The 286,365-nt window shown below is 43.0% G+C and overlaps 1 protein-coding gene, 1 long non-coding RNA gene, 1 other non-coding gene and 2 pseudogenes across 9 annotated transcripts; 2 read left to right on the top strand and 3 right to left on the bottom strand.

Moving 5' to 3' along the window:
* Nucleotides 1-13,534: 13,534 nt before the first annotated feature.
* Nucleotides 13,535-13,641, bottom strand: LOC144292025 (U6 spliceosomal RNA). The gene has a single exon (XR_013359562.1). It is a non-coding gene; the product is annotated as a U6 spliceosomal RNA (small nuclear RNA).
* A 97,269-nt stretch (nucleotides 13,642-110,910) lies between these two features.
* Nucleotides 110,911-117,228, top strand: LOC144291470 (glyceraldehyde-3-phosphate dehydrogenase pseudogene; annotated as a pseudogene).
* A 34,546-nt stretch (nucleotides 117,229-151,774) lies between these two features.
* LOC144291361 (small ubiquitin-related modifier 2 pseudogene) lies at nucleotides 151,775-152,245 on the bottom strand (annotated as a pseudogene).
* Nucleotides 152,246-159,811: 7,566 nt separating this feature from the next.
* Nucleotides 159,812-251,960, bottom strand: LOC144291469 (uncharacterized). Of its 3 annotated transcripts, none has more exons than XR_013358732.1 (4): nucleotides 251,812-251,960; nucleotides 249,259-250,887; nucleotides 246,303-246,570; nucleotides 159,812-159,867 (listed from the first exon to the last, which is right to left on the bottom strand). It is a non-coding gene; the product is annotated as an uncharacterized LOC144291469 (long non-coding RNA). The 3 variants fall into 3 exon arrangements; XR_013358731.1 differs by lacking the exon at nucleotides 159,812-159,867 and adding an exon at nucleotides 243,798-245,386 and having other exon boundaries at nucleotides 251,812-251,959; XR_013358733.1 differs by lacking the exon at nucleotides 159,812-159,867 and adding an exon at nucleotides 245,419-245,702.
* A 376-nt stretch (nucleotides 251,961-252,336) lies between these two features.
* NOCT (nocturnin) lies at nucleotides 252,337-282,734 on the top strand. 5 transcript variants are annotated; one of them, XM_077861016.1, is made up of 4 exons: nucleotides 258,215-258,309; nucleotides 259,832-260,000; nucleotides 278,751-279,020; nucleotides 280,765-282,734. In XM_077861016.1, the coding sequence occupies exons 3-4, from the start codon at nucleotides 278,759-278,761 to the stop codon at nucleotides 281,598-281,600; spliced, it is 1,098 nt and encodes a 365-aa protein (XP_077717142.1). In that variant the 5' UTR covers nucleotides 258,215-258,309; nucleotides 259,832-260,000; nucleotides 278,751-278,758; the 3' UTR covers nucleotides 281,601-282,734. The 5 variants fall into 5 exon arrangements, with proteins under 5 accessions (XP_077717140.1, XP_077717142.1, XP_077717138.1 ...); XM_077861013.1 differs by lacking the exons at nucleotides 258,215-258,309; nucleotides 259,832-260,000 and adding exons at nucleotides 264,250-264,407; nucleotides 275,519-275,556; XM_077861014.1 differs by lacking the exons at nucleotides 258,215-258,309; nucleotides 259,832-260,000 and adding an exon at nucleotides 252,337-252,514.
* The last annotated feature ends 3,631 nt before the right edge of the window (nucleotides 282,735-286,365 follow it).

Below are 286,365 nucleotides of genomic sequence, written 5' to 3'. Positions count from 1 at the left end.
AGAAAACAAAGTGAAAGATAATGGATGCTCTACTCATAAAAAAAGGAAAGAGAAATGGCAAATTTTAAGTTATTTAAAATAACTTTTTTCTCTAAAAAAAAGAATTTTTAGAATTCTCTAAAAAAAAAAATTGTCACTAAATTTCTCTCCCACTCATACAGTAGAAATAATCTTTTCAACTAGCACTAACTCCATGACAATTTCTCCACAGCAGCACCACTGACATTTTAAGCTGGATAATTATTTGTTGTGGGCACCGCTGGATGCTTAGCAGCATCCCTGGGCTCTACCTACTACATGCCAGTAACATGACTCCCTCCAGGTTGTGACAATCAAAAATGTCTCCAGACATTACCAAATGTCCCTTGGGAACCAAATTGCCCCAGGTTGAGAACTGCTGTTGTAAGGCCTAATTCCTATATGTAAAACATCGTGAAACCCAGCCCCGGTTGGGGAAATAAAAGTTAAAGCACAAATCATCTTTTCTGGATGTTTCGCTATAACCGTAAAATAAAACATCCATAAACATTTTTCCCAAAAACTTTCCCAAGAGTTTTGATTTCTTATCACAAGTGTTAATTACACTCTTATTTAAATCTTCAGTTGATATGGGGGGGGTGAGTGTTTGGGGAGGAAGGTAAATTTCTAAGCTGAACCTGCATTTCTTTAGTTGCCAAGAAAGTTGAGGAATTACGATTTCACTATATAAAAGTTAAAAATATTGCAGGTTCAGAAAAAAATTAACCCAAATAAAATAGGCAAAAATTCAAAACCTATAACAAAGATTAATGTTCAACACATAGTCTCTAAAAAATGAAACCGATTCTCTAAAAAATGAAAGCCACTGAACTAGCAACTGATAAGTAGCCAAAAGAGACATACAAATAATTTACAAAACAGAACACTCAACAAGCAAATAATGAGCACTAGAAAACTGTAAGCATCACTAGAAATCAAGGAAAACTAAATTAAAGACAATTTTTGCCTTTAAAATTAATATCTTTTTAACTAAAATTATTCCACACTGGTAAGGGGGAGATGAAAAAGACACACACAGTGACGGAAGAACTTCTAAAACTAATTTGGCAAAATTTATAATAGGCTTTAAAAACATTCGCTTTGCATAATCTAGCCTAAGGAATTAATCCTAATTACTGGAAAAGCTCAAAGATACTCATTACAGCATTATGTAAGATAATGAAAAATAGAATATCACAATGCCCAACGAGTCAGTATATTACACAGGTTCTTTGTGACAATTAAATGGGGTATTATGAAGCCATTTAAAAGCTGCCCTAGAAATAACAGGTAAAAAATCATACTAAAAGTATCATTACTATATATATATAGTAGGCACTAGATGGATACCTATGGGTAGCTGGAATACAAGCAAAACTTTTCACTTTTTCTATTTTCTATTTCTAAATTTTTTGTAATGAGCATGTATAACTTTTACAATGGAAACAGTAAACTCCATAAAAAGTTATTAATTCTTCTAAAAGTGCAGCTCAATATAGTTTAGGCCTTAAAAGAAACTGGCTTTTCTCCATGTTTTCTTCAGATTGGGCTATTTTGAAAACATTCTCATCATATAAAAGTTGATTGAAGCCAATGAAACCTAATCTGCTCAAATTTCAGGGTTATCAACTTCAGCCACGTAAATAACCAGGAGAAGATAGATTCTGGAATGCTCTTAAAGAAGCCTTAAGACATGACTTTTCTCCCTTCTCTCATCCCATTTCTTCACTGAATACATCAAACAGCTTCGTATCTACACACCAATAGAAAATCCCAAACAGAGAAAAATAACATCAAGTCAACTCTGATTCATGGAGAGGAATTTAAAAATAAATAAATACGTTGGCAAATTGAATTTAAATTTTTAAAAATATTAAAAATCAATCAATAAATCATGAACCCTCAGTGTTTCCCCTTCATTATTGAATCCTGATCAATAATATTAATTACAGCTCTGTTCCTCTTATCGTATTACATTCATGAGCCATAAGAAAAAACAAAGACATGAAAAGATCTCAGTTTTAGGAAATAATATGATTAGGAAGTAGAAAAAAGATGAATGAATGGATAGATACATAACTATTTATCTCCTAACAATGCAAGTCAGAAATTTGTAGAATTTAGGAATTAGAAGGTACTTAAATACAACTATCCCCACCTCCTCATTTTGTCTGTGCTTTTGTGTCAAAATGGAGAAGAACGATGTAAGCGATCATTGTAGACAGACTTCAGAGCAGGCCACAATGGTGGCAAGAGCCTTAGAAAAGCAGTCTTGGATTAAATTATTAAATTAAATTAAGCAATTAAAATGGTAGCGTAGTACCTTTAGCCATCAAGAGCAGGATTCTTCTCTACATCCCTGACAGATGGTCACCCAGATGAGGTTGGAATCCTTTAAGAATTATATCACTGATGCCTTCCTCCCCACAGCCACTCCTAGGTCGTGTGAATTTTAATTTGAGAAGGTCTCTTGCATCCATTCCACCTTTCCTATTCTCATCAATCTAGATGGAAATAGGGAGGAAAGAATGGCATTAATCCAGGCAGAGAATGAGGATCTGAGCTGAGATGGTGACAAATGAGAATAGGATGCAGGACAGGGTAGAGATGAGACGTCCGTTAAAGGAAGATAAACAAAGGTATTGATGACTGAGTGGATATAAAGGTGATGTCCATGTCTTCTGAACCAAAAAAAATGGGACACGTGGACTGACGATCATGAGGGTACTTTTGGGTTCAATGGGGCAGATTATTTGCTCTCAGGACTAATACAGAAAATCCATACAGACACTTTTTTTTTTTAAGTGAGCATGGCTGAGAGTTATAGAATAGGAGTCAGGATGAAAGAGTATGGAGAGCCAGCAACAGGTAAAGAAAGAAGGCCTCTGTGTGCTCTAAGTACTAGCTTATTTTCTGTTTCTATTCAAGCATGTTCTCTTCTGCTGGAAAATGCTTTGTTAAACTGATCTGAGGTCGTTTCCATCCTCATGAGAAATCTGATGCAGTATTTCATCCTAAACATTATAAAGCTTGGCATTAAAAGCTTCCCAAAGTCTATTTTCCCCTGGAGTCAGGTACCGTTTGTCATTTGCTCACACATTCCTTCTGGCAGACTGCTTTACGATGATTCCCATGGGCAGCTATGGGGCTGGAGAGCATCCTTCACACATGACTTCCCTCCGAGTCCAGAGGCCGATGGACACAAGTAGAAAACTAACTCACCCCGTTATTGATGGCATCTAACAGTTAGGGCACACATGGGTTGTCTTCTTTTTATACTGTTCACCTGGGTTTACAATGCACCACAGAAAAACAAAACTTGAAACCTGAGAATAAGTTCTATATTAAACTACTCATCCTATGAATCCAATATTGTTCTTTTTGGGTGCTTGCCCAAGCCTATCTGTCCCAAAGAGACAGGGAATAGTAAGTATACTCTCAAGGTGAAGACAAAGGATTGTTAAATAAAAGGGGGGAGGGATATGAGCAGTATTTTAACCATAGATATGGTGACCACATTTCTTGAAACAAAAAGTATGATTTATAACCCCCCAAAATTTTTATATTTAATACAATGGAGAACAAGAGAAAAGTATTTTTGAAATTAACACTGAAAAACCGACATCATAGCTATATAGTCAGATGGAGAACAGACTTTCTTTTTTAATGAAAAGATTTTTTAAATCCTGAATTATTAAATTTAGAAAGAAGAGGTGAGGATCAGAATATACATTTATCTTACTAATGTTTTTTTTATTATTATTTATTCATGAGAGACACAGAGAGAGAGAGGCAGAGACACAGGCAGAGGGAGAAGCAGGCTCCAATGTAGGGACCCCGACGTGGGACTCAATCCTGGGACTCCAGGATCACACCCTGGGCTGAAGGCAGCGCTAAATCACTGAGCCACCTGGGCTGCCCTATCTTACTAATTATATTGGCACACCAGTGTCTGGTTTTGTAAACATGGTTCAAAGTCTAGAAGAAAAATTTTTGATCCATAACAGCTTTCTTTTTTTCTTTTTTTTTTTTTTTTTTTAGAGAGGGAGAGAGAGGGGGTCAGGGAAGGGCAGAGGGGGAGAGAGGATCTTAGGACTCCATGCCCAGTGTGTAGCCTGATGGGGGGGATGATCTCACAACCCTGAGATCATGACCTAAGCCAAAATCAAGAGTCGAACACTTTGCTGACTGAGCCACCCAGATGCCCCCATAACACAGCTTTCTAATACTCTTTTGACCTACAGCCTAAAATGAGTATTAAACACAGACCCTGTTGGGAGTTGTGGCAAGTGTACAGAGTGTAAATTTTTCTTACCTTGTGATAGGAAGGAGTATGGGTAGATGAGTGTAGAGCCCCTATGAACAAAGCACCCTAAAATAGCAGTTTGATAATCCATGATAATTGGTGGTAGTCTGTTGTACCCTCAGAATGCATGCCTAAAAGCCATTACACTTGATGGGGGGTAGTGGCGACACAAGAAACAAAGCTCTAAACAAGGCTTTTCAGAAGCTGTCTCTGTGACTATGAGGTGAGTTTTCTGGTGTCTGTTAATGTTATTGATTAAACCACAACACTTTTATATACCCAGAATGTAGTTTAAGTTTAGTATTTTTCTTTTAAATAAAGATTTTCTGTACCTTTCAGCCCCCCCCCCCCCCCGTTCCCCATTTATAGTGGAAATTTTTCTCTGCTCAAAGAGCAATCATAAGGTAGAAAAGGCTTCCCCACCGCTGGGCACCAAAGAAGGGGATTCCTGAGCCACTAGACAGGCCTTGGGGTAGTTAAAACCATGCCTATATGGCCTCTAACTTGTGTCTCTCTCCATATGGCAGTGACAGGTTTCCCCTATCAACCCTCACAGACCCAACCCACTCTGGAACCCCACGTTCAGTGTTCGGGTACCAGTTCGGGTTCAGTGTTGCATACCACACACAATAATCCTATTATTTCAGGGAGATGAAAAGAAACTGCCCCTTGGAGGAGTGAAGGGGTAGAGAACAGGTGTCAGACCTAAAGTAACTCATTTCTACGGAGGGTCTTGTACTTCCCCTGAATACCAAACAGATTCTGCAAAACTCCAGAAGAAAACCGGGCATATTCTAAAGGTGTCAAAATGCTAGGAAAGATCTAAGGGAAGAGGCAAGTGTCACTCAGTAGTACCACAGCCATCAGGGCTGTGTCTGCACACAGGTAAATTTATGTTTTCTTTGTTGAGATCAAACAAAACTCATATGGAAAGGTTGCCCCATGACTTAGGCCTATCACAAACATAGGGACACCTGGATGGCTCAGGTCGCGATCTCAGGGTCGTGACTGTGAGCCCCTTGTGGGGCTCCATGCTCAGTAGTGAGTCTACTTCTCTCCCTCTCTCTCTCTCTCTTTCCCTGCCCCTCTCCCTCTAAAATAAAAAAAAAAAAATCTTTAAAAATAAATACATAATAAATCATGACAAACATAAATATCAATAGGTTTAACTGTTCTGAAGGACTATTTGTTTATTTATTTTTCTGAAGGACAATTTAGCAAAACTTTTCAAAAGCTTTTAGATGTGTATGTACTCTAGGACTCAGCAATTTCCCATCTAGAACTTTATCCTGAAAATGTATGTGTATGTATATGTATATATATGTAAAACCATATATATGTATATATGGATTTATGCAAAGATCTAACCATAAAGGATATTTAACCTATATTTGTTTACAGTAGGAGAAAACTGGAAGGGGCATCTGGGTAGCTCAGTTGGTTAAGCGTCTGCCTTCCACTCAGGTCATGATCAAAGGGTACTGGGATGGAGCCCCACATCAGACTCCCTGCTCAGCAGGAAGTCTGCTTCTCCCTCTGCACCTCTCCCTTCTCATGCCCTCTCTCTCTCTCTCAAATAAATAACTAAAAATCTTAAAAAAAAAACTGAAAAAAAAACTGGAATCAATTATCTAGCTAGCATTAGGAGATTGAATAAACTCTAATATATTGGCATGAAACGCTATACACTGTTTAAAAGTAGTGTTATGGAATATGGAAGGATATTTAGTAACATGATACATTAACAGGGAAAAAAGATTATAAAACAATATGAACCATATGATTCTATTAGGGAAAGCCACCATAAAAAATATAAGTAAACAAAAGTAAGAGAATCAAAAGCTTCACCAACGTGTTTATATTTTGGGGTGGCTTCTGAAGTCTATACAACGAATATGGACTATTTAAAATAAAAAGTGAAAGTTGTTTAACTACGACTTCTAGATCTCAAACAAATATCCCCCAATATTAATTATTAGCACAGCTACTGGGAAAGAAGAAAGAAGGGAGGAGAAAACTAACTTGAGTTGTTTTTGCTTATTCAAGTTCATTGAAATGTAGGGTCAACCCAACTTGAATCGCGTAGATATCAAATATAATTAGAATGTATATCTTCTACTGAAAAAGCAGGAGGAAAATGCCTTGCTTTTTCTCTCAATCCTTTATCATTAAAACCCTATGATTAAGATTACTTCTTCTATTTACTGAACCTGGTGAATGCTAAAGTTTTTTTTTGTTTTTTTTTTTTGTTGTTTTTTTTTTTTTGAGGTGAAGGTGTTAATTTGCATTACCTCTGATTACTCATTCAAAAGAACGAGCCGGGTTGCATCTGCTATATATTATGCAGTGAGCTGTTGATTATCTGCGGAGACAAGGACAGTACAAATAATAAAAATCCACAGAGAATACCCAAACTTCATTTTAGCCAGAAGTGTCAACAGTTTGCCAGAGTTGTTAGCAAGGAACAAAGCTGATTTGAGTTTTATCTCCCAACTCCCTTCCATATGCTTGAGGATTATGCTAATAAGAAGTGAAATGACCAGCAGCAGAGGCAGCCCTGAGTAATTCCTAGTCAGGAGAATTGGTTTCTGATTAATCAAGATCTGGCTGACTCGGAGCACGGACATGCAACTGTCTCCTGATAAGGATCCTAAATATTCCTTAAGTGTTCAACACCTAAAAAATTCCATTTACTTGACAACATGTTTACCGGAGTTTATTTTACTTACAAAATCCCATCCATGTACTATCCCATTTCGGCCCTACGTGAACCCTAGGTGCACAGAATAAACAATGAACTCATCTCTCTTTGTCATCCAGTCCTATGAAACTATCAAATTAAAATTTCTAAATATGTGTTTTTGTAGTAATTACAATTCCATTTACCGGATCAATCTATTTAGGCAATATGCAATTAACATAAAATTCAATAGCCTAAAATTACTAGCTTTCTAAAGCTTGGAAGGAAAATGTGTCCTTCTGTGACCTTCCGTTAGTCAGTATAATCCACAGAAATTCTACACTCCTGCATATTTACACACACACATAAACCCTAGCAATGTCCACGATTTGATTTAACAGATGCCTCTGACACTCCATATGTCCACATATCTCATTTGAAATTTGAAATTAAGAAACTTAAGACAGGCCTTCTCAGACCTTGGGAGAAATATCATTTCTCTAAAACTGCTTTTCGTTGAGAGACGATCATAAATTGACTGACAGGGATGTTGACTGCATTAACTTTTTAAGATTCTTTCAAGCCTCTGTCTTTTGTGAAATAACTATAAATTCAGATTGGTGGTTCATATGGCTTTCTTCCCCCACAACAAATACGAGTAAGATAAATTGAACTAAAACTCTTTTATGCTTTATTGAATAACAGCCAGTAATAAGACAGGCTCAGGAAGCAGATTCTAATATCAGATGCATGGCATAGCTTTAAATATCTCCTATTGCACTGGATAGCAGGTTAAAATCTGTCCCCTTCATAGGAGATTCAAATTGCTTCTTCTAGACTTTTCAATAAGAACTTTTTGGTCTTTCCTTTTGCAAGTGATAAGATTTTCTTCACCTAGTTCATACATAATTCGTGTCCCTCTCCTGGGAAAAAGTTCCATTGTCACCACCACCTAAGAAAATACGAGGCATTCTAAGGAGAAACTGATTTATGATTTACTGATTCTTTAACAAATCATACTCTTTTTATTATGAATGCTGTGAGTCATTGTCTCCAAGTTGAAAGACAAACCCGAACAATCATCCTCAGTGATCCCTACTTAAGTTCAAGAAGCTTCCTGGCTTCATGAAAAGTAATATAAAAATTAATTTGTATTAACATAAAATTTCAGAAAAAGACCACCAACTTACATCTTTCCTGGCCCATATATTTGCCTCCTGACTCAGGCTTTCTTTAAATAATTGGGCTCTCCCACTGGAGTCTGGAGGTCTAGTGGCTTTCTTCTGTATATGCGACTATTTCAAATCAAGCTTCACAGTCACTATCTCACTGTCTCCTACATGAGACACAGGAAGGAGATCTAACACATTAGAACACTGCACAGTGATTTCTAACACCCATTTCCTGATTTGTGGGTAATTTTTCCCCCCAAAGTTGATTAAATGCTTTAAAAAGACAAATGTTTATTTTCTACCTAAAAACAATCCAATCAAATTTACTGCAGTATTTCCACATCCTATAAAATTCAGCCTCAACATCTATTGATCTTTCTGGACCTCAAAATGTCCTGGGTAGTTTCTAAAACCAAAAAGTTGAAGAAGTAGGATTGAAAAAAAAGAAAATAGCATCCACTTAAATATGAACGGCCACATCTAGATCACATATTCATCAGGCATTCAATAATTGCTTACTTTTAGCAAAACAAACTCGAGTGGCAATGATAGGGAAAATTATGCCTTCCATGATAAAAATATGATGCCATTGTATGATGCAAATTTTTCCAGATTTGGCAACACTCTTTTTTTTTTTAACACTTTCCTTACTCTTTTCCCTCATTTCGACTCGTTGGCAATGGTCCTGAACACTGAAAGCTTGAACTCCAAAGGAAACATGTTTACTTAGCCCAGAATCAACCTGATGGTCAGGCCAAGGCTGATTCTCACACACGATGATGACGGAGTCTCCAAGTTCCTGCCTCCCTCCTGTACCTTGTAAAATTCACTTGGTGGACAACGGACAGCTATGTTATTCCCCTAGCGCAACCAGGATTTGAAAAGCCCTTTCACTGAGAGCACTGAAAATGCTATTTAATAATAAAAAGGAGTTTAATAATAAAAGGAAATAATAATAAAGTTTAATAATAAAAAGGAAATAAGTGGAAAATATGGTAGTTGTGGGTCTCATACTGACTTTTATAAAGAAGTTGGAAATTGTCCTTTTAAAATATAAATGAATCAAATGTGTTTTGCATTTTTTTTAAAAAAAAAGCTCTTTATACAACTAAATGTTACCTTAGGTTAAATGTCTACTGCTTCTTTAGCTATTAGGTGAAGCCAAACTCATTTATGCCTTATACACTAATTTTAAACCAATGTATTAAATAAAGTAGGTTCTATATCTCTGTTAATTTTAAAAAGTCAAAAAAAAATGTCTAGAGTAAAGAGGAGATAGGTCAGATTCCCTTGAGGAATATTCTCTTTAAAAGGCTCTGTTAGAAAGAAAAAAACAAAACAAAACAAAATGTTGGGGAATTGAGCAATGGTCTCCTGATGTCATTAATTGTGTTGGCTGTTTGAAAAATGTACACTTAATGGAGTCTGGGTTTTGTTTAATAGCAATACTTAGGGGCCTGAGATATCTAAATATCAACTTTTTTTTCTTTGCTTTACATGCAAGCCTACACTGAAAACACTCTAATTAGGAATTTATCTTGCTCCAAGGGGCACCTGGGTCCTCAGTCCATTAAGCACCTGCTTTTGGCTCAGGTCATGATCCCGGGGTCCTGAGCCCCAGTGGCGACCCGGGGAGATGGAGCCCCAGTGGCGACCTTGGGCGTTCCACCCTGTCCTCCTGGAGCACCTTTGCATGTTCTAAGAGAAATTCCATGCAGCAGGGGACCCATTTATTTGTCTCCCCCACCTCCCCACTGTGTAGGAGCAATGCCAGGACAGGCTTTAGCCTTGTTTATCTTGATTCCCACATCGCCCACCCAGGGTCTCAACTCTGCTCTCTCTTCAATCTCAGGAGGTAGGCCAGCAAGTCCTGGATGCTGCATGGTAGTAGCTACTTCTCATGCCATCGAGACAGAGAGGTCTGGCCTGATTTCTTTCCAGGCAAAGTTCTCATCTGTACATTCCTCATCCCAAGCAAGGAGGGTCCAATCTCAGGCCTCCATGTCATCAAATATCCCAAGGCTCCTCTTATACCTGAAATGGAGCCTGCAGGAGAAGGAGGTGTGCGGTGGCCAGGGGAGAAGGAGAAAGCAGACACTTAGGAAGTTTCCAAAATAAATCCACTTTTCCTGCCTCTGCCTCCTTTCCCTGCTCTGTGCATTTCCCTCTCTTTCAGAAGCACTGACACCTCCTAGCCATCTAATCAAGACAAATCTTTTATGCGGTAATTAAAATACAGCTCATCTTCAAGGAGAACAGAAAAACAAAGGCTAGAACAATTAGCTGACTGCGCCAAACAGCACGGTGCGCCCCCTCCCGCCCCCACCTGCTCCTCTCCCTCCTTCCTCCAACTGCTTGCTTTTAAGTATTTTCACAGGAAGGAAAACTTCATTTTGCTGAAAGGTAAGAAACGGAACAGACACTTAGACTAGGAAATAGTTTAATTGAATTTCATATGAAAAATGCTTAGGACTGTTTAAGACAAACGTCAGGTTCCCTGCTCGACTGGAATCACATTAGGCAAAAAAAGGGAGTCAGGGACACTTGCTAATCTGTTTGGGGGTTTTTTGGGGGGGTTTTTGTTTTGTTTTTTATTTTTTTTTTTGTTTTTTTGTTTGTTTGTTTGTTTGTTTGTTTGCTAATCTGTTATGGTCAGGTTAGAACAGAATATTGCATTAGCATGCAAAAGGACACAGGCCAGCAATACAGGCGGAGACGAGCCCTCCCAGAATAAAGACTGTAGAGGGAAGAGGTAAATGGTACTAGTAACCACTCCGAAGGTGGAAAATGAACTTGCACCTCGTCGGGCTGTGTGGGCCTTGATTACATTAGCGCTGCTTGTGATATTATGCAGTATATTCATTTTTATTGTATTAGTTTTTGAATAGTCTGTAAAAAGGCCAGTGTTTTATTTGGCTCCCTGAGCCACCTGTCTTTTCTACAACTTCCCCTACCAGCATGTTCAAGCATTAGCATTCAGGTTTTCTAAAATCTTTTAACCATTGATGGCTGCCAGCAGTCAAATTAAATTCAAAGGGTTTAGTATAGCTCCAGGTTTTAGCTATATAATTTACTAAGAATGCCCAAAGCACTTGCAATCTAATTTGCAGTTCAGCAATGAATACCATTTCCTAACGAAATCTACCTGAAATTTCCTTTTGAGGCTCTGGAAAAAATACGCTGGTGACACCTGTGTGTCTTCCTTCTGGCGCTGACTCAAAAACACAAAACAAAACAAAACAAAACAAAACCTGCCAAGAGAACGCTATACCTTGTGCAAGGGAGCATAGGAGAAGGAATCACAGGAATGGATTTGTTTTTACTGCCAGGTTATCTGAACCAATACAGCCACTCTACATTTCTTTTTTAAATTTAGACTTTTTTTTTTTTTCAGTGTCTTCCAAATCCACTAATGTGCCATATCCATGAGAGCTTCACCAGCATGGACTTTACCCAAATCTTGGCTCTCTGACAGATGATTGATAGACAGACAGATAGATGATAGGTATCGATACAGAAAAACCCAGACTTCATCATTTCATAACTGGCCGGTCTGTCTTCCACGGCAGTCCAGAGTGTCGATTCCGAATCCTAGTGCTAATTTCATTTCTGTCACTTACTCCGGAAGCACCACTGTCTCCATGTCACCCTTACGGAAGGGAAATAAAGTAGAAAGTTACTGTCACAGTGTACAGTTAATCATACACTATCGTTTTTGTCTTATAAAAAGATAGCTCTCCCTTACCTTCTCGAGATTAAGGCATGAGGAATCCTTGAAAGGTGTTTTGGGAATCTTCTGTGAAAGCTGAAAATATGTTACTTACTTTTATTTTTAACTTTAATCTCTCCCCCTCTATTCATATAGAGGAATTCCGATTCCTAGTGTCAAAGCAATAATGACAAAGCAGGGGATCCCTGGGTGGCTCAGTGGTTTAGCGCCTGCCTTTGGGCCAGGGCCTGATCCTGGAGACCCGGGATCGAGTCCCGTGTCGGGCTCCCTGCATGGAGCCTGCTTCTCCCTCTGCCTGTGTCTCTGCCTCTCTCTCTCTGTCTACCATGAATATATAAATTTAAAAATCTTTAAAAAATGATAATAATAACAAAGCAGCTAAGAGAAATTGCAGCTAACAATTGCTAGGTGAAATCTAAATTCTTACAAGCATTCCCTATCACAGAGATAATCACAGAGATAATACTCACCAATGACGGAGACTATAGAAATAAAATCACCAGGCTGAGTTAATTTAGTTAACAAATGGCATAATTTGGAAGCCTGTTAGAAAAGCCAGAGGTGCCAGCTCTACCCACAACAGCGTTAATCACTCGCCATCCAGCCAATTTAAGGTAACCAGAGATCAGACCATTAAGGTATAAATTGGAAAAAGCCAAGTTCATAATGCCTCCAATGATCTACATCTGGTTGTCGATCTCTCATTTTCCACTTGATAGGCCTCTTTATACCGTATAAGAAGTTCTTGAGTTTATAAATTTTGAAAATACTAGTGGAGAAGCATATTTAATGTTTTTAAGGCCTACCAGAATATCAGCCATTGAAAGGGAACAGAGGCATCCCAAAACAAAAGGAGCAGAAGCTAAGGCCATAGGAGCAGGAGCGCCTGCCCCCAGGTCACACCTCCCATTGCTAACCCCTCTCCCCCACGCACGACTCCGCAGGATGCCTCAGGTATCCAAAAGCGTGGCAGACTGTGCAACAAAAGAGAATGCCACAATATTTTGATTTTTCATTTCCATCACCATGGAATGAAAACCATAATCTATTGAGTAAAAATGAAAGTGAACCTGCTTTTCAAGCATCCCCTTGCTCCTCAGTCCTAACCGAATGGCTCTCCACACACTTCAGCTAACAACAAGAACCCGTATTTGTTTGTAGAGCACCAGACAGAAAATTAATGTAGTCAGCTGTTCACTTTCCAATTAATTTAGTGAAGCGGCAACTAAATAATCCAATTCCATCAAGTCTGAACATAAAAATATCAGCTGCATAGCACTTGGCAACAGGAGAAGGAAGAGAAGTCACTAGCATTTTTAAATGCCCTCTACATCGGGCACTTCGCTAGGCCCTTGCACGGATCTTTTATATTTTCATCCTCATAGGAGCACAGGAAAGGAAGGAATGATTATCCCCATTTTACATAAACTCTCCTTAAGTGCAAAATTTAAATGACGTCCCCAAGACCACGGAACGAGTGTGTGGTATCGCTGGGACGAGACCCGAGGTCTCTTGGACTCCTTGAGTTAAAATGGAAATAAGGAAATGATAAAAAATCATGACACCTTATGTATGATTATTCACTACGTGAGTCTCTGGACTTAATTTTAATAATTCTGTTTTTTTTTTTTAATATGGAACGCTTCACGAATTTGTGTGTCATCCTTGCACAGGGGCCGTGCTAATCTTCTCTGTATCATTCCAATTTTAGTATATGTGCTGCCGAAGCGAGCACAATTCTGTTTTTTTTTTTTTTTTTTTTTTTTTTAATTCTGTTTATTTTTAAGTGTTACATTTGCTTTGCCTCTACCTTATTCTTGGGGATAGTCATTTACTTCTTAAGAAACAAGAAGTTCATCTGTACCCATTCCTTTCTCCTCCTTCATCTGCACCCTTTCCTTCCTTCACTGGCTCGTTTAGATCTCCCAGAGATCCAGGCAAGTCAAGATCCCCATATGACTTGATGGGAATTAATGAATTGTGTTTAATGAAAAATTAATTCTGAATACAGATTGTTACACTTTATGGATACTTCTCATGTGCGTTTGTGATTAGAATAACTTTACAGAGGATTAAGGCCCAATAAAACCCCACAAGATGTACAGTGAATGTGTCAGACATCTAAAAATTCTTGAGAAAGCAATTATACTGAGTGCTGTCTAATAATAAATCCAAATGGACAGCTCTGGTACGAACCGCGTATCCTAACAACACTACCCCCACCTGACTCTGCATTGCAATCTTTGCTAGACTCTCTGCAAAAGAACAGATGTTCTGCTTTGGGTTGAGAAATCAACAGTTACCATTCATATGTTCCAAAAATTCAAGGGCCTAGTGCTGCTGTTTTAAGGATGCTAATTAATTCTAGCCCTTATGCTCCAATATTCTTGCAGTTTCAATCAACCGCATTCTCATAGGACTTTGGTCCCAGCGTCTCCTTTGAAAGCCTGTGGGGAAAAGCAACTAGGAAGTGTACACTCCACGGACCTGGGGGGAAAGAAAAGGATTCATCTGATATGCTCTGATTTCGTCTGTTTCTCATAATGTTCTCATTGCCTTCCTCTCTGTGTATTGATTTGAACAGGTAGGCCCAGCCCAGACGACAAATTTAATTGAAATCAAACCTGGAGATGCCTTTGGTCATACTTTTTTTTTTTTTTTTTTCCCATTTATTCGCCACTGAAACACAGGAACACAGACTAATTTTGGAAGCTGCATAGAAAGAGCTATTTACTGAATCTGCTTCTGGGTTTGTTTATGTCTTTGTTTTTATGTCTGGTGTTGACTGTGCATAACATCCAGCTAGGAGCGGGGTAAAAATGCAGGTTCCTGGGCTTCACAGCATACAGATTGGTAGATCTGTGAAAGTACTGGGGTATCTGCAACCTTTACCTAAAAGCCCTACTCTGAAGCAGATGATCTGGGGGACCTCGGGAAGTGCTGTGTTCATCCACATGCACGCCTGGACGTGGGTGTTAACAATCCCTGCGACCTTGGCCCCAGATGAGAGAGGCTCCAGTGAAAACAGTGCCACGAAGCAAGTCTGGCATTAAGATCCCACTCCACTTACTTTAACAGATCCTGTTCTGCTCCTGGCCCCACAGACATCCTTCACGCCAGAGTTTTCCATAGCGTCCTATGGTTTGAATCACCTAGGGTATGACAATCCCTGGAACCTCAGACAGAGTCCAGTGATTTGTTTTTTTTAACAAGCATGCCAGGCAAATGTTACGTACCCTAAAGTTCGCTGCATAACACCAAGGCAAGTATGCCCAGGGAAGGAGCATCAGCTGAGGAGTCAGCCAGATGTGGGTTAGAACCCCAGATATTTTACTTATTACTGCCTGACTTGGGTACGTTCCTTAATCTTGACTTAATTTCGGTGAGCTTTGGGTCCCTCCCTGTAAATTTGGGACAGCTCCAAATTGTCGTGAGAATGTATGTCAAAATGCAGAGCACAGAGTACAAATCTGAAGACAGAAAGAGCAAGGGTTTTCACATTTGTGTGTTGCCCACTCATCTGAGGAACAGGGCCTGCCATCCTTTCCAACAATTATTCGCATGAGCTGATATACAAGATTCTTTTGTTGTTTTGCTCAAGGAGGGCAAGGAATTATTTTTTGTTTTAGGAGAGTCTGGGAGGGAGAAATGAAGAACACAGGGAAGGTAATAAGGGACCTATTCCCGCCCTGCCACTTGGCTTCATATGGTTCCTCAAGTCAGAGAGGACAAGGTCTGAAGGAGCTGTGTTCTTTTTCTTAAAGATTTTATGTATTTATTCATGAAAGACACAAAGAGAGAGAGGCAGAGACATGGGCAGAGGGAGACGCAGGCTCCATGCAGGGAGCCCGATGTGGGACTCGATCCCGGGTCTCCAGGATCAGGCCCTGGTCTGAAGGCAGATGCTCAACCACTGAGCCACCCGGGCTGCCCCTGAAGTAACTGTTTTCTAAAGCGACTTTTGTGACTGTATACCCAAGTTGTGATGTTTTAGGGCCCAAGTGAGGCAAAGAAATGGAAGAGAGCCAGTCTCCATTTCGGCGGAGAATCCCCTGACACTCAGAAGCCTAAAGATGGGCATGAGTAGAACCAAAAGGCAGCACTTAGCACCAGTATCAGTGGCCTCACAGCTGCCACCATGACCAAACAGACATCTGAGATGCAGAGGCCCCCCTCCGATGGCTCTGAGGGCTGGGAGCCAGGGGGTCGCCGCAGAAAGCAAGCAGAACAGTCCATAATGCTGCTTAATTTCTAAAGCTGAGAATTCAGTTGTCAGGTACATGCCCAGCTTCACCTGCGGCCCCACACACGCCTGGAGAGGTCTTAAAAAAAGAAAAAAAAAAAAGAGGATAAAAAAATGCCTATTATTGGTCCCAAGGGGGACCAGCTCAGCAAGAGCAGAGAGAAGTTAATGAGTTTTTTTTTTTCTTTGCCAGAACTAAATGTCCAAATAAAAGCTCCAATGGCGTTAAGGATCATTTCTACATGGGCTTCGTTGTCAGTGACCTCAAACAAATTATTTTACCCTATATATGATACAGTCTCCTCATCTGTGAATTAGCCTACCTGAGAGATGCTCCAGGCTTAACATCTGAGGGTAAAAATAGCTCAGGATGATACCTAGAAAGCATACAAAAGAGTCAAAAATTAAGGGTTTGGTCTATAGCTGATGGTCAAGGGGTGGTGGAAAGGGAGGTGGGCGGGGGGTGGGGGTGACTGGGTGACAGGCACTGAGAGAGGCACTTGATGGGATGAGCACTGGGTGTTATACTATATGTTGGCAAATTGAACTCCAATTAAAAATAAATAAATAAAATAAATAAATAAATAAATAAATAAATAAATAAATAAATGCTTTTAAATTAAAAAAAGTAAATCTCTCACCATCATAAAAAAAAATAGCATTGCTGTCTGTGAATTAGATTGTATTCAGAGGGGTGGTAGGAAGAACACAGAAACTGGGGGTTTGCTCTGCCAATAGCAAGCTGAGCAACCTTAAGCAGGTCCTTTGCTCTCTGTGAGCCTCACTTTCCTCCTCTGTAAAGGGAAGGGGTCTATTTTGTCCGTCACGTTCAAGGTAGATGTCAGGTCTTGAGAAAGGCAACTAAAAATACGATCTCTTTGTGATGCCAAGGGAGTTTCATCACCCCACACTTACAAGAACCCAAATGTTGACTGAGATCTTCTGTAAGCAAAAAGAAACACTGAAAAGCCTTGTCAGGCATTCTGTAGTCGGTTGGTAATGCAGATTGGAATGTGTCTATCTTGAGCAGACCCAGATGTTTATGCCATTTGGATGTGTGTTAAAATGTTAATGCTTCACTTAATGAGATGCATCCAGGCCCCTTTCTGGCAGTAGAGCCACAGTAAAGGGGGGTGGGGGGAGAACGGGACAGTGTAGCCTCACAGGGACAATGGCACCCTGCAGTCACCAGTTTATTGATGACACTGGTCATTAGCGTTCAGTCCTCTGTGTTAATTCATTAGGTCATCAACAAATATTTACTGTGTACCTTTCCTAAGCTAGGCACTGTGCGAAGATGTGGGGAACGCAGAGTGTGGTACCCTGGCCTTCCCCCAACGTGAAGTCTCGTTTGAAGAGACAGGTATCCAAGCAATTATAAAAACAAGGCTGAAATAATTAAATAAATAAATAAATAAATAAATAAATAAATAAATAAATAAATAAAAACAAGGCTGTTTCTGACAAGCGTCACGTGATTCTAGGCAATAAGTACCATTTATCCAGAGCATTCTAAATTTATCCAATTTTTTTTTCAGCTGAATGAGGCATCAACTGTTGATGGAGTGCCCCAAGGTCTTTGCAGTGAACCTGGAATTTGGGCCTTTGAGGCAGATGGAATGGAGGCAGGTAAAGAGAGGAAGGACCCAGAGGAAGCTGACTTTAGGAAGGGAAATTAGCATAAACAGTGACACTGAGCCGGGAAATCCCAAAGCCACCAGAACAAAGCAGGTGAAACCCGACAGTGTTGCTCAATGCGGGAACCACCTCCAGGTCCCCACTCACTATTTCTGTGCCTCACAAAGAGGATCCCATCCAACTGATTATTATAAACAGCTCCCTGACACCAAGTGCTTGTTTCTTTAACCAGAATTAATCATTTCATTAACTTAAGTGGTTAGTTGCCAGACTACAGTCCAGAGATCTGTAGATCCAATCTTTCCAGTAACACCAGGCAAAAAAACAAACACCTCACTCTTGCTCACATCCAGTAAGAAGAGAACAGTGTGCGGCCCCACTGCGCTCTTAGTGTTAGGTGGACCTTTGGCCTTTAGCCAACCTGATAGCCATCAGGGCAGGAGCAAGAAAGGGGCCAAAAGGCCAAACCAAGGGGCTTCCCACTGGAAAACAGATTGACCTCTCTGGATGGAGCAGTATGTCATGGCTCTGCTGAGCATGGAAGAGATGCTGCTAACCATTGGCCATTGGTGATACCCTATCCCTACTGTGAACGTTCCTTGCAAACTACAAAGACCTTTAAAATGACATCAGCAGCCGCTGGGGCTGGAAATAAACTCAGGATTAATACCAGCCAGAAATGTAAACATTAGGATAAGCAAATATGTTCCCCCAAAGAGATAGCCTTCAGACCATACATCTAGCCATACCCTCCCTCACAACTGAGTTGAATTCATCTTATTTAATAAGTGCGAGCCTAAAACAATCCTCATTATTTTATATATTTTTCTGTAGTTGGAGTGCTTTAAATCATACAAAGCTTTTTACAAACAAATTACCTTCTTTGCCAAGTTTCTATTTCAATGACCTTCCATAACACGGCAGGTCTATTATTTTAAAGTTTGGTGTTTTTCCTTCACCTTACACATTCCACCCTTTGACAAGTTTCTCTCAATTGGCAGTTTCTATTTATATTTCAACATATTAGTATAACAAATTTAAATAAAATCCTCCACTTGTATCATTAATTAGCATTTGGCAATGGGCCTGATTATATGCCCTTGGCAGCAAAATGATTTAAGTATCTAAAAGGTTATTTTTATCATTTATTAAGAATGCCTGTTAGCAAACTATTCCCGCCAACTTCTCAACGAGGATTCTGCAGATTCCAGTGCAGCTCTTGACATACCTCTCCAGGTTCTGCTGAGTAACTGACAGTCGGTGTGGTCAGTTTTTCTAACAAATGAGGAAAGCCTGTCTGAATAAAAGGAAGTTTAAGTGATAATAATAATAATAATAATAATAATAATAATAATAATTTAAGTTTAAATGATTTAAGATAATTTTGCTAATCTCTGCTGGAATTTGAGGAAACAAAATTTTCCCCTCATCTTTGACAGTTTAGCAAAATATGAACTGGGCTTTATTTAACCAGCAGAAGTCCTAATCTGTACTCTTCCAACTAAGAAGCTGAATATATCTCTTCAAACACCCTGACTGAATATGAACTGCACGAAGCCTGGAAAATTTTTGCTTTATAGCTATGAACTCTCATTCCTAGGTCTCCGGCTTACTGGGTATTTCCAGAAACTAGCCCAGAGCCTGGAATATGAGTGCTCAGTAAATATCTATTACGTAGGGGTGCCTGGGTGGCTCAATCAGTTGAGCAACCAACTCTTGATTTCAGCTCAGGTCATGATCTTGGGACTCGAGCCCCGCATCCAGCTCCTCAGTCAGTGGGGAGTCTGCTTGAGATTCTTCTGTCTCCTTCTCCCTCTCCCCGTCTCCCTGCTCACACGCTCTCTCTAAATAAATAAATAAAATATTTTTTAATTTTTATTTTTTTTTTGTAAATTTATTTTTTTTGGTGTTTAATTTGCCAACATATAGAATAACACCCAGTGCTCATCCCATCAAGTGCCCCCCTCAGTGCCTGTCACCCAGTCACCCCCACCCCTTACCCACCTCCCCTTCCACCACCCCTAGTTCATTTCCCAGAGTTAGGAGTCTCTCATGTTCTGTCTCCCTTTCTGATATTTCCCACTCATTTTTTCTCCTTTCCCCTTTATTCCCTGCCACTATTTTTTATAGTCCCCAAATGAATGAGACCATATAATGTTTGTCCTTCTCCGATCGACTTATTTCACTCAGTAATAAAATCTTTTTTAAAAAATCTGTTATGTAATAAAGGGAAGAATATCAATTGCCTGTATGCCTCTAAAGAGAGAGAGTGACTTAAAAATTATGTGAGTTGGGGGCACCTGGGTGGTTCAGTCAGTTGAGCATCTGACTTTTGATTTCGGCTCAGCTCATGATCTTGGGTTGTGAGATGGAGTCCCTTGTTGGGCTCCATGCTGAGTATGGAACCTACTTGGGGTTCTCTCTCTCCATTCCTCTCCCTCTGCCCCACCCCACCCTCTCTCTCTCACTCTAAAAAAAATTAAATAAATAAGTAAAAAATGAGGCCAATTGCCATATGTTTTGTATTTGTTTGTGATTCTATTTAAATATGAGATACAACAGTAAGACCTGAACAGTATGGAGGAAAAATTTTTGGAGCAAGCAATGTAGTAAACCTTGGAAAATCAGCCATGGTGATAGCATATTTTCAAGATCTTCCAAAAATTAATATACATACTGTATAAAATGAATAAAAATATCTATTTGCTGTGGCCCTTCCAGGCACAGTGTTTTGTGGTTTTCTGACTTATCAGGAGAATTAGAAACAATGTTCCATGAAGACAATGCTTTGGTGACTAGAAGAAAGACCTGAGTGTTGCAAATAGGGAATTTCATCTACTGGAGACTCTCCTGGGCTTTGGGCTTATAAATATGGATTTATTGAGCAAAGAGATTTAAGACAGGAAGACTTCCTTCAGGGAACTTACAATCTGGTGGCTTTCAATAAGAGTCTTAGGAGGAAGAAAAGAAAAATAGGGACATGGAGAGAAAATCTGTGTTTCAAGAAAACCTTCAAGAAAGAAAGAGAAACTAGAAACATCCAAGAAATGCCAGAGGGGAAACTATGTAATAGAATCCATTTAACACCTGGAAGAGCCTGAAACTCCAGGAAAGAAAAAAAAAAATGTAATCCACCTCCACTTTCAGTCGTAAGTACACTGTCATTCAATTTTAGCAAAATGAAAAAAAAAATCCAAATATGGAAGGAAATGAAAATAGGCCTATGCCATATTGTGAATAAAATATTCATCAGTCAAACAAAAATTCATGATCAGAAGCTGGCTACTTTTCAAATATAGTTCAACAGTGAATGAGGTGAATTTTAGATTATGTGTGTGGAAGAGGCTTCAAATGATTCCCTCAATATCAACACTAGGTTTTGTAAACACAGACAAGACATTCTGCAGGCATATTGGGACCCCTCCATCTTGGGCAATGCCCACCTCATTAGTCACAGAGTCTCAGTTTTCTTACGTTTCTTTAGTGCTACTGAACAGTAAATGGTTGAAGAAAGGTAAAACCATCAGACTAATGGATGACGTGGGCAAGCCCTCCCTGTGAAAAAAGAGGAAAAGATGGAGAAAAGTCTTTATTCTACGTGCCAGATGCTGTATTAAGTATCTTATATGCGTTAGCTCTTTTAATCCTTACAACAACCCTGAAAATTAGTATTAATGGGAATATTATTTCTATTTTTGGAGATAAAAGACTTAAGAACCACAGGGATTTACAGTGCTCACAATGCTAGCCATTAGTGGAAATAAGATATGAACACAAGTCATTTGGGTTAAAAATATGGCTTCACCCAACTAGCCACGCGGCACCCTTAAAAGGGAAAAGTTCAATAAAACCACCACATGTACTCATTCTGAACTACAAATATGCCTTCAGTCTTGTATCCCCTTCGTTATGCCTGAGTGAGTGCTACCAGTGGCTACCACTCGGTTGCAACTATAACATGTGCTCTAGAAGTGATATTCATACATCCGCATCACGCCCTTTGGGGACACTTTTTAGGTAGCTCTCGTGTGAAGCAAATATTGTATTTGTCTTGTGGTATCAGTCACCTCCACCACCACCAATGCCACCACCAGTTGTATCTTACTATTCTCTACAGCCCCTAACACAGTGCCTTGCAAATAATTGGTAGTAGATGGTTGATGATTTGAACCAAAATATAGTAAAGATATTGTCCTGAATTATAGGATAAGGCAGCAGGGTCCGCATCATCTTTGATTCAAATAATTATTGAGCACCAGCTGAGTGCCAGATGACAGTCATATTTCCTACATTCATGGCATTTAGTTTTTCTACAACATCTTTTAAATAGTAAATGGGACCCCATCATTTATATTATCATTATGGTCCTCTATATCTGGAGACACAGTGGCATTTGATATTTTTAACTTTTGCCATTTAGAGCTACAGGTCAGTACTATGGATGAGTCCAGGAAGTATTTTCCATGTGACATCCCCCCACACACACATTGGGAAGGTAGAAATGTAGACATTTTAACCTAGAATCTTTTCAATTATGAAAATCCAATTCTTGAGTTACATGGGGGCATTGCAGGTTTAGAGGAAAGTGGGAAATCTGAAACCATATCAAGATGCTTTGTGATTTACCCCCTACCATGCTCAGATTTCCTCCCCACCTCCTGTGGGAATTCTGAGAACCCCAGTCCCTGCGTAATTCAATCCGCTGGTTTTCCATCCTTCTCCCTTCTTTCCCATGTGGCCACTGCAATGTGGCCATTCTGGTTGTTAAAATCTACACATCCTTGGGGACGTAATTAAGGAGGCATGAGATGCTTTCATCACAGGGAAGTTCATCTGTTGCAGCTCTACTGCTGTTCATGCAGGTTAACTACTTGGTAGTCCTTTCATGTCCCAGAGTCAATCTGTGTTTAAAGGATGGAGGTGAGTGGGCAGGACAGGGCAGTTTATCTTCACTGCCTTCTCATTTATGATTGCATTGCTCTCTCACATAGCACTACCTCAGCTGATCAAAATCAGGGACCACATATCATCAGAGTCATTGGGATGAAAGGCAAAATACATTCTTTGTTCAATCTACATAAGAGTATTTAAAATAATCATGGCAATAAATCTGATAGAAATACGCGAACATAGAAATGGCTTATTCCAGAGCAGGAATGACTGTCTTCTTTTTCTGCTAGCTTCCCACAGCAGTCACAGACATCTTTGCAATATATGAATATTCTCAATTATCAGATCAGTCTGTAAAATTGTGTCAGTTCACACACTCTGCCTGCAGCCAACACATCTGTGCTTGATTTCAAGCAGGGAATGGCCAGTTTTCAGCAGGAGAAGTTCAGCTCCATTCTACTTCCTGACATAAGGCCATAACCCTTTGAAAGTCTTCGGCATGGAGATGTTATACTAAAATAGCGTTCATCCAAATTGTGCATTCTCTCTGTCCTTCCCAAAATTCAACACAATCGGAATTTATTAGGTGCCTATCATGTTCCTATAGGGTCAAAGTGAGAAGCTGGCAAAATGAAAACAAAGGAGGCAGAGCTGGGTAAGGCCTCGGGGAGCTGGACTAGAAAAGATGCAACCCTGAAAGAAATCCTAAAGATTTCTCAAAATACCAGAAACCAAACCCCTGAAATCAAACGAGAACAAAATAATGAAAGCAGAAATTTTTCCATCCCTTGAAAAGACATGAAAAGTCAATCAACATAAATGTGACAGCCCAGGACCCTTAACACAGAAAACCTGAAGCAAAAATCTGTGCCAGGAAGACAGATGGAATTCATCAGTCCTTTCAGTTTCCTGAAATACACAGAGCTCTGCAAACTACCCCTCTGAACTATGAGAGGAAAATCATTTAGCACAGTCATTAAATGCAAGAGCCATAACGTGTCTAACAACCACGTAGAGGTGACATAATTCTACTGAAAAATACCCAGGACATCTCAAACTTTGCTGGCACACTGAACAACAACAAAACACTGGACAGGGTTTCCACACAATGCTGAAAAGCTGCCTGTTTCACCCAAAGCTACCATGAAAACACCATCAGCCCCAACTTAGCACCATCTGATAAGCACGTGATCGGAAGTGACTTAGTGGAGAATGGTAATCCATGTGCCAAGAAAATAGACACAGGTCTCATTAAACGGTGGAGGTGGTGGGGGTACTGGGGGCAGAGGGGGAGATTTGGGTGGCTTCTCCATTTTGAGACCCAGATATGGCTTTTCTAGGGGTCTCCACATAGAGCATTTTTGCTGCAATAAAACATTGTCTCTGAACAAGCCATCCCAGCACACAGCAGCAGGAACTGACAAAGCCTGGAGTCCAGTGGAGGCCACCTCCTCACACTGTTATATTATCTGTGACCAGTGGCCAGTGTTGCTATGACAACTTTTCAAAGTAGCCTTATCGAGGACCAAAAAAAAAAAAAAAAAAAAACCCAAAACACACACACAAAAAACCAAACCTCCAAGTACAGATTATGCCTACTGGACATGAAAGAGCTGGTCAGTTCAGTGAAGGGTAAATGGTCAGGACAGCTCTTAAGCAATATTTAGAAGCCCTCCACCCCTCAATTTTAAAAAAAATTGTCCGATATCTTCACCTATAGTGTCATGAAAATATATAGAAGTTTCTTTGTAAACTTTAATACAATAATTACAGAGGACCCCACAAGGTTGCCCTTTCTGGTTCCTAGGACCGAAATGCCATTCTCTCTGTCCCAGTACAAGCATCTCACATTGCAGGAGATTTTTATAGCCCACTTAATATTCAAGCCCCATGAGGGGGGACCTTTGATGCACAGAACCAAGTGGAAAGGGGAGATGAGAAAGTCCCCTTCTCACAGTGACTCCACGGTCAAGGGCAGGCGACCAAAATAAGATAGATAATAAAGGACTTTGCTTCCTTTTCCAATTCTACCAAGAAAAAAATTACTTCCCTCAGTAATTATTTATTTTCCTGTTTGCACACGTGGTTCTCATGATAATTGCTAACTTTGTGAAATGTTAGAACACTGACACTTATGTAAAGCAAAGTGCCTTTTGACATTTATGAAGTGCTGATTCTCTATAAATATAGAAAAGTGGTAATCATCACAAGAACTACTCAATGGAATAGATCAATAGCGAAGACAAATACTCTTCTTTCATTGAAATTCAGAAGGCAAAAAATAGGCCATTTTTCATCTCTTGGATAAACTAGCGCATTCTGTGACTTGCCAAATAAGATTGAAGATCAGAGCTATGACACGGACACAGGGAAACTTTAGGAAGAAAAGAATCATAGGTCAACTTGGTCTATTTCCTCTCTTCGTATAGATCTATACATAGATATATGTGTGCAAACACCTCTGGAGACAGATAGTGGTGGCTATACTGTCATTCACCTTATGAGCTCTTATTAAAAAAAAAAAAAACACTGATTGTGGGCAGCTTGTAACACAACATAAGCAACGATATCTATCACAAAATTGCTGGAAAAGCAGATAAGCTTCGAAGAGTGATTTGGGGCATATTAAGTGTGAATTGTGCTTTCATTTTCCGGTGACATTTCTTTTTCCTCACAACCATAGAATAGTGCCGGGGAAGGCACAGTGTTCATTGACACCTCTGTGCAGAGCACACGTAGTCCAAGTCAGAAGCTACTCAAAGGACTGAAAGGGCGCATTTACGTTTATTGGCCAGTTCAAGTCTCATTAGGCTAGCCCACAGTTTGAGTGGAGTCCAAATATCTATGAACCAGAAAGCAAGCACCAGCCAGCAGAGGCCATGCCCATCTCGTGAACTCACCCCGAATGCTGAGCTCGTTTTAGCATCTGATACATCTAGTGTGGCTCTCCAACACCTCCTTACACCACCTTTCATCATATTTTAATACTTCAAAGGATCAGGGATCTGATTGCTATCCATAAGGTTTCAATCCCACATGGGCGTTATAGGCCTCTGAAAATATGCCAAGAACCATCATTCATTTATTGAACAAATGGAGCACCTACCCTGCTGGTGTCTATCAGAGTGTGTGGCATCATTGTCAAAAGTGTAGACTCTGGACCTGGGCTGTCAGATTCAAATCTTGGCTCTGCCATTTGCTTGTTAGGGTGGCCTTAGACAAGTTAACACTTGACCGATCCGTGCCTCAATCTCCTCAACTGTAAAATGAGGATAATAGAAATGCCTACTTCCTACGAATTCTGTGAAGATAAAGGAGTCAATACATGTGAGGCATCTTGACAGTGCCTCGTATACACTGGTATCAGCTCTCTCGTCTTACCAAACAGATGCTGAAGTCCAGGCATATGGCGAATTAGGAGCTCCTGGTTTCATGTTCCTTATGTGGTCTGGTCTGTATGATTTACTTCTCAACACCAAAGAAATAAACCAAGTAGGGCATTCTTCTATTTTTTTTTTCTACTTCGCCTAAGGTATCCAACTAAGTGTTTAATAAACTGTTAATTCTCTCAGTCTTCCCAAAGCTATTTACCATAACTAATCTCGTAGTCCATTAGGACAAACTGAAAAAAATAATAATAATAATTTGCTTCAACTTCAAAAAGGCAATACTCTAACCTTTCAATTTATTATGATTATTGTTATTTGACATTTCTTGATCATTTACTCTATGCAAGGCATTATGGAAGCACTTTCTAAATCTTAAACTTCTCTTAATTCTGACAATCCCATGAGGTAGGTGTGAGTTGCCCCAGTTTATAGGTGGGGAAAGTAAAGTTGATAAGGACCATGTGCCTCACCTAAACCCACACATGTAATAGAGTAACACTAGCTATCATAACAAACAAGCCCCCAAGTCCCAGTGGCTCACCAAAGTACAGCACTGTTGCTCATGTTGCTCATGCTGCCAGATGCAGCAGTGGCAGTAGAGGTGTACCTACTGCCACTCCCGGATAAGTGGGAGCTGCCACAAAGTCAACTTCAGAAAGACCCAGGCAACTTCTATCCCTTCAGTTCTCTTCCCGCCCATCCCCTCACCTTGGCGCTCCCCCTTCCCACCCCCTCGCCATCTGCATTCAGCTGGCTGAAGGGGAAAGGGAGTGGGGATCACACATGGAAAGTGCATACCTGGCGCATGCCTGCAAGTGGGAAGCCCTGCTCCTGCAGCTCACATGCTAGCAGTCAGAAGTCAGTCACATGGCCACAGCCAAACAGGGAAGGCTTAGAAACGTGGCCAACCTGTGTGCTTGTACTCACACTGCCAGGTCCGGAGCCAGACCCACGGGGCTTCAGAGCCCATACTCTTTGCCTCCTACAATAGTCATATCTGCATCACCTTTCAGATTTCCCTGCCTCGCTCTGCCAGCCAACTCACTTTTCAACAGACTGTAAGGCTAAGTCACTCAATCTAAACTTATACTTGTAAAAAAAATAAGTTTTTAAAAAGTTTTATATATATCTAGTTGTGTATAGCTATTTACCTGACATGGTTTATTTAATCTCATCAAGAAAACAGTGGAGGGGCGCCGGGGTGGCTCAGTCGGCCAAATGGCCAACTCTTGGTTTTAGCTCAGGTCGTGATCTCAAGGTCAGGAGATGGAGCACCCCACACCCCTGCTGCTCTCTTTCCCTCTCTAAATGAATAAATAAAACCTTAAAAAAAAAAAAAAAAGAAAACAGTGAAGAACACTCTATGACTTCTATTTACATATCTTAATCTCTCACCAGTCTTTCCAGAAACAAGGACCATTTCTGACTAAAACGGTACAACTTCCACAGGGATTCCAAATTGTTGCCATCTCTTCAAAGTCCATGTCAAAATATTACTAGTAATTGTTAGTAAATTTAAACTTAGTAAATTTACTAAATTTAAATTTGTGACATATGAGATTCCCATTACGTGTAGGATGTCTGTTTAGTCATACTCACACCCATGTCATTGGATTGCTGTTTTTTAAATAAGGAAATAAAAAGACACATTGATGACCCACCTTATCAATAAGTAATAAACATTATGAGAGGACTTTAAGAACGATCTGAAGTCTGTTATGTTGATGCTACACTCAAAAAAAATTGAAAAAAACTGATGACAAACAGCAAAGATCATTATAGTCAATGCAAAGCTACACAATAATAAAACATTAGGGAAAGCTTCAGCATGTACAAAATAGCACCATAAAAGTCTTACAAACAGCCCATACATCATGTAAGAGCCTTGAATCTGATTGGTTAATTCTTCTATGTGAGCAGCACACTATTGAAAATCAATTCAAGAAACTTATCAATTCCTAAAAATAGAAGCTATTCCAATGTTCAACTATTGGAAAACTTCTATTAGCATCATTATTTCCATTCACCAAATACTTTCAGCTTTCTACCTTCCTAATGAAGGGTAGGAGTCATTTCTATATCATCCTTGAAGTTGGGCATGACTGTATGAGTTGCTTTAGTTTATGGAATGTGAGTAGAAATGACAATCATCATGTCCAGGCAAGAGATTGGAGAATGAGTACCTGATGTTGCTACAACCCCATTTTCCTGCTTTGGTGGAAATGGCCATAAATTCTGTGGTTTCTTCAATCAAAAGGTGGGCTCTTCCCTTCCTTTTGATGCTGAACTGGCTCTATGACTTCCTTTGACCAACAGAACGTGGTGAAAGTGACGATGTCACAAGGACGATGTCCTCAAAAAGCCTTAAACCTTTGCCTCTCATTCTTGCTTGGAACAATGCTGCCATGTATACAAGCCCAGGCTAGAATCCTTGAAGATTCAAATCTGGGCGGTTAAAGAGATCAGCCATCCCAGCTGCACCAGCAGTATCAGTGGACCCCACACGTGTGATTGAGGCCACCCGGCAGCAGCCAGTCCCCAGCCAACCACTAACTCACCAACTAACTGCAGCTGCATAAGTGATCCCAAGAAAGAAAAGCAGAACTGCCCAGCTAAGCCCAACCCAAGGCACAAAATAGTGAGCAAACACATACTTGTTTTAAGCCACTGTGTTTCAGAGTTGTTATGTAGCAACACGTAAACCAAGGCACCACCATGGTCAACTGGAGAAGCAGATACTGAGCTTCCTTCAGCCTGGATCTCTGGGTGAGGAGGACAGAGCAGAGGCCCTTAAAATGTGTAATAGGAGTAAGAGAAAAGACTGTCATTGAAGCCACTGTAATTTTGAAGTTGTCCTTTCCCATAGCATAACCTATCCTCAGAAATCAGTGGAACCTATCCTCAGAAATCAGTATCAACAAGTGAAATTCTGCTCTGCCAGAAAACTGAAATGTGAGGTCAGGGAGTGGACAGAGAGGAGACCATTATCAGAAGCTCCACGGATGACAATCTCTATCCATGATGACACAATATTTAGTGAAATAGCCACCCGTGAAAATTCAGAAGCAACAATGTGCCAGATGAATATGTAGCTTAAGGAAGAATGACGAGGACGAGGAACAAAGTCCCCCAGGGCCCACCCGGTGGGCACTTAGCACGAACAAGAGAGAGACCTCCCCTTTTTAGGACACTAAACTGTTGGTAGTTGATTGTTATTGAGCATGTCCTGACCAATACAACCTATGAGCCATTCTTAACTCTAAAGTCATGTCTGTCTGCACTGAAAGAGGAAAGACACCAAGTCATTGCTTTACTTTGACCTATAGAGAAATGTTCACCAACAAAGTGAACAAGAGCAATAATGAACTGGGACATACAGCATTTGGCTCTGGAAAGCCATGAATAGGAAATAGCAGCCAAACCTTCAAAACAACCTGACTTTCTTGACTTAAAGCATCTGGTAGCCTCAGAAATACAGGGCTGCAAATAAAGAGAAGCCCAGATATTGGGATTTTTCTTCCCTTTTTAATATTCTTATGCCCTGACTATGGAAAGTTCTTTGTCATAAGCAACAGCAATGGAGAAAACACAACTTAAAAAAAAAAAAAAAAAAGGAATTCTGTCTTTTTTTTTTTTTTAATTTTTTATTTATTTATGATAGTCACAGAGAGAGAGAGAGAGAGGCAGAGACGCAGGCAGAGGGAGAAGCAGGCTCCATGCACCGGGAGCCCGACGTGGGATTCGATCCCGGGTCTCCAGGATCGCGCCCTGGGCCAAAGGCAGGCGCCAAACCACTGCGCCACCCAGGGATCCCGAATTCTGTCTTTTTATCAACATTTAAGACATTTACAGTTAGGGTGTTATGTAGAATGGAACTCAAAAGAGATGGCTTTGTTGTTGTTTTTTTTTTTTTTATTTGAATTTAGACGTAGTTTAGAGAAATGTGATTTTTTTTTTTTTTGTAAGACTATAGGACATAGAGGAGCAGGTAAAAATTTACAGTGATTCTTAGACCTACCCCAGATTTCCTGTGATATTTTTATAGACCTGACCTCCACTCAACCTTTTCTCCTTCTGGAACTGCAACCACCATACTTGAAGTGTGCAAAAGAGGACTTAGATATCAGCAGGTACTCCAGGTGGGGGAGTGAGATTTAAGTGCAATTGATATCAGGCATCAGATAAATCTCAACCAAGGGAATGAGTCTGTCCCTTCTCAAGCAGCAGGCTCAAACATGCCCAGATCTGGGATTGATAGATGTGTGCCGCTGTTTCATATACACCAAGGTGACCCCATTCACTCAGCCTGCCATAGCAATGATTCTTGAATAAATGTCCCCAACTGAGAAAGAAGTGCAAAAAGTGAATCTAACAAGCCAGACTCATCATGAGAATCAACATCCCTGAGCTCCAATGACTGAACCAAGCCAGGCCAACCGCAGGGAGCCCAGGACTTCATCAGTTCCACTTCATGAAGCAACAAATAGGAGTCCCCTCCCTCTCAAAAGCCCTGCTGATTCTCGGGGAAATGGGCATCCCAATATTAATACCAGCTGGGTATTAAAGAAAGAAAATATTAAAGAAAGAAAATATCAGTTATCCAAGAAGACTACCAGGACTGGCTACCAGTAGGGAAAGGGCCCTGGATAAAGCAAATAAACCCAAGGAAGGAAAAATTAATACTTCAGAAGAAGTAAGAACACAATGAGTCATGCTAAACTATTTGACCGCTTAATTGGGAAAGAGTTGAATGCAAGCTTAATGAAATTTGAGAAGTGACGTATTTATGATTCAAAGGCATGTTTTTTTCCCCCAACAAAATGGCACCAGCGCAGAAAACATTCCCATGTAATGAGGATTAGAAAATATCTATTTTTTTAAATAGCATTTGCTGCAGGCTGAATCACTCTTCTCTCGTTAATAACACGGGTAGTTGAGAGATATGGGGCTTATTGATGCTGTATGGTTAGCAACTTGTGAGGTGTCTGATTCTGGTATTTATGTAGCCTTTAGAGATTTAATGCTTTAATAATTTTTTGGCACTTTGATTCTCTCCATATGTGAATTTAAATATAAATACACAGCCCAATCCCTGGCACCATCTTCATGTTCAAGAATATGGTAATAGCGGGCAAAGTGAAAAAAAAAGGAATTCCCCACCATTATTCCTATGGAAAGACTAAGGCTTGCTGTCAAAAGGCCCTTGAAACCCATAATAAAGGGATAAGTTTCCTTGAACAGATTTTTGTTTGTTTTTGTGTTTTCACGGATTATTTTTCCTTCCAACTTTATGGAGATATAATGGACATATAATATTGTGTCAGTTTAAGATATAGAACATAGTGACTTGATGTATGTATATGTTAAAAAAGGATCACCCCAACAGGGTTAATTAACACATCTATCACCTCAAAACAGATTTTAACCATGTTTACCCACACACAAAGAACTTTTTTAAAAATTTTTTTTATTGGAGTTCAATTTGCCAACATATAGCATAACACCCAGGCTCATCCCATCAAGTGCCCCCCTCAGTGCCCGCCACCCAGTCACCCCCATTCCCCATCCACCTCCCCTTCCACCATCCCTTGTTCGTTTCTGAGTTAGGAGTCTCTCATGTTTTGTCTCCCTTTTTGATATTTCCCACTCATTTTTTCTCCTTTCCCCTTTATTCCCTTTCACTATTTTTTATATTCCCCAAATGAATGAGACCATATAAAGTTCACACACAAAGAACTTGATGAAAATCAGTCAAAACCATTTCAAGTATCAGACCAAATAATGTGATGATCTTTTAATTTGTTAGTTTGGTATTATCTAGGCACTGATCGTGTGAATGATAAAATACCAAAGGGATTTTTTTCCTGCCTCAAATTTGGGCTCTGTGCTCTTCACATCTTGGTTGACACCAATTTCAACAATTTCAACCCAGGGTCCATCATGTTATCACTGACTAAAGAACAAACCCTACTATCAAAACCAATCTCTGCAGCCTCATGTCCCACATGTACTCTTACAGACCCCTCCTCATTCACCTGTGATCCTACCTCACTAGACCGTCACCTGATGCTTCCCAAACATGCCAGACTCTTTCACACCTCTCCTTGCTGCTTCTCATACCTTTAGTTCTCTTCCCACTCATCAATGTAGTGAAATTCTAATCCAGCCCAGTACCAGTAACTCAACACAATTTCCTTTAATGACATCTGGCAAAATGAACAGCACTCTCCTCTCCTTAAAGATGCTGTTCCTACAGCTACTCTAGCAACTACTCTAAAACAATATGCTCCTTAAAGACAGATCATTCTTTAGCCATCATCATATCCTGATCATCTGAGAGAGTACTGTATTAGTTACCTATTGCTTCAAAAAAAATTATCCCAAAACTTAATGACTAACTTAAAGAATCATTCATTATTCCAGTTTCTGTAAGTCACAAATTGGGCGTGGCTTAGCTGAATCTTTTAGCTCTGGATCTCTCATAGGCTAGTGTCAAGGTGCTGGCAGGGGCCATAGTCTCGTTTGAGGGCCAACTGGGAGTGGACTTGCTTTCCAAGCTCACTCCACTGGTTGTTGGCAAGATTCAGTTCCACGTCAGCTGTTGACTGAAGGCCTTTGCCACCAAGGCCTCTCCATAGGGCAGCCCAGTTTCATCAGAGCCAAGAAATGAGAAGGGGAAAGAATTCCAGCAAAAGATGGAGGGCTAGCAAGACAGAGGTTAAAGGCTTTTGTCATGGTTGGAACATCCCAACACTTGTGCCATATTCTGTTTGTTAGAAGTGAGTCACCAGGTCCGGCCCACACTCAAGGGGAGGGTGTTACACAAGGGCATGAATACAACAGTTGAGATCATTGAAACCTTGTCAGAAGCTACCTCTCATAAGTGTGTTACACCAGTAAGCGTTCAACAAAGCTTTATTTACAAAAGTAGAAAAGAAATGAATGCTTTCTTCAAATATCTTTACTTTTATGATCAATTCCATGAACTTTAAGTTTATATAATAATAAAAATTATGAAAAGTCCATGTTTGGAAACACATTGTCAAAATAAGTGTTCGCTTGCAAATAGTTGATTTTGAAGAAAAAAAATGTCTTGCCCATTCTAACAAAATCACCTCAACCATAAAATTTGGATCAAAGCTTGATAGATCTTCATGGTTATGACTTGCTTTCTGGAGGTTTAGAAGAAGAAAACAATATAGATAGCTAAATAGGAAAGATACTAAAAACGTAGAGAAATATCAACAGCTGGTTAATTTAGATGAAGGATATAAGGCTGTTCATTGCTTAATTCTTTTCAACTTCTCTGTAGGCTTTTGACATTTTTCCAAATAAAAAGCTAAGGGAGGATTTTAAAGAACTGCTTCACGGAGCTCCCTCATTAGCCAGCAGTAGCATCTCAAAGGTCATTGAATGAGAAATTTTCATAAGGAATACAAGCTATTGTAACTAACAAACCCAACAACTCCGCGGCCTCAAGTGATTAAAGTATCTTTCTCAGTGTAGGGTAGCTCTCCTCAGTGACTCTGATCCACACAGTATGACACTGCATCTCTAACAAATTTCAGAAAGATAAAGTATGTGAGTGATTATAAAGACATTTTGATGAGTAGAACTGAAAATGGTACCCATCACTTCCCCCTCAGAGCCCATGGATCAGAAACCATTGAAATGGACCCAATTCAACTGTAATATAAGCAAGGCTGGACAATGTGGTCTTCTCTGTGCCCAGGGAAAGGAAGTAGGCAAGTGAACACCTAGCTAATCTCTGACAGAAGAATGCAATCACTCCAGTTGCTGCCTTTGTAGATAAAGAATGAAACCTTCCTGGGACACCCGGGTGGCTCAGTGGTTGAGCGTCTGCCTTTGGCTCAGGTTGTGATCCTAGGGTCTGAGATCGAGTCCCACATCGGGCTCCCTTCTCCCTTTGCCTGCGTATATCTCTGCCTCTCTCTCTCTCTCTCTCTCTCTCTGTATATGTCTCTCATGAATTAAAAAATCTCAAAAAAAAAAAATGAAGAAGAATGAAACCTTCTTTAAATCAAGTTTACACTACAAGTTCCTGATAGGAACTAAAATACAGGTATACTCTCTCTCAGGTCAGCAGTGTGACAATGACTTCCCAGCCCTAGTTTCCTTAATAATCAAACTCATAGGGGATCCCTGGGTGGCTCAGTGGTTTAGCACCTGCCTTTGGCCCAGGGCGTGATCCTGGAGTCCTGAGATCAAGTCCCACATCGGGCTCCCTGCATGGAGCCTGCTTCTCCCTCTGCCTGTGTCTCTGCCTCTCTCTCTTTGTCTCTCATGAATAAATAAATAAAATCTTTTGAAAAATAAAATAATCAAGCTTGTAGCTTGAATTAAGTTGTGTCATGTTCTCACAGTGCTGCATTCATCTAGTTACAATTAGGCTTAAACAGCTTCAGTGTCTTTAGTCAGGTATGTTGCCATTTTAGGGGGTTGAAGTCAGTCCAATGCAAATTTCTTCATTCAGGCCAGATGAAGCAGAGTTCCCTTAAGAGCCTAGCTTTGAAGCAAATCTTTTTTGCTTATATTGGCTAAAAATATTTAGCAAAGCCAAAATAGAACTCCATCTCTATTTATGAGAAAAGTGGCCACTATTTGCATTCTGAGTCCAAAATTTCTCTTATTTATACCAGAGGCTCCAGAAGACCAGGGAGAGGGGGTGGGGGTGGGGGGCATATGGAAGGCAGTCAGTAGAAGAATAATGAGACGACCCACCCAAATTTATACTGATCTGTTAGCTGATGGGTTGTCATTTCAGTCCAGATGCTTTTTTTGCTTTAGAGGAGGGGTGGAGATAGAGAGAGAATCTTAAACAGGATCCACACCCAGCCTGGAGCCCAATACAGGGCTCAACCTCACGACCTCAAGATCATGACCTGAGCGGGAATCAAAAATCAGAAACTCGACCGACTTAGCCACTCAAGTGCTCCTGAGTCCAGATGCTTTTAAGAGATTCAAAAAATTTAGAATTCTCATGTAAATGCTTGGGGAAAAAAAGTGTGAAAATATTATGTCTTTTTTATATGCTTGCAATAGAAATAGTTAATGCAAAAAAAAAAAGTGTGTGTGTGTGTGTGATGTGTCCAATAGGAGAAACCCCGTCTGCTAATATTGAACAAATTGATATAAAGAAAGAAGAGCTTATAGATAACCACTCCACCTTATGGATGGTCTGCATTAGCCTTGCAAGGAAAAGGGAATCATGCCTCTGCGTCATGAATAATGTATGCAGCATATTGAGCAATGCAATTTCTCTTTAACTGTTAGCATCTCTTTCACCAATAGAAATATCACAGACAACAAAACTCGTAGAAAAAGCGATCAGACTTGTGGTTACAGCTGTGGACAGTGGAGGAAAGGGGAAATTGGAGGAAGGTGGACAGAAGGTACAAACTTCCAGTTAGAAGATAAATAAGTGCCAGGGATGCAGGGAACAACATGATGACTAGAGCTAACGCTGCTGTAGGATATATAAGAGAATTGTTAAGAGAGTACATCCTGTGAGTTTTCAACCCAAGGAGAAAATTTTTTTTCTTTTATCCTTTTTCCTTTATTTTTTTATCATATCTATATGAGAAGATTGACGTTCACTGAAACCATGTGGCTACTCACTCCACTGTCCATGTAAATCAAACCATTATATTCTACATCTTAAACCTATATGTGATATATGTCAATGATTTCTCCATAAAACTGGAAAAAAAGAGAAATATCAGAGATAAAACTCCAGGACTTGGTAAGCACATAATTTGTTATATGTGGAGGAATTTGAATTCCCAAGGAATATCATGCAAGTATTAACTACGCTTGTACTAGGGATGCCTGGGTGGCTTAGCGGTTAGGGCAGCCAACTCTTGGTTTCAGCTCAAGTCAGGATCTCAGGGTCATGAGATCGAGCCCCGCCTCGGGTTCCATGCTCAGCACACAGTCTCCTTGAGGATTCTCTCCCTCCTTCTCCTTTTGCCCCTCCCCACTCTCTAAAATAAACAAATATATCTTTTAAAAAAGAAAGAAAGAAGAAAGAAAGAAGAAAGAAAGAAAGAAAGAAAGAAAGAAAGAAAGAAAGAAAGCAAGCAAGCTGTGCCAAGATGGAAGAATTTAGCAGGAGGACAACCATAATGCCTGCAGCTATGTTACATCAGAGCATGAATTCCTCATGACCATCTTGGTGTAACTGGTCAAACACCAAAAGGTCTTTAATGATACAAAGACAATAATTTCTTCCATATTTTTCTGTGGAAAGCATGAACTGAGACTGTTGGTATAATTCAGTAATCCTTTAATTTGCTAGAAGAACAAAAAAATACATCTTTCGATTCTAATCAGACTAGAAGTATACTCCTCCTATTTATTTGCAGTTGTACAGAAAAGAAGGTACTTAATTAAACATACCTGACTCTGCAACATTAAAACCAGGGTTACTTGTACCCACCAAAGATACAGCCAGAAATTGTAGGGAAGTTTCCATGCCCTTAATAGTTAGTTCTCCCACGCTTCTGAAAAGTTATACTCCATCCTTATGTTTTCCAAATTCCATTTATTTAGAGTAGAGCTTTGTGAATCCATTAATCTCCTGAAATTGCATAATTTTTATATGAGTTTGTGACATTTTCCTGGAGAGAGTGTCTAGGGCTCTCATCGGATTCCCAAAAGGAACTCTAAGCACACTAAAACTAAGTCACTGGACACTTCTTTGGTTAATAAGCTCTTCAAATGCAAATTACCCTTGGAAGTAAGTGATGCCTTTTGCACAAACAGTTCCCAAAGGCTGGTCAGCATTTGGCATATGCATGCAGAAATGTTTACCAGTCTCAAGCCTCCCTCCTAGGTCTATTTCTGATGACTCCAGGTTGGGTGAATAAGGCACTCAGGTTTCATAGACCTATATGCCAGCAGATGCTACGTGATGCTCACTCTATAGTCTCTTTTCAGAAAATTGGCTAACCAGACATCCTGCTCACGGCTTAATTTTTCAGGTTTCTCACCAGCAAACTGCAAAGAGAAGTTGTGCCAAAGCACTGGGCTTTTCCTATAGTTCGCCCAGAACATTTCATACTGAATGAACAAATTAAAGAGAAAACATAGGGTTTTGTCAAGTTCCTCCGTGTGAAATTTGATATTTGACAATGAATGTGCTTTAAGAAAAAAAAAATTTCCAGATCATGTTAAACAACCGTGGTCTCTTCATGTAGGTTGTGCAGTTGGCAATTTTACATGTAAACTGATAACATGAAAATGAATGTTATGATATTATTGAATTCCATCTACTAAAAATAGATTCCATTTAAAAAATACATGTTGGGGCGCCTGGGTGGCTCAGTCACTTAAGCACCCGACTCTTGGTTTTGGTTCAGGTCATGGTCTCAGGGCCACAAGATCCCCTTGTGAGGTCATCAGGCTCTGAGCTCAGCAGGGAATCTTCTGGAGATTGTCTCTTCCTTTCCATCTACCTCTACCCCTCGCCCTGTTGTGCACTCTTTCTCTCTAAAATAAATAAATAAATAAATCATGAAAATATACATACCTAAGTCAGCATGAAGTTGCTAAACTCTCTTGTATTAAGCTGAAGAAATACCTTTTATTATAGGATTATATATATCATAATTTAAAGGTATTAGTCTCTATTTTATGAAATTATTGTGCATAGAAACTACGTAGAAAAGATGGAAATAACAAACTTTCTTATTTTCCCTGCTTCATAAAATTCAAAAGCCTAGCATTGAATTATGCCATGTGAATATATTTATCGACTTGATCTTCTGAGGACTCAGAGGGCAGAGTGCTCTAGGAAAGAAAGGAGTAAGCAAGGGGAGAAAAGATACACCAAAGGAGGGATGTTTTGAAAGTCAGAACCCTGAGGGAGGGTTGGCATAGGTGTGGCACTCTGGGGGCGTTTGGGGAAGTCAAGGGCAGTGTGAATGATCTGTGGATCCGGCAATCCCGAGTGCCCAAAGGGAAGGTGAAAATCCCCCAAGACAAATTCTCTTTTGTCATGTCATCAATGATGTGCCCTGGCCGTCAGGGTGTATTTGTGGTAACCACTGCCTCACAAAGCTAAAAACCAGTGCCTTCGTTGCAAAGACATCTCGAAGGTGTTATATTTTATAGAAGTCTAAACGTTGTATTCAGAAAAGACCATTTGATCTGTTTATAAAGACGTCTACACATTTTTTTAAATTTTACTTTTGTAGCTCCATCGCTCTGGGGATATTTTAATATCTATAGAGAAACAGAGATGTTGCTTAAGTACAGTCAAATCTAATAGAAACCAAAGAGCTCACCTGCACAGTTTACTTGGGCCCAGAGACATGGCCATGTTGCATGGAAAGTCCTCGTAGTCCTCATACCATCCCTGCCATTCTGAAGATTGTCTCAACCATTGCTTCACTCCTTCAGCAAATAGTTATTTAGAATGAGTTGGATCTTTCCATACCATACAACTCAACTGACTCGTTGACCAGCTAAACAAGGGTATTGGATGTTTAAATACCAAAGGCCACATTTATATTAAGAGGAAAATATGTTTTTACATTTCCAAACAGCCTGGCAGAGGCCTGGATTTGGGGTGGTTGTGGGGGGTTTTGTTTTGTTTTGTTTTGTTTTTTAAAAATTGTGATCATCAGGGCAGCCCCGGTGGCGCAGCGGTTTGGCGCCGCCTGCAGCCTGGGGTGTGATCCTGGAGACCCGAGATCCCTGCATGGAGCCTGCTTCTCCCTCTGTCTGTGTCTCTGCCTCTCTCTCTCTGTGTGTCTATGAATAAATAAATAAAATTAAAAAAAAAAAAAGAATTGTGATCATCAGTCTGGGAAGTGACCGGTCACCTAGTTGCCCGCTATTGAAATCTCTCTGGGACACCCATTGCCTATGGTTTACAACAAAGAAAGGCTCATTCTGCCACTATATAAAAGGATCTTCTAATAAAAAAAGCATCTTACCTGTTCTCAAAGGAATATTGGAACAATGAATTAGATAATACTCTCAAAAAGTACATTTAAACAGTGCTGTAGAAATAGAAGGTGCTAGCCTATTGTCACTTTTTTATAGGCAATGTTCCTTGTTTGTCTTGGAAAAGCTACCTTTTCATCAGAAAAAGTCAAAAAGCAAATATACTTAAAATGGCCATTTTATGGACTCAAAAATATTATTTGGGGCTAGATGGACATTTCCCTTCTCCCTTCTTGCCCTCCAATTCCAAGCAACCCTGTGGGACCAGAGATCTCTGTAGTCAAGATTCGGAGAAGAATTGATAGGCAATGGCAATAGGTAAGCAGAAAACAGCCAAGAACAAAACTACAGAAACTTATCAGCAGAGGACACGGTTGATGGTATGTAATTCAAACTCGTGCTACCCTAGGGAGAGACTCAAACTCAGAAAAGTCAAAGCAACATTGTGACCATTTCCCAGCTGGTTGGGAACAGAGTGGTGGTAGATCTCCACACATCATCAAAGGGCCAGAAGGTGAAAAGGCAGTCTCCTGCCTGTTCCAGCATTACCGTGGTCCCAGAGCCTGACTCAGGTTCAAGTTCACGAAGAGGGCACCCAAGCCCTGGTTTTCTACCATATGGGGGCTAGGAGTTAGGAGGGATCGTCAAGTGCGGTGACCTGGGCTCCCTCCTAAGCCCACCCTACTCTCTCTAGCCGGGTAACCTTAGGCAAACTCTCTCTCCAAGCTTAATTTCCCTCAGCTGTAAAAGTGGATATCATCAGTACATACTCACCATAGGGTTGTGGAGAGGATTAAATGAGACTACATAGACAGTGTTTAGCACAGCGTCTAATGATAATTGTTGCTTTTAATGTCTCTAGATAGCAAAATTAAATGAGGATTAAATGAGAAAATGCATGTAAAGTGCTCAGCAGGGTGCCTGACACCATAATAAGTGCTCAACAAATACTGGGAGGTATTATTACTGCATACTCCCACACAAGCGTTCATTTTACAAGTGTTCCTTGAGCCCCTCCGAAGTGCCAGGAACATTGCTATGTCCTGGGGATTGCACTCCTCGAGCTCAACTTGCTTACAGTCAAATGGAAGAGGAAGACATGTGTTCAGTAAATGCTCTGCACCAGGGGTGGGCGAACTAAGCCCACCGGCCAAATCCATGCCTGTTTGCCGCATGGTCCATGAGCTGGGAACAACTTTCACATTTATAAGTGTTTGGAGAAAAAAAAATCAAAGAAAAATATTTCATAATATATGATGAATATATGAAGTCCAAATTTCAATGTCCATAATCAAATTTTATAGGAGCACAGCCACACTCATTCATTTAGATATTGTCTATGACGACTTATACCCTGTAACAGCCAAGTTGAATAGTTGCAACAGAGACCATATGGCTGGCAAAACCTAAAATATTCCCTATTTGGCTCTATACAGAAAAACTTGCCAACTCCTGCCCTATAACCTGGTGAATAATACAACATACATGTACACTGAACGGTGCTATAGAAGCGTGTGGCACGGGATGGGGGCCCCTCACTCTGGGAATTTGTGGAAGCTTCACCAAGGAGCTAAGTCTTTAAAAAAATGACTATAGAACCTCCAGGTGAAAAAGGGGACCCACATGTATAAAGCTCAAAATCATGGCCAGCAAGGAAAGTTCTAGGAAAATAGTGAGACACGAGATGCTTCTTTAAGCCAATCCTGACCTCACTGTCCTAGCAACATCCACAAATGCCATCACTGTATGTTCCTAGGCAGGAACACACTAGATTTTCAGCTGTCTAGTAATCTCCGGAACACTGTCCTAGATGCCAGAATAATTCTCTCCTCTCAGAAACATCACACAGAGCTTTTGATCCCTCCCCCAGAGGATTTCAACATTCTGATGGAAATGAGATTTAATGGCCTCATTAAGAACATGCTCCTTCCTTGTGTCCATGTCTGGTCTCATTAGCATATGTCACAGGACTACTCTGGAACTGTGAGTGGCTCTTACAGCAGATGTGAAAACCACACTTGGCTGTGAAGTTTTAAACTGAGATGTGCTCCATGGAGAAAAAGGAGGAAAAAAAAGAAAATACACAGAGAAGGGCAGGACTTCGCAGGTGGCACCAAACTAATAGCCAGTCACATGGGAAGAGCAGGCAAGAGGATGTGAAGGCCTCTGATTCTGGGGCCAGAAAATGAGCAGCACTGACAACCAGAGACATTCCCGACACTTGAGAACGTGGAGAAACGATGGCAGATGGGTGAGTGACTTCAGTCACCGAGGGCTGTGACGTGGCACTGGCTTCACTCAGTGAAGTCATTCGAAGGCTCTGCCCTTGTCCACTCAGAGGCTGCCAGACGCTTGAAGTCACATAACAGAAACTAAGAAAGATCAAACTCCAAATGGGAAATGCATACGAAGGACAAAATGAAAAACAAAAACAACCAATAAACAAAAAGCCCAAGTATCAGGTTCCCTTGTCCTCTCTGACTTGGAAGTGTCGGTTCATGGGTGGTTGACAGCCCAGAGTAGCGCCATTCCCCAGTCCTTCCCACTCCCAGACAATGCACATGAGCCCCCCATCTCCAGCTCTTCCAGGCACCCCCCAGGGCAGCCGTAAGCGTTATCCCATTCTTGCACCCATCTCACAGCATGTTGACTGAGCGCCTCTGTGGGGCGAGCACACGAGTGCTGGTGATCTAGTTCTTATTTCTATAGGAAATAAGGCAGGAGCCATCCCTGCTTGCATGGGGCCTTCTGCAGAGCAGGGACGATAGAAGTGATGGTCAAGGAACTGAATGTTCTAGAATGAGACCATTAAAAGACCTTCTAGAGCGAAGCTGGGGAGTGGTTTACGGTGAGGCAAGAAGAAAGAGGGAGGATAGACAACTCTCCTCTGTGGACAGTCCCCCAAGGATGGGTAAGTAGCATGATCGGTGTCCATCATTGGGAGAGTCAATTAAACAAATCTGGCCTTGGTTTATAGGCACAAGGGCAGGGGGGCTACGTCAAGGAGACAAGTCCAAGTCACATGCAACCACAGTACTCAAGCATCTCCACCTGCTCCTGACTTGCCCCCTTCAAGTCAGGCTCTCGTCTCACAGGTGCTTTCACAGGTGTCTCCATGGTTCCCTGCAAATAGACTTCCGTGGGCGTCCCTACCGGGTCAGCAGAGATGCCCAGGCGCATTTGCGCACCAGCAGGGACCACTGCTTGTGCTCCTTCCCAGGAAGCTACAGAGGAAATACATTGAAAACCGGTCTGTCCGGCCCCTGGTTCATTAGCTATTGTTGGACATGTCTACACCACGCATGTACAAACCAGTATCCCAGCCACGGGCATACCAATATCACTTACTGAGTGACCCTGGATGCAGAGAAATTGTGCAGCATGGATTCCTGGGATGAAGATCGAATCTGCACTGCGTATTTATTCCCCTAAACAATATTCCCATGTAAATCAAGCTCTAGCATTTTGTAGAAATGCTTTCAGCTACAAAACCCCTCACTGTTACGTTCTTCACCCACAAACTGTGTATTTTCTTAAATACAGAGACAAAAGGGGAATCCCTGGGTGGCTCAGCGGTTAAGCGCCTGCCTCTGGCCCAGGGCGTTGATCCTGGAGACCGGGATCGAGTCCCACGTCGGGCTCCCTGAATGGAGCCTGCTTCTCCCTCTGCCTCTCTCTATCTCTCATGAATAAATAAATAAAATCTTTAAAAAAAATACAGAGACAAAGCACAACATTCAACTAAACAGGGGAATGTTCTTAATGCAACAAGCATTCTCTACGCTGCCAAACTCCAATGAAGTCAGGGAGGAAATATGCTTCCTTTAACCTCAAGGGAAAGAATGGGCATGAGTTTGAGAAAAACTGAGGGACCCACTTATACCCTCTCTCACAATAGCAATCGAATAAACTACGGACTCTGTAAAGAATGACTACCTATAAATCTCTTCCCACCGAAATGAGTAATATTGTTATTTTAGTATTTATATGTAGGCCCAAAGCAGACACAGCCTTATACAATAAATAAGATTGTGCCGAACAAACAGTAAGGCCCCTGCCCTAAGGATCTTTACAATCAAACGTATAAATAAAACAAGAAGGAAAGCTGCAGAAGCTGGAAATGGGAATGGAAGGTGGAATGCTTCAGTCAGTTTGTGAGCTGCCTCTGGTTTCGAGAATGTTATAGAAAGAAGAACAAGTAAAAAAAGAGAAAGGAGACAGTGACCAGTTGGAAAGTGAAGCGCTGTCTCTCTCCCCCTGGGCTCCATCCCTTGGGCTGTTGTCCAACAGAAACTCCTTCTTGAGGAGACCCAGAGCAAAGAGACTGGAGCAAAGGAGGTGTGCCTCAGGTGGGGGTTGAAGGCATGGTCTCAGAGATAAGACTGGGTGGCAATCCTGGCTCTCGAAGGGGGTGCAATTTGGATCAAGGTCCTTAATCACCTCCATAAGCCTCAGTTTCCTTATCTGTTCAATAGGGTAGCAATAGTATAGTTTAGTACTTAGATTCATAGGGGTTCAGGAAGATTAAGTGAAATAATAAAGTGCAGTACCCAACATACAAAAAAAACTCTAACTAAATTTTATCTATGTGATTTTTTTTTTTTACATAGATCCATTTGTCTTCATCTTGAAGGAAAAAGAATGTGGTTGAATGGTGTGGTAACAGGAGTACCGGCTGGCATCTCAAAGGCCTCGGTTTGGGTGTCAGGACTAGGCAAGTCATCTACCCACCCTAGAGCCAATTTCCTGTAGAAGACTAAAATGTTGGACTAAACTATCCTAAAGCTCCCTCATAGCCCTAAAATAATTCCGTAACTCTGAGATTAAAACCAGTAAGTTCCTATATCACATTTCTTGCCAAAATGCCAGGCACCATATGGGCTCTCTTGCTCTCTCTAATCTGGATGCAGTGTTGCCGCAAATTAGATCATGTCTCCTAAGACATAACTGATGAATTTAGACTAGAGTGTGGGTGTTTGTCCTGTTTCTCTGACAAGAACTACATGGGGTCAACCCCTTTCTTCTTATACTTCAACATCAGTCACAGGAAGACCAGGCTCTCTTTGTTCTGAAAGCCAACTCACTTTGGTGCTGCTCCAGGGAAGAGGTGGCAACCATTATCTTCCTCCTCTGGGGAAAAAAAAAAAATACCCCACGGCCCGGAATTATGAAAATACATCCAGTGTACTTTGTGCCATTTTCCCAAATTTGATACCTCTGACATACAAAATACAATGCTTACTCTGAACACCAAAATGAGGTTGGAACTGCATGAGTAATTACAGTAAAAGGAATCACGGAAACGTATCTTTTCCAGGAAAATATCTAACGACAGGTGCTTTCTGAAGCTGGGGGTCGTGCTTCTGAGTGGCATACATGCAATTTCAGGATATCTCTTCACTCGTATTTCTCATAACCATCAACGCAATACTCTGGCTCTTTTTGATAAGAGTTAGATATCGTTTCATTTCCTTACTGTTTCACAAGCATTTCGAAATCCCGTAACACAAGGTGATATGAAACGGATGTGTGAGATTTATCTAAAATCCAATTGTGTTTAGCAATAATGCTGGTTATAGAAATCCCCCTTGTATAAGATCCTATGTGATATATTTATATAGCAATATACGGTTGCCCCAATCCATGATGTGAGTGATTACCTAAGCTGGGGGCATGAATGTTGCCCTCCTCTCCCTTTCCTCTGGCTACTCGAGTCCCTTTTGAACAAGGCTCATTTCTATGTAATTCACATCCCTTTGTTGAATGTGCTGCTTCTCTCACATATAAATTAAATTAAATTCCCTAACAGCTAAAGACAGTACACAAACCAAGAGAAAACCAGCTCTGCGTGTCTCCACTGCGCTTGTAATAATAAATGTTGATTTTTGTTCAGTTTCAGTTACTGAAGAGCAGTTCCAATTTTTGAGAAAATAAAAAAATAGTCCTATTGTACCGTATTGGCTCATAGTGACAAGCTAATCGGACAGTAGGATTTTAAGTAAAATAAAATGGGTGTAAGTCAGAAGATCTGGGTTTTCATCCCAGCCCCACCACCTATTATGTGTGTCGGAGGCCCCGTTGGCTCATCGGTAAAATGAGAAATGGGATGCTCCCCTCATAGGACCATTATGAGGATTAAATAAAGTAATTTAGATCAATGAGAGAACACTATGCAAATATTAGCTGTGATTCTATAATTTAATCAATGCCACCTCAAATCCTTTGTGGATAGAAGTGGAATGATTAAACGGAGATGATAGGTGGAAAGATAGATGGGAAGATAGATAGATAGAGACCAAACTTAATAATAATTCCCAATACATGTATGATATTTTATCACCACAAACTCAACTTTAAAACTCCTGGAGTCTCTGCATACAGCTGTGCAATGTGTGGCCTGTCCCAGGGCACCCTTCTGGCTGAGGGGATCCAGCCCACACTTGGCTCACAAGGGACGCATCCTGGCACAGGACTGCGTTTCCCTGGAGGTATAGACGCTTTTTTCTAATTTTCACAAAACTCTCCTATGGACCAGCAGTGAACCTGACCAGAATTATTGTACGAAATCCTCAGACAATTCTGAGAGATGGTATTGCAGCACTCTTACAAATTAGAAAACTGAGACTCAAAGAACTGAAATGAACTGCCCAATGGCCCAAAGGACTGAAGCAAAAATCAAGGTCTTCCCATCCCTTAGCCAGTGCGATGTCTAGCACACAGTGGAAACCTAAGAGCAAAGGCAGGCCGACGTAAGTGAGGAGTGGATGGATGGAAAGCTGGACAAGACATGACAAAGATTCAGTCGCAGACGTTAACACTCCCTGCTCATGTCCATCAACAGATCCTTAATCCACAAATAGAGAGAAATCATGTCAAGAAACCTAACACAACACAACACAAATCTAAAAGAGACAGACAACAACCTCCACCCCGTACAAAACAGTAATACGGTTCTATCCAGCAAAATGCTTGTAATACAATTAAAGGAAAATGTTCATAAGGATCATGATGGAAATACAATACGATGTGTTTTCTAATTTGGGGCTATAAACTGATGGGAGATTGAGATCAACGCTCCCAGGTTGGGGTGGGATGGGGCCTCAGACCTGGTGGGATCAGAGTTTGGGTGGGTGACCTCAAGGTATGTGCTTTAGAACCCTTTGTAGCAAAGCTGTCGGGGGATACTTGCTGACACGGGTGACCAAGGGTTGGGCAAGCAGCTACACCTTCTGCATCCTGCAGGCGAAGAAGAGCAGAAAAGACCCAAGGGATGCACAGAACAGATAAAAGTTGCACAGAGCAAATCAAAGCCTGTAAACTGGAGAAGAGGATATCAAGGAGCCATGGATGGCGGCAAGTGATCAAGGATCCAGGAGGGATGAGAACAAGGAATGGCATGGGAGGAAGAGGGAAGTCTGAATAAGCGACAAAAAAAAAAAAAAAAAAAAAAAAGGGTGAGCCCTCGAACTAGCTTCATTTCAATGACCAAAGTCAGAGGGGACAAAGGACCTAGGCCCTGGAGCCCTGGAAAGCCAAAGAGTGAATAAATAAAATATTGATATGGCTCAATCTTCAGGCTGATGCCAATGAAAGAGTCCCACCGTCTTGGGGGGATGGGGTCTTCCAAAGCTAAGGTGAATGGACTTGGGAAGTAGAAAAGTTACAGGAACATAATAAACACAAGGGAAAATCTAGCACACAGCAGAGTAGCATTCGTTCACTCATCTATTCATTCAACAAAGTTCACCGAGTGCCCGTTAGTAACACGCAGTAATAGTAGTAAGAGCAGCAGCTACCACATAGCACTTCTCCCGGGCCGCACGTTGTTCCAGGGACTTTTAAATATGTACCCCTTGCTCCTTGATGAGGTAGGTACTCTGATTATCATAAAGAAGGACACTGAGGCACAGAAGGGCTCAACAGTCTGCCTGAGGTCCCTTGGCTAGTGAGTGGTGTGAGCAGGATTGAAAGCCGGGCTCTCTGGATCCGGAGCTCACGCCTGCATCCGCAGCCAGATAACCTGCTATGTCCTGGGGCGCCGCCTGCTTTCCCAGCTGAAGCAAGACCTGCCTCCTGCCATTAAAGGAATTGATGGTCCAGCAGAAGTTCCAAAAGAGCAGTAAACAGGAATATGGAGGAGAAGGTCCTATGTGAGGCTTCAGTCAATCACAGTTCTTCCCAGGTAGGCCCAGATGGTCTTGCCCTCAACTGGGTCACCAACTGGAGAGCTGGCCGACGGTGGGAGCCCAACAGCAGTATCCAGCAGAGGGAGGAGAGAAAATCAGACCTCCCACATGCTCCCCTACCCTCCTCACAACAGATTGGAATTATGCACATGTAGTTGGAGCACTTAGCAGGTATCTGGAACTTATCTCTGGTTTCCCTGAAATCCTTTATCGAAAACGGAAGTCTAGGACACCCTACGGGTTGCCACTACAGGACTCTAAGGCCCTGCCAGGACACTGTTGACGTTTCATTTAAGATGATCTCTGCGAAAGTTAAATGGCCTTTGGGAAGCAACTCTGCATTAGTGTCCAGGTTAAAAAGTGCTTATGAGCTGAACACACTGTAGAAGAGGGACACGTGCACATTCCCGAAAATGTGCAGGAAACGCAGAGGCACCCGAGCTTCCTTGCTTCAGAACCCGCATGGCTGTCTCACTGCCAGGCTCTGTGCCCTCTGGCTTCGGCTCCTTCAGAGGACCTGAGAAGAAGTAGCTCTTCACCCTGCGTGTGTGTGTGTGTGTGTGTGCACGTGTGCGTGAGGCCCACCAACGTCATCAAGGACTGTTCCCTGCAGTTCTTAAGTTCTCTTTAAATAAATGAACTATTGGGGCACCCAGGTGGCTCAATGGTTGAGGGTCTGCCTTTGGCCCAGGGCGTGACCCCGGGGTCCTGGGATCAAGTCCCACATTGGGCTCCCTGCATGAGCCTGCTTCTCCCTCTACCTGTGTCTTTCATGATTAAATAAATAAAAATTTTAAAAAATATAAATAAATAAATAAATAAATAAATAAATAAATAAACTATTCCAGTTATTTACTGCTCCCTAATAAAGCACCCTAAAGGGATGCCTGGGTGGCTCAGCGGTTGAGCGTCTGCCTTTGGCCCAAGGCATAATCCTGAAGTCCTGGGATCGAGTCCCGCATCGGGTCCCTGTGTGGAGCCTGCTTCTCCCTCTGCCTGTGTCTCTGCCTCTCTCTCTCTCAGTGTTTCTCATGAATAAATAAAATCTTTAAAAAAAAAAAAAAGCACCCTACAACTCAGAGGTGTAAAGCAACAAAACAAATCCTCCTTTTGCCCCTAAATCTACAATGGGGGCAGAGCTCATCAAGGGACCCTAACTGGGTTCTTTACTCCACCCGTGCGCTCTCCAGAGGGACACCTCAAGGTGGCCTGACTTTCTCTGGGTCAGCTCAAGGCTGCCAAGGCCTGTGTCCCAAGAAAGGGAGCCAGGAAAAGGCTGTATTGTCTTTCATGGCCTCACCCCAGAAGTTGTGCAGCCTTACGTCTACTATATCCTGTTTTGGGTTTGTTGGGGTTTTTTTTTTCCAAAAGAGTTTCTTTTTTTTTTTTAATTTTTTATTTAAATTCAATTTGCTAACATATAGTGTAACACCCAGTGCTCATCCCATCAAGTGCCCTCCTAGTGCCTGTGGCCCAGTCACCCCAGTGCCCCGCAATCCTCCCTTCTGCAACCCTTCACCTGCCATATCCTGTTGATCAAGGTGGTTGGGGGGGGGAGGGGACGGGGAGATAGACTCCGCCTCTTGTAGGGAAAGTGATGGAAAAGATGGTACCTGTGATTTTTGCTGCAGTCTACCGTCCGAACCCACGGGAAGAATTTGTTTCAGATCCTATACCAGGGATTAATGTGATGCTACCCAAGAAAATGTTGGCTGAGCTTATGAAGCTGTGGATCTTGTTTCTCTTTTATCCATTGGCTTCCAGAAAACTCAGAGACAAATATGTTGCCTTCCTGTAGCCAGGCCCCTTGGCAAACTTCATACATAATAACTTCCCTTGTCTTCATTTTTACTTTCCTACCATTATTTTCCTTTGGCTCCAATTTTCCTCACTTTTAAAGCACCCTGTTGTCGTGTGCGTATTTTGCTAGGCTGCCTTAAACAGAGTGAGATATGAATTTTAAAATATTCTAAGAAACCAGAGAATCTATGCAATAGGAAATAAATCTAGTTAAAAAAAAAAAAGATACCAAAAGAGTATAAACCTCACTAGTAAACAAAGAAGTGCACATTAAAACAAGGCACTTAAAATTTAGTGTGGATCTGAGGCTCAGTGCACAGTCTCTCACTAATGTTATGAATTATTAAATTGATTTTCTTTCCTGTAGTTAGGGGTTAGGGTATCAATAGTGCTATCTGGACCTGGGAGAAATGTGAGCTGGGACAACTGTTTTCACAAAATAATTTGGTGATATTTAGTAAATGCTGTAAACATTGAAAAAGAGCTTTTCTCTAAGAATAAAGAAATAATCCAAGTTCTGGGAAATGTGTGTTACACAAAAGGACAAATGCATTTCCTGTGTGCATTAAGGCATCATCTCGGCTTTCTTTTTTTTTTTTTTTTTTTTACTGTGGTAAAGTACACATACACAAGACTCACCGTTTTAGCCATTTGTAAGTGTACACATCAGTAGCATCGAGTACATTCACATCGTTAGGCAATCACTCCGTCTCCAAGACTTTTTCATCATTCTCAACATTAACTCTGTACCCATTAAACAGTAACTCCCCACTATCTTCTCCCCCCAGCCCCCGGTAACAACCATTCTACCTTCCGTCTCTATAAATTCGGCTATTCTAGGTACTTCATGTAAGTGGAATTGCACAATGTGTGTCCTTTTGTGTCTGGTTTGCTGCACTTAGCACAATGTTTCAAGGTTCATCCGCATGGGAGCATGCATCAGAGCTTCATTCCCTTTTAATGCTGAGTAATAATCCATGATATGTAGAGACCACATTTCATTCACCCATTTGTTCATTGATGGGAATGTTGGTTGTTTCCACCCTTTAACTATTGTGACTAATACTACTCTTGTTAGAGATGGAATTGGCTTTGACTTATTTTATATCAACGAAAAATTAGAAGTAATCATCATGTACAACAAATAAGGGAATTGCTAACTAAATCATGGTACATATTCTTGATATCCATCTCCTTTTAAAATGAGGACTCTGGAGACCTCGCAGGCTGCTTCCAGCCTGCCCTCCTGGGCCCCTGGTTCTCCACACCCCATACCTGCCTCCATCACAGAACCTGTCCTGCCATGTAATAGCTCCGTTGAGTGTTTCCCCTACTAGGTCCCTGTCAGGACAGAGATTTTCTCTTCCATCTCTGGTCTCGGTTCCTCAATAGCTGGCACAAAATACAAGCTTGAGTAGTGTTGATTAGACAAAAGATAAATTAGCTAGAAATGGGAGGTCAGAAATCACCTCACAGTAAATATGATTCAGACGCTTACCAGCTGATTGTGAAAGCCTTCCCAAGGACATGAACCTAGACCCTAATTTGGGGAATACAAAATGAAAATCTTAGAAATGATAGGAAAATCTTATGAGTGTGAATATACCTAACATTTGAAGCCACTGAGGTGGATTGTTTTGTTTTAGGATTTAATATACAGAGAAAGAGTGAGATTCTTGAAAGACCCGGAGTCTTTTAGGAGAGCCAGGCGACTCTTTCCCACACAGAAGCATTCGCATCTACACATTACCCTTTCCTGTCTATTCCAATGAACGTGCACACAAATATACACACCTATATTCTAAGATAATAAATGTGTCCAATATTCTATAATGCCAGAGCTAGTAGAGATTTAATAGCCATAACATATCTAACCCACTCTTAAGTCTTAAGGAAACAAATTGACTTTTAGTAGCATATATCAGTAAATCCCAAGTTTTATTCAATCCAGATCCTCCATTTTTTCATTTAATAGCACATCCTCTTGACAACTGAATCAGACCTTTATTTAATGTCACTTCCTCCAAGAAGGCTTCCCTGATCCACCCCTCCCCTGAGCACACCCATCATTCTCCTTCCATGGAGACTCTTCCTGTCATTGATTATCACTTGAGTTGCCATATGTTTAATCTTTCTTTTGTTTATGTCTTCCCCTCATTTTAAAAGGTATACGGCAAAAGTTTTTATTTATTTTGTATTTTGTATTATTTTATTATAAGGTGCTTAGCGCATCATCTAGAATACAATAGCAACTCAATAAAAAATTTTTAAATGACTATATATAAAGTTAAATTTAAAAATCAGGAACTAAATTATATACACAACATACACACTCCACACCCACACACAATTATGTGTAAATACACCAATAGTTAACCGTAACATCACAATTGTAACATGGGTGGGATGCAACTGGTCTCTTCTGTATTCTAATGCTCTAGTGTAGTTACATTACTTTTATTGGTGGGCTATGTACCTGGGTGGGTATTGCCAGAGTGGGCAGTTTGCTACCAAGAATTCTCATGTTAGGGCTTCAGTAAATGCACAGTGCTCTAGCATCTTCTTTTTCAACTTGGTAAGCTCAAATAGTTGATTTTTTTTCTCAACCTGAGATATCATTCCTCTATGGAACTCACATTAACTTTGCCTACAAAAGACTAACATATAAACCCAAAATGCAAATTATGTCTTTAAGAAATTTACTGCTAGGGGCACCTTATTGTATCCCATCGATTTAGTGATTACGGAATCAGATCAATAGTATTTGCTTTTAAGATTCTGATGTTTAATATGATTGATTATTCTTTACGGGGTCAGGCTGTTCCTGTCCACAGGCAGAGGAAGCCTGGTGGCCAAGTGATCCCCTCCTAGGAAGAGCTGGGATGTATGGCAAATGTGGCTCTGTGACTTTACAAACTTCTATTACTGACCATCTGCTTCCTTTTCTGATTGACATGTTTTTTTCTTATGACATATTAATACTACAGAACCCATAATAGTTTTTTGACATGCTAATATAGCCAGTTTTATTGTACTTTCTGCTTCTGGATCTGAGCAATATTTATATTTAAGTCATGTTTTACATATATCTAATGTCATTATTATGGGCATAGGATCAGTAGGTTGAGTGGCTGCCTTCAGCTCAGGTCATGATCCCAGGGTCCTAGAACCGGCCGCTGCATCCTCTGCAACGGGCTCCCTTCTCAGCAAGGAACCTGCTTCTCCCTCTCCCTCTGCCACTCTCCCTGCTTGTGCTCTCTCTCTCTCTGTTAAATAAACAAATAAAATCATTTTTTAATGTCACTATTATGTTTTGATTTGATTTTAATAATTCCCAGAGACTGAGAAGCACCTTCTTTTCACTGTTGCCTACATTAGATTCATTAAAAAACCATTTCTAAAGTGAGAAAGATAAATAATCCACTTTATGAGAAGTTCCTTTTTTTATTTTTGTTTTATTATTTATTTATGATAGGCACACAGTGAGAGAGAGAGGCAGAGACACAGGCAGAGGGAGAAGCAGGTTCCATGCACCGGGAGCCCGACGTGGGATTCGATCCTGGGTCTCCAGGATCGCGCCCTGGGCCAAAGGCAGGCGCCAAACCACTGCGCCACCCAGGGATCCCAGAAGTTCCTTTTTATATCATGTTTTTAAAATCTAAATGCTTCACAGACCAGGTGTCCATCAAATGATGAATAAAGAGGTGGCATATATACATATATATATATATATATATATATATATATACACACACACACGTATATACATATATACATATATACAATAGAATATTACTCAGCCATAAAAAAAGAATGAAATCTTGTTATTTGCAACAATGTGGATGGAACTGGAGAATATTATGCTAAGCAAAATCAGTTAGTCAAAGGAAGACAAATACCATATGATTTCACTCGTATGTGGATTTTAAGAAACAAAACAAATCAGCAAAGGGGAAAAAAGAGAGAAGAGAGAAAGGAAGAAATCAAGAAACAGACCCCTAACTACAGAGAACTGATGGTTACTGGGGGAGAAATAGGTGATGGGGATTCAGGAGTGCATTTGTGATGAGCATCGGGTGGTATGGAAGTGCTGAATCACTGTATTGTACACCTGAAGCTAATATTACACTGTATGTTGACTACTTGGAATTAAAATAAAAACTTTTAAAAATACATATCAATGCTTCAGAATTTATAGCAGAGTCCCAGCTTGAATCGAGTGTGTCCTCCCGGATTTAGTACAAATGGACATTGCAAAATCTAGTGGAACAGGCTTACCAGGGATCTAGTTTAGTGATGATCCATGCCCTTCCCAGGGAAGAACTCATCCTAAGGATTCAGGCAACAGTCTTGGCTGGGAAGGGAGGCGTGAACGGGAGCATAGCACGTGACTGTCACTCAGACTTTCCTCCAGCCCACACTCATGGCAGGTTGCACCCATAGGAACCAAAATACTTCTTTCTCTGAAGCTTCCGTGTGGCCTTCAGACTGTGAAATATCAGCAACATTGGTGCTAACGGTGGCCAGGTGATGACAGCAGCAGCTTTGCGCACATTGTCACCACAGATGGTGACAGCTTCGAAGCCCTACACATCAAGGGCATAGAGGTCAGTGCCCTCCCTGCCAGGCACTGAGTCATGGTAACATTGGCAGCTGTGGGGCTTAAGGTGGGCACTGGGGACATAACTGAGTGTGGCATCTGCAGTAACTGGATTCGTCATTACAGCAAGCCAGGAGAGGAGATGTTTTTGAAGTTTACACGACAGACATTTCTTAGAGACCTTTAGATTAGTTCACCAAATGTGAGAGAGCTGAACTTTCTGCAGACCAAGTGAGAACAGATAGGCAGAAATACTGCCTTGTGACTGTCTTGGAGCCTCCTTTCCCAAGGTAGATGTAGCCTGGGAAATTTGGATAACACACCTAAAAGTTCCATCTCAGCTGCATAGAATCATTTCATTTACAGAAAATGACTCAATCTCAGATGACAGGAGACCAAGTAATCACTGTTATTCTTCTTAAAATCAAGTTACATCTTCCTTTTAAAATGTTTGTTTTGAAATTTGGGGGAAAATATTTTAAAAATGCAGAGTACAAATGACATAAACACCCTCCCTGCCACTCAAAATGAACATAAATATATTTTTAAGATTTTACTTATTTATTCACGAGAGACGCAGAGAGAGAGGCAGAGACACAGGCAGAGGGAGAAGCAGGCTCCATGCAGGGAGCCCGACATGGGACCCGATCCCAGGACCCAGGATCACAACCCGAGCCGAAGGCAGATGCTCAACCACTGAACCATCCAGGTGTCCCTCAAAATGAACGTTAATATTTTGTCATGAGTGCTCTCAAACTCTATCTTTTAAGAAAAAGCATCACCATCAAGGATACTGTCCCCTACATTCTTGTCCCCTGACTTTCCCAACCTTCACTCTCCATCCCAACAGGAAGTAATGGATGCAATTCTTAAATAACACATGATTTATGGATACATAAATACAGAGCAAAAGTATTAAGACAATGAACAGATACATACCAAGGTAAAATTTTAAAATAAGGGGTGGGAACAGAACGCTTTACTCTTCCTATAAATACTATCAAGAACCTGATTCTTTTTTAATTGAAGGAAAGTCGAATGCTTTATAGAAAAGTATTGCACAGCTATAATCTCACTCCTCCTTTTCAATTGAGTGTGAGAACATGATAGAAGGAAGTTGGGAGCTGGGAACCAGAGATAAAATAGTTTCTTCCTTCGGCAATTCTTCCTTTTCAGAACCTGAAAGAGGAGGAGACTAGGAGAAACCTGCAGTTGATCTCGGAGCAGTGAATAGCTGGAGGCACCATGACACCAGCCAAGCCTAAAGGATAAAGCAAATCCCTGGGCATGGCTTTTGATTCCAAGCCAAGCAATTCAAAGTAAGCTACAAAAAGCATTCTAATCAAGGCCGACATATGTTTGATTACCATAAACAGGTATATCAGTAAAGTTAGTTAAAAAGCTACCCAGTTTTTCCATAATCTTTCCACAGTCTTTATTTGCTTTAAGAGTGAGTATAAAGCTTCAGTTAAGCACAATAGTCATTAAAAGTATTTAATAAGGTTTTCAACTGAAGAGCAAAAATAATGTACAAATTGCGGATTATATATCAGGGGTCAGATTTCTAATTAAACAAGAGATTAAACCTTTTATCTCTGCTCCTTCCTAAAACCCAACCAATATTAATACTAAAGGAATAAAAATCTATTAACTCTCACGTTTCCAGTGCATAGGTAAGGGTTTGGCAACTGACCCTAGATTGGGGAGAGACAGTGCAAATCTCCCAGAGAGCAAACCACAGAAAACAAGAGGGCAGACAAGAGCAGGAGAGAAGTAGCAACAAGGCTCTGAGAGCTAGAAAGGAGGTGGTCTTGTGGTAATTGAGTTAGTCTAAGAGAGAGGGCTGGAAAGTACTGTAGTGGAGAATATGGGAAGAAGACAAGAAGTAAAATATCAGAAAGCGTGACAGAACTTGGAAGACTCCTAACTCTGGGAAACGAACTAGGGGCGGTGGAAGGGGAGGTGGGCGGGGGTGGGGGTGACTGGGTGGCGGGCACTGAGGGGGGCACTTGACGGGGTGAGCTCTGGGTGTTATTCTGTTCGTTGGCAAATTGAACACCAATAAAAAATAAATTTATTATTAAAAAAAAGAAGAAGACAAGAAGTATTACCTCTTCACACCATAGGATTCCAGAAAGGCTCAAGGTCTGGAAGTGCTGGGAGACAAGGCTGACTGATAAATCACACCCCCAATTTTTCTCAATTGAGTAGAAAATCAGTTAAAACCTAAATGCAGGGTGCCTGGGGGGCTCAGCGGTTGAGCATCTGCCTTCGGGGTCCTGGGATCGAGTCCCACATCGGGGTCCCTGCAGGGAGCCTGCTTCTCCCTCTACCTGTGTCTCTGACTCTCTCCCTCTGTCTCTCTTGAATAAATAAATAAAATCTTTTAAAAAAAATAAAAAATAAAATAAAATAAAAAACCTAGATGCAGAAGCCAGACAATAGAAGACCAAAATATCACCTTTAAAGGGAAATCCTGGATTAGATCCTGGACCAGAAAGATCTGTGGAAAAGCTGATGAAATTCAAATAAGATCTGTGGATTGGTGTATTGTATCGTGTTGTGAATCTCCTGTCTTTGTACTGTGGTTAGCAGGCCAGTAATAACATCAGGGGAAGCTGGACAAAGGGTATATGGAAACTCTCTACTATTTTGGCAACCTGCCCGTAAGTCGAAAGTCATTTCAAAATTTAAATGTTTTTTAAATGTCTCCTTTATTACTAATAAAGCTCTTATTAGAAAATACAGGTTATTCTGCCTAAATTAGATGAATGTGCCAAATCCATTCCTGAATCAGATCTGCCCAATCACAATCACAGGCAAAGATGGGCCAATGCCACAGAATCAACCAGTAGGCCCTACGCTAACCTGCGGCTGAAAGCTGACAAGGAAGCACACTCTCTATTGACAACCAAACCTTAAACTTAAGATTTTAGGATTCCCCCAAAAGAAAGGAGAGAAGAAAAGACTTAGCCATGTTTGCCTGCCTCTCCCATGCTCCACAGGTAAGTCACCCTTGCTGCCTGGGGAGAGGCAAAAGAGGAAGAAAAAAGAACCCAGGAGGATTATTCTAAGGCACAATCCCAGACTTTGGGGTCTCCAGACCCCTTCACACTATTAAAAACTATCAACGACCTAGAAGAACTTTTGTTCATGTTGGTTTTACATGTATAGATATAGATACAGAGATATTTACCAGAAAGGGGGTACTTTTTAGTGTTTAGTTATTAATTTATTTAAATAATATTAGTCAATCTGGCACATATTAACACAAATAACATATTTTATGAAGGATGATTATATATCCCCCCCCCAAAAAAAAGGACAGTGAGAAGAGTGGCTTTCTTGCACATTTTTACAAATCTCTGTGATGTCTGGGCTTAACAGAAGATAGCTAGATTCTCTTATCTGCTGCTGTATTCAATCTGTTGTGATATCACACATCATGTTGCCTCTGGAAAATTTTTCTGTATGCTCATAGAAGAATCTGAAAGAAAAGAGCAAAAGATATCTTAGTATTATTATAAAAATTCTTTTGACCTTTCAGACCCCTAGACCATACTCTGAGAACCACCATTTTAATAAATGCTCCTCTACATGCAGTAATGGCAAAGGAAAAGTTCCCCCAAAGGAGACAGTGAAGACCTGTGAAGGCTGGAGGAAGGGGGAGTCTGAACCAGAGCAGCATTGGTTGCAAGTCTGCCTATGAAGCAGTTGAGTCCTCACTCCTAGGTGCCCTCGCTTAGCCGGCAAAATCAGGTGACTCTTTTATGCTGGCAATTTACTGAGAGGCAAAGCCCAGACAAGCCGCAGACTCAGAGTGCCAGCCAGAGCTGAGAAACACCCTACGAAACCAAGAAAACTGGGTGAAGTCACGCATGAGGTGCACTGAGATCCCAATTGCCTTGGACCCATTTGGCTTTTAAAATCCTGGCAGCGTAGTTTGTTATCCATCCCCCAACACACACATCCAAAGCAGGAGATTGGGTAATTTTTCTCTGAGGAAATCGAACAACCCCCAAAAAAAGACCTATAAATACTGAAAGTTGGGATATCCATCAATGAAACAACACCAACCAATTACCCTAAATTAAAGCCCACGTTTTGACAAGGCCTGCCTCTGCACACTGTTCCAATCAGCTTTTGATGCATCACTCTTTAGTGGTAATAGACAGTCCAGGACTACTAAGCCAAACATTTTCAGCAAGCATCCAATGGGAAATAAAACATACACCAAATGATAAAGGTAGAATTAAAGTGCAAAAAATTTTCAAAAAAAGAAAGAAAGAAACCTTCATCAGGGACGCCGGGGTGGCTCAGCGGTTGAGCTTCTGGCTTCGGCCCAGGGCATGATCCTAGAGACCCGGGATCAAGTCCCACGTCGGGCTCCCAGCATGGAGCCTGCTTCTCCCTCTACCTGTGTCTCTGCCTCTTTCTCTGTGTCTCTCATGAATGGATGAATAAAATCTTTTAAAAAAGGAAAAAAAAAGAAACCTTCATCAAATAACAAAGTACTTCTTGAAAATTAAAAATATCAAAGCAGAAATTTAAATATCAATAAATTTAAATAAATTTATTTCAATAAATCAACTGGAAGATCAGTTGCAGAAATCCTTCAAGAAGTAGATCAAAGAAAAATTGATAGAAAATAGAAAAATAATACTAAGAAAACCAGAGAATCAATATGAGTTAAACACGTCACAAATTTGATCCCCAAAAAAGTTAACTGAGAAAATCATCAAATAAATAAAAATAAAAACTTCACCGAATTAAAGAGCTCGAGTTCCTAAAAGGAAAGAGCCGGTCATATACTCAGGAAAAAGTCTGCCTCTGAAGCAGTTAAATCCGTATTCCTCAGTCCCCTCTGTTAGCTGGTACAATCAGGTGACTACCTCTTTCTATGCTGGCAATTTACTGAGAACAGAAGCCCAGACAAGCTCCAGAATGAAGTTTGGAATATGAAGAAGAAAAACACGCACACACCGAGATATGAAGCTCCAGAATGCAAAGAATAAGGAGAAAAGTCTAAAAGCCATACAAACACAAGAACAAGGAACACAAGGAACAAGGACCATGGAGATTCAGAATGGTTTTGGCTGAAAATAATAACTCGGAAAACTGCATGATAATGATCATGGGGCAACCCCTTCAAAATTCTGAAAAATAATATCAACCTAGAATTCTAAACCTTCATTCAGAGATGAGGATAAAGACATGTTCACAAATGCAAAGGCTGAAAAAGATAACTTCCCAGACAACCTTTTTCAAGATGCTACTAGAGAATGCAATGTAGGGCACCCAGGTGGCTCAATTGGTTAAGTGTCTGCCTTTGGCTCAGGTCAAGATCTCGGGGTCCTGGGATCCAGCCCCACATCAGGCTCCCTGCTCAGCAAGGAGTCTGCTTCTTCCTCTTCTTCTGCCCCTCTCCTCCCCCTGCTTGATCTCTCTCTTTCTCTCTCTAATATATAAATAAAATCTTGTTTAAAAAAAGAAAGGAAGGAAGGAAAGAAAAGAAAATGTAATCCACCAGAAGGAATTAGTCAACCAATGAGAAAAAAACATGGAATCCAGGATAAAAGATGTGGTAGCCATTCTTCATGATCATGGTATCTCCCCTGCCAGGTAAGTATTGGTAGCCATTCTTCAAAGTGGACCCAAATGAGCCCCTCGTCCTGGGATTCACACTCTTGTACAGTTCCCTCCCCTGTTGGACAAGGATTGGTCTGTGTGACCCACAGAAAATGGCAGAAGTAACAATCTGTCACGCCTGAGATTAGGTTATAAGGGACAGTGAGATTTCCATCTTGGTTGCTCCCTTGCACTCTTTGTCGAGTCACTCACTTTAGGGGAAGCCAACTGCCATGAGATGAGCAGCCCATAAAGAGGTCCATTTGGTGAGCAATTGGATCTTCCTGCCAACAGCCACAAGACTATATTTACAAGCAGATTATCCCACCCCAGTCAAGCTTGAGATTATCCCACCCCAGCTCAAGACTCTTGAGAAACCCTGAACCACAGCCATCCAGCTAAGTTTTTTCTGGATTCTTGACCCACAGAAACTGTGAGAGAATGAATGCTGCTTGTTTGAAGCTGCTAAATTTGGGGGTGATTTGTTACAAAGCAATAAACAACTAATATATCAGAATCCAACCCAGGGGAGAAGTGAAAGAAATTCCCAAGATAAGAAAGCCCCAGGGCAACAGCCCTGAAGCAATCTTAGTATCCAGTCCACATTCAAGCAGGAAGCCAGAGGGCTCTAAAGAAGGATGTCTCCCCCTCTAAAATAAATAAATAAATAAATAAATAAATAAATAAATAAATAAATAAATCAGAACTGATGAAATTGTCTTATGTAGCTTTTTTGATAGAGAGACGTGTATTGATTTGCTTCAGTGTGAATATACATTTATTTACACTCACAAACACTTTAGTTTTCAGACTGGAAGTGTTAACAGGTACAAAAAAAAACTGAGCAGAAGAAAAATTGGAATAATTATTAACTCTAGGGGGAAAAAAGATTGATAAAGAAAGGAAATGTAACTAAAGTACTTATGGATCTCAGCTGTGAACAATATTTATAAAGTCATAATAATGTGGACACTCAACACTGATTTACACCAAAATTATAATAATCCCACGGAGGGTACAAAGAAACGAAAGTGTGCGTAGTGCGTAGCGTGGAGTGGGTGGTGGCAGGGTGTGCCATTTAAGAAAGCTGAAACCTAGCTTCTATAGGAGGAAGTCAATAGATGATGCGTAAAACTTTAAAGATAAAAAAATTGCAATGTAAGTATGTTATGGAGAAATTCAAAGGTTAATAGAATACCAAGATAAGAGCTAAAAGAATTAGAAGCAGTTGACTCTGGGAAGCAGAAATTAAGGTTGAGGGGAATGGGGCCACAGAGCACTCTGACACTCTGAGCCTTATCATTCTTTGTCTTAAATATAAACAAAACACTTTGAATAAAATACAATTTTAACTTAGTAGTATTTACCTACCAAAGGAAAAAAATTGTAATAGTAATGAATAAATCACAAAATAGAAAATTTCACTGGGTGTTATGCTATATGTTGGCTAATTGAACTTCAATTAAAAAAATTAAAAATAAAAAAAATAAAAATTAAAGGGGATCCCTGGGTGGTGCAGTGGTTTAGCGCCTGCCTTTGGCTCAGGGCGTGATCCTGGAGTCCCGGGATGGAGTCCCACATCGGGCTCCAGGCATGGAGCCTGCTTCTCCCTCTGCCTGTGTCTCTGCCTCTCTCTTTCTCTCTGTGTGACTATCATAAATAAATAAATAAATAAATAAATAAATAAATAAATAAATAAATAAATAAATCATTATTAAAAAAATAAAAATTAAAAACTCCAATAAAAAATAAAAATTAATTAATTAATCAATAAAAATTAATTGAACTCCAAAAAAATAAATTTAAATTTAAAAAAAGGAAGAAAATCTCCTTACCTATTTGTCAGTAGCCACCGGAAGATACCAAAAAGAGATCATAATCCAAATGTGCGTTCCTCTGGGAGGCAGGACTGGGAATGGTGTGCCAACATTTATTACTGCATTACAAACTACCCCAAAACTTAGTAGTTTAAAATAAAAAGAATCGGGACCCGAAACAGAAATAATGCAAGGCCTGGTAGGAAAGGCTTGTCGCTGCTCCCCCAGAGGCAGCTGAGCTAGCTCAGCTGGGGGACCAGTGACCCTCATCCCAGACTGGTGCCACCGCCACACAGCCTCTGAGTGCCAGCTCTTACATTCTGACCCCTTGTGCTCGGCCCTAGGCCCACACTGAATTCCTAATGTGACTTCATTCATTCGTGCTGTTCTGCAAACTTGCCGTCAGCCTGTAGGAGTGAGAGAGAAAATCCCCCTACCCTGGGGTAGCCCTTAGCGTTCAGGTTCCCTTGTTGAGCCAAGCAGAGATGGGCAATTTATACTCTTCGGAATGAGACTGTAAATGAAGTGGCCTTTTTACTTATATTTGTCCTGCATGTGTTCAAAGAAAAAGAACTGTGGCCAGTCCTGGCCTCTTACTTCATCACCACGAGGCCCAAGTCACATGCTTGAACAACAAGATGGGTGACAGGGAAGCTGTCGGTCATACAGAGTCCTGCCAGGAGACAAGCAAGGAAAGAATGAAGAAATAAATGCCATCCCCAGACCTCTGAAACTGTCCCAAGCCTGAAGCTTGACTCCTTTGTGTCTGAAGTCAAGTGACTGACTCTGGTTGGGTGACTTTGAAGGTTGGACACAGGTGACATTTTTAAAGGTTGCATCTGAGAACACGTCATGGCCTTGACACTGGGTTGTGAAGAGGAAAACAATACAGCCCCACGTGTGATAGGTCTTTCTTTTTGAGGGAAGAGCCTATCTTAAAGCAATTTTACTTCATGCCAGTTTTGGTGATTTTGAAAACTGGTTTCTTTTTTTTTTTTTCTTTTTGCCTTGCCTTTTGCTTTTGTCTGAAATTCTACTATAGTAATAATATAAAATGAAAACTGGGCTGGAGCTCCTCTAGTCCCTGGGTGATCCATGATCAACAATTATAACCGGGAAGTAATACAGCAAGGCTACTAGTAATCAACAGGTAATAAAAAGACCTTAGCTTCTTATTCACACAAGCCTTTTTTCTAGACTTACTCTCATTCTCTCTCTTGAAGATGTTTACATATAATGAAATGACCAAAATTTTTAAAAAGCTGAAAAAATTTTATTTAAGCCTCCTCTTCAGTTCATCTTCCTTTATTCAAGTCTTATAAGTTGTCTACTTTTTCTTTTGTTTATGTATTTCAAAGTTCAAAGGAAATTGCTAAGCTGAAATTTACAGACATACGAGAGGATGCACAGTATTACCTCAATTCATCAAGAGTCACCATTCAATTAGAGAAGACTGAAAGAAGTCTCCAGCAAGAAACCAGTACACTTTGCACATCCAGAGTTCTGCATCACTTGACTAATCGGAAAATATTTATTGGGGAAGTATCTTTCAGGTACTCTTCTAGGCTCTGGAGGACGTAGCAATGTTCTGGATGTCTACTGCTTCAAAATGAGATATCTCAAAATATAGTGGCTTAAAAAAATAGCAATCATTTTATTATTAAACCACATAGATATGGAGGTTGACTAGGGTAACCTAGGCAGTTGTCCCTTGGGGTTTCTGATAGTTTCAATCATATGGTGACTGGGGCATAGAGTCATCATCACAAAGTCTTCCTCAATGACATGGCTGGCCATTAATGCTGGACCGCAGCTGGGAGTGTCACTCTCTCAGTTAAATATAGGTTATTCTTGTAGTCTGGGTTTTCTCACAGCAGGGCAGCAAGGTTCCAAGACTGAGGATCCCAAGGGACAGGGAGGAAATCACATTGTCTTTTACGAGTTAGCCTTGGAAATCACATAGCATCACTTCTGCCAATAGTCACAGGCCTGCCAAGATTCAAGAAGAAGAAGAAGAAGCATAGACCCACACATCTCTCAATGGAGGAGTGTCAATGTCACATTCTAAGAAGAGCTCTTGCAGATTCATATATGCCATGAAAAGTAAGCAAAAATATAAAGTCTCTGTCCTTGAGCCTACATTTAGGGATAAAGGAAGCCCGTCAATAAACAAATCAAGAGGTAAATGCAGGAAATATCAGGTGAAAATAATTCCTTTTTTTATATAAGGTGAAAATAATTCTATGAAGAAGAAGAAGGGAAAGGAAAGGATATTGAGAGTATTATTTATTTTATAAAAGGCAGTCACAAAAGTCTTCTCTCATAAGAAGCCATTTGTGCAGAGATTCTGGGGCAAATGGGCCATGCAGATAGTGGGGCAAGCGTGTTCCAGGTGGAAGAAAGAGCAAGGACAAAGATCACAAAGGGAGAGGGGGCTTCAAGTGGTCAGGGAACAACCAGGAAACCAGTGTGGTCAGAACAGTAGCAAGAACTCCAGGAGAGGGCAAAGGGGTTGCTGGAGACCAAATCCACAAAGTCTTAGGCCACAGTGAGGACCATGGTGCTTGCTCTGAGTGAAATGGAAAGCCATGGAGAGTGTTTAGCAGGCAAACGACAAAACTGACTTGCATTTCATAGGAAAACTCTGGATACTGAGCGGAAAGTAAAAGAGCAGCCTGACCAGGGGTAGGAAAAAGGAGACCAGTTCAGAGACTTGGAATCACCCAAGTGTGAAACGATGGTTCCTTGAACAAAGTATTTGCAGTGGACATGGTGCGAAGTGGTCAGGTTTTGATGCCAAAAATGTTAAACTCCATTATTTTTTTGCATTCAGGTAATAAGCTATTTTTATTTTATTTATTTATTTTTTTACTTTTTTTTTAAAGACTTTATTTATTTATTCATGATAGACACAGAGAGAGAGGCAGAGACCCAGGCAGAGGGAGAAGCAGGCTTCATGCAGGGAACCTGACGTGGGACTCAATCCTGGGTCTCCAGGGTCATGCCCTGGGCTGAAGGCGGCGCTAAACCGCTGAGCCACCCGGGCTGCCCAATAAGCCATTTTTAATTTATTTATAGCCATTATTTATTTTTTGTTTACTGATCTAAATATTAAAACCCGGGCTTAAATAATAAAAGTTGATAGATAAAAATGCATCAGTTATCATCGGGCTGCACGTCACAAGCAAATTTCCTTTGGCATTATGGATTATCTCAAACACTTTGGAAAACTTTCCCTTCTACAACTTTAATATACACCCCTCCTTTGACATCTTCTCGTCCCTGTGTTCAAAGTGAAATGCAAGGTTAAGGTAATCATCATTAAGGCCAAAAGCCAATTGAAGAAAAAGTGTTTCAGGGGTTCCACATGACCCAGGTAATTACTTCAAATTTCCACTTCCCTTTACATATGCAGATAACAGTAGCAGCTGGGGTAAAATTCATGGGTAAGAAATATGCACCCCTGTGGGGTAAATGGCTTTTTGTAGGACAAGAGAGTAAATCTCTCTCGGGGGTACTAGGTGCCCTAAAGGGGGCCACTCCCTCCCACACATCAGATCACTTTATTCCCAGGGAGTTTGCAGGTCATGCCGGCTCATTGACCACACAGTCAGGATGGCTCGGCAGCCCTTAATCGATTACAGGTTATTTCCTTATAATGTTTGCTAAATGGTGGTGCATCTAATCATTTTTATCACGTAGGGAAATTTCATGAGATCTCCCCGGCCCAGCCAAATCCCAAAACAGGATTCCCCGTTTATTCCCTACTGCCGTAACTAAAAGTTAGTTGAACCAATTAAAGAGTACATAATAAGCCAATTAGTTGTTCCTCACTTTTCTTAATGAGTGTATAATGTGTGCCTACTCAAATTACAGCTCATTTGATAAGATTCTCTGCTACGCTGCTACTACTACAATTTGGCATTATTTCATTTCTTTTAGTATCCACGGCATCAATCCAGTAGCTGAGATTCTCCTTTGAGATTCCATAGGAATTGAGCTTGTTGTTTTTTTGTTTTGTTTTGTTTTTACAAGACAATCATTCACCCTTCAAATCCAGCATCCTGACCAGCAATCCTAGTTGTTGCAACATTGGCCCCTCAGCAAAACTAAGCTGAAGCCAAACCACGTTCAGAAGACAAGACACTTTCCTGGGGAATCAGCCGACCCTTCAGATATAAGGTAATGTTACTTCCAAACTTACACTAGTAACTTGCTGCCACCAGAGGTTAATCATTATGTTCTGTTAGGCTTTCTTTGCCACAATTCATCCACCAAGATCAAGCACGCACGACCTATCCAAGGCCAAGATCCTATCCATAGATTATGAGGAAAGAGAAACTCTCAGATTGTTGTAAAGCAGCCAGCTCTAGTATCCAAAGAGAAAACAACAAGCTTTGGGGGGGGGGGGGGGGGGAGAAAAGAAAAAAAGAAAGAAAATTTTGTAACTTTGTCAACATTTATTTTCACCAAACAACTCATTAAATCACTATAAAAGTCAACGCATATGGTTGGATATGACAGTTTAAATTCCAGAAAGAGTTATAAGTCAAGTTAAACTCATAATACATAATGTAGCCTGGGTGTCTCATCCATGAATTATAACATTTTTATTACATCCCAACTGCAAATTATCAACTTGTTCCCTGTCCTGCCAATTTCTTGATTAAATGAGGGACTGTTGGGCATTATGAAAATATATTATAGTAAAGGATGACTCTATCATTTGTCTCGGTTATTTCAATATCTTTATTTAAAGCTTTATCACTAGAACAGCTGGCCCAAACTGAATTGTTGACTTAGCAAAGTGATAGCAGGGACAAAATAGAAAAAAAAAAAAATTTTTTTGGCCTAAAAGGCCCATGTTCCATAGTCATTATCTTGCTGTGTCTCCTCATATCTTTCTCTAATATTTGTGTGCCTTTGATACTTTGGTGTCCATTTTGATCATTTTAGTTCCTTCTCTTCAAAGTTATTCTTGCTTTACAGGCCTCATTCCCATGGGCCCAGCTGAAGGGTATTTTATTCTGTGTCTTACACTGATAATGGGGCAATAACTTGTACCCATCAAGTTTCCCCATAAAATGGTTTAATGTCTTGAAGCAGTGCCAGTATGTCAGCTGAGGGAGTGAATCAAGTAGATATCATTTCACGTATATCAGAGACCTACACTGCATTAAGTTCTTGTAAGGAACTTGCTCAAAAATTACTCTCTTTTAGAAATTTAGATTCTATTCTTTTTAGAAGTTTAGATTCTAAAACTAAAGGACACAAATATCTCAAAATACAAATAAGTACCCATATATTGATCTTTTCATAATTTTCCTCTTATTTGTGTTTGTTTTGATCAAAGTGGTTCATCCACTTTTTTCTAGTTGCAAAGAAATGCATATCAGCCTAGAAGTTTTGAAAATCAAACGTCCTAAAAAAAAAAAAAAAAAGAAGAATCACCCACAGTCCCAAAATCCAAAGAATGGAGTAGTAACATTTTACAGTTTTCACAATTCATTCTGTTTTATGTTCTCCATTCATAGTAAGAGAGGAAAAAATTAATGCATTTCCTTGAGAACTTTCCTCAAGGAAAAAGCCTTCTTTGTTTAGGAGCACCTAGTGGACAGGTTTGATGATAAACTTAAGTCAACAGCTGCAAGCATACAGGCTTGGCTTGAATCTTCTAAGACAAGACAAAAGAAAATCTAAATGTTTTCTCCCAGAAATGGACAGGAATCATAATCTAGGAAGAAAGAGAAAAATTAAAGAAGAAAGGGGTGTCCCTGGCATGGTAGAAGAAATGACCAGTAATTTTTAAGGCAGATCTATCTGAAGGATAGAACAGAGGAATGTCTAATATGCTTTTAATACTAGCAATGAACTCAGACCCTCTGACCCTCTAGTTCAGCTACTCTCATCCCCAAAATTTTCAGTAAATTCTGCAACACACAGTATCTTAAGTTGGTGGGACTCTGGGGAGAAAACACATTGTATAAGAGCACTATGCAGCAGGATAACATTGTGCAGGGGGAAAAAGAACAGCATCCAAGAGGGCAAAATGCAGACGGGAAATCAAATAGGGAATCAAAGTAGGAACTCACAGCCAGAAGCAATTACAAAAAAATGTCACTTCCCTAAAATCCCAGAGATAATGGAAGAAACATTGAGTTTCCCACTGGGATGGGGACATAAGCCAAATTTTATTTAAATATCAAAACAGATGACTCCCAGCAAGCTGGAAGCTTTAGACCCAGTATGTGGGTTACATTTTTAAGAAAATACTGGAAACTTTAGATAATGATGGTGATGCTTACATACTTAAAGGTGGATGTGATGGAGGAGACTATGGGAGTAATCAAAAAAAAAAAAAAACTACTCAGTCAGTCAAGTAGCCAAATAAAATTCCAATATTTGCCAAGCACTTCCAGAAACAATTTGCTCAGGTAGGTAGAACACAATCCTGATTGCATCCAGGTTTCAGATCTGTCCCATTAATAGCTTCTAAATCTACTCCCCCTATCTACAGCTAACTCTTTAGAGATTCTTTGGCATTGGTTACATGGTAATGAAGGGGGAATACAGAAGGAAGTAGAGAATGGGGTTGACCAAGTAAATCCATTTGCATTATAACCTTGCGCTGTGCCCTAAATCACAGGCAAAAGGGACTACAGGGATATAACCTTCAATTCACAAAGAAACCATATAGGTGGTACCAACTACAGTCCAGTGATCAGGTAAGGGTAAGTCATTAAAGAGGGGAGATAGTGAAGAAAGAGAAAGAAAGAAAGAAAGAAAGAAAGAAAGAAAGAAAGAAAGAAAGAAAGAAAGAAGAAAGAGAGAGAGAGAGAGAGAGGGAGGGAGGGAGGGAGGGAAGGAAGGAAGGAAGGAAGGAAGGAAGGAAGGAAGGAAGGAAGGAAGGAAGGAAGAAAGAAAGAAAGAGGGAGGGAGGGAGAGAGGGAGGGAGGGAGGAAAGAGAAGAGAAAGAAAGAAGAAGAGAAGAGAAGAGAAGAGAAGAGAAGAGAAGAGAAGAGAAGAGAAGAGAAGAGAGAGAAGAGAAGAGAAAGAAGAGAAGAGAAGAGAAGAGAAGAGAAGAGAAGAGAAGAGAAGAGAAGAGAGAGAAGAAAGAAGAGAAGAGAAGAGAAGAGAAGAGAAGAGAAGAGAAGAGAAGAGAAGATGAGAAAGGGAGATGCCTAGGTGGCTCAGTGGTTGGGCATCTGCCTTTGGCTCAGGGCATGATCCTGGAGTTCTGGGATCTAGTCCCACATTGGGCTTCCTGTGGGGAACCTGCCTCTTCCTCTCCCTCTGCCTGTGTCTCTGCCTTCTCTCTTGTGTCTCTCATGAATAAATAAATAAAATCTTTAAAAATAAAAAAAGAAAGAAAGGGAAGGGGAAGGGGGGGAGTGGAAGGACAGGAAAGGGAAGGAAAAAGAAACAGAGATGAGGGAAGTTCATTCCAGACTACACAAGGGTTTGTTAGGACATGGGAGATGGGAGAGGGAAGAGAATATCCCAATCAAGCAGAAAGTCTAAGCTCAGGTTAGAAACCCAAAATAGGATCAAATAATGAAGGCTAAAAAGAAGACGGAGTCTCAGTTTATTAGGAAATGGAGAGTCCGTGTAGATTCTTGATCAAGGACTGCCATGACAAAAGTGGCACATTAGAAAAATCAATTGAATCTAGTGAGAGGGATAAAATATAGTATGGAGAACACCTGAGAAGGAATCCGAGTTCAACGTGATGAGAGATGTGACTTAAATGGGCTCCGCAGTGCTATCTTCATGGAGACACCGGCTACATTGAACAGGAACCTAAGAGCAATCACACAAAGAAACAAGAATCGAAGTGCCTATTTCTATTTGTCTAATGGATTAATAAGAAAGAATAAGTAGGACAAGAGGGAGATGCTAAGGAGTCACGTGGAATAAAGAGATTAAGTAGGAAAACAAGAAAACCCAGAATATTTGTCTCCTAGTACTACTGTCACAAGTTGTCACAAATTTAGCGGCTCGAGTAACACAAACGTGTTACCTCCTATAAGTCCACAGGTAGTGTCCTCTGTTTACACTCATTGACTAGAACGTTGTCATGTGGTTCCACTTAGCTGGGAGATGGAGGAATGTGGATCTGAGATGGGCCAGCAGTCAGCAGGGTCCGTTACATCCATAAAACGATTTTTTTTAGTGGAATCAGAAAGTTTTCAAATACAGACTCACCGTTGCTTCACAGTTAAGCACCAAGGATGAAAAACAGAAGGGAGAGGAAGGAGAGATGCAGGTAGAGAAACATCGCTTCACAGAGTAATTTCAAATATCAAATAATTTTGATATTTGATGGCATTTATGGGACATCAGAAACTATTTCCTAGTGATTTGGGAGGATGTCTTTCCCTGGAGATATTTAAGGATTTTCAATTACAATCAAGTGGACAGAAATGTTTTATGATTTCTCTCCTCTTAGAAAGCAAGGAAATGGACAACATAGTCCCTGGAGTTGCCACATAATCCCAACCTGTGCTTCTGGAATGTTAGGTCCCTGTCTTCTCAGCACTGTTTAGGGAAATGTTCCTGGCAATAATCCAGAAGCTTTCAAGTGCAGGGATAAGGTCAGGAGAAAACAAATGCCAGATATTTCAAAAGTAAAGATATCAAAATATTTCTGGGGATACATAAAGGATGTGAATGGCTTGATTATAATGTCATTTTTTTGTTGTTTGAAAGATAATTTTAAGAGTCATGTCACCTATAATGAGCCAAATTCCATATGTGAGCTTCCTCCATATCTTCAAACATGTAAATCCAATGAAAGTAAAAAAATGACTCACAAAATCTTTCAAGAATCTAGTCACTTAGGAGAGGATATTCTCATCACAAATATTCAAGGAGGACTATCCAACTGAAAGAGAGAACACATACCTGTGTGTGTGTGTGTGTGTGTGTGTGTGCAGGAGACAGAGGTGGAGAGAGGACTGGGAGGGGCAGCAGTAAAAAGAAATAGAAATGTTTTTTATTAATAAAACTCTGAAAACACTGCCTTCCACCTGTGCGGAAATTACTGAGAGCGTCGCTACTTTGCTGATGCAGCAAGATATTTGGTTCGCAAATCTCCTGACTACACAAGAACGCATCGTCAAGTTATTTAACGTGCTAAGAGCTTCAAAAAACAGAAGTCCTTGGCAGCGTCTTTGCTATGGAGGCATATTTCTGGGTTGTGGGCTCCCCTTCACTGCTCTTGCTACAGCTCTTCTCCCTCCTCTCTGCTCTGGCAGTCTTCCTCTTCCCACCCTTTGCTCCCAGTCCCATTTTACCCAACTCTTTTTGTCCAAGAAGAACCTGCATTACAGCCCTACAATCTCATGTGTCCCTGTGCAGACTGAATATATTCATTGGTTCCCTGCAATGATCCTCTTGTCTAGGCTCGTATAATTTATGAAAAGAAAGTTTGTGAAAGTTTAAATGGGGTCTGCACCATATTCGGTTTAATTCAATGCCTTTTGATCGAGGGCCACCCAGAATTGTGCTTTGCAGTGTGTGGAATATAAAAGGAATACATAGCCCCGTCCTTTCTGTCAAGGAGTTTGCAATATTCCTGGGAATAGACTTTGGATGCTGAAGTAATTACAGGATACAAGACAGTATAGAGCAACACAATTAAATTATGTAACAAAGACCAAAAATATAAGGTGCAGACGACATTAGGTCTGGTCAGCGCCGGCAGGATGGAGCTCCAGGGAATAGCGTAGAGAAGAGATGGAACTTGAGTTTGTCCTTGAGGGATGTATGGATTCGGCTGAGTGCAACTTGAAAGGAGAAAGGCACTTGAAATAGTGGGAAAAGAGGGAGGAAAATTGCAGAGCGGAAACGGTGGGCATGATGTGTCAGAGGGAATGTGAAAAGCTGGCTTCACCAGAAAGAAGGGGAAGGGAGGTCTCAGAGCTGTGTTAGAAAAAGCTGGATGAAAAGAATATAAAAAACTATGGAAAATCTTGAAGGGCACAGAAATGAATTTGAACTTGAGACATGCTCTTAATCTCTCTCCCTCCATTCCTTGATGCTGGTTCTTTCATAGCCAGCAGAGAACTCACGCATTGGCAGCCAGCACGACATGGTGAGAATATGGGCCCTAGAGAAAGAAAGTGCTGACCCTGAGTCACATATGACCTTAGCAAAGTCATTTAACTGCTCGGGCTTCAGTTTCCACTACTGTGAAAATGGGCAAATCAATGCCAGTAAGTTAAGGTTGCCTTAAAAAACAGAGATAATGTGCATATTGCACCTTGTGGGTGTAAGTAGACGGACTCTTTTATGAGTTTCATTCATTCTGTATCTGTTGCATGTCTACTCTATCCAACACTCTGTTCAGCACTAGGAAAACAAAACCAAAAATACACAGTGTTGCTTCTCAAGACATGAACACATACAGTTTAAAACAATGGAGAAAGCAGCAGCTTGGAGTTGAAAGCCATTACCACCATTTACTGGGCGTATGAATTTGGGGAAACTATTAAATCAGTCTGAACCTTGGTTTCATCATTTGTACAATTGGTCTAACAGTATCTACCATATAGGCTAACTTGGGAATTAAATACAAATATGTAAAGAAAGTGATATAGTACCTGATGATTGGCAACACTCAACAAATAATATTTATATTACAGTAGAAAGGCAGGCATAAAAAAATAAACTTTAAAACAAGAAGTAAATGACTGGAAGAGAGTTGGAGAAGTTTTCACAGATGACAAAATCCCTGCACTGAGACTTAAATAGTGAATAGGATTTGCTGAGGGCGTGCGTATTGGGGAAACATTCCTGAAAGAGGAAACAGCACAGGATAAAGCTTAGAAACATTAAAGGACTAGTATCTTCTAGGGTAGGCAGGTAATTCAGTGTTGCTAAATCATAAAAAGCTCCAGGAAGAGGGTCCAGGAAGTGAGAATGGCCAGAAAGACAGGGGCCAGAAAAGCCTGGAATGCACTGGAAGGGGTTTAGAGCCCATACAATAAGCAGTGGGCAGTCCTTGTTTAGTATTAAGAGGTAAAGTGACACGACCAGCTCTCTATACTGGAAAATTCTCTGCAGTACGGAGGAGAGGGGCAGGAAGAGCAGTAAGAGAGCTATCGAAAAGATCTAGATGGGACAGGAGATGAAGAAGAGGTGATGATTATTGGAGGCATTCAGGAGTTGGTTCCAACAAACTTAGTTTTGACTGGATTTTAGAGGAGGGTAAAGATGGGGAAAGGATCTAGGATGCTTCTCTCCTTGCTGGAAGATTTCTTGAGAATAAGAATGCAGATGGGAAGCAGGTTTGGAGTCAGGATGAGACATCCTGTCTGGGTCGTGAATTTGAGGTGCCTGTGGAATATCCAAGGAGAGGCGTGGACATGTTGTCCTGCAGTGGAAAATGAAGAACTGAGATGGCTGCTGATACGAACCTGGAGGTTGTTGACACGTATGGGTGAAGGTCAGCCTTGAAAATAGACTTGCCCAGAGAAGAGGCAGTTCTCAAGTCAGGCCATTCCCGCCTACTCTCAATCATTGAGCTGCTCAAGCAGACTCAAATCCTTGAGGGCGGAAAGATAAACCTCTGCATGAGAGTATGCTGCAGTATACCCAAGGTCAAAGAAATCCATTTTCTGGCGTACCTTTTCTCTACGTAGTCGAAGTTTCATTTGTCGGGAAGGAATGAGAGGGAGCACACGGAGAACAGTTCTTGGATGTTGAGGGACTACATACAGAATGACAATTATAAACAACACTGTCTCTAGAAAAGCACTTCATTTACAAAGCAGATTTGACAGCTCAAGTTGCTTTTTGGCGGAGCAACCCTGCCTTGCCCCTGTGCGACCTGGTGAGCTTCGATTACAGCTTTGATGCTAGCTCTACCACGGAGACCCCCTAAAAGGGGAGTGATAAATGAGGTCCTGTCAGGCTTCATTCCCCGGGTGGCCTTGAATCTCTGCCATTATCTGTTACCTTGCCAGTACTGACAGTGATGAACACAAGGCAGGCAGCTAACGACACCCCGATTCATTACCCAAAAAGAAGGGAGAGCAGAAATAAAGGGAAGGTGACTGCCATGTCGAAGCTTCACTCACATCAGTGCCATTTTCCTCCTACAGGTCTGAATGGTGAAGAAATGATGGAGCCCATTTGTCTCAGACAAGGGCTCTAATGATACTTAGAACAGAACAAGTCACAGCAAAGCTTGCCGAGGAAACTACACCGGCCTCTTCACGGTCAAGTTCTCCACAAGCCTTACAAACATAAGAAAAACATTTATAGGGTCTGGTTTCTTTTTAGCCCGCTCTCACTCTAGAAAAACATTTTTTAAAAAATCAAAGACGCATAAAAACATCCGTCTACACTGCTTGCCCATGCTAAATTGTTATTCATTCCAAGAGAGTACACAGTTTCTCTCTGAAAGATTATATTAAGCCTATGACTCTTCAGGAGCAAACATTTTAGGCAGGCCCAGCCATTGCTTCCCATAATAGACATTTATCGTTCAAGTCGTATCTGGTTCCGCTCTAAGCAATATTTCATCAAGATTTTTGTTTCAACTGGTTTTTTCCTGACCTCATAGGAAATGAAGGCTTTTACTTCATTGGCTTCTTTTTCTTCTCAATGGGGCTTCCTGTGCTACCTGAAGACATTGTGCATGTTCAAAAGAAATACATCTTGAATCTAATTCCCACAAAAGACAAGATTTTCCATCTTAATCCGAACTATCTTAATCCAGGATGTTAATCAGAGCATGGTTCTGTGAGACACTAAGAGGAAGGAAATTTCAAAAAAGAGGATAAGTAGTTCCACGGTCAAACAGATTTGAAAAACCCTGGGTTTATACCTTCCTTCAGATTTCTTTCCTACAGGACTTTTTCATGGTCCTTAATATGCCAATGGACATTTTGATTCCCCTAAAACAAATATAATATGTAGTATTTTTCAATGGGTTTTCTCCCCAGAGTTTTTTTTTTTTTCAGAATATTTTTATAAGATATATATCTAGGCCACACTTCGGAAGCTATTGGTCTAGCCTTGCCCACAAGCCCTATCTTCTCACTCATTTATCCCATCAACGAAACCAAATGATTTTGATTCAAGCTATGTTCTCAATATTTGGCAAAATGAGGTAGCCTGAGGCTGGAATACATGCTAAAGAAGATGTGGCTTCTGACCCTAAAGAATGAATACATCCTAGCCTTTATTTGGCCCCCATGTATTCTGCACTTTATCCTTATTTTTCCCCGTCTAAAAGAAAGAAGCATCAGTTAAAGAAGATGCTGAAGCAGAGAGAGAAGCAATAATCTTAAATTTGGGACAAAGGCAGTGGGGATGATTAATACATGGATTTTATCCTTGCTCTTCACTAAAGATCAAATTCTCTTTCTAAAAAAGTAGCATAAGACATTACCATTTCTTTTGGAGAGCATTCCAATTTTTTTTTTATGTTAGTATGAATGAAAGTGGTCAGAGCTTCAGAATACCTAAAAACTACAGCTCAAGTTAAAAAACAAAAAGTGATGAATCCAATAGGAAGCACAAAAGGGTATCTCACCTTAATATTATCAGACGTCTTATGTGTTTCTTGTTAAGCATCATATGCTGCTTCTTTAGATAAGACATATACACATTTCTCATGTTGGTTATTTGGTTTCCTCTAATAAAGTAAGCTACTAGTTATGTTCAAAATAGCTGAGGAAATCTGAAACCTGGGCTTTGGCACAAACAAAATTTAAAAAAGAGATATGAACTAGCCAGCTTTATTTATGAGCGTTTGCTAATTAAGCTATGGATCAAAGACAAAAATAAAAGACTAGAATTTTCATTATCCAAAGAATCTTAAACTAGTATCAAAACAGTGTGTAAGTGGCAAGCTTGTAATGACTAGAAATGGACTGCAAAGCCTCTGTGATCTTTTTCATCTTAAAAAGCAATCAGGATTCTGGTGGGGAGAACCGATCATCCAAGAACTAAAGTAATATCTGGAAGAGATGAAACCATCATTATAAATTAGAAGCAGCCCATCATTCATTTTTCTGCTATCTTCTCTTCAGGAGAAAGTAGACTCTCTGAAAAAGCTTACAGCCTTCTTTCTTTCTTCATGTGCTCCAGGAATTCAAAAGCCAATTATGATCTTTCCTAAATAATGGACAAATAAAGACATCTACATTTTTTTCCCCTTGTTCCCAGTGGCAGATTATTTGGATCCAGACCTCACAGAGTTTACCAGTGATAGGATGGATATAATTCTGTGGGTTTTGAACACAATGAGGTTTCTCTTTCCACCACATCCATGCAAAATTCTTTCTTTCCAATTTCCTACAACCGTGTGCCTTCTACTTTTCCTGCAGAGCCATTTATTTCTGCCTGACCAACCTGAGCTGTTCCGTTGCCTTGCTACCCACTCGGTGACAAATATACTCCCTCATTTCTAAGTTTTCTGAGAGCTGGAGGATTGATGGGCATGAAGGAAGAGCTGGGATCACCAATGCAAGGAAGGAATTCATCTTATTAGCTTCTGATTTGAGTTAATCACCAGGGAGATAATATTTTAAGCTGCAAAAGACTTCTTGGAAGTTTCCAGAATTTCTCCAGAGACACAGATCAATAGACCAGAATAATCAAGAAAAGAGAGCAAGTTTGCCAAATGCCACTCACTTGGTAGGGTGTTTTAGTTGAGTAAGCAAAAGACTTTTAATGGAATTATTCCAACCCAGTAGAAAGAAGGAGCAAACCAGCCCCCCAGGGAAGTGCCTCCAAACCAAAGCTAAAGATAAAAGAAAGGGTGACACTTTAATTCCAATCTCTAACCCTCAGCACAGGGATAGAGATGGCACTTCTTTGTTATGTTGCTCAATTGATAAATAGCTTTTCCATCACTCTGAGCAATCAATGCCCTGTCCACTCAAAATAATGCATGATAACATGAGGGTCCAGGGCCCCATAATTTTGCAGAAGACTCCTCTCTCCTCTTTTAGCTAGAATAACTGAAAATGAAGTCTGCTTGATTGCTCTGAGGGCTCCTTCTTTGATGTTTAAATATCAGCCCCCAGAGCCCAAACTAAACTCTCATCAGCAAAGCAGAAACTATCAGTCCTGTTACCCTGAACCAGGCATGAAAATTCAAATCTTTTAAAGCAAAGCCTAAATTTTAAAAACAGAGAAGAAATCACACCTGGTAAGGTACAAATAACCAGTAAACCTCTTGCTCCCAAAAACATTTCAGAAACTTTCGTCCTCAACTTGATATGCTCTTCTCGTTTTCTCATCCTCTACCCCACCCCCCTCTGCTCAATCTCTTTCTTTCCTTTTCATTCCTCTCAATCTCCCTCCAGGTACCTTTCTTCTCTGCTTATGGCAGCCACTTAAGCATCCATGGGTGCTCAAACTTGGCTTACCTGGCAGGGGGGCATGGAGGCTGCCCAGGAGAAAGGAGACACTAAGAAAATATAAAAATCTGAGCAGGAACAAAGCATTTCTTTAACTTGAAGTCAAAGGTATTTTCCTTAGCCCATGCTGCATGTGCTGTATTGTTAAGTTCTATCAAAGGGGTTCATATCTTAGGAATCACGGGAAAGTTTCAAACATGACTGATGGCTGGTCAAAAGAACATCCACAGCGCGATAAGCTGCAGAGAGGGAATGTGCTGAGCCGGTTAAGGATTGCCTGGCTGTGCCTTTCAAATTCCTTTCATCACAATCGGTGACTGTAAGCACTGCAGGGTAAGAACAAGCCAGGACTTTGTGGAATATTCTTAACCGCTGATATGTAATCCATACAGCCAGTAGTAGCGGCCCGAGGATAAAAGATTTAAAGAAATGGAGACACAAGGACTGATTTTTTTTTTGAAAGGCAACTTGGAAGGGGAAAAAAAAGAGTGAGAACAGTAAGATTTATGTTAACCCATTGGGAGTGCTCTGGAAATCTCTTTGATGAAAGATTGAGATTGCTTTGAAGCAGACTTTATTGAAGCAAAAAGTAAGTGTGGTGCCCAGGGACTCGGGTTGACTGGGTCACTTGCAGTCTTCCTGACTTTGAGTTTCCTTTTTCTTGCAAATTCTGCATGCTACCAAACTCCTAAATGCTGCTCTACAAAAATACTCTCCTTCTGAAGAGGAGGCTTTTATTGAGCCTTAGTAATTAGTAGAAAATTGACTGGGTGGCAGGGCAGCGGGGGACGGGGGGGCGGGACATAAGGTTAAAAAACAAGAATCCAGAAAAGAGAATACACACGCGTGGACAAATACATCTCAGTATAACATATAAAAGGCTACTACATAGTCTTAACCATTATGCATGACTTTTCTGACTAGGAGTTCAGATTTCAAATACAACACTCCAGGAGAGTTGTGAACAACTCATGGGGGAAGTATCATAGAGAAGCAAAATGGTTAACAGTTTCCACAGCTGGGGGAACAGTGGCTGGGCCACTTTGACTTCAGGAGCTGGAAGTCAAGATGCTCTTGGCTAGAAAGGAGACACCAACAAATAGAGTTTTGAACCATCAAAGAATTTGCACGGAACCAGGAATACAAAAGCTTCCCTTAAACAAGTGGGACTGCCAGTTTAGGGATCATGGAAGAAATCCTTAGCAGAAAAAGATTTTTTTAAAAAATCAAGGAGGAAAAAATAAAATAAAATAAAAAAATAAAATAATTAAATAAATAAATAATCAAGGAGGAAAAGAGACAAGTACTAATGAGTGAAATAATGATGAGAAAAGGACACAATGCTGATGATCAGGAAAAACTGAAAACATTGGACTGTCCTTTCTAGCACAAGCCATTGGCTGTGGCTGTGCTCAGGGTGTTATTATAATCATTTTATGCTTGTCAGCTGTGACCATAGAGTAAGGAGAGCGATTTTTTTTTAAGAAACAAACTACAGCTTATCCATTCAAATGGTGTTGATTTTTTTAGAGATCAATACTGGCATTAGATTGTAAAGTCCCTGATATCAGCAAACTATTGTCCATGTGACTAATGTTTTGCATCTGAAGACAGTTTCCAAAGGGAAGTCCCAGAAATGGTTTGAGCAATCACACAACAGTGTTCTTAATACCACTGGAGTCAGTGTTTAACCTTCCCAGAAAACTCTTTGGAAGAACAATACTAATCTGGCAATACAGGTTGTTCAAGAACAGTAGTACAGAAATCAGGCATTGGTCACAAAATGAAGTGATAGGATTATTGCAGCAAGGGGGGATTGATCCTCCTCTGTAGCCTTTTTGACAGATACTAAGAAATAAAGCAATCTGGTTACACTGATAAATGAAGAAACCACTCTAGAAAATATGAAAGCAAGAGCAGCGGAGACTCTACCTATTAGGTCATCATAGCTCCAGAAACAAAATGAAATCATTAGGCTGCCATTTGCCCTGATAAAGAAATGCAAACACAGCATATTCTCAGATGTTTAGCGTGCTGATATGTTCTACCGAGAGTCACAAACCCAACACTAATGGCCAAGGTGATTCCTAGGGAAATCAATAATACCACTACCTGGCAAAGGTTCAAACCCACTGCCTCCTCTTAGATTTTCCATGAGAGAGCAAGAACACTTTAAGACACAAAAACTTCAATATCTTAAATGAGTATTTATCTAGAAGCAGCTCATTCTTTATAGAAGGAACCGATCAAGGGTCATAACAGTAAATGGATATATCTCCTCCATAGGAGAAGACCGAGCAGCACCATCCCACCGAGCCTCAGAGAGTGTCAAAACAACAAATGCTGTGTTGCTTTGTAACATCTGGGCCAGTTTCCTATGTTTTATTACACTGCCCACCATTGTTGGAGTTCCTCTGGGGTGGTCAACACCAACGCCTTATAATTATGGCATTCTTATTTGGCTTATGCAAAAATAAACAGTGAACACATAAACTTTGGGAAAGGTTTTTTCTACTGTTTCTAGCCTCTATAAAATCAATTAGTTACCTGAAGCTTTTTCCCAAACATTAGAGAGAGCTGACTCAGCTTCAATTGTTGAATTCTGATACTCAGAGGAAACCCAAAATTCAATACAACAGGTCAACATATGCGCAGATGTGATGAGCTCCAATGTGGCATCACTTCTAAGGCTCCAAGAGATGAGCAGGGCCCAAGCAGGGGAAGTTCTTGAGGCCACTGCAGGGATCATAGTCAGAAAATTATCACAGCTGATTTCAGACTTGGGGATAAGTCCCAGGAAAGCACTAAAAAACCAGTATGAGGAAGAAATGGTTTCTTTATCATGACTGGCCAATCTCTCTGATAAGCCAAGTTGATGTTTTCTGTTCAGCCTAAATTGATGTGTTAATGGAGAAAGAATAGAACGAAATGACATTTGTTGAACCTTTATCATGTCCCAAAGACTTTATATCACAACAACCAGCGTGAGAAGAATCATCACCTCCACTTGTGCAGATGAATCAGTTGAAGACTCTGAAGTGATGTGATTTATCCACCATCACAGAGCTTGCAAATGGCAGATGCAAGATTCAAACCTCTGGTCTCTGTGGTGTATCTAAAGCTGGGTACTTCTCACATCCCTAAACCGAGCTCAAGTGAAGGCTCACAAGGTGTCTTACAGTTGTTTCTGTTTTCAGGCAAGTACTAGGAAGATCCGACTTTAGAAGAGAGAAATGAATTAGGATAAAAACTCTGTTTTAAAAATAATTTGTCTTTCAGTTTCTTTAATAAGGGGCTCACCTGGAGCATCTTAATAAATAGGAAGGATTCGTTCTCTTGCATGAAGTAGGTGTATTTGTAGAAGCACGGGGTCTTTTTTTTCTGTCGAATCACAAATCCCCTTCCTCATCTAGCTCCTCACCCTGCCCCCCCACCAACACTGCTACCAACGACTCCCAGCTAGGCCTCAGGGGAGCCACAGCAAGGGGCATTTAACAGGTGAAAACAACTGAGGAGCCTGAACTTGGTCATGAGATGACAGGGTGTAACCCCTCCACTCTGAGCTCCCCTCTGCACTGGTGTTCTGATTCACTTGGCCCAGCCTCCTACTAGAAAGCTGTATGGCATCCATTTTTCAGTGTCAGGCACTCATTAAATAAAACATAAACACTATACTCCACGGGGTCCCAAACAAAACCATAATTCAAACAGCACTTAAAGGCCCTTGGTCACCATTCTGTTACTCCCATCTCCAACCCGGTTCAGAAGCCTCATAACTTGTCCTCTCCACAAGTGACTTGGCTACAAAGCAAGTTGTTTAGAGTATCAGATAACAACCTCCCTTGAAAGAAACTAGTGAGACATTTTAGAAAACAGGGTCTGTAGCAAATGTGGTCACAGGAATCACACAGCAATCTCTCAGGACTCGTTTCCTTCAGTATCACCCTAATGATGCTGCTCCCAGTCTAAACGATGGAGAACAGTGCTCCAACACCCCCTAAGGGCTGTGACGCCCCAGTATTTTCTCTGCATCTGATGTGCAGGGAAAACTGAACGGATGACAGTGCCAAAGGACTTTCTCCTGGTTAATAGAGAGAATTTGAGATCACCTGGAGAGTCTTATTGCAAAGACTCTTTGGGCAATAATGAGACTTGCGAGATTGATCTGCCTTCAGGCAAGGCCTCTCCTAAACTACCCCAGATGAGACTCTAGCCTATTTTAAAGACCTCCTTAGAAAGGAGAATCTTAACTCTTCCCTCCTATGCAGGAATAGGGAGAGAAATCGAAAGGCAACTTATTTACATCTCAAATCAGCATATATTGGAGTCAACATGATTGGCCAAACAAAACTGAACTCCATGACATCAGGTAAGTCGTTCTTAGATCGTTTGTAATGAAAGTACATTCCTATCACCAACTGATAGGATCTGAAAGAAGAAAATGCAACCGAATCATTTCCTTGATCAAAATTCTTCTATGACTCTCCATAATCCAAGGAATCTCATGAAAGGAGACTAAAGAGAGAATCCCTCTTCTCACGTGCCGTGCATGCTCTCTTAAGGCCTTGCACTTAGTGTTCCAGACAGCCTATGGCTCATGCCCTCACTTCCTTTAAGTCTATCTGCAAATGTCACTTTCTCACTTAGACTTTCCATCACTATCCTATTTAAAATTGTAATTGCCCAAAACACACACACACACACACACACACACACACACACTGAACTTTCACACCTTTCTCTATAGACCTTATCACCATCAAACATACTCCATAACTTATCTTTTTTTATTGTCTATCTTCCCCTATCAGAGTAAAAACTCCATGAGGGAAAATATTTTGGTCCACTTTGCTCACTGTTTTATATTAGTTATTAAAACAGAGCCTAGTACATCTAGTACTCATTATGTGATTGGTAAGAGAATTCAATGAACATATAGCTTCCTGCAAGACTTAGAGTCTTGTATAAGCTTCCGGATCATTACCTTTTTCAAACAGGACATGGACTAATGAATATGCAATAGCTGTTTCTAGTTAGGATCTTACTTCTAATTCTCTTTAAGAGTCTGGAACAGCGGGTTTCAGCTGTGAGCACCAGAGCCTTGGCATTCCTCAGCAATGTTTCTTCCCCTCGGCCCTCAACCCCTGTCTCAGAGCCTTGAGAGGGAAGATCGAAAAGCAGGGCTTCTGGCTTCCCTACCCCTAACCTCAACCAAGACAGTTCTTCTATTACCTGTCTTATACACTAAGATTTTCTGTCAGATGTAGTGGGAAGGAGACTGTCCCATTGCTAAAAACATAGAAAAACTGTAGCCTGGACCATGAGACAGAAAAGCATGAAAGAACACTGGATGGAGTGTCATAGAAACACAAACGTAATTCATTCAACGAATATTTATAGAGCATCCATTGCGTCCCCAGGTTTGTGCTGGACACTGGGAATACACAGACAAGCAGGACATAGTCAAACTCACATTTAACCAAGTTCACACAACAAAACATAATAATACCCTTGGAAATTTTGGAAAAATCAAAGAAGAATTGCAGAAAGATGTTAGGCAATGTAACCTCTTTAGAACTCAGTTTCCCCAACTGTAAAAAGCGGGGAGGATTGAAAATTAGCTGATATGGACTATCCTTCCCAAGTATAAAAAAATGTATGGATCCAAGTTTTCGTACCTGCCCTATAACCAGAAAACAGCAATCATTAGCTTCAAGCAATATTGCTGAATATGGAACATTTTGGCCAATTCATTTGATCATTAATAATTTATCTGGCACAGCATGATGATCAGTGAGTCCCAAGGAGTCTTTTAAATTAATTGATTTTCTTCCATGTATGAGAGACTTTTATTGCATTACCCAACTTCAATTTCAACAATTGCACTGTACTATGCTAAATGCCACATATGAAGTAACCTTAAGACAAGCTATGGAATCACAAACGTCATTGTTCACCATTAGCATCAAGTTTGTCTTTACATTTGAGACATTCTCCCACATTTAACATATTGAGCAAGGAAGCAGAGCTCTCTAAATCTGTTAAATTTGGAACGAAGAAAAATTTCAAGACATTTTCCTCCTCCCTGCCTTCAAATCATAACTAACATATCAGCCAGGAATTTGTTCACTGTCATCAACTACCAAAAACTGTCAAAAGTTACCAGGTTAGCATGACGATAATGAGTGGGACTCTGTATTAATGCACTTGGAGAATGTCTATGTTGAGCTTTTGAGGTATATAAATCCCATTACACTTATGGTGCCCATGAACGTGGTCACTACCCAGAGGATCAAAGAAAAAGACTTAGCATTGAAGGAATCAAGTCAATGGCAATATTTCTAAACACAAATTTTGGGGTATCTTTAATCTTAAGAAGGAAGGAAAAGATATGAAAGGAGATATTCTTAAATTATGAAGTGTTCATTGGATTTACTTCACAGTTCTGACACTGACTGGCTGTCATAACTTGTCCTCTCCACAAGTGACTTGGCTACACAGCAAGTTGTAGCCACTGTACAGACAAGACTTGGGTGTTTTGACACTGTTTCTTCATTTATCAAATGAGGATATCAATACCTATCAGAATGGAGACAATCCAAATGTTTATCAACAGATGAATGGATTTTAAAAATGTGGTATATCCATAAAGTGGAATAATATCCAGCATTAGTAAAAAATAAAATACTAATACATGCTACAATATGGATGAACCTTGAAAACTAAATGAAAGAAGCCAGTCATAAAAGATGACATATTAAATGGTTCCATTTGTATGAAATGTCAAAAAAAAAAAAAAGCGGATGTATAGCAGCAGAAAGTAGACTAATGGTTGTCTGGGGCTGGAGGTGGAAGGATGGTGAAATGACTGCAAAGGGGTATGGAGATTCTTAGAGGGGTGATGAAAACATTCTAAAATTGATTGTGGTGACAATTCCATACTCCATGAATGTACTAAAAACCACTTAACTGAATACTTTGTATAGGTGAATCGTATGGTATTTGAAGTATATTCCAATAAAGTTGTGATTAAAAAGTAATACCTTTCAGGTTTATTGTGAGGATTAAACAATATAAGAAAGATGAAAGATCTTCATTAATTATGAACATCCAAAATAAGATTAGCCATACAGTTATGTTTAAATTTTCCTTGAAAAAGATGCTTTCAATGCCACCTTCCAGTGATATCTTCAAGCCTAAAACTATCAAAGTAGCCACAATCCACCACATGCTCTTAACATCAGAGTGTCTACCCAGTATGGAGGCTGGCCCCATGATCCAGTGGTGTGGCAGGAGGAGTCTGTCCGTCTCACTAAGATGCCATGTTCCATCTCCATCGCTGAAAACTTGGGCATCTGTCACTTTAGACTTCGTCAAACTTCTAATTGTCTCATTACTTGATATCTTGCTCTGAACAAACGCCAATAGAGCAGACAAGGATCAAGGTGCTGGAAGGTGTTTGGATATAGAAAATCTACTGTAAAAAGAGCTGGTGCCAGGTGTACATAAAGCAGGAAAGCTGGAGAGAAATTTCTCTCATGTGATAGAACCATGTTGATTCCAATTCTGAAACCATTTCTCCTTGCAGTTGGAGGACATATTGGTGAACACAGCTTTCTCTTGTTTCATTTAACAACTGCTGTTAAAATTTTAGTGACAGAATGAGAAAGCCATTTAATGGAGATTGCCAAATGTCTGATGAGATGATGGTGGAAACCAAAGGAGGGGAATCCAACTGCTAAATATAATAAACTCAGGCAGAAAATCATTGATGAAAAAAGAAAATGGCACCTTTCTTTTTTCAAATGGGGTACGCAGATTAGATATTTTCTGTGAATCCCTGTTAAGTCCATTGTCTAGTTATTGACTAACTGAGGTTCAGTCCTATATTGATTTCACATCTGATCAAGCTAATACCCAGAATCACTGCAAACTCATTGCCACTAAAGGGGAAAAAAATGAACATGTGCTTCTAAAATTTAAGAAAATAAGTAAAAACCATAAAAGGAAACATCAATCCGGCTACCTGAAAATCTTAAACTACTTTTAAACAAAAGTCACCTAAACAAAAATCAAAGACAAAAACCAGATTGTGAATGATATTTAAGACAAATATGAAAGACAAAATGGTTGTATCCAGAAAATAAGAAGAACTTCTACAAATTGATAAGAAAAAGACAATCTAGTAGGAAAATAAACAAAGATATAAATAGGCAATTTATTGAGAAGGAAATACAACTGGACAAGAAACATAATGACAGTAGGTTCCCTTGCACTATTAACCAGGGAAATGCATGTCAAATCACTGATGACATTTTGCACCAATCAGTCAGAAAGAAGTGTTTAACATTTGAAAATTCCAAGCATTGGCGAGGTTTTAGAGAGAGAGGTTAACATTTGAAAATTCCAAGCATTGGCGAGGTTTTAGAGAGAGAGGGAGCCATTTGCCAGCGTTGGCTGTGTAAATTAGAACATTCATTTTGTACCACCTGTCAAAACACGTCCACACCCATGGCCCAGCTTTTATACTTCTAGATATCACTTTTTAAATAAATAAAAAAATTTTAAACCACTCTGAGCATACGCAAAGATGTTCATTGCAATAGATACCATGGAACTGTTGAACAAAATGTATATTCAAGAGGTGAAACATATGTAGTGGATAAAATGAATGAACTAAAGAATGAGCGTGTGCGTATATACGCACATAGCCATAGGTTGTTTTCTTTACAAGTAATTTGCATTAAAATATGTAAGATACAATGTAAATATGGTTTTATGTGGCAAGACAACACCGTACATTTCATAGAAATACATATATATGTACGATAGTACAAAAAACAATTGTCCGGAAGAATATAAACCAAATTCATGATTATGAATACCATAAAAAGGCAGCACTAACAAAAAGGGTGTGCCACTCATAAAAGAGAGGGCAAAATTTAGATGATAATTGACAAGAACTTCAGCTCTATCTGAAATTTTTTAATAAAAAACACATAAGGTAAATACAGTCATATGCTCCTTGTATATTTTTTAAAGTACATGCTTTAAAAAAAAGCCTGAAAAGAAGTCTATCAAAATGTTCAAGTGGCTTTCTTGATGATAGAGATGATAGATTATAGATAGATAGATAGATGATAGATAGATAGATACTGATATTTTCACATATATGGGGAAGAGTGAGGGTGGGTGTGCGTATGTATGCATAGATGTGTTTTCCAAATTCCTCAAATTAAAAAAAAAAAAAAGGAAAATGTGACTACTATAGTTTGCTTTTCAGTCGTATGGAATGACAAGCCCAACTGTAAGAGTGGCCTGGATTTCAGTGTGGTAAAAGCACTTATATATTACATCGGAGGGATAACCCACTAACCAATCCACTATTATCCAATATATTAAACATTAGATTAAAATCTTCATTTAGTTTAAGCTTTCACCTTGGAAATCAAAGAGAAGACCTTTGAAGAATGAGCAGGACAAGTAGATTTTTGTGATTAAATATTACTACATAATTTGTCTTAAACGCTTTTCCTTTTTAAAATGTCAACATAATTATATGTTAAATATTACCTTAATAAGCCCTAGAAATTCAAATTTTAATTATAGAAACGTAGGAAACATGAGCTTCTAGCCTCACATCATTTAACTCTGCCCCCATGGAGTTTGCAGGTTACACTAGAATCCTTCATTACCTGGTTACACACTAGTGGACAATATGACATTTTGCTTGGGAATGATATAGGATAATATGATGGAAAATAACTGCACTTTTTCTATTGTGCTTCTCCTGTAAGGCTATAAATAAGTTGAATTGTGCTCCCTTGATTTATGTTTATGACTATTATTATGATGATTTATTTTGGGTTGAGTGCTGACAGTGTGCTGAGTGCTATACCAGACTCATAAGAAGAAATGGTTATGCCCCAGAGGCTTACATACCAAGACAAACAATTCAGCCATAAAATACACCAGCAAAGAGATGCTTAATCTCAGCAGTACAATGCTTCTTGGAGTTTATATGTAGGTGGAGAAAATTTCCTCCACCGGGAGGAAGAAGGTTAATGCTCTTTGAAAGACTTTGAGGACCAGTTTTCGATAGAGATTTCATACAGGGGTAAAGAAACATCAAAGTTCATGCTCTTAGACATGGTACAAAGCATGGTTGATTGAGGGTTCCCCAGCAAACAGTTTCAGCTTTTGAGTTACGTATTGTGGACGGAGATTGCCCTTCAAGGGCTTCAGTCTAATAGGCACACTCAACTATCTGATTCCAGGTAGAGTCAATGTGCTACTTTGATATTACAACCACCTTAAATCTGTTGTGGAATAATATGTGTTATGGACATCTAACTAGATCAGTGTTTCAAAATGTATAATTTAAAGAACACCAGATTTGGAGGTTGTTTTTAGGTGTGACAAAGTGAAAAAAAAATCTGTGGACAAATAAACTTGAGAAATTCTGGATTGAACAAAGTGACACAAGTATCTCTATCTCAAGAAGACTCAGAGTCATCAATCAGGCCATGAAAATTGTGAATCTCTGAGTTTGAATGCAAAATGATTTTTGGTAGAGCACTTCACAGGACCAGGATCCTGGGAAATACACACTGGGAAATGTCAAGGTTGGCAGAAGACAGACCAAAGAATAAATTAAACTTCCAATTTGTTTTAACCATGATGCTCATTGGCATCTTTTGCTTTCTGATTTGAGGGTTCAAAGGACATAGTGCACGCTGTGCCTCTTTCAGCAAGGCTGAGCAAGGCACAGTTCTCCCGACCATGATCCAAGCATGGATAGTAGATGGGGCATAATAAATGAGTCTACACTTTTGTGGTAGACAGCCTCCAAGATGGTGCTCAGTGATCCATGCCTCCCTGCATTCTTGCCCTTAGGTAGTCTCCTTTCACAAAGAATAGGGATGACTTTTGGAATATTGTGGAAATAATAGGATAGGATATTGTGAAAATAGTAGAGTGTGACCTCCACGGTTAGGTTGTAAAAAATATCCTAGCTTCTACCTTGCAGTTTTGTTTTTTTAAAAGATTTTATTTATTTATCCTTGAGAGACACAGAGAGAGGGGCAGAGACAGGCAGAGGGAGAGGCAGGCTCCCTGCAGAGAGCACAATACAGGATTCAGTCCCAGGACCCTGGGATCATGCCCTGAGCCAAAGGCAGATGCTCAACCGCTGAGAGCCACACAGGTGCCCCTACCTTGCTATTTTGGATCACTTGCTATGGGGAAGTTAGCTCCCATATTGTGAGAACTTTTAGCAGTCCTATGAAGAAGCCTATGTGGCAAAGAACAGAGGCCTACCTACAGCCATCTCAGGGAGTCATCTTGGAAGCACCAAGTCAACCTTTCAGGTAAGTGCAATCTCAGCCAACATCTTGACTACAGCCTCATGACAGACCCTGCACCAGCTAACCTGATCCCAAATTCCTGATAAACAAAAACCATGTGAGATAATAAATGTTTGTTGTTTTAAGCCACCTCAGTTTGGGGCTGGTTTGTTACACAGCAATAGACAACTAACACAACAGATTTTTCAAGTTTTCAAGTATCCTGTTGTTTATCCATATGTCCTAATTTGAGGATTCAAAACATTTGATCGCAGGAAGAAATGCTTGCCTTCTTCATAGGGTGAGAGTCACTGAATCTCTATCAGTACCAGCACCAAAAGAGCACTCCAATAAAAATCTGTGTGGCACCCTTTGAGAATATATTACTACCACCCACTTCACTGAAAACTTCTATTTCCTAGATGGGGCAGGCCAACTTCATAATAGACTGATAAAATCTCAGAAATAATGAGATTTTTTCCCTTTTGGAAAATAGGCCCACTGATCAGGCTACTGAGAGTCAGAAAGTAGCCTCTGTTCTCAGTTGACACTGATACTGCCTAAACTCCACTATGAGGTAAAGCTCCACTATAAGGTAAAACAGAAGGTTCAATCTCTTATCCTAACCGAGCTCAGGTGTAGAGACGAATCCAGCTCTCTTTATGTGTAACATTAGAAAGAGGGAACTAAATGGTGTCCAAGGATGAGGCAAAGATTGGAAATAAGAGACACAATACAAAAGGCCTAAAGAAAGTTGTGCAAGATGGTAAGAGAGTTGAAACTGAGATAAGGACAGAGCGAGTGCGTCTAGAGGAACATGTCCTAGTAGCACTGATGTGCTTCTACAGGAGCCCTGTAGAAAGGAGCTGTGGAAAAATGCTAAGCAACTTGGGAAAGATAGTGACCCAACCTAGACGTATGAAAAGTTCCCAGATGATACGGGAGAAGCAGACTGACCTGGAAGGAGTAAACACGTGGTTAGGCAAGGTTCACAAAGCAACAAAGGAGTAGCGTGCACAAAAGAGGCTCTGAGCTGTGTGACAGGGGGCACATGAGTGGGAAATCAAGGATTATGAGAGAGTCCTATCTGAGCTATGACCTTAGGGTCATACCCAAAAATGAGAGGGGGAAGAAAGGAGGAGAGGGAAGGGAGGAAGAGAAGGAGGGAGAGAGAGCCAGAGAAGTAGGTGGACTTCTTTGCTCACAGTAGCCACTGTTCTCCTTAAGGAAGTTTGGGAAACACTTGCCAGCCATCTAGCTGAGTATGGATTTCTGGGTAAGGAGGTAAATCATAGGAAAATAACCCAGGGCCATCTGGACCACAGATGCCTGTGACTCAAGAGTGTAGGGTACTTGAGTGTCTATCAGTCTCTTTTTAAAAGAATGGTAAACTTTTAAGGAATTCTGCACAAATAAGCTGGAATTATTTTCACCCATTGCACCAAGTCCAGAAATAGTCCATGACCAATGATCCATTACAACTGCCGGTAGAAATAAATTTACTTGAAACTTTGCAACAGGCTCAATACACAATCTTGCCCATGGAAACGCACGTAGCGGTAATCAGTATTCCTCTCTGGCCCCAGACCTGGTGGATAATTACAATTAAGCTTCAATGGATTAGCTGCCAGCGGGACAGTAGATAGTGAGTGGTATTTTACATCTCTACTTTTTCAGCAAATCTGGGCATGTGGGTTTATTTCCTTCTCCATAGAAAACAAAAAAGTTATTTCCAATTAATTCAGGAGGCCATCAAAATTACTGAAAATGGTACTGTTCCCCATGGTAGGATGAATGAGGTACAGAACGACTCTCCTCATTGTGTTAGAAATGCAAGGGTCGCTCGTATTACTTACAAAGCCCCTAGTTTACATTTTCCAATTAGGAGATAATCAGTGTGCCATTATGAGTAAAAATTGTTGGAATGACCTTTTGGCTGTATATTTTAACCAGCAAATCTTTGGGGAGGGTTTGATTGAAAGCATGACAGGAGAACAAGGCAAGTTATACTGATGATAAATAAGAACAATTATCACACTTATTATCTGATAAATAATTTATTGTGATTTCCCATTAATCCATCTCCTGGATAAAAATACACCCCAAAGACTGACTTCTTCAGCTTTTCCCACATCATGTCAGAAATTCTTGTCTGAAAAGCACAAAGGAAGCATTTACCTGGAATATAAAGAGCTGTCACTGCATACTTGATCATTTTAATCAGAGCAGATAAATTATGCCCCTTATATAATGGTAAATCAGTACTTCGCTCTCAGTTTAAAAAGAAACAAAGCAAAACGAAACCTGCGAGAGGCCATTTTGAGAAGCCATAACCCAACAAGGAGCCATGATCACATGGCACAAATCTTCATCATTATTTTCTTCTTATATCTTGTCTCCCATTCTTATCAAAAAGACCTCAGCCTACGCACTCTCAGTCAACACCTACAGCAATATTCTTAATTGCAGAATGTATATATTATTATAAAAGAATAATTAAATTCTCTACAACTCTCCATAAATCCAATTGGTAAGGATTGGTTGAGTCTATAAAAATGATTCTAAATGTTGGACATTAGGGATAAATGTTGCTTCTTCTACTGTACTCTACTTGATAATTCCAACAGTATTATTGTTGGTCCTGGTGCCAGATAAGGAAGATAGAGCTTTTGTACATACAGATCACATTTCTCCAGTGACTTCATCTACTTAAGATTTTTTTTTGGGGGGGGGGGAATATTAATCCTATTTTTCCCCTCATTTCCTCAAATCTGACCCCATTTGTGTCTCTTATTCAAAAATGAAGTCTTAATTCTGCTTCTTCTCTTTTTTGGTAGGTTGTTCCTTTTCAAAATGGATTTTTTTTAAAAGCAAATTAAGCATAATACGCTCCAGTTCCATCCACGTTGAAGCAAATGGTGGGTAATGGCTGAGGAATATTCCATTGTATACATAAACCACGTCTTCTTTATCCATTCATCTTTCGATGGACACCAAGGCTCCTTCCACAGTTTGGCTATTGTGGACATTGCTGCTATAACATTATATGTTCTCATTCATTTGGGGAATATAAATAATAGTGAAAGGGAATATAAGGGAAGGGAGAAGAAATGTGTGGGAAATATCAGAAAGGGAGACAGAACATAAAGACTCCTAACTCTGGGAAACGAACTAGGGGTGGTGGAAGGGGAGGAGGGCAGGGGGTGGAAGTGAATGGGTGACGGGCACTGAGGGGGGCACTTGACGGGATGAGCACTGGGTGTTATTCTGTATGTTGGTAAATTGAATACCAATAAAAAATAAATTTATTTAAAAAATAATAAAAAAATAAAATAGACAAAGAAAAAAATAATAAAATAAAAGCAAATTAAGTCAATTTCTTACTATTTACCTCTGATGTTAAACATAGACCCTCTATTAGGATTTTTTTTCCCACACTTTTATCTCTTGACATTTTTGGTCACCACTTTACTATTATTCACCCAGTCATCCTACCTATAAGCTTGGACTCATTCCAAAGGATTCCAGGAACATTTTTAAGTCAACAGAACATTGATATTGGGCAGAAATCCATGTATCATTATCAGAAATTACAAACTGGCATTATCTAATCCAGTCTTCCCAACCACAGAACTGAGTTATGGACCTAAAGCCAAAGGGTACTTTTCTCTGCCTTCAGGTATCTGAAAGAAATTAAAATATTTTTTAAAGTCGGTTGAGAATCTGATTATATAAACATTCAAGCAATTTGGCATCCTCAGAGTTAGGAAATACTTCCCCATAGTTGCCCAAATTCCTCCATCTGCAATAGAAACCCATTTTAAATTTGATTTGGGGACTGGGGGACTTATTGAACTCCTTTATTTCACAGATGAGGGAAGAGTGGGAGAGTAGACACCACAGTGCCTTATTGTCAGTGCGTCCTTAGCAATGGCTGAATGCGGGAGGTGGAATCTTTGATAGTCATTCCTACCCAGTCAGAGAGCTTTCTATCTACCATTATGAGATGAGCCAGGATGAACTTCATGAACCCCAACAAGAGCAGCCCTGAAAGACCCAGACCCACGTGCTTTACAGAGCAAAGCAATGGAATGGAGAATTATGGTATACTTCATGGCATTCTACAAATAATGGGTAAATTTTAGATTATACTCAATTTAAGGACTAAGACACTTTTCTTAATTTCTAATGTATCATACACAAGTCACAAAACCTCCCTCCACGTAGAATCATAGAAACTGTGTAAAGAAGGCTAGAAAAAAACAGAAAGAAAAATGCATGCAGCTTTCCCTTGCCTGACATGAGAAATAGATTTCACTAATGCAAATCAGGACAACTGAAGGTCTCATGATAATGCAGAATTCGGTATTTTAAAGCCACATCATGAGAATTCATGAAAGGAAAGAATTTTTTTCCCTCTCCTATTTCTTTAGCGAATGTGTATGTGCAAATGCGTGTGTGTGTGTGTGCGTGTCTCAGATGACACAAGTACTGATAAAAAAATAAATGGCACAACAGAAAGACTACTCTACTCTCCTCTAACAAAATGAATATGACCTTCTCATAGGTGTGTTACTTTTTATTTTTTTTTAATTTTTTTTTTGTTCTTTTTTGTGTTTTTTTGTGTGGGTTTTTTTTGTTGTTGTTTGTGTGTGTGTGTGTTCCTCTTTTTAAAAGACAACTCACTTTGAAAGCTGGTAACCCAACTCTCCCCAACTGGAAACTCTCTGGAAAATTAGGTAGATGGTACTTGATTTACCAAAGGCTAACAGAATGCTTATGGGCAGATCCTTCTGTTTTAACCAATTCCAGAAATGGCCCTTCTGTGACGATGCTTGTGTTAGAACATTCCAGCACTCCCTACCACGCAGAACAAAGCTCACATTTCACACAATTCCAGATATCCTCGGGCCTCCCAAGTTACCACCTGTGGGTTTGGATCTAAGCAAACAGAAACCTAAAAGAGGAGAAAAATCATCAGGAAATCTTGTAGGTGCTGATCCACAAATACTGGGAGCCAAGGGAAATAACCAGGAAGTGATGCTGCCAGAAAGGGAATTATGATCTGGTTGGCCTTGGGGAACCTGTTGGAATAAATCAAATGACTGAAATGTCAATACTGAGGCATGCAATCTGTGAAGAGAGGACAAAGAGGTGGGGCAGGGAAGGCTTACGCTATAGATCACAAAGGGTTGGACCCACAATGAAATACAGATGGATGATAAAGGAAGTAGCAATGCTGAAGCTTTATGAGTTAAGGTAAAAGAAATATATGAAATAAAGGGGAATTAGCAGTGGGGGTCCCCTGTGCACTACTAAATCAGGATGCGCTCACTGATAAATTACCATAGAGGGGCTCAAACAGATACCCACATCCCCCTAAGCAAATAAAACGTAGCCTGCGGTATAAATCTTAGGCTCTCCCTGCTGCTACCCAGTACGATGTCCCAGTGTGCTTCCCCTCCTTCTCCTCTTCCTCCTTTGACTCCCAAACAAGTGTGAGCTCTGAGATCTCAGTTCAACTTCTCACCTTTGGATTAATGACGACATTCCTGGTTTCAGTGCTGCAAGTCCCTTGGGCAGATGTTGACCACTCCAGGGTGGGAAGGCGTGGTATAAGTAAGGCCAACATAAGTAAAATGCTAAATGACAAGATCACAAAACTCTACTACTCTAGATTTCAATTACGGAGACATTTCTTAAGGGATCATAAAAAGAGCAAAACGCGGGTCATCTGGGAATTTTTAGAGTTGTGTTGCTATTAGTTGCTTGTTTCATAAAGTGGAAAGGGCAGCTAGAGGTGAGGCAATTTGGGCCTGCTCACCACAACTAAGGAAGAAACAATCAGGACTCTCGGGGTGAAGGGCACTTGGGAGCATGACCTGATTCCATTTGCTATGCTGAGAGGAGCCCTATTTGGGCAACTTCTCACAGATACACAAAATTGGAAGAAGGTGAAGCCGTAAGAGAGAATGCTGCCCTGAAAGTTAAAACTCACAAGGGAAAAATCTGTGAAGCAAAATTACACTGTGAAATGTCATTCTCTAAAGGGCTTAAACAAGAAGTGTGATAAATGTTATTACTCTGCAGCGCCATAAGGGTGTCGAGGACGCAGTCACCGCTCTGATTTTGCCCAACAAGTGCAAGAAGGCAGTTAGGGGAAAACAGCCCCTGTCTCAAAGTGCTTTCAGCCTAAAGGCTGCAGGGAGAGAGGCACGATGGGAAAACCACTAATACAACCATTAAGCTCATAAATAACTTCGGATCATCACTATCTGGTTTCCCTCTTGGGTTTAAAGGCACCATGGGGTCAGGGTAAGCAAAGAATGAATAAAGTGAAAGGTCAGAAAGGTCCAGAGAAAATCCACTCAAGAACCAAAAGAAAACCAGCCTAAACCAATCTTTAAGACCGATTTTCTTAAAGATCTCAGCAAAACAGTTTCGAGAAACCCCCTAATGTCACTTCGAAATCAGGCAAGTGTGTCTAAGACCGGAGAACAGCTGCACTGCTAATCTGGGATGCAGATAAAGAGTATCTAAACAGTTAGAAATTAACACCCACGGGGATGGTGCTCAGATATGTGATCGCAGAAACTTTACAAAATGTGAGTGTGCGTGTGTTCATATCGATATGTGTGTGTGTGCGCGTGTGGACGTATCACGTCATGTCATCATGGACTCTAGCAACAGTGCAAAAGAGACAGACTTTTATGAACTAAAGTGTTATTTGAAGTATTTTTTTTTTGTCACCCTTCGCAGAGGGTGGACATTAAGGCTATGTTACCCGAGTTGTAATCAAGCCTTCCCAGGCTACAGCCCCTGTAATGTGGTTTCCCAAGAAGGGTCCATAAATTAAGAGGAGGATCTGAAGGCGCCATGAAAGAGAAGGGCAGAAAGGGTCAAGAATCAAAGAAGGAGTTTGTTCCCCCAAATTCTCCTTAGACGCTCAAACAACTGGCCCTGAACGAGGAGTGCTCCTTCCCAGTGCACAAGGCTATCTCTGAGCTCATCAGTGAATCAAAGCCACCAGCAAAAGCAAGACAGGAGACTCTGAGCTCAGCTTTAGGCTTCCCCCGTAGGGAGGCCCAAAGTGTCCCTCACAAACCTGCACAGACTGATGGGGAAAGGTACCAGCGACGTACTAATTTTTTTTTTTTTTTACAAAGAAAGTTATAGAAAAACATGGGTAATATGATCCCATTTTTGTTAAAATATATACACGTGGGACGCCTGGGTGGCTCAGTGGTTGAGCGTCTGCCTTCGGCTCAGGGTGTGATCCTGGGGTCCTGGAATCGAGTCCCGCGTTGGGCTCCCCGCATAGGGCCTACTTTTCTCTCTGCCTGTGTCTCTACCTCTCTCTCTGTGTCTCTCATGAATAAATAAATAAAATCTAAACACACACACACACACACACACACACACTTGTACCTGTAAGTATTTCATGAGCCTAGAAAAAGACCTAAAGCAATACGCAACAATCTTTAATGGTGTTTACTGTTGAGTAAGGCCAGAGGGAGGGCTCTTATTTCGACTTGATCCATTTTTTGCAATGTTTCCATTTTTATAGTAATCAGGTCTTATTTTTATAATTAAAAAAAAAAAAAAAAACTCTGATTTTCCCTGAATTCAACCTTGAGGCTTCCTAGCTGCCTTCCATGACTGCTTGTTAATATAAAGTAACACTTGTCTATTCAACTTCCCCGAACTCTCTTAAGGTTGAGAGTTTACCTTCCCCGTGAAAGACAAACAAATGAAGCTGCTGCTCCAAGTGAAGGAGACGAGACACAGGACAACCATGCACAGTGCGTGCGCACCTGGTCTGGATCTGGACCAAAGGAGCTTATTTTTGTTGCCTTGCCATGTAAATTGACAAAGTTTGAATGAAGTCCGCAGACTTAGTAGAACTGTCAGTCTAATTTCTTAATTTTGATGACTGTACTCTCTAGGCATATAAGAAAATATCCTCACTGAAATAGAAGCAGAAAGAGGCATCTATCTTGTCTTCTGCTTCCGCTTAAGTAGGTCAGAAAAAAAGCATAGATAGGGATACACACACAAAGAGAAAGAAAGAGAAAGCAAATGTGGCAAAATGTTAGTTAGCATTTGGGCAATCTGGGTAGAATTTATACATGAATCCTGTGTACTATTCTTGTAACTTTTCTTAAAATCTTAAATTCTTTCAAAATAAGGTCTAAAAAAAAAAAAAGAAAAAAACAGAAGAAAGAGAGGGAGGGGAGGAGAAAGGAAGAAACTTGTTCTAGTCTTTGCTTACAAAGGGTGCTCTGCTCCTCTCTGTTCTGTGTAGTTGGTTTTATTCATTTACATAGTCTGATCTGACCAGCTGATTTCCTTCAGAGGAGAGGTGAGTTTTCACAAATATTTGAGATGAATTTAGCTCGTAAACACCTCGACATATTTCATAAGCAAATATTGATGGCAAGTGTGAGCAACCCGTTTACTAATAGGTCAGAAAAACGTGAGAAATTTGGACAAAGTCAGAATAAGTCAGTGGCAGGATCGGAAATAGAAACCAAGTTTCCTAGCAGCTCACTCCGTATGATTTTTTAAGCAGGAATTTTGTGATGCAGCAGCTATTCTATGGTGGAAAATTGCCCCTGGGAAGCTACAAGAGTTCATCAAAGGCAGAGGGTCAGAGTCCTCTGTCTGCTACGGTGAGACGCTGGTCATATTGCTATGCACCCCATAAATCACAAATAATAATATCCCGAGGCATTCTCCTCTGTATTAAAAGATAAGAACTCTGTTTTTGTTTCCAGAACCATTGCTCTCTTTCCCTGCTTCACATGGCTCATGTAATTCAGAAGATAGACTTCATTCAAAGAATGAAAAATAGGGGAGTCTGACTCCTGGTGCCTCTCTCCATCAATCCAGCAGGCCGCAGCGTGTTATCTGCCTTGTAAGTAGCCCGGCTCCCTCTAACAAGATGAATTTTGTTTCTAAAACAGGTTTGCACTTAGGGGTTCACCCCCCGGCAGCGTTAGCACCACTTGGAAAAGGATGCGCTGCTCTGGGAAGCCCAGATGTGGCCCTTGTCGAGCGCACATGGGCCTCCTCCTTGGAAGGAACGAGATCCACAGGCCTGGCCAACAGCAAGCCCTCGCAACGCGCGATCAGGAGACGTTCTCAGTGAGTCTGGCACAGACAGAGAGGCAGGCAGGTCTCCAAAGTCAGCCACCAACTAGGAATGGACCCAGAGGCTTCCTGCAGGCCGCCCTGGCATGGACCGAAGCCTCCCCACTCGCAGTGTGGCCCACACCTGCAGCCTCAGCACCACCACCCTCCTTTTTGTTAGAGACGCAGAAGTCCAGGCCCCTTCGTGGACACGTCAAATCAGGATCTGCATTCGAGCAAGATCTCTGGGAGACTCTGCAGCACGTTGGAGTGGGAAACATGGGGCGGAATAAATGGGGCAATGGAGAGCTCGAGCTGGGGAGGAGCACAAGGAAAACTCTGCATGCACGCGGGCGTGCGCACACACACACACACCGCTGGGAGGCAGAGAGGACCACGGAAGACCCCTGTTCCAGTCTGAACTAGCCCCACTCTGGCATCCTATACCCTGCCACCTCATCCCACCATCCCACCTGCATTCTCTCTCCCTCCCCTGAGTCATGGGTCGATGACCCACGTTCATCCAAAGGGAGGGGCGGATGCTCTGCAGCCTCATGGACTGTCACCTTAGACGGTCGTGTGGCCTACATCTTTCATTCTCCTGATGCAGATGAATCCTATTGAGTGATCTGCATGTGTTGAACATGGTGTTGATCTGCATGTGATCCTTTTAATGTGCTATTGATACAGTTTGCTAGTATTCTGGTGAGAATTTTTGCATCTCTACTCATCAGGGATATTGGCCTGCTGTTTTCTTTTCTTATGGTCTGACTGTACTATTTTTATTCTTTTTTAAGATTGTATTCATTTGTTCATGAGAGACATAGAGAGAGAGAGAGGCAGACCCACAGGCAGAGGGAGAAGCAGGCTCCACGCAGGGAGCCCCATGCGGGACTCGATCCCAGGACCCCGGAGTCACGACCTGGGCTGAAGGCAGACACCCAACCGCTGAGCCACCCAAGGATCCCTGACCGCACTATTGTTAATTGCCTGGGAGACTAAAGGAAATAATTTCTGTTTATTGAGTGCTGACTACGCAACGGGCCATGTCTCAGGTACTGTACAAATATAACTTCATTTAATGCTTATGACAGTCCTTATATACAGTCCTGCTTATACAGTAACACGTCAGGACCTCTCTTACGTGAATTTAAAACCTGAGGCTTTGCCCAAGATCACGCAACAAGAAAATGTCTGAGCTGGGCTCTTACTCTAGATTTGAAGGTCCTTGTTCTTTCTCTTCTACCACAACTACATGGTAACTAAGATTTTTAGACTTCTTATTTCTTAAAGGACAAAAAGACAATTCTGTAGGACTCCACTTCCACAGGAAAGTAGATTCCCTTCGGGGCAGCATATCAAGTTGCGGGCAGGCCAGAAATTGTTCATGAGCTCTTCTGGGAGATGGGAAGGAAACTTATGAAATGTGATGGAACCATTGTCTGACCGCCTTCCACGGGCTTCTAGGGGGTCATCCAGGATAAATACATCCCAGGCCATGCATTTCTCTTAAAGCATTGGCTTGAATGGTAACATGGAGAGCAACTCACTTCCCTAAGAACCTACCCCATTCTGTTCAAACATTTCATCCTCCAGTGGAGCCAAAATAAACTCCAGTGCTTCTTTGGCAACCACACAAAATAATCCCAAACTCTTCTCTCCAGCAGCCTTTAAGGAACTGAAGACAACAAACGATACACACAAAAGTAGAGCTTCTCCCTTGCCATTAAATAGGCTTCTTAGTCTTTGATCTCTTCCTTATAGAACATGATTTTCCATCTCTCTCCCATCCGATTCCAGCCCCAGGCACACAGCAACCTACCCATGCCCCCCTTTACAGGGAGCACCCATTACCTGTCTCACGATTATGGCCACAGCGTGGCCGAGGCAGAGTCATTTCCTCCCTACCTAGAGTTGCCCACCCCCCGCCCCCTGATTTTTACCCTAGCCCTTCACACACAGGCTGCTCTGAAATGTAATTCATCTACCGAAGGGCAAAGCCGCTGATAACTACACAAATGCATTAACTCTCTGAAGTGTTTCACCAACCCACTCACCCACCTGCCTCCGAAGTGGCAATGTGATCCATCAAGTCAGTCTCCTGTTCCACAGCCCACACAGTACAGGGAAAAAAATTAATGACACTGACTGTTCTCGCTAGAGAAGCAACTCAACTAGACAGCAGCCTTCACAACAGAAAAGGAACACTTCACTTTTACTCATCCTGTAAGAAAGAAAAAGAATACGTTATAAATACATATAAAATGTGGAGGTTTTCACTTCCTGTACACACATGAAGTAACAAGCTATTTGTCCAAAACGAGAGCAGGGCGCAAGCTCTACCGGCCTAGTGGAGAACCAGGATTCCCGTTTTCACTCTGTGCTCAAGCATCTCACAGACACCAAAGGCAGTGAAGTCAGAAGAATTTGATTTAGAGTCCCACCTCGGCCTCTGCGGTTTGCAGATGGGACTTCCAGACCAACTCCATGTGGATGGATGCATTACAAGGACAGGAGAGGCCCCCCCCATGCCATCCATCACGGGCTCCCAGCAGCTCCACTTCATTTCCTGCCCACCAGACCCAGAGAGTAAAGGCGAGCTGCATTTCTCTTCCTCTCTCTCTCTCTCTCTCTCCGTTTCTTCCTGCCCCTCATTCTTTTTTCTAGACAAGCTCAGGGGTCAGCCTCCCCATTACAAAACCCACATCCATCCCTTGCTCCGAAGAACTGTGAGGCGTTGAGACCTACTCTGCTCAGCTTTACGCACAGTCGCCAGACCTCTCCTCTTTCCCTCACCACCCCTGGAGGCAAACAGCCTCTCTGTGCCCCCTCTCTTCTCTTTCCCAAGGCTTACGCATCCTTAAATATTTGTTTGCTCAATTAGGTTTCCCGGCACCCACATTATTTACACAGAAACAGTACAGGACGATTTGGAACTTAGGCTGTGGAGAGCGGAGTCGAGGGCAATAGTTTTCCAAGAGACTGCCGCAGAGGCCTAGGGTATCAGGAGGCTTCAGACCCCCTCACATTTCTTGCTTTTACATTTAGGAATTCTCTGTAGGATTTTTCTGTAATAGGAAAACTCTCTCACTCAAAAGAAGGAAGAAAGAAAAAGCAACACTACCACAGGGAAATGTTCCTCTCCTCACACATCGCCCTATGACCACAAAACACATGCACAGAAAGGCGCGTGCCTTCTCTACACTGTCATGAAAGGAAAAGAGCTAAGAAAAGCCTTTGTGTTGGACAGTGAAAAGCCACAAACAGACAGGATGTTTACTGCTTTGACTTCCCCAGTGCTGAGGATGACACAATCCTGGAAAACTTGGGATCATCTGTCCAGCCCTTCATTATCCAGATTTGCAAAAGAAAACTCACCGAGGTTAACGATTTGCCTTACTAACTTAGAAGCCAAGTCAATACCATGACTTGTTTATACATAGTAGAGACTCTGTGTTGAAAGAAGAACTGCTAACATAATTAATTTGTTAATATATACCCAAATCACTCGAGAAAAGACTTCAGGTGATTTTTCTAAGAGACACAAACACAAAAGGAAAAAAAAAAAAACAAGAATGGGATTTAACAGGAGTGAAAAAAGAATGAGGGCATAAGACTACAGTTTTACTTATCTTGAACTCGACTCCAAAAATGTGTTCTTCGCTGCCCAAAGTACTCGAGACTCTGAAAATTTACATTCATTGCACTTTCCTCGGCTGTTCTAAATTTTGAGTGATGAACAATTTTCTACTTAGAACTTTAAATTGCTAGTGAGAAGCCAGCGAGGACTTGCAGTGAGATTTCTTGTGGGTAATATATTTAGGTGGATGCCGCCTTAATTTCATGAAAATTTGTCTGCTCTTCTCGGAAGACCAGAGCCTTTCTACTCGTGCTTGCTGTAAGCAAAGGGCATCTGCCCAAAGGGCAGCCTACGCAGGCCACGGAGGGGCCCTAGGTTGGCCCGTATGGCGTGTAGGTGCCTCACGGAGTCCATAGTCTCCCTTCTCCCAAGTGGGGCTGCACACTAGCAGCCTTGGCCTGTTGAGAGCTCGGTACGCAGGCAACATCTCAGGCCCCAGACCCACTGGATCAGAATACACTTTTCCACACACCTGCAGGGATTTGCATGCACATTAAAGTTTGAGAAATAGTGGCCCCAGCATCCTCGCAGCCTCAGATGCAGGTGCTCAAGGTGCAGCCAGAGAATAACTAGAGAGAGCCTGACCTGTAGGGACAGAACAGGGCCGTTGATGAGAGGCCTTGCGGTTTCTGGGGCGGGGAGGGAAGATTCTGCTTTGATGTGGGTTGTTCCTAACGTGTTCTGGTGTCCTCATTACTCTTGAGAGACCACATCAGGTGAGAGCAAGGAGGGGAAAAGGTGCTTTTCGAGCCACACGTTGACGCAGATACGTCCCCCCCCGCCCCCCGCACGGGGCGTAATTGTTCTTGAGAAGTGACTTTGTTGTAGAGAAAACTTTGGTTTCCAGGGGTGCAGTCTACACAGCACGGAGTGGAATAGAAATATGGCGATTATGCAGTTCATTTACCTGCTGTACGCAGCCAGGCAAGCCCATCCAGGGAGAGAAGGCTACCCACACACTCCGAGGGCCTGAGTCATCCGGGTTCCTGCTAAGGTCGTTCCAGGGAGCTGGATCTCGGCCAGACCGGCACATCCTCTGTGCTTCAAAACATTGTGCAGGGGAAACCTGCACCAGCAGCCTTGAGAGGGGAGGAACAGGGGTCAGCAGTCCCTGAACCTACCCCCTGGCCTCTGATGAGGGGAGGGACAGGTGTCAGCAACCCCTGGACCACCCCCCGGCATCTGATGAGGGGGGGAAGGGGGGGACAGGCGTCAGCAACCCCTGGGCCCCCCCGGCATCTGATGAGGGGAGGGACAGGTTAAGAACCCCCTGGGCACCGCTGGCCTCTGATGAGGGGAGGGACAGATGTCAGCAACCCCTGGACCCGTCCCCCCCCCCCCGGCATCTGATGAGAGGAGGGAGAGGCATCAGCAACCCCTGGGCCCCCCGGCATCTGATGAGAGGGGAGACAGGTTAAGAACCCCCTGGGCACCGCTGGCCTCTGATGAGGGGAGGGACAGATGTCAGCATACCCTGGACCCCCCCCCACCCAGGCATCTGATGAGGGGAGGGACAGGTGTCAGCAACCCCTGGCTGCCCCCCACCCCAGCCTCTGGTGAGGGGTGACATTAGGCCTCAGCAGAGCTGCAGCTACCGCGTCTGGGGAGCGGTGGTGGCCCGGGGGGCGGGCGGCCTACTGACATCCAGACCCGGGACTGGCCACGCAGAGAGGAAGCCAGATGGCAGCAGGACGGGGCACCCGGCTGCTAGCGACACACCTGGGCCACGGGCACAGTGGCCGGGAGAGGGAGGATTTCTGCAAAGGCCAGATTGTGGCCACCAGCAGGGCCGGCTGGAAGGCGTCAGTCCCGGCCGCCGTCCCCGCTCGGGGTGTTTCTGTTACTTGTACGTGACAGCTTCTCCAAACGAAATATAAGGACAAATTATAGCTAGATTTCCTCCGGGCACAGGGTGTGTTCTGATTGCGACTTGGGAAGAAGAGAAACTCACGGGGATCTGTGCAAGGCTCCAAGCCACTTTCCAGGTGCTTTGCACATATGTTTAAAAGTTGGTTCTAATGGGGCAGCCAAGGGGCTTTGACCTAGGAATCAACCTCCCCTAAAGGGCTCTTGTCTGGACTTTAGGGATCCTGAAAGTCTCCAAAATTGTGTGAAGTTTTTGCGTATATTTTTTTTCTGAGAAGGGAAGAACATGATTCCCAGCGGGGGATGCTCAAACAGACCAGGAGCCCCAAAAGGTTAAAAAAAGATTAGTTATCTGAATGAACTACAAAGGATATAAAGAAACTAATAACTATTGAGTATAGGCCCAAAAATAAGTGATATTATCCCCATTTTAAAGTTAAGGGAAAGTAAGGCTAGAAGAGGAGCCTTCCCAGGTGGATACGCCTTAGTAACTCCAAGACCCAGAACATAAACTCTGATCTATCAAGTGCAAAATCCAAAATTTTTCTATGATACCATGCTTCCTGGGTTTTAGGGGGGGTTGGGGGTTGGGTCATAAAGGGTTATGGGGGAAGACCAATGTGCCAACGCAGCCTGAGGAATGAGTCGAGTGTGGGCATCTGGAGGCAGAAGGAAGGGCCCTCCTTCCGGCTGCAGAGGACAAGGTGAGCAGCCGACCAAAATCTCTAACAGAGGATCTCATCTTCCCTCCTGCAGGCTCTGGGGCTTCCTAAAGGCCGGGGGGCTAAGTCATGTTCACAAGACTTGGCAAATCGAACTTCAATTAAAAAAAAAAAAAATAGTGGCTCAGCGGTTTAGTGCAGCCTTCAGCCCAGGCCCTGATCCTGGAGGGCCAGGATCGAGTCCCACGTTGGGCTCCCTGCATGGAACCTGCCTCTCCCTCTGCCTGGGTCTCTGCCTCTCTCTCTCTCTCTCTCTCTCTCTCTCTGTGTGTGTGTGTGTGTCTCATGAATAAATAAATGAAATCTTTAAAAAAATAATAATTATATATAAATTATATATAAAACACAAGACTAAACATACCCAGGGGTCAAGCTTCTACCCCATTTAGTTTCAAATCTCCTGTCACCCAAACCCCAGTGCAACCAGAGGATAACCACTCCTATCCGAGACCCCGACCTAAAGCCCAGGGGCCCCCTAATGCCCAGTATCGATTCAAACAAGTGCATTTGGCTTCTTTCCAATGTGTCTCGAGCCAGGAGAGCAGGTTTCCCGCAGGTCAAGAAGAAGCCGAGAGCTTACCCGGAGCCACTGGAGCCCAAACAGCAACATGCAGCCTGTCTGGCAGTGAAAGATCATCCGTTAAGTGTGAAGGTTTAATGCATCTCCAGTCCCCCAAGATGCTCTTCTCTCAATATAAATAATATCCAGAGACTAAAATGTTCCACGTGCGCCACCACACATTTAATCAGGCTTTTAGACATGCATGGACTATGTGGTGGGATCCTCGCCTTCTGAAATGGAAAAGCCACGCGACAGGGGAATGTTAGCATGGAATCCCATGTAATTGAATTGTGGTTTTAAATCCCCTGATTAACAGATGGCAAAGTCCTGCCCCTGTGCGCTCGCTGCCCCCTCCTTGTCCTCGGGGGACACAGCGCACACCCCTTCCAACCATCAGCAGCGGCCTCCTTGCTTCTGCTCCCATGTTATTTTTAGCCACCCAACTCTTTTCTTGGGCGGGGGTCTTGTTTCCATAATTTGTTTTATCCAATTGTTGTCTAAGTATCATTGACATCATCTATTTTACTAGTTTCAGGTGTACGACAGGGAATCAACAATGATACTCGTCACAAGATGCTCACCAGCAGTGGAGTTACCACGTGTCGCCCCACAAAGGAATAACAATATTATTGACGACATGCCCTGTGCTGTACTTTTTGCCCCTGTGACTTGTTCCTACGTCATAACTGGGACTTTGTACCTCTTGATCCCCTTCACCTATTTCTCCCATCCCTCCCTTCTCCTCCCCTCTGCTGACCACCAGTTTGTGAGTCTGTTTCTCTTGTTGTCGTTGTTTGTTTGTCATTTGTTTTGTTTTTTGGATTCCACGTATAAGCGAACTCAAATGGTATTTGTGTCTCTCGGATTTATTTCACTCAGCATATTACCCTCTGGGTCCATCCGTGTTGTCACCAATGGCAAGATTTCACCCTTTTTTGTGGCTGAGTAGTAGCCCATTGTGTGTGCGCACCGCGTCTTCTTTATCCATTCACCTACGGATGGACAGTTAGATTGCTTCCATATCTTCGCTGTTGTAGGAAATGCTGCAGTAAACATCATAAGGGTGCATACGTCTTTTTGAGTTAGTGTTTTCATCTTCCTGGGGTAAATACCCAGAAGTGGAATAACTGGATCGTATGATACTTCTATTTTTGTGTTTCTCCGGAACCTCGGTACTGTTTTCTTGTGCAGCTCTGTGGTCTTATGTCTTCTGTGTAGGTCTTCAATCCACGTTGAGTTGATTTTTGTGTCTATAGTAGAATAAAGTGGCCCAGTTCATTCTTCTGCAAGTTGTTGCCCAGTTTTCCCAACGCCATTTGCTAAAGAGACTTTTTCCAGTTGGATATTTTGTGTCCTCTGTTGGAGTTTAATTAACCACTTACATGTGGGTGGATTTCTGGGCTGTCTATCCTACTCCTCTGACCTGTATGTCTATTCTTGTGCCAGTACCATGCTTTTGGTTACCACAGCTTTGTAGTGTATCTTGGGATCTGGGATTGTGATGCCTCCAGCTTCGATCCTTCTCAAGATCGCTTTGGCTGTTTGAGGTCTTTTGTACATACAAAAATGGACTAGATCCATACAAATTTTAGGATTATTTGACATATAGGCTTTTGTAGCAATCTCATAGGTTTTTTTGTATTTCTGTGGTATCGCTTGTAGCTTCTCCTCTTTCATTTCTGCTTTTATTTGAGCCCTCTTTCTTTTCTTCCTGATGAGACTGGCTAAAGGTTTATCAGTTTTGTTTATCTTTTCAAAGAACCAGCTCTTAGTCCCATTGCTCTTTTCCATGGGTTTTTTTTTCATATCTCTTTCATTTATTTCTGCTCTAATCATTATTATTTCCTTCCTTCTGCTAATTTTGGGTTTTACTTGTTCTTCTTTTTCTAGTTCCCTTGGGTATAAGGTTGGATTGTTTATTCCAGGTTTTTCTTCTTTCTTGAAATAGGCCCATATTGCCATGAACTTCCCCTTAGAATGGCTTTTGCTTCGTCCCAAAGATTGTGAGCCATAGTGTTTCTGTTTTTATTGATCTCCAGATATTTTTTTTATTTCCTCTTTTATTTCTTCATTGACCCATCGTTTGTCTAGTAACATGTAATTTAGCCTCCACATGTTTATGTTCCTTCCTTTTTTTTTTTTTTTTTTTGTAATTGATTTCTAGTTTCATGCCATTTTCTTTTCAGAAAAGATCCTTGAGGGGCTCCTGGCTGGCTCAGTCAGTCAGTGGAGGATGCGACTCTTAATCTCAGGGTTGTGAGTTCAAGCCCCAAGCTGGGTGTAGAGATTACTTTAAAAAAAAAAAAAATCTTAAAAAAAAAAAAGATGCTTGATATAATTTCAATCTTCTTACATTTATTGAGACTTATTTTGTGGCTTATCACATGATCTCTCCTGGAGCATAAGCACTTACCTCTTCTTCATAAAGGAGCCATTTCACAAGTATTACTACTCCTCAAGTAAATAAGTCCAAGCAAATCTTCTCAGTGGCTTGTAAATGAATTTAAGTGTATAATGGCCCAGACCTCTTCAGACTCCCTGGAGGGGAATTCTTGAAATTTTACTTTCCATAAATAGAAGGCAAAAGAATATTAAAAGATAAAGATACACCCTATTCATCTTGTTTTAGTAGATCGTAAGTTCATTGAGGAAAGAAACAGGTTATTGCTGAGATTGACTTAACATTCATTGAGTCCTAACTATCCTCATGTACCATAGAAACAAATCTATCAACATACTTCATTACAAGAAAAAAACATGGCTCTCTTTCAACAGGACCAAGCAGCATTCCCTTGGATGCTTTCTCTCCTTTATACTGATTAACGACTTGAAAGAGCAGCTCCTGTTCTAAAAAATATGAGTAGAAAATACTGCATTCTAGTCCATAGACTTGAAATATAAGATTCTCCCTCTCTGAAATGACTAGGTGATAGGCAATGGAGGGTCTGCCGTGGAGGGGGGCAGGAAAATTCAAAATCCCTGACAACATTTCACTTTCAACGCACACAACCTCAAAAATCCTGCATAATTATGAGATTTCATATTTAGTGTTTCTCAAACGACGGTTTCAATTGAAATGGATATGCTGCATAATGAAACTTAAACATCAAAATGTCAAACACACCCCAAAAGGAGCAGACAAATATCTAACAGAGTCATTATCAAGACCAGGAACCATGTGCCTGTGAACGCATGGCCGACCAGAGTATCACTTACAAGTGCTGTCCTTACATCAGGGTGGGGACATGACACGGGAGAAGAGGTGGCTACAGTTTTACCCACGCCAACAAACACCCAGACCCTCCACCAGAGCAGCACAAGCCAGAGCTCCAGGAAAATCAGGAGCCCAACTCTGGCAGCTTGTTATCAATTCAGTGTGGCTGCCGTTTTGTAAACACATCTAATTTGGTTTAAAATTTTAATCCATAAAGTCATTACTGGAGGGCTTCGGGCTGCTGCAATGATGAACCAACTGCTTCTAAAGTAGACAGGAAGGCACCAGAGTCGGTCCGGGTTTTGTGTCCCTCAGGTCCCTCCTTGGTCTCCCTTATTCCTCTCTTGCCTCTGATGTCCTTCCCAGCAGTGTGCTGACTTCCCCGTCCCTGTTCTCCTACTCACACCAAAAAGGTTCTGTTGCTATCCAACTGCTCTGTCTCTATAGCTATACTTGTCTCTCCCTTGTGTCTCGCTCTGTCTCTGTGTCTCTGTGTCCATGTCCCCGTGTCTCTGTCTCTCTCTCTCTCTCTCACACACACACACACACACACACACACACACAATTTCTTTGCCCCTTTGCAACCCGATATCCCAATCACGGCCTCCTCTATGCTTCCAGTTGAATCTACTCCTCCTCCACTTCTCCAATGCAAACCCGGCTCTCTAACCAAAAAGATCAAGCTAGTGAGTCTGCGGGGGAAAGAAATTGTCTTAAGGAACTGATGGCAGGAGACATAGCTGACCGACAGATGGACTGACCGGCTGCCTGGGCGGACAGCATCCCGTTGGCTGCCCTCCTTTGAGAATTGGTTCTCATGGGTAATTAAGCAGAAGATGAGAAGGTTTTCTTCAACAGAAAGACCAAAAGGTGACTCTTTTAAAACCTGGCATGTTATAAAATTTGGTTTATCAAGCAAACCGTGTGTCACCACTGATTGGAAGGGACTTGTGAACTTCAGCCACCTCTTTACTCTCTGTAACGCCCCTGGGAGACAGTGTTACTCCTCTCCCTCACTCCCCGGGAGACTGAAGCACAGAGAGGTCAAGAAACTTGCCCAAAGTCACACAACTGGAAAGTGACTGTCAGGATTTCCACGCAGACGGTTGGTCTCCAGAGTCCACGCATTTAACCGCTCCACTCCGCTGCGTCTTATTTGAGTGATTGCATCTCTGTCTAACAGAGAGGAAAATTTGCATTCATTTTTTATGCATTCTGTCTACTATTAAAGTCAAGCTTCTCTTGCAGAGAAAATAGATGACTGATTTACCCTATTGGGTAATTATTACCCTACTTACCCTATTGGGTAAACATTTATCCTGTTGTATAAATCAGCTGTTGCTCAAAATTCATGCTTATGGCCCCCACCATTAACAACACGGGTGTTGACCAGCGATGTTCTAGACCAGCTTCTCACTTCCCTCCCCTATTCCTTCTGCCCATGCACCTACAGCTGAAATTCCCTTTCCAAAAAGCAGCTTCCCCACCAGTCTCAGGGACGTCAGCCTCCTGCTCAGTGAGGTCTACAAGGGTGGCCCAGAGCAGCCAAGCAGCTCTGACCCCGGGACACCCAACATAGAGGCCAAGGGAGCTTCCCTAGAGAAGAATTGGGGTTGATCTAGAATTCTCCACATTCTGTGCTGCTCTGTGATCATCTGTCTAAGTCCCTTTCATTCCACACTAACGTGGGCAAAACAAATCCTAGACAAGATGAGAATGCCGGGAGAGAGGTCCCATTCTCTTCAGTCATAATAAGAACATTTCTGTGCTGTGGGACTGACCTTTTTTGTCAAGCTCCTTCCAAAGCACATGCTGCTTCAGGCTTGTGCAACCCGAAGGCCCCAAGACTTCCCCTCTTTCAAAAAAAAAAAAAGGGATGGTTCTGCTTTTCATTTAAGGTACAGTTTAGGAAGAAGCAGCCTGTGAAGCCAATTAACTAATTGGAAATCACTTAATGACTGTGGCAGCATTTTGGATTTCTGGCGCTGGTTCACAGCAGTCTGGAGAAATTGCTTTTCAATATTATGATCAGGTAAGCTGTGGAGGCCTCCCGGGAGACGATGAGCACTCAGGTGTCCCCCAAAAATACCAGAGGCACTATAACAGGGAATGATGTGATGGTGAAGTAAGCAAAACATAAAAATCTGAAGATCTGCAGAGATCTGCCGAGAATCAACGTTGCAGCCACCGTTCCTCGCTCTGATTTTTGAGAGTTGACAATCTTTGCATGGACCCCAGGCTCCTGAGGTCGTGCTCACAGAGAGGGCCGGGCATGCGCCCAAACAGAGGTAACGTGGGGAGGAGGAAAAAACACGGGAAGAAAGGCTCCCCGCAGAACGATGGTCCAATTAATTGTTTCACTAGGAACAGAGTCACGTCCACATGAGGGAAGTAATCCAGTTAATCGCTCAAGAGTTCACATAGCCGGAGAAAATAAATTACCCCAAACACAAGATTTTTATCCGATCTCCATTTGCTTGTTTCAAGGTAGTGGATGCACTTAGCGCGTTTCTCGGAAGCATCACTCATTAGCACCAAAGTCATCACCGTGGAAAACGATATGCTCTATTTTTAACAGTCTATCTAATGTCTTTTGGCTTTCCTTTAAAAAGAGGCCTGGGGTTAGGCATAGACCTGTGCAACTTAGAATTGCCTATTTCTCTGGGCCTTAGAATCATTTTGTGAGCGTGGATGGCCGGTCTTCACCCCTCTTTGCCTTCATTTACTCAGCTGCAAAATGGCCTGGTGCCAGTTAGTAGAACTAGGTCAACCCAAATGATGATCACGGGGTTTTGCAAACCTATAGCACTGCAAGTCCCTCCTGCGATGACAAACTCTCATTTTCCTCCTTCCCTAGTGACACAGTAAGTGTGGTCGACAAAGAGATAGCCGCTGTTGTTTCTACACACGCCTGTCACTCCACCGCCTGCATGTGCACCTTCCCCAGTCCCCAGCTTTATTAATTCAGTAATGTAGGTGCCTCCACTGGGTGCTGCCTTAGATGCTTGCTTTATACCCAGCGATGACCTACAGGATGGAAGGTATCCCCTGTTGAGGCAGCAGCGTCAATAAAGGTGAGCACCATGTGCACATTGCAATGCCCAACGTCAGCCCATCAGACTGTAGGACTGTGGTAGCCGATTCCCATCACCGGCCTCCCATATGGGTGCTCATTCAAGGCACGATGCATTTTGCAGAGCCACATCCCTGGAAGTCCTGCGCCCCCACCCCCTCGCCCAGGGCAAGGAGAGCAACATTAAAACCACCATAAATTGATGACCCTTCCCTTCAAACAGTGTTGCATCCTGAGTTGAGCCGGGAAGAAAATGTCTAACCCCTTACCTTTCTTGGGATTTAGCTCCTAATCTGCATTCTAGAAAATGACACCCAACTAATATCAATATTATATCAAGGTAACAGGGTTGATAAACTCCTTCAATTACCAATTAAGAGAATCAAGAAGTAGCAAGAGAACACGCCATTTAATATACGTGAGGGGAGCAGCCCTATCAAGAACTTCCTGGGTGGAGGTTGCACTCACTCGGGAAGTAAGAGGGAAACATTTTCATCTTGCTAATAAAGGAAAAACCTGCAAAATATCAAAGGAGGGAAATCTTGCAAATGAACTTCCGGACTGGCTCAGGACATTTTCCAGATGACGTACCCGAGGGAACGTGTGATTCAGCGGATAGCCTTCCGAAGCTCATCTGTCCCACTTACAACGTGCTGCACACTGACCCCAAGAGGAGGCTACACCTACGGAGACAGGCTGCTTGCCAACTGGTACAACCTCATTTGCAGAGCTCGGCACTCTGGAGCTTCAACGTCCCTGCCTAACAAATGGTGAGCAATTAAGTCCATTGCGCAAAGCCAAGACCAAGGCCAAAGTCTAACAATAGCTCCCCTCTCCCTGAGTCCTTGAATTAGAGAACATTATCACAAAAAGAAAATACACTTTTATCTGGGTTGTCACTTCTTCCCTCTGCTGTCTTCTGCGGCTTTGCCTATAAGCTCACAGTTTGTAGTCAAATTGGACAATTACCGAGCGAGAAGTGAATAATTAATGAACAGTCACCGTGTATGTTTGGGAAACTGTGACCCAATCATTGAACAGATAGCTGAACCACTAAAATAAATGACTTGTTCCAGTCATTACCAGATCAGCATTTGTTTAGAGGTTCCTAGGTGCCCTATCAAAATTCTAATCAGTTCTATTTAAATTACATTTTTTGCACTGCATTGTTATAAATGCTAATTTATGCCCAGAATGGAACAGCTTTATTTCTTACCTCCTGAAGAAACGGATGAATAAAAACATACTTCTACAGGGCATAAAAGATTATCAAGGGTTCAATGACTATTGGATTTTGCACTTGCCAAAACACATCCCGAAGCTCAGAGCCGAAGCTTTAGAAGACAACGAGGACGTTCACGTCCTCCCACAGCAAAGCTGTCCCTGTGAGGGGGCAGAGGGACTCGCAGCAGCATCTGCAGCCACAACCCGAGACTTCCTGCTACTGGGGACAGGAGCAGCTCTTGGAGGGAGGAAGGGGAAGAAGAGGAAATGCTTACTGCTAGGGAAGAATGACCCAAAGGGTTATTTCACAGTCTCTGGACAACCTTCCTGCGTTGAGAGAAATGCCTCCAAGCCTGGCCCCACGCCTGCTTCTGCCAAGGATATTCATCTCCGCCAGCCCGTAGGAGGTGACAAAGTTACCATACAAAATGGTAACTGCACCTCTTTTTGCACAATTAGTTTGCTCCTCAGCCTTAGTCCCAAGTGCCCCTCCGAGCAGGGAGAGCTGTTGCACCCAAGAGAACACAGAAGCACATCTTCGCTCCCTCGGACGTCTGAAGTCAGGCTCCTCAGTCCTGGGCCCAGGAAGGGCCTTGCCAGGCTCCGAGGCACCTGCGACTAGAAGACCTCCGAAGAGAAAGAAGATTGAGAGTGATGTTCTAGAAATATCTAGAAATCTCCTAAGGAGACCACCCAAGTCCTGCTTCCTGCGATATGAGGCCCCCCATGCATCCCGAGCCCGGGGTCCCCGTGGAAGTCAGCGAGCCTGCCTCTAGCCTGCTTGAAGGGGGAGGCGTTGGATTTGGAATTCGTTGCTAGAAGTTTTTTGCAAGCTGAGGAATTACCTTGAGAGGATTGAGTTGCTGAGTGTAAGTCAGCGGCTGCTAGGGGGGCTGAGGCCGCCCCCACCACCCTGCCCCAGCGGGCCTCCTGTGCAGAGGGAGCAAGACAAGGCCAGCTCAGCCTGGCTCAGGGCTGCGTGGTGGGGGGGGGGGGGGGGGACACAGGTTCACACAAGCATTTAACCTCCTGTGAGCAGTGCAGCGTGGCTGAGGCTTAAAACAAGGCTGGAACATTTTCTCGCTTATTATCACCTTGATAACCTGTTCTTGTGGCTCAGGAAAGATGTGGAAAGAGAGGGGGGCCGAGGGGGGCCCTGACAGAGGAGGGGGCGGGCCAGGGCCCTGAACCAGAGGAGAACAAGCTGCCGTTTTCTTGTTTTGTGAGCGTCGTTAGGAAAAAGGGGGAAGGTGGTGTGCTGTCTAAATATTTCTCCTCTTAAATAGAAACAGTATTTTTTCCAGAAGTATGGCTAATCCCTTAATGGGAAAAGGGAAAAAGGAATCGCTTTCATTCATTTTTTTTTCTCTGAAACCTATTGAGCAGTGGGAAAGCAAAATTTCTCTATGAGACACCTAAGTAATGGTGGGGCCTCTGCAAGACGCAGGGGTGGGGAGGGGTGGAGACCAGAAGAGCTGTGCTCTGGTCCTTGGGGGGGTCAGGGATGGCCACCTGGGATGGAATGTGGCCCCAAAGGCTTTTGCCACAGGAGCAGGCTTCAGGGAGAAAGGCCTTCCCCATGCCTTCCCAGAGTGGGGCTGATGGAACATGTGATAGTCTCGTTTCAACTATAATAATAACCAATCCCAATATTCATAAAAATTACTCATCGTCCTTTAAGGTTTCTTGAGCCAGGACACCTAGGGGGGCTCAGTGGTTGAGCGTCTGCCTTTGGCTCAGGTCGTGACCCCGGGGGTCCTGGGGTCGAGTCCTGCATCGGGCTCCCTGCATGGAGCCTGCTTCTCCCTCGGCCTGTGTCTCTGCCTCTCTCTCTGTGTCTCTCGTGAATAAATAAATAAATAATTTTTTTAAAAAGCCATTATAGGTATATTATATTTTACCAAAAATCATGTGAAAAATCAGTGAGCCTCTTACTTTGCTTATAAAATCAGGATAAGCCATTGTGATATGACCGCCCAAAATGCTAATTCGATTTTTTTTAAGGATTCATTTGTTATTTGAGAGAGAGAGACAGAGAGAGTGGGAGAAGGGGCAGAGGGAGAGAAGCTTCAAGCAGACTCCCTGCTGAGCATGGAGCCCAAGGTAGGGCTTGATCCCATGACCCATGAGATCATGACCTAAGCCAAAACCAAGAGTCTGATGCTCATCTGACCAACCAGGTGCTCCTGCTCATTCAATTTTAGATTCATTAATAGGCATCTAGTCCAAAACAGTAGTTCTGTTGTATGAGGGTCAGACATCACATTGCTAGCCTAGAAAAGCTAATATAATGTCTTTCACCCACTATGTGAATTCGAGCAAGTCATGTGACTTGAGCTCCAGTGTTTGCATCTGAAAGTGGAAATAGTAATAGCTGACAAACATATTCCTATAAAACCGTTATAAAATCATATGAAACCATTTCCCTAGAAGTGTTTTAAAAATCATAAAGTGTCACAGCCCTGGACATCTGCTGTTTGTTACCCAACAACCATCCACTTTTTTCTGATAAATGCAATACAGCTCTCCTTTGAGGAACCTTCCTTCCACCATCCTAGCCACCTTGTGAACCCCAACTGGCTGAGGCCACAGAAATCTGTTTAGGAATGAGCACATAACCTAATCAGGACAAAGGAGACATGAGGAGACGATGCTACAGCTTTTGAAAAAAGAAAAAAAAAAAAAAAAAGAAGTCCTGCTCCGTTTCTGTATTTGGAAACATAAGATGAGTCTTGGGTTGGCATCCTACTACCGTGGAAAGAGTCAGCCCTAAAATGAGCTGCTGCACAGAAGGCAGAAACAAAAGAGACAAGAAACTAATGATCTCATTTGATATTCTGGATTAGACCTTGCCCCTGGGTCTGGATTAGAAGCTGAGATTCCCTTGACCGTGTTGTATTCCAAGCCAATATTTTCCCTTTTCTGAGCAAAGCATCTCTGTTACTTGCAACAGGAAGTGGCCTATGATTATAAATTTGTTTTAATGCCTTGGAAAATCCAGTTACTCAATTGTATGGAAATAATAAATGAGAGAGTTTTCAAATGGACGTATATATATATTTCTTCAACAAAAATCAAATCTATATTTAGAATGTGTTCGATTGCTGTAATTGTTAGATTGTATTAGGTGGTTAGATTGCTATGTTGGATTGTTTCTCAGAACAAAGTTTCATTACTAACTATGCCTTGGATTCTAAAACTCATATAAGGAATTACATAAAAATTTCGTTCTTAAGATAATTTTTTTTTGCATTCTGCCTCTGGGAAAGCCATGTTTCCAGCCTTCCTCATCTTGTCTTCTTTGTCTTCCTGCTGAGCTAATAGCCAGATCTCCAACTAAAACAGCAGTACCCATCTCTGATTAATGGGACCTTTCTCCCCACCTTTTTTAATGGCTTCCTCCCATTGCGATTTCAATCAGAACAGTGCTGGGAATCCCTCCTGGTGCCTCTCCAGGACCACTTCTATTGCCATTTTTTATACATTTCTCCTCAAGAAGGGAAAAGCCAAAGAAATGTCTCCATACTCCAAGGCTGAAATCAATGTGCAATGTGAAGAAACTATAGCACTTTCTTGCTAGAGAGGGTCTATAGTATTCAACTAGTTCAGGGGTCGGCGATGGGCTAAATCCAGGCCACCTGATTTTGATTTGCAGGTGTGGGTAAATAAAATTTCACTTGAACGCAACATGCTTATTTGTTACGCATCGTCTACAGCTGCTGTAATGCTACAATAGCAGAGCTGAATAGTGGAGAAAAAAGCAGTATGGCCCAAAAAGCCTAAAATATTTACTATCTGGTCCTTTATTTTAAAAAGTTTGCAGACTTCTAAAAAAAAAAAAAAAAAAAAAAAAAGTTTGCAGACTTCTGAACTAGTCCAATCATTTAGTTTTTAAATAGAAGCTCAGGCCCAGAAAGGCCTAACCCAAAGAGGCCTAACCCAAATTTATTCTACGTGGTGTTTTCATGTTCTATTCTGATCCACATACTAGATTTACAGATGCCTGAAAACAGATACTGGTCCTTATATTTCTGTGGCATCCAAAACAGTGGAGGCTGGATATTGAAGTCACCATTAAAGCGAGTTAAATAAATGCATAGGGATTGAGGAAATTAAGAGATTCCTTCAGAGACCTCTCTTCTACGTAAACCATTTCCACTCCTGCCTCCACAGCCTCCAAATACTTGTAGACACAAACCAATCCTTCTCACACTGGTCATCAGGCTGCTATCTAGGACATCATATGTTAAGTGCCATAAAAGTATCTACCTCCCAGAGTTGTGAGGGTCAAATGAGATAAAGTATATGAGGCATGTAGCACAGCACCTGGTTCATGCTCAACATTCAAAGAGTAGTAGATGATGATGATGATGATGATGATGATGATTTATCATTATCATAAAAACGGAGGCAACCTGAAATATAACTGGAGATTGGGGGGACATATAATTACTGAACTGGGAATTTCTCTTAGATTCTTCCACAAGCAAAATAGGAGGAAAAATACAAGAAGGTAGGGTTCCAACACTCGATTTCTGCAAACAATCTAATTCATATTCAATTGCCGTCATCCAAGGAAGTCAGAGCACAAGTGGAGAAAATATTTCCTGACAGTACTTGTAGCACTGGAGGGGAAGAAAAAGATTCTTTCCTTGGGGCCAAGGCATTACATAGAGCAACACATAATAAACTGAGGACTCTCGACTAAGGGTTCAATAGACAGTCATATCTTCTAATGCGTGCCAGCTGCTTCCCTGAGTCATGATGGTGAGGGTCAGAGTAAAAGGATTGAGCCATATTGGACACCATATTGGCACCAGGGCTGCTTTTAACTCTGGCAAAGTAGATATTGTCACCATCAATGACCCCTTCATTGACCTCAACTACACGGTCTACACGTTCCAGTATGATTCCACCCACAACAAATTCCACAACACAGTCAAGGCTGAGAATAGGAAACTTTCATCCATGGAAAACTCATCTCCATCTTCCAGGAGCAAGATCCCACCAACATCAAATGGGGTGATGCTGGTGCTGAATGTTGTGGAGCCCGTCAGGGTCTTCATCACCATGGAGAAGGCTGGGGCTCACTTGAAGGGTAGGGCCAAGAGGGTCATCATCTCAGCCCCTTTTGCTGATGTCCCCATGTTTTTGATGGGCACGAACCATGAGAAGTATGACAACCACTCAAGATTGTCAGCAATGCCTTCTGCACCACCAATTTCTTGGCCCCTCTGGCCAAGTTCATCCATGACAACTTTGGCATCATGGAGGGACTCATGACTACAGTTTATGCCATGACTGCCCCCCAGAAGACTGTGGACAGCCCCTCCGGGAAGCTGTGGGGTAATGGCCGAGAGGCTGCCCACATCATCTGCTTCTACTCGTACCACCAAGGCTGTAGACAAGGTCATCCCTGTGCTAAATGGGAAGCTCACTGGCATGGCCTTCCATGTCCCCAGCCCCCGCATGTCAGTTGTGGATCCGAGCTGCCACCTGGAGAAAGCTGCCAAATATGATGACATCAAGAAGGTGGTGAAGAAGACATCAGAAGGCCCCCACAAGGACATCCTGGGCTACATTGAGGACCAGGCGATTTGTCTCCCACGACTTTAACAGTGACACCTACTCTTCCGCCTTCGATGCTAGGGCTGGCATTGCTCTCAATGACCAATTTTTCAAGCTCATTCCCTGGTATGACAATGAATTTGGCTATAGCAACTGGGTGGCGGACCTTATGGTCCACATGGCCTCCAAGGAGTAAGAGCGGCCTGGACAAACATCCCCAATGAGAGCAAGAGGAAGAAAGAAGCCTTCAGCTGCTGGGAAGTCCTTGCTCCGACTCATCCCCCAATATACTGAGAATCTCCCGACCTCAACAGTTACCATCCCAGACCCCCTGAAGACAGGGAGGGGCTTAGGGAGCCCTACCTTGTCATGTACCATCAATAAAGTATACTGTACCCAGAGTAAATAAGTAAATAAAGGAAGGAAAAACTTAGCAGTGTATCAAATAGCGTGTGTTCGTGTAGAACCATTGGTGGCCAAGGATAGTTGCCCTAATTGTCCCCACAATGGGAATAGTCTCACGTGAGACCAGGAGACCCCCTCAGGCCACATAGGCCTCTGTCTAGTGTGGCTAACCTTGCCTTCTTTAAATTTTATGGCCATAACTCTCTCTCAGTCAATAGGAATTTATTGTCATTGCTCAACAGCATACCACCTACATCGTATGAAAGACTTAACCAGGGGCAAAATATTTTTGCCATCCATTCCATTCTTTTGCCAAAGAATTACGCTTATGATGTTATTTTGCATTTTAATCATGCCTAATATGGACATCAGAAGAGAAAAATGGGCCTTATAACCCTAGCTGTTGGAAATAGTCAAGAACTCCTCCTCCACACCATCTCTCTTTCCGGCCTAGGATGGCAGGTGGCGATCCCCCTTTAGATAAATGCCCTTTAGAACCTAACAGGAACAGTTAGAGCATTGCAATCTACCTTTTCCCCCACACAACAGTTTCTTTTTTTGTTGTTGCAAATCACAAGAAGTAAACTTTCTCCAGGGTTACTTAGTCCATACTGAGAATCAGACCCTATATGTGGTCCTCTGTGATGTGCTAAACTCATCCGCTTCCTCCTTGGCATCCAGAAAAGATATACTGGGGCTAATAACTAGTAAACTCCCACTTTAGAAGGGCCTTCCCCCGCCCTCCGCAGCCCCCACCCCTACTGCCACCATCTGTGTTTGTTCTCTTGCTATATAAGAACTCAAACTGGGTGGCGAGCATGTTATTTTTAAAAATCTTTTAGTGGCGTCTATACCCAGAACTGCCTCATCACAATTATCCTCACCAAACGAGGCAACTTCACATTGAGAATGGATATGGTGTTCAGCCAGCACCAAATGTCTCTCCTTCTGCCTTTTTGTCTTTCCGATCAATCAGAACATGTGAAAGTCCCAAATGAAGAGTAAACACACGGCCCAGGTTCCTTTCATCTCCTAACATATGTCATGAAGGGGGAAAGAAAAAGCCCTATTCCCAGCTTCAATCAGCCATTCGTTTTCTGCAACTTGAACCTTCAGCTGAAAGAGGGACGGGTGGGGGGCAGTGGAGGAGGGTTGAACGCGGGCCCACTCCTTGGAAGATAATAGGTATTCGCCGCATACCTGCATCTTGGAGTCATTATCTCCCCTGTGAGCACTTCTGTATTTATATATAATGAGATCATTACCAGGCAGCTATTCCAATTTTATTCAGACTTTAATATTTCTTGAGGAAAAAAAAAATAGCATACAAAAGGGTTTGTGATGCCAACTCAATCAGACGTGCTGTTGATGGAGAATTATTCAAGTGCAAGCCGGAACAGGAAAAAAAAAAATCATTTCAGAGAGGTTTCTGTCAAAGTCGAGTTCTCCTGTGATGATGTTTCGAGTGAATGTGCCGAAGTGTCCAGAGGTGAGGAAGGAAAATAGCAACTAACAGAAGAGAGAGCTCTGTGTGGGATTAACAGGGAGGCGTGTCCCCCTCAGCCTGAGCAGCTGGGTAGGGAGGGCAGGGCCTCCTGCCAAGACTGGGCCCCCCCCCCAGCTTTTCCCCTGGTAATTAGACCAGGGAAGCAGCCTTACTCGCCTGCCTTTCACCTCTGGTGGCCCAAGCAGGGCTCTGGTGTCAGAAACTACCCCTGTGGTGGGTGTTATTTCCTCTGGTGGTTGAGCTCAGGTGGTCAGGCCAGGTAGGCAAGACCATTCCCTTCCCGTTTTCACAACATGCAGCTCTCCTGCAAAGAAGAGACTTTGTCTCTCACCATCCCTGTTGCCTCTGCCAGACAAAGAATATGGCAGGGTTTTCTTTCCTTTTGTTTCCATTCATTCAAAAGGCCTACAAATGCAGTGCCCCTGCTAATCAAGGGTTCTGGCTAAGGTTGAACGAACCATACTCTATCAGTTCCCAGGAAATTAGGAAATCAAATGAAAGAAACCAAATACTAAGATCCAACGAAAAGGGATCTCTCTCCCATAATCCACCTCAGGATTATTCCAAACCTTAGGTGACGATTAGGAAAGTTGTTTATCGCTGGCCAGCACTTCTAGAAATAGGCTCCGCTAATGTGAGCTCTCGGGATGTTTGAACTTCGGATAAACATGAATTTACTGGTTCATTTCTAAGACCTACAGTTTATCCTGAGATTACAAATCCAAGAAGAGGATCATCTTAGCTATTAGCTCTCGAACTACAGATGGGAACAAGCTCTTGGAACAGGAATGAAGGCTTGTCATCACAATAAATGTGAAATTAAAGGATTCTGGGTCTTTTATTTATAGTGATTGTAAAATACTAATTCTTTTTCCCCTTGCATTTCCTAACAAGGCAAACCAAAGTAACACTGTAAGAGAATTTGCAAAATGTACATGCTGTCCACTTAGCCCCCAAATGTGACTCAAGCATGGTGTTGGTAGAGTTGGTAGACTGCTTATTGTTTGTGTTGTCCCACCTTAAAGAGATATCTTGAAATGATCCATAGTTAGTTCTGGTAAAATTGTTAAGGCTATTTTATAGATCCTGGTCTTGGAATGCACTCAACATTTAGAAATCAGTTTCTAAGAGAAAAAAAGGAAGGGAGGTAGGCTAGTGATCTCATGTCTCCATGAAATATAGCTAGCTCCACCAAAATCTATATTGTTAGGCAAAGAATTGCATCAAAAGAGTCCTAAAAACTCTCAAACTCAAAAGGGCCTTAAACAAGAAAATGGGAACAATTTTCTCCCTCTCTCTCCATAAATCCACAATAGCTAGTCATAGCAATTATTTGAAGATTAGCTCCTTGCAAAGGAGAAGAATCTGCCCAAGTAAGAATTATTAAAGTTCTTTCCATCATTCACTAATGTGTGTTAGCATATTATGTGGGTGTGCATGCATGTGGGGGGGGGGAGAAAGAGAGAGAGAGAGAGAGAGAGAGATTTTTCATTTACCATTAACACAGACTCTCCAGAGGAGCATAACAACTCCTCCATCTGCCTCCCTTATTTCTCTACCTTTTGGTCTTCCCTCACAGCCTTAAAAGAAGAGAGACTTTCTTTTTCTCAAAAACCTTCTGCCTCTCCAGCATAGTCCACCAAGCCTCCAGCGTCCCATTCCTTCTGTCATCCAATATGCTTGCATTCCCCTTCTGTGGAGAATCCTCCCCAGGCTAGATATCAGGAGATGCAGCTCCCAGCTCCATGTGCCCACATGACACCCTCAAGACAGCTGGGAGCAGGGGCACCTTGGTGGCTCAGTGGCTGAGCATCTGCCTTTGGCTCAGGGTGTGATCCCGGGGTCCTGGGATCGAGCCCCACATCGGGCTCCCTGCAGGGAGCCTGCTTCTCCCTCTGCCTGTGTCTCTCATGAATAAATACATAAGATTTTTTTAAAACTGCTAGGAGCATCTTTTCCCCCTGTGCTGTATTTCCATATGTTGGCCTTGCAACCCCTTGCAAGTATTGTCGTATTTTAATCCTTTCTTCAACAGCCAGACTCTTCACACCTCATAACCCATTCTCTCCATAAATACCTAAAATACAGCTTCCACATCCACCACGCCACTGAAATTACTCTCTAAGATCATAAAGTCCAAACCTTTTGTCAAATTAAATAGTCTCTATGGACTCCTAACCTTTTGGACTTTTTGGAGAGACCTGACATGACCAAGGAAACTCTTCTTACAGTCCTTTGCACTGAAGTCCCACTGGATCTGCTCTCCTGTACCTCGCCTCGGTCTGGTGAGGGCACCTACCTGCCACAGGGCTTTATTCCTAGCTGGGCAGCCAGCTATCCGGTGAGGCTTCAGAGGTGATGAGCTCTCCACCCCCACCGTCCCCACCACCACCACGCACAGAGCACCGCTCTACGCCGAGTACGTGATTGAAGAGTCATCTTTTTGGGTTAAAGTACTGTGTCTCGCAGAATCTTCTGTCTGAAAAGTAAACGCCTTTTAAAAGCTTGTACATTAATTCCTCATCTATTAATACAAAATTAATTTAATAGATAATTAAATGTTAGCTCAGAAATCAGAAAGAAGCACACGAAGAAGTGGAATATAAAATGAGTTCGTGTTGAAGGAACGTCAACCCTCTTGTCTAGATAGAACAAAATAAGATCATGCCTGAGAAAATAAATATACTTTAATGCCTATAGAAACACTATTCACGTAATGAAGACAATATGAAAATTGCCATAATTGACAACAGGCAAGGTGATATCTTACTAATTCTGGGACTCTGATTAAAAACGACAAATTTGATGCCCCCTCAGAGAGTTGGAGGTCTATAGTAAGGAGGATTCTGGGAAAGTTAATTATCAATATCTGTCTATGAAGGTTCTAAAATAGCACGATGATTTACTGCCGGAAATGCGAGAGAGAACATTCCCCACCTACCAAATGTCGTGGTGCTTTCTAACTGCCCTGCCTGACTTTAACCAGGGAAAATTGGTCACAGTTTCTGCTGAAACCACAAGGACCTGATCCTTTTCCCCATAAATAGCTTTCTCTGCACATGTGCTCTGTGGGGAGCACTTAACCTCGTATCACTGCTGTTGATAAAGTCTTGGGGCCTCACCCTAATGATTAGCTCATTGCCATTTAGACTATTGCTGGCAATCACCGTGCTCTGTGTAAAGCAACTGAGCGTTTATCTATCAGAATTCACTCCTTAATTTTTGCAGCTGTCCCATATGCTTCTTTCCTGCAGCCCCAGAACCTAGATCAGTGGGTAGAAAATAAGTCGTCTCGACACAGACTGTGAAAGTGGTCAGATTTAAAGCTCTCTCTTTCTCTCTCTGCAACATGTACTCTGGTACCAGATTAATAAGATTAGGCCTCCACTCTGGAGCAAAGTGCCACCTTTAATCATTTCCAGAAGTGGGCCACCCAACCTTCTGCCTGGTAGGTTCGCGAACAACAGGAAGAAGGTCAGCTGGCAGTGCCAAAGGCCAAAAATACCTTGTCTCCGAAGACCTTCTTCTCGAGAAGGGTGTAAGGAATCAAAGCAAGGACAGAGCCACCTGGTATTCCCCAAACAGGGGAACTGAAAAACCCTAGCATCTGTGATAAAGGAGACTGCAAATCACGCCAATATCAGAAGCACACAGGATTTGCAAGTAACAGCCATGATCTCGTATGCTGGCATCGTGAAATGCGATTCAAAGATAGCACAGAAACTGACTGGATCTGACTATGAGCCGACCCTTAGGTTCTTTGTCTCTTGATGTACCTGACTGGCCATGTCTTGAAGGAGAAAGCACATTGTGGTCAGGGGGCGAAAATGAGACCCCCTTGCCCTGTTACTAGTCAGTTCTAGTGAACAGGGTCTGAAGATAGGAAACATGAGCCAAGGGTGACTCCTTTAGCTCTTCTTTCTCTGAAAAAAGACACCTGCCCTCTTTACCTGTATCAACAAGATGCCTGTATCAACCCAGAGCAGGAGTTCTTCTTAATTGCAACGTATCAGGCGTTGGCAAACTATGGCCCACAGGCCAAGTCCAGCCCATTGTCTGTTTTTGCAAATATAGTTTTATTGTGTGTTCCAACACAGCCATACTGATTCATTTATGTATTACCTACAGCTGCTTTTCTGCCACAATGGCATAGTTAAGTAGTTGTGACAAGGTGCTCATGGCATGCAACCCCTGATATCCACTTATTTATCCTTTATTAAAAAAAAATAAGGGGCACTTGATGGGATGAGCTCTGGGTGTTATTCTATATGTTGGCAAATTGAACACCAATAAAAAATAAATTTATAAAAAAAAAATAATCTACTGATCCCTGCCCTTTATCTTCCATGGCAAAGTGAAAAATAATTATAGTAAGGGCCAATGTTTATCAAACTTTTCAATATTCAATACACTATTAAACACATGACATGAATTATATCACCCACAACAGCTATCATCCATCAACATGGAGAGATCTTTTTGTTTTATATCATCCATCAACATGGAGTAGATCTTTTAGTTTTCCCGCATTTTAAAAGTGAAGGATCCAGGGCGCCTGGGTGGTTCACTCGGTTGAGTGTCTGACTCTTAGCTCAGGTCATGATCTCAGGGTTGTGAGAATGAGCCCCCCATCGGGCTCCACACTGGGCATGGAACCTGCTTGAGATTCTCTCTCCCTCTCCCTCTGCCCCTCCTGCCCCCACCCCACTCAAAAAGTAAATAAATAAATGAAGGATCCAAGGCTTCCAGGACTAGGAAGTGATGGAGGCAGGATTCAAAGCCTGTCCGTTTGACCCCACTACCCACTCTTTGAATCAGTAAACAATATTTCCTCTAATATAATGACAGCGATACCTACCATTTGCCGAGAGTTTACTATACACTAGCCTTCGCATATACTGTCTCTAAATCTCACCACTGTCTACGTTTGTACTTTCCAAAGATCAAGGGACGGGAACCCAGATTGGTTAAATAATTTACCCAGCATCAGACAGCTAAAAGTAGAAGATCCCGTGTTCAGCCTCAGACACCACAGTTCTTTCATCACATATACAACCTCATAGGAGAACGACAGTCTTTAGGAGAAAGTATCATCAGCATAAGAAATAATGGATTTTTTCTAATTTTCCATTCTGTCTAGAAGAACTATGGGTCACCACAATCCAGTACTAGCCCTGACTTAGTCACTCATATATTATCTGTGTGGCCCTTGGCCCAGCATTTAACCCTTTCAGATCTCAGTTTCCTTGTTGGCAAAAAGAGGAGGTTCAGGTTGGATGCTCTCCAGACCTCCCAGCTCAAACACTCTCTAAACCCCCCATTCCATCCCCTCACAGAGTTATGTGGTCCTTTTCACTCTGCATGTATGTGCATGGTCCTGGTAATTGCAAACTATCAGAAAGAAGTAGTCAATTTTCTAATTTAAAACTCCTCCCACGGGATAATCTCTCATTATGGATTCTACTTGCCTTCCATTCAAGAGAGAGTCTGAACTCAAGTCAACTCCTCTAGACACTTATCATTACAGGATGGCTCATGAAAACAGCTGCTTCCCCTTAAAACAGCGAGAGGACACCAGACACTAATGACTTTTGCTTCTTTTTGTTTCACGTTGTTGCCTTTGATTTGGGGTACTATGGCTAACATATCAAACAGCCTGTAGGATCTAATTCCTGAGACCCAGATGGGTTGAATGCAGTAAATGTACATTAAATAGTAAGTGATTTGGTAGAGGTGATTGTTTTCCTGTATTATAATATTTTAAATCGCTACCATCCATCTGGTAAATTAAAATAGTGAGGCTTATGGCTGTTCATAAGGTATGACTTTTCCAATGAGCTGTTTTATCTGTATCTCATTTCCTATTCCTATTATCTTTCTCTGTAGATTATCAAACATTAAGGACCACGGAAGTCACCATATAGTTGCCTTCATCAGGTTAAAAATGACTTCTTGGGGCACCTGGGTGGCTCAGCAGTTGAGCATCTGCCTTCGGTTCAGGGTGTGACCCCAGGGTCCTGGGAGTCAAGTCCTGCATCAGGTCCCCGCAGGGAGCCTGCTTCTCCCTCTGCCTGTGTCTCTGCCTCTCTCTCTCTCTCTTTGGGTCTCTCATGAATAAATAAATAAAAACTTTTTAAAAATTGGCTTCTCAAGCAAAGGCTGAAGTCTAAAAACTGCCATGTAGAGGCTCAAATGGCAGATCTTCTCAGCCAGCATTCCCTTCACTTTGACTGCTGGGCAAAACTGATGTAAGGAAATATTTCTATTGAGTTGACTTCTTTAAGTAACTTGGTTTAAAAAAAAAAAAAAAAAAGGCCATCTTGCCAGTGATCCCTTTAAGCCTTTTTAATTGCAAAATTCTTTTTTATGGCATCGCTGACCTAGCCTTAGCAGAGTTCATTTCAGAAATGTGCTGAAGTGGGTACCAGTGCTGACAACTAAGGCTGAGAAATGTCTTAAGTATCACGACTCTACATTTTTCTCCTGTCTGTGAGGTTCAGGGATTCATCCTGTCTGAATCAGGCCTGCCCTTTGTTTATGCATGAATAAGACATTTTAGACACTGAGGACACGGCATAGACACCAGCCCTTCCTGGAAAAATAAGACCTAGATCTCAAATCAGGGTGAGCACACAGATGGTCCCCAGTGCCAACTCATTTCCGAATGTGAATACAGAAACATTGGGTAGCAGTCTCCTCCCGTTCTCCCATCGGCCCCTCACCTTTAGCAAGACAAAAATGTCACGCAGAATAGATCCTAAAATTAACAGTACTCTTGCTTTTCAGCTGGCCAGATCCGCCCCCTAGCTCCTCCAGATAAGAGGCTGTCATTGTTTGAGTACATTTAACGACACCGCAGACTTTAGGCCCCAGAAAATATCTGATAACTTAGAAGCTTGGAATATGGATCATAAATAAACGTGCAAAGAGCCTCATCTCCTAGTTCTTGGTAGGGCCACACCTAAAGTGTCCTGTATCATGCAGGAAAATCTCTTCTTTGCAGCCGCATCTGCTAACCACTTCCTGGGGACCTGCTATTTACGAGACACTGTTCTAGGCTCCTGGCAGGCTCTAAACACGAGAGACAAAGTCCGCATTATAATAAATCTTACATTCTAGTAAAGGACACAGGCAATAACCAAATAAACATGAAAAGTGTATGGCAGGAACTAGTGCTATTTTGAAGATTAACCAGGTTAATAAGCTACAGAAGGACAAGACTACTTTTGAATAGTCAAGCAGCTCTGAGGAGTTGACATTTGTGTTGAAACTGGAATAAAATGATGACACCCTGGGAAGATGTTGGCCAGGGGAAGAACATTCCAGACACAGGGAGTACTTAGTGCAAAGGCCCTAAGACAGAAGACAACTAGAGGTTTTCAAGACATGGCAAGGTGGGGTAAGAGAGAAGAGAAATACAAGATAAGGTCAGTAGGTGGGCAGGGGCCAGAACTCGTAAGGTCCTGAAGACTCCGTTGGAGAGCTCCATTTGGGCCTAGTAATAATGGGAGCTAATAGAGGTTGATAATAAAGAGAGCTTTCTGACCCAATTCTTTCTTTTTAAGAGTACCATAGCTTCTAGGGCCTCCCGGGGGGCTCAGTCGGTTAAGCATCTGCCTTCAGCTCAGGTCATGATCCCAGGGTCCTGGGACAGAGCTCCACATGGGGTTCCCTGCTCAGCAGGGAGCCTCCTTCTCCCTCTCCCCACCCCCCACCCCCAGGAGCTCTCTCTCCTTATCTCTCTCTCTCTGTCTCTCAATTAAATAAATAAAATCTTAAAAAACAAAAAAAAAACAAAAAAAAAAGAGTACCCTAGCTTCTGTGGGAGAAATGGCTTTGGGAAGCAAAAATGGCAACAGGGAGGCCACTTAGGCCATTGCAGTGGTCCAGGGAGAGATGATGGAGGCTTTCACTGGGTGGCAATTAGTGGAGATGGAGAGAAGTGGGAAGTTTGGAGAAATGCTTTGGAAATAGAATGCCAGGATTTGCTGACAGACTTGATAGCGCAAAATGGGGGAGTCCAAATGCCTCTCCGGCTTGGGCTAGCTCATCCACTCTGACGCTGTCCACTACTTTGGCATCTGAGATTGGGATGTTTCAGCCAAGTGGCACCAGAGGAATGACCAATTGCGCTGCAAATTTGAAATGCACCAGAGGAAACTGGTATATTTTATAAACTGTCGTCAGAGAAATCATCACTGTTCTGAGTCACTCCTACAGAGCAATTTTTGTTAGTCGAGAGAGCCCCTGAGCCTGCCCGCCTAAGAGTAGTGTTCTTAACTTAGGCAGAAAGAGTGCATTTCCTTATTATGCTCCCGTAGCCCGGAGGCACACGAAATAGAGAGTGGGCCTGGGATTCTGTGCTTTGTTAAAGTGAAGGGACAATCAGCATCAGGAACATTAGCCTTGGCAGCACACGGGCTTGCTCGACCATGTATGAAAAGGAGAACCAGTCATCTGAATTGAATTTTCAGCTGGAGCCTAAGAGGCCAAATTTAATCATCCACCTAAAATTATCACACAAGTCGATACTTCCTCCCCTCTCCTTACAAAGGGAAAGAGACTGATTCTTTATTTTTCCGTCAAGCAGGTGGCCTCCAGGCAGCTAACCAGCTGGCTGAAATCTAAATACCTTCGCCAAGACAAAAGCCAGTAACATGATTGATGATCTTCTCTTTGGAGGAGAAGAGAACCTCCCCCAGCCAATCAGCATGCAGAACTACTATGGGCTCGTCGTCGTCGGTGAACAAAGCTAGACTCACAGCTGATAAACCGAGTGCCCAAGTCCCAGGCCCCAACTGGCTGGGGCTCCAGCCACCAGCTCAATTCCGCTTAAAGCATTGATTTCCACCAACATTCAGTTAGCTCCTTGGGTGGAAATCCCTAGCTTTCTTTTTTCAGATCCTGATTAGGTGTCTACACTCCCAGTCAATCATTTCAACACATCTGCTTCAGAGTTGGAATTGGTCTGCCCTTAGAGAGAAGACCCTTCTCAAACCTCTTGGAAGTATATAGACTTCTGAAGGGCGTATGGAGTCTCCCTCTGGTGTCTTCCAGGGGTGAAAGGGCCTTGTGTACATCCCACTTAATTGGGAGCCCACAATTAAGATCCCATCTGACCACAGTTCGTTGTCCTACATCCCATGGACCTCAAAAGCAGAAAGCAGGATGGTCTCAAACCTGATTTATTGGCAGAGGGAACCACCAGGTCGGGGTGAGGCCAGGCCAAATGGCCCATATGAGGTAGCACCCCCAAACTCTGGCGGGTTTCCTGCCTCTATGCTGAAATTCTCCTGGGCATCTACAACATCTTCTGACCTCAAGCCTAGGAGGAATATGAAAACTGAGACGGACATATTTTAATAAGCAGGTGGCCAAAGGTGTCAAATTGCTCCTGGATACTTACCAAGCCCGGCGGGACCTCAGATTCCTCATTGGTAAGACAGAAAGGAAGAGTCACCAAATAAAACACTGGACAGAGGAACGTAAAGCAGGGCAATTAATCTTCTCCTGCAAGATTAATTCTATTTCCCCTGGAAGATTTCTCCCGAAATCCCATTCGAGGGTCAGAACAGCTCCTTCTGAAACAGGATAATAATATAACAGTGTCCCTTATTCCTAAGAAAACCAAAGGATGCCATGCACTTTTCAGGAAACTTCTTTTTTCTTCTTTGTGATTGCCAGTGTCGTGGTTTGTAATGTCTGCTGCTAGCCCTGATAGGTGAGCTTAGGAAAAAAGGCCCTCATGGAAAGAAGCTGTCACAGAGGCAAAAGAAGCCAAGCACCCATTACATTACGCAAGCCCAGGGTGAAAGGCGAGGGCTTTCTCGTCTGTGCCCTGGCGCGGAAATCTTTCCTCCGTCAGCCCAAGAAGGTTATTTTCTTCCTAAAAACTGAACATCAGACTTGTCAAAAATGTTTCCTTATTGATCAGACAGGGACAGAATATTGAAGTCAGAGGGATATTTGCTGAACCATCTCCCTTGTTTCCAGGGGAAGCTGGAATTCTAATGGTGCCTCTGCCATGAAGGCCTCAATACGGGTAGTGTGAGGATGGAGGCCGAGGCCCTCCCAGCTCCAGCCTGGACATACAGGCCCAATTGTGGCAGGCAAGAACACCAGCAACGGAGCAGGGGGGCTGGGGGAGGATGGGGAGCCAGGTGACCGCTCGTCTCCTCTCCCCCAACAGGATGAGTGAGGAAATCACAGGAGCCCCAGAGCTGCTCTGGTTCTATCTGCGTCCTCCCCTCCTAGGCCCTTACGCAGAACCACAAATACAGCTGGTAAGAAACCTCAGTGGTTTCTGGCAGGGGAGGAATGCTTTTCTCCAAGGAATCAAGGGAGCCTCAGCTCAGCCCTGAGGTCCCTGCAGAGCCTGCTTCCCAGACCCCTGCTCCTCCTCGGGGGGCTTCTCCCCAGGGCACGGGGAGGCCATGGGGCGGGGGGCATGGGCTGCTCAGCGGGGGGGGGGGGGGGGGGGCTTTAAATGTGGCTCCTCTCTTGGGGTGACCAAAACTCGGGTATGGTTCTATCTATAGGACACAAAAGGTAGACAAAAGCCTTTCTGTTGTTCTTTTGCTTATTAATGGTATTTATATTTGACTGGTTGTTTTTAATGGTAAAGAGGGAAAGAAAGAAAAGCAAAAGAGAAGAAATGAAAAGGAAAGAAGAGAAAGGAGAGAGGGAGGGAGGGAGGGAGACAGAGATGCTAGAGAACATTTTCAAATTAAAAAAAAAAAATAAGGGGGTGCCAATGAGCCTGCTGCTATGTCATCAAGCACAGTGCTCACGGGCTGGCACCAAGAGGTGAGGGTATCACCCATAGAGGGGTCCCACAGCAGCACCTGGCGGGGGGGGGGAGAGATTTGCTATCAGAATTGCCTGAGCAGCTTTTCCAGAATGTCATTCTCCCCCACCCCCGCCACCACCCTGCCTCAGAGATTCTGAGGTTGATCCACAACTAACAATTTGGAAAGATGTCCAAGGTGTGTTAGGTAAAGACACAAGATGCCAAAGAGTCATTCCATTTCCATAAATAACGTCACCATAATTACAGGTCACATTTGCACGTACCGTTACACGTCATTACGTGCCTAGAATGGTAGAGAAGAACATAGAGCAAATGTACATAGCGGTTCGTTCTAAGGGATGGTGTTAGGAAGCACTTTCTGTCTTGAAGTATAATGTGGGAATATTTCTGATTATTAATCAGTATGTTTAGCCCCAGAACTAGAGTCACCAAAACCCTTTACAGGTGCCCTGGCATGAGTCACACACGACAGAACAAGAAAAAATGTTGCCAATACTCAACTTTGAAGGAAAACAAAAATGTGTTTGTTTTCTGCTCCGAATCTAGGGCGGGAAGATTTCTGCCACATGCTAACAGAGCAAAGGTTTAAGAAGGAGCAACACAGGAAGAAAAGGAGACGTGCAGGAGAGAAGACATGCAGGGGGCACCACCAGGGACCGGAGAGGGTGACAAGGAGAAGTTGTGAGCCCCAGGGAGGAAAGAAAGGCTTGCCAGGTCCAGGGAGCTACAGGGAGCTGAGAGTGGCCAGGTTATCTTCCCTCCGTGCCTCGGTGAGGACCACCCATGGCCAAGGGTGGTTTGCCACCTGGTGATGCTCACCTGAGAATGACATTGATCTCGGCGCCCCGTGTACCCAGCACTGCCCCATGCCTGCTTCCTACCCACCACCAGTGGAACACTCCCAGTAGCTAGTTCAACAACACCAAATACTCATGACCTGTCAACTTGCCCCAAACCAGATGGACCATGAGCAATAGAAAGTGGTTACAGGGGTAAGTAAAGCCTTGCTCCGGGCTAGATGAACAAATACGAAATTACTGCCAGGATGGCCATGGGAACATACCAGCCCTGATATATGAACATTTCATCATGTTTTCCCTTTCTGCTGCATGTACATACTATTTGGTGATGAGAAACATGTTTTAGGGACACACGGATGGCTCAGTCAGAAGAATGTGCGACTCTTGATCTCAGGGTTGTGAGTTCAAGCACCACGCTGGGTGTAGAGATCACCTAAAAATAAAATCTTTAGGGGCACCAGGATGGCTCAGAAGCGTAAGCATTGACTCTTGATTTGGGCTTAATTCATAATCTCAAGGTTGTGGGATCGAGCCCTGTGTCTGGCTCCAGGCTCTGTGTGGAGTCTGCCTAAGATTCTCTCTTTCTCTCTCAAACAAATTTTTTTAAAAAATCTTTTTTTAAAAAAAGAGACTTTTGGGGATCCCTGAGTGGCTCAGCGGTTTGGTGCCTGCCTTTGGCCCAGGGCACGGTCCTGGAGTCTCGGGATCGAGTCCCACATAGGGCTCTCTGCATGGAGCCTGCTTCTCCCTCTACCTGTGTCTCTGCCTCTCTCTCTCTCTGTGTCTATCATAAATAAATAAATAAATAAATAAATAATAAGTCTTTAAAAAAAGAGAGAGAGAGACTTTTTTCAAGATATGTTTATTAAGAGAGAGAGGGAGAGAGAAAATGTGCACAGGCATGCTTATGGAGGGAGGGGGAGATGGAGAGAGAGATGCTCAGGGAGACTGCCCACTCAGCAGGGAGCCCAACCCGGGGCTCAATCTCATGACCCATGAGATCATGACCTGAGCAGAAACCAAGAGTCAGACACTCCAGCAACTGAGCCATCCGGGTGCCCCAAAAGGAAACATGTTTTAAGAGAACCCAGTGTGATTCACCATTCATCAACTCTAAACTCAACATTGGCTCTTAAGACCTTCCTTCTGTCAATTTTCTATTAGACCAATTCATGTCTAATTCATGCCCTGATGACACCCTTTCCCCCATTCACAGGTACACAAGCACATGTGTGCATGAGCTCACGCCCCCATGTGATCCCTTCTTTCTGTTGCATGCCCAGGCTATGCCTGGGTACCATCTTCCTTCCGTCCCTCTCATTCCTTTAGTTACTAAACGCCGACTGAATTCCTCTTTGGCTTTTGAAAACAACTACATTGCTTCACAGTTACTCGATCTGCCACTGCCTGTCCTCACACAACCTGGACTAGGGATGTCTCCTCAGCAACAATGGTTAGATTCCACTCCACACGAGTTGTGGCACACGACTCTCCGCTTGTCCACTGCCTCTGAGAGGGGATTGGAAATTGACTGCTCCTCTACCACCTATGATCACTTACCAAGAAACTTAGACTCTAAAAATTGTTTCCAGCAAGGATATTTTCAGACTGGAATGGGTTTTTAATACTTCCTGGTAGAAGTTGTAATAAGACTCCCTTATCAGATTAACAGAGAGTGGTGAGGCTGGTGAGTGACATGTGCACAGAAATTTATGGTTGACAGAGACGTCTTCACAGTTGGCTTTCTTGCAGACCCCCTTCAGTCCTCAAGGAATGGGATATTAGAATGAGACTCTGCTCCCATCCCAACTGAGGTGCCACAAAAAGGGTATCTGCTATCAAGATGACTGGGACACATCACTCCCAGCAGATTCATAGAGATGGTCCCAGAACCCCTTCCACAACCCTTGGTTGTGTATTCTGATAAGGGTATGAAAAGAGGGCATCGAGGCCCAATAACTTTGATGAGGTGTTTTGATGAGAATATCCATAAAGATGTCTTCAGACACAGCTATGCTGCTCTGAGTACCCAACAAAACTCCTTGTGGGGCAGGTGGGGTCCTACCCAGAGCAGTAAGAAGACTTCAGAGGAGCACAGTGAGCAAGCGTTCTATGTAGCTATCTCCTTACCTTCTGACCAGAGTAAGCAACGCTCAGAAGAAAGAGCGATTGAAATGTGAAAACCCAGGAGATCTGCCCTGCATTCAGTTTGCTTCATGAGTCCGACAGCCAAAGGAAGGCTGAAAGGAAGAGAATTTGGCTGGAGGAGGAGCTGCAGGCCAATTCTGGCTCCCTCCCTACCGGGTCAGGGGCTTCAGCAGCCGGGGAGGAGGTAGACATTTCTGGTCCTGCTGTGGTCACATCTCAACCTCTGTGGTCTGGATGTTGGGCAGCAGGTAACAGTCCCAGCCTTGACCCATGTGTGGCTCCACATCACTGAATGGGGATGCCGCCCAAGGAGATAGAACCATTATTCCCCATTTGAAGACCGGGGACCATGATTTACCTCATCTTGAAGGGAAAGACAGATACCTATCTCCTTACCTAGAGGAAGAGGAGAGAGGAAGGGAAGAGAGGGGATGGAGAGAAAGACATTGCTGGTAAAATAAATAAATAAATAAATAAATAAATAAATAAATAAATAAACAAACAAACAAATAAATAAATAATAAAGTCTTTGGAAGTATCAAAGATAAAGGCAAATCCATCTGCTTCCTTTATTACTCTGGAAATGAAGTTTGTCCAAAAAGCCTGTTGATGAAAGCTCTCATCTCATTGAGAGCTTCTGCATTATTTAGCTTAGGGTCTAAACATGAATGTGTGCAGGGCACCTGGGTGGTGGTTGGTGAAGGGTCCAATTCTTGGTTTCAGCTTGGGTCATGATCTCAAGGTTCTGAGACCAGGCTCTGCCCTCAGTGTGGACTCTGCTCAAGACTCTCTCTCCCTCTGCAGTACCCCCCGCCCCAAGAAATAATACATCTTTAAAAATAAATAAACATGCATGCGTGCCTTACTGTACACTGGCACCTCTTTTGCAAATGGCCACGTGGGCCCGAAGTCAATATGGGATGACTGTTTAGCATGATGGAAACCAATAAGACACCATGGAACTCGGGGTGGGTGTGGGGAGAACATTGGCAGACTAACTGTCTCTTACTTACAATACACAGTAATAAAAACAACAAACCTGTTCAAAATCACTGTGCCACATTCACCTTTGGGAATCTTGATTTGATTTCTTTGAGATGCATCAGGGTTAGTCCCCATTTTTGGAAGGAGAATGCACTGATTTGTAGCCTACTTTTTTCCAATCATAAGCTTGCAAGGTCTCTAGGTAAGTCCCTGCCTCCGGAAGGGTCCCTCTGCTACAGGCAGATCCCAGAATGTGAGCCCTGCACACATAGCAACTACCCTGTTCTCTCCGGGCCAAGTCCATGCAGGCCAGGCCTTCATGCCATTCGATGCCAGGAGCTGAGCCTAAGAGAGTGAAAAAGACGTGCAAGGCATCTGCCCTCCTAGTGCAGTTCCAGAAAATTAATTTGGAGAATTAGCTGGAGATCTATGACAGGTAAGAGATTTCAAAGGATTTGTAACTCAACATCAAATTAAGGGTAGGTATGTGGGTTTGGGGGGCTTGGGTTTTTTTTTTTAGCTCCCCGTAAGTACATTTTGCACAAAATAAACAATGAGCACACAAAGAGTTCATCAGTAAGATACCGAAAGGGGCATCATAAGTAGGAAATTTCAGCCTTTTGTTCATGGCACCGCTAAGAAAAGAGTCGATATTGAGAATAAATTGAGACGTCCACGAATGTGTGGGGCTGGCTTCATGTAGACGCTGCCGTCGGTTCTCACTTGACAATTGTCCCACATTCTGCGACTCCCAGTGCCCAGGGAACACGCGAGACTGTAGGAACCTAAGAGTCACCTAAGAGTCACGGCCACAAAGAACTGTATTTCTGCCCACCAATATTTTGTTCTTAAACTCACTTGCGCCATAGGCGGGTACGTTCTCAACAGAAGAAATTCTTGTGCTTCCCCCTTAACGCCCCTTCCACAGGGAAGGAGAGTTTCTGTCAAGTTGTCTCTGGAACCTGCAGATCCTGACTCAGTGGATCAATGAGAACATGTTTTGGACGAGTCGAATATTCATTTTGCTGGGGGAAGAACAGCCGCGACTGTGGCTTCCGTGACCTGCGCCCCTCAAGCTCCCAGTCCGCATCTCCCTGCGGACGTTGCCCAGGTGTCTGGGTCAGTGCACGTTAAGGGCCTAGCGCGGCCTCCTGGGAAGGAGATTCAACAGTAGCAGTGGCACGTGTCAGATGTCCAGGAACGTCCTTCTCCGCTGAGAGAGAAATTTTATTTCTGCGGGAGGAAAAAAAAATACAACATGTAGTCACAAGGCTGCATTATGCACCCGTTAGTGCGTGTGGGATTTATGAGCGAGTCTCTCTCTTCCACAAGGAGTCTTGAGCTGAGGGCGGAATTACAGATTTAGGTGGCCGAGCTCACACCCGCACACACCCGCACGAGATCTTGCACGGACCTTTGGCCCCATCTAGTGGCCGTGCGCCGCGCCGCGAGGTCTCTCACAAGCGTTTTCCTCAGATTTTGAGAAGGGGAGGCCCTGGCAGTGGAAGAAAGCTCCAGAGCTCCTGCCCTAAGGGCTTGGCACAGGACGTGCGGGGCCTCAGAAGGGCGGGCTGGGCACGGCATTTCCTCACAGGACAGAGCCGCGGCCTGCGGCGTGGCCTCGTGACGGGAATTAGCCATCTCAAGCCAATTCGTGAAGTGCCTCAGTCACCTGCGGGAGACACACTGTCTGGGACACCCGGGGCGGGGAGGGGGGGAGCGTGTGTGAGTGTGTGTGTGTGTGTGTGTGTGTGTGTGTGTTGTGGGGAAGCCGCAGGAGGGTCCTCAGGCCTCGTGCTGGCCTCCAGGCCGCCAACCCCGCCAACCCACCCTCCCCGGGGCCTCCACATTTCAGTCAGCTGTCGACACCCTGAACCAGAGGGACCCCCTTTGTCCATGCTCTGGTTCAAAGGCCCAGAAACGGGGCCCCCGGGGGCCCAGCGGTTGAGCGCCTGCCTTGGGCCCAGGCCGTGACCCCGGGGTCCTGGGATCGAGTCCCACGTCGGGCTCCCTGCGTGGAGCCTGCTTCTCCCTCTGCCTGTGTCTCTGCCTCTCTCTGGGTGTCTCTCATGAATAAATAAATAAAATCTTTAAAAAAAAAAAAAAAGGCCCCGAATGCAAGGCGATGCAGGCTGGCGGTGAGCGGGGCCGTCCAGGAGGTCACACGGCAGCTGGCGCTGCGGCCTCACAAAGGCCATGACCGGGGGGCCAGTCCCCTCCCCCTCTGCGACCCTGAACCTGCCCCACGGTCACGGGGTAAAATGGTCAGAGGCCTAGACACCTGCTCTCCGTCGCCCCCTTTTCCTTGTGCTCCCCCGACCCCTCAGGAGCCCCACGACTTGGCCCGTGACCTCTAAGAGGGTGAACAGACGCCGATCATCCGTGACACCCGGATCCTGGCTCCTCCAGCAAGCCTGCATCCAGGAGGGGACCTGAAGGGGGGTCACCGCCATCCCCGCCGGGCTCGGAGGCCTGTGGCACTAAAGCTTGAGCGACAGCCCCCCTGCCTTCCAGAGCTTCCCAAGGACAGGCTGGCGGCCGGGGAGGGCCCTGGGGTCCCGACCACAGCCTCCACTCACCTCAACCCTGGCAGGTCGGGAATCTCGTCGCCACTGCTCTATCTTTCCCCCTGCCCTATTTATCTTTATTGCCCTATTTTTTTTCTTTTTACATTATTTTTAAATTATGTTTGCCTGCCAACTGGGAATTTAAAAGCAAAATGTGGGTGGGACAGCAACTCACTTTTCAGATTCCCCTATTTAATTCCCAAGTAAAAAATGTGAACCTTAACCATCAAAACCATATCAGTGACCTCATTAACCCGCACCTGCAAGACAGAGCCCTTCCCAGCATCCAGCCCATTGGGCTGGGGAGAGTTGAGCGTGTGGATATGTGTGCAAGGCTTGTAACGGCGCCTGTGCTCTCAGTAAACGTGGCTGCGGCTCCCCACGTGCAGCACCCCAAACGAGCGGGGCCGGGGGGCTGAGAATGACTGTTTGCTCTTCGAAAATTCTCTGGGTAGGTAGCATGACTACGTTTTCAGGAAATGCACGTCATCCTTTCAGGCCCTCAAGCTCCATAAGGAGGAGGAAGCGCTGGGAGCTAGTCCATGGGGGTCTGCAGCCCCTCCCCCCCATTCCACCCACCCGTCAGGAGGCCGGGAGAACTGCAATGGGAAGTTGGGGACTCTGCTGCTGCCCTGCACCCTGCAAGGCCTCCTGGATGACCACGAGCAACCGCCTCCCCGGGGGACCCTTCCAGGGAGAGAGCCCCACGGTGGGGATCACCCGCCGTGGGGTCCCTGCAAACCCCTGGCAAGCAGTCTAGATGCGTGCTTCCACTTCCAGGGCACACCCGGAATTTCAATTCAGTGACACTCTCCCAACAGTCCACTCGGGAGAAAGATTGACATGCCACGGGCGGGGGAAAGCGCTTCATTATTCATCCTTCCTGGGAAGACAAGTAATTTCAGCCCGACGAGACGAAAATGAGCAGAGGCAGACAGAGCGAGCGAGCGAGAAGATGAGACGGACAGGCAGACGGATGGGGGGCTCCCCCGAAGGACAGATGCACGGAGACACAGGCGCACGCACACGCGCAATGATGGATGGATGCACACGTGTGTGCCCACGTACACGCGTGGAACGACAGAGACGCACAGATACGTAGATCGACAGACCCCAGGCCGCTAAGGCGAGGGGTACAGCGAGAGCCCCTGGTCCTCCCTGGTCCTCACCCAGCAGCACACACATCCCCGGCTCCGGCCGCGCGTCGTCCCTCGAGGCTCCGTGAGAAGCTCGCTCGGGGTCCTGTCCTGACCCCAGAGCGCTCGGGAAACCTTGCCATTAACTCGTGCAATTGCTGCACCTGCTTATTCACTCCCGGGGAAATGTCAAGATCTTTTTTTTCCTTTTGTGGAACAGAGGCTACAGGGAAGGCACTTTTCTTTTTTCCTAGACTTTTTCAGATGGGATGGGTTTGGTGTCTTGGGTTTGTTTTGTTTTTTTTTTTTTCTCCCCCTGCTATGATTCCAAAGATTTTCTTTTAGGCTGCGATGGCGAGCACAAAGAGGCATTCAGCTCAGCCTGCCGATTGCTAGAAAACCCTTCACATCCCTCGGAAATTAGAGAGGCAGCCGCACTCATCAGCAGTGGTGTATAAATTTGGAAGGAGTGATTTTATAGAATCAGACCATTTTAGAATGAGGAGAAACATTAGGCCCTCCTCTGCATCTCAGAGATGAGGGGACTGAGGTACTTAGGCTCTAATCTTTAGCTACTCAGGGCCTGTTTTTCTCACCTGTGAAGCAGGAGGGGGCTAGCAGGGTAGCTGAATTAACCACAGGTTGGTGGCTCCACGCTGCTGAGCGGAAGCAAACCTAGCTCTGCAGCCCCGGAGCCCCGGTCCCAGGCCTCCTCCACCCCTGATTCACAGGGAAGACACCTGGGTAGATGGCCTGGCTCGTCCCGGGGCCACCCGGCAATTACAATTCTGAGTGTTATTTACTCGACGACCACATTAGGCACACACCTGCGGTGGGGAATATTCCATGCATCTGTTTGGGAAGCAGCTTTGCCAAAACTGTGCCAAAAAAAAAAAAATGCACGCGAGGAAATTATCTCGTGGTCCCTCTGTGGGTATTAGGTCTTTCATTGTCTCTGTGTTTCAAAGTATTTCCTTTTTTAAAGATGAAATCTTAAAAGACTGCTCCATCGAGGGCATGGGGAAGAGGGGAGCAGGGAGAGAAGAACACAGAGAGGAAATAAGAGAAGCAGCAGGCAGGCATCTGGAAAGGGGACAGGACAGTGACCTGCAAGGTAGCCCATCCTCACTCCACCCATCCCAGAAAGCAATGTCTACATGGATGAATCGAAGTTTAAAATACGAATTGGACCTTGGGAGCAACAGCCTGGAGCTCTCAGGGAAGGGTGAACACGACTACTTACTTAGAGGAAGGAAAGCCTGGGGGGGGGGCCTCCTGCGAGCTTCCCCCCTCTGAGAATGGTCGCGGTGGCGGAGAGGACACAGAAGTAGGCCAGACGGGTCCCGAAGGTCGCCTGGCCTTCCTCTGGTGTCCGAGGCCACACAAAGCTATTTCTGACCCAGGAAGAGGAGTCCCTAAGTCCCCAAGTCGCCCGAGCTTGCAGTCTCTACCTTGGTCTTGGGCTGTAGTCCAACCTCTGCCTGGCTCTGCACCCCACGCACGTGCTTTTGGGAAGGTCCAGGGAAATGAATGTCACAAGACAGGAATGGGCAGCCTGTGCAAAGGCGCTCATGCAAAGCAGTTCCCAAGAGCCACCTCAGGGAACCCGAAGCCGATATAAGGCCCCCCACACCTCGAAAATATTAGGAAGGAGGACTGGGAAGATCCATAGGCCCGTCGGCCTGAGCCGCATGGGCTGCATCCAGCCTACGCAGCCCTGGGTAGCTAAAACGGGCCACATGGGGCAAGAAGGACGTCCAGGAACGTCTCCGTGGGATTTCCCAACACAATTTAAGAGAGGGAGCACAGAACTGTAGATAGGACCTGTCGCCAAAGGAATGTCACAAGATGCCTAGAATCTTTGCTACCCGCCCCCTCCGTGTCTGGTTTCTGTCCCCCCTGTTCTGTTTCTGCATAATGAGCAGCATTAGGGCCCTTGGACCAGATGCTCCACCTGCTGCAGGAAGCAGGAGAGCTAGAGAAAGAACCTCCTGCTCTCTAACCACACCTGGACTGGGAAAAGAGGGGGCAAAAACCCTGGAGTGGGGAGAGGGTGACAACTCAGAAGAGGAGCCCGAGGGTCAGGCTGACCCTCTGGAGCCCTCATCGCCCAGTACATGAGAAGCCAGCGGTGGGACCTGAAGGGTACAAGTCCCAAGAGCTCAGCCCGGAACAGTGAGCGAGGGGCCAGGAGCGCGGGGCCAGGGCGTGACCCCGTGGGCAGGTCTTCTCTACCTCTCTGGGCCTCCCAAAGGAGGAACTGGCTTCTTTACTGAGACATTGGCCGGAGCAACAATGTGCGAAGGTGGTGGATGTGGGAATGTTTAGCCCCGCGTGCAGGACAAGAGACGTGCATGGTCACGAGAGAATGTGGATACAGGGATAGACCTGGCTCGGTCTCCCTGCCTTCTATTGTCACCCTGCAAAGGCCATTGAAAGCAGTGTCTGCTAAAACGCCCCTCTTGGCCAGGGTGTCTCATTGTACACACACCCAGACACCTGTTTGCTCTGAGGACAGAGAGCCCCCAGTTGGCAGGAAGTCCCCGGAAGAGCTTTCTGATGCTGCTCAGTAGTTACGAATGGTTAGTGCCACCCTAACCCTGAACCACAGTCCTGCGGAAAAGTGAAGAGAGGTGACGCCGTGGAGGGCCTGCAGGAGGGCCCCCCAAGATATCAGGTCTTCATAGCCAGAGCCCATCAATGTTACTTCACTTGGCGAAACCTTTGCAGAGGTGATTAAGGGGCTTGAGGTTGGAGGAATCGTCTCAGATGGTCTCAATGGGCCCTGAATGCCATCCTAAGCAGCCTCGTAAAGAAGAGGCAAAGGGAGATTTGACACAGGCAGAAAAGAAGGCAACCTGGCTGCTCGAAGAATCGAGAAGAGGTGAGCAACGGATTCCCTCCTGAGCTCCAGGGGGAAACACGGCCCTGCAGACACCTGGATTTCAGCCCAGGGAAACTGCTCTCCGACTTCCAGCCGCCCAGGATGGTAAGAGAATGAATTTCTGTTGTTTCAACCCACCAAGTTTGGGGTGCTCTGCGACGGTCGCAACAGGGAGCCACTGCAGGCCGTGAGGGGGCAGGTAAATGGAAGGAGAGAACATCTTCAAAGGGGAATTGTGGTCTCCGCGACTTCACTCCGGGCTGCACCTTCTCCCTGGGGCCCCACATTCCAGATCATCCGAAGGGAGCAGGAGAGACTTAGAGATGAGGCCTTGTGAACACAGAGTTGAAAAACCAGCTTCCAAGGTTCCAATCTCCCCATCCGACCTCTGGGAAACTCTGTCCCAAAGAAAGTGGGGACCACCCACCACCCGTCAATAGCGCCCCGGCAACCTTGGCGTGAATCTGCCGCCAGACCAGAGTTTCCAGGGCAGACACCTGGCCTGGCCAGGACGTCCTGGACAGTTCCTGGAGGGCCTTCCTCCACTGGCTTCGCCTCTTGCTCTCTGTCTGGACTGTCCCTTTGGTGAAGGTCCTTTGTGTGCTGTTCAGATGGAGATCCTTTTTCCGTGGCACGCAGCATTTCACTAGTGACCTACTCTCTCACTCCACGCGTTGCACAAACCCAAATCCGTGCCTAAAGTGAAAAGAGGACGGAGCCAAGAGTCTCAATAAATGAGCTGTGTCTTAAGCCCTAATGGGTGGGAGTGAAACAGCAGGCTCACCTGGGCTTGGCTTCCCCCGTAACAGGAGAAAACCCCAAAAGCAGCAAAATGCCACAAGAAATAAGGATTGATACTGGTTAATCAATGTACTGAGCACATGAAGTGCCTACGTGGCTCCCCCCAGGGGCGCCTCACGTTCTCAGGGTGCTACTGGGCAAAGCCCTATCAGGGCTGAATTTCTGTGAATCAAGACACAGCTTCAATACGCCAGGCCCGAGCTGTTCACTGAAGAAATCTCCCCATGAATTCTTTCATAATGTGAGGACTCTAGTTTTAATTTATTTTTGATGAAAATCTGGATTCTTCCCCTCCTATTTGTTTAAGGAGAGATGCACATTTACAAGCACAAATTCAAGTGAGTTCTGCTCCACTGCCAAGGTTAATTGCCGTCCCTCTTTCAGGGAAAGCTGGGATGCGAAGCCTCAGCTGCACCGTTTTTGCAAGCATCAACCTGCCCGGCCTAGATGAATTCCCCCAGCAATTCCCGCAACCTACTCCCGGGGTGAGAAACATTAGGGCCACGAGTCAGGAAATCCTTGAGGGTCCCACAGCAGTAAAAGGTACTAAAGTATTTCAGGAGGAGGTAAGGCTTTAAGGAGCAAATAACAAAAGGGGATACTGATATTTTTAAACAAGGGAACGAAGTCTAAATATTATATGATTGGGGGGAAGAAGAGAAGGACTGGAAGAGCAAAACAGAGGAAGAAGGGAGGAAAGAAGATCAAAATTAAAATAAGAAAAAGAAAGAAGAAGAAAAAAAGAAGGAAAAAATAAAAAAATAAAAATAAGAGATAAAGGAGGAAAATTAAGTATCATGAAAAGAAAATGCAGGCTATGAGGGGAAAGGTGCAGTGGGCTCAATGTCATTTCTTATGGTTCTGAAGGCTGAGGAGACCCAAGTCAAGGTGCCAGCGGGTGTGGTATCTGATGAGCTGCCCCCCCACCCAGGTTTGTGGATGCCTCCTCCTGCAGGTGTGCCTGCCTGGTCTTTGCTGGTGCGCGCTGCGCTGGCTCGGGGAGAGAGCCTCTGTGTCCCTCCCCCTGTTACAAGGACACTAATCATGGGGCTCCACTCTCATGACCTAAATGAAACCTAATTATTTCCCAAAGGCCTCATCTCCAAATCCCAACACATTAGGACTTCAACATATGACTTTTGGGGGGACCCAGTCGTTTAGTCCATGATGTAACCTGAACCACAGAACCCAGGGTCTGTCGGAAGTTTCCAATAGTGGGCACCTGGGGGGCTCAGCAGTTGAGCAGCTCAGGGCGTGATCCTGGGTCCTGGGATCAAGTCCCCCATTGGGCTCCCCGCAGGGAGCCTGCTTCTCCCTCTGCCTGTGTCTCTGCCTCTCTCTCTCTGTGTCTCTCATGAATAAATAAATAAAATCTTTCTAAAATAAAAAAGAAGTTTCCGGTAGTAAGTAATGAGGCTGGGTATTGGTAAAGACCATTGACCAGTGCTGACATGCCGATGGCCAACGCAAGTGGAAAAAGCAGAAGAGAAGAGCTCTCGAAGACCTCCTCCTACCTCAGGCTGCCCCAGACACAACTGCAAAGTGTAGAGAGTTTATCCGGGACCCTTCAGCCCCTCTCTCAGAAGCCTCCCATCCTTGGATAGCATCCCTCTCCAGGGAAGCCCGGGGTCTCCAGGAGCCTACCTCCCCCTGTCTGCCCTCTGCTGAGAGTTTTTCTCCCTACTGTGGACTCAATGTGTGTGTCCTCCCAAAATTCCAAAATCCCAAAATCCCAAAAACCCAAAATTCGTATGTTGAAACCTTAATCCCCAATGTGATGGTATTTGGAGGTGGGGTCTTTGGGAGGCAATTAGGTCATGAGGATGGGGACCTCATGATAGATGGGTGACCTTATAAGAAGAGGCAGCTGAGCTCGAGCTCTCTCTCTCTCTCTCTCTTTCTCTCCCCCCCTCCCTCCGACTTCCTCCTCCTCCTCCTCTCCCTCCCCCTGTCATCCCCATGTGAGGAAATTCAGGAAGACATTCTCACCAGAACCCAACCATGTTGGCACCATGACCTCAGACTTCCTAGCCTCCAGAACCATAAGATATAAATGTCCGTTTAAGCCCCTCAATCTGGTATTCTGGTTGTAGCAGCTGGAACTAAGACACTCCCCCCAACTTAGAAACAAACATGTGTGTTTATCTAGTACACAAGGCCTTGGGCCACCACCACCCCTGACCCCCAACTCACACGTACGCAGTGTTGTGCTGGTAAATGTTCATCAGTCCAGCTCTAAAAGAAAAACTGCCCTGACTTGCAAGATTTGCCTCTTCAAGAGCATAAACACTACCACCATGGTTCATTTCGAATAACCAACAGGATGTCACCCGATGGGGAGTCGGGAAGAGACACCGAATCGTCCTTACACAGCATTTCTACCACACGGACACAGCAGGCGCGGAAAGCTTCAAAACATCAAGCATTATAAAATAATTAGAAAAGGATGAGTTTTTAGCATTTATTACCTTTGTTTCTAACGTAATCTATTCAATTGTAGGTTATAGAATTTAATTCATGACAACGACGGCTGTGTTTAAGACCAGCTCACGAGTGCCCAGAGGATAGTGAGCTCTATCTTGCCCACAGAGGCCGCCTGCAGCAAACCGTCCCACCCGCTTCCCATTGGGGCCCTGTCTCTGGTTTGCCGAGGGGACGACTAATCGGTGACATTTTTTATGTGACTCAAGAGATCAACTACAAAGGCCGAATTTTTCTGCAGGTAACTTTGCAGGTCTATGCAGTAGGTGTTTCTCGCTCTCCTGTCAAATTGTAAGTGTTTTTCAGTAGACGCTCTACCACCAGACAGATGGGCCACCCTGTGCCCGCTGGTGGCCGCTGCTCTTGTACTTCATGTCAGCGGAAACACATAGCCAGGAACTCTACACGGCCCCCAACATTGGAATGCACAGTGAAGGGACTGCTGGGGGGGCTCAGGGGTTGAGCGGCTGCCTTTGGCTCAGGTCATGATCCCAAGGATCCTGGGATCAAGTCCGGATCGGGCTCCCTGCATGGAGCCTACTTCTCCCTCTGCCTGTGTCTCTGCCTCTCTCTATAGATATAGATATAGATATAGATATAGATCATGAATAAATAAGTAAAATCTTTTTAAAAAAGAAATAGGGGGTAAAAGCCAGACCCCCTGCTCTGCTCCAATGCCCCAGACTAGAGGCTGAGCTTCCTCACTCGTCTTCCCAGGCACACAATATTTGAAAAGAGGACGGCACAGCCAGCAAATCCTCTCATCAAAGAGGCATTGACTTTTAATTTTACAAATGTGGCTCTTTTCCATAAGGAACAGAGAATTCATTAGTAATCGTGCTCTAGAGACTTCTTCCACCTGCATCTTTCTTTCTTCTGGCTATCTTATAATTATACCCCAGATTTCTGATTACAGAAACTTCTCCCCTTCACCTCTGTACAGTTTTAAAATCTCTCCTTGGCCGGTCTCCTCTTCCAGTCGACCCAGGGATCCCTGGGTGGCTCAGAGGTTTGGCTCCCGCCTTTGGCCAAGGGCACGGTCCTGGAGTCCTGGGATCAAGTCGCATGTCGGGCTCCCTGCATGAAGCCTGCTTCTCCCTCTGCCTGTGTCTCTGCCCCTCTCTCTCTCTCTATGTCTATCATGAATAAATAAATTAAAAATCTTTAAAAAAAAGAGAGAGAGAGAGAGATCAGAAACAGGAAACTGGCAGAAAAAAAAGAAAGAAAGAAAGAAAGAAAGAGAGAAAGAGAGAAAGAAAGAAAGAAAGAAAGAAAAGAAAGAAAGAAAGAAAGAAAGAAAGAAAGGTACCTTCCTTCCTAGATTGTGTACCACTGGCGGATTAAAGGAATGGGGGGGAGCACCAGGCTGATGAGACCATCACCGTCATCCCTACAAAACAGTTCCAGGGTGCGTCCGTCTTGCCAACTAAAGGGTCACTGGAAAGAAGCTCACTGAGGGGCACCCAGGGGGCTCAGCAGTTGAGTGTCTGCCTTCGGCTCAGGTTGTGACCCCGGGGTCACGGGATCGAGTCCCGATGAGACTCCCTACAGAGCACCTGCTTCTCCCGCTGCCTGTGTCTCTATCTCTCTCTGTCTCTCCTGAGGGCAGCTGGACAGTGAGGGCCGCGGGCCTGGGAGACGCAGAGGCAGTTGCTCATTCTAGAAGGAGGCAGCCTCGGTCGGGGCTCCTGTCTGCCTGTGGCAAGTGCCCGGCCCTGCTGAGCACATCGAAGCAGCGGAGACGTCTCTCCCCAACTCGCACACTTCTCATTTCTTCTTGCCAAAAAGGAAAATGTCTCTCTAGCTTTGTGTTACCAGCCTCCAGTGATGAACAATAGGTTGGCAATTCGGGGAACATAAACCGCTGCAATTATTATTCACTCCTTGCTCCAGATTGCTCTGTGAGCTGCGGGCTACATGCTCTGCATTCGGTGACTCGGGCCCCGTCCCATGTGTTTTCCCAGTTCAATCAACTGTGCTAAGAACTGTCACAATAGCCCCTGACGACAAGAAAATAAAATTTAGGGGAGAATGGAAAGCCTGACTCGCATGGTAATTCTGGTCTGCACCTGTTTCTCCCCTTCTTGCTTCCTTTCCCCCCTCGCTGGCCATGCTGGCCAACCTTTCCATCCACCTTAATGACAAAGAAAAAGAAATGGGTTGTTTTTCCAGTTTGGGTAATCGCTTCCGAAATGTTGTCACAGTCTTGCAAATGACTATATTTCTCTCATGTCAGACCACTGCGATTTCTGCACGACACGGGTTAGGGTTTCGTTAGGGTTCTGGGCTGCTGAGAGGCTCCAGAGTTTTGTTTCGGTTTTTTTTGTTGTTGTTGCTGTTGTGTCGCTTTTAAGAAAAAGACAAGGCGAAAACCAAATAAGTCACCGTGATAACTTATGACAGAAAAATCAACATCTGAATCGAATGATAATAGCAGGAGCCAGGCAGCAGGGGGAGGATGTGCCTTGTGCCAAGAAAAGAAAGGCACGGAAAGTTATTTAAAACTGATCGAAACCCACTAGGAGTCACAATCCCATCACGGTTTCCCTTTGGAAAAGCAGTTTTCAGAAGCCCCAATTAACCTTAATTGAATTCTGTCTTAGTAATATCTGGAATTTTAATTGACTGGGAAGGTGATCATAAATCTCCGTTCATAATGCGGCTTAGCCATTAGTAAATCCCCGGATGGCACACGGCCTTGTCGTGCAGGGGAGTTACTATTCTGCGAGTGAGGCTGGGTTTTAGATCATAAAACAAACATTCAAAAGAGAAAGGCCTCCACTGTCAGAGGCAGCTGAAAACGGCTTCCGTGCAGAAGTTCAGAGGAGAAGTCAAGGATTCAGATGAACCAAAGGTTCACGTTTGTGCTGTAGGCTTCAGTGCCTCCCCGGAACGTGACCCGAAGCGCCTAGGCCGCTAAGCCTCCCCAGAAGAAATGGTTCCCCAATCATTTAGGATAAGCATAGTATCATTCATGTTTTCTCTTTTGGAAAATCAACCATCAGTTCACTCCCTTTTATTTATTTATTTATTTTTTATTAAAACTGCTGAGGACAGGGAACCATCTTAGGCCTTTCAAATTCCCTGAATGTGGCCCTTTAACTGAAAGACTCTCAACAGGGTGCCCCTTCGGGACCCCCAAAGCAACCAAAAGTGAGGGAAGCCTGAGCAGGTGTGTTTTGAAGCAAAAAAAGAAGTCTCTCTAGTAGATTCAGATCTGGAATTCCCTACTACCCCCCCCCCCCCGCCACCCTCCAAACACACCACCTTGGGTTGAAAAACCGTGGCTTTAGCCAAGTCGAGAGGCTAACCCAATCAAAAAATCAGATGGACCGATTCTATTTCACTAAATTGAAGGTATGTTCGAAACAAAGCAAGTTACTAGTTATTTGGAAATCATCTAGAAATAGTTCAGATGTGATTTGACATCGTAGGAGGCCTAGCGTCTTACTCTCTTGCTTCTCTCATTTTCACCCACACATCTTGATCCCTCTACTACAAAGAAAAACCAGAGCCTCTCCCCTGTGTAATGGTCACCTCACTTTTGTTTCATTCAAACCCTCACTAACGCAGCCAGCAGACACCATGAAAACCCTAAAAAACTACCAAAGGGAGGGAAAAAGTTCTGTATTCTAGCCAGGTGGGGAAAAGAGTGAAAAGGTGAACTTAAAGAGTCCCGGTTGAGCACAGGGAAAATCCGTCCCTCTTCTAAAGATTCCCAGCTCTCTTCTTACTTCAACTATCACCATCTTGCAGGAACTACTGAGTTGTCGGGTGGAGAAGTTGGTCAGAAAGGAAGCCACGCAAACTTGAACTGACACCATGCAAACTCAAAGGACAGGGTCCTTTCTTCAAGTCTGCGCAAATTTTCCCGAAACTTGAAAACTTGAAAGGAAATAACAGCTGTACACATCGCTCTTTAATAATTTTACACATTCTCTCCTTTTTCTTACCTAACTCAACTCACTCGCTCTCTCTCCCTCCCTCCTTCTCTCCCTTTCTCCCTCTTTTTCTCTCTCTCTCTCTCCCCTCCCCCATACACATTTTGAATATTTCTCATCCAAACAACACTTTTCAGGAATGACACTGAGAAGAAAGGAGACAGAACTGTTAAGGCAATCTAGACACCAATTAATTTTGCCCCCTGCTTGCTGTGTACCTTTTCAAGCCTCCTTGGTAACTGGGAATAAGAATGTCAATGATTGATGAAAGTTAAAGAAGATGCCTGCAGAACAGGACGCTCGTTATATTAATTCCCTCAATATACCTCACTTGGAATAAAAATATCAAAGAGAACAGAGGGAATTACACGAGTAAATCCAGCATCTGTATGGCAGAAGGATGGGAGATTGGCATTCTTGGCATACTGATATTTGTTTACCAGTTGGCCCGTTTCAGGAAATGTTTCCAATTACTTATAATTAAGGGCAAATCACGGAGCAAGCCCAGAGAGCAGACATAGGCTATTTCAAAGTCAATCTTTAATATTCAGGCCAATATTCCCAAAGTGTGATCAGTGAAGTACCTGCATTATAACTACCCAGGCCCCTTCTCACCAACACAGATTCCTGAGCCCCATCACTGAGAATGGGGCCCAAGAATACACACTTTACGAGCTATTCAGGTTATACTTATGCCCATTAGAAATTAGAAGTCACCAATGTAGGCAACAATAATTATCCTTTATGAGAAATTTTCTTATCAAGATTGAGTCAAAGGGATCTAGTCGTTTAACGGTTGAACTCAGGAGAACATTTTTCCCAGGTTCATCATCAAGTTGACTTCTTATTTTGTTTTGTTGTTAAAAGATGAAGAAAGGCGCTTAAGCCCTCCGGGACTGGGAAGTCCAGTGTTTGCAGTGGGGTGACACAATAAGTGGTAGGGTCCTGTGGCTCTGTGGAAGTCTGGGAAAGCCACAACCGATCATATTGACCAGGGGTCCACCAAGTGACATGGTGAGCCAGCCAGCGTTTGCTATGTAACAAACCACTCCAAAACTTGGAGGCTTGAAATAACCACCATTTATTGACTCATGATTCCAAAGTTTGGTTGGATGGTTTTTTTGGTTTTGACCTGGCTCAGGTGGGACCAGGTGGGCTAGGATGACCTCACTCACCTGTCTGGAGACCCAGCTGGTACTGGCTTATCTCTGCTCTCTAGGCTCCTCCTCAGCAGACCAGCAGGGCCTTCCTTACATGGTGGCCACGCTACGAGAGAGCAAGTATAACGCGCAACCCATCTCAAGGAGCAGGCTTAGAATTTGCACAACTTCACGTCCACCACATCAAACATGGCCAAGGTCAGACCAAATCCAAAGACCGCGGAAATTGACCCTATCTCTTTATGGAGGGAGGTGCAAAGAAATTGTGACCATTTGCAATCATACTTCATAGCATAGAGAGGCAGAGACAACGAGGAGATTCTGGAGCTTTGGTGGTGCTGAAAAGAGGATCAAAGTGGATGCTATGTCTGTGCCCCTCACACAGCAGCGTCCTGGCAGTATGGTCCCCCCCCTCATCTCCCTCTCTTCACATCCTTTTCAACCACATATCCCTCTCCCTTTTGTTTTCTAAAGTTCCTTCTCAAAAACATGCAAGCCTCTTTATGACACTGATGTCATCAGGACCGGAAAACAAGGTAATGGTAACACTTCTCCGCAAGTTGTCCAGCCTCGAGATTTTGGAATCACCTTTCACTTGTCTCTCTCCTTGTCATCTCAAAATTGACCATTGCCTAGCCCTGTGGATACCATCTCTGCAACACTTCTTGCCAGAACATGTCCCCTGCTGAGGACTCCTGCCACCATCACCTTCCTCAGCATCTCAGTATTTGCTAGTAATAAGGAGACCCTGGGCAACTCCCTTCAGGTTTCCCAGGCTTCTGTGTCCTCATCTGGATAATCAGAATGACAATGTACTGACTGGTCAGAGTCGGTATGAGGATTAAACGGTATATTCCACACGGAGCATTTAGCACAGAGCCTAGCTCAGCAGCACATGCTTACTGGACGTAACCCATTCTATTCAGCCTATCCCAATTCATCCCTCTTATTTGCCCAGATTGTTTCTCCAGCTCAAAAACCACAAGGAGTCCCCCCAAAGACTTTGAAAGTAAATTTCTCAACCTGGTATGTAGGGCCCTCCCCTCTGACCCTGTTGTACCTGCCATCTTCCTTGAGCTTCCCCTCAAAATTCTCTGCTCTTCTGATGAGAGCCCTTGCCCCTTTCCACCCATCTAAGTCATAATCATCCCTCAAGACACGTGCCCACAAACACTCTATGACCACCTACCTGCACAGGAGCCACAGCAGTGCCCTCAAATACACAGGCACAGTCTCTGACCTGGGAAGTTCACTGTCCCCTCGGAAGACCCCCTCGATCACACTTCTTCTCTCTCTCCATTATACAGCTCAGCCTCAAAGGATCCTTTCTTCCTTTGAACATCCAAAATAATGTGTTTGTGCTTCTCTCATGACACTCATACTACATCTTGTATTGTGGTTCTAACAGCACATCCCGAATTGCAAACCCCTAGAACCATGTCTTGTCATCTAACCTCCATGACTATGCTTAGTCTAACATCATGCACATGATAGACCCTCAATAACCATTTTCTGAAGTAAGTGATAGAACGAACTCCTGCCTTATCAGCATATTGGACCTTATCAGGCTGTGATATATTCTGAGCCATAATTGAGCTGAGCTGATATAATCATTCCCCATAACATTAGTATGTTCTGTTGTATTTGTATCAACACACAAATGTGCACAATTCACTGCCTCAATTGCTTCCTATATATTTTTGAAGAATTTGTAGGAGCAAGAGGTTCTCAAAGCTCTCACTTACTCTTGATTTTTTTTTGTTGTTGCCGCTTTTCAGAGGATCTGTGGGTGAACTATTATCTCTGACTGATGGTATTTTAAATTTACCCAATGGTATTTAAATTTATCTGATGGCATTTTAAATTGATCTAATCGCTTTAATTTATTTAATCTAATTTAATTAAACATCATTTCCACCTGATGTTATTTAAATTACCCAGATGATATTTTACATTTATCACAGAAGTTAATCAGAATCAATAAAATCGGTTTAGGGCAGTGGTTCTCAAAGTGTAGTCCCTGGACCAGCAACAGCATCAGGATCACTTGGAGACTTTGTAGAAAGGCAAATTCTCAGACCCCTCCCCAAACCAATTGAATCAGAAATTCAGGGGTGGGACCCAGCAGGCTATATGTTCACAAACTTCAGGTGGTGCTGATGCATGCTAATGTTCGAGAACTCTAGTGAAGAGATTAGGTAAAATCATTTCTGGGCAAATAAACTGATACTGCAGATGCAAGACGGGAAGCAGGTTTTTTGATGAAAACCAACTACCCCTGGGTTATGGTTTGCATACATTTGCAGAAGACCAACAGAGATGGCAGATGAGTGCAGTGGCTGAGACCCAATTTCTGTGTTTGGCCAACGTACATGATATGCATCTGTTTATTTTTTTTTTTTAACAAGAAGTTTATTTAAACAACAAGATGCTAGGCAGCCCTGGTGGCTCAGCAGTTTAGTGCCGCATTTGGCCCAGGTTGTGATCCTGGAGACCCAGGATCGAGTCCCATATCGGGTTCTCTGTGTGGAGCCTGCTTCTCCCTCTGCCTGGGTCTCTGCCTCTTTCTCTCTCTCTCTCTCTTTCTGTGTGTGTTTCTCATGAATAAATAAATAAAATCTTTAGAAAAATAAAAAATAAACAACAAGATGCTTGACTTGGAGGGAAAACTATCTAGGATGCATTTCTTTTAGAGTAACTTATCCCTACTTAAAGACAGATTGCCCTACATGTAATAGCTACATACAAAAAAGTTATAAAATTGTCCTTGGTTTTACAATGATAAATGAAAAACATTAAAATTCTCCAATCGAACAAGGTATGCAAGGATTTTTATGTTGTCTTTTTGTTGTTGTTGTTGTTGTTGTTGTTAAACAGTGCGAGCAAAATAACTTACTGGAATATGAACATAAGAGCAGAGTGCGCCTGCCACTAATGGAAAGAGGGGGTATTTTCACAGAAGCAGTATTCTCCCCCATCCCATCTCCATTTGATGTCAATCAAAACATACCATTGGCCATTTAGTTAAAAAAAAAAAAAAAAAGGAGGGACACCTGGGTGGCTCAGCGGTTGAGCATTCGCCTTTGGCTCAGGGCGTGATCCTGGAGACCCAGGATCGAGTCCCGCGTCAGGCTCCCTGTGTGGAGCCTGCTTCTCCCTCTGCCTGTATCTCTGCCTGTCTCTCTCTCCCTGGGTCTCTCATGAATAAATGGATAAAAATCTTTAAAAAAAAAAAAGAAGAAGGAGAATATGCTTGTGCACATACACACTTTACGTACAATAGAGGAGGGGGGAAGGGGAAAACAAAAGAATAGAGAAAACTCTACTGTCGTAGTCAGGGTGCGGAGGAACCAAATTACAGCTTTCTATTTGAGAATGTCTTCTTGGTCTGGAGGAACAGAGTTCTGGAATAAAGGAGCAGATTCCCTTTTTGGTAGACACCCCCTGTCTGCTGCCGGAACACATCAATGGTCTCTTCACCCTCCATGTCCCACTGTGCAGGTGTGTCTGTTTCATTGATTGGCTGCCCATCAACCCGGAATCTGATCTGCCTCATTGGCAAACCCTGTTGTTCACGGTAGGCTTTCATTAGTTTCCTAAGTGATGTGTGCCTCTTAATCTTAAACTACACCCCAGAACCATCCTGCCCCACCACCTTCAAATTAATATGGTCGTTGTTCTCAGTCTTCACTCCTTCCTTGGGCCTTTCATTGGCTGTGATGAGTGCCAGAGTGTCCTCAGCTGCCACTTCATAGAAGAGGTACTGGGTCCCCACCAAAGGAGCACACAAGCAGCACCAGGAGGGGAGGAAGGAGGCCGCAGCCATTGCACCTGTTTACTCTGGGACTAAGGGGATAGGGACCGTGTTAGAATGTGACACTGTCAGCACCCAGAGTTGCTTTTAGAGCTGGGTCTTCTTCCTTCATGGGTGGAAGGGGAAAGTCCGAAAAATTTAGGATATGCCCCAAAGAACACAGTGTATAAAATGTCTGAGGATTTGGGTTTTCTCCCCTTGCAATGGGAGATTCGGAAACAAAAGGGAGGAGCAGACTGACTGCACGGTGGCTCACATTACAGTGGACCCAGCCGGCCTCACCTGCAGGTATTCAGGCCTGGAGAGCGGTGGCTAGGTGGCTCAGGAGCCTTTCCTGATCTCCCTGATTCCTGCTGGTGGCACACCCGCTCTCACACATTCCCATGCCCACCTGGATTACTCTATTAACCTTAAGGACACCACATGGCCAACCAACAGAAACCACATTTTGCTCCATAACTACTTCATCTCCCTTAGATCTGGTGACAACTTTCCAACCAGCAGGAAAACAGGCCTCATCCTGTTTGAGGACTCACCACTAAGCCAACATAAGTAAAATCTGTGACTTGCTGAAAAATACAGAGCATGGGCACGTGTAAGTTTAAACTTCATTCTATACAGATTGCTGTTGACTAAATTCCTTCATCGAAGGATTTTCAGTGATTTCTTCGAAAATCAAATTGGCTGCAGAGATTTAACGATCTATTTTAGAGAGGTGCAGGCAATGTGGGGAGAGAAGGAGTAAAGCATGACACAATGCGAGAAACTTCCACGGAGACAAGAATTTGATCCGTAATTCCTAAGTTTTTAAAAAGCAGGGGTGTTAGTGATAAGGGCTAACAGGATACAGGTGGAAGCCAAAGGGGAGCTCAAGTCAGAAGTGGCTGCATAAAATTATGACTATAAAGCAATGAGAAAATAAATTAGATTCTGCATCCAATGTAGGTTCTACCTGACTGTTTAATGGTCCCCACCATTCACTGTAGAAGGTGACATTCATTGGCAAACAGCTTGACATAACTTTGGCTTTATTGAGGTATAATTGGCAAATAAAATTATAATATGTTTAAAGTGTACAATGTGATCATTTGATATACGTACACAGTCCCCGTAATTTTAGAAGCAATTGACTTTATAATGTCCCCTCCCACTCCTTCCCAGTCCCACCTCCATCAAGACCTAAGGACTTACTAACAAATACGTTGTAAGGGAAATGTCTATCCTTGACAAAGCTGTAGAAGAACTCTCGGTACACTGAAGAACAGTATGAAATTCTTCCACAGATTTTTTTTTTATCCTCCCTTCTCACCTTTCAGATTCAATGTGATTTATTCAGTACACAAATATTCATTGAGCTCCTAATAAGTTCCAGATGCTGTGCTATAAACTGGGAATACATTCAAAGAATTTGCAATCAAATGCAGCCGACCAAAGTTTCATCAGAATCACCTCAGGTGCTTGTGAAAATACCGATTTCCGGGCCCTGCTCCAAGCCTTCATCAGAATCCCTCAGGACGGAACCTTGGGTCTGTGGGCCTCAGAGGCCACACTGAGTGGTGAAGCCCACTGGTATGGGTTAATGGGAAAAGCTTCTTCCCTCTTCTGCAGACTACGGTGGCTTTGTCCTCACACCAGTGACTGCTTCCTTAGAAGGAAGGCTGTGTACATGGTGGCTTCCAGCCATTGCTCCCTGCACTCTGGCCTCTCACAGACCCCAGATTTTGGCAAAGGCAAATGAGCCACTAGGGGAGGGTTCAGGCCATTTGGCCTTCAGCTAAGGCTCTGGGACCATGAGGGAGGTCTCAGCAGAAGTGGTACAGGCTGCTACGACTTGACTTGGTTGTACATGACATGCATGATGCGGGTTCCAGTGACTCAGCAGAATAAGAAAATGGAGGCAGTGATCTGGGGGCTTTTAACATAAGAGTGTTTAACTGAAGGACAAAAGGTAATTATTTCTAATTCTACATCCTTTGGACCTACCATCTCTGGACTTGAAATTTCAAGGGCATTTAATTACTGAACCTTAATTTCAACCTGGGAATATGATCATGAGAAAGACTTTCTACCCAACTTTGGGGTATCTCTCTGTTGTTGGCATTTATTATTAGGCCATTTAATCTCCTTCTGGATTCTCTAATATGCAATGCTCAACAATAGGGCCAGAGGGGAAAGGTACTATTTCTTGGGTCCTCAACAGCCTTCGTATAATCCGTATCTCTGATTCATTCGAATTCAGAAATTTGCTGAAGGTCTGTGAGGTTCTTGTTCTGACTAGGTCCCCCGGAAAATTAAATTCTCTGGTTTAAATGATGCTAAAGTCATTGAGGGAGCCTGGGACTCAAAAATGTGCTGATGCAGTGGTTCTTGGGAGTCAGATAGACTCATACCTTAGTCCTACAAGGTCAGGCCCAAAAGCTCTCATAAGCATGATTTGGGAAGTGAGGTATCAAAGACTCGCAGATTCCTGTTGTCCGAGCAAGACCCAAGAATGGGCCCGATACCCAGAGAGTCCAATCAGTGGTTTTAAGCTAGAGGTTCTCAGAACAGCAACAGCAGCAGCACCTGGGAAGCTGCCAGTCATTTCTGTGTCTAGTCAAATCTCGGTAGGATCCCAGAAAAACTCCTTCAAGGCCAACACGCCCAGCACCTCAACACAGAGCTAAAAGGCCAGAGGTCACATGACACTGTGCCTATGTCTGAAGGCTAGGGTGCCCCCTATATATATATATACAGTTCCAACCAGGTGAGCCAACCTACAGGATCAGGTTGTCAAATCTTTTTTTTTTTTTTCAGGTTGTCAAATCTGACTCAAATCAGAGACTTTGCCCAAAACCAAGCTGTACTAGTAATTTTAAGGATATAAATAAATAGGAAACATAGGCAAAACAGAGTGAGGTCTGCATGACCACCAGGTCTTTCCGTCCCACATCAGACACACATCCTCTGGCCCGGAGTAATAACACATGGGGTCTCTAGATGAGGTTTACACATGCCCTCTCACAGCAGGGGGTTTTTAGGTTATGAAACATCCTCAGTTTATACCCAGATAGTTGTACAGATGACATGATCTCCTCCGGGGATCATACCTTATAAATGTTTAACATCTAGATTTGTTGACCATAAGTAATCTTAAATCAGAAATATCCAGGCAAGAACATTCCATATATAAAGACTTTTCCTATCAAAAATCATTAGTCTATCAGGAGGTCCAGTTGTCAGCATGTTTACAGGGAGGTGGCACCAAGCCACCTCCTTACTTTTTTGGGAGGATTCCCCCAAGAATCAGAGGAGAAATGGATGAGCCTCTTTAATTCCTTCCTCCTCCCCCCTGGACCCTTTTGACAGGGAATGGAAAGGCCGTATTAATAATTATGCCAAGACAACAAGTATAAATTGGTACTGGCCTGAAAACCCCAGAATAGATTGTCACCCTATCTATAGCATCCCCCTGGGAGGTGGGTGCCCACTGGAAGTTTGTATGTAGCAGAAGAGAAACAAGATTTGAAATGGAGCGAACCAGAAGCCAGTATATGGAAAATCATTTGAATCTTCAAACATGTAATATTATAACTGGAAGATTCCATTTAGGCGTCGAAGCCTACTCAAAACAAAAGTTCTTTTCTGTCAGAAATATATGCAATAAGACATGATACACAATTATACATGCACTCAGTATTTTTTTCTTTTTTGGTGAGAGTTGTACAAAACAGAATTTACCATAACTCCCTTATCATAGGCCAAAATACCGTAGTTGTATTAAACAAGGTTGTCTCTGTATGGCATCACATGATTTATGTATTTTCAACTCTAACAAGTAAAATGAAAAAGCTTTGATCATGCTGAAGGAAGGACTGAATTACGTATTAGCACCATAGAAATTGATATTACAATAAATAAATAAATAAATAAATAAATAAATAAATAAATAAATAAAGTAAAAAGAAAAAGAAAAAAGAATTGATATTACAAAATCCTTGTCATGTAAAGAGGCAACCAAAGCACACTGCCAAAAAGAGTAGGGGAAAAAAATATAAAGGTATCCTGGAAAATATATCAGTAAAAATAATATGTTATTTTCTGGATTTTGTGATGTTTGTGAAATTTTTCAGCTTCTTGACCTGCAACATGGTGAGGCAGGGAAAAAAAAGATTGGAGGAGTCAGACAGACTTGCTTTGAATCCCGGCCCTTCCATTACTAATAACGTGACTTTGGATGAGTCCCTTTACCTCTGCTGCCTCGGTTTCCCCATCTGTAAAATGGGGAGAATACAAGTGGCCTACATCATAGGAACATCACGAAGAAGAAATAAGCTGATACTTTGAAAGTACCTAGAGCATGACCTGATGCATAATAAGTACTCCATTTGTTTTAACAAGTCAGCAGGCAAATTTCTTAACCTTTCCAAGCCTCCATTTCTACTCTTAGAAAATGAGGAAATAATAGTCATCTTAAGAAATGCAAGGATTCAAGGTCATTAATGTCGCTGGCATCAGTGGATGTCAATAAATGAGGATTATTGGTCTTCAAATAACAGGCACCAGGGAGCCAATGAGTCCCTCCTCTCAGCTTCCTCAATGAAGGACTCCCATCCTCTTGGGAGGAGATGTGGGAACTCCTACCTGCAGCTCCTCCCCACTCCACCCCCCACACCGCACCTGCCCCCCCCCCACCTCCTCCCCAACACCCAAGCACCCTCTCGGATTACCAGCTGCTCTAAAAGCAGCCTCAGTTTAGACCTGAGATAACATGGTTACCTTATCCTTTGTTTTGAATAAAAGCCCCTAAGTAGCCTTAAGGCAACAGGATTTCTGTCTTTCACATTTTATTTCATCGTTTTTCTTTTTCCTCTCTTTTTCGAGTTTACAGTGTTTATTACACTCAGTATGGAAAAAAAGAAAAATGAGTTGTTAATTGGAAGGCCTGGGTTCTCTCCATGCCTAGAAATTAAACGATACACTTGGGTCCCAAGAAGAAATGGGTATTGATTCCACTTTAACTGTCAGGGACGTTCTCTGACTTCCAACACGCCCTCTGTTCCCTTCCTCCCCGCAGCCGAAAACAGCATATTTTAGGTAATGCAGCCTGACTTACCTAATGGAACGGGTTGAAGCCTTTATTTAAAAAGCAAAAGCCCTAAACCAACACTTCAAATGAGGTCATTTCAATGTTGTACTTGGAGGAAACTATGAAAAACTTGATACTTCACTGAACTCCAACCTCCAGTCAGTTTAATCCACTCATTTATTCATTTATAAACCATGAAGGCCCTGCGTGTTCCTCTGCGGGGCCCCCCTCAGACGCAAGGCCAAGGAAGACAGATTTTACTTCTCAGTTTCGGAATGTAAAAGCGTAGGTGCTGCAAAGACCAAGCTCCTGAACTAGAGGAGGAAGGGGGCACGGGGGAAGGGGCATCAGCTCTGTGCTCTGTGAGTGTCCACCTCTGTGCCTGAGAAGAAGACTATGCCAGCTCTGAACCTCCATCCATTGGACCCCTGCCCAAGCCAAGTTGTGGGGTTTTTTTGTTTTTGTTTTTGTTTTTGTTTTTTTTAAATGAGGCAGACCTAGATAGAACATGGAGAGAAAATCACTGATGTCATCCCAGGTAATTCCAAGGCATCCTCCTATTAAACTGTTTATAAAACCGAATGAGAAAAAAATAAAAATTAAAATAAAATAAATAAATAAAAAGTAAATTAAATTTTAAAAACCAAATGAGAAAGATGCGGGTTTTGCCCCCTTTCAGGGTCAGGTCACTACTACACCACACACACAGGCCTGTGGGATCATCTGGTTGTTCCCCAGCTCTGAAATGAGTCCTCCCCTCCCCTCTTATAGGGCTTCTAGGCCTACGTCTTGTCTCATGGTGGACCTGGATCTCAGCTAGTACCTGAGGACTGATGCTCAGCAGCCCCACAGCGCTAACACGTTCAACAAGAATACTCAAAAGCCTGCTACGAAAAGACTACTAGAGTTGAATATAATTTTTGTAAATTTATTTTTTTTTTATTTATTTATTTTTTTTTAAATATGAGTGGTGTGTGGAAGTTTAAACACTAACAGAACTGCCCGGGTGGATCAGCGGTTGAGCATCTGCCTTCAACTCAGGTTGTGATCCCAGGGTCCTGGGATCGAGTCCTGCATCGGGCTCCCCAAATGGAGCCTGCTTCTCCCTTGATCTGTGTCTCTGCCTCTCTCTCTGTCTCTCATGAATAAATAAATAAAATCTTTAAAAAAAAATACTAACAATCACGGCGTTTAGATGATTCGTATGTACGTGTGTTGTATCGTGAATCCTCCTTCCTTTCTTCCCTCCCTCCTTTTTTCCTTATTTCTTTCTTTCATCCCTTTCATCTATTTTCAGCCTGATACTCCAGGACTCTCTGTACTACGAAAAAGTGATAGAAACTGCTGAGCAGGCTTGGAATCTGTTCCCGTCTCAGCTCTCCCAGGATTTTAGGACGTCTAGCTCTAAAGCGTTTCACAAAGTAGGACTTTTGGTTCCAACTACGACCTGAGAGGAATCTCCAACCTGCCTCAAATCCTGGAATATAATCAGCAGACCCCAACGAGTCACAGACAGAGGCCTAGTTACTGAGGATCCCCTGAGGAGTCTTAACTGCTAAAGAAAATGACAGTCATCCTTCATCAATGACTATAATGGAGTTGCCCCATTGCTGGTGAGGAAAGTAGAGGACTGGCTTTAGGATCAAACAGACTTGGGTTAAACTCTTGGCTGTGCCACTCACCAGCTTTGTGACCAGAGACTAAATAACCTCTTGGACTCTATTTTGTCACCTGTAAAATGGGAAGAACTACATCCACCTCATGAGGTTGTCATGAGGATTAGTGAGATGAGGCTGCAAAGCCTGTGGCTGGTGTAGTGCCTGGCTCCGTAGGCTCTCAGTCAACGGTGTTAATCAATAGTAAAGGCTACTGGATAAGACCTGGGCTCTGAGCTATTTTTATGGGAAAGCACAACCCCGGCAATTAGCGTCCCTCTTTCAAAGGTCAGCTTTCTTTGGTAGGCAGGAACAAAGCAAGGCTCCAGTTACCTCCTGCCTGAGCTCCCTGTTGGGAAGCACTCGCTCCTCCAGGGCAGGTCACCACTCACCTTGGGGCTGGTCACTGTCTGGGACCCGCGACGTAGACTTCAGACGGCAGCTGCTGCTTCTCTAAGGGAGCCAGCAGAGAGGCACGTGTGCAGACGGCTCCTCCTTTTAGTGTGCTGTCTCTTTATTCTCTGCATCACTCAGCGGAAGGCCACACAGGGATGTGTACTGGATTTCCCTAAAAGGTTGGGGGAATTAAAGTGAATTACAACATTGGAAGAGAACGCAAGGTTCTATGCTAAAGACGATGTTGCCCATGGCCCCGGGGGGAAATGGACCCAGAAAACTAACCCCCTCCAACAAGAGGTGCATCCCACTTCCCAACACTGCTCTCCTATCCTCAGGTCTGCCCACATCTGGAAAACGTGTCAGGGGATCCCTGGGTGGCTCAGCGGTTTAGTGCGCCTGCCTTTGGCCCAGGGCATGATCCTGGAGTCCCAGGATCGAGTCCCACATCGGGCTCCCTGCATGGAGCCTGCTTCTCCTTCTGCCTGTGTCTCTGCCTTTCTCTCTCTGTGTGTCTCTCATGAATGAATAAATAAAATCTTTAAAAAAATTTTCTAAAAAAAAAAAAAGAAAGAAAGAAAACGTGTCTTTCCTTGATGCTCTGTAGTAGACAACACTGTGTTAACCAGTCCTCATTCCTTCTCCTCTTCCCGGGCATGCAGGAAGCCTCCTTTCCCAGCTCACTTGCAGTTAATGTTAGGGCATATGGCTGGGGCCTAGACCATGGGAGATGATTGCCAGTGATGTTTTCCACGTCTAGGCCTGGTCATGAACTCCTTGCCTGGGAGTCTCCACTCCTCCTCCTCTCCAGCTCCAAAGTCCTTGGAGGCTGCGTGTTTCAGGTGCAGCATCACTACAAGATGGGCAAGTGCCCACCTACCTGAGACCCAGTGTGTGCAGTGAGCAAGGCGTAAACCCCTACTGTGCCGAGCCTCTGTGAATCTAAGGCCTAGACGTTAGCGCGGCACAGCGTTGGTTACCTGCACAAACACACCTTGGACTACGACACTTCATTTACCATGCAAGACACCCCTACCCTCAGGGGCTCCAGGACCTATCTCCTTCCCCTACCAGATCTGAGCCAGCCATCCCACACGATGCCCCAAGAAAGAAGCGAGCCTTTAGCAGAACCCCGAGTGATGACTTTGGCACTTCAAGTTCCAAAGGGGAATCCAGCAAGATAGTCTTGGACCAAGACTCACAAACTCACACGTCTGGAGCAGTCACACAGGTGATGCCGACGAGAGAGGCCGGCCAGGTGTAAACCCACGGCAGACCCAGGAAGGTGCGCCTTCCCTAAAGGAAGCAGCCTCTAGCAGTCCCTCCAACCGCTACCGTGCAGATCCTCCAATTGCTTAAAAGAAGATAGAAATCTGGGTTTCTATCTAAAGTCTCCAAAGTTTGGTGATTTGGCAATCACCCCAAATTAAAAACAAACACTTTGCACGTCAAACACAACTGAACGCTTGCTACACCTGCCCGCGCCTTCTCACATTACCTTTTCACATCACCCCTTTCAACCCTGTATGGTTTCTTGAACTCCTGCCCCATAGTCTGCAAGGCCGCCTCTCTCACAGCGGAGTTAACAACCTATAATTATGCACAGCAAAACCTTCCCTTTACCACCAACCCTCCCCCACCCCCAAATCCTCAAATTCTTTTTTTTAATTTTTTTTATTGGAGTTCAATTTGCCAACATATAGCATAACACCCAGTGCTCATCCCGCCAAGTGTGCCCCTCAGTGCCCATCACCCAGTCACCCCACCCCCCGCCCACCTCCCCTTCCACCACCCCTTGTTCGTTTCCCAGAGTCAGGAGTCTCTCATGTGCTGTCACCCTCACTGATATTTTCACTCATTTTCTCTCCTTTCCCTTTATTCCCTTTCACTATTTTTTTATATTCCCCAAATGAATGAGACCATATAAAGTTTGTCCTTCTCCGACTGACTTACTTCACTCAGCATCATACCCTCCAGTTCCATCCACGTTGAAGCAAATGGTGGGTATTTGTCATTTCTAATAGCTGAGTAATATTCCATTGTATACATAAACCACATCTACTTTATCCATTCATCTTTCGTTGGACACCGAGGCTCCTTCCACATTTGGCTATCGTGGCCATTGCTGCTATAAACATCGGGGTGCAGGTGTCCCGGCGTTTCCCTGCATCTGTATCTTTGGGGTAAATCCCCAGCAGTGCAATTGCTGGGTCGTAGGGCAGCTCTATTTTTAACTCTTTGAGGAACCTCCACACAGTTTTCCAGAGTGGCTGCACCAGTTCACATTCCCTCCAACAGTGTAAGAGGGTTCCCCTTTCTCCACATCCTCTCCAACATTTGTGGTTTCCTGCCTTGTTAATTTTCCCCATTCTCACTGGTGTGAGGTGGGATCTCATTGTGGTTTTGATTTGTATTTCCCTGATGGCCAGTAATGAGGAGCATTTCCTCATGTGCTTGTTGGCCATGTCTATGTCTTCCTCTATAAATCCTCAAATTCAAACTCTGCCTCTATGGTCACCAACCCATTGATAGGTGTGCACACACACACACACACACACACACAGAACTGCAGCTCTCTTATTACAGGAAGCCCTGCCCTAAGCTTTAAAATTACCATATGCCATCAAGTGCCCCCCTCAGTGCCCGTCACCACCGGGTGTTATGCTATATGTTGGCAAATTGAACTCCAATTTTTTTTATGTAAAAATAAATAAATTAATAAAATAAAATAAAATAAAATAAAATAAAATAAAATAAAATAAAATAAAATAAAATAAAATAAAATAAAATAAAATTACCATATGCAAGGACTCTGTTAAATTCTTAGCCAGAGATTCCTTGCTCCATTCTCTCGGGGAAAGAAGGTGGAGGCCCATTAGTGATTATGTCCTCACTCCCACCCACCCATCTCATCCAAATACCCCGGTGAGCAGCAAGCTGCGAGTGTGAAATCACAGTCAGGAATTAGGACTATTTTTGTGTGTCCCTGTACCACAATTTCTCTGAGAACAAGCCTAGCTAGCTTTTAGATGGATCAAATAGAATTTGAAAATCACCCTACTTTATATGGCAAGAGCTTTAAGAATATCAAATATTTCTCACCCAAGAAAAGCATTTGCAAGCAAATGGGTCAGAAGATTTTTCCACGGTTATCTCTCCCAGAACAGAGCAGCTTGAAACCAGAGAAAATGGGTGTTGCTTAGGGGTGGCAGGGGGGAGAGGCGGGGACACCCTAGGAGTATGAGAAAGCCAGTCCCTGAGAAGCTCAGACACAGAGGTGGCCAGGGACTTTCTCCCACTGCACACGGGAGCTTCAAGCAAGAAAGGTTGCATTTCAAGCAGAAAGCTCTTCTCAAAGTGCAAATATTGGAAAAGCCGACCAAGACTTCGGCAGGTGCTAAGCCCAGCTATGTTTGTCCACAGCGACCCCCTGCACGCTGTGGCTGATCTAACCTGGCCACCGGGGTGAGAGGCCCTCGCACCCCATTATTCAATCTCCAAGACTCTCGTCCTCCCAGCATTATTATGGTTAAGGTTGGATATGATCAACTGACCTCTTTTTAAATGTTGCAGCCAGCAGAGAAGTTTTACTAATCTTCGCAGTAGTAGATGGGTGTGCAGAGGGCTGTGATTTGTGCTCGCTCTGGGAGGAAAGTGTCCAGCCACCTGTTCTGAGTGCGGGCCGGGGCTGCTCCCGCTGGGACGAGTGTTGCCCATCATACTGCCTCGGAGTGGCAGGTGTCTCCAGGACAATGTGTTTATTAGTAGGGGGGGTCGGGGAAGTTGGGCGGGGCGGGGGGGCACTGATGCACGACTTGCCAGTAGGCTGGACTCAGGGAGCTGGAGGTCAGCAGCCCGGGGACAGAGCGCAGGGCCCCCCACCTCCCAGAGTGAAGCCAGCAGAGTGCAAAGCTCGGGTTGTCATCAGGATAGTGAGCAGGCCCGGCTGGGGGGGGGGTCCTCTGCAGCCTGCACCCCCAGGCCACAGGGAAGGGGACAAAAGAGCAGGGACGGTGCAGCCCGAGGGTACCGGCGACTGAGCATCAGTATCCAACAGAGCACGACGAAGCCCTTGTCTCTGTCTCCACTGCAAGTGCCAGTGCAGCCAGGACTGCGGGTGCTTGCAGTTTCCATAGCAGCGCTGCTGCTCTGGCTGGCGGGGGACACGGGGCGGGGGGATGGCAGTGGGGGCCGCCCTTCTCTTCCACCCGCGACCTGTTATTTTATTTTTTTCTTATTATTTTGTGTATGTATTCCTGAGAGACCCAGAGAGAGAGAGAGGCAGAGACCCAGGCAGAGGGAGACACAGGCTCCCCCCGATGCGAGACTCGATCCCCTGACCCCGGGGTCAGGCCTTGGGCCTTGACAGGTGCTCACCCGCGGCGCCCCCGGGCGTCCCCACACCCACGGCCTCTTAAAGCCTTTGCTCGTCTCCCACTTCGGTGCCACTCAGCCACCCACGTGGCCACAGAGGGAGCCCTGCGGAGCCCACGGATTGGGAGCGTCCCCCCCACCCCCTCACCCCCTTGTCCATGGAGGGAGCCCTGCAGAGCCCACTGATTGGAAGCATCACCCCCACCACCACCACCCTGGCCACGGAGGGAGCCCTGCGGAGCCCACGGATTGGGAGCATCACCCCCACCCCCTCACCCCCTTGGCCATGGAGGGAGCCCTGCGGAGCCCACGGATTGGGAGCATCACCCCCCACCCCAGGAGTGGGGTGGGTGGGGGGCTCGAGACACAGGGGAGCCAAACCCCAGGCCCTGGAGAGCCGGGCCTCCTATACCGTGAGGGTCTGTTGTTTGCTGGAGGGACAGCTACTACCTGCTACAAAGGAAGGAAGGGAAGAGAGAAAATGCATCAGGTAGGAAACAGGCAGTATGAATAGGTGTAAACTTCCCTTTTATTTGCATCTTCATCTGTTGGACCCAACCAGGCTGTCTCAGAAAAGGCAGCAGGGTTCTCTCCGGGCCCCAGGGAAGTTCAGCAATTTCTTGGTATTAGGACATCAAAGCGCCTCGGCAGTATTTGGGGTGTTACATAGAGTCCTCTCATTTAGAAATCCTCGATGATCCCTGTGCCACCCTCTCACTGCTATCATCATAGCCTTGATCTGACAAATGGAAAAAAAATCAGAAGTCCCATTAAGTTCCATGTTTGCCAAAGTTCGTAAGTGTCAAAAGAGGGGTGAGAGGGCAGGAGCTCTGGGTCCGGGTCACAAGCTCCTCTCACTCATCTGAGGATACCTCTCTTGCCTGCCCTGCATGGACGCAGAGGGGGGAATGCGAATAAATTGGCTGCATCCTCGCTGCTCTTCTGTGACTGCTCGTGTGGCTCCAACTACACGCATCCCTGCGCAACCTAGACTTCTCCCTGCATTTGGACCTTCAGGTTAACGGTCTTAAACGTTGTTCATTTAGGTGAGCATGGTCTCAGCTACATCTAAAATGTCTAAATTAAGAGGATAGGAAGACAGACCCGAGATGGAAGGAGCTGGGGAAAATCCACATATTTCAACCTTCACAGTAAACAAAGGGCACCTGTTCTAAGAACTGGCTTTACCTATGATCAAAAACCAGATCTCATTTGTCTTTATTTCTCCGGATTCATAAGCAGCCGCTGGGCACATGCTAGGTGTTCGTAATTATTTGTTAAACTAATGATAGTCCCCAGGTCCTGGCATCAGTGTGGAAAGAATTGTCTGTGAAATGCTTACCTGCACCTGAGGCTCACCTGCTGAGCCTCCACCCTGCTCCCTCGGGGCCAGTCCACCGGGAGCTCCTGAGTTCACAGGGGCTGTCCTGTCGTGCTCCCTGCTGACGCTGGAAACCGGGGTAGGTCATGCCTTGGGGGGAAGAGAAGCAGCAGTTTCTTTCCTCCTGTTCCAATCCTAGGTGAGGACTTACTCTTTTTAATTATGAGTTAAAAATGAAAATACCTGTCTCCCTGCAATCCCTCAAGCAACAGCAAGTGCGTCACCAGCCGCATCATGTCATGTTCCTGAAGAGCCCTCTGCGTTTTGTACAAAATACTCTCAAAACTGATTTGGAGAGGAAAAAAAAACTGATTTGGAGGGAGCAACTAACAAAATAAAAACACAAATCAAAAAGCCTCTGACGTGTGGCGCTTATCATCTCCTACGAGCCATCATTTAGGGAGTATTTAGGGGCGGCCGTCCACTGCGCTAAGCATCCTGACACCTGATTTATTTTTCAAATAAATCGTAAGTGTCAAAAGAGGGGTGAGAGGGCACCTGGAAATTGACATTTATCCTCATTTGGCAAATGAAGAAACAGAGCTCAGAGAGACCGGGTAGCTTGCCTTGATCACACAGCTAGTAAGCAATGGCTCTGAAATAAGAATCCGGGTTTGACTGACCCCAAACTCCAGGCATACTCTTTACCATTACAGTCTGTCCCCCCTCGCTCCGGCCTAAGGCAAGAGGCAGTACACATGCCATATAAATGATAAATGAGTCTACGGAGGTGTTCCAACCACTGCTCCCCAGACCGGTGGCAGAAAAAGGCCTTGGAAATGCTCAGAATTTTTTTCAATTTTTTTGAATAGGGAAAACACAGGTTTCAAAAATCAAACCATCTTCAGAAGTACAGAGTGAAACGTCTTTATTCCCACCCCATCCCTGATCGGCTCTCCAAAAAAGGTAACCAGGGGATCCCTGGGTGGCTCAGTGGTTTGGTGCCTGCCTTTGGCCCAGGGCGTGGTCCTGGAGTCCTAGGATCGAGTCCCACATCGGGCTCCCTGCATGGAGTCTGCTTCTCCCTCTACCTGTGTCTCTGCTTCTCTCTCTCTCTATGTCTATCATGAATAAATAAATAAAATCTTAAAAAAAAAAAAGGTAACCACTGTATCGAATTCTGAGGATATTCTTCAGAGTTCCTTCATGCAAATACAAGCACATATGAACACGCATCTGTTTCTTCCTTGTTTTTCACAAAAGGGAATGAGCTCTACATCCTGGTCTGCACCTTGTTTTATTTTCCACTTAACCAGACTTGTCGGTCTTTCCGCACCAATGAAAGAGTTTTCCCTCTTCTTTTATACGGTAGAGTCTTCCCTCTTCTTTTACACTGCAGTGTATTATTGCTTAGCATCCTTTTGTATTGATCACAACTGATTTAACCAGTTCCATATTAACAGGCAGTTGAGTTGTTTCCAATCTTTTGCCGCTAAGAAAGATATTACAATGAATGATTTTGAACATACGCCATTTCATTCGTAAGCCAGTGTATCTATACGTTAAATGCCCAAAAGTGGGTTCCTGGTTCAAAGGATATATGTGCTTGCAATTTAGACAGCTAATGGCAATTTGCCCTCTGTAGGAGATACACCGGTGGCGCTAACAAGAGGTGGGGGCACCTGTCTTCCCATTGGCCTTAACAAGAGAGGTTTTGTCAAAGCTCTGAGCTCATCCAATCTGGTGGGTTAAAAATATAATATCTCCATGTACCTGTAATTTTCTCTTGTAAGGTTCAGGATCTTTTCATAACATTTTGGGGACATTTATATTTCCTTTTGGTAAGCTCTCTTTTCATATGCTTTGTCTATCTTTTTTTTTTCCATTTCTACTGTTTTCCTCATTTTTTAAATCAGATCACTGAGGCTTAGAGAAAATAAAACCATGAAGTAGGACATAAAATTCTGAAGGGATGGGTCAGAATTTGAACCCAAGTCTGTCTGGCTCCAGAACCTGAGAGTTTAACCACCAACCCATTCCATCTTATGTTGTTTTTCAAAGGAACTATTAATGGAGTCCTTTGTTCAGAAAGAACGCAAAAATGAGATTCCAGTTGTCTCCCAAATCTTTTCATAAGTATGACGTAAAAAAGCAAACATGATGTCTGAGTTCCATCAGATCCATTTCCACAATAAAAATTTCAAAGCAGTAATGGGAATAACTGATGAAAATGCATGAGGATGGTCTACGAGGCATCAATCCAATAACCTGCATCTGGTGGGGCAAGTCCTTGAGGAATTCTGTGTAGGTCTTGCTTTCAATAGGCATATGATCTCATTAGGAAAGATCTGTAACCCACGCATGAAACGTGGAAGGATCAAAATTGGAAAAAAACAGAGGCACCTGGGTGGCTCAGCCAGTTAAGCATCTGCCTTCAGCTCAGGTCATGATCCCAGGGTCATGGGATCAAGCCCCACATCAGGCTCCCTGCTCAGTGGGGAGCCTGCTTCTCCCTCTCCCTCTGCCCCTCCTCCTCGCTATGTCTCTCTTTGTCAATGTCTCTCAAATAAATAAAATCTTCTTTTAAAAATTGGAAATAAGCATTCTAACTCTATTAAGGAACTAAGAAAATAAGTAACAATACTGACTTGCCAAAAACATTAAATATTTGTTCATTCATTCAATATTCTTCTTAAATTTTTATTTCAAAGACAGATAAACAGGGATGGGCTAGAGTTAATAACTGTTGGGTGGACACTGGCTTTCTGTTTGTGAATTCATGTGGTTCCAGCTGATTCTATCCCAGGGATAGACCCTCACGCATAGTCCGTGCCAGTCAGCACTTACCAACCCCTCGTCAGGCTCAGAGCTGAGCACTGTCAACTAAGCATGTCATACAGATCAATTATTAGTGCTTTGCTTGGAACTTTAAGACAAACATATTTTTTTCTTCCTCTGAAAAGTGTGAAATAAAGTCATTTTTGTTACCATGAGGAGAGCCGGAAGGAAATAGAACTTTGAAATTAAAAAAAAAAAAAAAAAAAAAAAAGGCTAGTGTCCCGATGATTTTGTGATGATGATGATACACTTGATCAACCTCACACAAAGCCTAATTTACCTATAAACCACTCAGTGACAGGAACCAATAACATCTCTTTATTATTTAAAAGAATGTGAGAGAGTTTCTATGGCTTGAAATCAAGAACTTGGTGGAAGATTTCATGAGGGTATAGTGTTTGGGCCCAAAGGAACTGAATAGTATGGTATATGGAACTTTCCAGAAAAGAAGAGTGATCTGATCAAAAGCAGCAATGCCTTTGTGATACTTTAACCCCCCGTTTGTAGAATTGGCCTCTCAGGCGTGACAGTTCTCAGAGAGCCTCTGTGCTTCACGCTCAGTGAGTAGGCCGTAGGCCGACACTTAGTCACCTTGGTTTTACATTGTCTTAACTCACTAGAACCACCTACCATTTCTCTTTCTCTCCTCCATTGTATGGGTTCCCATCACTGGTATTCTTTCTCCAGCAACTGGTGGACTTCTACATGTCCCTAGAGCTTCAAGACTCTCGACTTTAGAAGATGTCCATCACTTAACATAAAGTAGACCCTCAAAAAGGGCCAAGTGCAGGGCACCTGGGTGGCACAGTAAGTTGAGCATCTGACCCTTGGTTTCGGCTCAGGTTGTGATCTCAGGGTCATGAGATCAAGCCTCACATGAGGCTTTGTGCTCAGCATGGAGTCTGCTTGAGATTCTCTCTCCCTCTCGCTGTGCCCCTCCTGCTCATGCTCTCTCTCTCTCTCTCTAAAACAAATAAATAAATCTTAAAAAAAAACTAGTGCATTCAACCTGCATATTTCCCACTTTTGCATGCTCTCTGAGAACCTCTTCCTTTAACCAAATAACCATAATCTAGTTTATAACCAGATCCAGTCCTCACACTGGTTATTATTAACTACATCAGTTCAGTTTCACTGTAATTTGGATTCACTTTCTACCTAACATTTGGTTTATTCTAAATACAAAGCAAATCCTATTCCAAATTGTCTGACAAATTTGTCTTTAAGACCTAAGCTGATAAGTGATAAGTCACTAAATTGTACACCTGAATCTGTATGTTTACTAACTGGAATTTTTTTTAATTTTTCTTTATCCAGGAGAGACACAGAGAGATAGAGACAGAGACACAGGCAGAGGGAGAAGCAGGATCCCTGCAGGGAGCCCAACACGGGACTCGATCCCAGGATCCCAGGGTCACAACCTGAGAGCCAAAGGCAGATGCTCAACCACTGAGCCACCCAGGAGCCCCAGCTAACTGGAATTTAAACAAAAACAAAAACAAAAACAAAAATCCAACCCTGAGCTGATACAAGCATACCCAGAGATATTGTGGGTTTAGTTCCAGACCACCTCAGTAAAGCAAATCTCACAATACAGTGAGTCAGATGAATTTTTTTGGTTTCCCAGTGCATATAGGTTATACTTACACTATCCTATAGTCTTTTTTTTTTAATATTTTTTTTCAATTTTTATTTATTTATGATAGTCATAGAGAGAGACAGAGAGAGGCAGAGACATAGGCCGAGGGAGAAGCAGGCTCCATGCACCGGGAGCCCGACGTGGGATTCGATCCCGGGTCTCCAGGATCGCGCCCTGGGCCAAAGGCAGGCGCCAAACTGCTGTGCCACCCAGAGATCCCTCCTATAGTCTTTTAAATGTACAATAACATTATCCTTTAAAAATGTACATACCCTCATCAAAATATATTTTGTAGGATTTCATTTATTTGTTTATTTGAGAGAGAGAGCTTGTGCATGAGCAGGAGGGAAGAGCAGAGGGAGAGGGACGAGCAGACTCCGTGCTGAGTGCGAAGCCTGACTTGGGGCTCCATCCCCCAATCTGAGATCATGACCTGATCCAGAATCAAGAATCAGATGCTTAGCCAAGTGAGCCACCCAGGTGCCTAATTAAAAATATCTTATTGCTAAACAATCCTAACCACCATCTGAGGCTTCAGAGAGTCATGATCACCAATCAAAGATCATCAAAACAAATACAATAACGATGAAAAGGTTTAAAATATTGTAAGAATTACCAAATGTGACACAGAAACATGAAGTAAGCAAATACTATTGGAAAAATAGCACCAATAAACACGCTTAACACAGGGTTGCCACAAATCTTCAGTTTATAAAAAAGCCTCAATATCTTTGAAGTGCAAAGTACAATAAAACAAGGTATGCCTAGATTGCTTAAGCAAGAAAATTCATTCAGCTCACTTTAGAAGTAGTTCATTAGTTTAGTTTTTGACAGATTGATGAGACAGTGACACGGGAAAAAGGGGATATAGTTTGGACTGTTACCTACTACTGTGTAACAAGGTTACCACAAAGTTAGTAGCTTTAAAAACACATATAGTTGTTCTATAACTATAGATTTCTGTGGGTCAGGAATCTGAGCACAGCTGGGCTGAGTCTTCTGCTTAGAGTCCGGGAAGGCCACAATCAAGATGTTGATTGGGCTGCAATCTCACCCGAGACTCAGCTGGGGAAGGATCTGCTTTTCGTTTCTTCAGTTTGTTGACAAAAATGCAGCTCCTTGAGGTTGTAGGACTGTGGGTTTAGTTTTTTGCTGAATATCAGCTTGAGGCAGCCCTCAGCTTCTACAGGCCAACTGCATTTCCTTGCCACCTGGGGTTTCCCACATGGCTTCCTGCTTCTTTAAAGGGAGAGGGGGGGGAATCCCTGGGTGGTGCAGCGGTTTGGCGCCTGCCTTTGGCCCAGGGCGCGATCCTGGAGACCCGGGATCGAATCCCACATCGGGCTCCCGGTGCATGGAGCCTGCTTCTCCCTCTGCCTGTGTCTCTGCCTCTCTCTCTGTGTGTGTGACTATCATAAATAAATTTAAAAAAAAAATAAAAATAAAAAAATAAAGGGAGAGGGGGCAGTCAATTAAGCATCCAACTCTTCGGCTCAGGTCATGATCTCAGGGATGTGAGATCAAGCCCTGCATCAGGCTCCGTGCTCAGCACAGAGTCTGTTTAAGATTCTCTCCCTCTCCCTCTGCCCTTCCTTCTCATTCTCTCTCTCTCAAATAAAAAATCTTTTTAAAAAATAAATAAAGAGGGATGCCTAGGTGGCTCAGTGGTTTAACGCCTGCCTTTGGCCCAGAGTGTGGTCCCAGAGTCCTGGGATGGAGTCCCACATCCGGCTCCCTGTGTGGAGCCTGCTTCTCCCTCTGCCTATGTCTCTGCCTCTCTCTCTCTCTCTCTCTCTCTCTCTCATAAATAAATAAATAAAATCTTTAAAAATAAATAAAGAGAGAGATTCCAGCAAGACGTGAGCTATAATCCTATGTAATAGGATCATGTAATCATGAACACCTAACCTCATACATCCTATCACTTTTGCCATATTCTATCAGTTGGAAGCAAGTCACAGACCCTTCCCTCAGTCAAGGGAAGGGAGTCATAAGCGTGTGATCGCCAGGAGGTGAGGACTGGGGGGTGCAGGAGAGGAACTATATCAAGAGTCTGTCTGCCACAGGGTGATAGAAGACTTCATCTACCGTTAAAACAAAAAAAAAGTCTCCTTTTAAATGTTCTCATTGGCTTGGTCCTGTGGACTGAGGCACGCACTCTCACCAAGCTCCTGACTGAACTCAAACGATACCAATGTTAGTTCAGTAACGACTCACCATCACCAGATGCCTCAGTGTCTACCTTGCCGCAAGCGCAACACACTCTTCTGCTTTGCCTGCCCTTTCCACATCTTAGTGCTCCCCCTGAGCAGTGGTAGAAAAGGGGGTTTGCTCGTGGGCGTAGGGGGATAATGGGGTTTTTCCTGAGCACGGCCACGGGATGTACATTTGTGTGTGTGTGTGTCTGTGGTAATAGGCTCCAAGGCCTTGTAGCAAAGATGATGGATCTCCACTGAAGAAAAATGACAGTCAGAATTAGAAGACGAAGCCAGCTTGTCACTTAATGCAGAGGCTGATGGTGCTGCAACACGGCCTGGCGCCAGGATTGATTACAAACAAGATGACACTTCCCCGTGGGCTGCCTCCCACGAGCCTTAGCCTAAAGAAATACACTCGCCTTAGCATCTGCATTACTGTACAGGACAGATCATACGTCAGCGCCTTAGGTATACAGTAAACATCCCAGGGAGCATAACGGCCCTCCCCAACCCAGGACAGGAGTCTTGCCTCATGGAACACGGTTTCCTAAAGAAACTAAGGCTGCAGCACCACACCATGAGCACGGAAAATGAACGCAGAGTTTGACCCATATTAGGGATTCATTTCCATGCAGGGCGTACTTTAAAGCGTGGTAGGGTTTTTGTTCCAAGCGGCCTAGGGCCTCTCAGCAGCTGTGCAGCATTTTTGATCATGGGCAGCGAAGCCCATGAGACCCACTTGATCCCTGAGAGTATTTCCTGAAAATCAGAGTCTGGCTTTCAAGATGGAAATAATCTGTTGGATTTATCAAATATCCCCTTGCCCTTGCCCTGACTGTTCCAAATCTGTCATTCTACAGTCTTTCAAATAAATAAGTAATTTTAACCGTGGAATAAAGAACAACTCTTTTCTATTTATTTTCTCCTGCCTTGCTTCGGTACAGGGTTGGATTTGATCTACGGTGTGAAAAATATCTCTTTTTTTTTTTCATTTCCATGCCTCTCCACTAGCTTTTCTATTTTTTTTTCCCATGCTTTATTCTAAGTCTTTATTGCATTGGATTTTCTTAATTGCAGTAACTAAACTTCAACACAAAATTTTTTGCATAGGTTTTAATTGGTTTAGTTAAAATGCGGAATTTTTTAGTACATGATTTTTTTTTTCCCCACTCGCTTGCTATCCTGCCGGTACCTCTCGTGGACGGTTCCCGGTAGCTGTTCTCGAGGTCGGGCATCTCCTCCTTTCTCCACCTGCCTCGCCTCCTGCGGATGTGACCCGAGCGCCCTCTGCCGGCCGGACTGGGACCCGCTCGCTCCACATCCAAGCAGGTTCAGAGGGCAAACCCTGCAAGTATTGTTAAAATGAATAATATATTAAACCACAATTGTTTATTGACTGCCCTTCTGTTATTTACTCCTCAGTTATTAAGCACACTCGGCCAGATGCTCAGCTGCCAGCCCTGAGCCCACTCACAGCTTCTTTCTGGGCCCATGAGGTCCCCGGCCCCCTCGCTTTCTCTCCAGCCAGACATTTTCCATCTCTTTTGTCAGGTCAGGGTTAAGCTACCGTTGTTCTCTGATGACTTTATCAATTCTCAGTTGATAGACTCAAAAGGAAAAAATGCCTGCTGCTGCCTCGTCGCTGCTTAAGAAGAAGAGTTATTTGTGCAATGTTGTGTCAGTCGGGCAGGGCCTGTGACAGACGCAAGGAGGCCAGTGATACAAGGGAGAGATGTTTCCAGTGCCTTCTTTTAGACTCTCCTCCTTCCATCAGGGAGGAGACATACCCATTCTGGGCTGTCCTTGCAAACCCAAGCAGGCGAGGGAGGAAATGTCCCCCTCCCCATTCAGACAGTAATAGCCAGACGTGCTTTAAATAAGTATGTCAAGTATTGCCCTTCACCCTGAAGGTGGGAGGGGGCCCTGTCCTCAAAAAGAAAATTCTCTGGCCCATATTTGAAGGGAAGCGTCCGTCTGCACCCAGGGTGGCTCCTGCTTTTAAAGAGCAGATATTTCCGTTATTCAGAATTTCAGTAATATGTGCTGTTACCCTGAAATAAATGAATGAATGATTGAATGAATAGGCTCAGGGCAAAGAAGAAGCAGGAGCTCCCAGAAATAAGTGGGAGATTTTATTCTTCTATTTATTTTTTTTTTATTTTAAAAAATTTGGTTGATACTATGCTTAATCGGCTTAATACTACATTCAAGCACAGGAAAGCTTTCATAGCTCTCTCTCTCTCTCTCTCTCTCTGCCCCAGCACACACACACCCCCTCTGTCCTCCTGAAATAAGGCAATAGTTTCATCCTCAAATAACTCCTCATCAGGAATCTATGTTTAATGATGTTCCAGGAACACTCACACTTTGATATTTTCTCTCCTGACACTAATACTTGCAGACTCAACATCCTGGGTGGCTGGGGAAGGGTGGGGGAACAGGACAAGATCCGCCAGAGGGGAATGGGGTAGGGGATCAGGGAGGGACCTACCAGCAGCTCTGCATAAACCCAAGCACTAATGTCTGTAATGTGCAGCACATTTTAATAGTTAAAAACCCTAAATCTAGGGACATGGGGGTGGCTCAGCTGTTGAGCATCTGCCCTCCCCTTAGGTCGTGATCACAGGGTCCTGGGATCGAGTCCTGCATCAGGCTTCCCATAGGAGCTTCTCCCATAGCCTGCTTCTCCCTCTGCCTGTGTCCCTGTGTCGCTCATGAATAAATAATTTTTTTTTAGGGCCGCCCGGGTGGCTCAGCGGTTTAGTGCTGCCTTTAGCCCAGGGCGTGATCCTGGAGACCCGGGATCGAGTCCCACATCAGGCTCCCTGCATGGAGCCTGCTTCTTCCTCTGCCTGTGTCTCTGTCTCTCTCTCTCTCTCTGTGTCCTTCATGAATAAATAAATAAATAAAATATTTAAAAAATAATATTTTTTTGTAAGAAAAGCGCTAAATCTGAAGTGAACCTGAACTTCTGACCTGGGTTCCAGTGATGGCTTTGCCGGGCAATCTGCTGTGTGATTTGAACATGTTTCATAAACCCACTAAGCTTCAAATTTTTACAAAAAAATTGAAAGCTCATTTGTAAAATGAAACTGATGCCTCTTCTTTCATGAAATGAAGTATGAGAGTTCCTACCTGTCATGTATGCAAAGCACTTAGCTCAACTAGGGGCACAATCAACACACAACGTGTGTATGGGCCCTGACCTTTCTGTTTTCATTCCCTTCTTTGCCTCCCACTCAGCATAATCAAGTCAAGAGAAGGATTATCCTCTTTTAAGCTTCCTGGATCATCCAGCTCACCTTCATTTATTTATCCGGCAAACATCCATTAAATCCCTGCTATGTTCTAGGTATACTGGGCTCTAGCTACTGTAATGTGAAAAACAGACTCCTCACCCTCTAGGAAAAGAACACATACATTAATCATCTACATAATAAAATTTAGTTTATTGTTTCTTTGTTATTGGCACCAAAATAATTGGTGTCATACATGGCTATGTGACAGAGTTGAAGTCTACTTTGGGAAAGGGTGTTTAGGAGCAGGAAGGAACAACAATTATTTTTCTTGTCCTGCAAAGGAATAACACATCGCATCATTCAGAGTAACACAATATGCTGAAAGTTTAAATTTATAAATCTATATATTTTGAATGTTGCTGTAATTTTCTGGATGGTAAAGAGGACTTCAAAATATTCAGGATTTTTATTTTCCTCACAGTTGTCCATTTTAATTTTTCTATTTTTCTCCTCTGTGCATTCACATAAGAAATCATGCTAGGGAAAACTGTCATCTTGAGGATAAACAAATCCTAGCTCCTCATCAGCAAGGGCTAGGAAAATTTGAGAGATGTAAGAGTCCAAAACTCTAAATCTTTTTCTCTGTTGCGTCCTCAATTTCTAGTCCAAAATCTGGCACAGAGCAGGTGCTTCATAGATCTTTTATGACAGAAAGAGGTAGCAACATGAGGGCTGATCAAGGAGGCTCTTCCATGTAGTCGCCACTTGGGGCTACACTGGGGGGCCCCCAAGGACCGGAAGCAAGAGCCAGGTGTACTCTTTTTTTTTCTTTAATTTTTTGTTTTTTTATTCATGATAGTCACACAGAGAGAGAGAGAGAGAGAGGCAGAGACACAGGCAGAGGGAGAAGCCAGGTGTAGTGTACTCTTGAGCACCTGGAGATGGGCAGCGTCCTTCCAGAAGCCGAAACCCTGAGCAAGGAAGACATCCAAGGGAGGAACCGGAGATACATCTGGAGACCACCTGAAGAGCTGTGCCACTTGTGTCACGGAGAGAAAATACAAATACAATTTCAAACGAGTGAGCCCGAAACTGATTGTTCTGAATGTAATGTAGCTCAAGATCCGAAATTCACCTTGCATGTCAAGCCCTAAAATAGAAAGTCTAAAGGAGTGGCTATTTCGATGATAAAGTCAGGACCTTATCATCCAGATTCCAGAACATTCTAAAAGAGCCCACCATAGTACATTTTTGAAGGATGTAAGCAAGACAAATCAGAAATTAGTCCTTGGACCCAGTAATCCCCTCAAATCACCTCCATTTGCTTCCCAGCATTTGCAGTGAATAAGTGTATTGTCTCAAAACCACCAAGGCAGGCACTCAGATTCACACTGATTTTTTTTTTTATCAAATTGTTTCCCACAAGGAGATCTCCCACCAATATTGATTTCTATGTGTTCCACCTAATAGAATTAAAAAGAGGTAGTATAAAGCATTCTTTAAAAAAATAAAAATAAAAAATAAATAAATAAAATAAATAAAAAATTAATTAAAAAATAAATAAAGCTTTCTTATTAGTTAGAAATTATTATAACTCTGAATTATTATCATTTTTAAAAATCACTGCAATTGAAGTATTTATTTTTAGTCTTCCCATTAAATTTTGTTTAACAATAACTAAAAATTGTCCTGGCAACACTAGGTAATTCAGGCAACTCAGAAAGGAAAAAAAAAAAAAAGTGAAGGATGCCTGGGTGGCTCAGTCAGTTAAGTGTCAGACTCTTGATTTCGGCTCAGGTCATGATCTCAGGGTTCTGAGACCAGAGCCCTGTAGGGCTCCACGCCCAACAGAGATTGAGATTTTCTCTCTCTCCCTTTCCCTCTGCCCCCTCTCTGCTCCTCCCATTTCTTAAAAAAAAAAAAGAAAAGAAAAGAAAAGCAGTGAGTGCAACGACCAAGCTGTGTGCATAGTTGTGCAGAAGCAACGAGGAACATTCCTAACACAGTTGGAGGGGTGGAAGAGAAGAAGAAGAGAGGCAGGCTTCCCAGGGGACTCAGTTGAGCCTTAAAACTTGTTCTCACCCCATTGCAGCTCCACCCTCCTTTCCATTTGTATCCAAATATAAATCGTCCTCTCCTTAGGATCAGTCCACTAAACCCGTTACCAAGTGGAAAATGTATTCATTACACCTAACCTGCCAAACACCACAGCTTAGCCTTGTCTACCTTCCAGGTGCTCAGAGCATTGACATTAGCTTAAGATTGGCAAAAATCCTCTAACACCAAGCCTGTTTGGTAATAGAGTGGTGAGTACCTCATGTAATTTACTGACTACTGGGCTGAAAGCGAAAACAGAATGGCCGTGTGGGCACACATGGTTGTAAGCCTATGCCAGTTATTTACCCTCATGATTGCATGGCTGCCACTGGCCAGCATCATGAGACAGTTTCATAGGGCATATCACCCCACATAGGGCATTCCAGCCCAGAAAAGGAGCAAAACTCAAAGTATAGTCTCCAACCAAATGCATATATTACTTCTACAGCATGACAAAGGCAAAAGTCATCAGTCAGTCCATCAAAGGGCAGGGAGCGTCTGCAGGCATGGCCATATTTGAAATGAATGACTAAATCCACATACTGAGTATATCCAAACCCAAGGAAGGGAGTTTGTAATTGGGACCTTCCAAGCCCTTGGAAGACTACTCTGTTGTCACATGGAAGCCAACTGAATGATCAAATAATCCATTTTCAAAATATCTTTATATTTTGAAACATCTCAAAATAGTTTCAAAGCGGAACAAGAAAAGAGGAGGAAGAGAGGGAGAGGAAGGAGGAGGCCAAACAGGCCCCCCAGCAGAAAGGAACTGGAAATGTTCCTTTATATGGAGAAACCTTCTTCCCATAGATGGACCTGGTCTACCCAGATCAGAGTCTACAGAGAGCCTCTCATCATAAACCCAAACACTTTTCATTATTTTTATCAGAGGAATGGAGGAAGTTTACACTGCGAAGTGTTTCGAAATTTCCTGAGTAGTGACCCTAAGTGCAAGAAGGGGTTATCACGTCCCCCTCCTTCTTCCCTGATCTGTAAGGCCCTCCCTCGGGAGAATCGTGCACGTTGGGAATGGGTTGGCATGAATGTGATTGAGGTCAAGGAAAATGGTGGCCAAATGTTGGCAGACATATCTACAAATGACACCCATGTCATCTCTTCAAAAATACATCTCACTCAAACAGCAGCAGAAGAATTTTTGATGAGCTTGGAGAGAGTGGAGTAATACGATTGGCAATAGCCTGAGCTTTCCCGCGCACCCTCTGTAGGGATCTATTAAAGACACAGGAAATGGAAAGAGAGGCTCAGCGTGTGATGAATGTCAGTTACTATTACTTTTTATGAAGCTCTTCTGGAAAGGCCCTGGGTATAGACTCCTATGTAACAAGGTAAATACACAAATAAACAATCACCTGCATTCCAGGGTTATTTGCCTCAGCCCTCTTTGTGAACTTGTTGAGACTTGGGGAGGTAACGAGAGAGATTGTAGACGGAGTGTAATATGAACTTGTCACTGTGGCAATATGCTGAACAAAACAAAAAAGATTTGTGGCTTCCGTCTGGGAGATCTGATGGATTAGGGCATTAGATTCTTCACTTGTTGGTAGGGGAAATAAAGAATACTCAAATCCCCCTAGCCTCACCGTGTGCCTCTTCGCGCTTTATGGATGGTTTTGTTCTGATGCGGAAAGTCAGTAAGACTAGGACCCTCTCCAGGCAAGTGGTGGGACTATGAGAAGCCACACATGGCCTTGCTTATAATAAGCCATGCTGATCTATATGTCACCAGGGGAGAATGTTCGGTAGCAAAGCAGACTTTCAAACAAGTGATAATAGTGCCTTATGCTTGCATGGTGTCTTTTTTTCTGGACGCCTTTTCCAGCATTTTACAAACTTTTATAAAGGGTCCCTCACCAGTCATCTGAAGGCAGTTGTGTCTAGGGTGGAATAAAGACAGCTGCTCAGCCAGAAAGCAAATATGCTTTCAGGAAGAAAGGTTATTTTATAAGTGTGCTTATGAAATTTCTAATTTTTCTTTCTTTCTTCTCTCTTTTTTTTTTTTTTTTTTTCAGGGCATTTCTGTATGAGAGTAGAGGTGGGCTGGTGGGTACAAGGCTCAGGACTATTCCAGTAGGAGTGAGCTGAGGCCTGTGATGTGCTGTCCACTCACCCTTCACCCTCCTTACAGTCATGGCTCGAATGAGCAAAAATGTGTTAAGTTAAATGTCCCAGGCAGTTGGAACTGGGGGTCAGGGGTGCAGAGCTAGTGCGAGAGGGAGCAGTGTTCTTTGGAGATAGGAGACTGCGTCATGGATCAATCCTAAGGGTCTCGGGGCCTTTTTACCACCACCCGGCAGATCAGAGTCCCTTTCTTCTCCCTAACAGCCTGGACCCCCAGAGCCCAGCCACCAGCAGGAATCAACATGGGGTCCCCAAAGGGCCAACTTTATGTGCAGCCATGTAGAACCCCCACTGAAAAGGACCTCACGCTTGATTTCATACTCCCGTGTTGCCATCTAAAAATGCCTGATAATTTTATCTTTGAACCTCTGGTTTATAAGTGAGGTCCAATAGGTCAATGGAGCAGGGGCATGAGCGGAGGAGATACGTGTGTTCACATGGGGTCACAGCATTGCTCACCACCCACTCACATGTGCAGTGCCCATGTGTAGATTCCCAGTGTTGCCGTGACGTGTGGGAGTCCACCATGACTCTGTTGCATCACCACTAAGGGGTGCCCCCTCCCCTCAGCACCAGCCCTCATAAGAAGCCACATTTTCTCTTCAAACCAGAGAAAGAAATGTTTGGGGCCTGAAAGAAGTCAATAGTATTGTAAGCAGAAAGCATGGGCAAGGAACCCTGTCACCTCCTTTCCCGCTCCTGTTCTATCTGCTTGGCCAACCACACTGAAAATTATGACATGGGCGGAAGGGGAGAGATAGAACAGCCCGTAGTTCCCTCTCCTATCTTTCCTCATTTAGCAAGCCAATGGGAGAGATTGGTAGAATGTGTTTTATCAAGTCAGACATTTACCTGGAATGGAAAAAAGCTGATCTGAGTTCCTTACCACATCACAGTTTTCAAACTTTTGAATGATTTTTCAAGGGCACCCGAAAATCTAAAAGCAGTTGGCAAACCGATTGCAACATACGTGACAGAAAGATAACAAACGTCCTGCACATTTCAAAAGCTCTTGCAAAACATTAAGAGAAAGATGACCATTCCAAACACGGTGTCCAGCACATCACAAAACAATTTCACGTGACCAACCAGAAGCATCGGAAAACGTTTCAAGACTCACTGATAAATGAAATGCAAAAGGAAACAACAATGATGTATTAATTTCTATTTTTTTTATTTTTTTTTATGTATTAATTTCTACCTGAAGCCGAAGGTAACTGGAGGATGCTTCGACTACACGGATCAAAATACCAAAATTATTATTATTATAATATATTATAATATTATAATTATTATTATAACTTATTATATTAAATGTTATTGTGTTTGATTCAGCAATGACATTGTTAGAAATCTACTAGAGAGACAAGAGGAGTTTTATAAAGGCGAATACGCAAGGTCGTTCACCACAGCATTAACTAGAGTCTCTAACAATCATAATGACACCAGCAGCCATCTATTGGGCACAGGGCTAATCGATTACGGTAAATCCATAGTGCATCTGCAGGTGTTAAAAAAGAATTAGGTGACATTATACACGATGATCTGGAATACGTAGACAGTATATTGCGAATAGAACACAAAATGATCCCATTTGGGGGGAAAGATGTGTATAAAAGTTTATACCTTCTTTTAAATGTTTCTGGAGGAGATCATATTTCAGGGTTACCTTTGGGGGTGGAATTCACTGTAGCAGAGAGAAAATAAATGAGACTCATCCTTTATGTACTTCTGTGACATTGAGAAAAAAAAAAAAAACCATGACAGAAGCATATATCTTTGCGGTAAATTTTAAAAATTCAAATGTTAAAAGTAAATTAAAATCACTGACTTCACATCCCTACAAAAGAATATTAAGTAGCCATTAAAACTGATGCTGGGGATCCCTGGGTGGAGCAACAGTTTAGTGCCTGCCTTTGGCCCAGGCCGTGATCCTGGAGACACGGGATCGAATCCCACGTCGGGCTCCTGGTGAATGGAGCCTGCTTCTCCCTCTGCCTATGTCTCTGCCTCTCTGTCTCTCTCTGTGTGACTATCATAAATAAATATAAATAAATAAATAAATAAATAAATAAATAAATAAATAAATAAAACTGATGCTGTAGATCTAGTCACATTGACCCCAAAATATGGTCATGACGTAGGTTTCTGAAAAAGAAAAGAAGGTTATTGAGGAACACATGTTGCACAAGTACATTTGGATAAAATTGTGTGTCTTTTGACAGGAGAGTCAACTAGCTGAAAAGATGTTCACCAAATATTAACAGCAATTTACCTTTGAGTAGTGGTACTTTTAATGAGGTTTTCCTTTTTTCTTTATGCTTTTCTATGTTGTATGATTATTTTTACAATGAGTGCATATCCTTTTTATAAATCAGAAAAAAACAAAAAGCTATTTCTATTTTGAACTCTTTAAAATGAGTAAGAAATTTCCACAAGGGACACCTGGGTGGCTTAGTGGTTGAGCGTCTGCCTTTGGGTCAGGACATGAGCCTGGGGTCCTGGGATCGAGTCCCACGTCGGGCTCCCTGCATGGACCCTGCTTCTCCCTCTGCCTGGGCCTCTGCCTCTCTCTGTGGGTCTCTCATGAATAAGTAAATAAAATCTTTAAAAAAAGAAAAAGAAAGAAAGAATTTCCACAAAATGAATAAAAAGGAATGTCTTCCTGATTCCCAAGAGCATCCTTAAAGGCAGCACAAAAATTAGAACCTGACTGTTCTCTGACTTGAATATTTTTGCCTCGATTTTGCCAACTTTACCAAAAAGAGAATGTCAAAGCAGCCCCCACGCAAACTCATCCCTAATCTATTGATCCAGCGATACGTTTTCAAATGCAGCTATCTGAACTAAAATGGTTTTCTTTCCAAACTAACTTAGTCTGAACTTTCTCATTTATCTCTCGAGCACTGTGCTTAATGTTTATAATGTTCTTACAAAGTACTGACTTGAACTAATATTAGTGCTGCATTAATGCTCAGGTATATTTTCCCAATTTTTGTCCTAATGGCAGTAATTATTTCAGAACCTTGCTAAGTCTCACTTCTTTATCAGTCTTCTCAATAATTCTCACCAGGAAAAAAATGGCAGTTTTATTTTTCTTTTCAACCAGAGATTTAGAGGCCAAGAGCTATAGTGAATTCTCACCTGACAAAGAGTTTATTGCATTTTTCAAGACATACTGCAGGACGTTTATTAGTCGACTATGAGGTATTTATCACCAGTAATTAAAACTAAGCTGTTCCTGTTGGAATAAATGCACAGAGTCAGAGATGCGATACTCTTACTTTTTATTGTTTATTTGCTCTCACTTTAATCCAATCTAAAATTTCCTTTTTTATCTTAAGATTGATGTTAAACAAACCTGTGTGGTTTTTACTAAGAACACTAGCATTGGAGGTTACTATAAGAAGATTTCCCAAAAAATTAAAATTAAAAAAATTAAAAATTTTTAAAAAATTAAAAGTAAAAAATAAAAATAAAAATAAAAATAAAGAAGATTTCCAGGGGCACCTGGGTGGCTCAGTCAGTTGAGCATCTGCCTTCAGCTCAGGTCATGGTCTCAGGGTCCTGGGGTGGAGCCTCGCATCAGGCTCCCTGCTCAGTGGGGAGTCTGCTTCTCCCTCTCCCCTGCTCCTGCTCCCTCTCTCAAATAAATAAATAATTCTTTTTTTTTTTTTTAATAAAAACTTCTAAGGCAACAGCACAAAGTTCCAGGAACTTTTGTGTACTATTCAAAAAAAAAAAAAAATGTAAATTGACTTTCAAAAGATAAGAAGGTCATTTGCAACAGGGAGGAGACTTAAAAATATTAATTCCCTTGACCCCAAAACTTTCATGTTTCCTGAAGAACTTACTCATGAGTATACATGATTTGATTAGCTGTGAGACTGTCCAACCATGCGGGATTGGTTTTTAAAACTGTCTAAATAACAAAATGCTTTTATGCCTATAGAAATTAGGGCGTTGAAAAACATTTAATTATAATGTAGATGAGAGAGAAATAGTTTACAAAACAGTACACACAACGTGATCACATAAATAAACAGATGCTGAAACTAGAAATTTATCAACCAAATATTAGTAAATCACCAAGATATAAATATCAAAATCTCTACATAGTAGAATTATGAATGGAGTATATATTCTCCTTGTACCTATCTATATTTTCCAAATTCTTACAATGCACATGTCCTACTTTTATAATGAGAAAAATGTCCTTATTAAGAGATAGTAAATACCCTCCAAATACTTGAGGAATAAATGAATTCAGTTCATTTCCTTACATACTGCTTCTGCTTGGAGGACCTTCTACATATGTAAACTTGTCATTTGGGGAGAAAAGGTTCAGGTGTAATTCAAACCCAGCCTCACTGAGACATGAACAAGACCACCAAGAATTATCTCAAAATGTCATCACACCCAGACATGTACACATGAAGACTGACCATGTGACCTTCTAATAGCAGCCAAACATGGTCAGATTATGGTTCAGGAGTAATGGTTTGGCAACAGCCACAAGTGACCCAGCTTCTCCAAAGACAGAACTATTTGAGAATTCTATTAGCTTCAAAGCAGATAAACATCTAAAATTTAATTTAATAAACCTGATTTGTAAAAAAATAAATAAATAAAATAAAAAAATAATAAACCTGATTTGTTATAAAACCCCATAATTTTTTTTTTTTTTTTGCTTATGCATGTACACACATGAACGTGCAAAGCAGATCTCGAAGTGCCAGCAAAGTGATGACACATCAGTCAAACACGTGGCAAATCTTTGCCAGGTAAAGTTCTGGTCACAAGCTTAGTTGGCCCACAGATTTCTAGGAAATAGAGAGCAAGTCTGCTCACACTTGAAGCCACAGGCCTATCCTTTGAGCTGTCGCCTTTATTTTCATCATTTTGGGGATATTGTGGTTTGGGGAATGTTGGGGATGAGAGTCACTTTAAACCAAAAAAAAAAAAAAAAGTTTCAGTTGCTTAAAATGAAAAGCAGTTCTGGAATCCCTCCTTTACACGCCTCGGGCTTACCAAGGCCACGTGGAGTAAGATCGCCCACAACCCACCAAGACACTCAAGTCCCTATTTCCCTCTCAAGTTTTGAAATTATAAAGAAGTTTTGTGATTTAGGGGGCAACCGTGGCGTAAAGAATTTTGCAGGACAGAATTTAAACAAAGCAAGGCCACACTAACTTGCCTTGTTCTTTGGTTCCAAGGCGATGGCTCTAAGACAATCGCTCTTCAGCCAACCTTCTGGAATAAGGGAGACATGGCAATCGTGCATCAAAGGCTGCTTAACCTGAAGAACTTCCCATAGACAGCTCTACGCCTGCAGAGGGTTCTTTAGGTTTCTTGCACCTTGGCAATGCAACTGAAAGGTTAGGTTAGGCGTACGTGTCATGACTGGAAATGCCACGTGAATCTAGAAAATGAAATTAAGTCACGAGGCTTCCTACACAGTCAGGGGGTCCTTTCTGAGGTGGTGTTGTGCGCAAGGAGTGAGAGAACCCCTGCACCCCTGGAAACAGACTCGGTGCCCACGTTCCATGGCTCTGCCCTTGATGAGGAAAGAATTTCCGAGGCAAGCTTTATTTCAGACCAGCTACACACCTGTCTCAACCCCACAGGGCTGGAAGGAGAAAAGACTGCCATTGACTTGGCTCTTCTTCCCTTTAATGAGTTTTGAAGGGTTTCTTTTTATCAAAGAAATAAGGAATGCCCCTTGCAAACCGTGGGAGAAAATGTCCTATTTGGAAGTAATTGAAAATATGTTTTGCAGCCACTTACAAACTCTTTTCCAAATAGCTTTCTTTTCTAATTAACTTGCCATGACACGCGCTTTGCTCTGGAATTCACTGGGTAGAGAGTGACATCTAGTGTGTAATAACAGAACTTGAAATAGAGAAATTTGGGCAAGGGCCTCATAAGATCCAGGTTAATAACCATGACTTTTAAATACTTCCATTCCAATACGATACGAATTGCTGGATGGAAATGCAAGGGTGACATCATAGAGGTTTCAAGATCTGAAATTATGGGGAAGGTTGGGGTTTTTTTTCGGATAGAAAATTTGGGATGTTTAAAGGCACCTTTTGTCTAAAGAATCATGCTGATCCTAAAAAGCAATTTGTATGGGGACAGGGTAGGGTCATAACACCTTAGAGATGAAATATAGCTTCTCCCTGAGGTCAGAAAAGTAATTTTCACTTTAAAGTTAAAGTGAAAGGCGTCAGTGATGACCAGCTGCCTCTGAACTCTAGGAGTTTGTCATCCCGGGAATTTTTCCAGGCTATACAAGCGGAGTGTTCCAACCTCATGTAAGGGGAAGCAGTCACTGCCAATCTCACTGATGTATGCAGACTCTCAGGGTGCCCAGCATCTGCACTGCAGAAATTGCAGATGGAGCAAGACGAGGCAAATGCCTTAATCGAAAAATAAATACAGTGCTCATATAGGGATGCAAAAGAGAAGGCAACGTTGGGTGTCTGGGTGGCTCAGTTGGTTAAGCACCTGCTTTGGGCTTAAGTCATGATCCCAGAGTCCTGGGATCAAGTCCCACACCGAGCCCCACATCGGGCTCGCCATTCAGTGCAGAGTCTGCTTCTCCCTCTCCCTCTGTCCCTCCCTCCAACTCACGTTCTTGCTTGCTCTGCTCGCTCTCCCTCTCTGTCTCTCTCTCTAATAAATACATAATTTTAAAAAGAGAGAGAGAGAGAGAAGACAATCTTATAGAAGGAACAGAAACTATTTAGCTGGGTTGGTGGAGTTACGACTAAAATTTTTGACATGTGAAAATGGGAAGAAGGAGCGTTCCAGGTCAAGGCAAGCCCCTGAGCAAAATCACAGACCATGAACAGTTCTGAGTGCTAATCCGCTGGTACTGAACAGCAGGTGGTACCTGCGACTCCGAGGCAAGGTATCATCTGGCACAGCCTCTCTGTTGCCCATGGAGGGATTTCTCCCCAGGTCCTTGGTGGCTCAGATCACTGCTACTTATCAGGGACGCATGCCCATGTTCCCTGATCGCCAGAGCCCACAAAGGGAGCCTGAAGCACAGCAGAAAAGCCGGTGGACAGTCACCTGTGGCAATTGAGAGGCAAGGGCAGCTCTATCTGTCAAGGTCAACTCAGAACCCAGGCGTCCCCTGTTAAGAGCCATCACTGACAGTGAGCAATATACACAGAAGCTTCTCCCCCACAACCCCCAGATTGAAGGAAAAAGATGCCTGGTATTCCACAGGAGGAACCTGAGTGTTTCCTCATAAAGGGGATTACCATCTTTGACCTTGTCCTTTCTGTCAATGACGCAAAAACTTTTCTAACGAGATACATACGGATAGCCAGACCATAGCTGCTTGCTGAAATGGGGATTACACCACTAACAAGAGTTCCGTGTTCAGTAAGCCTTCTCTGAATACAGTAAGGGCACCAAGAATTATTAACCCACTAACAAATGGCTGGGCCCTGTCAGATCCTGATTTACATTTGCTAGTTCCAAAGGACAGAAGGCCTCTTGCTCTTTGAGGCAGTGAAACCGGATATTTGAAAGCTGACATCCAATCACAAAATAAGGGTAGTCAGGGGATATTCTGAAATCTAAAATTAGCATGGGAGTAACTTTTTCCTTTTTTTTATTTATTTTTATTTATTTATTTATTTTTTTTTTTTTTTTTTTTTTTTTTTTTTTTTTTTTTTGGAGGGAGGAGTAACTTTTTCAAAGGAGATCAGATAACTGTCCCTGAGGACAAAGATTTGATGCTAAAGTCTTGCTCATCAACATTGAGGTGTCAGTTATACTCAGGCAACCCCCAAGATTGATGGCAGGTAATGATTTGTCATTTTACTGAGATATAAATTTGAATCGAGCCTAGTCTGAGGTCCAACCTTGTGGGTTTCTACATGTCATCATAGTCTCTGAAACCCTGGAAATCTAATCTCCAGTTCTTAGAGGGGGAAAAGGCAACAGATAAGAAGAAAAGTATTAGCAAAGTGGAAAACTAGGTTTTGGAGAGCCTGAGGATCCTACAGTTGGGGTTCCTCTAGAAGAAACTGAATTTTTTAATTAGGTATATATCTGTATACAGCCAAACAAGACAGCTCAGCAAATTATGAATTATTTAAAGCTGTCAAACAGGAGCACCCCTCTCAGGTCCCCTCCCTCTTTGGGAGCTTTGTATTATCACTTTACTATGGCTCAACAAACTTTGCTTTGCTGTCCACCAAAAAAATTAAAAAATAAAAAATAAAATAAAGCTGTCAAACACCATAATCACCAACATTAGAAAGGTAACTTGATAGTCTTATTAATTACCTGACACACATCTATAAAACATTTTTTTTTGTTACTTTTTTTTTGGCTGCCTATCCTTTGCCTCTTCATATCATGAGATTTAGAAAATCACTTTCTTTTTTTTTTTTTTTTTTTTTTTTAAATTTTTTATTTATTTATTCATGATAGTCACAGAGAGAGAGAGAGAGAGGCAGAGACACAGGCAGAGAGAGAAGCGGGCTCCATGCAGGGAGCCCGATGTGGGATTCGATCCCGGGTCTCCAGGATCGCGCCCTGGGCCAAAGGCAGGCGCCAAACCGCTGCGCCACCCAGGGATCCCAGAAAATCACTTTCTATAGAAAAAAAATGAAAAGATAATTCAGTCCCTCTTCCATTATAACTGACTAAAATGTATTTTTATTATTGATAGTGTAGAAAGGTTTCTTTTAGTTTCGAAGTTCCACAACTCATTATTGAACCCAAGTAAAATGTTTAGAATTATCAAATTTGAAAAGACCTCTAACAAGTTTCTTTTATAAATGAGGTATAAAAATTCAGGGCATTTCTAAATTTTCTTGAGCAGTAGTTAATCGTAAGTAGTATTGGCTGACATTTCATTAGTTTGTCATCAATATCCTCAATACAATGACATATTATGAATTTTATTTTCTTTATGAATACCAGTATTTTATCAAATAAGTAAGAAATGTAGATCTTGGGGCACCTGGGTGGCTCAGTCAGTTAACTGTCTGTTTTCAACTTGGGTCGTGATCTCAAGGTCTTGGGATTGAGCCCCACCTCAGGCTCCCACCTCAACGGGGAGTCTGCTTCTCCCTCTGCCTCTCCCCCCTGCTGGTGCTCTCTCTCTCTCTCTCTCTCTCTCTCTCTCTCTCGCCTGCTCGCTCTCTCTCAAATAAATAAATAAAATCTTCAAAAAAAAAAAAAAGAAAAGAAATGTAGATCCTTTCCTAATGTGTTTACGCAATTCATTCCTTTTCATCAGTTGTGCTATCAAACACCTAAGACCTTATTCATTATTTCTATTCAAAATTTAGTTCTTCTCAATGGACTACCACCTACGGCATGAACTGAAAAAGTTTTATCATAATTCACTTCTTTGTTTCCTAAAGATTTATTTATTTATTTATTTATTTATTTATGAGAGAGAGAGAGAGAGAGAATGAGCAGGGGGAGGGGCAAAGGAAGAGGGAGAGAGAATCTTCAAGCAAACTCCCTGCTGAGTGTGGAACCCAGTGTGGGGCTCAATTCAGGACCCTGAGATCATGACCTGAGCCAAAATCAGGAGTCAGCCTTTCAAACAACTGAGCACTTAGGACTCAGGTGTCCCTAAAATTCACTTTTTGATATCAAAAACAATTACAATGGATCTTGTCATTCCCCTTAATCACTTTTGTTTTGCAGTCCATTTTTTTCTTGATTTTCTCCTTTATTAATAAAAATGCTGAAGGTGAGTAAAGAAGATACCTTTCGTTTAGATCCAAATCAAGTCTATAATTTCTCAACAATTGTAAAATTTCTTTGTTGTCAAAATTGTTGTAAAATTTCTTTCCAATTCACTTCCTACTAGAGTGAACTTGGAGTAGACTTAGAACTCAAGAAACAGGATATTAAAGCCCTATAAACTAGTTATTAAGTGTACCACACTGTATCAGCTCGATCCACTTGGCTCAAATTCCGGCTCTGACACTCACTTTCTTCCTTATGTCTTTCTTTCTTTGGTGGTAGAATGAGGATAATAATAGTACCTATCTTCTATCTGTTGTGAAACTTAAGGAAGATAAACCATGTAAAGTGCTGAAAACAGGGCCAGGTGTAAAACAAGCACCTAATTACTAGTTATCATCATTATTATTACTTGCCACAAGACTTGAAGGTTGAATAAAAGTAATCCAAGACATGGAAGGGCATTCCAGGCATATGGAACAGTAAGAGCAAAGGCACAGAGGTATGAAAATTTCTATGGCATCTGGAGGAGAGTAATTAATGCAATGCAGCCAGAGCACGGAAGGGGGTGAGGAAAGATTCGATGTGAAGGGTTAGATGCAGTCAGCCCATGAGGAATCTTGAATAAGATGTAAAAGAGTTTGTACTTTATTTTGGCCACAAGAGAAAATGATAAGGTTTTTCTTATGCAAATATATAGATTACATAATCATGTTTATGAATACCTGGAATGCCCAGGCTTCACCAGCCTAAGAGTATAAATCAGGCCACATTTGAATAGCTACCCCAGGTCTTACTCTAACTATCCACTGCTTGAGTAACAGGAGGTCCAATCTTTGCCCAGGGTTTCTCTTCCTGTATATTTCCAACTTCTCCAAGGGTTGTTTACATGAGTTTTTCAGTCAATCCTGGTGATAACTTATTGCCGCCTTGACCCGTGGTGTGGGACCTCTCGCATATCCCTCAAGGGAGCACTCCACTATGTTAAGAGAGATCTGCTGTAACCACCACCACCTCAGTCCTGGATGATAGAACCAGGAGGTCCCTTTTGAAGAAAGAGAAAGCTCAATGCAAGGTTGTCCCATATCAAAATTGTCTGGTTCTCAAAGCATCATAATCTTATATATTCACATCGTCTCCCCAAATCTATTCTCTCCATCTACTATAATAGTAGATTTATATCCAAGCACACAGCCATCTAGTTAGAAATGACATCAGCCCTCCTTGGTCAATGTAGATGAGGTCATATGACTTCCCACCAATGGAACATGGGCACAGTGGGATACCCTGCTTGTAGTCCCCGGCCTTAGGATATTATACATGTATTCCTCCCTGTACTTTCATCTGCCCTCAAACTGGAAGACTGACTGATTGTGATTCAGTTTCAACCATGTTAATTAGAAACCAGGATTTAAAAGATGAGAAAAAGCTCATGAGAAAAATGCAGAAAAAAGACACAATGAGAAAGCTGGGTACCTGAATGACTTCACGGAGCAGAGCTCACCTTGCACTACAGCTAACAAAGAAATAAACTTCAATCTTCCATAAGCCTCTTGAATATTGTGAGTCTCTTTGTTACAGCAGTCTAGTTTTAGCCTACACATCGCTCTTTCCTACAAGACTCATACATGTAGCCAGGTAAGGCTTTCAGGTAGAACCATCACCCCCATCAAATACTTAGACCTTGGGACACTGGGCGACTCAGTGGTTGAGCATCTGCCTTTGGCCCAGACCGTGACCCCAGGGTCCTTGGATCGAGTCCCTCATCGGGCTCCCTGCAGGGAGCCTGGTTCTCCCTCTGCCTGTGTCTCTGCCTCTCTTATGAATAAATAAATAGAATCTTAAAAAAAATACTTAGACTTTGATCTTGAGTTGGCTAATTGTACTACATTTCCTATCATGAATTCTGATTTGTGTGTGTGTGTGTGTGTGTGTGTGTACTCACCATTATCCCTCCTATAATCTGACTTATAACAGAACCTAACAAGGCTGAACAGGGGTTCAATTTGCTTTTTCTTGTGGGAATTTTCCCTGCTCTTAAGTGATGTCAAAAATATAAACGAATACCTGGGGGTAGGGAAATGCCTAATCCCTCTCAACAGAAGCACCTGCGTACCTGCTTTGCTCAGCCACAACCCCCAAGACCCAAGGTCCTAAGCTGCCTGAGAGACCTCTGATCACTATAAGGAGAGTAGACTGAAAAGGTAAGGACAGGGCTCCATGCAAGGAGAATGCTGCAATTACCTAGAGGAGAGACCAGCCAAAATAGTACCAGTGGGAATGAAAGGAGTCAGATTCAAGAGCGAGGTCAGAAATAAGAACAGTTAGACTTGATGGCAGACATTTACCACAGTGATCACATATGCACTGAAATACTTGGGGCGATAGTATCAGGATGGGTGGTGATGCTACTAATGCAGAATTACATACATCTGCTTGGTCCTGGATTACATTATGGGAAAACAGTTAACAACAACAACACACACACTCAGTGTTAGGTAACAATCACATCTTATACAAGTTTCTCTTATGATTTAAAAAGAGAAAAAAAAAAAAAGAAGAGTTGGGAGAAATTCAGATATAATGAGGCGTAGAAGGTGAGTGATGGAGAAAAACTTTGATCATCCTGGAAATGAACTTGTAATAGTTTTTAAGAAGCTGTCAAGTATCGCAAAATATCCCATGCATTTCTAGAAAGCTCTGATGCACACAACTTTTTTTTCTTTTTAGAAAACCAGATAGAATTTTTTTTTTTTAACGACCTGGGCAGGATTCAGTTACTTTAATTCCATCTTACCTTCAGGTCCTTTTCTGTCTGTATTCTATATTTCAGAATGTTCAGTTGCAAACAACATAATCTACTTTATCTGATTTAAACGATGCTACGGGCAAAATATACGTCCCCACAAAACTCACATGTTGAAACTCCAACCCCGCACTGTGGTTGTATTTGGAAGTATATTTGGCTAAGGAAGTAATTAAGGTTCAGTGAGGTTGTCAGTGTGGAGCCAGGCCCAATAGGGATGGTGTCCTTGTAAAAAGAGACACTAGAGAGTGTTCGGGCTCCATCTCGAGCCCTCTCTCCCTCTCTCCTTATCGCTCTCTCTTTGTGCACTTGTTGAAGAAAGGCCATGGCCATGTGAGGGCACAGTGAAAAGGCAGCTGTCTGTGAGCTAGAAAGAAAGCTCTCATCAGACACCAAAGCAGCTGGAACCTTGATCTCAGACTTCCAGCCTCCAGAACTGAAAAAAATAAACTTCTGTTCCTTAAGCCACATCATCCGTGCAATTTTGTGATGGCAGCCCGAGCTAAGACAAGTAGTAAGGTATTTATTACTGTTTTCCATTAAAACTAAGGTAAAAAAAAAGAAAAAAACTAAGGTGCAACCATTTGTAAGGCACATCATTATTTTATTATCAACTAAGACAAATATAACATTGCTCATTAAACTATAATATGCCATTGACTGTAAGAAGCATCCCAACTGAAAAGACAAAAAAAAAGTGGGATTATGTGAATCTTAGAATTGATGAAATAGATACTATACACTAGGAACCTTATAGACTGCCCCCTGCCCCCACCTCACCCCCTAAGACCAGGGAAATGGGTTTAGATGCCACACAGCCAGAAACAAAGCACGGTGGTGCTAGAAGGCCATTGCAGTGGGCGTTGAGTAAATATTAGAGAGTCTGTGCATAAATTTGTTCCAAAAAGATGATCATGTAAGTATTACAATAACTTTAGTGTAAGCAAAGAAAGAGGCTCTGTATAAACTGAAAACTCTTTGGGGCTGTCTTTGTTGCAGGGGCTCCCCCGCTCTATGCTGTAGAGCACCCCAGCCACAGGGGAAAGCCTCCTGAAGACCACATTCCTCCTCCATCTTTGCCTATCTGAGCCTCAAAACCTCGATACTAAAGTTGCTCTGTCCAACAGCTGTATAACACAACATCTGAATGTCTTTTCTGAGTTGAAATTTTATTCAGATGACAAATGGATTTGCTCTGTAAGGAGAACTCTATACACATACAACAATCTATAAAGGTTCCATGGAAGTTTCCGGACTTGATCTTAAGTTCCTCCTCACAGAAGAGTGGGTCAGGACCCTTGAGCCCAACAGCTGGGAGATTCATTCAACTTCATGTCATATCTTACTTCTCAGTAGTTTAGCTTGTTCTTGTCCCACCCTCCTGTCCTCTGTGAGATCCCTAGTGCTTCCTCTAGGCCCTTCTTCACTGATCAGAGCTCGAGACCTTTGTTTTGTGAATAGGCGAGTATTTTGCAAACATCCTACCTCTGCATGTAATTTCTCCTTTTAAAGTATATCTTCTAGAAGCCTCCTAAGATATACTTAGGAGGACACATCACTAAGATTTGGAGCCCCAGGGCAAGAGAGAAGGGTTTGGCCTCTAGCAAAACACTGAGCTTGAAAGGCAAGGTTACACCCTCCCGCCTGGGTCCTCAGTGGGTCGCCACTGGCATTTCAAGCAGCACAATTATTGTACTTGGAGACCTTCGCAGACATTTCCCCACCTCAATAAATGCCAATAGCACAGTGCAGTTCCAGTTGCAATAAGAAATGCTCCCAAGTGTTTCCAAATGCCCTTAGGGAAATGGGATTTCCCTTAGTGAAGCACTACCAAGCCACAGAGATTTCCCCCATGTCTCCACAGCGCAAACCCAAGTCCAACTCACTTCATATTGCAAGGTTCGCCTCGGTGTGTGTGGACTAAAGGCAGGTAAGCATAGACAGCTAGGCCCAGGGGACCAGCTCGGCCCAGTGGGCCGGGGACTGTTCTAGCTTCAGCAGGGCACCCCTCAATCCCAGGCAAAGGAGGAACCATTGATCATCCTGACTCAGCCACGAGGCTGGCCATCCCACTGAAGAGGATCAGACCAAAAAAAAAAAAAAATGCTCTTCCAATCAGAGGGAGCCATGGGGAGAAGAAAGGGGGCAGAGGGAGTCTCCCGGGGGTTCCTCTTTCCCTCCTACCACACACACACCCTAAACCCCTCCTCATGGCCTAGAAGGCCTTAGGAACATCCAGACTGGGGACACCTAGGGGGCTCAGTGGTTGAGCATCTGCCTTGGGCTCAGGGTGTGAACCAGGCACCCCGGGATCGAGTCCTACATCATGCTCCCTGCAGAGAGACTGCTTCTCCCTCCGCCTGTGTCTCTCATGAATAAATAAATAAAATAAAATAAAATAAAATAAAATAAAATAAAGAAGAAGAAGAAGAAGAAGAAGAAGAAGAAGAAGAAGAAGAAGAAAAAGAAAGAAAGAAAGAAAGAAAGAAAGAAAGAGAAAGAAAGAAAGAAAGAAAGAAAGAAAGAAAGAAAGAAAGAAAGAAAAGAAAAAAAGAAGAAGAAACATCAGCTCTGTGTAAGGCCAGGTGCTTGTACCCTGCCTCTTCATTAGGAAGCCATGCTCTCCCCATGGGGAAATCACATCTGGTATTGTCACCCCATCTGTAAAATGAGGGAAGCAGAGATTTTCCTCTTAGGGCACTCTTTTGAGTTATGTTCCTTTAACTTTTCAGACCTTTTTTCAAATTCTGGGGAACTGACAGCTTTTTCAAATGAGGAGTCACACGGGGTGGAAAGTGGCTCTAGCTGCCTCACCCCCCTCCTTGGCAGCAAGGGATCCAAGACACCCGCTGCCTTATTCATTTGCCAGCACTGTCAGGACCAGGTCCCATAGACCAGTGGCTAGAATCCAAAATCAAGATGCTGGTTGCGTCCAAAGGCCTCTCTCCTTGGCTTATAAATGACATATTGTCCCTGTGTCTTCACAGGGTCTCCCTTCATACAAGTCTGTGTCCAAATTTTTTCTTCTTCTAAGGGTTGGCTTAGGGCCCACCGCAATGACCTTAAGCACGTCTGTGATCTAAATCACCCATCTCCCACGTAGACCAAATGGGTGAAGGGTCCCAACAAGTATGAACTTCCAGTTATAAAATACATAAGCCATGGGAATACGATGCCCAGCACAGTGGCTATAGCTAATAATAGTGTACTGCATATTCGGAAGTTCCTGGGAAAGTAGATCTTAAAAGAGCTCATCACAAGAAAAAAAAAATTGTCACTATGTATGGTGAGGACGTTAGCTGGATGTATTGTGGTGATCATTTCCTAATACGTGTAAATATTGAATTTTCACAGTGTACACTTGAAACTAATGTAATATGTCAATCATACCACAATTTAAAAAAGGAAAACATTGCCAAACCAAAACCTTAAAAAGAAAATCACCTACGTCCCAAATAAAGTCACACTTTGAGGTCCAAGGGGTGAGAACTCAATGCACCAAGTTGGCAGAGACACATTTCAGCCGTAATACCCCCTGCCCGTACTTGGCATTGTCTCCTCCACTCTCAGGTCCTTGAGTCTATCTTCCTGGAAGATTATCGAGTCCAGAAGAGTCTTTAGGTAGAACCATTCACGGCCCAAGAAGTGAGGATGACCTGCAGCTGCTGCTCTCAGCGGCTAGAGGCCATCGGTTTGGTTGGGGGACGCTCTCCATAAGGAAAACCTTAAAGCAGCTCTCAAACTTTTTGGGAAAGGGAAGTAACTTGTGAGTATTATGAAAATAGTTCTGACCTCATGGACTCTCTGAGAGGGCCTCAAGGAATCCTGGGTATCCCAGGACATACTTTAAAAACAACTGCCTTAGTGGAGCACCTGGGTGGCTCGGTCGTTAAGTGTCTGCCTTTGACTCAGGTGGGTGATCCCAAGGCCCTGGGAACCGGGCTCCCTGCTCAGTGCGGAGTCTGCTTTCCCTTTCCTTCTGCCTCTCCCTCTCAGCTCATGTACTCTCTCTCTCTCTCTCAAATAAATAAATCTTTTAAAGGGGGGGTGGGGGGCATACATGGGTGACTCAGTGGTCGAACGTCTGCCTTTGGCTCGGGGGGTGACCCTGAGGTCCTGGGATTGAATTTTGCATGGGGCTCCCCGTAGGGAGTCTGCTTCTTTCTCTGCCTATGTCTCTGCCTCTCTCTGTGTGTCTCTCATGAATAAATAAATAGGAAGGAAGGAGGAAAGGAGGGAGGGAAGGAAGGAAGGAAAAGAAAGGAACAGGGGCCTGAGGGAAAAAAAAAGTCTGAGAATGCCTTCACCTTCTGGTTATTTTTTTTTAATATTTTATTTATTTATTCATGAGAGACACAGAGAGAGAGGCAGAGACCCAGGCAGAGGGAGAGGCAGGCTCCTGGCAAGGAGCCTGATATAGGACTCGATCCCAGGACCAGGATCACGCCCTGAGCCAAAGGCAGACGCTCAACCACTGAGCCACCCAGGCGCCCCACTTCTGGTTATTCTTGACTGTTATTTCCCTCCCTGTGAGGCCAGAGGGTCTTCTTGCCCCAGTCCACTCCAGAAACGCAGAGCAAGGCCCACCCTTTAAGAGGTGTGCTTGCAGAGGAGTCCACAGACCTGGGTCCTGGGAGACAGCACAAGGCAGGAATAGACACGAGTAAACATCAAACCAGGGTCAGGATGCCTCCCGGCTCAATCCTCCACAGTGAGATCACTCAATCCTGGTTTTCCCACAGGTGAGTCAACAACTCCCCCCATTAGATAAATGATAGTGAACAAGCCTATATTCATTAGGATACATTTAACTGAATACAAGAACAAAAAAAAAATCTGTTTATTTATTTATTTATTTACTTACTTACTTACTTACTTATTTTACTTTGGCTTAAACCAGACAGAAACCTATCGCTCTGGGTTGGGTTGGGCAGCCCAACACTGGCACAGCAGCCCCCTAACATGCTCAGGAGGTAGCTAGCGTACTTCTCAGCTTCAGTGGCCCTCATCCTCAAGGGCTAAGCTGGCTGCTGAACTCCAGCCACAGCAACCGCATTCCACCCAGGAGAAAGGGCAAAAGAACACTTCCCAGGAATTGTTCTCACTTCTCATTGACCAAAAGACAGTCACAGGTTTACAAAGGAAATTAGAAATGTTTTCTTTTGGTTCTACAACCTCATGGCTAGCCACTAAAGAGGGAGAGAATGTGTCCTGGGAGGCACTAACGCAGTGCTGACCACAAATCGTCCATTATTTGCTCTTCCCCCATGGAGAACAGCAAAGCCCAATGGAGATGCCGACACTTGGCGGCCACTCTGTGACTCACGGGCCCGCTGACTCACTCCTACCCACCAGCTTGTCAGCAAAAAACCGTGTTTCCACATGTCACAGCCCTTGCAGATTGCTAAATATATCCAAAGCTCTGAACGTTAAATTCTTGAATGCGAAGAGTCTACACGATTTAACATAGTCTCTAGATTTTCTTTTTTTCCTTCTTTTTTTCCTTTTTTTTTTCTTTTTTTCTCTACTTTTTCAAATTGCTCATTTTACGTAAAAGTTATTATCTGTGTCAAACATCAAAGGAAAACATACTTTAACATTAACCTAAAAGTTTACGGGGATTATTTCCGAACAGTAAAATGACAGGACACATTTCTTTTATTTTTTTTCATTATTTTCTATAGATAAAAACGTTCCTCAATGCATACACATTGCTTCTATAATTAGATGAAAAGTCATTTCTTTTCAAGAGCCCAGCCTTCTATCCCATTTATTCATTAGTTGAGGGATTATAAGCCATCATCTGAAACCCGAGGTAGCTGAGACCAGAAGGTAATTTGGAAAATCTCAAACTGTGCTCCATTCTGCACTTCATCTCATCCCATGCATCTTGGGTTAAATATAAAGATTATATCCTGACCTTTCTTATCATTTCAAAATAATAAATTCTCATCCACTCCTGTCTTCTGGTTTAAACAGACCCTGAAAATAAACGTAACCCGTGAACAACATTTCTGAAGAACAGCTCTGCTGGCTGCTACGATTAAACAGGAGCCCGAGGAAGGGGGAGTTCGACAGCTCAGACTCTGTAAGGAGAAAGGGAGGTTGGTTTTGTTTTGTTTTGTTTTTCCCCAGAAACTCTCCTGGAGGAAGTCCCCATCCGCGTTTTTAACTTTGTCATTTTCCAGGGAATTCTTTGCAACTGAAAATGAAGTCAGGAGATTGCAAACAGCTTGCATGACCAATCTGAGCCCAGCAACATCATCAGAGAGGATGGTGGAGGCAGCTGCGCCCCCAAATGTGCCCAAAACACATCCCCGGCTCCTACACGGGCCTGCCCATTACCCCACACCCACACCGTGCTGCCTTCTTTTTCTCCAAAAAAGGCATTAACTGAGAAACTGAAAGATGATTCTTCTTGGTTTTTCTGTTTGTACTTGCCCCTGCCCCAGAGCCAAAAGATTGACAATCTACCAATTTAAATACCCCAGCTTTGGTGTTCCAAAGGCACACATATGAAAGCATTAACTTCACACACAAAGACTAGACCAGCTATATTTACTGAAGTCTTACAACAGTGTGTGGGGATACAGAGATCAAACTCGTCTACACCAGACAAAAGGCTCAAATACTTATTCCAGGAAAATCAAGAGGAAGTGGGTTTTTGGGTTGCCTTGAATCTCATTCTTATCTAAGCATTAATAAGCACAGGAAAGGTAGTGAGCCCTACAATCCACATTGTACTACGGTGTGTATAAAATATAAAAGTTGCTCTAACTCTCTGAAGAAAGTCCGTGGTATTTTGATAGGGATTGCATTAAGCGTGTAAATTGCCCTGGGTAGCATTGACATTTTCACAATATTAATTCTTTCAATCCATGAACATGGAATGTTTTTCCATCTCTTTGTGTCTTCCTCAATTTCTTTCAGAAGTGTTCTATAGTTTTGAGGGTATAGATCCTTTACCTCTTTGGTTAGGTTTATTCCTAGGTATCTTATGCTTTTGGGTGCAATTGTAAATGGGACTGACTCCTTAATTTCTCTTTCTTCATTTAGTGAAAGGGAATAAAGGGGAAAGGAGAAAAAAATGAGTGGGAAATATCAGAAAGGGAGACAGAACATGAGAGACTCCTAACTCTGGGAAACGAACGAGGCATGTGGAAGGGGAGGTGGCCGGGGGGTGGGGGTGACTGGGTGACGGGCACTGAGGGGGGCAGTTGACGAGATGAGCACTGGGTGTTATTCTGTATGTTGGCAAATTGAACACCAATAAGAAAATAAATTTATAAAAAATAAATAAGTAAAATAAAATAAAATAAAATATAAAACTTTTCTGATCCGCAGAAACAGGTTCTCCATAAAGCTGGGGAAGCTTAGTCATCAGGACCCCTCATTTACAGAATCCCTTCCTGGTCTCCTTCTCAATAAATACTTGCTTTCTTATCTAATTTCCTTTTGTAAACTTTTTCTAGAAAAGGGTCTCTAAATTCTATAAGCTGCAGACCCCACAAAACCTGGGTTCTCTCCTCCGCATGTAAAACAATGGGTCATGTGCTCTTACACTTTTTTATCTTTCTAAATGGTAATCGTGGTAAACACACACACACACATACACACAACACGTACCATCTCAACCATTTTAAGTCAGTGGTGTTAAGTCCACTCACATTTGGTGTTTGTTTTAAAGATTTTTTTTTAGTAATATCCACACCCAACATGAGGTCTGAACTCATAACCCCCAAATCAAGAATTGTGTGCTCTGACTGAACCAGCCAGGCTGCCCCACATTCCCACTGTTGTGCAACCATCTCTCCACCATTTGTCTCCAGGACTTCTTTCAACTTGCAAAACTGAAGCTTGCAAAACAAGACAGTAAGTCCCACCATTTACTTTCTACCTCTATGAATTTGACTACTCCTAAATGCCTCATGTCAGTGGAATCCTATAGTATTTGTCTTCCTGTGACTGGCTTTTTTCACTTAGCATAGCGTCCTCCAAGTTCATCCATGTTGCAGCAAGTGACAGGATTTCTTTCCTTTTTAAGACTAATATTTCACTGTCTGTATGTACCATCTTTTGTGTATCCATTCATCTATGCATCGACATTTGTTTGTGTTTTTTAGTTCAAGATAAATGCATGCAACCATTTGGAAAGCCATGCCCTTGCTGTAGAAGCAAGTCTACAGGATGTGCAATTGCGGTCCCTTGGTGGTCATACTTGCGTGAGGACTCGGGGATTTTCTTTCTGAGGTCAATGAGAAATCAGAAGGGGACCGTTCGCAGTTAGCTTTTCTTTGGCAGCCCGTGAATGAGCCCCTAACAAATAATACGTTCTGCATTTCCTCACCTGGGCATTCTGCATTTCTTTCCATATCTCTGAACCTATCTATCCTGTTTTTTTTTTTTTTTTTCAGCCAACCAATACATATGTACTGAGAGATATTATTTCATTTTGTTTTCAACTATTATTTAGCACCTTCAACATTCTGGGTGTAATACTCCACTGTAGAAGGCCAAATGTAAAATAAAATAAAATAAAATAAAATAAAATAAAATAAAATAAAATAAAATAAAATAAAATAAAATAAAATAAAATAAAAATAAAAGTAGGCCTGAATAAATTCACATTCCAGAGGAGGGGATAGATTCGCAGATTTTAATCCAGCGTAACAAGTTCAGTAAGAGAGGCATATGCAAGGGCCCAAGGGGGGAAAATTGAGGGAAGGATTAGTTCAACGTAAAGGAGTCAAGCAAGATTACCCAGGGGAAGTAGCATTTAAACTGGGCATTGCAAAGAATATTCGTCTGGTGACCAAAGCTGAGAAGAATATTCCATGTAGAGGAAACAGAGTGAACAAGAGGCTGCAGATGTTTGCTATGTTCAGGAAAAAGCAAATACCTTGGTATCTGGTAGGGAGAATGCAATCGTAGGAGCAGCAAGATAGGAGATGCAAAGGAGATTGGGGCTAGGCTGTGGAGGGTTTCTGAGGCCTGCTAAGGAATGAGGACTTCTTCCGATGGGCAATGGGAGCCATTGAAGATCTTCAAGTGGGGAGAGGGAGCGTCATGACGACGTCTGTGTTTAGGAACCACCATCCTTTCACCAGTCTAGCCACGTGCAGGATAGGTTAATATGAAGAGACATTGGCAGGATAGGAGCAAGGGCAAGCAGAAAGGACGAGGAGATCCCTTAATCTGAGTGAATATTTAACCAAAAGACAGTGTTTTTCCTCTCCATCAGCAGAAATGAGAGATGACAAGCAGGTTGAATCCAATCACACACACACACACACACACACACACACACACACACACACACATTGCATTTCTGCCCCTTTGAGTTTTAAAACTGCTACATATGTGGACGTGTGCATACACAATGTCATAGAAGAAAATGCTAATGTAAAAAAAAAGAATATGCTAATGTTACCTACCTCTGGGCAGGGAAATTAAGGACAATTTTTATTTTTTTCTCTGTGCTCTCCTCTATTTCCCAGTGTTCTATATTCCAATGTGTTTTTCTCCTAGCAATAGGAAAACCGTATTTTCAAAAGACCATTTTGTTTCGTGTCATCCTTAACTCTTCAATGTGTTGGAAGTTATCATTTGACCGTAGCAGGTTGGGGAGGGGTGCAATAGAATCAGGGATCCTTCAAAACCCAGTCTACTCCTCCATCACCCCCAAAACAAATGCATATGAGTGATGGGGAGGCAGGGAGAAATGCGCACACGAGAAAATGTGTGACACTTTCCTATGCACACAGGCAGTGTCTATGTTGTGAAAGGGAATGGAGCAATGAGGAAGATATGAGTTGGAGAGGGGAGCCCTTCAGGTGATCAGGGCACACAGAGAAGATGGTGGGGCTTGTACTAGTTTATCTTGCAGATGGAAAGAGGGAAGGCTAGGAAGATGTTATTTCAAGTTGGCGGAACAGTGTGAGTGAATAGGAATGCATGCGAGGGTTTGGCAGAGGGTGAGGAGACCAGAAAACTTGGAACAAAGGGCAATTGTGGGACATAAGGTTAGAAAGGTGCATTTGAGATCCAGAATCCATTAGACAGTGGGGAATCGATGTTAGTTCTGAGCAGCAGCTCTGATGCAAGAAACACAGGACTTTAGGAAGATCAGTTGGAGGGTGGTAGGCAGGAGATATTGCCAGGGGAGGAAATGGGGTTGGGGTGTGGCTTCCTGATTGCCACACACACCTAGAAGTCTGTTGCCAATACTATATTTTTACTCGTTCCTTCTAAATGTGCTGTTTCTTTCTTTAAAAATGAAAACAAAAAAATAAATAAATAAAAATAAATGAAAACAAAAATAATAAATAAATAAATAAGAAAACAGCTTTATTGAGATATGATTCACATACCATCCAATTTACCCATTAAAAGTATAGAATTAAAAATAATAATAATAATAAATAAAATAAAAAAATAAGAGTATAGAATTGTCTGGAATACGTTCACTTAGTTGTACAAACATCGCCACAGTGTAATTTTAGAACATTGTTATAAAAGGAACCTCATACCCATCAGCAGTCACTCCCTATCCTGCCGAACTCCTCAGCCCTAAGCAACCACATATCTATTTTCTGTCTGTATGGATTTATGTACCTATGCTGGGTCTTCCATGTACATGAAATCACACAATATGTGACCTTTTGAGTCCAGCTTTTCTTCCACTTCACATCGTGTCTTCAAGGTTCATCCACATTCGTGTAGCACATGCCAGACTTCACTCCTTTTTGTCATCAAATAATGTTCCATTGCGTGGATATGTCACATTTTGCTCACCATTCATCAGCAGATGGGCATTTGGGTCATTTCCACTCTGAGGCTACTATCAATAATGTTCCTATGAACACCCATGCACAAGGTTTTGCATAGCCCTACGTTTTCATTTCTCACGGGGCTCTCCCTAGGAGTGGAGCTGCTAGATTGTAGGGTAACTACACTCTGTCTCTGACCTATGTCTGCTCTCTGATGAACCATCCTTTTCGCTTGCTTGTTTGTTTATGAAGCTGGCTTATGTCTCACCCAGTGTGACTCTGAATTTCACACCCTAACTAGTGGCGTGTCCACCTTAACTTAACTCAGTCTCACTTGTAATTTTCAAAGCCAGGAAGGAAGTAGGTGGTGTGTCAGAGCCTTCTGCTCTGCTCAAAAAAACAGATGTGATCACAGAACAAGTCACAGCGGCCCATATTTGGGCTACTCTTGAGCCTCCTACTCTTTCATGATAAGGGAAACCAAACATCAATTTCTCTCAGCCTATCTTTCTATCTATCTATCTACCTATCTACCTAAATCTGGGTAAATCAGAAGCATCCTGTGTGGAGGCAGGTGATTTCAGTCAAGGACCTTCTGCTACAACTGTCTTCCTTGTTGGCTTAAACAAGGATTCCATAAGGAGAAATCTCAAGATCTCAAAACTGATTAACAGTCAAAGCCAAAGTCGGAGCCCAGTGCTTTAGAAATGTGTGTAAAATTAGAAATATCGAGAAGTGTTAAGGTTTTTAAGGTTTTAAGCAAGAACCCCTGAGACATAAATGGCAATCAAAATGAAAGGAAAAAGAGCCACCCTTTGGAGCCCCAGGTCAAGGCGATGTCACTTAAAACAAACAAAAAATGCAGTCATGGGTGAGATAAGAGAGAGTTTTGAATAAACACCTGGTATCTTCAGATTCCAGAACACCTCCTGCCCTAGGAGCCACTGCAGGTAACCAAAATCACATACAATAGTCAAAATGCTGGGTTGGCCGAAGCCAGCTAATTGACCTATGATCGATAGAAAAGACCATCGATACATGGTTAAGCAATAGGAAATGATTGACCTGTACTGAAGGCTTGACAATGGAGGGAGCAAGATTTATACTTCAATATTGTTCTAACAATATTTCAACATCCCTGCCAGGCCTGTGGGATCATAAATAGATTCTGCTAAGAGTAATAACCTTACTCTCAGAATCCTGTATGTATAGGAAACAGGGTGCCAGGGGAACAGACATGCTGAGACAGAGGTGTTATAAAACTCAAGTTAGGAAAGAGATTTATGTTTCAGGGCCATGGAACAAAACATCCCAAGGAACACAAGATGACGGCCTGTCTTCCCATTATTGGGAGCTTGTAACCTACAAAGAAACATAAGAGGTAACAAGCACCTTGACGTTAGAAACAGTGAACTACCTGCCTTAAGAAAGTAAGGATTTCGCTGCTGTGGTGCAAAAGTGTTGTACAAACTGGCTTTGTACACACTCCTGGTAATCAGGAGAGTGATCTGTTCAATTGGAAGAGACAGATGACCTCCTTCCCTTGTTTCTGAGCTCTAATTCCAATTAATCAGCACAACTTCTGGAGAAGGAAGTCGTAACATCTCTTTTGAGATATTCTTAGAAAAGAGTCTTTCTGGGGAATTATATAAGCTTCGGATTTCTGTCATTCCCCTGCTCCCAGGTATCACTTTGCTCAACCTCCTGTTGCCATGTGCCAGCTCCACGTCACCTCCCCACCCTGACGCCTGGCATTCAGTCGACTGGACACCTCCAGTGGGTTCTTTCTACGCCAGGCAAGCTTTCCCTGTCTCTTGTGCCAGATTCTTCCTTTCATCTCCTGGCTGGCTGCCTCGGGATTGATTGAGGTGTCATAGTGCATCTAAGGGTACTTAGAAAGTCAAGGCTAGGTAGTACACTGTGAGACTGGCCTCTGTTCTTGTCCATGTAGATCTCATTGCATAACTTCAGTTTACCTGCCCTCCTTCTTCCCTGGCCTGTCCAAGACCAGAAATATTGAAAAGAGATGAAGGAAGGTGTTTTTAGAAAGTCACAATAGGGATGCCTGGGTGGCTCAGTGGTTGAGCATATGCTTTCCTCTCTGGGTGTGATCCCGGAGTCCTGGGATCGAGTCCTACATCAGACTCCCACGGGGAGCCTGCTTCTCCCTCTGCCTCTCTCTCTGTGTCTCTCATGAATAAATAAATAAATAAAATATTTTAAAAATAAAAAAAAATTAAAAGTCACAATAGCCCATCATACTCAACAAGAGACTTCAACTAGCAATGCCTTTAAAAGTTTTTCTTCTTTTTTTTTTAAGATTTTATTTATTTATTCATGAGAGACACAGAGAGAGAGAGAGAGAGGCACAGGGAGAAGCAGGCTCCACGCAGGGAGCCCGACGTGGGACTCAATCCCGGGACTCCAGGATCACGCCCTGGGCCGAAGGCAGGTGCTAAACTGCTGAGCCACCCAGGGATCCCCTAAAAGTTTTTCTTCTGAGCTAAAATTAACAACACAGGAAACAAGAGATGTTGGCAAGGATATGGAATAAGGAGACCCCTCTTACACTGATTGTGGGAATGCAAACTGGTGCAGCCACTCTGGAGAACAGTAGGAAGGGTCCTCAAAAAGTTGAAAATAGAGCTACTCTATGATCCAGCAATTACGCTACTAGGTATTTACCCAAAGGATACAAAAATACTGATTCAAAGGGGTACATGCACCTTGATGTGTGTAGCAGTGCTATCAACAATAACCAAGGGATTCCCAGGTGGCTCAGTGGTTTAGCACCTGCCTTGGGCCCAGGGCGTGATCCTGAAGTCCTGGGATCAAGTCCCATGTCGGGCTCCCTGCAGGGAGCCTGCTTCTCCCTCTGCCTGTGTCTCTATCTCTCTCTCTGTGTGTGTGTCTCTCATGAATAAATAAATAAAATCTTAAAAAAAAAAAACAGTAGCCAAATTACGGGAGAAGCTCAAATGTCCATCAACTGATGAATGGATAAAGAAGAGGTGGTACATATATACAATGGAATATGACTCAGCCATCAGAAAGGATGAAATCTTGCCATTTGCAGTGATGTGAATAGAGCCAGAGTGTTATGCTAAGTGAAATAGGTCAGTCAGAGAATGACAAATATCATTTCACTCATATGTGGAATGTAAGAAATAAAACAGATGAACATAGGGGAAGGAAGAAAAAAAGAGGGGAGGGGGAGACAACCCATAAAGGACTCAACTAAAGAGAACAAACAGAGTTGCTGGAAGGAAGGTAGGCAGAGGATGAGCTAGATGGGTGATGGATACTAAGGAGGGCACTTGTGACAAGCACTGGGTGTTGTACGTAAGTGACAAATCACTAAATTCTACTCCTGAAACCAATATTACACTGTACGTTAACAAACTAGAACTTAAATAAAAACTTTAAAAAACACAAGTAAATACACTATATGTTAAACTGAATTTAAATAAAAGAAAAAATAAAATTTAAAAAGACAAGCAAAAAAATAAACGTTTTCTTTTAATTTTTTTAAGTTTTTCTCTTATTTTCTTTTTTTTCTTTTTTTTTTAAGATTTCATTTATCTATTTGAGAGACAGAGAGAGTGTGTGAGCATGAGGAGGGAAGGGGCAGAGCGAGAGGGAGAAGCAGGCTCCCCACTGAGCAAGGAGCCGGACCTGGGGCTTGATCCCAGTACCCTGAGATCATGACCTGAGCGGAAGGCAGACGCTTAACTGACTGAGCCCGCCAGGTGCTCCTTTCAGCTTTTCTTTTAATGCTACATTCCCAATAAGAAAAATCCTTGCATTTAACTGAGCTCTGCTTATACTCAAATTTCCATTTCAACAACCAGGGTGGAAGGCCCAGCAGATACTCCTCCAGGGTGAAAAATAGCAAATTACATTAATTGACATTCAAAGAAAATAAAAAATCTTCTGTCAATGAGACAACGGTTTCCCTGACTATGATGAAAGCGCTTTTTTTAAAGTCCTACATAATTTCATGCACCTTGCTTGCCCCCTAATATGTTTATGAAAAACAACAATCTATACGTTACACGGCTTACTTTTCTCTCTTTTTATAATTAACTTTTTACAGTACAAATATGCATTTGTGCTTGAAAACTCAAACAAGACAGAAGTGTATAGAGTAAAAAAGTCAAAATCTGGGATCCCTGGGTGGCTCAGCGGTTGAGCACCTGCCTTTGTCCCAGAGCATGATCCTGGAGTCCTGGGATGGAGTCCCACGTCGGGCTTCTGCATGGAGCCTGCCTCTCTCTGCCTACGTCTCTGCTGCTCTCTCTCTCTCCTTGTCTCTCATAAATAAATAAAAATTAAAAAAAAAAAAAAGAGAGAGAGAGAGAGATTCACTACAATCTCTATAAATTTTTTTTTAAAAAGTCAAAATCTCTGATCATATTTCCCTGGGCCCTACAAGGGTGGAAACCCTCCCATATGGTAGGAATGTCCACCATGTGTTATTCCAGAACTTTTTCTATGTATATACGTCTGTTTATATGTATAAGTGTTGTGAATTTTATTTTTCTACACACACTGGTGTGTGCTAAACACATTGTTCTGAAAGTTGCTTAACGTTGAGTCAGAAACATTTTCCACGTCAGCTCATGTAACCCTGCCTCACCCTCCTTAGCAAATAATAGTTACCACTGTACCATAAAGTATTCCACTATTTCCCAGTGTGGCTGTTTGATGCAAGCAACGCTGCCATGAATATCCACGCGCGGTGACATACACTGCTGAGTCAACGTGTCCAGGAGCATTACTGCCCTGTTAGGTGTTGCCAAATTGCTCTCCATAAAAGTTCATAATGATGAACACTCCCACTGATTGAATCTGAGTTTATTTTTATTTATGTTTACGAATTTGGGAGATGAAAATCACATTTTATTATTGTTCCTGTTTGGATGTTCCAGAGTATTTGTGAGGTTGGGGAACTTTTCGTGTTTCTTGGCCATTTGTATTTCTTTATGTGTCGACTGCCTTCTGTTGGCCCCTGTTTGAGGGAAGAGAACCCTACTTTTTTTCTTGTGGTTTCAGGACGTTCTTTATATATGATGGTTCTCATGTGGTTCTGGGGAAACATTTCCTCTCTCTCTCTGCTGCTTGACATCTCGTTTTGTTTAGGCATAATTCATTAAATAGAAGTTTAAAAAATATTTCCGAGAGCAGGTGCATCAGTTTCTCCTTTGGAAGGCCATCTTCACCCCAAGATGATTTAAAAGGGGGGGGGGCTGTACTTTCCTCTAGTACTTTTTATGAAAGCTTTTTAATATTTGAGTTGTTAATTCATTTGGAATATGCTTCTGAGTGTGGTATGAAACAAAAATTTAACATGACATCATGGTGATGGTATCCCATTCCTATCTTTAGTGGAAATCTCCTAATGTCTCATTATTATGCTATTCGCAGAGTTTTCCTACTTTATCAAAGTTTATTAACAGCTTTTTATTGTTATTATTAACAGCTTCTTTTAAGGGTATCCCTGGGTGGCTCAGAGGTTTAGCACCTGCCTTCAGCCCAGGGCGCGATCTTGGAGTCCCGGGATCAAGTCCCGCGTCGGGCTCCCTGCATGGAGCCTGCTTCTCCCTCTGCCTGTGTCTCTCCCTCTCTATCTCTCATGAATAAATAAATAAAATCTTTAAAAAAAAAAGTTTCTTTTAAAATAAAGAATGCATATTGAATTTTGTCAACTGTCTTTTCAGCATCTGATAAGGTCATTATTTGATTATTCTTTTTTAATTGATTAATAATTAATTAATTGCATTTTGGGGCCTCCTAATGTTGAAATTGCTTATTTTCCTGGGAGTTACATTTCTCAATTTTTCAGTATGTCTCAAATTTCTGATAGAGGGGATCCCTGGGTGGTGCTGCGGTTTAGCACCTGCCTTTGGCCCAGGGCGTGATCCTGGAGTCCCGGGATCGAATCCCACATCGGGCTCCCAGCATGGAGCCTGCGTCTCCCTCTGCCTGTGTCTCTGCCTCTCTCTCTCTCTCTCTCTCTGTGTGACTATCATGAATAAATAAAAAATTTGAAAAAAAAATTTCTGATAGAAAAGGAAATGATATTTTTATCCCACGTTGTTTGAAAAGATTTGAAAGTGGAAATCTAATTATTCTGCTTTTCCAATGTCCAAAGCCCTAATAGCCACACAAAAGAATGTGTTTGTATTTTTGTTTCCTTCTAAAAAAACAATTGGGCAAGTGGATTCTATAGCATGTGGCCCAAGCATTACATTTACTCTCCTGAGATTTTTTTTCTCTATGCTTTCATTCACATTCAGTTGGAGGTCTTCTTGTCATGCGGTAAGCACTTACTAAAGAGCTTTCATGTGTCAGGTTCTGGGCTTGCTGTTATAAGGCTTCAAAATACCTAAGAACTAGTCTGTCCTCAATCCACAGAAGCAACACAGGATTATCTGGGTCTCATCTTTTATCTATAAACTCAGAGAGAGGCCACGTTTATGCTACCTAATGCACAAAAGGCCCAATATCAAACATTAACAGCAGCTTTTACTGTTTACTGTTTACTACACGGACCTCTCTAGGTATCATCCGCGCATACCATCATACTAACCATCTGTGTGTCGTTAGGTGACTAATAAATTCTTTTTAAATAAAACCGATGATGATGAGAGTATTAAAGAATAATGAGAACTGGCAGCCACAAGAAGCATTAGAGAAATCAATGTAGGACCATATACGTACATAAGGTCATTTAAACCATCTTTGTATTCTCACCAGTGACGTACGAATGGTTTCGAAATATTCTCAATGACCTCTCAACCTGAACTTAGTTCTTGTTTTCACTCATCAGAATCTGTCAAGTATTCAAATAACACTAACTGATCTGTTTCAACCTGTCAATAATTGATGATGAAACTTCCTATACTTACTGAAACAGATCTTATTAATTTGTGTTAATACATAATTTATAAATCAAATGTAATTTTTTCAGGCCCAATTATTTGTGAAAACTCTCGATAACCTCAATAAGTATAAATCAAACAGGAATGATCTTGCATAAAGAAATTTTCTCTTGGGACGCCTGGGTGGCTCGGCGGCTGGGTGTCTGCCTTCGGCTCAGGGCATGACCCCAGAGTTTCAGGATCGAGTCCCATGTGGGGCTCCCTACAGGGAGCCTGTGTCTCTGCCTCTCTCTGTGTCTCTCATGAGTAAACTAAAAAAAGAAAAAAGAAAGAAACGTTCTCTAAGCCAAATGGAAATTAAATGAATAACAACAGAAAGATATTGAAGAAAAAATAAGGAAATTACATTTTTTTAAAGTCATTTCCTTTCCCAGGTACATCACTAACTTCCTAGTTTTTCAAAAGTATTTGTTAGAATGGTAAGGAGAGTAAAGTGGAAGAATTTTGATCTTTTAAAACTTGTATACACTGCTTTTTCAAAAGCAGACATTGAAAAGGGTATAGGGGGCGCCTGGCTGGCTCAGTCAGTAGAGCAGGAGACTCTTGATTTCCAGGTCATGAGTTCAAGCCCCATGTTGGGGCCTAGAGCTTACTTTAAAGAAAGAAAAAAAGTAATAACACATGACGTGTGATGCTGAGATCTGCTTTCTTTGAGAAAACAATTTATTGAACAGAACTGTAGAAAAAATTATTGAGGAATCATTACTACTATACCAAGGAAACTTACAATCATTCTGAAGTTTTTACTGAGTACATATACTTTCCAGAACCTTATAAACTAAGGATAACTTTTGTCCATAAAAGTAAGAATACTTGCTTACAATGCAAAACCAAGTTTCAGCTGTAAAATAAAACCTTAAGAAACAACATCAGCAACAGGAAAAGCAAAAATTCTAAATACTTCTCTGACAATTCTAATAAAAGGATATATTTATTTTTCCAAAAAAAAATTTTTTTTAATTTTTTTCTATAAAAAAAAGGAAGGTTTTTTTTTTCTATAAAAAGGAAGACCATTAAAGAAACTCAGAGGTCTGAGTGAACTATGAGTGGGTTACAAGGAAATTATAATTGGAAACAAGAGTAAGAGCAATAAAGATTTCTCTTTTCCATTTCTCTTTTCAAGTTGTCTTTTCCCCACATTTATCTTTTCTAACTGGTAAGTAAGTGATAGAAAGGAAATGGTTAAATTCAAAGTGTTAAATTCCTTTAGTTTCCAAATGATGACCTGCTTTTATAATAAGTGTTTTTCTTTGTTTGTTTTGTTTTTTTAAGTAGGCTCCTTGCCCAAAGTAGGGCTCAAACTCACTGCCCGAAATCAGGTGCTTTACCAACTGGCTGAGATACTTTACCAACTCAGCCAGCCGGGCACCCCTCTTTGCTTATTTTAAATTGATTCTTTAACAATTAGGAAAAGTACCTGCTTGTTGAAAAAAAAATTAAGATTTATTTGTTTATTTTAGAGAGAGAAAGAGAGAGTGCATGGAGTGGGGGAGGAAGGGCAGAGGGAGACAATCTCAAGCAAACTCCCCACTGAGACAGGAGCCCTGCTCAGGGCTTTATCCAACCACCCTGAGATTCTATCCTGAGCTAAAATCAAGAGTTGGATGTTTAACTGACTTAGCCACCCAACCAACCCTGAAAAAATATTTTTAATATAAATGTACATGTAGTAAAATGTGAACTCCCCGCATCTCATTTCCATTCTCACTTCTCAGGGCTTGCCCTGCTTAACAGTTTTTGTTAAGGATCTTTCCAGATTCTTTTCTGGGCAGATAAAATATAGTTTTTCACATGAATATAAATATATGCTTATTTTACATATGGTTCTACCACTTTCTTTTTTTTCTTAATATGCCAAGTTCACATAGCTGCAAAGGCCGGGCATTGAGACATGACTGTTGGTATCACTCCAGGACGTACTTTGTTTCCAGTACACAGTTGCCAATAATTTAGCACCAATCTGGGAAGACTGGTTTAGCAGTACTATATAGTTATATGACATCAGTTGAATTCTTAATTCAACCAAGACTTTTTTTAATAGCATTTTCTTTTATTTTTTAAGTAGGCTCCATGCCCTACATGAGGCTTGAACTCATGACCCTAAGATCAAGATTCATATGCTCTACTGACTCAGCCAGCCATGTGCCCCCAGTCAAGACTTTTTTTTTTTAAATAGGCTCCATGTCCATGGTGAAGCACAGTTTGAACTCACCACCCTGAGATTGAAACCTGAGCTGAGATCAAGAGTTGGACGTTTAACCCACCCAGGCACCCCAAAACATTCTTGATCAGAGACTTGTAAATACCCAACAAGCAGAAAATAAAATGTGGTACATCAACTAGAGCATGTATCAATTATGAAAATTATAAAAACTATGTTCTGACATGGAAAAGTGATTGTGGTGAAATCTTAAAAGAAAAATGGTATCTTCTGGTGATATTTTCTAAAACAAGAGATTTTTACACCAAACCTAAGTTGGTATCTTCACCTCCTATAACAAAACTGCCACCTAGATTTAATGGAAATTTCCCCCTTTAAAAAAATATAAAGTCCTGTCTCCCAGGGCAGATATAATAAAAGACTTTTAGAAACTCTCAAGTTGGGAAGCCTGGGTGGCTCAGCAATTGAGCAATCTGTCTTTGGCTCAGGGGGTGATCCCGGGTTCCAGGATCAAGTCCCACATCGGGCTCCTGATAGGGAGCCTGCTTCTCCCTCTGCCCATGTCTCTGCCTCTCTCCCTCTCTCTCTCTCATGAATAAATAAATAAAATCTTAAAAAAAATAAAGAAGAAAGAAACCCTCAAGTCATTAAACAATGATTATTAATTATTATTTTCCTACAGATGATGAGAAATTGGTATGTCTTGAACTTGTCCTCTGAAAAGAAAGGTTGACACTAAATGACTTTTTCTTTAAGACTTTATTTATTTATTTATTTATTTATTTGACAGAGGGAGAGAGAACACCAGCCTCGAAAGCAGCAGATAGAAGGAGAGGGAGAAGCATACTCCCTGCTGATCAGGCAGCCTGATGCAGGGGTTCCATGCGGGGCTTCTTGCGGGGCTCCACCCAAGGACCCTGGGATCATGACCTGAGCCAAAGGCAGACTCTTAATCAACTGAGCTACTCAGGCACCCCAGATGTTGACACTCTAATCCCTGGCACCTACAAATGTGACCTCATTGAATACAACACAATACAATACAATACAATACAATACAATACAATACAATACAATACAATACAAATTCAATTCAATACAATATAAATGTGACCTAATAGGGTCTTTCCAGATGTAATCAAGTTAAGATGAAGTTATCAGGATGGACCCTTAGGCCACTATGACCAGCCTCCTAAAAGAAGAGACCCATTGGACACAGACACACAGAGAGAACACGCTGTGAGGACACAGGCTGTGATGAGACCCAGTTGTGCTGCCAGGAGCCAAGGAACACATGAGGTTGGCAGGAGATGCAAGACGTGAGGAAGGAGCCTCGCCTGGAGGCTTCCAAGAGAGCATGGCCCTGCCAACACCTTGGCTTTGGACTTCTGGCCTCCGGAACTGTAAGAATGAGTTTCTGCTGTTTTAAGCCACCCAATTTGTTGTATTTTGTTACGGCAGTCCTAGAAAACTAATATGGGAATCGTCCAAGGTATTCAAGAGGGGCTGGAGAAAACCAGTATCGACTGAGAACCTGCGATGTTGCTCCAGGCTCTGTGCTAGAGGTCTTAGCTGTTTCTTTCCTGCTAAGGAGGACAGGGCATCTTACAGATAAGGGAATTGCAGCTCGGAAGCTAAATGCTGAAGTCCCCTCAGCTGGCAAGGGCTGAGGCTGGGCCCGTCCCCAAGCCCGCAGGGTTTCCAGCAGTGCTTGCAGAGCACCATTGCCAAGGACAGAGCCTCGGTCTGCGAACCGATTCAGCAGAATTGCGTACACGGATGTTAAACATCAGTTACGGGGCAACCTTTACCCAGGTGAACCAGGCCTTCGTGTCTCGCTGGAAGAGATGTGAATAAACAATCCCATCTGTTTACTCACAGACCTTCCTACTGAGTAGGAGAAGGAAAACACGCTGTGGGTGCTAGGGTGAGTGATTCTTTCTTTGGGAAATACCAATCACAAGCCATATCCTAGTACCTAACCTACTTTTTGGTTTTAAAAGATTGGCTTCAGTGGCTCCTGGATGGCTCAGTGGTTGAGGGTCTGCCTTTGGCTCAGGGTATGATCCCAAGATCCCTACATGGGGTCTGCCTCTCCCTGTGCCTGTGTCTCTGCCTCTCTCTGTGTGTCTCTCATGAATAAATAAATAAAATCTTAAAAAAAAAAAAAAAAAGAAAGGTTTGCTTCAGCCTTCATATTCTCTTAAGGCTTCAATGACAGCTAGCTGGTCAATGATAGAGCTGGTTTCCAGGGCCACTATTCATTGATAAAGTCCATATGGTGTGTGATTAAGACTTTAAATTCAAACTCTGGAGCCAGAGTGGCTGGGTTCCAATGTGCTGAGACACACGCCGAGTGGGTGGACAGTGGGCTAGGTTCAGCTGGCGTCCTTGTGCAGGGTCCTACCCGCCCAACCCAGCAGGTAGGTTTCCACACCCCCTGACTCTGGGGGGTAGTGTTCTCCGTGTCACACTATCCACCCAAAACATCGTACTGTAAAAATGAAGCCAAAACCGATCTGTGAGATCAAAACCATTGTATATTTGATACTCATGATACTGCTAATGAAATCACGCATTGCCTCCATCCAAAAAAGGAAAATAGAAACTAGGTATTACTCAATTCCCAGAGTTTTCCTCCCATGGGACCACACTGGGAGAAAAGGCAGGAGCACAGCACGGTGGTGCTGGGATTTAGTCAGTGTAGCCCTTACACACTCATCCAATTCCATTTAGCAAGCAGGATCGGAACATGAAACCCTGGATATGGTTCCGGATATGTGTCTCCGGGAGGACTCATTAGCAGCTCATAGAGAAGAAGCCATTCCCTGGCGCCCCATTAATTACCGTGCTCCTGGCAACTCGGGCGGGCCCACATGCATGCCTTCTGCACAAAAAGGTCACATCCTGGCGTTGCTAGTCAGATCTGTGCAAGATCTCATTGCTGTTCATGGTTATTTCCCTGATAATCGCTCCCCAGAGGTTGGTCTGGCTACAACCTAGAATAGTTGAGCATGGCAGTTTGCGAGATTTATGGAAAACAATTTTTCAGAAAAGTGCTCTCAATTTTCATTGGGCAAATCCCTCTTTCTCTGGTAAGTGCTGGAGCATACGGAGCAGGTAAATGTTTTAATGGACAGCATAAAAGTAACATTTTTCTTCTGAAGTTGATGATCTTCACTTAGGGCTCCCAATCCCATTTTTTTACGATAGCAAGCGTTCAGCGCAAATTAGAGGGAGAGGGGGAAACTCTGATCTTTCAACCTCACTATCTCCACAGCGCAGTAATGACTGCATCATTTCGCAGACTCGCATTACTCCCTCTGGTGCCTCCATCCTTGGGGAGCAAACTTTCATTGAATTGCTCTCCCCAGCTTTTAGTCTTCTCCCTGTCTTTTGTGTTATGTACATTGAACCCCTCGCCTTCTAACACAGTTTAACACAACGAGATGAACATGGCCAAGGGCAGACTTTCCAGTCTCTGGGAGGAAAGATTCGTGGTAGAAACAATCACCTAATGAAAAGTGAGGGGAAAAAACACAGCGCAGGTAAACATTACCCATGTGGGTATGTGCAGCGCTTGGGTACTCTTCAGAATCACAACAATTGCCAACTGTTATTAATTTCTTCCTTTTTATGACATGAAAAAAAACAATAGGGGTCTTAGAATCGGCATCTAAGTGTGAGGTTAAAGTCACAGCAATACAACCCATTCACCTGTTGGGCCACAACCATTCATTAAGCAGCCACTATGCTTGACATGCCGATTTTTTATAGCCCCAGCGTAACCAACTATATGACGCTTATGCATGCTTTGGTGGCCTTCCTCTAGTTTCCCTTAACGCCTTCCATGTATCTCTAGCAATGCATTCATCACATTATATTGCAATTACCCGATAACACGTTTGTCCTCCAAGCTGACAGCGGCCCAGGGGCCATTGGAAGGGGCAGTGACACATTCTAGTCTCCTTTGAATGCTTGGCACCCAGACCGGGTGTGAAGTAATGAATGGCAACATGTGTTCCATAAAATAATGACACCTCACACGGTAGCAAATTAAGTTCTATTATCCTAAGGCCCACTTTGAGAGTCAACAGGGAAGACTGGATCCCTCTGAGGAAGTAAGATGTTAAAAGAATAAGCTCTTTCTCCAAAAGTTAAATGTCAGGCGGGATGGGGTGACTGGATGATGGGCACTAAAGAGGGCATTTGATGGGATGAGCACTGGGTGTTATACTATATGCTGGCAAATTGAATTTAAATAAAATATTTTTTTAAAAAGTTAAATATCAGGGGATTTTTTTAAAAAGCTGCTATTAGATTTTCTTTTTAAGCGTTGGAAGGACTTGCAGAGACCGTTTGGCAGACTCCACTCCTGTCTCTGCCTTCTATATGTAGAGAAATGGAGGTGATAAAATCGGCTTGAACTCATACACCTTGTTGGCCAATAGTCATAAGTAGAGTTCAGGTTATTGGATTCCCCAACCATCCCCCCTCCCATCCACACACCTTGAAAGGCCAAGCTGACCCACTGGGCAAAACAGACCATTCAAGGACTCACTTCTGCTTTTATAAATATAATCCGTGTTTTAAAATGCAGATCAAAATAAAATAAAACAAAATGCAGATCATCTCTCCCAAAAGAGGCCTACACACCACCGCCATGTCTCTAGTGATCCCTGAGAAGGTCCGGCAGATTTTGTGGATACGCAGGTAATAGCCTTTGCCATCACTGCAGCTAACAGTGTGGGGCGAAGTTGTGCTCCAGTGACGTTGAGGAAAACAGACGTCAGCTCACCAAGAGAGCCAGAGAGCTCACTGAGGATGACATGGGACGTGTGGCCACTACAATGCAGAATCTAAGCCAGTGTAAGATCCCAAACCGGTCTTTTGAACAGACAAAAGGACGAGAAGGATGGAGAGGACAGCCAGGTCCCAGCCAGTGGTCTGGACAACAAGCTTTGTGAAGACCTGGAGTGAGTGAAGATGCGGGCCCCCGGAGGCTGAGCCACTCCTGGGGACTTTGTGTGGGAGGCCGGCCCACCACGATCACAGGGCCGCACCATGGGTGTGCCCGAGAGGAAATGAATCTGTAGGCCTCGTCTGTTAATAGTTTATACACCTAAAAATAAGTAAACAAACAAATAAAATGCAGATCAGAGGGGCGCCTGGGTGACTCAGTCCGTTCCCCTGTCTGCCTTCAGCTCAGATCAAGATCTCGGGGTCCTGGGTCGGGCTCCTCGATCAGCAGCGAATCTGCTTCTCCTCTGCTCTTACCCTCACCCATGCTCTCTCTCTATCAAATAAATGAACAAAATCTTTAAAAGTAAATAAATAAATCAATAAAATGCAGGTTAGGGAAGAAATAGCCCGTAGGTCGTGTTGGGCCGCCCCCTGGCAGTCTGAAGCTTACCTGCCCTCCCCACATCTGCTGCAGGATCTTGGCAGCCCTCCCCATGGTGCATGACACCCTCCAGGAAACCTCTCCTTACTGTTCTCTCATCCCCCAAGCCAATCAGATTCCCTGTGTGCACCAGCCAGGCACCTTGTACTCCCCACTCATGGGACTTGGCTCAGTTTGAAGTTACGTATTTGTGTGAATGTTTAATTACCAAGTGTGAGATGTCTCCTCCAGATTAGGTTCAGAGTCGCAAACCATGTCTCTGGGGATCAGAGGCATTCTGAAAGCACAGCCCAACACACCTTGCCTTCAACATTCCAATTTAGGAGTGGGAGTGGGGCCAATGGGATGGCATCAAAACTATCTCTTCGAATCTACCTCACTTGCTGGTATGGATCCTTCAAGCTCGGTTCAAGGTCCACCCCAGCCCCTTGCCCCTGACCCACTTTAGGGCTCCAGGGGTCCAGGGTGGGTCTCCCTGAAGGCTCCTCTGGTCCTCTTAGATATCTCGCGCTCTCCCTGGTGGGTGCTGGCTCCCTGCAGCAGGGTGCCTCCACGTTCCTCAGACCCAGCTTTGTGCTATTACGCATGAGCTGTGGGTTCCAATCACAGAGATTTTAGTCAAGCCGCTCTTTCTGTTTCTACTCCCAGACCTTCCTCCCCACGGCTCGAGACTGGAGTGTTTCAGACTTGGCAAAAAAGACACACATCTCTCCCCTCTGGTCTGGCAGCAAAGGCTCAGATCACACTGGTGTGCCTTGACCCTAACCTTGGGACAAATTCTTTGCTGGAATCCTCCTTGGTGACTCATATAAATAGTCCCCTGTACGGCCTACCGCATGGGCCCCCATTTACCCCAGGCCCGTGTGCATTTAAGAGGAACAGAAGTAAGTCTCAAGTTTGGACACCTGCTAAATTCAGAGAAAGCAGTAGGATGTCCGTGCCAGTGGTAGGAAAAGAGCAAGCCGAGACTGTCCTGTCTCAGAGGGGAGGAGGACCTCCTCCTGCACCCGTTCATTCAACAGCCATACTTAGGAACAAGGCTTTCCAGGAATAACCAAGCACAGGCACTGGAAATCCCAGCCAATGACACTTCCTGACTTGGAAGTCTTGGCAGACTCTGAGAAATATGGCCATGTGACTACTGGACCAGAGGCAGGGATGGAGTGGAGGCCGTCAGCTGAAGACTCAGACATGACTGGTTTGACTCTTGGCTCCACCCCTTGCTGGAAATGCGAGTTTAGGCTGAGCCAAAGGCAGACGCTCAACCACTGAGCCATCCAGGTGTCCCAACAAGCTAATCTGTAGTGAAAGGATGGGAAACTAATATTTATTATCTATTATGTGCCAAGGTGACAGTAAAGCTTGGTAGCTAATTGCTGAGATTTTGGAACCACAATGCCTGGGTTTAAATTCAGACTCTGCCGCTTAACTAGCTGTGTTGTCTTGGGCAGGAGACATAAATTCTTAGTGCCTGGGTTTTTAATCCACAATATGGTGGTGATTGCACCCCCCCTCCAGGATGTTTGTGACAATTAAATGCAATAATTAGAACAATGGATGGCACAGAATAAATGCTCGATATTAGCTATTATTGCTTCTCTGTGTTTTGTATAGAGCTCCAGCCTCACAGCAACCCTTCAAGGGCTACGTTTCTCTCTCTAATCCCCCCTGAATGGGAAACTCTGACTGGGAAACCCGCCCTAGGTCCTCAGCTAGCACGCAGCCCCAGCTCTCCCACCCAACATTTTGTGAGCCCAAAGCCTTGACCCTCCTCTACAGCCTGCTATTTTGCAGGTGGTTGCCACTGGTTCTCTCGAAGCATTAAAACAGTAACTAAACATGACTTATGAGATGGATAGCGCATAGGTCCTGAAGCATGGCTGACATACAACACGTTCCCCTGTGTAGGGGGAGTTTTGGAGTTACTTTTGTTCCAGATTAAATTATGATCACATTCATGGTGAATGAACCCTGAAGCCACCTGACGGCCAGCAGACAACATTTCAAACCAAAAGCTACATAACTGCAATGTCCACAATAGCCAAACTGTGGAAAGAGCCATGATGCCCTTTGACAGATGAATGGATAAAGAAGACCTGGTCTATATATGCAATGGAATATTCCTCAGCCATGAGAAAGGACAGATACCCACTATTTGCTTCGACATGGGTGGAAGTGGAGGGTATTATGCTGAGTGGAGTAAGTCAGTCGGAGAAAGACAAGCATCATATGGTTTCATTATATGGGGAATATAAGAAATAGTGAAAGGGATTATAAGGGAAAAGAGGGGAACTGAGTGGGAAAAATTAGAGAGAGAGACAAACTGTGAGAGACTCCTAAATCTGGGGAACGAACAAAGGGTTGTGGAAGGGGAGGTGGGTGGGGGTTTGGGGTAACTGGGTGACAAGCACTGAGGAGGGCAATTGATGGGATGAACACTGGGTGTTATACTATACATTGGCAAATCGAACTTCAATAAAAAAATTAAATTAAAAAAAAGCTACATAACTGTTTGAAAAAGCAAAAGGGGGAAGGAACTCCTCGTTATTGAGTGCCAGAATGTTCTACTATGCATTTCACGTGTTTTTTAATTCTCTTGGCGAGGTAAGTACTATTTCCCCCATTTCCTAGATGGGGAAAATAAAGCTCAGATGGATCATGTGACTTCTCCAAAGATCAGAGAGCCAGTAAACGTCAAAGGCAGCTTAACGACACAGGTCTACTCTGAGTTCCAGTGCCTTAGATATCAATAATCTCCGTAAGCACTGGTCATCCCTTCATGATGACCTTGCAAACCCCCTGCTTAAATGCAAAACTATCTAAAGCTTATCAAGTGTTTGCTGCAGGCCAAGCTCTGTTCTAAGCACTGACATGCAATGTCCCATCTCATTTTCATCCCAGTACTATCATCATCCTAGTTCACAGAAGAGGAAACAGTTGATAGCTTGTTTCATGTCACAGATCCTGGAGGTGGAGCCAGGTAATTTCAGAGTCTGTGACCTTAAGCAGCAGGCTAGGCTTTTCCCATAGAAAGAGGTTATGAGGGGATCCCTGGGTGGCTCAGTGGTTTGGTGCCTGCCTTTGGCCCAGGGCGTGATCCTGGGGTCCCGGGATCGAGTCCCACGTCGGGCTCCCGGCATGGAGCCTGCTTCTCCCTCTGCCTGTGTCTCTGCCTCTCTCTCTCTCTCTGTCTATCATGAATAAATAAATAAAAAATCTTAAAAAAAAAAAAGACAGAGTTTATGAGCATGGAAAATAAACCGGATATTCTTTCCATAGCAACATGCTAAACTGGAAAGAGCACTGGCCTACAGACAGTTGATCTGGGCTCTAAGTGACTCTCTGGGCAGGTAAGCACTCAATTTCCTTCTCAGTAAACTAGAAAGGTTGCACCTGTGTTTGCTTTGCTGCTAGAATCTATGATTTACAGCACATCCGCATAAATGTCATAAGCAAATCGGTAGCAAAAATTTCACTTGGCCATAGGCACTCTTCCTCATGAAAGAGACCACCCAGGACTTTGTGGCTGTTTGTTAACCTTCACCTGAGCTAGACACTTGCTTTCAAACTCTTATTTGGCCACCCTAGAGAATGCACTAAATATATTAATTTAGAGTTGATGTGTCCCCCATGTGAAAGTGATAGTTCAGCATATACAACATGGATTTTTACTCTCTGGGATAGGTAGATAAATAGATGATTAGATAGATAGACAGACTGGTGTGACACCGGGGCCACATAGACATGTGTCATTAAGCTGCCTCTGATACTGCCTGCCTGTCTGATCTCTGGAGAAGTCACATAACCTGAGCTTGAATTTCCTCATCTAGGAACTGGGGGAAATAGTGACTACTCGGCCAAAAGAATCAAATAACGAATGTAAAATGCTTAGCACAACGTGTTGTCACTCAATAAACATGAGTTCCTTTCCCTTTTGCTTATCAAAACAAGCAAAAATATTTAATTTTAAAAATTCATATACTGATAAAGAAAAAAATTTAAATTTAATTAATTTAAATTAAATTTATATTTAATTTAAAATTTAAATTAAAAATTTAATAAATTAATTTTAAAAATTCATATACCGATAGAAAAAGAAAAAAAACGACAAGGACTACAAAGATGGATATCTTAGGGATAGCCAACTAAATTCAAATGTATTTAAAAAAATAAATAAATAAAAAATAAATTCAAATGTATTCTCCAGGGATGCCTGGGTGGCTTAGTTGGTTAAGCCTCTGCCATTGGCTCAGGTTGGGATCTCAAGGGCCTGGGATCCAGTTCCACATGGACGGGCTCCCTGTTCAGTGGGGTGCCTGCTTCTCCCTCCCTTTCTGCCCCTCCTCCCCGGCTGGTTCCCTCTCTCTCTCAAATAAATAAATAATTTTTTTTTTTTTTTTAATTCATGAGAGACACAGAGAGAGAGGCAGAGACACAGGCAGAGGGAGAAGCAGGCTCCATGCAGGGAGCCCCATGTGGGACTTGATCCCTGGTCTCCAGGATCACACCCTGAGCCAAAGGCAGACACTCAACCCCTGAGCCACCCAGGCATCCCAATAAATAAAATCGTCAAAAAAAAAATTTTTTTTTAATGTATCCTCTAGGAGGCAGGGGCAAGGGAGAGGACAAGAAGCCAGTAAGGTTGCAAAATGCTGCAAATCCATTTAGAGTTGTTTACTGACTTCTTCCCCACTGGCTTCCTCTCAATCTTTAGGGAACATAACCGAGAGCTCTAAATTCTCATTGTTTCCCCTCCTAGAGTTTCCCAATGGGAATTAGCAATCCACTAATATCCCTGTTGCCAATTTTAGCCAGAGGAGCCCCAGAAATCTGCTAAGGAAACGTTCTTGCAACTTCCCCTACAGGCTGACGAACCGCAGTCCTCTCTGACATATTTGGAAGAGTCCTCAGAAACACTTTCTGGAGAACTGACCCAGTGCCCCGGGCAGGAAGACGGTAAGAACAAGGCTTCCAGAGCAAGGCCTCCCTAAGAGGTCAAGGCAAATGCCGACAAAGGGGAGCCAGAGAACAGAACAAGCAGATTTTGTCTTTTTTTAGTCATTAAATTTTTTGAGGTAATTACAAATTTAGATGCAGTTGTAGGAAATGATAGGGAGAGGCCTTGCGTAGCCGTTACGCAGTCTCCCTCGTGGTAACATCTTGCCACACCATATCCAGTATCACAACCAGCATACTGGCAGTGACGCGGCCAGGACACAGCTCCACCACCACGAGCGTCCCTCATGATGGCCTTTCCTAGTCACATCTCCCTGCCTCCTACCCTAACCCGGAGCCACCATTGATCTGTTCTTTTCTAGAAGTCTCACAGTACAGAATGTGACTTAAATGGAATCATACAGTATATAGTCTCTGGGCTGTTTTTTTTTTTTTTTAAGATTTTATTTATTTGGGGATCCCTGGGTGGCGCAGCGGTTTGGCGCCTGCCTTTGGCCCAGGGCACGATCCTGGAGACCCGGGATCGAATCCCACATCGGGCTCCCGGTGCATGGAGCCTGCTTCTCCCTCTGCCTGTGTCTCTGCCTCTCTCTCTCTCTGTAACTATCATGAATAAATAAAAATTAAAAAAAAAAAAAAAAAAAGATTTTATTTATTTATTTGAGGGAGGGTGGAGGCAGGCTCCCTGTCAAGGGGGGAGACCAACACAGGGTTCCATCCCAGGACACTGAGATCGTGACCTGAGCCAAAAGCAGATGCTTTACCGACTGAGCCACCCAGGCACCCCAATCTTTCAGGATTTAATGCTCTAGAGATTCATCTAGGTTGTTGTGTGAATCCTTAGTTCTCTCTTTGCGCTGCTAAGTATTATTCCGTGGTGTGGATGTAGCACTGTGTGTTTAACTATTTACCTGTTGGAGAACATCTGTGTTGTCTCCAGGTTTGGGCTATTCCTAACAAAGCTGCTATGAACATTCATGCATAGATTCTTGTCCAATAAGTCTTCATTTCTCTAGAATAACTGCTCAGGAGGACTATGGCTGGTTTGTATGGCAGCTGCATGTTTAGTTTTATAAGAAACTGCCAAACTACTTTCCAGAGTGGCTGTATTTTATATTCCCACCAGCAATGTATGGGAAATCCAGTCTCTCCCCATCCTTGCCAACATTTGGTGTTCCCACTATTTTTTTATTTTAGCCATTCTGATGGGTATGTGATAACATTTCATTGTGATTTTAACTTGCATGTCCCTAGTAGCCAATGCCATTGCGCATATTTTCATGTGCTCCTTTGCCATCTATGTATCTTCTTTGGTGAGATGTTTCTTCATAGCTTTTGCCCATATTCTAACTGGATTGTTTACTTTTTTGCATTTGAATTTTGAGAGTTCTCTGCGTATACTATATACTATCCTTTGTAGGATATATAGTTTGCAAGTATTTTCTCCTACTCTAAGTGTGTCTTCCCATCCTCTTTTTTTTTTTTTAAGATTTTTTTTATTTGTTTGTTCATGAGAAACACACAGAGAGAGGCAGAGACACAGGCAGAGGGAGAAGCAGGCTCCCTATAGGGAGCCCGACATGGGACTCGATCCTGGGACTCCAGGACCACATCCTGGGCTAAACCACTGAGCCACCCGGGCTGCCCATGTCTTTCCATCCTCTTAACAGAGACTTTCATAGAACGAAAGTTTCCATTTTGATGAAGTCCAATTTATCAATTTTACATCCCTGGGATTGTGTTTTTAGTGTCCAGTCTAAGAACTCTTTGCCTAGCCTTAGATCTTGAAGATTTTCTCCTTTTTTTTTTCCAAAAATGTTATACTTGTTTATTTTATGCATAAGTCTGTGATCTATTCTCAGCTGATTTTTATATAAGGTATAAGACTTAGGTGGAGGTTTATTTTTTTGCCTATGGGTATCCAGTTCCTCTAGTACCATTTGTTGAAAAGACTACCTTTCCTCTATTGACTTGTTTTTGCATCTTTGTCAAAAATTAGTTGGCATATTTCTGTGGGGTTTATTCTGGGTCCCTCATTTTGTTCCACTATTCAATTGTCTATCTTTCTACCAGTACTGCACACTCTTAACTACTACAGCTACAAGTAGCTTGAAATTGGATCAACTGATTCCTTCTTCCCACTTTATTCTTTTTCAAAATTGTTTTAGTTAGGGGCACCTGGGTGCCCAGTCAGTTAAGTGTCACCTTTGGCTTGGGTTATGATCCTGGGATCTGGGGATTGAGTCCCATATTGGGCTTCCTGCTCAACGGAGAACCTGCTTCTCCCTCTCCCTCTACTTTTCCCTCTGCTTGTGCACTTTCTCTCTCTCTCTGTCAAATAAATATCTTCTTAAAAAATGTTTTAGTTATTCTAATTTCTTTGCCTTTACTCATAAATTGTAATCTCATCTATAGCTAAAAAAAGAAAGTCTCACTGAGATTTTGATAGGAATTGCATTAAACTTTTCTGTGGGTTTAGGGAGAATTGTCATCTTTGCTATGCTGAATTCTCCAATCCATGAACATATGCCTCTCCATTTATTTTGGTTTGCTTTGATTTCTTTCACCAACTTTGTGTAGTTTTCAGCATACAAATTCTGTACATGTTTTGTGAGATTTACACTTGAGTATTACTTTTTTTAACCAACTGTAAATGGTATTGTATTTTTAACTTCAATGTCTGCATGTTCATTGCTGGAATACAGAAGTACAATTGATTTTTGCATGTTTATACTGTATCATGTGAATGTGCAGAACTCATTTATTAGTTGTAGGAGGGTTTTTTTGTAGATTTCTTAGGGTTTTCTACCAAGAAAATCATGTTATCTGCAAATAGGGACAATTTTATTTCCACATGCCTTTAATTATTTTTCCTGTCATATTGTCCTGGCTGAAACTTCTAATACCATAATAAGAATGGTGAAAGTGAGTATCTTTGCCTTGTCCCTCGACCTGGGGAGCATGATGGGCTGAAATTGTGGTCCCCCTCCCATCTATATGCTAAAGTCTTGCCCTCAGAACCTCAGAATGTGACTTTATTTGAAGGTAGGGTCTTTAAAGTTGTAAATAAATTAAATGATGTCTTTAGGGTGGGCCCTAATCCAGTATGATTGACATCCTTATGAGAAGAGATTAGGACACAAACTCACAGAGGGAAGACTCTGTGAAGACATCATAGAAGATGAACATCTACAAGCCAAGGAGGGAGGCCTTATAAGAAATCACCCCTATTCACACTTTGCTATACTTTCTAGAATTGTGAGAAAGTAAGTTTCGGTTGTTTAAGCCACTGAGTCTAGTACTTTGCTATGGCAGTACTAACAAACTAATACAAGGCTAAAGTATGCATGCACCTTTTCTCCATTAAGTATAATGCTAGCAAAAAAAAAAAAAAAAAAAAGTATAAAAAGGTGTAGAGGGGTTTTATAGATGTTCTTTATCAACCTGAGGAAGTTCCCATGTATTCCTATTTTTCTGAGAATTTTTATCACGAATGGGTATTAAAGTTTGTGAAATGCTCTCTCTATGTCAATGAATATAATCATGTGATTTTCTTCTTTAGCCTGTTAACATGGTAGATTATATTTGATTCCTTTTCAAATATTGAAATATCTCTAGATATTCTAGATATCTCTAGATAAGTCCAATCTGCTTACAGTATAGAAGTCTTTGTATATGTTGCTGAAATCTACTTGCTAATATTTTCTTAAGAAGTTTTGCATTTGTATTCATGAAAGATATGGGTCTGTACTTTACTTTTTTATACTCTCTTTATCTGGTTTTGGTATAAGGTAATATTAGCTTCATAAAATGAATTTGAAATGCTTCTTCTTTTTCTACTTTCAAAAGAAATTGCATACAATAAAAAAAATTGCTGAAACTTGGTGTTCATTTTTTTTTTAATGTTTGGTAGAAATCTCCAGTGAAATTATCTAAGTTTAGGGGCACCTGGGTAGCTCAGAGGTTGAGTGGTTGACCTTTGGCTCAGGTTGTGATCCTGAGGGTCCTGGGATCAAGTTCCGTATCAGGCTCCACACAGGGATAAAACCTAGTTGGGGAGCAGCCCAGGTGGCTCAGTGGTTTAGTGCCGCCTTCAGCCCAGGGCCTGACCCTGGAGACCTGGGATCAAGTCCCACAGTGGGCTCCCTGCATAGAGCCTGCTTCTCCCTCTGCCTGTGTCTCTGCCTCTCTCCCTCTCTGTGTCTCTCATAAATAAGTAAATAAATAAATAAATAAATAAAATCTTTAAAAAAAAAAAAAAACCTAGTTGGGGATTGATGGTGGTAATGGTTGCACAATAATACAAATATATTTAATGTCACTGAAATGTACACTTAAAAATGGCTAAAGTAAACTTTATGTTATGTATATTTTAACACAACTGAAACATAACCCAGTTGGGGATGATACAGATACAGACACACAGAGATAGAGACAGAGATGTTATATATACACATACATAACTGTATAAGAATTTTTACTGGGTAGCCTGGGTGGCCCAGCAGTTTAAGCGCCTGCCTTCCGCCCAGGGCGTGATCCTGGAGTCCCAGGATTGAGTCCCATGTCAGACTCCCTGCATGGAGCCTGCTCCTCCCTCTGCCTGTGTCTCTGCCCCTCTCTCTCTCTCTCTCTCTTTCTCTATCATGAATAAATAAAATCTTAAAAAAAAAAAAAGAATTTTTACTTTGTTAGTTTATAATGAAAGGGTTGGCTCTATATGTACTCTCCTCAAAAGAAAAAAAATGAGTAAAGAAAATGTGTCTAATATCTCACTTTTGTTTTCAATACTCTAAGAAACATGAGCTTCTTAAAAGGTTAAATCTATCTTTATCTTGAGATTTATATAATAGAAAGTCATGTCATGAATAATCTAGACAGGACGTCAAGGCCGCATCAGAGCAACATAAATAAATTATATCTTCATCCTAAAGACTGCTTATATTGCTGTAAATTTACTTCTGAGAAGGAAGTTATTTTATATTTAGCTTCATTTACATATCAAACTTCTGGGATGACAAGACTTTTTAAGTTCCCTTTATGTTTCTTTTCTGGGTCAAAAGACTTAGAGGTCCTCTTCCTGCTATTTGCTGATTTTTTTTTTTTTTTGTAATTTCTTCTGGTATTTTGTTCATATTTCATTATTCACTGTCATTTTCGTTATCACGGACTGGTATTACCCCAGTTCCTGTGACACAGGTCCTGTGGCGGGATCATTGAGTCACCACCCATCCAACTGGAACTTTCCATTAGTCCAAAGAACCACGGACAAAGTCCAAAAAAGTCTGGAAAAGGAGTTGAGAAAAGACCTCTCCCAGCCCGTAGGCCCTGACGTCCAAGTCTTGCTGTCAATGGTGTGCTCTCCTCACACATACACAGGTCTTTTCCATACTGCTAGGATCCAGGGGAAAAGACTCCTGTGGTTATGAAGAGGGGAGTTGAAAGTGGAGTTTCCTGCTCTTGCTGTTTGCATAGCACTTGCTGTCTTCAGCTAGGAAGTCACCAGGGAGATAGCAGAATCGGATTCCATTATTACTCTGCCCCCTGACAACGCCTTCTCCACCCCACAGCCAAATGTTTTATATGCTATGTTTTTAAATATGTTTTATATTTAAGAACATAAATCATGGGGCACCTGGGTGGCTCAGTCATTAAGTGTCTGCTTTCAGCTCAGGTCATGATCCCAGGGTCCTTGGATGGAGCCCCACATCCTCGTCCTCATCCTGTCCTCACAGTTGGGCTCTCTGCCCAGTGGGGAGACCACTTCTCCCTTTTCCTCTGCCTGCCACTCCCCCTGATTGTGCTTTCTCTCTCTCTCTCTCTAATAAACAAATAAATAAAATCTTAAAAAAAAAAAAAGAACATAATCAGATAGTTTCTTTGTTGCTTAGCCTCTAATGGTTTTCCAGTGCTCTTAGAGTAATATCCAAACTCTATATGTCAGTGTGATCTGGCTTCAATCACATTGGCTCCTGTCCCTCAAAGTCATTAAATGATTTTCCCACCCCAAAGCCATTACCCTGGCAGCTCCCTGCCTCAGCTCTTCCCATACAGGGGTTCATTCTCATCCTTCAGTCTCAATTCAAATATTACTTTCTATCACATCATCTGATTTAGTTCCTTCATAGCACTGACCACACTGTATAACTGTCCTATATATTTTGCTGGCTTATTATCTGTGTCTTTTCCCTGAACTCAAACGTAAACTCTCTACAGCACTGTTGTCTGTCTTGTTTACTGTTGTGTGTGCAGTACCTGGCACTGCCTGAGTAAAGTGGGTGCTCTGTGTAAGTGTGGATAAACAAATGAAGGATGCGTAAAGATCCGTACCTTCTGCCTCAAATCTTAGTGGCCATAAAACAGCTCCCCAATGTATACCACATCGTGGGACAAGTATCCCGCAATCCAAGAATTTATAGTCTGAAGTTTGTTCTTAAAGAAAAAGGCAAATACTTAATGTGCTAAGAATTACTGTTAAGAAGGTGTCTCTATCCCACCCCCAAAAGAGATAAAATTTTGATAAATTTACCATTTGCAAAGAGAACACCCAATGGCTAGTACCCACATCTTCCAGACGTTGAAAAGATCATGTGCTTGCTAAGTCGCCACCTAGGGTGTATCCTCAGGAAGACAGGACTGGAATACAGAGATGTTAAGAAACTTAAACTTTTGGGTGCCTGGGTGGCTCGGCTGGTTGTCTGCCTTTGGCTCAGGTCATGATCCCAGGCTCCTGGGACTGAGTCCCCCATTGCGCTCCGTGCTCAGTGGTAAGTCTACCTCTCCCTCTACCCCTTCGCCCTGCTCATCTGTGCTCTCGCTCTCTATCACTCTCTCCCAAATCAATAAGATCTGAAAGAAAGAAAGAAAGAAACAAACAAACAAACAAACTTAAACTTCTTTCGAGTTACACACAAGGGGGTGTGGTTCATATGGAGTCTAAAAAAAATGAGCACCAGAAGGAAGAATCTGCTTGTGTTTCTCAAACACTGTGTATTCTAGGAAAGAGCATATTTGCTTCTAAATAGCCAGTCCTTCTCTAAACATAATCATGCTGCAAAAGTGAAAAGCAATCCTTTCGAAGCTAGCAAGCCAAAGGAGCAACTGAGAAAGAGACTCGGTTGCTCCAGTGCTATTCCGCTCAGGTACCCCATCTCCTTTCCACCCTGGTGGCCCAGGAACTGCTTCTCCCAGTTGCCTTGGGTAGGCTCCTCCCCAGAAAACTGATGAGAGTTACCTAGGAGGGAAGGAGGAGTCACAAGTGAGGGTTGTCCTTCTGTTGTTTGAACGATTTAATGTCTTAAAGTGAGCCTGTATTCATGCATCATTTATAATAAAAACAGAAGGGACATCTGGGTGGCTCAGTGGTTGAGCATCTGCCTTTGGCTCAGGGAGTGATCCCAGAGACCTGACATCAAGTCCTTCATCAAGCTCCCCGCAGGGAGCCTGCTTCTCCCTCGGCCTGTGTCTCTGCCTCTCTCTGTGTGTCTCTCAGGAATAAATAAATAAAATCTTTAAAATGTATATATATAATAAAAAGAGAAAATAAACTTACTTTTAAAATAAACCTCTAACTTATCTTCTTAGAATGAGACTGTCTTCCTGGGAAACAGCCACTTGAAAAGTAATTTGTCTTTTTTCATGAATGTATATTTACCACACAATTCAGCAACTCCACTCGGGCATTTACCCAAAGGAAGTGAAGACATATGTCCACACAAAGACTAGCACATGAGCATCCATAGCACTTTATTCTTAAAAGCCAAAGCTGGACACAATGCAAATGTCCAAAAACCAGTGAGTGAATAAACAAATTGTAGTGCACACAGAATACTCTCCAGTAATAACATGAAGGGACCTGAAGAGACACACAACATGCATGAATCACAAAAGCATTATGTTGAAGAGTGTATACTGCATATTTCACTTAACTCTAGAAAAAACAAATTGAGTCTATAATAATAAATAGGAAGGAGATCATTGTTTGCCCGAGGTCAGGATTTGGGGGGTGAGTTTTTACTAGGAAAGAGCACAAGGGAACTTTCCAGGGGGTTGGAAATGTTGTCATCTTCATTGTGTCAGTGATGACAGAAGTGTATACATTCGACAAAACTCACTTAGAAATGGAGGCAAATTTTTAAGACACTGGATTGCAAGAAGCTTAAGGAATTTGAACTAAACCTGAAGCCATCAAGGAAGTATAAGAGATTTTTAAGGTAAATTGAAAGGCAAGGAAATCATTTAAGAGGTAACAAAATATGCCAAGTATAAGCTGATAAGCACCTGAGTGAAATACAGTGAAGGGCAGTGGTGTGCTGGTAAATGTTTAACAAACAGCTCTGGTAGGTATGGGAGCCCTGATTTGGGGGTATCTGTCCATTTCCCTGGTGTAAATATTCCCAGCACGGCATTTTTCAAGCAACCAATGTGATGTTATTGAACAGGGTCTGAAAAGAGACACTCCCCATTACAAGCCACCCCAGCACACAACAGGGTAGAGGGCATTTAGATTTGAGAAAAACAGTTAAAATGTGTGTGTTAGCTAGAGTAAGGCAAACTGTACTGACAAGTTTGAACCACTAAAACTTAGCGATTCAAAAACAGACTTCTTTCCTTTTCAAATAACATTCAGGGCCAGAGATCCCAAGTTGTTGAGGGCTCTGGTTCACACAGTCATTCAGGGACCCAGGCTGACTGAGTCTCCACATCTTGAATAAATCACTCCCCAAGTCACTCTGGCCACTTCTATCATCGGAAATTCAGCCCCTGAGAGGAGGAAAGAAAGAATATAAAGGAAAGCACATACACACACACACACACACACCACACACACACACACAAAGGAAAGCATAGGGGGTATTTTATGGAGCAGGCTTAGAAGTAGCACATACCATGGCCTGCTTATATTTCTTTGGAAAACTTAATAACCTGGCTCTATCTAACTTCAAGGGAGACTGAGAAATATGAAGCTGGAAAGCCAAATGGGAGACAGAGCATTCTGGAGCTCAGATAGCAGTCTGTGCTATTTTGAGAGATTCTGAGAAGGTAGGGCTGTCCGATAAAATAGAGGATGTCCAGTTAAATTTGAATTTCAGACCCAAACAAATGAATCATTTTGTGGTATCCATATTCCCAAATATTACACAGGACATACTTATATTAAAAAAATTATTTTTGGGGCGCCTGAGTGGCTCAGTGGTTGAGCATCTGTCTTCAGCTCAGGGTGTGACCCCAGGGTCCTGGGATGGAGTCCCACATCGTGCTCCCCACAGGGAGCTTGCTTCTCCCTCTGCCTGTGTCTCTGTCTCTCTCTGTGTGTCTCTCATGAATAAATAAATAAAATCTTAAAAAAAGAAAAAGAAAATGATACCACTTCCCACTGAAAAAAACCAAGCCTCTTTAAAAAAAAAAAAAAAAAAAAAAACAGGCCTCTTTAAAGAAATGGATGCTTCTGGGGTTGGGGCAAGGTATTGTGCCAGAAAATGAAGGTAAACCCCCAAAATGGTAGGAACATGTGAAAAGGACACAAGAGCTAGCCTACTGGCATAATACACTACAATAAAATTATGAAAATAAATAAATAATAAACATAATGGCATTTAACCTGTAAGAGTAAAATAAATACCCATGAGTTCATACATAGAAACACACATATTCACTTACATACATACATTCATTAGTGAGGGAAAAGGGAAAGCTCTTCTTTAAAATGGAATGTCAGGGGATCCCTGGGTGGCGCAGCGGTTTGGCGCCTGCCTTTGGCCCAGGGCGCGATCCTGGAGACCCGGGATCGAATCCCACGTCAGGCTCCCGGTGCATGGAGCCTGCTTCTCCCTCTGCCTGGGTCTCTGCCTCTCTCTCTTTCTCTCTGTATGACTATCATAAATAAATTTTAAAAAAATAAATAAATAAAATGGAATGCCAGTTAATAAATATAGACAGAATGATGAGTCAAATTTATTATTTTACAACAATCACAGTAATAATTGATTTAGGACAAAATCATCAATAGAATCTACTTTACAGAAGTTATTCATTGGGCTCCAGATCTTGCCTGGTCTAGATAATTTATCTCCTTTGATTAATACTATACATGTAATATACTAATATGTTACATATAATAATTTCGTATGGGTGTGTGTGTGTGTATATATATATATATAGAGAGAGAGAGAGAGAGAGTTATCTGTTAGGATTAGGTTCAACTGATATAAAAGAACCCTTTCTCCCTCCTGTTGTATTTCATAAATCTCATTTTCTCTCATGTAAGAGATGACCTGAGGTAGGCGGTTCTGGAGTAGTATGCCAGTGTGTAAAGTGGTCCTGGGATCCCTGGGTGGCTCAGCGGTTTAGCCCCTGCCTTCAGCCCAGGGTGTGATCCTGAAGTCCCAGGTTCAAGTTCCATATCAGGCTCCTTGGATGGAGCCTGCTTCTCCCTCTGCCTGTGTCTCTGCTTCTCTCTCTCTCTCTCTCTCTGTGTCTGTCATGAGTAAATAAATAAAATCTTTAAAAATAAAAAAATAAAGTGGTCCTTTCAGTTCCATTCCACCATCTGTAGAGTGTTACCCTTCTTCTCATGATTCAAAAGGACTTCCAGAGACACCTGGATGAGCATCTGCCCTTGGTTCAGGGCGTGATCCCCGGGGTCCCAGGATCGAGGCCCACATTGGGCTCCCGGCATGGAGCCTGCTTCTCCCTCTGCCTGTGTCTCTGCCTCTCTCTGTCTCTCATGATTAAATAAGAACAATTAAAAAAAAAAAAAAAAGACTTCCAGAGTTCCAGTGGTCATACCCACCTTCCAGGAAACAACTGCACCCTATTGCAGTCCCTTCCACACCTGCTAACTTCAACTTAGTTATATGGCCCCATCATCACGCAAAGGCGGCTGGGAAATGTAGTCTTTGAACCCTGTGCCCTGCTAAAACCCAGGGTGCTGTTACTTAAGAGGAAGGGGAAAATGAATAGCCATTCCATGATAGGCAGTACTGAGACCATCTTAGAGCTGAGGAAACTGAAGCGTAGAGCTCAGACTGCATAAATAACTTGCCCACATTCATGCAGCTTGTAGGAGTTACAGCTGGGACTGTTGCACCTCAGCTCTCTTGCTCTCTCTCCCCAAAGCTGGCAGACTTCCCAACACCCACCCCCAGCCCAGCTCAGTGCACAACAGTTTAGAGCTCAGCACCATGCCAGCTTCTCTGAAGCTAATGCAGGAGAGCCAGAGGAGAGGCAGGCAGGGACAGGAGGCCCCACCCTAAGAGGGAAGGAGCACCCCCCCCCCAACCTTTCCCATGTGGTAGGTAGATGACAAAAACCTGATTGGGTGGCCAGCCCAGAGAGGGTTAATCGGATTAAAACAGCCCGCCAACAAACCCATAAAACCCCTAGAGGTAGAAACTCTCTCTGGGGCCCCCTCCCTCTTTGGGAGCTGTGTGCTGGGGCTCAATAAACCTTGCTCTGCTGCCCACCTCTCTGTCTAGTCCACCTCTCCATTCTTCGAAGCAGCTTGGCCAAGAACCTCGGGAACAGAAGGAAAAGAAATCCTGTAACAAAGCCACACCATACACACAGCATATTTATGTGATACACATTTTGCTCCAGGATTTAGGAATAAAACGAGTTTACTTAACACAAACATAGCCATGTTATGGTGTACAATAAGACCAGACTCGCACTTATTTTTATGATTAAACAAGAGACCTGAAGAAATTTGATCATGGGTTAGTCCCTGTGGACTGGCCAAGCTTGAGAAGCACCCCCTTTCCCCACTGCCCAGCACTGTTTCCACTACACACCTGTTTGTTGTTACTTGTTGGCTCTAGTTACAGCTGTCTGTTTTCTGACCTTATCACCAATTACAGAGTTTACTCTGCTTGGAGCCTGTAGCCTCTACATCCCAATAGTACTCCTGTCTTACATAGTATTGATTTGTACCAGCTGCTGTTTAAAGAAAACTAGGCCCCAAATGGTGTCACTTAGGCCAGGCCAAGTCACAGAAGCCAGGACTTAATACCTAACCTAATTGCAGTTTCAACCTCCCCCAGAAACGAGAAACCTTAATGGGTGAGTCAGGCATTTTCCCATAAATACCCGTAAGATAATCCATCCCGGGGGCCTTCTCCATCCCCCCAAGGGAGATGAGGTCATCTGCATAATAAGACCCTCGCGCTCCCCTGTGAGGGAAGGTGGGTGATCTGGCCTGAAACAAGCCTTTCTTTTCTCTCGCTAATAGCTTGCCGGCCCCACCCTCCTTCCTATTAAAACCTTCGATTTTGTACAACTCAGGAGCTGTCCTCTCCTTACTGATGGGATGCTGCCCAATACACTTAATTTCATTAACCATTTAATAATGCCAATTAGAACTTCAAAATTACTTGATTCCATTTTGTGTTTTTAACACTGCCAATTGATTTTTTTAATTATGATTTTTAATAGAAATGTTCTGATGTTTTTAAAAGTTGGAAAATGACTGGTGATCCCATTTAAATAGAGTCCCTATGTAATAATAATATTGCTGCTACAAAATATAATTTCCCAGCCATTTCACACAGCTTTAGGAATATCAGCTGATTTGCAAGGAAGGGTCTTGATTCTGATAAATAATTCTATGTGGCCCTGAAAGCATACAGTCTTAACTTGTGATTATACTTCCAGCCTAGCAGTTCCTTTGATGCTAAAGGTACCAGAGTTTTCTGCAGATAAATCTTTCATGGATGGAAGTTTTAATTGCAGAGCTTCATGCAGCTGATGAGATCCTATTATAGTGTCTGCTTAAAGGTCCTGGTTCAATTTTAAATAAAGCTCCCTAGAATACTACCAATTTTGGTGTTTGCTCCCTACAATTATTATACAAGCTAATGAAAAGTTTAGGAATACAATTTGGAGGACTATCAAATTAGTTCCAGACATCTGACAGGGAGATCTGCAAATGATATATATAAAAAACATTTCTTTTTTTAGGGCACAGATAGCAAAGAGCTTAGCAACATGTACCAAAGTTTGATTATAATGAGATAAATGGATTATAGTTTATATGGACAAGTAGCTCAGAGACTTTCTAATGTTAATAAAAATCAGCTCAATCAGTTTGCCTTAGTACTAACACAGTTTTTCAGGGCGTTTGGGTGGGGGAAACAGAGGAGGGAACATCTGAAATATTATATATGGGAAACTACACTTCCTAATGCCTTGGGCTTTTACAAATAGATGACATTTAAGCCAAATAAAAAAGTAAGGTTGGGACCCTTGCATCTGCTGCACTGGAAGACACAATATTTAGACATTGGGAAAAAATGTCTAAGACATCCTGAAAATTATAGAAGTTCTGTCCTTTGGGATCCAAGACTCTGGGTTCTATGATGACCCTGTCATAGGGTTTCCCAACCAGGATTTAGCAAAAGGCAGGAAAACCATAAATTTCCTGGTCAGCATTAGGTGAACAAAACCAGATCTCAAAAAAGATCTGGGAAAAGATTGGTTATAATTATACCTCTGATGAATGTACATATCAAATTTCATTGGACTTAAGAAACCATCTCAAATTCCAAGGTATTAAAATGTGAGGAAAAAAATCAAATCTGTGTCTTAGAATTGATGATACACGGCGTGGGAGATGAGGACTGGGCTGAGGCACACATTTCCTTAACTGGGAAAGAGGCCAAAGAGAAATATATGTAAAACATAATGACCATGAGGCAGAAATGTTGTTGGGGCAAGACTCAGAACTGGATATGTGCTCAGAACAAACTGCAGGCCAGATTAATTAGGAGCTCTGAGTGGGAGGACTATTTTTATACAAGAGTCCATTAGGAAGAGGATCTGTGTCAGTATGTAGGCCCTGTGAAGTCATTAGTTTGGACTGAAATAATCACATCTACCTTTCCAAGCCCACTGCGGTATCTTAGAGAGATAATCAGGGAGAAACTTTTCAATTGGTCTCTTATTCCCAAAACAACACCTCCAAGGAAGTGTGGAACCCACACTTCCAATCGTTAAACCAACTGGAATGTTATAGGGTTGTTTATCTGTTGTTTTTGTTTTTATTGTTATAGGTTTCACTGATGGACACTGGGGATTTAAATAAATTTTGGTTGCCATGGTAGGCTTGGGATTCGGTCAGCTGGAGACTGATAACTAGTCAAAAGAATCTATCCTATCATGTTTATATTCATAAATGCAATGTAATATTTTCTCTGCTTATTTATTTACATTTTGTTTTATTTACATTTTGAATGGCTGGTTTGGACTATCGGTTTTAACCTTCTAAATTTCCAATCTTGTCAATCGTCTGTATAACTGAGACAGTCTCTATTTTACTACTTCACGATCAATAAAGAGGAGTTCTGCTTAATTATAGAGCCATGCAACCTGAAGCCTACAAGACAGAATGCTCTTAATTGTCTAGCTGCCTACAATTGTCCAAACCTGGTTTGTTGCCCACATATTGTGGAGATGGAGGGACAGATGTCTGTGGCAGAAAGCCCAAGATGGCATCCCAACTCTCTTTGCTTTCCTACATGACATAGAATCTCTGGTCTAATTTCTAGAGAGAGAAAACTAACCTGAATAGAATGCTGACAGGGTAGTATGAGACCTGGAAAGTTGGAGATGTTTAGACTCTATAGAGAAAGTACCAGGGCAAAACTGCAAGCTATTCAACAGAGTATAATATAATTGGAAACGGTATTGTAGGAAATTGGTCTGACTACCATGGTGCAGAAAATAGACAAGAGTAGACAGGCCACTTACACTTTAAAAACAGGTCCACACAAAAATAAAACAATGACATCGATCAATCAGAAAGTAGATCATGAGGGGTGCCTAGGTGGTTCAGTTGGTAGAGCATGGGACTCTTAATCCCAGGGTCATGAGTTCAAGCCCAACATTGGACAAGGAGCCAAGGAAAGAAAGAAATAAGGAGGAAGGAAGGAAGGAAGGAAGGAAGGAAGGAAGGAAGGAAGGAAGGAAGGAAGGAAGGAAGGAAGAAAGGAAGGGTAACACCATGACCTGATGTAATGCTATGAGGAATTTCCCAAAGGAATTAATAATTTTTTAAGTGATTTTTTATTTTTTTATTTCTTAGGACCTGCTTCCAAGCCACACAAAAGAATAAATTAAAATTTTAAATCCATCCTTTGGTTTTTGTTTTTTTTAATCAATCAATCAATTAATTAATTTTTATTGGAGCTCAATTTGCCAACATATAGCATAACACCCAGTGCTCATCCCATCAAGTGCCCCCCTCAGTGCCCGTCACCCAGTCACCCCCACCCTCCACCCACCTCCCTTTCCACCACCCCTAGTTTGTTTCCCAGAGTTAGGAGTCTCTCATGTTCTGTCTCCCTCTCTGATATTTCCCACTCATTTTCTCTCCTTTCCCCTTTATTCCCTTTCACTATTTTTTATATTGCCCTTCACTATTTTTTATATTCCCCAAATGAATGAGACCATATAATGTTCGTCCTTCTCTGATTGACTTATTTCACTCAGCATAATACCCTCCAGTTCCATCCACGTCGAAGCAAATGGTGGGTATTTGTCGTTTCTAATGGCTGAGTAATATTCCAAAGGAATTAATATTATTGAATACCTACTATGTGCTGGACTCAATTGCTAAGGGTATTTTCCTTATCTAACCCTAACTTTAATGTAAAATAGGTTTGGCCATTCTCATTAGTCAGATGAAGAATGTACATCCATGAAATTATGTAACTTTCCAATGTCACTGTTTCTGGGTGGTAAAATTGGGATTAAAATCCAGACCTGGGGCACCTGGGTGGCTCAGAGATTGAGCGGCTGCCTCTGGTTCAGGGCATGATCCTGGAGTCCTGGGATTGAATCCTGCATCGGGCTCCCTGCAGGGAGCCTGCTTCTCCCTCTGCCTGTGTCTCTACCTCTCTTTGTGCCTCTCATGAATAAATAAATAAAGTCTTTTAAAAAAAAATCCAGACCTGACTAATCCCAAACCTATTGCTCTTTCCACGAAATCAGGTGGTCCTTATACTCTAAAACTGCAAAATTATTGTTGAAAAAAATTAAAGAACATTTAAATAAAGGAAAGACACCCATGTCTATGGATCAGAATATTTATTATTGTTAAAATGGCGATATTACCCAAATTGATCTACAGATTTACACATTTCTTATCAAAATCCCAACTGGCCTTTTTTGCAGAAATTAAGTTGATCCTAAAATTCACATAGAAATTCACGGAACCAACAATAGCCAATACAATCTTGAAAAAGAACAAAGTTAAAAAAAAAAAAAGGAACAAAGCTGAAGGACTCACAACTTTCTAATTTCAAAACTTACCACAAAGTTACAGTAGTCAAGGCAGTCTGAGGGGTCGGGGTGGTTCAGTTGGTTGAGTGTCCAACTCTTGATTTTGGCTGAGGTCATGAACTTGAAGTTATAATATTGAGCCCAGTGTTGGGCTCAAAACTGGGAGTAGGAGCCTACTTAAGAATCTCTCTCTTTCCTCCTCTCTCTGACCCTCCCAGCTCCCTCTCTCAAAAAAAAAAGAAAGAGAGAGAGAGAGAAAGAAGAAAGAAGAAAGAAAGAAAGAAAGAAAAGAAAGAAAGAAAGAAAGAAAGAAAGAAAGAAAAGAAAGAAGGAAGGAAGGAAGGAAGGAAGGAAGGAAGGAAGAAAAGAAAGAAAGAAAGAAAGAAAGAAAGAAAGAAAGAAAGAAAGAAAAGAAAGAAAAAAGAAAGGAAGGAAGGAAGGAAGGAAGGAAGGAAGGAAGGAAGAAAGAAAGAAAGAAAGAAAGAAAGAAAGAAAGAAAGAAAGAAAGAAAGAAGAAAAGAGAAAAAAGAAAGTTTGGTACTAGCAAAAGGATAGATATAATTCAATAGAATAGAATAGAAAGTCTAGAAATAAACTCCTATGTTCATGGTCAAATGATTTTCTTTTTTTTTTTTTTTTTAAGATTTGTTTATTTATTCATAAGAGACAGAGAGGCAGAGGGAGAAGCAGGCTCCATGCAGGGAGCCTGATGTGGACCCGATGCAGATCCAGATCCCAGGATCATGCCCTGAGCCAAAGGCAAACGCTCAACCGCTGAGCCACCTGGGTGTCCCATGGTCAAATGATTTTCAAGAAAAGTGCCAAGACAATTCAAAGTTGGACCCTTACCTAACACCATATACAAAAATGAACTCAAAATGGGTCATAGAGGAGTACTTGGCTGGCTTGGTTGGAAGAGCATGTGACTCTTGATCTCAGGGTTGTGAGTGGTCAAACCCATATTGAGTGTAGAGATTATTAAAAAAAAAAAAATCATAGATCCAAATGTAAAAGCTAAAACTACAGAGCTCTTAGAAAAAAGTATAGGGGTAAATCTTTGTGACTTTGGGTTAGGCAATGGTTTCTTAGATACAAAACCACTTAGTACAAGTGATAAAAACAAATACTTTTTCACTTCATCAAAACTCAAAACTTTTATGCTTTAAATAATAGCATCAAGAAACTGAAAAGACAGGAACACACGTGGCTCAGCGGTTGAGCCTCTGCCTTTGGCTCAGGGCATGACCCTGGGGTCCTGGGATCGAGTCCCTCATCGGGCTCCCTACATGGAGCCTGCTTCTCCCTCTGCCTGTGTCTCTGCCTCTCTGTGTCTCTCATAAATAAATGAATAAAATCTTAAAAAAAAAAAAAAAAACAGTAAAACTTAAAAAAAAAGAAAAAAGAAACTGAAAAGACAACCCTAAAATATAGGAAAAAAGTTGTGGAAATTATATCTGATAAAGGCCTTCTATCTAGAATATAAGAATAAATCTTACAACTCAATAATAGGGGTGCTGGGTGGCTCAGTGGTTGAGTATCTGCCTTTGGCTCAGGGTGTCACCCTTGGGTCCTGGGATCAAGTCCCGCATCAGGTTTCCTGTGGGGAACCTGCTTCTCCCTCTGCCTGTGTCTCTGCCTCTCTCTCTCTGTGTCTCTCATGAACAAATACATAAAATCTTTAAAAAAAAAAAAAAAAAACCCTCAATAATAAAAAGACAAATCATCCAAATGTTTTAAATGGGCACAAAAATATGAATAAACATTTCCCAGAACGTCATCAATAATTAGGGAAATGCAAATCAAAAACAATAAAACATCAATTCATACCCGCTAGCTAAAATGGCTATAAACAAACAAAGTAACACTTGCTGCTAAGGGGGGGGGGGCGGATAGGCACTCTCCTAACATGGCTGGTAGGATGTAAAATGGTACAGCTGCTTTGGAAAATAGTCTGACAATCCCTCAGGAGGCTAAATATAGAGTCACCATATGGCTCAGCCATTCCATTCTAATGTATAAATCCAAGAGAAAGGAAAACATATGTCCACACAAAACTGGCACACACATGTTCACAACAGCATTATTCGTAATAGCCAAAAAGTGGAAACTCAAATATACCAACCGAAATGGTACACAACATGCAGTATATCCTTATAATAGAACTTTTTTGGCCATGACAATGAATGAGTACCTGAATCTTGAAAAGATTATGCTAAGTGAAAGAAGCAGCCCCAAAAGACCACATATTGCATGGCTCCACTTATATGAACTGTCCATGATAGGGTAATCTATAGAGACAGACAGGAGATTCATGATTGCCCGGGGATAGGCTTGTGGAGAAATGAAGAAGTAACTGCTAGTGTCTATGGGATTTCTTTTTAGGATCATCAAAATGTTTTAAAATTGATTGCCATGATGGTTGCACAATTTTGCAAATGTATTAAAAACCATTGCATTGTATACTTCAAACAGGTGAACTGTTATGGTATTTATCTCAAAAAAGCTGTTAAAACGAAAACCTTAAATCATCTGTTTCCATATTCAAGCAGATGTCCAAATGTCGAGTTGACAGCTAGTTATTCTGCTTCCCCTTACCATCAGCATTCTCAGATAGCTTGTTTTTTTTCTTTTCTTTTTAAATTATAGCCAGTACTGGGGAATTGAATCATGAAGCTCTGGTTGGACTTTAGAGATTGGCTTGATTTTTCAGGAAGTCAGTAACCCTAACTCCCGTTTCCTGTTTAGCTATTATCAGCCTAACCTTATGGGCCTCTGTTTTTTTCTCATTTGTGAATAAAAAAGATTGCACAGATAATCTCTGAAAGTTCTTCCTGTGACACTGAAGGAGCTTGGACTACTCCATCAGTGGAAGTGCTGGTTTTCTTCTTCTCCTTAGACCTAGTCAAAATCTGATATGATTTCAATTTATTTAGATGATTAGCAGGGCCGATTATGAAAAACTTATAGCAGATCTTTGTATAGACAGAAAGACAACAGATAAAAAAAAAATAAAATAAAATAAATGAAAAATAAAAAAAATAAAAAAAGAAAGACAACAGATGCATAACAATGTGAGGTCAATACTTGTGGAGGTCAATTACTTAGTACTCACCTTAGAACAATAAATCAGTCTCCAGTAATTGTGTTCATTTCTTATTTTTACCTGTTTATAAATGACCAATCAAGAAAATAAGAAAAAAATGTATCCAAGTAGGGGGATAAGGACCCCAACCTTCAAAGATAATCACTATTAATATTTCAGTGTATTTTCTTCCAATAATTTTGCACTGTAGGTGTTTTGGGTTTTTGTCACTAAACACTAGAAGCATTTCTCCATGCCATTTTTTTTTTCTCCATGCCATTAAGTAGTTTTCATAAACATCATTTAATGTCAATGGAGGTATTGGTTTATTTAACCATTATGTTATCACCGGACGGATAGATTGCTTCCAGTTTTTCTCTATCTGAAACAATGGAAAAAAAGATTAATATCTTTATGCAGAAAGCCTTTGGTGTTTAGGATTATTTCCTGCGGTAGATTCTGATTCCTAAGAATTAAAATTAATGAATCAAAGGATATGACCATTTCATAGCATTTGTCAAGAAGTTGTACCAATTTACACTTATGTGGAGTAGTGATATCATTAATCTACTTTATATAACTGGACCCACAAAATGAAGGTTACCCAGTGGCCCAGTCCAAGTCACAAATCTAAACTCGTCAGTCTGCATGGACCAGAAACACCAGTCAAGGAATCCCACTGTACACCAATCATAACCATCCAACTCAGCTTTAGCTAGCTTACCTTACCCTAGAAGACCAAACCTGCTAGCCTTATAAGGAAATCCCTGATCTCCTAGCCAATCATGCTGTTTCTCAGTTGCTCCTTCTAAAGCTCTGTGAGACTTGCACCAAATCCCTCGGGAAGAGCACTCCATCGCTCTTGAGGCACTGTACTTCCCTAGACGTACACAGATTGGTTTCCCTTGAATAATGGACATCAAATTGGTTACTAAATTGTAGTCTTGTCATTTGATAGAGATGGTTAAGATAGATTTAGTGTCCTAAAGTATAATTTAAGACCTGAAATTTCTAAGTTAGGTCTTCATTATTGAAATATTTAGTGGGGCATATGCCGGTGGCTCAGTCAGTTAAGTGTCTGACTCTTGATTTAGGCTCAAGTCATGATCTCAGGGTTGTGAGATGAGGTCCCACATAGGGCTTATGCTCAGCGTGGAGCCTGCCCTCACTACCTTGCTCTCAAACAAAATTTTTTTTAAAGAAATAGTTACTTATTGTTCATTATCTATATACCCTTTTTAGAATCTAAGCTCTACAAGGGCAGGAATCTTGGTTTATTGGTAGATCTCAAGCATCTTGAACAGTGCCTGACACTTAAATATTTGTTTTAAAAACAAATGAAAAAAAAAAAAGAACAAATGAAATACAGCAGCCCGGGTGGCTCAGCGGTTTAGTGCTGCCTTCATCCCAGGGCCTGATCCTGGAGACCTGGGATCAAGTCCCATGTAGGGCTCCTTGCATGGAGCCTGCTTCTCCCTCTGCCTATGTCTGCCTCTCTCTCTCTCTCTGTCTCTCATGAATAAAAAATTTTTTTAAAAGCCTTTAAAAAAAAAAAAGAAATGAAATAGGGCAAGTTTGGGAACCCTGGGTGGTGCAGCAGTTTAGCACCTGCCTTTGGCCCAGGGTGCGATCCTGGAGACCCGGGATCGAATCCCACGTCAGGCTCCCAGTGGATGGAGCCTGCTTCTCCCTCTGCCTATGTCTCTGCCTCTCTCTCTCTCTCTCTGTGTGACTATCATAAATAAATAAAAATTAAAAAAGAAATAGGGGAAGTTTATTTTTTTGGTCATTATTATTATCAGTTCTGATACTCAAGCAGCTAGATTCCATAGCAGATTGTAACAGCACGGGCAAAAGAGGATGTTCCTATATTCATCCCATCCTCTGGTATTATTTACCGTGACACAATTTAAGCTTTGATGACGTATCACATGCTTACTCCAAATATAAAAGTCACACTTCCTCGGTTCTCATGTGTAGCAGAAACTACTAGTTGCCAATCTAATGTCAGGTTCTCTAGCTTGTTTGAAGACCATGTGCTCCACTAGAAGCCCTCATTTCTACTCTTCTCTACAGGCCGACAGGTGTGGCCAAATGACTAATGAGATCTACATGGAACTTGTTGGAAGTCCTTTAAAGAAAGCTCTTTGAAAATGGGAACAAATAGCTGGTGTGGTCCTTTGTTTTCCTTCTGCTTCCTGCCTACGGTGTGAACGTGATGGCTCCAACAGCCCTATCTTGAACAATGAGGTAAACTGAATGCTGGAAACTCTATTCAGTGGGTGATAGAGCAGAAAGATACAAGGAATCATTGTAGGATTAAAAAAATATATATTTTATTTATTCATGAGAGACACAGAGAACGAGCATCCCATTGCCGCCAGGCATCCCATTGCAGGATTTCGTTTCCTTCGATGCCCGTGCTTCTTGGTCACGCTGCTTCAAAGAATGAAGAGATGGACCAGACGGAGTGTGGGCCGCAGAACAAAGTTTATTGAGTGTTAGTACAAAGCTCCCAAAGAGGGATGGGACCCAAGAACGTTGCCATGGGGAGTTTCTAGGTCTAGGGGTTTTTATGAGCTTGTGGGTGGGGTGTTTTAATCTGATCAAACATGTGCCTGTCATCTGATCAGGTCTTTGTCATCTATCATGTGGGAAAGGGTGGAGGGCTCCTTCCAGGGTGGTGTAAAATCTTTTAAAGGATGAGTTCCTCCAAAGGCAGGGATCCTTATCTTCCAACTATCCATCATCAGAATCACAATCTCAGGTGATGTGGAGATGTAAAAGATTTCAAAATGGAGCAAGCAAGCCTAGCTAAGAGTTTCTTTTAAATAGGACCAGGAGGGGGACACCTCCGTGGCTCAGTGGTTGAGCATCTGCTCAGGTCGTGACCCTGGGGTCCTGGGATTTAGTCCCTCATCGGGCTCCCTGCAGGGAGCCTGCTTCTCCCTCTACCTGTGTCTCCACCTCTCTTTCTCTCTCATGAATAAATAAATCTTAAAAAGAAAAAAAAAAAACCTAAACTGTTTTCAGTTTCTTTAAATAGATTAGATAGATCGATGGATCAGGAGGCCATAAGGGAGGAATTTATGCAAATCATCACCTGAGAAACTATGAACCCTTTGCCAGGGGCAGGCTCTCAGCCTGGACTTAACTCTCTTCTCACCAGGACACCTGAATGACTTTTCACATTTCTCACTTCAAAAGGAGCCAACTCAATCTGAGGACAAGTTTCAATTCCTCTTTTGCATATTAACCCAACCAATCCCAGTTGACCGACTTTCACATCCCTGTTTGGCTCACTGATCCTAAATAAGGATTGCATTCGTGACCTTTCATCTTCATAACTCTGCTCCTCCTTCCTCTTCCTCGGAACACAAGTCAGGTTTCTACCAGAATCTGTCTCTGAATCACAATTCTAATTGCCCAAAAAAAATCCCCGTTTGCTTAAATGGTCAGTGAATTCTTTCTTGGTCAACCACACCAACCCCTGGACTGCCTGCTTCTATGCTATTTTAAATAAGAAAAAAAAAGGAAGCACTATCTTTATGTTTTAAGCCAGTTATTTCAGGTTTCTTATCAGCTAAACACAATCTCAAACCGATGAACTAAATGGGCTGTCCTCTTTGTAAAGCTTTGAAGATTTCAGTCATACTATGAATGTTCTTTAAAAACACAGAGGAAAAAAAAGAGAAAAAAAAGAAAAAAGGAAAAAAATTAAAACACAAAAAAAATTAAAAAATAAAAATACAGAGAAATGGGGACACCTGGTTGAGCAGACGTCTACCTTCAGCTCAGGGCGTGACCCCGGGGTCCTGGGATCAAGTCCCACTTCGGGCTCCCTGCAGAGAGCCTGCTTCTCCCTCTGCCTGTGTCTCTTCCTCTCTCTCATGAATAAATAGATGAAATCAGGGATCCCTGGGTGGCTCAGCGGTTTGGCGTGGGCCTTTGGCCCAGGGCGTGATCCTGGAGACCCGGGATCGAATCCCACGTCGGGCTCCCAGTGCATGGAGCCTGCTTCTCCCTCTGCCTGTGTCTCTGCCTCTCTCTCTCTCTGTGACTATCATAAATTAAAAAAAAAAAAAAATAGATGAAATCATTTAAAAAAAAAAATGGGAGAAATGGACCACGCCTCCAGCCGCACCAGTGTCTCTCAGCATTACCTGCTCTGGGCCTTGTTCCTCACTTTGGCTCAAAAGGGACTCCAACTGCTCCCACTCCCCCCGTGGCTCCCGCATCTGTGCCCACTCGTGCATATGCTGTAAGCAGAGCTGCTGCCCCTGCTGCCCCATGGGCTGTGCCAAGCATGCCCAGGGCTGCATCTGCCAAGGAGGCATCAGGCAAGTGCAGCTGCTGTGCCTGATGTGAGGGAGAACCTGCTCCAGATGTAAACAGAGCAGCATGTACAAACCTGCAGTTTTAAAACATTTCTTCACGTTACCCTGTTTGCTACATTCCTTTTTCTATGATATACATGAATTGTAACAAAAGTTGGTGACTTTAAAAAAGAGATATTTTGCTTTATGTACTTATTTTTTAAAGAATAAGAAGAGCTTCTTATTGAGCTAATCGCCATGTTTTAATTTTAATCATGAAAAAGAATATTTGGCCCATAAATTGGAAGCAGGGAATAGTCATTTCATATGGCATCATTGGACCTTACCTTGCAAGAGTAAGACCATGAAATAGCTTTGGATGTTACAATTCAGGAATAAAGAGGAAATCTGATGGTTCCTTGAGGCCATGAAGAATAAAAGATTAAAATCTAATTTCTGGTCATGGACTGCTACGAGAGTTTGTCCATTACTGAGACAAAGAAAACAAGGAAAGGTTTTTGAAATTTGCTTTTATATTTGTAGCTGTGTAAGTCTGTCCTCCAAGAAGTAGAGGCCAAGTAATTAACCTAAAATGAATGAATGTGAAACCTAAACCAGCCACCCCCACCCCCCACCCCAGTCTACAGTAACCTGACTTACTGTTCCATTGTCTTCATTGGCATAACTGTACTATTCCAGAAGCCTCTTATCCGGGCAAATGACTTTATTGTTCATTCAGGAACTTGTTTGAAAAATCATCAACTGGGGGTGTCTGGGTGGCTTAGTGGATTAAGCATCTGCCTTGGGCTCAGGTCATGATCCTGGGGTCCTGGGATGGAGCTCTGCATTGGGCTCCCCACTCAGCTGGGAGTCTGCTTCTCCCTCTCTGTGTCCATACGTGCTCACTCGATTTCTCTCTCAAATAAACCTAAAGAAAAGAAGAAAAATCAACTCTTTAATAGAAACCGTTGACATTTTTCCTACCACCACTCTTCTCCCAACCTCGCTAATCCTTCCCCGTTTCCACCAATCCTAAATCACTATCATATCACAAATTGAACCTGACTGATCTCCTCCTTGGTGGACCTGCCTTAAATCAAACTTCAAAATCTCCATAGAAACAGGCCTCACCCTTTCCCCTTTGGGACACAACAAAGCTCTCTGGAGGTGGTAACTCTCCTGTGCAACAGTGAGCAACAAACTCAGTTTCATCTTGTTGAGATTTGGGAGCTGGCATTTAACACATGCAAAAGATTTGTTAGGGCAAGGTCTGTGAAGGGAACAGGAAAGACTTGGAGGAGGCTGAGAGAGCGGTCATCCTACAGCCGGTCTGAGGCAAGATGCAGAGAAAGCAGGCAGGGAGGAAAGGAGGAAGGGATGGCAGGCAGCAATGCCGTTCTCAGAGAATTTATAAGGCCTGTGTGGAGTTACTGAGCCAAATTCAATTACTCCTCAAAGTAGTCCTACATTTTGCAGGAACCTGATTCCTTTGACCTTGGCGCGCTCAGGGCACATCAGCTGCGAGCTAGACGCATGTTATGGGAAGCAAGACCCCAGCCCCACAGCAGTTATGGGGTCCAGAGCAATCAAACCTGCTTGCAGTTACAGGAGATGTGAGACACATTCTCCTGACTCAGGATGCCTGATGATCCAGCCTCTGAAAAGACAACTTACAAAAAGTGTGACCTTCTGAGAAAAAAGCATATAATGAATAAAAAAACTCCAAAGGAGTCTAACATAGATATTCAAATGAATTTATTAACTATAAAAAAATCTAGTTAAAACAATTGAGATTTTTCTGCATTTTTAAATATGCTCAAGATAATATCTGTTATTAAATTCAGTTTATTGGGGCACCTGGGTGTCTCAGTCAGTTGAGTGTCTTTCTCTTGATCTCAGCTCAGGTCTTGATCTCAGGGTTGTAAGTTCGAGCTCTGCATTGGGCTCCACATTGGGTGTGGAGGCTAGTTAAAAATAAATTAATGAACTCAGTTTATTAACTGTTAATAAAAATGAAAGAATAACTTAAAGTGACAACTTGAGCATTGTTTACTTTGTTTCATTTTGTTTGATTACTAACCAACTGATGTATTTCCGATCTTTGACAGCGCTACAGACTGGTGTCCCCCAAAATGCATATGCTGAAGCCCTAACCCCCAACATGACTGTATTTGGAGATAAAACCTTTAGGAAGGTAATTAGGGTTAAATAAGGTCATAAGGATAGCACCCTAATCCAAAAGGACTGATGGTCTGATTAGAAAAAGGAGAGAGGATGCCTGGCTGGCTCAGTAGATAGAGCATGTGACTCTTGATCTTGGGGTGGTTTGAGCCCCATGTTGAGCATAGAGATTATCTGGAAAAGAAAAAAAAAAAGAGGGAGAGAGATTTCCCTTGCCCTCCAGCCTTCACACGTGCTCTTTTTGTGTAGCTTTGCTTCAGACAGCTGATGTTAGTAAACAGAGATTAGCTAGTAGACAGAGTCACAGAATTCCCAGGCCAACAATGGCACTAAGCAGAAAGTCTTAACAGCAGAAAAACTACGTCTCCTATGTTTAGTGGGCACCCTCTCCTCAGCTTCTATTTTGAGGTTGCTCCAATATCAAGAAACAAAGAAAACTCACTTGGGGCTTTATCCCATTGTTTTTCATGGACCTCCAGCCTTCCAGCCCCACTAATCCGTGCAATCTGATTTCCTCCACCACTCCCATGCCTGTCTACAACTATTCACAGTAGCTAAAGACCCGCCTTCTGTCAAAGGATTCAGTCCCCACCTTGATTTCTTGGGAGCGTTCATCATTACTATATCCTTCTAGAAACTTTTTTTTAAGATTTCGTTTGAAAGAGAGAGACCAAGAGCCTATAAGCTGGAGGGAGGGGCCGAGGGAGGAGAAACAGGCTCCCCACTGAGCAGGAAGGGACTCGATCCCAGGAGCCTGAGATCATGACAGGAGCTGAAGGCAGACACTTAACAGAGCCACCCAGGTGCCCCAAAGCTTTTTGCCCCCTTACTTTTAGACACCAACCTCTCCTTGTTCTCCTCTGACCAGGTGTCGAGTCTCCCTTCTACCAATCCTTAAAGGTACGTGTTTCCAGGGATCTCCTCCTTCACGCTTTTCCTGTCTCACTCAAAAGACTTTTTGTGGATGACCTCACTATCCAAGGCTTCAGCTCCGGAGCTCTTGAAAGTGCTTGCCCCTGACCCTATGAACTCCAAGTCCATAGTTTTTATTTGTCTACAAAGTGACTCCACCTGGGAGTTCCATGAGCACATCACAATTATATGTGCTGACCTTCAGTGCTCCCTGGAGAGCAGCATTTCCACCTCTTTTCCTTATTTGGTACTGCTATCCACCCTCACCCAAGTCAGACCTAGACTCTGTCCTTTCCTCCCTCGACCATTAGATTTAACCAGCCACTCAGCCCTGTGGTTTGTTTCCATCATAGTTCTTAAAACCCTTCTCTTTTCCACCATCACTGCCCCCAATTTATTTGCTGAGAGAGGAAGAGAGATATGCGTCAGAATCACCTGTGTGTTGTGTTTTGTTTTTTAAAAATAGGCATCCTTGCCCTGCCTCTCCTCCTGGGATTCCGACCCAGCACATGCTCTTCCTTACCTGCGTTTTCTTACTCTTCCCTGGTCTCCAGTCCATCTTCCCACTGCTGACGGCATGGGGGAAAAAAAAAATGCAACCAGGATAGTGCAAACGATCTGCTTATTTTTTCAGAGGTTCTTCAGAGCCTTCAGGATAAAGTCCAAACTCTTCTGAGAGCCCTTCACACTTTGGTTCTTGCTTCCACCTCATCTCTGCCACTCCCGTATGGGCACCCTGCACTCAAGCCTTATCAAAGCGTGGTACTTGCTGTTCCTGGAACATCCCTCCTTTCTTTGCCTCGCTCTTCTCAGGGGATATCATCCCTCATCCCTTTCTGCTTAGAAGTCACCTTGTTCCAAATGCCTCCCTGACTTCTCCAGGCAACTAGGTATTTCCTGTGTCTCCATGGTATCTTGCTCCTATCATGATTCTGTATTTACTATCGGGTAGTTATATTCGTGTTTATACAATGTTTCACCCACTCAACAGTGAACAGACTGTTCAGTCCATTATTGCATGCCCTAACATAGAGCCTGGGGCATACCGTGCACTCAATAAATGTTTACTGGATGAATTTTTTAAGTAGGTTTTATGTTTTTCTGATTGCTTAAAATAGGCAGGTTTAGTATATCATAAAAATAATAGTACTGATGCACTCCCAGCATAGAATTGTCCTTTGAAATCCTTTTAATGAGTTTATATTTGAACAGCACTTTTAACTTTTTAGTTTTTTTTTAAATTTTGTTTATTTATGATAGTCACACACAGACACACGCCTGGGCCAAAGGCAGGCGCCAAACTGCTGCGCCACCCAGGGATCCACACTTTTAACTTTTCAGAGCACTTTTCCGCACTGAGTAATTCCAAAAAAAAAAAAAAAAAAATTATGAGTATTTCCAAACATAGGGAAAAGAAAAAGAATTGTAAATGAACACCCACATACCCATTACCTAGATTCTAGTTCAACATATTGTTATATTGTTATATTAGCCCACTTTTTATAGGCTAATTTTTTTATCACCTTTTATTTCATGTAATGACTGAAGTATGATTCTATGTTTTATAGATAAGGAAATGGAGACCAAGAGAACTTAAGGATTTGCTAAAGAGATTATCTCCTAGAGTTATGATCAACTTGTGCCAGGTGACTCATCCATACCCTGTGGGTATTAGACATATAACCTGGGTCTGAAAAATGTTTTGAATATCCTTGCTAATGAAAGGCTTCCAATTCCACAAGATAGGAGAAATCAGGGAAATCATGGGAAAACCAAGAAAACATTTCTGGCTCATAACTCATTGAAAGAGGAATCCAGTCTCGGGTCACCGTCCCCTTCACTCCGCTTCCACTCCTGGTCAGCCATTTCCCGCCCAATGGGAGATGCTTCTTCCATCCATTCTTTTGCAATACCAGATGCTGATCTAGAAAGATCTTTCATCTCAGCTGGTCTATTTTCTCCTGCCTTTTCATGTGGCAGAGACACAAGACCTCCATTTAAAACATGACCCTTGGGCAGCCCAGGTGGCTCAGCGGTTGAGCGTCTGCCTTCGGCCCAGGGCGTGACCCCGGGGTCCCGGGATCGAGTCCCACGTCGGGCTCCCTGCATGGAGCCTGCTTCTCCCTCTGCGTCTCTCATGATTAAATAAAATCTTTAAAAAAGTAAAAATAAATAAATAAAAATGACCCTCATATCTCTGCATAGCTCACAAAACATTAACAAGCCACGTTTCCTACCCAACGCCTGCTATCACCTGTGCCATCCACACTAGGGTTCATCTATGCATCTGGCTCCTTAGCTTCCATCCCACAGAACTAAGAGTCCGGGTTTCCCCGAATACGCCCCGGGCCCTCTGCTCCTCTCCTTTCCGCAGGTACCCGCACCCCCGCTCCCCGCCCCCCTTCCCCGTGCTGAAACCTACACCCAGTCAAGGCCCAACTCGAACGCCGGTTCCAGGAAACCTCCCGGAATCCTCGAGGCTGGTTTCCCCCCGCCCCCCTTGAACATTTTTTTACTTTCAAATTCTCCTTTCTTTTTCCCCTCTCAAGCCTGTTGTAACCTCTACTGCGAAGCTTGGGGATCTTCTAGCGCTGGTTTCCATCAGAGCCTTGCAGCCTGATTTTTCTTGCCACCTTGTGCCCTTTGCGTGAGTAAAACGCGGCCCAGGAGAGAAGCACCGGCCTACGCGGCACGGCCGCACCCACGGGGCCTCACCGGCGGCTTTCGGGGACCCGGGACCCCGCCGCTGCTCCGCCCCTCCGCCCGCACCCCCTCCCCTGCCCCCACCTCCGCTCCCTCCACCCGCACCCGCACGCCCTCCCCGGGGCCCCCTCCTCCGCCCCCTCCGCCCGCACCCGCACCCCCTCCCCGGCCCGCACCTCCGCTCCTCCGCCCGCACCCGCAGCCCTCCCCCGCCCCCTCCATCCGCACCCGCACGCCCTCCCCGGCCCGCACCTCCGCCCCTCCGCCCGCACCCGCACGCCCTCCCCGGGGCCCCCTCCGCCCGCACCGGCACCCGCACGCCCTCCCCGCACCCCTCCCCCGCCCCTGCCGCTCGCGCGGACGCGGCCCCCACCTGGACGCACACGTGTCCCCGGGGCCACAGCCGCGCGGCTCCCGACGCCCAGCCTGTGGGCGGTTCCATTGCCGCCAGCGGAAGGGGAGGCGCGTCGCCTTAAAACCCTCTCGCCGCCCCTCGTCCGCCTGCGCCGCGCACAGCCTCCACCGCACGCGGAGCCCGGGGTCCGCCCGCTTCCCGAGGACCGCCCCCGGCGTCCCGCAGCCGCAGCCGGGTCTTGCCGCCGCCCGGCCCCTCGGCGCCCCCCTCCCGGCCTCGCGTGGTCGCGCCCGCTTTGTCAGCGCGCGGAGCTCGCCGGTTGCGCTCAGCCCTCGCCGGCCCGCGGGACGCCGCTCCGCCGCCGCCGTCGGGCTCGCCTGCCCCGCGCTGCGCCGAGGCCTGGGCCGGGCGGCCGGGAGCCTGAGCGCCGCGGCCCCGAGCGCCCCGAGAGCCCGCTGGGCGCGCCCGCCCCGGCCCCGGCCCCGGCCCCGGCCCGACCCGCTCCTCCCCTCCCCTCCCCTCTCCTCCCCGCGCGGGGCCTCGGCGCCGGCGCCCGGCATGTATCAGAGCCCGCGGCGGCTCTGCTCCGCCCTGCTGCACCGAGACGCGCCCGGCCTGCGCCGCCTGCCCGCCCCCGGCCTGCGCCGCCGCTCGCCTCCGCCCGCGGCCTCCCGGCTCCCGGCGGCCTCGGCGCCCCCCGCCAGGTCGTGTCCCCGGACCGGTGAGTGCGCGGCGCGGCGCGGGGCGGGGCGGGGGGGTCAGGCCCGGGAAGCGGAGCCCCCTCCCTGCGCCCCCTCCCCCCGCCCCCTCCCCGCGTTCCCCTCCCCGTCCCCGCGCCAGGTCCCTGCGCCCTCCCCCTGCGTTCCCTTCCCGCGCACCCCCCCCCCCGCGTTCCCCTTGCCCTCCCCGCGCCCCTTCCCCGCGCCCCCCTCCCCGCCGCCCCCTCCCCGCGTTCCCCTTGCCGTCCCCGCGCCAGGTCCCTGCGCCCTCCCCCCGCGTTCCCTCCCCGCGCACCCCCCCCCCCGCGTTCCCCTTGCCCTCTCTGCGCGCCTTCCCTGCGCCCGGTCCCCGCGCCCCCTCCCCGCATTTCCCTTGCCCTCCCCGCGCCGGGTCCCGGCGCCCCCCTTGCCCTCCCTGCGCCCCCTCCCCGCGTTCCCTCTCCTGCGCCCCGTCCCTGCGCCCCCTCCCCGCGTTCCCCTCCTTGCGCGTCATCCGGGTCCCCCTTGGGGCCCCAGACGCGGTGCCCGGGGCGCATCGCTTTCCCGACTTGGCCGCGGATTAGCGTCTGACGGTTTTCCTGCTTATTGTGCTAATCATGGGAATTTTGCGTACAAAAGTCATCTAAGGTGATACTCGTTTGGTCACGGAATTGCATGATTTAGATGATTTAGATGGTACGGATTTTTTTTTTTTAATCGTGTTCACCGTATGGTAACACACATTGACTCCTATTACATTTATTTGGATTTTTTTTCGGAGCCTTGCACTCTCCCACCTAGTCCATCTGTGTCCTGTGTGCCTGGGTTGAGATCTTGTAAAGGTGATGCCTTCCGTTTGTCGGGAGCCAATTTCCTACATCACATTCCCTGGACTTGCCCTTTTTTGCTGCCTCCTCTTCCGCCCGAGGATACAGTACTGTGGCCAAAGATTACATACAAATTAATGAGACTTTTTTTTTTTTAATTGATTCATTGATTCATTCATGGCTCAGACACAGGCCAAGGGAGAAGCCGGCCCCCTGCGGGGAGCCCAATGCGGGGGGGGGGGGGGGCGGGGGGGGATTTGACATCAAGACCCCAGGATCACACCCTGAGCCCAAGCTCAACCACTGAGCCACCCAGGTGTCCCTAATGATACTTTTTTTTTTTTTTAAGATTTTTGTTTATTCATAAAAGACACACTGGCAGAGACAGAGGAAGAAGCAGGCTCCTTGCAGGGAGTCCGATGTGGGACTCCATCGGGGGTGTCCGGGGTCACGCCCTGGCCCCAAGGCAGATGCTCAACCACTGAGCCACCCAGAGATAGCCCTCTAATGATACTTTTTAATATGAGAAATGAAGATTCTCTTTCAAAACTGGCAATTCACTGCACTAAACGTATTTTAGCTGTGCTCAAGTTAGGTTATTACCGTCCAGGACATTGGTCCAACCATCCTACATTATAAGTACATTTCACTCAAAAGTCTTGGATTAATTAGGGCAAACAGAGAGGTAGAATATGTCTAACGTGGCTTTCATGTTTTTAACGAAAGTGATCATCTGAAATCTAAAAGCGATTGAAGCTAAGACTTTAAGCTCTTAGATTATTGGTGGCTGGTTAGGCTGAGACATACTTTTAAAATTAGAGTGGCTAACCTGGTTACTGTAGACTCTACACTCCGTATTACTCAGGTTTTATGCTTTTGGTTGTTGTTTTTAATAGTGCAGTAAACACATTCATTACATGAAATCACCCTGATCCTATTCCCAGGATTTTGGGTCCCCCCACCCCACCCCACCCCACCCCCCCGCCCCAAATAGGAATTCGGTACGTTGTGAAATAGCTATTAGAATGGGTGCCACCTAATGACTCTTAGCATTCGTTCTTGCTGGAAATTTTAAAAAGGAACGTTGTTAGGTTTGAGGTGGGAGAAATGAAAGAGAAAACAAGTTGGTGTCTCCTGCACCAGCTCGTATCTGAGTCCCTCAGGCCAGGTTCCTAGATACATCTGCAATTACCGGTATCTTGTGTAATGCAGATACGGATAACCGTGCTGTTAGCTGAGGGGAAAAAGAGCATTTGGAATGTTTAGCTTCTGACACAGAGAGGGTTTTTTATTTTTGTTTTTGTTTAAGTTTTTATTTATCCATGAGAGACACAGAGAGGCAGGCAGAGACACAGGCAGAGGGAGAAGCAGGTTCCATACAGGGAGCCTGACGCGGGATTCGATCCCAGGACCCCGGGGTCACGCCCTGGACTGAAGGCAGGTGCCAAACGCTGAGCCACCCAGGGATCCCCACAGAGAGGTGTTTAATGAACTTTTAAAAAGTCTCTGAAACCCTAGTTTGACAAATTGAGAGACTTTTATGGTTCTTAGTTACTACAGAGTCTAGGCAGTTTTCCTTTTTCATGCATTTTTAGTTTCAGCCACTTGTTAGAAGAAACAACATTCATTCGCTCATTGGTTGATCACTCATTCCAGAAGTCTGCAGGATGCCTCATACACTGTACGTGCTTATTATCATAGGTGGTAAAACAGTGTGAACCTTAGTCTGCCTTTACAGAGTTTACTCCCTAGAGACAGAAGTGCTTGCACATGAAGTGTCTACCTTAAGGGAACACCTTTTATTCTTTTACAGTTGGCACAAGGGTCCTGGAGGTTGGGAAGTCCCTTACAGCAAAGGTGATTTTTTTTTTTTTTTTAAGGCTTCAAGAACTGATAGATAACTTGAGCTGGGCCTTGAAATATGGTTAGGTTTGAAAAAAAATTAAAACATTTTACTTAGGAAAAGGGAGGAGCAAAAAGGGAAACGCATGCAGCATCGATGCAGCAGGGTGAGAGAAGAGCCTCCCTATAATGTTTTCCAAAGAGGCTTAGAACCAGCATTAGGTGCTTTTAAAAATATAGACTAATGGATCCTACTCTAGACCTATTAATAGAGTTGTTATTGCTGGGCCCCAGAGTCCACATTACTTAAAAAACTAACAATAATAATGAAGCTCCAGATCATTCTTCTATGCCCAAAGTTTAGGCGTTTGGCAATCTGGCAAGAGAAGTCTACAGGTACCTGATAGGTACTCTCCCTTGAGAGAGTACATGGTTGAGGGCCTGGGGGGACGTATTGAGTCCCAACTCTGGACTCCACTTGATAATCATTTCCTTCCTAACTTCTGCCCCTTGGCAATCAGAGATCACTAGGAAGATAAGTACAGCCATTCAATCCTCCCATACTAGAATTTGAAGGGGAACTGGGAGACAGTCTCAGTGTTTTGCTGTCTTTTCTCACGCAAGGACAGCACCCCCACAAAGAAGCAGCGATTGCCACAGTTACTGTACTAGGTGAAAAGCAGTCCGGAGTCCTCTGTGGGTTTATAAATGCTGTCTTCCAGAGTCCTTCTCAGATAGTTAAGAGTTGGCTGAATTACTGTTCATCACACGTTGCATTTTTCTTGGTACAAGTTTAAAAGCAAATACCAGCTCATTTCAGGAGGCCGCTGTATTTAGTGTGTCCCTTAACTCTGAGTAAGCTGCTGATGAGGGAGGAGAAATGGGAAAGCTTGTAATTATCAAGTTTCTACAGAAAAAATTGCTTTCCTTGTGGGAGAACTAAGGTATCATTTTCTTGTAGCATATCAATGCTAAGAGTTTAGGAAACCACTGGGGGCGTTTGAGTTAATAAACATGGCTTCAGAAGCACATTCAACACACTTTATGAACATTTGCAAATCATTTAATGTTGCTTGCTATTTCAACACTGGACTTTAACTAGAAAAAATCAACAAGATAGATACTCTTCAATCCACAAGTTATACTGAATATAGTACACTTAAAGGTCAAATACTGTATCACAGGACTTATATGTGTCAGGAATTGAGAAGAATGAGAAATCCGTGTGGCTGGATTTGTTGGAGGAAAAAACTACTATGAATAGGTAACAGGAAGGTATATCCGTGGAAGGGAGCACGGTGGATGACAGGGAGGGAAAACCGCATGAGAAGCTGGCAGGCACAGGAGCAGTGATACCATCAGAAAAAGATGTACTTCCAGAATCTGGGACACTTGTTAAAATACAAATTTCTTGTCTTTCACCTATGCACTTGAATCCGTTACTTCCGGGAGAAGCCTGGTTAAGTTGTATATTTAACAAGTGCCCCGGGTGATTCTGGAACACTTGGGGAGTATTTTATAAGCTCCACTCCTTTCTAAAGATATTTATTTCTGGAAAGTTTGAGAAACCTGGGAGAGGATTCTGATAGTGTTAAAATCTTTGAGCTTGGGCCCCAAGGCAGTTTAGAAGGCCTCTGAGCAAGAACAAATAGTTGAACAAAGCAGGCTTTACGAAAGGGAAGGAATTGGTGTATTTGTGAAAGCTCAGTAAGGAAAAACTTGAGACTGACTTGTACAACCTCGGGCGTGGGTAGGTGGGTAAATATACCGTGTAGGTTTCGATGATGTCTGCTAATGGAGACGTGAAGCAATTATTTTCTGATTTCGTGGAACTAGGCGGCGGAAGGGAGGAAGCATCTTTATTTGCTTAAATTCTCAGGATTTATATGCTTGAATAAATACTGGGAAATTCAAAGATGTGCACCGATATTTGGCTTCATACTTCTTTGTACTTTCGTGAAAAACAGGTAAAATGTTTTGGGTTTATTGTTAGAATAGGCCAAGTGGATAGCCACCTGGGTGGCTCATTCTGTTAAGCATCTGAGTCTTGACTTCAGCTGGAGTCATAATTTTAGGGTTGTGAGATCAACCCCAGACTCAGACGCCTTGTCTCCACCCCTCCCTACCTCTTATTTGCGTGTTTGCTCTCTCTCTAATAAGTAAATCTTTAAAAGAAAAAAAAAAATAGGCAAAAGCCAGCCTTCCCACAGGGAGTAGGACCTCAAGTGGATAATTTTAGCTGTTCTCTTGTCTCTGCGTGGTGTCAAAGGAACACTTAACATACCAGGTACCATGAATTCTGTGTCAGGGATCTGGGCAGGCATGCTTTGGAAAAAGAGGGATAAAGAAAATTATTATTGTCATATTTGAATGCTCCCTCCCCAAAAGATACTTTTTTCTCCTTCCAGCATCAAAAAATGTGTGGGCCTATTCTGATCTTCTCACGTGGGGCCTGAGCATCTGGTGATTCTGGTGTATAGCCTGGAGGACAGCCAGTTACAACACAGGTGGACACCCAGCCAGTGAGGACATTTGTTTTACTAAATGCACAAAAGCCTGCCAGAAGTTTCTTACTGATACATTGATTCTCATGCCTCCAAAAGTTAGATTCTGCTATTGGATTATGAGGGATTATGGAGGAAGGAGGATTATATATATGTGTATCCTATACAAATATATGTGTCATACAAACACACATATATGTGTTATACATACATGTATGTGTATATACTTTGAGAGAGAGAGGGAGCACAAGTGAGCTCGGGAAGAGGAGGTGCAGAGAGAGAGAATCTCAAGTAGGCTCCACACCCAGCTCAGAGCCCAGGGCTCAATCTCAGAACCCTCATCAGGGACGCCTGAGTGACTCAGTAGTTGAGCTCTGCCCTTGGCTCAGGGCGTGATCCCAGAATCGCAGGGTCCAGTCCCTGTGTCCCTGCATCAGGCTCTTTCTGCAGGGGGCCTACTTCTCCCTCTACCTGGGTCTCTGCCTATGTCTCTCAAGAATAAATAAGAATTTTTTTTTTTTTTAAAGGAACCCTGAGATCATGACCTGAGCCAAAAACAGGAGTCAGGTGCTTAACCGACTGAGCCACTCAAGTACCCCAAAAGGAAAATTTTAAAGCCAGTTTTATTCCATCTTCAGAAAAGAGGTAGTATGAAAAGTCTAGGAAAGTAAAGTTACAATGCAGACAAAATTACAGCAGAGAACAGTTGCAGTAGGATGTTCAGGGAGTCCCTATTGTGCCTCCTCCCACTGTCTTCCTTTCCCCCAGCTCTTTGAGCTTCCAGTCCTTGAGTAGGTACATTGCCAACCTGCAGATACACTTGTGACAGGGTACAAAGTAAATTAGTGTGCAGATTCTTTTTTCTTTTTAAAGATTGTATTTATTTATTTGAAAGAGGAACAGTTAGCCAAAGTGCATGAGCAGGGAGAGGGAGAAGCACACTGAGCCAGGAGCCCGAGGTGGGGCGATCCAGGCATCATGACCCGAGCCGAAGGCAGACGCTTAACTGACTGAGCCATCCAGGCACCCCTAGTTTGCAGATTCTAAAGATACCTTTAATATAATAGTTTTATATTTCTTTTTTATGTTTTGTTATTGTGGATTACGGAGGGACTGCTGAAAGAACTTTGTCTTTGAAATTGTATATACGTCAGATAGGTTTGCTGAGGTATTCTGGAATTAGTTTCTCTTTTAGGTGGTTCATTGTTCTGAATTTTATTTGGAAAAAAGTCATTATGATTTTTAAAATTCAGTTTTTAGAAAATTACGAGTAACAAATGCCCATTAATAATCTTGCTTTCAAAACTTTAAATGTCTATTGAGTATTTCTAGAAGCTTACAGGATTTTTCTTAATCCTTTTTTTTTTTTTTTAAGATTTTATTTATTTATTCATGAGAACACACAGAGAGGATTGAGAGAGAGAGGCAGAGACACAGGCAGAGGGAGTAGGAGGCTCCATGCAGGGAGCCAACGTGGGACTCGATCCTGGATCTCCAGGATCACGACCTGGGCCGAAGGCGGCGCTAAACCGCTGCGCCACCCAGGCTGCCCTCTTAATCCTTTATGTTCCAAAATTCCATCAGGAAAAATGTCACAGCATTGAGGGAGCCCATTTAATCTGAAAGCATACCTTTCTTTAGCAAAGGAAAAACTCTGTTAGTTTTTGGATCATTTTATCAACCCTGTCATCTTTTCATGTTCTTAAACTCCTGTTAGACAGATTGGTGGCCATGTGGATCTGTCCTGTGTCTTCTCTCATTTTTAATGTCTTTATCTCTTCTCCATTTTGTGAGGTTTCCTGAATATTTCTATTGCAGTCATTTAAAATTTCTAGATATTCTCTAATTCTAGAATCCCATTCTTGTTTTGTGTCCACAGGACTCTCCTGTAGCTTTAAATATCCATAGCTCTATATGCCTGTTCCTCCCACGGGTGTCTCCTAAAGGGGAGAGCAGTTTCCGTGTCCTGTGAATGGGAAAGTCACACGGTGGGTGGACAGGTAGGCACCCCGAAGAGGGAGCGGGCTGGAGGCCTCCACCTTTGCCAAAGCTAGGAAGGCTTCTTTCTGTGAGTGCTAATCTGCGTAAACTCCTTACTGTACTTCTAAAATTTTCTTGTGATCAGACTTAGACCTTGATCTTTTATGTATTTTTTTTTTTTTTTTAGTGATCTCTGCACCCAGCAGAGGGCTCAAACTCGTGACCCCGAGATCAAGAGTCTCCTGCTCCTGTGCCTGAGCCTCTAGTCCGCCTTGCCTTTAGGTCTCTCACCCTTGATAGCCCTTCCAAGACATAGCTCCGACTTTTTTGGGACGTGTTCTCTGATTCTGCCCCAGGTAGAAACCACCTTTGCCAGCTTCTATCTAGGAGAGGGGAAAGTAGAGTAACCAGCACAGCTGCTTCAAAAGCCCCTGTTAAATGGACTTACCCTAACACTTGACCCCCTGCCCCCCCTGCCCTTTGTCTCTGTTGACTCAGCTTGGAGTTTCTTCAGAGGTCCCTTGGGAAGAACCATGTTTCATGTACTTTGGTAACTTGTGCTGGTTTTCCTCCACTCTGGTTTCTCTGCTAACGCCAACCTGCCCGTTTCTGCTTTCCTGGAACCTTGGGCACATTGATGGCATCCTTTCTTGTCTATTGTTTCATTCTTTTTAAAAATTTTGACACACATAGTTTATTCCTGAAAGCTCTTAGGAAGGAAAAGTGAATGTATGTTCTACTTCATGCCGAGTGACCTATTGAGTGTAACCTATCAATTCCCATTTTATTTTTTTAATTGTTTCAATTCCCATTTTAAAAATGAGTGGTAGGAAAAAAAATAAAAAAATAAAAAAATAAAAATGAGTGGTAGGAATAGAGATTTTTAAAGCTGTTTACAGTTTTACTTCAGATTGTGGAAGATCATTCTTTTCCGTACATGTGCTTTAATTATTCAAGGGAGGCCATGGAATTTTTTTTTTCCTTAACTTAAAGATTTTTATTATTTTTGTAAGAGAGCGAGCATGAGCAGGGGTAGGGGGAGAGGGAGCTGTAGGCTCCCTGCCGAGGAGGGAGCGGGATGCAGGACTGATCCCAGGACCCCTGGATCCTGATCTGTGCTGAAGGCCGACGCTTCACCAGCCAGGCCCTACCCAGGCCCTCAGGCGGTGGAAATTCATACGTGAAGATTGTCTTCCCCTATTTCAGTGACTGAAAATTTTTCATTGGTTTTGTGAAATATATACAAACTGGCGATTGATTTCAGTGCAATATAATCTAGAACAGGGATCTGCAAACTTGTGCTGTAAGGTGGGAAATATTTTAGGCTTTGGGGCCCATGCATCTGCGTCCCGGCGACTCCGCTACCGCGCGAGTGTGGAAGGGGCCATGGACAACACGTCAGCTTACAGACACCGAAATTCCAATTTCCTATAGTTTCCCTTGCCATGAAATAGTATCATGGTGAATTTTTTTTCCCCAAACATTAAAAAATGTGCACGATCCGCAGCAGCGCAGGCGGGGCTGTGGTCGGTGGGCTCGGATCGCGCACCCGCACGCGCACCCGCACCCGCACCCGCACCCGCAGCAGAGCGTTCCTTTGCATTCCCAGCTGTACAAATGGGCCGCTCTCTGGGGCGCCCTGTGGTAACGCAGGCTTCGTTTCGGAGCCGGGAACGGTTGTCCCGCCAGATTCAGTCAGTTTCTGCCTTTTCACCTCTCACCTCAGAGGACGCCGCGGGAAGAGCCGGGCTTGTGGAGGCGGTGGGTCCCCTCCGGCGGGGCGGCGGGGCTGCCTCGGGGGGTCCCCTCCTGCGGGGCGGGAGGCTGCCTCGGGGGGTCCCCTCCAGTGGGGCGGGAGGCTGCCTCGGGGGGGTCCCCTCCTGCGGGGCGGCGGGGCTGCCTCGGGGGGTCCCCTCCGGCGGGGCGGGGGGCTGCCTCGGGGGGTCCCCTCCAGCGGGGCGGGAGGCTGCCTCGGGGGGTCCCCTCCGGCGGGGCGGCGGGGCTGCCTCGGGGGGTCCCCTCCTGCGGGGCGGGAGGCTGCCTCGGGGGGTCCCCTCCAGCGGGGCGGGAGGCTGCCTCGGGGGGTCCCCTCCGGCGGGGCGGCGGGGCTGCCTCGGGGGGTCCCCTCCAGTGGGGCGGGGGGCTGCCTCGGGGGGTCCCCTCCAGTGGGGCGGGAGGCTGCCTCGGGGGGTCCCCTCCGGCGGGGCGGCGGGGCTGCCTCGGGGGGTCCCCTCCTGCGGGGCGGGAGGCTGCCTCGGGGGGTCCCCTCCAGCGGGGCGGGAGGCTGCCTCGGGGGGTCCCCTCCGGCGGGGCGGCGGGGCTGCCTCGGGGGGTCCCCTCCAGTGGGGCGGGGGGCTGCCTCGGGGGGTCCCCTCCAGTGGGGCGGGAGGCTGCCTCGGGGGGTCCCCTCCGGCGGGGCGGCGGGGCTGCCTCGGGGGGTCCCCTCCTGCGGGGCGGGAGGCTGCCTCGGGGGGTCCCCTCCAGTGGGGCGGGGGGCTGCCTCGGGGGGTCCCCTCCAGCGGGGCGGGAGGCTGCCTCGGGGGGTCCCCTCCGGCGGGGCGGCGGGGCTGCCTCGGGGGGTCCCCTCCAGTGGGGCGGGAGGCTGCCTCGGGGGGGTCCCCTCCTGCGGGGCGGGGGGCTGCCTCGGGGGGTCCCCTCCAGCGGGGCGGGAGGCTGCCTCGGGGGGTCCCCTCCGGCGGGGCGGGGGGCTGCCTCGACCCGACCTGCGGAGGGCCACGCGGCTTGCCAGGCTGGCTCGCGGGCCTCGTGTTTGTAGACCCGGTGGGTTGAGGGTCCCGGCCGGCCCTCCCCCGGCATCTGGCGCCGCCGCAGCCGCCCCCTCAGGCCCCCTCCAGGGCCGGGCCCCAGCTCTTGTGCCATCCGGAAACGCTGCGTGCCCACCCCTCGCCCCCTCTCCGACCCCTCGCGTCCGTACGTTTCTGTCAGACGGCGCTGGACGGGGGGTGGGGGGGGGCCGACCCCGGAAGTGCGCTCGCCGAGTGGGACGGGAGCGACCCTTCACTGACCTGAGGGTTCCCGGGGCGTCCAGGGGAACTGCGACCTCACGGTCACCCAGTGAAGAGAGCGTGACCCCCACATGAAGAAACGAGGACAAAAGAGGCGAATAACTGGTCCGGGATCCTGTTCGGAGGAGGAGGAGCTGGGAGTTGAAGCGAGGCGGCCCAACCTGCGTGCCCGTGTCTAGGGCTGTGTTCGCGTCTGCTGAACTGTAGCCTGATGTGGGTTTTTTTTTTTTTTTTAAGATAATTTATTAATGATAGACACGGGGGGGTGGGGGGACAGAGAGACAGGCCGAGGGAGAAGCGGGCTCCCTGCAGGGATCCCGACGCGGGACTCGATCCTGGGACCCCAGGGTCACGGCCTGGGCCGAAGGCGGGCGCTCACCCGCTGAGGCACCCGGGGATCCCTGCAGCCTGATCTTACCTGAGAAAAGTTGGAGCTTTGGTCACAGGACTTTCTGTACTAACGGACTTGCCTGCTAAGTGGTCTGTGCGGCCCGTCACGGTCAGTCAGCGGTGCTCAGCAATAGATTTGAAGACTGGACACCGACTACAGTATTTAACCCCCACCGGAAAATAGTATCTTCCTAAATTGGCCCTTAGTCCACAGGATCCAGGAATTAATGTGCTTCACGTCCACAGTCCTACACAAAGTTTGAAGGTGATCATGTGCATGGACCAGGTGGGCCTCCGTACTAACACGGAGAGAGGGCCCCAACTACGATCTCACAAAATTCTAGAAAGAGTTATCTTTCACAGTGTCTTGAGACAAGTGACTTAAACTTGTGAGCCTTAGTGACCTCATCCCTGAAAGAGCCCAAGGAGTTCTTAAGACCCTAACCGGTACCACGGTCCTCCATCAGCGTGAGGCAGCTCCTCTGGCAGAGTTGACAGGACTCCGTGGCACTTTGCTGTCTCTTGGCATCTTTTCTTTTTTCTTTATTTTTAAAATTTTAAGTCCAGGATAGTTAGCACTTAGTGGTGTTATTAGTTTCAGCATCTTTCCTTTTATGGGCTAGGTATTTGAGGAAGTAAACGAGGTAGACACAGTCCCTTCCCTCTTGGAACTTAGAGTCTAATAGGTAAAGGACCAGGATTGTGGTACAAATACCAAGGACAATTTAATAAGCAAAGCTAACCAGGTGTAAGAAAGAGGGCTTGGGGGATCCCTGGGTGGCTCAGCGGTTTAGCGCCTGCCTCTGGCCCAGGGCGTGATCCTGGAGTCCCGGGATTGAGTCCCGTGTCGGGCTCCTGGCATGGAGCCTGCTTCTCCCTCCTCCTGTGTCTCTGCCTCTCTCTCTCTCTCTCTCTCTCTAGGTCTATCATAAATAATAAATAAATAAATAAATAAATAAATAAATAAATAAATAAATAAATAAATAAATAAATAAATAAATAAAAAAAAAGAGGGCTTGATTGATAAAGCTGCGCAGGCCGGGAGGCCATAAATCTTTATTGATTTCTTCAGTAAGTATTAGATAAGCATCCAGGCTGGTCATGTTGCTCGTCTTACCGGTGTTAGCACTCACTGGTCCTGAAGGCCACGTTTATCCGGGAAGCCTAGTGGGAGTCTGCTGCTGAGCCAGCTGGATTTTCTGGAATGGTTCAACAGTGGCCAGTAGATGGCAGCAGAAGTTTGCCGTTCCCCCAGCCTTCGTGTGACGTCTGTCCTTTACAGTTCCGTGTGCTCTGTCGTGTGAGGTTTTCTTGGGCCGAGGTTGGTCAGCTCCAGCAGCTTCCCAGGTGTGTATGCAGATTACCTTGGGGTTTGTTTGGTTTGGGTGTTTGATCTGTTTTTTTTGGACCAAGTCACAGATTCAGGAGACGAAACTCAAATTAATTGTGAGAGAAATTATTCACAGACTGAATTGTTCGGGCAAAGGCCAGGATATGCAACTGCTGGGTAACTCGAGACACACTGCGTGGAGAGAGATCTTTCTGGTGTGATTTCTCGGTGCTGTTAGGATGCTTGGAACGGAAAGCCTGGTCAGTTGGGGTCTCAACTGTTAGCGTTCTCATCCAGCGTCTTGATTATTGGTGTGAAAGTGTTTCATTAAACCCCGTTCATTTCCCTCTGATGGTTGACACCTGGGAGCTTGTGTTGCGGTCTCTGCCTATTGCTTCAGAAGCACATATAGTTAGTTGGTGACATAAAGAGTAAACGTGTGTTCTGTATTTTACTGATTAGCCCACTTTTGCTTTGTTTTCTAGGAAAGAGATGAGTAAATGGGCGTTGTTTACATACTGCCACTGTACTTCAGGAATCTAAATCTCAATTCTCTGGCAAATCTTTAAAGGCTATTATGAAAGAGGGAAGATTTATCTGTTCTATAAAATAAGATAGCAGCGAGGCAGTATAGGGTCAAATAAAAAATACCCATCTCCACAAATACATGTAAAACCCACCTAGAAGGCAGTATGAGTGCCAAATAAAGTTTAACAGAGGTTTTGGCAAGATTTTGTACTTTTCAACATCTTAATTATCATAGGGATGAATTATTTGTGCTATCTCACCTGGGGAAATTGGCTTTGGATGTTGAGCTGTTCTGAACCTTGGACAGTTTTCACAGAGCTCCATATAGCAACCCCTATTATGGCATAAAGCTAAGTACAATGGCTTGAAATCTGTTTACAAATGGAAATAATTTTTTTAAATTGGTTCATACTCTAAAAGAAAAATAAACATTATCTTTTTAAAAACAGGTAAGAAACAATGAGAACTGTTACTAAGTTACTTCCTCATTGTGAAAAGGGCATAATAAGAGCAGCTACCTCTTAGGATTTGTAATGAGATTTAATTGAAAATGCAATCAAAGCAGGCAGAAGAATTTGTAAATGGTGCATGTTAAGGATTCAGTAATCATTATTAGCTGCTGCTGGCATTTTTAGGATGGGGGGAAGAGAGAAGTGCCCCATATATTTAGCTTGCTTTTGTTTTCAAGATGACATAGCCTTATTACTACACTGCAGTCCTTATGTGGGTGGAAAGAGCACACGCACGGGCTTGCTTGCTCATGAGCAGTGGGGCTCAATCCCAGGACTCTGGGATCCTGGCCTGAGTGGAGGCAGATACTTAGTGGATTGAGCCACCAGGCGTCCCTAAAACAAATTTAGATATGTGCTTTGTGTTCACCTGATTTAAGTGACATGTCTGCTTTCAATCTATTGCTTTTTTTTTTTTTTCTTAGATTAAAAAAAAAAGTTTTCATTTTCTTTCCAGGAGATTGCCTTGTCTCCCAAAACAGGATGTCTGCACTTTTAAGGTGGTTGATCTAGAATAGAAATTCTCACTTTTTACTTACTGGATCCTTTTTTTAGTCTTAAATTTTGAGGGCCTAAAGAACTTTTGTTTATGTGGGTTATATTTGGTATACGTATCGATAAATATGTTAGAAAGTAGCACATGAGAAATGTAAAAATATCAAGTCACTTAATAAAATCAGTATTAAAATAAATAACTTTTTTTTGAAAGATTTTAGAGAGAGGCAGAGACACAGGCAGAGGAAGAAGCAGGCTCCATGCAGGGAGCCCGACATGGGACTCCATCCCGAGTCTCCAGGATCACGCCCTGGGCTGCAGGCAGGCGCTAAACCGCTGAGCCACTCGGGCTGCCCCCATAAATAACATTTTTATGGAAAAGTAGCTATATTTTTCAAAGCAAAAAAATTAGAAGAGTGGCATTGTTTTACATTTTTGAAAATCTCTTGAAGAAGTCTGGCTTAATAGGAGACAGCTAGAACTCTCATATCTGCTTCTACGTTCAATAAGTTGTTTTGGTTAAAGTCAATGAAGAAGGGCAGCCCCGGTGGCACAGCAGTTTAGCGCCGCCTTCAGCCCAGGGAGTGATCCTGGGGTCCAGGGATCGAGTCTCATGTCGGGCTCCCTGCATGGAGCCTACTTCTCCCTCTGCCTGTCTCTCTCTCTCTCTCTCTCTGAATGAATGAATAAATAAATAAATCTTTAAAAAAAGTCAATGAGGAAAATCCAGTCTCACAGGTATGTAGTTGGAAAAAAATTACTTTAAAAAAAAATTACTTTTAACGGCATTTTTATTTTTTTTTATTTTTTTTATTTATTTTTTTTTTTTAATTTTTATTTATTTATGATAGTCACAGAGAGAGAGAGAGAGAGAGGCAGAGACACAGGCAGAGGGAGAAGCAGGCTCCATGCACTGGGAGCCCGACGTGGGATTCGATCCCAGGTCTCCAGGATCGCGCCCTGGGCCAAAGGCAGGCGCCAAACCACTGCGCCACCCAGGGATCCCTTAACAGCATTTTTAGATAATTTTGGTTATTTGTGGTAGTTTCTATGTTAGTAGTCATTTGCTACATGGTGCCGTTATCAATGAACTTTTTGTATTGTTACATTAAAATCAATGATATGTTGTTTTGAATTTTTTAATCCATGAGTGATTTTGTTATCTGTCATTTGGAAAATGTTGGTTACCTGGGTTATGCAGATCTTTCAAATATTATACAGTATCAGAAAATAGCATTAGTTAATATACTACCCATCTTCTCAGAAGTCTTTAAGTATTTTGAACCTGTCATGCCCCTGATGTCAGGTAAAAGTTTTCCAAAGTTTTCACTTGAAAAAAAAATTTTTTTTAAAGATTCTATTTATTTATTTGACAGCGCACATAGCAGAGGGAGCCACAGGGAGAGGGAGAAACAGGCTTCCCGGTATGGGGCTTGATCCCAGGACCCTGGGATCACAATCTGAGCCAAAGGCAGCCTCTTAATCGACTGAGCCACCCAGGCACCCCTCACGTGAAAATTTTTATCATTGATGCAAATAACTATCTTTTATTTTCCTTAAAGTGACAGGCTCACTTACACATTTTTTTAAAAGATTTTATTTATTTATTCATGACAGACACACAGAGGCAGAGACACAGACAGAGGGAGAAGCAGGCTCCCCACAAGGAGCCCTATGTGGGACTCGATCCTGGATCCTGGGATCACGCCCTGGGCCAAAGGCAGACGCTCAACTGCCGAGCCACCCAGGCGTCCCTCACACATTTTAGTGAAAATGCCTGATGTCCTTATCTGATTAACTATACTTGGTCAGGTTTACCTTCAGGTGAAAATGGTGCTCTGTGAAAAAGGGGGCTATTCATTTTGCAACTCAAGTACTTTTCTGTAAGACATTGAATTTTGGTATGCAGCAAAAGTGCTTTATACGTATTTTCCATTGTCACATATAAAAAGACACATGTTATCTGGATGCCTGGATGGCTCAGTGTTTGAGCGCCTGCCCTCTGCTCAGGGTGTGATCCTGGAGTCCTGGCGTGGGGTCCCACCGAGCTCCCTGCAGGGAGCCTGCTATCCCTCTGTCTCTCATGAATGAATGAATAAATAAATAACCTTAAAAAGACATGTTATCAAGGTTCCAGATTTAACAAAAATACCACTGCCTCATTAAGGATGTTTTTAAGTAAAACTGACTTTTTTAAAAAACTGAGTGTGTGTGGTGGTGAAGAATACTATGGCTACTGATGGTCTGATGCCAATGCTTGATTCATGTTAAGGCAAAAGCAGTTTTAACATGTTTGTGGATAAACAGAAAAATGGTGTATTAGTATTATTATGAAAGTAAGAGCCACGCATACCTTTAAAAGGGTCTCAAAAAAAATAAAAGGGTCTCAAACATCCCCAAGGGTCTATAGGGCACCCTTGGAGAACCGCTGCTAGAACAGCTTCATTAGTGGGCTGTTAACTCAATTTCATTGGGTCAAGACCAGCATTCCTGCAGAAGAAATAATCATTTTGTGAAGCTCATTAGATATTTATATATGCCACGGTGTGTACTGAGTTGGGAACATAGGCTTCATTTGTTGCTTCAGTTTTTACGTTGGCTTAAAATATGTATCCTACCAAGTTAGACATATAAGTATATAAATATTCATATGCATTTATTATATATGCTCACAGAGTGACATGTGAAATGACTTTTTTTAATGACATTTTTAACCTAATGTGTTCATCACCACAGAAATGCAGTATCTGCTGAGGAGTGATTAGACAAGGCATCGGGACCATCTCAGGCCACAAATAAATGCAGGGGATCCCTGGCTGGCTCAGCAGTTTAGTGCCTGCCTTTGGCCCAGGGTGCGATCCTTGAGTCCCTGGATTGAGTCCTGTGTCGGGCTCCCAGCATGGAGCCTGCTTCTCCCTCCTCCTGTGTCTCTGCCTCTCTCTCTCTCTCTCTCTCTCTCTCTCTCTCTATCACAAATAAGTAAATAAATAAATGCAAGCAGAATTCCTTAGATGTAATGTTATATTTTATTTAAAAATGCTTTAGATTCCTGTCTTTATTTTATCCTCACAATAATTCTGGACATATGAAGATATAAAATATATGTTTGTAGCATGGGGGAAAAGCAGCTAGATGGCAGAGATAGCTAAATGGTTAGCTAATGGCAGACAGCATGTGGAAAATCAGAGTCCTACAATATACGTGTCTGTAATTTATCTCTATCTGTACACCTGTGTGTATAGTCAGTGAAACATGGATTCATCCTGAGACTTCTGACTCTAGCTCAGTACTGCTTAATTCATCCTGGCTTATTTCCTTATTTCCTTTGTCTGTAACTTGCCTCTTTCAGTGAGAAATATGGTTCCCACCCTCCACTGTCCGCCCCTTCTTCAGCCCCAATGTGTATGCGAAGCAGTTCTGGAGCTGTTAACACCTGCCACCCCCGTGAGAAACTTTCCTCACTGGAGTACAGTTCCTTTAGGCTTGAGCTGGGTAGTTTCCCATTAAAACGCTGTTTCCCGAAATTACTCAGATCACAGCTCTTTTTTCACTTGAATCCCTTTTGTAAGATTGCCATACATTTGTACTACAGTTAGGTTCGTATGTCGAAATCTACATTCTGTCCTGATTGTTCCGTCTTCTGATTGGTATTTTCAATTTGTGCATGTTAAAGTTTCTTCTTTTTGATGGATGGTTGTATGGATTTTGACGAATGCATGGGGTTGTGTATATCCCAGCCTAGGGCCGTACAGAGCAGTTCCCTCACCCTCAAAATTCCCCTAGTCAGCCACCACTGTCCCCCTACCCCTGCCCACCCATCCTCTGGCAGCTACCAATCCAGATAGTTTTGCCTTTTCCAGAATGTCGTATGAACAAAACCATATAATATGTAAGTTTTAGGGTCTGGCTTCTTTGATTTACAAAATACATTTGAGATTCATCCATGTTACATGTATGAATCTTGCAAATCAACAATTTGTTCCTTTTCATTCCTGGGTACTGTTTTATTATTAGGATGTGATGTGCTACAGTAGTTTACCATTCCATGGTGAAGGGCATCTTGGTTGCTTCCAGTTTGGGGCAGTTATTAATAAAACTGCTTCCTAACGTTTTTGTACATATGTTTTTTGCATGAACATAAGTTTTCAGGTTACTGTAGGTAAAATACCTAGGGGCAGGAGTTCTGGGCCATATGGTTAGTCTTGTGTTTAATTTATAAAAACCTTGGGGATCCTTGGGTGGCTCAGTGGTTTAGCGCCTGCCTTTGGCCCAGGGCATGATCCTGGAGTCCCGGGATCGAGTCCCACATAGGGCTCCCGGCATGGAGCCTGCTTCTCCCTCTGCCTGTGTCTCTGCCTCTCTCTATGTCTATCATAAATAAATAAATCTTAAAAATTATAAAAACCTGCCAAACTGTCTTCCAGAGGGGCTGTTCATGGGAAGCAATAAATGGCAGTTTGTGAAGGAGTGGTATCATTTCTTATTTAAATATTTGGAGGGATCCCTGGGTGGCGCAGCGGTTTGGCGCCTGCCTTTGGCCCAGGGCGTGATCCTGGAGACCCGGGATCGAATCCCACATCAGGCTCCCGGTGCATGGAGCCTGCTTCTCCTTCTGCCTGTGTCTCTGCCTCTCTCTCTCTCTGTGTGTGTGACTGTCATAAATGAGTGAAATTTAAATAAATAAATAAATAAATAAATAAATAAATAAATAAATAAATAAATATTTGGTAGACATACCAGTGAAGCATCAGAGCCTGGGCTTGATAATTCAGTCTCTTTGCTGTACTAATTGAACTACTCCCATAGAGCTTGAGGGGCTGGGGGGACTAGCTCTGGTGCAGGAGTATCGCAGATTATACTCTTCTTTCCTGAAGTCCAGAAGCTCCCATGAATATCAAAGCTCCTTTTTGCTGTATGCCTTTGATCCATATTCAGAGCGTTGAAATGGTTGGTTTTGAGAGTTCTCCTTAGGTTTATAGAGCTTTGGGAGGAGAGGGATTTGTGGGCTCCCGCATGCCCATCAGGTCCAAAGTCTCCTGCTTCTGTGGTTTTCCCTTTATTGTATCGCCATTAGCAAACAAGCATGTATAATAATAGCCTCCAAAAATTCTCTTGCCTCCATCCCTAGCCACTGCTCCATTTCTCTCAACTCTTTCAGGGCAAAATTTCCTCAGATTGGTTCTCTGCTCTGTCCTAGCTCCTCTTTTCCCCACAACTCCACCAAAAATTGAAAATTGCTCGTTAAAGCCACTGAAGTTTTCCATGCTGCTAAATCCAGATGGTCTCAGACTTCATTTTCCTGGAACTGTCAGTAGTGTTTGACACTGGCGGTAACTACTTCATGGATGAAACACTTTGTTTACTTTGTTTCCAGGAAGATCATGCTCCCCTTCCTCTTCTCCTGCTTCTCTGGCATGTCATCCTCAGATTTTCACCACATCTTCCCCAGTTTGCCCCAGAGCTCAGCCCTTAGACGTGTTTTCTCTCAACTCACTTCAGTCTTCAGTGTCCATGGACTTCTCCCAACCATTTATTTCCAGTGTACTCCTCTCTCCTAAGCCTCAGTCCTGTCTAATTGCCAAACTCCTATTTGGCCAACCATCAAATCTTCCTGGCTGGTACTGGCAGCGTCATCTTTCTAGCTGCTCTGCTGGCAACCTTCGGGACCTTTTTGACTATTTGTTTTCTCTCAGGCCACATCCAGGTTATCACTAAAACTTCATGGCTCAAATTAGATTTATTCAGAATCCAGCCACTTTAACGGCTATCATCACAACTCTAAGCCACCACTGTCTTTTGCCAGATGATTGTTAATTATCCTCTACTGGGTTTTCTATGTCTCCTCTTATTTTCCTGCAATGTAGTATATTTTTAATACATCAGCCAGTGAGGTTTTTTTTTATTTTTTATTTATTTTATTTTTTTTTATAGTGAGAGGAGGCATGGGGGAAGGGCAGAGGAAGAGAATCTTAAGCAGGCTCCCTGCCCAGCGTGAAGCCCAACGTGGGGCTTGATCTCACAACCCTGAGATCATGACCTGAGCCAAAACCAGGAGTCTGTCACCTAACAGATTGAGCCCCCCAAGCATCCCCAATGAGATTTTTTTTTAAATGTAAATGAGATTCTTATTCCTGCTTACAGTTCTCCTGTGGCTTCCCATCTCAGATAAAAGCTCAGGTACTTTGAATGGCTTACAATGCCCTATAATCTGCCCTCCTGTCCTTACTGTCTCACTGACTTCCTCTCTCATTCATTCTGTAAATCATTTCAGTGTGTTCCTGTTTATCAACCTTGCCAAACATGTTCCTTTCTCAGGGCTTTTGCATTTGCTGTTCCTTCTGTCCAGAAGGTTCTTCCACTGGATCTCCATTAAGACTTCCAGATTTATTTCCTTACCACCTTCAGGTCTCTCTGCTCAAATTCCATCTTTTAGTGAGACTTCCTTGAGCATCCCGTGTAAATCAACAACTCCCCAGTCACCAGCATTCCCTATTTCCTCTTCTTTTATTTTTCTCCATGGTACTTTTCACCATGTGACCATTGTCTTAAAGCTCATACTACAGTATAAGCTCCCTGAGGACAGAGATTTTAGTCTATTCAGTGATCCACCTGCAGTGGGCCAGAATGTGTCTGGTATCTAGTGTCTGTGTGTTTGGGAGAGTGAGGCAAGAAATTATGGTGGCGACCTATGATGGACCAAGGAAATGGCTTAGTCATTTGGAATTAATATGGAATTAAAGTTCCATATTTTAAGTCTTATTTTTTTTACAGTGTTTTTCTGATTACTGTTACCTATCCTGCTTTAACCCTTATTATACCCTAGCCCATCCACATAGTAAGCACTCAGTTTTTCTCTCATTAGTTCATGTGTATTAACCTTTCCCCAAATTCTTGAGAGAAAAGATCAACATGTATCTTACTGGTTTGAAGTGCCCTTCCTAAAAAAAGAAAAAAAAAATGAAGTGCCCTTCCTGAAACTCAGCATAGGGAAATAAGATTGTAAAATTAACTTACCGCCCGGCCAATTGTCTCTAAGGACTGTGCAATTAGACTAGATTACGAAGATTAGAGTTTTGCTCCAGACCACACCCGAAAGAGGAAAAGGTAGAGGTGATTAAATTGCAGAGTGTACTATGAGGACAGAACCTGACACACAGGGGGCCCTTGAGTGTGCAGAAGAGTGGACTGGCAGAGACATCTTTCAAATCATCTGGCGCACTCTCTTCATTCAGGCTCACTATGCAACAGGTTGATTCATTAATCAGCTTCCTAGGTACTTTAGTATTAGAAGGCTTGTGCTGGGTCGCTTTGTTATTACATAAATTGATGTTCACATTTGCATCAGTCCACCTTAGGGACCATTTCTGAGTTTCCTATAAGATCCAAGGAGCAGAGTACAGGACTATAATAAATACTTCCTAACAATACCCCTCCACCTAGTCTCTCATTTGAAATTTAGCCTAATGACCTCTTTCTCAGGCAAATGAAACTACAGTGAAATAATAGCAAAAGGTCTATGCTAGTAAAACATTTTTAAAGGTTATTTTCAGGTATTTCATACCCAAGTACAATGGACTGTTGAACAACACAAGGAAGGTGGGGGAACCAAACCCCTGCATGATCAAAAATTTGCATGTAATTTGATTCCTCCAAAACTGTACTAATCTGTTGACCAGAAGCCTTGCTGAACATAAGCAGTTGACTAGCACATATTTTGCTTTGTTTTAAGATTTTATGTATTTATTCATGAGAGACACAGAGAGAGAGGCAGGGACACAAGCAGAGGGATAAGCAGGCTCCATGCAGGGAGCCCGATGTGGGACCCGATCCTGGGTCCCCAGGATCATGCCCTGGGCTGAAGGTGGCGCTAAACCACCAAGCCCCCCGGGCTGCCCTAGCACATATTTTGTATGTTGTGTTATATACTGTATTCTTGAGAAAAGAAAGTGCTCTTTAAGAAAATCATAAGGAAGAGGAAATACACCTAGAGTACTGTACTATAAAAAAATCCACATATAATTGGATCACATCTTCAAACTTGTGTTGTTCAGAGTCACCTGTACTGTTAACACATGAAAGTGTCCATTATGGGTCTCAAATAGAGGAACAAAAGTCATTCTTAACAGTACATGCAAGTTTTCTTAATATAAATATGTGTAGTACAAATAACATGTTATTTTGAAGTCGCCACTTGTTCTAACCTGGATGCGTTTTCCCAAAAAATCTTGAGGAAATTAGGATCCTTTAGAAAGCCCTGATTTGAAAGGTCTATAAGCAGGTCTAGAGAGTTGTGCACAGCTAAACCGTGATAGAACTGGATGGTAATTGGTCTGTGGATGCCTGTCCCTTTCAAGGCCTTACTACTTAGTCATGCTACAGTTCATCTTTTTTGCTGCAAAGCTTTGTCTTTTGAGGGTAGATTTAATTTTTGAAAACCACCAGAAGACTGAGAGGCCAAATAAGATAGATGATCAAACTTTAAATAATCTGCTGGTGGTCCAAAATGAGTTGCCTTTACCAAGAGTGTTTTCCTTGAGTGTTGTAGTTCATAGTTTTGAAAATGCATTTATAGGCTAAACCCCAAAAAAGACAATAGAGAATGATGGAATCAGAATATTCATTTGCTTCGTTTCACATCTACACAACAATGTCACAGTAACAATCAAATCCTGCCACTAATTATGATTACTGTAAATGCTTTACAATTAAAGTTTTTCTTTTTTTCTTTTTTTTTTTTTTAGTAACCTCTACACTCATGTGGGGCTTGAACTCACAACCCTGAGATGAAGAACTGTAGGCTCTTGCAACTAAATCAGGCACCCCCAGTTTAAAATTTTTTTAATAAAATTTACAAAATTGAATATATTTTCCTTATTCTGGTCCCTGTCCTTCCCCCTTTTAGTTGTATAAGTTTTCACAAGTTCGTTGTGGGATTAGACAGCTGTTACATATTGTACTCTCTTAACCTCATTTAGACTTGATTTTCTGACTTGCTGTAGGTTCGTTTATTTTTAATATTTTATTTATTTACTCATGAGAGACACAGAGAGAGAGAGAGAGAGGCAGAGACCCAGGCAGAGAGAGAAGCAGGCTCCCTGCAGGGACTCGATCCCAGGACCCCGGGGTCACGCCTTGAGCCAAAGGCAGATGCTCAACCACTGAGCCACCCACAGGTCCCAGAGTCTTGCTTTTTAAAAAAAAAATTATTTATTTGACAGAGATGGGGGGGGGGAGAGCACAAGGGGAGAGATCCTATTCCATACTGTGTGTATGTGTGAGTCTGTGTGTTTAACAACCCTTTAAAACCATTCTTAGAGGACTGTACAAAAATATGCCTGGCTACAGTTTGTCAGCCCTGCTCTATAGTTTCCTCAAGAAAGGCTCATGGAGTCAATTTTCCATGCTGGATATAAATTCTCTGCCCACATATGGAGGAGCTTTATATATAAAGTTTGAGTTATAAATTTAAAATATGTAACTTCGTTTTCTCTTGGCATAAAACATTGCAGTTGCAGTCTGGTGATACTCTTATTTTCCTTATAAGTTACTTAATGTTTCTGCCTGGATGCCCAAGAGATTTTTTTTTCTGTTTACAGTCCATTTGGTGTTGGTCATTCTGGGTTGATATTCTCAGGTATGTGTTGTGTTTTTCAATACATAGTTTCAAGTATTTTTTTTCCAGTTTTTTTTCTTTTTTCTTTTTTTTAGATAAAAGACCTTTGTGTCTGTCTTTTCTAACCTTACATAATTTTTTTCTTTTAAACCATTTTATTAAAAAAATTAAAAAATCATTTTATTTTTTTCCAGCTAATTGAAATTAATACAGATAAAAATAGTATATATTTAAGATATACTACATGATGTTTTGGTATACATATGCATTGTGAAATGATTACTTCAACTGAGCTAATTAACACATTTTCAACTTCACAGTTACTGTGTGTGTGTGTGTGTGTGTGTGTTGAAATCACTTAAGATCTACTCTCTTAAAAGATTTCAAGAATACAATACAGTTGTTAACTACAGTTACATGCTGAAATTATATCTCCAGAAATTAATTCAACCCTGCATGATTGAAATTTTGTATTCTAAAAACTTTCTTGATTTATAGTTAAGTATTCATTTCATTTCCTTGCATTGGTTTTCCTGCTACAAGAATTCCTATTACCTGTATATTGGATCTTTGCTTAAATTAAGCACATATATTTGCCACTATCTCATTTTCTTATTACCTAATTCTCTTTTGTTGCTAATTTCTGAGTTTTCTAATTGACTTAGACTATCCTGTCATTTTCTTAGTGACTTTCAGGTCATTTGTATTAAGATACAGTTTTTATTTGCTTTCTGGGCATGTATATCTGGTACGCTTTCATTGGCTGAAATGGATGTTGCTCTTTATGTGAAGGTTTTTCTAACTTTAGAAGGAAGTGTGGTTCAGAATGGTTTATATTTATTTATAAATTTATTTTTTATTGGTGTTCAATTTGCCAACATATAAAATAACACCCAGTGCTCATCCCATCAAGTGCCCCCCTCAGTGCCCGTCACCCAGTCACCTCCACTCTCCCTTCCCCCACCCCTAGTTTGTTTTCCAGAGTTAAGAGTCTCTCATGTTCTGTCTCCTTTCTGATATTTCCCACTCATTTTTTCTCCTTTCCCCTTTATTCCCTATCACTATTTTTTATATTCCCCAAATGAATGAGACCATATAATGTTTGTCCTTCATCCTTCTCCGATTGACTTATTTCACTCAGCATAATACCCTCCAGTTCCATCCACGTCAAAGGTTCAGGATGGTTTAATCTGGCTTCACATAACTCGTCAAACCTTGGAGTCCTGTTGGACCATCTTTTTTTTTTTTTTTTTAAGATTTTATTTTTTTAATTTTTATTTATTTATGATAGAGAGAGAGAGAGAGAGAGAGGCAGAGACACAGGCAGAGGGAGAAGCAGGCTCCAGGCACCGGGAGCCCGACGCGGGATTCGATCCCGGGTCTCCAGGATCGCGCCCTGGGCCAAAGGCAGGCGCCAAACCGCTGCATCACCCAGGGATCCCTGGACCATCTTTCATGTTCAATTTTGCATACTTGCTTTTTATCACAATAACGACCCCACAACTCTGCTTGACAATGATACATCAAAAAGAGTGGAGCAAACCTGTTAACTGAACTACCACAATAGGCCAATAGTGTGCTTCCAGCCTGACGTATGTCAAACATTGCCATATGTTTCAAATGTAACCTGCCCCGTGGTGCCCCTGTGACATTTTGGTGTACAGTTTGGGTGGTGCTACTGCTCTGTAGACTACACTTGAGAAACCAACCAGTAAGACCGTTAACTTCTTTTTTCTTAAAAACTAGAAGTACAGAAGAAAGATTTTCAAAGTTGTACTACCACTTGAGAAGAAAATTCCTTCCTCTGGACCCATGCACTCAGATAGGCAAGCAGATTGATTAAAAATAATTTAATATGCTCAAATCAGACTGGAAACAAGTGTGTGCATGCATTTGCGCATGTATGTGTGTGAGAGAACAAACAGGCTTGCTTGAGGCTGCACGTACACTTAAATGGGGTAATGCGTTTCTTTGCCTTAATCTAGTATTCTTACTGGGGAAAAAGACCACGTCTACATTGAGTTGATGAAAAGGAACAACAGAGCATGCGTGCATGCTTATTGACCTTGATATTTAAGAACATTTGGTGGTAAATATTTGAATTTGCTTTTGTGACCTCTATCAGTGAACATGATTGACTGCTGGCTTCAGATTCCGTCAACAGCCTGCCAGATTATGTATTTTACTAGAAAACTGTGTTTCTCTCGAGAGGCAAGGATATGGATGTGGTACGGAAATCCAGATTCCTCCCTACCACGGTTTGTCATATACAGAATCTTGGAGGTTATTCCAAGCAAAAACTTGACCCTAAGTTATACTGTAATGAGGAGCCAGAAAGAGCGGTCACTTGCTTCCAGGTGCAGCTTCCCTTGAGCTAAATAGTGGGAGATCGTGCTCTCCTCTCCTCAGTGAATTATAATCTATCAGGATAAAGAGTGAAGCACTAGGAAACGCACTGAGCTCTGTGTGATCCTGCTCCTCTCCATATCATTTCTCTTTCCAGGATCCCAGGAAATGTGGGCAACCTTCTCTTACCCCTTCTACCTCCAACCCTTTTTCTGGATTCTTAAAACATCTGGCAATTGATATTATAGACTCTATTGCTCAGTGATGTTCAGAGTCCTGCAGAAAGCCAGAGCTCTGATGGATAATTAACATTTAAGAAAAAATGGATATGGATTTAACCCAGCTTTCACTTTCCGTAACAGAGGGATCTGTATAGATGAGGTGGCCAGAGCAGCAGCCTGCTATCACCTGATCTTTTCTCCAGGATTATCACGGGTTTTCTAACATCTGGCTTTTTACAAACTGGCCTTCAAGTTTTTATTAAAACATGTAGAAAGACGAATGTGGATTTTTGTCATGCCCTGCTTTCATAATAAGACTGGGTCTGTAAGTTACAAAGAAATCCTAAACTGGAAGAGGACATAAAGATCAAGGTATATCTCCCTTAAAAGATTTATCTTAATCAGAGGCTGTTATGAACATAGTATTTCAGTTAACCTGCCCTAGTAGGAAGCTAGAACCTGGAAACCCCTGTAAGCCACCACCTCTGTGGAAATGCTTCATACATGAACCTGGCAACATTGCCCTCAGTGGAGTTCCTTTGGCTTCTATGGAACAATAAATATTTTATCTTCTAGTTGAGCTGAGTGAAAATGGAAGAAGGGCAGAAAAGGGAACTGAGTGTATGATTGTGCCTTTCTTTTCTGCAGTGTGTTCCATGGGAAACGGTACGAGCAGACTCTATAGTGCTCTTGCCAAGACACTGAACGGCAGTGCTGCCTCCCAGCACCCAGAATATTTGGTATCACCTGACTCTGAACATCTGGAGCCCATTGATCCCAAAGAACTCCTTGAGGAATGCAGGGCTGTCCTGCACACTCGACCTCCCCGGTTCCAGAGGGATTTTGTGGATCTGAGGACAGACTGCCCCAGTAGCCACCCACCTATTCGAGTCATGCAGTGGAACATTCTTGCCCAAGGTATGTCTGATGCATTTGTGCCTGAGCAGTTAAGTTTGCTATGACTGCCTTTCCGTTTCTGTACGTGCCTGGAGCACTGATGTGTTATGTGGAGGGAAGAGGTGTGGGCAGGTAGAGGTGTAGGAGGATTGGGTGACTTAGGGCAGCCGTGAGGAGCTCCCAGAAGGGGAGGGAAAGAAAGAAGCCCATCCAGTTTGTACAAATAAATCTTGCACTCAAGATTTATACCTTACCTTCCATGTTTGCAGGCTATCCTAATACAGTATCTACTTCCCAGCATGTCCGTATTTAAAGGACCTTGTGTTTTATTAGCCTCAAACTTCTGTTGCCTCTCTCATTCCTCAGCACCAAGATAACACTTGCAAGGGAGAAACTAAACCTGCTGAAGGGGTAACATGTATAACTTTCTTCAAGGAATGGGGGGGACTCTCTGGGGGTAGTGAGGTGGTGCGAGTGTGGAAGCCAGATTCCCACCTGTGTGTGTCTCTGTAACTTGAAGCCAAAGAGATCATTGCTTTAGTTCTTTATTCGTTAAAATGTTAGTTAAAATGTTACTTTGTTACGGTAGAAAGGACAACCTAGGTCTGCTTAAAATGTATTAGTGAACTCTGTAGTATTACCCCCTTTCATGTAGCAGTTGAAATTTTAAGAAGCAAGGCAGCTTTTTAAAGAAGGGCATATACCGACTTTTCCATCTTAGATTTGTTTTTTTATCCTCCTAGGTGTTCGTCCATAAGTAGGAAAAGCTGCCTATTTAAGATAGGTTCCATCCACATTGGTTCATATGACTCATTACATAGTGTTAAAATTATAGATGGGGCACCTGGCTGACTCCGTCAGTAGAGCATGCGACTCTTGATCATGGGTTGTGAGTTCAAGCCCCATGTTTGGTGTAGGGATTACTTAAAAATAAAATCTTTTTTTTTAATTGACATAAAAAGTTAAATATATTTTTCATCGACATGGTTTAGATCCCAGGGACTGTAAAGAACACTGTTTAAGGCTAAAAATTTAAGCTCTTATGTCCTAGTATACAGTTACATGAAATAGTTTTAATATGAAAGAAAATAAATAGCTTCCTTTATCTGAATAGTAAGAGATTATTTAGTTTGGTAGCTTTTTTTGTTTGGTTTTGGGGGTTTTTTACTTCTTATTTTTTTAATTTTTTTAAAAAAGATTTTATTTATTCATGAGAGACACAGATTGAGAGGCAGAGACGCAGGCAGAGGGAGAAACAGGCTCCATGCAGGGAGCCTGATGTGGGACTCGATCCTGGATATCCAGGATCACGCCCTGGGCTGAAGGCAGATGCTCAACCGCTGAGCACCCCAGGCGCCCCTGTTTTTGTTTGTTTGTTTGTTTGTTTTGTTTTTTTGAGAGAGCGAGCACAGACATGTGCACGCATGAGCCTGGGGGACAGGCAGAAGGGGAGAGAGAATCTGAAGCAGGCTCCACGCAGAGCAGGGTCCAACGCAGGGCTTAGTCTCACGACCCTGAGATTGTAACCTGAGCCAAAATCAAGAGGTACTGGATGGATGTTAACTGACTGAGCCACCCAGGCACCTCAGTTTGATAGATTAATACAGTTTAGACAGACAAGAATCGCCCAAAGCATCTGAAGTAGAGAAAGCATTCTGAGGGTCTTGAGTCGTGTCAAACCGAAAGAGACTTGCCAGGTACTTAGCTACTATAGAACCATGACTTCTAACTACCCTGTGACAACTGACTGGCTTTTTTATTTCAGCTCTTGGAGAAGGAAAAGACAACTTTGTACAATGCCCTGTGGAAGCCCTCAAGTGGGAAGAAAGGAAATGTCTCATCCTAGAAGAAATTCTAGCCTACCAGCCCGATATATTATGTCTCCAAGAGGTGGACCACTATTTTGACACCTTTCAACCACTCCTCAGTAGATTGGGCTATCAGGGCACGTTTTTCCCAAAGCCCTGGTCACCTTGTCTAGATGTAGAACACAACAATGGACCAGATGGCTGTGCCTTGTTTTTTCTCCAGAACCGATTCAAGTTAGTCAATAGTGCCAATATTAGGCTGACGGCCATGACATTGAAAACCAATCAGGTGGCCATTGCACAAACTCTGGAGTGCAAGGAGTCCAGTCGACAGTTCTGTATTGCTGTCACTCACTTAAAAGCACGTACAGGCTGGGAACGATTTCGCTCAGCTCAAGGCTGTGACCTTCTCCAGAACCTGCAGAACATCACCCAAGGAGCCAAGATTCCCCTCATTGTTTGTGGGGACTTCAATGCAGAGCCAACAGAGGAGGTCTACAAGCACTTTGCTTCCTCCAGCCTCAACCTGAACAGTGCGTACAAGCTGCTGAGTGCTGATGGGCAGTCAGAACCTCCGTATACTACCTGGAAGATCCGGACCTCAGGGGAGTGCCGGCATACACTGGATTATATCTGGTATTCTAAACATGCTCTAAGTGTGAAGTCAGCTCTTGATTTGCTCACAGAAGAACAGATTGGACCCAACCGCCTACCATCTTTTAATTATCCTTCAGACCACCTGTCTCTAGTGTGTGACTTCAGCTTTAACGAGGAACCTGATGGACTTTTATAAATGCTTGTCTATGTCTCTTTAATCACCAGAGTCTTAACCAGGGATGTTTCAGGAAACTGAAATAGGATAAGTTGCTTGAGGAAGGATTCCCAGTTTCTCTTACATCATTTTCCATGTTTCCAGCATGCCCTTGGGAAGGAATCCCCATTAGTCTACAAACGTTTTCCTTAAAACCTATAGCAAAAAAGGTGTTTGCACTCCAGTTTTAGCTTGTAGGATTTTCTTTCCCTTAGCGTTACATTTTCATCATTTAAGGGCATTAAAAATTAGGTTTGTTTTGTAGCCTTTTCAGATTAAGGATAGACTTGCTTGAGCCCTCCATAATTAACAAGTATACAAGAACAATTCCTCTAGACAGCATTTCAGGTTATTTATTTGTGGTTGTTACAATGTCAGCAAGGTATGCATGGCAATATTTATTTTTTTTATATTTTCATGTAAGATTAAGTAATTAGAGCATTGTGAATGTTTTAAAACCACGCAGAACATAAGTTATATAGAGTAATTTATAGTGATTTTCTTAAATCTCTAAGATCTTTTTATTTGGGGGTCTAGTAGTATACAAAGGGACTATTTAGACGGGGCTTTTTGTTTGTTCTATAAGTGGACATATCAGGTGTCCTTGATACTTTCTTTATAAGTAATCCTTGCTATGCCTCCATGTTCCCATTGTTGGGTTTCTTAAAGAGATTCCTTGGCCAATCAGTCTTCATTATTGAATCAGTGTTACACGCTTAAGCGTTTTCCATTAGAAGGCTATGGTATACATTTGAGGTCACTCAATGTCTATTTGTATTGGACGTGCTTTTCACACTAGGTTATTTAGGAACTGCTATGTGGCAGTAGCTAAGAAAGTAAGTGGGGCCTTCTTTTCAGAAATGGGAAACTAGGAAGCCTATTAACAAAGCTGTCCTTGAAATCTCCTAAGATAGCCAGGTGGCTAGTCCAAAACATCTAGAAGAGTGTAAAAACTTAGAAAGGTAACCTGGAATTCTGTTCCGACGAAATAAAAGTGGTAAAGATAACAAGGTGAAGCCCCTTTCAAACAAAATCCTAACAAATAACCTGTTGGTGATAAATTGATAACCCGTGAGTTGTAAATATTTAAGAATAATAAATGGTCTTTTAAAGCTAGTGCTTTTAATATCTTGTCTTTTTAGTCCAGAAAGAACCTGGGAGTACATTTGATCTTTGAATACTGTTAACCTGGTGACCCACAGTAATGGATTACTATTTACACACAGACCTTCATTTTTAAAGTGGACAAAGGTGGATTTGTAGCTGCACACTGAAGGCATCTATGCTTATGTAACATCTCTAGGCATCAAGGTTGGAATTCCCCAAAATGGTTCACCCAAATATTCTGCATCGGAACTACCTTTGAAACAAACAAGGTTTTCAGTACATTGTAATGTCAAGCAGGAAGAGCATCCGTACCAAATGTTATTTGGTTGAAATCCTAGCATGAGAATGGTACTCATATGCTGTTGAGAAACCAAAAGCTGATTGATACAGGCATTAGGTCTTGTATACGGTCATTAGGTATTGTTTGCGTGCCCCAAAATACACCAACCTGAAGAGAAACTATCACAACAGCCATAAGATGAGCAAATCCGGATGAGTATGAAAGCCAAAAAAATGTTTGAATTTCAAATGTTGTCCACCAGTGTATAAATTAACAGGCTATGGACTGAGGGTTAGATGAGGGGTGGCTAGGAATGCTAATGAGCAAAAAAGCTGGAAATGCCATGTGATTGTAATGTGCCTATAAATGAAGGAGCTAGGGGGAAAATTCTGATGGAACTCTCTCCTTATGACTGATCCTTTGGAGTTATTATAGGAGGCTAAACACTTCAGTATGCTTGTTTGCTGCTTTTGTATTTGTCTTTATTTAAAATGGAGTTATGTGAACATTTTATGTGTAAGTAAACAATTTTTTAGTAGTATATTAAATCGTGTTGCATTGTACTTCATATTTTATTTTTCCTTTTAAGTCTTCGTAGACAGACACCCTTGCCTTCTGGACTAGCAGTAACCGGAAGCAGAATGGTAAGTAACACATCTGTATTCTAAGTTTTTAGACATGTTCCACTTAATGAATTTCTCTTATTCCATCGCCTGTACCTTTTTTGATTCAGTTTTTCCTTTTATATTATCACATAATATTTTAATCATGGTAGTAAGAGTCTTAAAAAATAAACTGCAGATTTGAAGAGAGAATGGCAATGGATTTTTTCCTCCTCCATGCTATATTTCAGTAGATTCCCTTCTACAAGGTGGCAGGAATACAATGACCTCTTCATTTATTTAAGCAAAGGATAATGGTGTATACTATGTAAGAAGTAACTAACATTTTGAGTTCCCTACCTTTGGCTCTAAGAGCTTTACATACAGTCTTCCAACTACTCTCTTTTAATTTGTCTATACCTACTCTTAATTTAAAATGAGGAGTAAGGGATCCCTGGGTGGCGCAGCGGTTTGGCGCCTGCCTTTGGCCCAGGGCGCGATCCTGGAGACCCGGGATCGAATCCCACATCGGGCTCCCGGTGCATGGAGCCTGCTTCTCTCTCTGCCTCTCTCTCTCTCTCTCTGTGACTATCATAAATAAATAAAAATTAAAAAAAAAATAAAAAATAAAATAAAATGAGGAGTAAAACATCAAATCATTTTGACCAGTTTAATAGTAGTACAGCCAGTATTCAAACCCAGGTCTGTGTTGATTTCAGAGTGCTTCCTTCTTTCTTCACCAACGTGCCCCCCGTTGGCCTTGAGGGAGTACAGTTGGAGAGAAAAGTGATACATGGGGGAGGAAGAGATCTGTTCAGTGAGAAATGGCCAGACACCTGAAGCAAGTATTTTGTAGTACATGTGCACTACAGTATAGAAGCAAGATTCAGAGGCCAGCTCATGGCTGCCAGAGCAGATCTCAGTTCCTCTGATGAAGGTAGTTCAAAAGTAGAACATCTAATACTGTTTGCATACTTTGGTTTCTTTTTTTTTTTTTTTTTAAGATTTTATTTATTTATTCATGAGAGACCCAGAGAGAGAGAGAGGCAGAGACACAGGCAAAGGGAGAAGCGGGCTCCATGCAGGGAGCCCGACGTGGGACTTGATCCCAGGACCCCAGGGTCATGCCCTGGACTGAAGGCGGCACTGAACCGCCGAGGCACCCGGGCTGCCCTGTTTGCTTACTTTGATGGTAGCTTTTTAGAAAGAAGCAAGAACAGTTACTCTAGGAAGTGTTTCAAACTAGAAGAAATTGATGCAGATATTCTGTATTTGAGCCATTTTTTAAAACATCCGAGATTTTATGATAGTGAAGGGAATGTTGCATATAATTAGATAATGTGTTTTAGGCTTGAGGAAGTTTATATCCAAGATATAAATTCTGAGAAGGGATAAAAACACATGCTCATAATCGTAATTGATCTCAATTTTAGAAAAGGAAAGGCATCCAAAAAAACGAACGCACTTGCAGAAAGAGCTTTTTTTAATGCCATGTATAAAAATATGGCACAGGCAAGCTTCCATCTAGAGGAGAGAGATACCAGAATTGTAGAGGGCTGGCGCTTGGGCTTCTAAATCCAGGGGAGGGGAAAACAAGCAACATCAGGGAGAAGGGGCCCGGTTCTAGGTGAGGACAGCTCGGCCTAGTATGGCCTAGAACTGGGCTCCATCTCTAGGGCCTCCGTTTTCTCATCCACAGACAATTGCGTCACACCTGCCCTGCCAACCCCATAGCTTTGTGAGATGTTTGTAAAATAATATTGCAAACTCTCGTGTAAAATATACACAGGATCCCTGAACTTCATTTCAAAAGTTCAGAGCAAGACAGGGAAGGGCATTGTACCTGATCAATACCATGGGTGTTCTAACAACCCACTCTTACTATTCCACAAATCATCATCTTTTAGTTTGAAAATGGAGAAATAACAGGGTTAAGAAAATTAAGCCCCAAGTAGGCGAGGAGCTGATAGAATGGCAAGATACTTTTTTTCCTATTTGTGCATACATGAGGTTGTAGGTGATCTGGTTCTTTAATCCCATGAGAGGATGCCAACCCTACTTTGATTTTGTAAAGTAAAAAATAGTGCCTTGAAACAGAATATTCAAAATTCCAGGCCCTTGTCTCCTGGATTTCTGTGGGAAGTTCGGGTCTAAGAAAACACTCACCTGAGGTTAGACGTGTGGACACGGCCAGTCCTCTTGACAGAAGACCAGGAAAAGCTTTGTTGCTGGTAAACTGGATCATATGATTCTCATTACTGATCAACGAACGTCTCTTTTGCTCTGTCTTCCAAGACCTTCAAAGCCAGACCCTACAGCTGAATCTTACTCGGTAACATTTTACAATGTAGTGTTACCGTATGCGATCTGTAATGCTTTCATCTTTTTGCCATTCTTTTTTCTTTGCCTACTTTTCTTTTACCTTTTTTATCATTTTGACTTTCACTTATTCTTAGGTGATGTAAACTGTCAGAAATTCTTTTGGAAATAAAGCAGAGTATAAAGTATCTTGCTACATTAAATAGATTGAGGCCTCTAGATGGAGACGAGTTGTGTACAAGAATGGCAGCGTAGGGTTACGGAGCCTTCTCTAATATGGAGAAGCACCACTCAAGGACTGTGTCGGACTTCTCATTGTGGTTCCCACAGATTGGTACACCCGGAGAGAACACACAGCAAAATTCTGCGGCACTGTAAGATTTAGTTTGTGAGAAAGGATCATGATGTGGTAGGATAGGATAGACCTGACTCCTAAACC

This window comes from Canis aureus, chromosome 20, assembly GCF_053574225.1.
Source record: "Canis aureus isolate CA01 chromosome 20, VMU_Caureus_v.1.0, whole genome shotgun sequence".
Classification (NCBI taxonomy): Eukaryota; Metazoa; Chordata; class Mammalia; order Carnivora; family Canidae; genus Canis; species Canis aureus.
The sequence above is the reverse complement of the archived record's forward strand: the minus strand, read 5'-3'. Positions and strand labels throughout refer to the sequence as shown.

What these genes read in the sequence shown, in the direction of transcription:
- NOCT (XM_077861012.1), top strand. Translation starts at nt 261,135, where the DNA reads ATGTGCACGATCCGCAGCAGCGCAGGCGGGGCTGTGGTCGGTGGGCTC. An exon ending in GAGCCGGGCTTGTGGAGGCG is followed by an intron (nt 261,406 to 278,750) that starts GTGGGTCCCCTC and finishes TCTTTTCTGCAG; the next exon opens with TGTGTTCCATGGGAAACGGT. An exon ending in GTGGAACATTCTTGCCCAAG is followed by an intron (nt 279,021 to 280,764) that starts GTATGTCTGATG and finishes TTTTTATTTCAG; the next exon opens with CTCTTGGAGAAGGAAAAGAC.